The 267074-nt window shown below is 37.6% G+C and overlaps 2 protein-coding genes and 1 pseudogene across 4 annotated transcripts; 1 reads left to right on the top strand and 2 right to left on the bottom strand.

Annotated features, from left to right (window-relative positions):
• Positions 1–75192: 75192 nt before the first annotated feature.
• On the bottom strand, positions 75193–107547 carry LOC114685239 (bile salt sulfotransferase 2-like). Its single transcript, XM_037211822.1, has 4 exons — positions 107509–107547; positions 86675–86845; positions 84917–85043; positions 75193–75474 (listed from the first exon to the last, which is right to left on the bottom strand). Exons 1-4 carry the CDS (start codon positions 107545–107547, stop codon positions 75233–75235), a joined length of 579 nt encoding a protein of 192 aa, XP_037067717.1. The 3' UTR covers positions 75193–75232.
• Positions 107548–113849: 6302 nt separating this feature from the next.
• On the top strand, positions 113850–241080 carry LOC114685238 (annotated as a pseudogene).
• Positions 133129–172421, bottom strand: LOC114685241 (probable alcohol sulfotransferase). 3 transcript variants are annotated; one of them, XM_037202070.1, is made up of 7 exons: positions 172133–172419; positions 170839–171047; positions 169077–169203; positions 155284–155378; positions 137419–137596; positions 136559–136615; positions 133173–133264 (listed from the first exon to the last, which is right to left on the bottom strand). In XM_037202070.1, exons 1-6 carry the CDS (start codon positions 172263–172265, stop codon positions 136563–136565), a joined length of 795 nt encoding a protein of 264 aa, XP_037057965.1. In that variant the 5' UTR covers positions 172266–172419; the 3' UTR covers positions 133173–133264; positions 136559–136562. The 3 variants fall into 3 exon arrangements, with proteins under 3 accessions (XP_028715658.1, XP_037057965.1, XP_037057966.1); XM_028859825.2 differs by lacking the exon at positions 136559–136615 and having other exon boundaries at positions 133129–133264; positions 172133–172421; XM_037202071.1 differs by lacking the exon at positions 133173–133264 and having other exon boundaries at positions 136158–136615; positions 172133–172420.
• Positions 241081–267074: the final 25994 nt, after the last annotated feature.

Below are 267074 nucleotides of genomic sequence, written 5' to 3'. Positions count from 1 at the left end.
TATCTTTTCAGTACCAGACGTGGCTTACCTTTTGTTGAATGTGCTTTAAGTCCAATTAGAAAGCCCTTGAAACCCCAAGATGAAAGTTACACTATTTCACCATTGTGAATGTCTTGCTTGTCCAGTTATTGTTGTGGCTCCCAGATATTACATCTGGATAGGTCTAGTGATTGATCCTTTCCCTTTGAAGCTTTTCACTTCTGAAAGCCACTTTTCAGGAAAGAGGTTCCAGGTCAGGTTCAGTTCAATTTCCCTAATATCTGTGTCTGAAGTGCATTGAGACTTTAGCAAAAGAGTTAAAATTTTAAATTCTGAGACAATCATGGGCAACATTAGCTGATACTGTTTTGGAAGTCTCATGGATTACCCTGACCATCAACTTAAGAGGAGGGTTCTTATGCATGGTACTCAGCTTTTTTATATATTCCGTGGAATTTGCAGTAATACGATCACTATTAATGGCATAATTTTTTAAAAAATACATGGCAATACATGCATATTATATGTGATTTTAGATAAATATGAAATAAGATTATTTCTGTCTTTTTAAACATGCTTAGTAGTATGTATCCCTCCTTCCACTCTGTCAATCTGAATTGCACTCTGTGACTCTTTATCAGTTAAAGCCCCCATCCATTTATTCCATTTGTCCCTTTGTAGTACCTGCATGCTATTCTAGTATCGAGAGATGCCTTACCAATTGATCCCATTTTGCTTTCTTGGTTCTCCAGTTGCTTGAGGTTATAAACTTGCATCTACCAGTTCAAACTCAGAAAACACAAATAAGAGAGAACACTTAATATTTGTGTTTCTGTGTCTGTGTTACCAAAGTCAGTATAATATTTTCTACTTAATCACATTTACATGAAAATTTCATTAATTCATTTTTCTCCATTCCTGAATAGATATTCATTGTATATATGTATCATGTTTTCATTAGTACTTCATTGGTTGAAGGACATTTATGTTGTTTCTCTTTCTTATCTCTTATGAACAGATAGTAATGAACATGGCCAAGGGAGTATTTGTGAAATAGGATATCAAGTTCTTCAAATAATGTTAAGGAGCAGTGAATTTGGGCCCTGTGATAAATTTTCCACACTGATTTCCAGAGTGGCTCAACTGACCTCTAGATTTTCCTATCACACTAAAAGTTCATGAGGGTTCCCCTTTCCTGACACCGTCTCCAGCAATTATTCTCACAAGCATTTGTTGTTTATGGCTTTTGGAATGATGGCCATTCTTGCTGAGTAAGATGAAATCTCAAAGTAGTTTCAATTATCATTTTCTAAAGTTTAAATATGTTGACCAATTTAAAAGATATTTTTTAGCCATAGACATTTTAATTTCTTCTCTTGAGAACTTTCTGGTCAAAGATGTCTTCAAGATTTTAAATAGATCATCTCTTTCATGTGACATTCTGTATTTCTTATTTTTTCTTATATTTTTATTTAAAAATTTTGCATGTAATATATTTTTATCATAATTTACACCATAGTACAAAGCCTTTCAGATTATGCACACTTGACTTTATTCCTCTCTCAGTAAAAACAAAAACAAATAAAAGTACAAAAAAATGAAAGCAAACAAAAATAATATAATATACTCTCCTAGACACACCAGATGCAGTCTGTTTTATGTTGGCCATATACACCTGAGTATGAGGGCTGACATGGAATATGGCTGATACACCCAATGACACTCCATTGAAGACAACTTAATTTCCCTTCCTAGAAGGTATCAATTGCATATTGGTTCTTGGTTAGCAGTGAGAATTTCTGTCCAAATGTCCTTTTCCGTGCTGAAATTTTGTCTCATATAACATGTGTAACTTATGCATGCTGTTAGTCTGTCTGAGATTCTATATGCACTAGCCTTCTTCTGTCTGGAATGTTCTGTAAACTTGAACTTATCCAACAATTCTGGCTCTAATAATATATCCATATGCTGTTCTTCATGGATCCCAGCACCATGAGTAGATGAGTTTTATGTAGAAATCTGGTTTTGGAATAATTGATCCAAGTTTCTCACTTTCTACACTTTGTCCACTTGTGATCTCTGTGTTAATTAAAATCTACTGTAAAAAAGTAGCTTCTCTGATGTCAGTGGTGTGATGCCCTGATCTATGGGTATAGCAATATATCTTCAGGACTAATTTTATTGCTGTTTCATTTAGCACAATAATTATTATAGATTTTCCTATAAGTCCATGAGAAATCTAGGATAAAGTTTTGGCCTCATTATCAGTGTCAGATGTGGGTTCCATTTGATGGAATTGGATTTAAATACAGTAAAATGGTGTTGACTATTCCCATAATATATTTTTTCATTAAAGTACCAATAAATCTGGAAGGTTAGTCACTTGTATAGGTCACAGGATTTGTAGTTGTATGATATTTATGATTGCATTTCTACTCTTGTAGTGTGTAGAGTACCTTCCAGTACTGTTAATGATAATCAGTAGAGATGAAGCTTCTTGTTAGGCACCAAATCAGTTTCTCCTTGGTGAATAATATAAGTTAAGTTCTGTCTTCAGGAATAGGGCCTTATCATCAGGTTGTGGAAGGTAATCAATAACATTGACAATAGCCTATAATATTTGGGGTTGTCTATGGGACCCTTTTTATCAAACATTCAAAAGATGAAAACCAATTCCTGATACTATAGATTTTACTTCATAGCATATAAATTCCAGTTGGAACATGATCATCCCTATATGTCATAATAAAATTCGAATTATTTTATTTACTTTAAAAAGCATCTAAAGTAGTTGGTTTCCATGTAGCTTTTCAAAATATATATAATATCAATTTTAGGAAACACTAGCCCCCACAAGTTGAATAAAATTTGATCTTGCCTATTATTTTGATATAATTTTGGAGAAATGAAACTAACATTTGGAGAAATGAAACTTACATTATAGAATATATGCCATGACAAAAGAGTGTCTTTTTTAATTGCTTTCTAACTAATTATTATTATCTGATACCAAATTGTGGTGGTTTGAAAGAAAATGACCAACAAATGGACTGGTAATATTAAGAGGTATGACTTTGTTGGAGTAGGATTGGCTTTGGTGGAGGAAGTATGACATTGTTGGGGTTGGCTTTGTGATTTGACAAATGCTCAAGTTACTCCCAGTGATTCAGATCACATTCTATTGCCATTGTATAAAGTTGTGAGGACTCACATATTCAGTATTATATCTGTCTGCTTGCTATCTTTCATGCCACCATAAAGATAAAGGGATAACCCTCTGAAGTATAAACTAGCCACCCATTAAATATATTCCTTTATAGGAGTTGCTGATCATAATATATCTTCATGGCAATAGAAACACTATCTAAGAAACAAATCTTAATTATGATGGGTGAAGAAACAAGATACTAGGCCTGTGAGAAGTAAATATTCCATTGATTTGTGGAAAATCTTCTACTTACAAGAACCATAAAATGGAAAAGGCACAATGTAGATCAGTTGTTAGGAGGACTTGATGTTCTTCCAGAGATCACAGATTCTGTTCTTGTCATCCATATGTCAGTCTCAACCATCTGTAACTGCAGTTCCAGGGAATCCAATAATCTCTCCTGGCTTCAACAGGCTTCCAAAGTGCATGAGGTACACAGATAATCATGCAAGCAAAACACTCAAAACTAAAAGTAAAATAAATTTGAAACATCTTTTTAAAATAAGAAATGAAATTAGAATTTTGACAAAATTTTACTATGGATTTTCTGTGCTAATTTAATCAAAGTCATAATATTAAATTTGTCAATCAGTGAAGAGTTTATTGCTGGAGAGTGTCATCCCAGTTCATGTTGTTCATTTTAGGTGCTTCCTTTAAGTCTTAAATATTTACTGTAATTAATTTCAATTCCTTTTTCAGGACTAGCCCCAGTATAGTTTAATCTATTGTTAAGAGTATTATTTTCTTTTTTAAAACATATTCATTGTTATTTTAAAAGGTCATGGATCTTGTGCCATGCTGTCTTAGGGAAAGTAGTGATACAGTCTAAGTGTTTTCTGGAGAAGTCCTTAGAATCTCTGATATGTGGGACCATTTTCTTTCAAACAATGGCAACTTGGTGTTAGATAAATTCAAAATGATACTCTTTTTTTATGAAATGTATTGTGTAGTGTTACTTTCCATTATTTCCTGAAACTAAAATCTTGAAGAGGAATCATCTATTTTTCTACTCATATTCTTTTATATATTTCTGATCTTTTTTCTCTTTGTCAAGGTCTTGAGTATTGTATAAAATAAAGTCAATGATATATAAAAGTATTTACAGAAATGCACACATAAGCAGGCATTCATGTATGTATTGTTATACATGCATGCATTAAAATATAAATCAAATATTATTAAAACTTTGCCCAGTCAAGCTGTAATCATGGAGCAGAACAAAAAAATGCAGCAATTCCTTACATGAAAGATCTATGAAAATCCATCTGTGAGATGTGGGGTTGATGGAGATCTTTTCTTATTCTGTAGGCTGTCGCTTTGCCTTGTTGACCGTGTCCTTTGCTCTACAAATACTTCTCAGTTTCAAGAGGTCCCATTGATTGATTGTTTCTCTCAGTGTCTGTGCTACTGATGTTATATTTAGGAAGTGATCTCCAGTTGCAGTGCATTCAAGAATACTTCCTACTTTCTCTTCTATCAAGTTCAGTGTAACTGGATTTATGTTGAGGTCTTTGATCCACTTGAACTTAAGTTTTGTGTATGGTGACAGATATGGATGGATATATTTGCAACCTTCTATGTATTGACATCCAGTTATGCCAGCACCATTTCTTGAAGATGCTTTCTTTTTCCATTGTACAGTTTTGGCTTCTTTATCAAAAATTATATATTCCTAGGTGTGCGGATTAATGTCAGGGTCTACAATTCGATTGGTCCACTTGTCACTTTTTATGCAAGTAAACAAGCTGTTTTTAGTACTGTAGTTCTATAGTAGAACTTGAAGTCAGGGATTGTGATGCCTCCAGAGGTTTTTTTTTTTTTTTTTTTTTTTTTTTTTTTTACAGGATTCTTTTGGCTATCCTAGGTTTTTTTTCCCTATCGAGTTGAGTATTGTTCTTTCCACATCTGTGAAGAATTGTGTTGGTATTATGATGGGGGTTTGCATTGAATCTATAGATTGCTTTTGATAAGATTGCCATTTTTACTATGTTAATCCCGCCTATCCATGAGCATGGGAGATATTTCCATTTTCTGACATCTTCTTCAATTTCTTTTTTCAGGGACTTAAAGTTCTTGTCATACAGGTCCTTCACTTGCTTACTTAGAGTTACCCCAAGGTATTTTATATCATTTGTGGCTATTGTAAAGGGTGATGTATCTCTGATTTCCTTCTCAGCCTGTTTGTCAATTGTATATAGGAGGGCTACTGATTTTTTTGAGTTAAACTTGTATCCTGCTACATTGCTGAAGGTGTTTGTAAGCTGTATGAGTTCCTTGGTAGAATTTTTGGGGTCACTTATATTTACTATCATGTCATCTGCAAATAGCAAAAGAGAACAGAGAGGGAGAACAAGGAAAGAGATACAATGATAAATGAAGACCCCTTAGGAATAGAAAGAATCAAAGTGATAGAGAAGTCCCCAGAAATCCACAAAGAAACCTCCTCAAAAGACCATTGGCAATGGTAGAGAGAAAGCCCGAACTGACCTACTCTGGTGATCAAATGGCGGATCACCCTAACTGTTGTGATAGAACTCTCATCCAATGACTGATGGAAGCAGATTCAGAGATCCACAGCCAGGGCGCAGGTGGCACTCCGGGAGTCCAATCGATGAGAGAGAGGAGGGATTGCATGAGCAAGAGATGTCGAGACCATGATTGGAAAAAGCACAGGGACAAATAGCCAAACTAGGGGAAACACATGAACTATGAACCAATAGCTGAGGAGCCCTCATGGAAGTGGATCAGGCCCTCTGGATAAGTGAGACAGTCTATTAACTTGAACTGTTTGGAGGACCCCAGGCAGTGGGACCAGGACCTGTCCTGAGTGCATGAGCTGGCTTTTTTGGACCCTGGGGCCTAAGCTGGGACACTTTGCCCAGCCAGGGTGAAGGGAGAAGGGGACTGGACCTTCCTTGATTGATTCTACCAGGCTGAGCTGAATTCCCAGGAGAGATCTTGCCCTGGAGGAGGTAGGAATGGGTGGTAGATTGGGGCGAGGGCCGAGGGGGTGTGGAGTGGAGGAGGGGGACAGGGGAATCCATGGTTGATATGTAAAATTAAAGTAATTATAAAATTAAAAACACACAAAAAAACCCTGTACTTTCAATACTAATTAAAACAAAACAATTTGTGTGTGTATATGTGTGTGTATATGTATGTATGTATATATATATGTGTGTGTGTGTGTGTGTGTGTGTGTGTAATAATGTACATATATATCAGGAAAAACCACTAGGCTCAGGACCTTCCCATCCCAGAGCCCAAAGCTCCCACCCAAAAATCACCAGGCACAGTGACAGTCGAGTTCTCTGTTAATATCCTAGGATAGAGTCTTAAAGCCATCCCATCTGTGTGGTCAATACATGTAACATATGTGGCCTCTGAACATGCATGTCTATGAGCAGGCACTGAAACAGAATCTTCCCATTTGCACAACCGAGGGAGCCACCAATCTGAAAAGACAACAGGTTAACAGCTTAATGCCTGCAGCTCATCTTATCTTTAGCCAGCTAACCTTCCGGATGAGGGGAGGATCATGGCCATTCCACAGATCAAGTTGTCTGTGGTCTGTCATCATATTTCTGATGCCTGTATCACTTTATCATTACAGGGATGATTCTCTCTATATATGTCTGAGTTGATGGCATTTTTAAAGTGCTCATTCTAGCCACTTTAGTGGCAACAACATCTAGTCCAGCAACATCAATCTGATATTACTCTAGGGTCCAGTGGGCTGAGGGTGGGAGTTAACTAAGATCAAGGACCTGCCTTACTTTCATTTCCTGTGCTGTAAGTATATACCCTGAGAAAAGGGATCTAAAGGAGGAAGGTTTTCACTCATGTTTTCATGCTGCAGCACATCATTGTGAGGAAGGCAATGCTTAGGACCTTAAAGTAGTTAGCCATTTTACAACAGACACATAGGATAGTAAGAAAAATTTAGTAGGGCCATTGTACCTAGCATAAACTCTGGAGTCATGATGAACATAGCTTTGAAATAATGTATTGCAAATAAGCAGCGCTTATTATCTGAGTTCTATGAGTAGTTTTTCCTGTAGGTGCTTCAGAGACTTTACAAGTTTCAGTCACAAGACATTCTTAGCAAATCAGGAATTCATGTGATGGCTGAGAATTGTTTGGGAAATGTATTCTTCAGACAACTCCTAGATCATATCAAAGGATCTGGTATGTGGGAGTTGACTTGCTAAAAGTATGCCTTGTGTAACAATAAATAAATCACTTCTATGAGGATACTCAGGTTTCAATCTGCTGGTATTGTTTACCCTGATCTTTCAATATGTCTTTTCATCCTTGTGTGTTTCCCTTTTTTGGTTATCCTGTGTGCTATGAAATAATGCTTTTGTATACTGGTTTAATAAAATGTTGATTGGCCATTAGTCAGCAGGAAGTATGGGTGGAATAAGCAGACAAGGAGAATCTGGGAAGAGGAAGGGTCAGTCAGGAGATGCCAACCCACTGTCCAGCGAGCAGCATGTGATGGTACACAGGCAAAACCACAGAAAATGTGGCAACATATAGATTAACAGAAATGGGCTGAGTTTAAGTGTAAGAGCTAGTCAATAGTAAGCTTGAGCTATTGGGAGCAGTTTTAATTAATATAAGCCTCTGTGGAACATGAGGAAAGATGAAAGACATGAAGTATGCTCACAAAGTTGGCATTGAGCTCCACACAGAAACAAAAGATGGATTATGGCTAGGTGCTGGCACTCTGGAGCTAGACAAGGTGTACTCACTGGGAATTCTCTCACTAATCTGTGTGTGGCAGCATGAACATGGGAAAGATGCCTTTTTCCTACCACTCATCAATGCCCCAAAAGGGTGGCGGAACTGGCCAAGAGGTCACTAGAGTGGGATAGCAGTCTGTGATCCCTACCAAATATAACATTCAGGAGAACAGGCCATGAATTTCATTAGAGTAGCACAATCAAGCCAATTCTGTTATCAGAGGTATGGGTAAGTCAGCGCTGAAGTTGTAAGAATGGGAGAAGTGTCCTCATTATTCATCTGTCTTATGGCAGCATGGGCAGAGAGAAATGGCCTCTTCCCTGCCCATCAATGCCAGGGGTATGTGGGAGGAATGACCTTGAGGTCACAAGACTGGGAGATCTATTACTACCCTCACAAACTGCAGCACCAACATGTCAGGTCCTTCATTTCACCTGGGAAACACAATAGAGCCAAATTTTTGCTGGATGTATGGGTGATCCAGCCCTAAAGTAGTACATGTGGGGGATCAGTCCCTACAACTTGTCTGTCATACAGTGGTATAGGACAATGAAAGATGCTCCCCCTTACCACCTGCAATAGACAAGAATGCTGACCCTCCCCTTACCAGCTGAAGCACTCAAGAAAGCAGGCCCATTGGTTTGATGTCAGGGTAACTTAGCCCCATGTGCTGAGTGGGGAAGAACTGTCCTCATTACTCACCCAACGTGTGGCAGCCCAGATGAAGGAGAGATGTCCTCCCATTTACCCCCACCCACTAATTACTAAAACCTGTGGAGGAGTAGGCCCTGAGGTCATAATAGCAGGAGAGCTGTCCCTGACCCTCAAAAGCTGCAACACTCTGGAGAGTGTTACCTGTGTCTTACATAATATAGCTGGCCAGAATGGTGTACATGTGGGAGACTAGATCCTGTAGGCATGAAAGTAGGAGAACTAGTCATAGACATTGCTCATTGTTGCAAGAGGTAAATTAGTCTGGACAATGATACACAGCACCTGGTGGTGAGAACAGAGGAGAAAGGGTGGGTGAAGAATCCATGCAGCTTCCCAGACTCAGAAACTTTTGAAGCAGAAAGTGGAATATGGTGGTTTGAAAGAAAATGGTGCCCAAAGGGAATTGCACTATTAGGAGGTGTGGCCTTTTTGGACATACAGTGTCACTGTTGGGGCAGATTTTGAGGTCTCTTTTCCTCAAGCTTCCCTCCTGTTGCCTGCAAGATGTAGCAAAAACAGTTCCAGGACCACATCTGCCTGAAAGCCAATATACTCTCAGTCATGATGATAATAGACTAAACCTCTGAAACTGTAAGCAAGCCACCCCAATTAAATGTTTTCTTTATATGTGTTGCCATGGTCTTAGTGTCTCTTTACAGCAAAAAAAGTCTAACTATGACACACACACACACACACACATCATATATCATGTATATCACACCAATATCTCACTCCTGGAAACAACTTCTATATTAGTTAGGGTTTCTATTGCAGTGAAGATGTGCTGAGATTATGGAAATGCTTATAAACTAAAGCATTTAATTGAGGGGTTGACTTACATTTCAGAGATTCAATCTATTATCCAGGCAGAGCATATGGTGACATGCAGACAGACATAGTGCTGGCTACATCTTGATCAGAAGGCAGGAGGAAGTGAACTGACACACTCACTGTTTCTTGGGCATATACAAGATGTCAAAGCCAGCCCTCCCAGTGATACACTTCCTTAATAAGAACACACCTTCTCTAACAAAGCAACAACTAATAGCACCACTTCATTTAGAAGCCATTTTCTTCTAAACCACCACAATTAGGGTTACAATTACTGTAATGAAACATCATGACCAAAGAAACTTTGGGAGGAAATTGTTTATTTGACTTATATTTCCACAGTACTGTTCATTATTAAAAAAGGTAAGGACACAAACTCAAATGGGAATCAGGGGCTGACGCAAGAGCCATAGATTGGTGCTACTAACTGGCTCATTTTCATGACATTGCTCAACCTGCTTTCTTATGGAATCTAGTAAAAACAACCAAGGGAGAGCACCACCCACCATGGGTTGGACCTTCCCATAACTAACTGAAAAAAAAATACATTGCTGCTGAATCTTACGGAGGTGTTTCTCAATTGAATTTCCCTCCATTCAGATGACTTGATGCTGTGTCAAGTGGACATAAAACTAGCCAGCACACAAAAAACCTAAGTTCAGCAAGAATGTCTATCCCTGATCATGAACATTCCATAGAATATCTAGAGCAGTAAGCATCACCATAATCTTGTCTATGCAGTCATCTCAGGGTGCCCTTTTCATGCATGTTCCATAAAAGATTTTTTTTTCTGGAACTGACCAAATTTTACAGAAGCTGAAATTACAGGTTTCTAGTGAGAATTGTTTCACCTATAGCAAACAGAAGTTTCTGTCCAAGCAAAAAAAGCAGTGATGGTCACTACTAAAAGGAAAAGGGCAGATGTCTACTTAGAACTGAAGAGGTCACATGGAAGATCACTCTTCTCTAACTTATTCCTCATAGTTTCCTTAGTCTGCTTTTCCAAACAAACCAGGACCAACTGCCTAGGGCAGGTGCCTTCAGAACCACTGGGTTGGGTCCTTCCACATTGATAATTAACCAAGAATGGCCAAGACATAACTACATGCCGTGGCATTTTCAAAATTGTGATTCCTTCTTCCAGGATGAACCTGGTATATATAAAATTGCCTAAATATTAACCAGAAGACTTGGGTTTATTAATGAATAAACAATGACTTATGTACAGCTACCTATCACTGGACCAAACAGCCAGTCTCTCCTATAAGCTCTATCAGGCATCATCCTTATCTTCTTTCACATTTGTGTTCCTTCTAGAAAAATATTAACTCTTTTCTATTTAAAATATATCAATTGCCTACAGTTCTTCTATGTTATATACAACCAACTGGTCACTGCAAAACACATATACATGTGATCAAAACTTGATAAACACATTAGGTGTGATATATTATATATGTATAACAATATAAATACATCACAATAAATATCTCTATTATATTTGTACATATATAAGATATGTAAAGATTCTTAAGAACTTGGGAAATGTGGACCACAAGAGAAGGAAAGTAGCAAAACAGAGAGAAGGTAAAATGAAATGATTATAATATTTCTGTGGGAATTTCTCAATAGACTAAATGGGAATAAATGAAAAAAAAACCTATTAAACAACTTAAATCTAGGGAGTTCATATTAGACCATACAAAGGAAACAGAAATTTTGACTTGGAAAATATTGTATGCCATTGCTCAAGTCTAACTTACTAAAGTAGAAGTAATTTATTCTTGATGTAACTCTAACCAAGCAATTGAAAGACCTGCATGACAAAAATTCAAGTCCTTGAAGAATGACTATCATAGAAGACTAATTGTTTTATTACAATCTAAATGAGTTGAATGAACATAATACCTTAAATAAGAGTAAAAATACATATATAGTATAACAAAATTAACTTTAAATTTGTATCAACAAACTAAAATCCATAGCAATGTAAAACATTTTTAAACAAGTTGTTGCTTTTTAAAAGTAGGTTCAACATCTATCCTTTTTTCCTATATATCTATATCAAACAGCTCATGTTGGAGAGGAGGTAGAGTAAGGGGAACACTATTCCATTGCTGGTGGGCATGAAAAATTGTACATTCTCTTTGAAAGTCAGTGTGGAGGTTTCTCAGAAAACCGGGAATCAACCTACAAAAAGACCCAGCTATACCACACTTGGGCATATAACCAAAGGATGAGCAATCATATAATAATGATATTGTTCAATTATGTTCACAGCAACTGTATGTGTAATACCTAGGGAATTGTTTAACTTACTGCACATTCATAGGCCATGATTGGTTGATACTCATGGGAGACCTGCCCCTTCCTAAACAGAAACATAGAAGGAATGGTTTGAGGGGAGGGTACAGAGGAAGGTTAGGGAGAGTTCCTGGGTTGAGAGGAGGGATGGGAACTTATGGCTTCAGTGTAAAAATATACATAAATAAATTTATTTTTAAATGAAAAGGAAAACAAACAAACCCAAAACCAAATCTTGTCGAACACTCTGGGCATGGATATGCTCCCCTATCAATAACAGTCTTCTCTCATACCAGTCAAACATGTCATGCCTCAGATCCAACCTACTCGTCCCACTTTACTACTCCATTTTTCCCACATCTCCATTAATTATTTGTTCATCATAATGGCATAGGGAACTGGGGAGTGTCATGCAGTATATCCTTTTGCCCAAACAGATTTACTTACTGATAATGTACATTGCAATGAGCTGTTGGTCTGGTTCAGAGCCTCTGCATTCTGTTACACCATCAATACTGGACCCTCACCTAGACACATCTTGGATATGCTACTATCACTCACACTCATGGATATCTTGTGATTAGGTTCTGAAGGACCAGCCCATTTCACCTTCACCACCAGTTCACAGATAGGGACAATGTTGGGGTGACCCAACTCAAAGCGCTAGTTTGGGCCTCAGTGGTAGCTGAATTATTCAGTGATGATCTTTGCCTTGCCTTTTTCCAACCCAGAGGTGATGGGCAAGGGCAGAACCAGTCCTGACAATTTTTAGGGTTCCTTTTATTTTATGTGTAGAAGCGTTTTTCTTGCATGTATGTATGTGTTTGTTGCAAATGTCTGGTGCCCCAAGAGTCTAGTCAATAGCATTGTGAATTGTTATACAGGTACTAGAAATTTAATCCAGCTTCTCTACAAGAAAAATGAATGCTTTTAACTGCTGAGCCTTATCCCCATCTACACTTGACTAAATGTTTAAAACACCATCTCAGTTTAATTTTGGTAGTTTTTAATCTATATAGAAATTCATTCATATGCCTTAGATTTTCCAGTTTAGTGCAAAGTTCTTAAGGTAAACTCTAATAACTTTCTGAATTTTACTGTAGCTTGTCATAATGACTCCATTTTCATGTCTTACTGTTTCAGCATTGGCATTCATTCTTCCTTTTGGATAGTTTATCAAAAGTTTGTCAATATTGTTTATATTTTGAAGGATCACACTCGATTTCATTGACTCTGTGGTTTGCTTCTTTGTTCAGCTTTTTTCATTTCACTAATTTCATTAATATCTATGCTTTCTTTCCAGCTTCTGATTTTGGTGTGTAACTTGTTCTTTTTCCAGAGCCCTAAGGTGAACCATTAACTGAATTATTAGAAATCTCTTTAATTTCTTATATAAGCATGTTGACCTTTAAACATCTCTCCTGGTACTATTTACACTGCATCTCACAGATTAAAGTGCATTGGTTTTAATTTTCATTTTATTTTTTTTAGCTTTTATTTTATAATTTAATTTAATTTTAAATGTCAGCCACGGATTCCCTTGTTCTCCACTCCCACTTTCCCCCTAGCCCACCCACTATTCCCATCTCCTCAAGGGCAAAGACTCCCCTGAGGATTGAGTTCAACTTGGTAGATTCAGTCCAGGAAGGTCCAGTCCCCTCCTCCCAGGCTGAGCCAAGAGACCCTGTATAAGCCCCAGGATCCAAACCGCCAGCACATGCACTGAGAACAGGTACCGGTCCCACTGCTTGGATGCCTCCCAAACAGATCAAGCTAACCAACTGTCTCACTTATCCAGAGGACCTGATCCAGTTGGGGGCTCCTCAGCTATTGGTTCATAGTTCATGTGTTTCCATTCATTTGACTATTTGTCTCTGTGCTTTATCCAACGTTGGTCTCAACAATTCTCGCTCATACAAAACCTCCTCTTTCTTGCCAATTGGACTCCTGCAGATCTACCTGGGGCCTGGCCGTGGATCTCTGCATCTTGTTCCCTCAGTCATTGGATGTCTTGTAGACAAATTTCTAAATGGTCTTCTTAAATAAAAACACGGAGCCAAATATAGGGGTAAAGCCTTAGAGAGATCAGGAAAACAGGAAAAGCCACCAGCCAACCTTACCTCACCAACTCTGTGGCTTCCAAATGTGAGCTACTTTCTGTCTATGCACGCCACTTTATGCCTTGCTTTTCTAACCTCTTAATGGCTCTTAGAGCAACTACCTCACTGCCTTGTCACTGTCTGTTTGTACAGACCTCCAGATCTCTATAGTTTGTAATGAGGTTAAAGGCATATGTCAACACACTTGACTCTGTTCCCTAGTATGTCCTTGAAAAAACAGAAACTCTGCCTGCTAAGTGATCAGATTAAGGGCATGTACTAACTGACATTGTTTACTTAAAATGGCTGGTCTCTCACCGTTATTTTCAGGCAAACTTTATTTCTAAAAGCAAAAATAAAATATTACCACATTTCAGCAGGAATAAAATGTCCTCATATTTTGCCTTTTTTGTCTAATAAAAAATTTTTAAAAAGTAAAAATGTGCAATTAATATAAGAAAAACTATACACAATAAGTACAATAACTATGTTCAATATATAAAAGCAATAAATACATGAACAATGTCTAGTCCATTTGCATTTGACAGATTTAGAGAAAATGTTCATTTATCTATTCTATTTTGGTAAGTCCAAAATGTATCTAATTTACTTTTTATCCTAACTTATATTACCAACAGAATACTATCTTATGATGTCTTTCAGACTTATACACTTAACATATCTTAGTGAGTTTCTTTTCTAAATTTCTTAAGTAGGAAATTTGTAACTACACATATCTATTGTTTTAATCCCTTGGAGACCAAAGAAGGAAATATTACCTAGTAAAACAAGAAATGTAAACAAGCAACTTCCAAAAAATTGAGAGTTCACAGAAACTGTCAGCTGCCTGGAAGGTCATCTGAGGACATGACAGCTGACAATTTCATTTGTGAAGTAGGGTGTATGCGAGGCCTACAGCTTGACATCATATTTGGTGCAAGTGTTCCATGTGCCATATAAACTTGAATTCCACCAGTGTCCTGTCATGATTCAGGATTTTATATTTTTGGTTTTGAGCATAGCCTTCAACAATTGAGACATCTCTCAAGCCCAATTCAGGATTTCAAATTTTGGAAATTGTTGTTGATTTTGGAATTCGCCTGTTCATTCTTCTCAGCTTGTGGGAGGCTTCATGTCAGAAACCCATCATTCTCATCTTATGAGTGGTTTCACCTCCCTTATTAAATTCCAGTCTACCATTGAGGGGATGGATTCCATGACCCTAGTTCTATCACTCCTTCAAGAATAACTGTATCCGTTACTGTTCCACTGCACACCAGAAGGCATCAGGGTACTCTTTGTTCAACTGCCTTCCAATAAAGGGGCACTGATCTTTTCTGGATTGCAAAGCCACTTTGGCAATTGTGCCATATTGTCCTTGTCTCAGAGGACATCTGTTGACAAAGCTGCAACCACACTTGTCTTGGCAAGAATTGATCATCCTTTGTTTTGTGTACTATTTGTCCATTTCAGACAGCACACTGTCAGCAGTCAATATGAGGTCACTTTGTTGACCAGTGGCTAACTTTTGCCACAAAAAAGTTAACTCCATATGCATTTCCTTCTTGCCCATATCTTCTCTTAAGTAGATTGGTGCTGCCAGGAACACACATGTTCCTGGCGGCTAAGTGAAGCCTTTTTCTAGAATAAGTTAGTACTCTATATGACCATTAACATCGTGACAAAAGTTTAATATATATGTTATTATATATTAATTTTATAAATTTTGATATAAAATTCATATCTTAAGGAAAGTGTAAATTATCTAAACAGAACCAAAAATTGAGATCAGTGGCAATAGAACAGTTCCTTAAATTTTGGTTTGATTCTGCCCATTTTCAGAAGATGGCTCTTTCTTCTGACACGATACAGAGAATTTGCAATTTTCTTTTAACAACATGGTTGGATTTAGATGGAGAGAACCAATTTCCAACTCCAAAGTCAAGTTAATTTTTAATTGAACTGGGACTACTTAAAGACTATTTGTGTTAAGTGTCTGTAGAGAAGAGTAGAAAAAAAGGTTTAAAGAAGATTTATGAAATTTTATATCTCCTATCTGTCCTATTTCTTCAGATGTCTCTTTTATCCAGTATTCTTCCTTAGCCTTCATTCTTCTGATAGACAAAAACAAAACCTTTCCCCCAGCCTAATTTGGGGATGTTCCCATTTTGGCTAGTTGTATCTGATTAAATGAAAAACACTTGTTACTTTTGTAAGCTAGTTTTAAATTGGATGGTCATACTGGTTGATGAACTATCACCTCTTCTAATTAAGAGGTCTTTCCTGGTTCTGGACCAGAGGTGAGTATCCGGGCCCAGCCTAGACCCCATCCCTGGGCACCAGCCACTTCGGGGAAGATCTGCCCAACTTGGCCCCAGGTTCTGGCCACCAGGCAGGTCCCCTTCTAGCCCCACTGGGAAAGATCCCTTTCTCCAAGCCCCCGCCCCCCGCAGCCCCAGAAATCTCCATGCCCTGCCCCCACACCCATCTGCCCGAGACCCTAGCCAATTCCTGAGATTTAGAGACTGGCCCCCAGCCCCCATCCTGCCGCTGACTTCCCTTCTGGACCAGAGGTGAGTATCTGGGCCAAGCCCAGACCCCATCTCTGGGCACCAGCCACTCCTTGGAAGACCTGCCCAACTTGGCCCCTGGTTCTAGCCACCGGGCAGGTCGCCTTCTAGCTCCAGCAGGAAGGATCCCCTTCTCCAAGTCTCCCCTCCCCCTGGCAGACCCTGCAATCTCCATGTCCTGCCCCCAGGGCCATCAGCCTGAGACCCCAGCCACTTCCTGGGACTTAGAGACTGGTGCCAAGATCCCATCCTGCCCTGGACTTCCCTTCTGGACAAGAGCTCCCATCCTGCCCTGTACTTCCCTTCTGGACAAGAGCTCACATCCTGCCCTGGACTTCCCTTCTGGACAAGGGCACCCATCCTACCCCAGACTTCCTGTCTGGACAAAAGCTCCCATCATGTCCCAGATTTCCCATCCAGATAAGAGCTTCCATCCTGCCCCAGAGATCCCTTTTGGAAAGGAGAGCTCCTATCTGGACAAGAGAGAGAGACTTCCTGAATATGTCAGCTCTGTTTGAACCAAGTGCACTGATAAGACCAAGAAGGAACCACAAGGAGATGGGCAGACATTAAGTCAGAAGTACATACAACAAAATGAAGAGCAATACAGCATCACCAGAACTTAGCCCCCCTCCAACATCTAGACCTGAACATCAAAAATAGGAAGAAGCAGAAGAAAAAACAGCCTTATGAATGACATTATGAAGAAGGTAGAGGCTTGTGTAGAGGAAAAGACAAAAAAATGGGAAGAATAGTGTAAACAACTAGAGGAAAGGGCAAACAAATTAGAAGAAAACAATAAAGTCCTAGAAGAAAACAATAAAGTCCTGGAGGAAAACAATAAAGTACTAGAAGAAAATCATGAAAAAGCAATGAAATAAATAAAGGAAACAGTCCAAGACCTGGAAAGGGAAATAGAAAAAATGAAGAAGACACAAGCTGGAAATAGAAAATCTGAGTAAAAGATCAGGAACATCAAATGCAAGTATAACCAACAGAATGCAAGAGATGGAAGAGAGGATCTCTGGCATTGAAGATACAGTAGAAGAAATAGTTTCATCAGTCAAAGAAAACACTAAAGCCAACAAAGTCATGAACCAAAATGTCCAAGAAATTTGGGACACCATGAAAAGACCGAACCTATGAATTATAGGGATAGAAGAAGGTGGAGAACACCAACTCAAAGGCAGAGAAAATATATTCAACAAAATCATGGAAGAAAACTTTCCCAACTTAAAGAAGGAAAAGCCTATGAAGATACAAGAAGCCGATAGAACACGAAACAGAATAGACCCCTAAAAAAAGTTGCCTTGACACATAATAATTAAACAACTAAATGTACAGAATTAAGAAAGAATATTAAGAGCAGCAAAGGAAAAAGGCCAAGTGACCTATAAAGGCAAACCCATCAGAATAACACTCGATTTCTCAATGGAGACTTTGAAAGCCAGAAGGACCTGGACAGATGTAATGCAGACACTAAGAGACGATGGATGCCAGCCTAGACTAATATACCCAGCAAAACCTTCATTCATCATAGACGGAGTGAACAAGACATTCCAAGACAAAGCCAGATTTAAACAATACTTATCCACAAACCCAGCCCTACAGAATGCACTAGAAGGAAAATTCCAACCAAAGGAAGTCAGATACACACTCGAAAACACAGGCAATAGATAAAGCCACAGCAGTAAACCCCAGAGAAGAGAAGTACACACACACTACCACCAAAAATAACAGGGATGAACCATCACTGGTAATTAATATCAACGGACTTAATTCAACTCTAAAAATACATAGGCTTACAGAATGGATACAAAAGCAGGACCCATCTTACTGCTGCATACAAGAAACACATCTCAAATTCAAAATCAGACACTCCCTAAGATTAAAAGGCTGGGAAAAGACTTTCCAATCAAATGGTCTTAAGAAACAAGCGGGTTTAGCCATCCTGATATTCAACAAAATAGACTTCAAAGTAAAATCAATCAAAAGAGATCAAGAAGGGCATTACATACTCATCACAGGAAATATCCACCAAAATGAAGTTTCAATTCTGAACATTTATGCCCCAAGCACAAGGATACCCACATATGTAAAAGAAACATTACTAAAGCTTAAACCACATATAAAACCCCACACATTAATAGTGGGAGATCTCAACACCCCACTTTCACCACTGGACAGATCTCCCAATTCGCAACTTGAAAGAGAAATAAAGGACTTAACTGATGTCAAGATGCAATTGGACCTAATAGAAATCTATAGAACATTCTATCCTAAATAAAAGAATGTACCTTTTTCTCAGCACCCCATGGAACTTTCTCTAAAATCGACCACATACTTGGCCACAAAGCAAATCTCAACAGATACAAAACAACTGGAATAACCTCCTGTGTTCTATCAGACCACCATGGTTTAAAGTTAGATTTCAACAACAACAAAAACTACAGAAAACCTACAATCTCATGGAAACTGAATAATGCTCAACTGAATCACCAATGGGTTAAGGAAGAAATAAAGAAAGAAATTAAAGACTTCCTAGAGATCAATGAAAATGAAGTCACCACATACACAAACTTATGGGACACTATGAAAGCAATGCTAAGAGGTAAATTCATTGCACTAAATGAACACATAAAGAAGTTGGAGAAATCTCACACTAGTGACTTAACAGCACACCTGAAATCTCTAGAAAAAGAAAAAGCCAAGTCTCCCAGGAGGAATAGAGGCCAGGAAATTATCAAATTGAGAGCTGAAATCAATAAAATAGAAACTAAGAGAACAATACAAAAAGTTAATGAAACAAAGAGTTGGTTCTTTGAGAAAATCAACAAGATAGACAAGCCCTTATCCAAACTAACCAAAAGACAGAATCCAAATCAGCAAAATCAGAAATGAAAGGGGGACATAACAGCAGACATTGAGGAAATCCAGAGAATTATCAGGTCATATTTCAAAAACCTTTCCTCCACAAAACTGGAAAACCTAAAAGAAATGGACAATTTTCTGGATAGGTACCACATACCTAAGTTAAATCAAGACCAGATAAACTATTTAAATAGTCCAATAACCCCTAAGGACATAGAAACAGTCATTAAAAGTCTCCAAACCAAAAAAGCCCAGGACCAGATGGTTTCAGCACAGAATTCTACCAGATCTTCAAAGAAGAGTTAATACCAATACTCTCTAAATTGTTCCACATACTAGAAACAGAAGGGACATTACCAAACTCCTTCTATGAGGCTACAATTACCCTGATTCCTAAACCAAACAAGGATGCAACAAATAAAGAGAACTACAGACCGATCTCCCTCATGAACATTGATGCAAAACTACTCAATAAAATACTGGCAAACAGACTCCACGAACACATCAGAACAATCATCCACCATGATCAAGTAGGCTTCATCCCAGGGATGCAAGGGTGGTTCAACATACAAAAGTCTGTAAATGTAATACACCATATAAACAAACTCAAAGAAAAATAACCACATGATCATCTCACTAGGTGCAGAAAAGGCATTTGACAAAATCCAACACCCCTTCATGATAAAAGTCTTGGAGCGATCAGGAATACAGGGAACATACCTAAATATAATAAAGACAATTTACAGCAATCCAACAGACACCATCAAATTAAATGGAGAGAAACTCAAGGCAATTTCACTAAAATCAGGAATGAGGCAATGCTGTCCTCTCTCCCCAAAATTATTCAATATAGTACTTGAAGTTCTAGCCAGAGCAATAAGACAACATAAGGAGATTAAGGGGATACAAATTGGAAAGGAAGAAGTAAATCTTTACGTATTTGCAGATGACGTGATAGTATACTTGAGTGACCCCAAAGATTCCACCCAGGAACTGATAAAGCTTATAAACAACTTCAGCAACATAGCAGGATACAAAATCAATTCAAAAAAATCAGTAGCCCTCCTACATACAATGGACAAAAAAGCTGAGAAGGAAATCAGAGATACATCACCCTTTACATTAGTCACAAATGACATAAAATACCTTGGGGTAACACTAGCCAAGCAAATGAAGGACCTATATGACAAGAACTTTAAGTCCCTGAATAAAGAAATTGAAGATGTCAGAAAATGGAAAGATCTCCCCTGCTCATGAATAGGCAGGACCAACATATTAAAAATGGCAATTTTACCAAAAGCAATCTACAGATTCAATGCAATCCCCGTCAAAATACCAACACAATTCTTCACAGACCTGGAAAGAATAATACTCAACTTCATATGGAAAAACAAAAAACCCAGGATAGCCAAAAGAATCCTGTACAATAAAGCAACCTCTGGAGGCATCACAATCCCTGACTTCAAGCTCTTCTATAGAGCTACAGTAATAAAAACAGCTTGGTATTGGCACAAAAACCGACATGTGAACCAATGGAATCGAATTGAAGACCCTTACATTAACCCACACCTATGAACATACAATTTTTGACAAAGAAGCCAAAAGTGTACAATGGGAAAAAAAAAGCATCTTCAACAAATGGTGCTGGCATAACTGCATATCAACGTGTAGAAGGCTGCAAATAGATCCCTATCTGTCACTGTACACAAAACTAAATCCAAGTGGATCAAAGATATCAACATAAATCCAGCTACTCTGAACCTGCTAGAAGAGAATGTAGGAAGTAATCTTGAATGCATTGGCATAGGAGATCGCTTCCTAAATATAACACCAGTAGCACAGACACTGAGAGAAACAATCAATCAATGGGACTTCTTGAAACTGAGAAGCTTTTGTAGAGCAAAGGATATGCTCAACAAGGCAAAGTGACAGCCTACAGAATGGGAAAAGATCTTCACCAACCCCATATCTGACAGAGGACTGATATCCAGAATATATAAGGAACTCAAGAAATTAGACATCAAAACGACCAACAGTCCAATTAAGAAATGGGCTATAGAACTAAACAGAGAATTCTCAACAGAGGACACTCAAATGGCTGAAAGACATTTAAGGAATTGCTCAACATCCCTAATCATCAGGAAAATGCAAATCAAAACAACTATGAGATACCACCTTATGCCTGTCAGAATGGCTAAGATCAAAGACACTGAAGACACTTTATGCTGGAGAGGATGTGGAACTAGGGGAACTCTCCTCCTCTGTTGGTGGGAAAGCAAGCTTGTACAACCACTTTGGAAATCAAAGTGACACTTTCTTAGAAAATTGGGATTCAATCTCTGCAAGATCAAGCTATACCACTCTAGGGCATATACCCAAGAAATGCTCAATCATACCACAAGAGCACTTGTTCAGCTATGGTCATATCAGCATTGTTTGTAATAGCCAAAACCTGGAAACAACTTAGATACCCTTCAACTGAAGAATGGATAAATAAATTGTGGCACATATACACAATGGAATACTACTCAGCAGGGAAAAACAATGGCATCATGAGGTTTGCAGGCAAATGGATTGTTCTAGAAAATATTATCCTCTGTGTGGTAACCCAGACTCAGAAAGACAAATATGGTATGTACTCACTCATAGGAGGATACTAGATGTGGAACAAGGATGACTGGACTGCTACTCACATCACCATTGAGGCCTCCTGGAAAACAGGAACTCAAGAAAGACACGAGGTTCGCCCAATGATGGAGAAATGGCTGAGATCTACATAAACAACTTGGACATGAGTAGGAGCAATGAAGAGTGTGGGTCAAGGGAAAGAGAGTGGGAGATCCCAGCTGGATCAAGAACAGAGAGGGAAAACAAGAATAGGAGATCATGATAAATGAAGACCACATGAAAAAAGGAAGAAACAAAGTGCTAAAGAGGCCCACAGAAAACAACAAAGATACTCCCACAAAAGACTGCTGGCAATGGCCGAGAGACAGCCGTGACTGACCTACTCTGATGACGGGATGGCCAAACACCCTAATAGTTGTGCCAGAAACCCCATCCAAGGACTGAGGAATCTGGATGCAGATATCCAGGGCTAGTCCCCGGGTGGAGCACTGGGAGTCTAATTAGGTAGAAAGAGGAGGGTTTATATAAGCGAGAATTGTTGAAACCAAGGTTGGATAAAGCACCGGGACCAATAGCCAAACGAATGGAAACACATGAACGGTGAACCAACGGCTGAGGGGCCCCCAACTGGATCAGGCCCTCTGAATAGGTGAGACAGTTGATTGGCTTGATCTGTTTGGGAGGCATCTAGGCAGTGGTACCAGGTCCTGGGTTCATTGAATGAGTTAGCTTTTAGAAACCTGGGACTTATGCAGGGACGCTTGGCTCAGTCTGGGAGGAGGGGACTGGACCTGCCTGGACTGAGTCTATCAGGTGATCTCAGTCCTCGGGGGAGGCTTTGCCCTGGAGGAGGTGAGAATGGGGGGTGGGCTGGGGGGAAAGGAAGAGGGGAAGGAAGGAGGAAAACAAGGGAATCTGTGGCTGTTATGGAGAACTTAATAGTATTGTAAAATAAAATAAAATAAAATAATTTAAAAAAGATAAAAAAAGAGGTCTTTCCTGTTTAATTCAATCCTTTATCACTTTTAATGATATCTATAGCTTTTCTTCTCTTGTAGAAACAAAAGCAAAATATCATCCCCAATGTAAAACATGTCCTGATTTCCATTCTGATTTGCACATATTTAAAGTATATAGGCTAATTTAATACTGTATTTTTTCTATTATCTAATGTCTCTCCACTGCTGTTCCTCCATTCCTTATTAGCACTGAGAAAATTCAGTGCTAATAGAGCATTATGTAATCTATTTCTGGTAGGTTTTTATACCTTTTTATATTTATTTAGCATATTCTTTAGAGTTGTATTTGATCTTTCTGTGACTACTTGGCCTGTAGGATTACGTGGTATACCTGTAATACGCTTTATCTTATAATAAGCAAAAAACAGTTTCATTTTAACAGAGACATATGCTGGAGCATTGTCAAGTTAATTTCGTATAAGTGAACCCACAATAGCCATCACTTCTATCAAATGTGTGATTACAGAATTAGCCGTTTCAGAACCAAAAGCAGTTGCCCATTGAAATCCTGATTAAGTATCAATGATGTGGTATACATATTTCAATTTTCCAAATTCTGCATAGTGTAACATCCGTTTGCCAGATTTCATTCCTCTGAGTACACTTTGGTTTAAATCTTGCTGGTAGTGGAGTTTGATTACAAATAGAAAAAGTTGAAAATTTCCTTATAATTTTCTTGGCTTGTTGGCAGGTTATGGAAAAATCCCTTTTTAAAAACCTTTACTATTGATATGATTTTTTATGAAATGCTGAGGCCACCATCACATTTCCTATCAAAAATTTGACAATCTCATCATTACCTTGTGTTTGAGGGCCTGACAGACCTGTTTGGGATCAGATGTGAGTTACATATGAAAGATAGTTCCTATTCATGATTATATCATGTAACTGAATAAATAACAAAGTTGATTCTGATTCATCAGGTATAAATTTTGCAGTCTCAATATGTAAGACTACCATTTCAGCATACTGAGAGTCAGGAACTATGTTGAGAGGTTCAGAAAAATCCATTAATATTAACAGAAGAACATACAATAATGGCTTTTGAACTGAATTATAGGGACTTTGAACCACTTTACTTAATTTTTTTTATTTTTACCCTGCCTTTCCTTGTATGTTTTCATCTGTATAAAATGTATGGTCTTCAGATATGGGTGTTTTCTGAACCATTTGAGGCAGAATCCCCAACAAGGCAAAATTTTATTTACTTCTTCAAACATTTCTTGTAAATTATCTGCATTTGAATCAGCTAGTAAAATGTTGCCCATGTAATGATAAATTATAGATTTGAGAAATTGTGTATTACATCCAATGGTTGTTGTACAACAAACATACTTGCACAGTGTTGTGCTATTCAGCATTCCTTGTGGGATAACCCTCCATTGATATCTCTTTACCAGCTGAGAATTATTATAAGTAGACACCATGAAGACAAATTTTTCTCTGTTCTTTTCTTGTAAGGGTATTGCAAAGAAACAGTCTTTTAAATCAATACCTATAAGAGGCTATCTTTTAGGTGACAAAGTAAGAAAAGGAATTCCAGATTGGAGAGAGCCCATTTTCTAAATTACTTTGTTAATTGCCCTTAGGCCTGTTAACATTCTCCATTTACCAGATTTCTTTTTAATAACAAATACAGGAGAATTTCAAAGGCTGGTTGATTCTTTGATATGCTGATCATTTAACTGTTCTTATACCAGCTCTTCTAAAGTCTGCAGTTTCTCTGTTGTTAAAGGGCATTACTAAAACCATACATCCTATCTGTTAACCATTTTAAAGGTAGAGCTGTTGGAGTCTTTGAAAGATCAAAAGTTGTTGTATCCAGTACTTGTACAATCTGGATGGCCAGTGATCTCTCTTTGTAATAATACCTCCTAATATTTCTCTCAGAAACATGTGTTAGTTTGTGGTTTGCTTCTGAGGTTGTAGTAATGTTAATCTGAGTATTCCATTGTTGTAATAGATCATGGCACCATAAATTCATAACTATATTAGGTACATATGGCTTTAAATTTTCTCCTCTGTTCTTCTGGACCTATACATTTGAGACATCTAGAACTCTGTTTCACTTGAAATAATGTTCCAATCCCTAACAGCTGAACATTACCTCCTGAAGAGGCAAATTTGGTTGCCAAAATTCTGGTGCAATTATTGTAACATCCACACCTGTGTCTACCAAATCATACAAGAGGATATCATTTTTCATATTTTTAATTTTTGTATTTGTTTGTTTTGTAGAATTTTGCCAAAAAATTACTTTATGGTTTCTCCTGAAATTTCTATTCTCTCTGCTACAGCTCTTCTATCACCCTGAAAAACCTGGTTTATTCAAATAGGCATTTGGTTATTTAATTGCTCTGAGAAGGGGTTTCTTCTATGTTTACAGGAAAGGTTTGAATTTAATTTGCTGTGGGTACCTCTCTGGGTGTTTTCCAAGGGTAGAGGAAAAGGATTACCTTGTCTGTCCCTTGTTAATATGCACTTGTTGGTCCAATGTTTATCTTTACCATACCTTCTGCATAATCCAGAATGTTGTTCTGTGAATTAGCATTCTTTCTAGGAACACCCTCTTTACACCCCCTTTTTAAATGACTTTGTTTCTTAAAACTGAAAAATCTGATATTATTTTTCTGCAAAACTTTAGAAAGCACCTCTCCTCTCTACATCTCATCATGGTCATGAGAATCAATATTAATTGTGTCCCTGATTCAATATTCCAAGGGTGCTGATCTGGCCTTTAGTGGCCTGATTATTCTTTTCCATGCTGCATTCACATTCTCAAAAGCCAAATATTCAGTTTTTATCTGTCTAGCTTCTGAATTTTATATCAGTCTATTTACTGCTGAAGACAGCCTTTGTAACAAATCCGTTAAGGATTCTCTGGGGCCCTGTATAACTTTTGTAAATGATTCGTTTTCTTTCTTGCTTCCTCAATTCTGTCTCATGCATTCATGGCTTACATGCACCATAAAATTAAGGTTTGATTATCATATAAATATTGTCTTTGTATATCAGTGTATTTGCATTCTCTGAAAAGCTGATCCTGGGAAATTTCCACAAATCTAGGCCTATATACTTATTATGTTGTGTTAGCTTTCTCTTTGAAAAACTTTATTCATAGTAATGGAGCCCCAGATTTTAGGACAGCTCTAATTCTAATTCTTTCCAGTCCTGAGGGACAATTCTATTACAAGTTGACCACAAATTTAACATATGTTTTACAAATGGAGAATGCATATCATAGATGACTTTACATCTCCTTAATATAGCTTCTTTTCATCTCCTTAAATCTATTTTTCCACCAGAGTCCAGTGAGCTTATACATGCCCTTGAACAGGTAATTTATATAAGTTTACCAGTAGATTAAGTTTGGTTGTTTGAAAATAAGCTGTATCTCTGTAACCATATAATTCAAACCTGAAATAATTTCACCTTTAAATTCTTCTGGCTGGATCTAAATTTCTCTATAAATCATTTAAAAAGGTTTTTCTAAAGTCAATTGTAGATGAATTTCTAATCAGTTTTTAAATAAGAAGCACAGAGCCAAATGCAAGAGTGAAAGTTTAAGAGATCAGAGAAATATGAATAGCCACCAGCTAACCTGAGATCACCATGCTGCTGTAGCCTCCAAAGTGAACCAGCTTCTTCCTGTCTAACCTGCACCTTTATTGCCTTGCTGTTCTTCCTTCTCATTGGCTTTTAGCACAGTCACCTCACATCCTCATCACTGCCTGTCTGTACAGACCTCCAAGCCTCTATGGTTGGCACTGGGATTAAAGACATGTATCACCACTATTGGCTATGTACTTGAACACACAGAGACTCTGCCTGCCATGTGATCTGATTAAGGGTGTGTGCTACAACTGCCTGATTTTTGTTTATGGCTGGCTATGTCCTCTGATCTCCAGGCAAACTTTATTTATTAACATACAAATAAAATATCACCACAGTCAATCCTGAGTTAGGTTCACATTTAAATTCTCCTCTCTGGGTCTGAATTTATATGATTCATTTTAACAAGTTTTTCAAAAACTCTTATATTGGCACTTAATTTGGCACAAATATTTTAATACTATAAGAAAGATGATTAAACAAATAATATTCATAATTGATGTTATGTACATCCCATCAACATTAATTATACTCTCATCTAATTGTTCCATGTTCAGACTGCCTAATGTATTATCAAACTGAGACCAAATTCCTTCCCTTCTTCCACATTTTTAACATGGGAAAATTTCTCTTTTAACTAATTTCATCCTTTAAGATATCTTTATTGACTTACTAAATCTGTCTTCTGCATAGAACAGTAGAAGTCTGAGGAACTTTCAAAGCGGTTACCATGTGTTGTGGCAGTACAAGATGGAAATCCAGAGAGAGACAGAGGTGTTGTGAGTCTGCTACCCACAAGTAGAGAGAACATCAAAGAGATTCTGGCCACATCCTTGGACCTGAGTCATGCAACTAGTGCTGGAGCCAGGGACTCTGTAAGCCCAGAAATCGTCTGGATGCATGTAGCTCAGGCCACTTGTAGCTCCACCTGAGGCCACTACCCAGCTCTGGCGGAGCTGGGGCCCTGCAAGGCCACAGGCAATTGGATTTTCTGTGAATTACTGCCCCACTATTGGATGCCAAATGTAGATGAGTGTCTAAATGTTCTTATTAAATAAAAACATGGAGCCAAATATAAAGGTGACAGCCTTAGAAAGATCAGGGAAATAGGAAAAGCCACTAGCCAACCTTACCTCATCAAATCTACAGTTTCCAAATGCGAGCTACTTCCTTTCTATCCACACCTTATATGCCTTGTTTTTCTGCCCTCTCATTGGCTAATAGCTAAGATACCCCACTTCCTTGTCACTTTCTGTCTGTACAGACATCAAGGTCTCTATAGTTGGTACTTGGATTAAAGGCCTGTGTCACCGCACTTGGCTCTGTTCTCTAGTATGGGCTTGAAAACACAGATATCCTGCCTGCTAAGTGATCAGATTAAGGGCATGTGCTGTCTGACTTTGTTTACTTAAAATGGTTGGCCTTTTAACCCTCATATCCAGACAAGCTTTATCAAAGCACAAATAACTATCACCACATTTCAGCACAAATAATATATCACTACATGGTCTAACAAAATTAATCTCTAATTTGTATAATATACAAAATTTGTCTACAACATAGAACAATCCAATCTGATGAAAATATTTAAACTACTAGTTGAAGTTTAAGATTAGATTCAATAACCTACCCATTTTTCCTATCATTTCTATGACATTTTTTAGAGAAGATTGAGTAATCTACCTTTTTTATATACCTCTTTTTTTCCTTTTGTGGTAGATTCAACAATCTACTTTTTTATCTTATTATTTCTATATTTTTATAGTAGATTCAATAATCAAATGTCTTATTTATCATTTTTATATAACACATTTCTCTATTATACCCCCTTTCTTCTTTTAGAAAGATATTGACTGTGACCAATAACAATTTTTAGCCAACCCATAAACGTAGACAAACATTTATAATCTATTTTTGGGAATGTCCACACAGGATTCCAGGCCACTTACTTCTTATTGGTAGTCCTAGTAGTCTTAGGAGGACTCAAATAATATTTAGGATTATGGTGAAGTCCTGATTAGAGTAGCCTGTGGCACAGTATCATCTCAGATAACCATCATGATATTGTCCTGAGCAGTTGTCTCATATAAAGTGGATCTTCTGAAATGTTACAGCAACTTTGCATTTCCATCTTAACAAACATGCTTGGGTATAGAGAAGGAGAGAGCCATTTTCTAACTCAAAAGTCAGCATTAATTTTTAATTTAACTAGGAGTACACAAAGACCATTTGTGTTAAGTGTCTGTAGATAACAGCAGAAACAAACATTTAGGAAGATTTATGAAATTTTACCCTGTTAGATATGTGATACACTAATAGGCCAACTTACTCTTTTTCTTAAAATATTTTCTCTACATGATTTGTCCTTTTACCTCAGATGTCTCATTTGTCCAGTGTTCTTCAGATTTCTTAGCCTTGCTTCTCCTGAGAGAAAAATACAAACCCTTCCTCTATCCTAACTTTGGGGATTTTCCCTTTTTAATCTTCATCAAATTTGATTTATGTTTCTCTTTAAATTTTTGTTTTGTTTTCTAAAGTTGTACTTTTCTTGTTCTCTTTTCTATAGCTGTTCTACCACTCAGAGCAGTATGTTAGGTTTTTATAATAGGCATCAGGTACTTTATTTGCTCTAAAAAGGAGTGTCTTCCATGATTACAGGAAAGGATTCAACAGAATTTGACAAGGGGGCCTGTGAAAGGCCCTTAAGGGAGTTTCCCAATGGCAAAGGTAAGGGATTACTTCATGTGTCTGTTGTTGATCCATATTTGTTATTCCTGTATGTGCCTTTGCCACAACATAATCTGCATAATCCAGCAGTTCTGTTGGGATTATTTCTCAATGAAAGATTATTTATAGCAACGCTGTCTTTTCAGTCCCTTTCTTTGGTGACCTTGTTTAATTTAATTAAGGCATTATATATAAACATTTTTTCTTCAAACTTCCAAAAGTCAACTTTCCTTTCTAAGCTTGTCATGGCCATGAGAGTCAATATTTATTGTATCTTATATCCATTCATCAGAGGGTATTTGTCTTGCCTGTAGCAGCATAAATTACCCTTTTGTATTGTGCATTAGAATTTTTAAAAGCCAGAGATTCAATTATTATCTGTCTAGCTTCTGAAATTGGTGCCATTGTATTTACTGCTGAAGGCAGTCTCTTCAAGAAATCAGTGAGGGTTTCTTTTGGGCCCCATATAACTTTAGTAAATTATTCATTCTTTTTCCTGTGTCTTCAGTTCTGTCCCAAGCATTCAAGTCTGTTATTCGGCATAAAGCCAGGGTGTGCTCTTTATATAAAGTTTGGCTTTATATAACAGCATAATCACCTTCTCTAAGAAGTTTGTCTTCAGAAATTTCTATACCTCTAGTTCTATTTTGTTGTTCGATGGTCTTAGTCTCATCTTTCCACCAGATTCTCCATAGTAATTGAATACAAGTCTCTAAACTGCTATAACCAAATATCTCCAGTCTTGAGAGATAATTCTATTACAAGATGATTATGAGTTGAACATTGGCTTCATGAAAGATGAGTGGATGTCATATGAGATGGTTGCTTCTAAGAATCTCCTGAAATTTAACATTTGCTCATGAGTCAAGTCAGTTCTTACAAAGTCTTGAGTATACCAAATCACTTGGTAGTTCCTGTAAGGTTTCTGGATAGTTTAACGTTGGCTGTTTGAAAGACTTGGGCTGTTTCTCTCTTACTGTATAATGCAATATTGATATTGGCTCTTTTTTAAATTCTTCTGTATGGGTCTGAATATCTCTATGATCTCTTTAAACGAGTTTTCTAAAACTTTTATCTTTGGACTCATATTAACCAATGTTTTAATGATAAAATAGAAATGATCAAACAAATAATATTTATCATTGATGTTATGTAAATCCCATCAGCATTAATCATCCTTTCATTTAATTGTTCCATTTTTAGAGCATCAATTACATAATCAAACAGAGACCAAAATCCCTCCATTATAAAATGTATCCCATTTTAATGTGGGAATAAACCCTTCTATTAACTAATTTCTCCTTAAGAAATTCCAACTGTATCATCAAATCTGCTAACAATGAGATTCAGATGATTGTGTGGCAGCAACAAAAGGAGTTTGCAAAAGAAAGCCAAAACACATAAGGAGATGAAAGAAGCAAAATATCCAGGCATCTGCATGGGGAAAGTGTTCAAAAGTGGCTAACTCCTGCCATTTGGGGAGTCAAAAAATACCTATGGTATTTGCTGCAGAGTCTGCAACAAAAAGTTAGACAGCAGGTTATAGAATCCAGCCCACATGAGGTGAATACTCTGGCTGTATGCAGATCAGGCCTGAGCCAGGGACTTCAAGGCCACAGGCAAGTGGCTTTTATGGGAATTCATGCTTCACAAACTGTATGCCAGATGTTACTCAAATTCTACAAGGTCTTTTAATAAAAAACCTGGAGCCAGTAATTAGGGTAAATATGGAAAGTTCAAAGAGACAAAAGAACAAGCCACCTCTTACAGCTAGGACTCCTCAGCCTGAGAAGCTTTCCTCACCTGAAAGATTTTATATCCTATCTTCTCAACCCTCATAGACTTGTTTTGCTACACCATATTACTTTTTGGGGTTAAAGGCATGCTTGCTTCCCAAGCAAAGGCATGAGATCTCAAGTCCTGGGATTAAAAGTATGTGCCACCACTGTCTGGCTCAATTTTTCTCTGAGATTGAGTCAATCTCACATGGTACAGCGTTGCCTTGAGCTTACAGAGGTGTAGATGCATCTCTGCCTTCTGAGAGCTAGATTTAAAGGTGTGTGCCACCAATGCTTGAACTCTAGTTTAATCTAGTGTTGTCTCTTTCATCTGATCTTCAGACAAGCTTTTTTAGGGTACATAATATATCACCACAAGAAGGAGTAACAAAAGCAAATTTATTTTTAATGTGAAATATTAAGGAGCAATAAAAACAGAAAAACTGGATCACTCAAATTAATTAATATTAATCTTATCATCCAGGAAAGAAAGTTCCCATGAAAGTAGCAATACCAACAATTGTTTATTCTATTGTAAAACAGTTTACTTTCTCATTATAAAATTCAATATTCCCCAGGAAGCTTCCTTACACAACTGTCTTTGTTGTTTAGTAGTGCAGTTTCTCAAAAGTCTCCTGTGCAACGATTCAATACATTCTTTTCAGTTATTGCCATGGTTCTTTCCTTCCCAGGAAACATTAACTTAACTTGTGATAAAATATGTAATACAACTATAGAGGTAATAGTGCCTTGAGGGCTCTGGACAATGGCTAGAATTGAAATCAATTCAACAAGAGATAAACTACAGGTCTTAGAACAGGTGGTACAAGAGCAGTTAAATTCCCATCATATTGAAGAATCAATCAAACCATGGAATTCTCCTGTATCTGTTATTTTAAAGAAATCTGGTAAGTGGAGAATGGTAACAGATACAAGAGCTTTTTAAAAGGTAATTTAGCCAGTGGGCCCTCTACAATCTAGTATAACTTTGCCTTCTCTGTTACATAAAGGATGACCCCTTATAGTTATTGATTTAAAAAAATTGTTTCTTTTCATTGGGCAAATGAAACATCTAAAGGAAACAGACAAAACATCCAAAAAATGTCCTAAGAAAAAGTGTAAATTGGCCTGTTGGTAAATGGTATATTACATATTTAGCAAGATAATATTTCATAAGTCTTCCTAAAGGTTTGTTTTAGCTGATCTCTACAAGCATATAATGCAAATAGTCTGTATGCAGTCCCAGTTCAGGTAAAAATTACAGCTATATTTGGAGTTTGAGCATGGCTCTCTCTTTTTCAAAACCCAAGCATGTTTGTTAAAAGGAAATGCAAAAACTCTGTATCAAGTCAGAAGAGCCTCCGGAAATGGGATAGAGAAAATAATAAGGGACTATTCTATTGCCACTAATCTCATATTTCCTTGGTTTTAAAACAGACACACACACACACACATATATATATGTATATATATACATATATATATGTATGTATATTTTAAACTTTTGTCATGATATTAATGGTAATAGAGTATTAACTAATTCTAGATAAAAGGCTTCATCTAGCTGACTGTACATGATTTCAGGTTTGAGTCTCTATCAGTTTTCTGCAGCGTACCATGATCAAACATAACAGTGATTTAAAGTCCCCAAAAATGATGATGGGGCCCCACAGCAAGGATTCCATTAGAAGGATGATAATACCACTAAGATGATAAATACCACCCAAAGATCAGTTTTGGATTACAAACTGCTCAGGAAAATTCACGTTGGCTAGCTGAGATGATCCAGCCTGAGAGTCTACTTAAAAAAGGACTTGAGAAATAATATTTTATTATTTTAGAAAAAAGGGGAAAGGTGATTATACATATTGTACACCACAATAAAACTTACCTGGGGATCAGAGGACAGAGCAGCCACTAGATTAGACATAGAGACCAGACAGTGATGGCACACAGCCTTAATCCTCTCATGCAGGAGACATAGATTTGTCAGGATTTCTGTGAGTTTAAAGCCACAATTGGAACAGAGCCAGATGTGGTGGAACACATTTTTCATCCCAAAACTTGAGATCTCATGCATTTGTTTGGGAAGCATACAAGACTTTAATCCCAGGAAGAAAGATGCCAGGGCAGAAAAAAGTTATATAAGGCCTGAGTAAAAAGAAGTCTCTCTCTCTCTTGAAGCTGAAGATTTTGTACAGGTAAGAACGTGGCTGTCTTGTCCTCTTTCTCTGATCTTTCAGCCTTTACCCTGGCTCTGGGTTTATTTTTATTTCTAAGAACATTTAGCAATTTGTGTTAAACACCTGTTAACTGATCTTTCAATAATGAAATTTTAAGTACAGATTATAAACAGTAGCAATGATAATATATCCAAAATTTTCATCACATTGTATATATTTAAGAAATTCATGTATGTTTCAAGGATTAATCTCTTTGATCCATGCTGTGGGATGTTGTATATGGCAAATGTGTTGCTCTGATTCATCAATAAATAAAACACTGATTGGCCAGAGGCTAGGCAGAAAGTATAGGCGGGACTAACAGAGAGGAGAAAAGAAAGAACAGGAAGGCAGAATGAGTCACTGCCAGCCACCATCAGGACAAGCAGCATGTGAAGATGTCAGTAAGCCACAAGCCATGTGGCAAGGTATAGATTTATGGAAATGGATTAATTTAAGTTATAAGAACAGTAAGCAAGAAGCCTGCCACAGCCATACAGTTTGTAAGCAAAATAAGTCTCTGTGTTTATTTGGTTGGGTCTGAGTGGCTGTGGGGCTGGTAGGTGACAAAGATTTGTTCTGACTGTGGGCAAGGCAGGAAAACTCTAGCTACAGATCCATCTGTCACAACTCATACTCTAGATAAGTACTCCTGCCAATCAACAGCGGGAGCTTTCCTACTTACCTACTGTCAATTCCTAACATTGGGATATATCTAACTATCTACCTATCTGTCCATCTAGCTATCTACCTCTGATATCCTTAGTCTTCAGACTACTTGCACACCCATTACCTATAGATCTGGAATTTTCAAGCATATTCCCAAGAAAAAGTTTTTCCACTATGCTCATTAACTCTATCTTTTTTCTCCAATCTATATCTATCCCATCAGATTTCTAATTATTTTAAAACTATAAACTGCTCCAAATTAAAATCAGCTACCCCTACACTTGCTGTAACCATATAAACTTGACGTTTCTGATAGATTTCCAAACTGGCCTGAGCCTCTGGCTTTAACCAGAATTTTCATACTGCTCTAAAGCTCTCTGTACTTTGCCTTCCCCAGGTTGTCCCTATAAACCTGGATAGTAATAAAAACAGATGTCTCCAAGCTTTAACTCAACTCCTTCCTTCTAACCATTGATAAGCACTCCAAACATCCAAGGTCCTGACAACACCATTGTAATTTCAGCTAAGAAGCAATTACAGAACACATTACATAAGCCTTCATCACCAAAAAAAGTCTGGAATGTCAGGGCCAAAAAAATCCTTATGACAAATGGCTAAATTGGTGCCTATTAGCATACCAAAGTGCATTGTGCCTCCAAGCTCTCATGGCAAATACTGTTACAGAGTTCACACAAGTATCCAGTATCCTGATTTCCTCTCTGTTCTTCTCACCCCAGTCCCTATTCTAAACTTATTCAGGGCATATACTTCTATTTCCCAGCCTCTGATTTGTATATGACCCTGCCAGTTTGATAATGCCCACTCTTGGTTCTCTTGATCTACTTGGCCACTCTATCTCAGCTTATTTTGTTTTGGTCCTGCTTTCTTGATCTCCATTTAGTGTCCTGACCTATTCTGCTGACTGTGCCCTGTCTACTACTTTGTTTCTCTGTTCTGGACCCTTCTAGATGCGCCTATGTATATTCCCCATCATATATAAAAGAACTACCTTTCCTATAATCATAAAAGGGAAAGAAAATGTTGCATTATTTCTCCATACTGAACATCCATATTTAAATATAAGTGTGTCTATAGGACACCCAAACACAGAGGTGCTATGTGGGAGGAGAAAGTACTAACATGAGTGAATGTATGGCACTTGGCAATAGAGGAGTGTGGTGGTATTCTAATTGTACTGAAATGTGATTTTGATTGTATGTTAATAAATAAAGTCGCCCGGGGGTCAGAGCTATTAGAGCCATAGATAGAGTGTGGCATTGGTGGCACACGCCTTTAATCCCATAGATCTCTGTGTGTTCAGGGATACAGCCAGCATTGGAGACATATGCCTTTAAGACCTAGGGGGCTGTACATTCAGACAGTGACGAGGCAGTCACGTGTTTGGGTTTACAACCAATGAGAAGGCAGAACAATAATACTATAAAAAAAGACGTACAGACAGGAAGTAGCCCTCTTTCGGGAAGCTGGGACACCGCAGGCGGAAGGATGAGATTTTAGCTCTGAGCTCTGACCTCTCGGCTTTCTCTTTTACATTGTTTCTGTGTTTCTTATTTAATAAGACGGTTAGTTACATCTACATCTGGCGCCCAACGTGACAAGAATCCATTAAAAACCGCTTGGCTTGGCCCACAAGGGCAGCAGGCGGCAGGTGGCAGTCGGCAGTCGGATTCTTAGCCTGGGTCTAGGTCTGTTTGACCTCAGGCTGGACTATTGGTGAGCTGCTTGCTTAAATCCTGCTTGCTTAAAGCCGGTGCTACAAACAACTCAGACTTGCCCTGCCAAACAGGGCCCTTCCTGTAAAGCCAACACACGTGGTCAGAGTTTAAGGAAGCCAGACCCAAGCCTTGACTCGACACAAGAGGGAACACGTGGCTGCATTTAAACTTTAGCCAGCTACGCTTTCTCTCTCTCTCTCTCTCTCTCTCTCTCTCTCTCTCTCTCTCTCTCTCTTTCTCTCTTTCTCTTTGGATTTACACCTGGGACACTAGGTGGCTGTTTTGAAAATCCCCTTGGATTTCTACTGTTCTACGCAGATTTGGTAAGTCATAACATATCAGATATTTTAAAGGAAACTATCTAAAAGAGAATTTTTTTCCACATTAAAAAAAAATGGGTTTTATGTGTACATTGGAAGAAAATTGGTTTTTGTTTGAAATTTTAGGAAGTCTGACAATGGAACAACTATATAATATTAGTATTGGTGGAATTATGCACCTTATCACTATGCTAATCCTCATTTTAATATTTAAAAAGATAGTCAATTTAAGTGCCAGGATAACAGCTTTAGAAGAACTTGTTAAACCTGCAAAAATTCAGACAGAAGAAACTAACAGTGAAGTTGTTTCAAGTCTGGATCATAAGGTTACAGAAAGAAAGCCTGTTTTCACACAGTCACCCTTAATTTATCCTGTAACCGCACAGCAGATGCCTGATCAAATGGCTACACGAAATATTTGGGCTCCAATTGAAATGTTGGATTTAAAAAGGTTTAAGGAGGCAATAGTATCTTATGGCATGCATTCCCCATATGTAAAGCAAATGTTAAACTCTTGGTCAACATATAATAGGATAGTACCACAGGACTGGCGGGACCTTGCACAAGGTGTTCTGGAACCCAGCCAGAGACTTCAATTTCTGACTTGGTTTAAGGAGGAGGCTAAAAACATAGAAAAACAATGGAGGGATAAAGGAATACAAGTTTGCCAGGATCAGCTTATTGGAGAAGGCCAATATGCTTCAGTACAAACACAATGTTTATATGATGTCCAAACCCTAATTTTATGTCGAACGGCAGCCTTGAATGCATGGGACAGAGTTGAGGAACCAGGAAAAAAATCTGAGTCATTTACAAAGGTGATGCAAGGCCAAAAAGAGTCGTTTACAGATTTTTTACAAAGACTGGCTTCAGCAGTAAAGAGAATGGTCTCGGATTCAGAAGGTGGTAAGGCAATAATTGAATCTTTGGCCTTTGAAAATGCGAATGCAGCATGCAAAAGAATAATCAAGCCATTAAGGGCAAGATCTGCACCTATGGAAGATTGGATTAGAGAAACAATTAATGTTGAGGCTGTTGAGCGTGATGATACGTGGGTAGGAGAAGTAATTTCAAAAGGTTTGAGGAGTGTTAGATGTTTTGGATGTGGAAAGCAAGGACATTTGAAAAGGGACTGTAGACAGGTCATTCCTAGAAAAAATGTTTCTTCAAGGAACAATGGCAACAGAATGCCCCTTCCTTCTGGAGTATGCAGAAGGTGTGGTAAGGGAAAACACTGGACCAACAAATGTAGATCAACAAAGGACAGACAGGGTAATCCTTTGCCTCAGTCTTTGGGAAAGTCCCAGAGGGGCCTCACGCAGGCCACGGTTGCAAATCCAGTTCAAACCTTTCCTGCAGCCATAGAGGAAATCCCTGCTCTGAGCGATTAAATAACCAAATGCCTATTGGAATAAATCATGCTGGTCAGGATGATGAAACAGAGAGAATAGCAAATTCAGGAGAAAACATAAAGAAAATTTTTTGGCAAACATCTATTAATGAACAAAGACCAAAATTAACAATAAAAATAAATGGTGTTTTGTTGTCTGTTCTGGTAGACACAGGTGCGGACGTTACCATAATTGCACCAGAATTTTGGCATCCAACTTGGCATCTTCAGGAGGTAAACGTTCAACTGTTAGGAATTGGGACATTATCTCAGGTGAAACAGAGTGCAAGATGGCTCGAATGTATAGGTCCAGAAGGACAGAGAGGAAAATTAAAACCATATGTGGCTAACATAACTATGAACCTGTGGGGGCGAGACTTGTTGCAACAATGGTATACTCAGATTAACATCTCTCCAATCTAAGAAACAAATCATAAACTAGCACATGTTACTGAGAGAAATATTAGAAGATATTGTTCTAATGAGTGGTCACCAGCCATCCATATTATACAAGAACAGGGCACAATAACTGATGATCTTCCAAAGACACCAACAGCTCTACCTTTAAAATGGTTAACAAACAAGCCTGTATGGGTCCAGCAATGGCCTTTAACAACAGAGAAACTCAAGGCTTTAGAAGAGTTGGTAGAAGAACAGTTAAATGCTCAGCATATTGAAGAATCAACCAGCCCTTGGAATTCTTCTGTATTTGTTATTAAAAAGAAATCTGGTAAATGGAGAATGGTAACAGACCTTAGAGCAATTAACAAAGTAATTCAGCCAATGGGCTCTCTACAATCTGGGATGCCTTTGCCTACTCTGTTACCAAAAGGATGGCCTCTCATAGTTATTGACTTAAAAGACTGTTTCTTTTCAATACCCTTACAAGAAGATGACAGAGAAAGATTTGCTTTTACAGTGCCTACTTATAATAATTCTCAACCAGTTAAAAGATTTCAATGTAGGGTCCTCCCACAGGGAATGTTGAATAGCCCAACTCTGTGCCAATACTTTGTACAATAGCCATTGGATGTGATACATAAAAAATTTCCTAAATTTATAATTCATCATTATATGGACGATATTTTACTAGCTGACTCAAATGCAGATACTTTAGAAATAATGTTTGAAGAAGTAAAGAAAATTTTGCCTTGCTGGGGATTACAAATTGCTCCTGAAAAGATACAAAGAGGAGATTCTATTAATTATTTAGGATATAAAATAGAGCTACAAAAAATTAGACCCCAAAAGGTGCAAATTCGGTGACATAGACTACAGACTCTTAATGACTTTCAAAGATTATTTGGAGATATTTCTCATCTACGAACTATTGTTGGGGTAAAAAATGATGAACTGACTAATTTGTTCAAAACCTTAGAAGGTGACAAGGACTTAAATAGTCCAAGAGAATTATCACCTTAAGCTGAGAAAGAATTAGCCTTGGTAGAAAAAAAAAGTGCAAGAAGGACACGTGGATCGTATTGATCCAAAGATGGATTGCATTTTGGTTATTTTACCTACTAGGCGTTCTCCTACTGGAATATTAATGCAGAGGGAAGATATTATATTGGAATGGATATTTTTACCAAATAAACCAAATAAAAAATTAAAAACTTATGTGGAAAAAATCTCTGACTTGATTTACAAAGGAAAATTGAGACTTCGTCAATTAGCAGGCATAGACCCAGCAGAAATTGTTGTACCATTAACTAAGGAGGACATTGAAAAATTATGGACAGAAAGTGAACCTTGGCAAAGAGCTTGCAGTAATTTTTTGGGAGAAATTAACAGCAAATATCCCAAAAGCAATAGAATTGATCTTATAAAGAGAGCTGATTGGATCTTGCCTTGAATTGTACGGCAAAAACCCATATCTGGAGTTCGTACATTTTATACAGATGCCAACAAAGAAGGAAAGGCAGGTTACAAATCAGAAAATTTAAGTAAAGTGGTTCAAAGTCCGTATAATTCAGTTCAAAAATCAGAATTGTATGCTATTCTGTTGGTATTAATGGATTTTTCAGAACCTCTCAACATAGTAACTGACTCTCAGTATGCTGAAAGAGTGGTGTTACATATTGAGACAGCAGAATTTATCCCTGATGCTTCAAAATTAACTTCACTATTTATTCAATTACAAGATACAATCAGGAAAAGGAATCATCCTTTATATATAACTCACATTCGATCCCATACTGGTCTGCCAGGCCCTCTAGCACAAGGCAATGATGAGATTGATAAATTATGGACAGGAAATGTGCTGGAAGCCTCAGAATTTCATAAAAAAACATCAGGTCAATAGTAAAGGTTTAAAAAAGGATTTTTCCATAACCTGGCAACAAGCCAAAGAAATAGTAAAGACATGTCTAACTTGTTCCTTCTATAAGCAAACGCCATTACCAGCAGGATGTAACCCAAAGGGTACTCAGAGAAATGAAATCTGGCAGATGGACGTGTTTCACTTTGCAGAATTTGGAAAATTGAAATATGTACACCACACTATCGATACTTATTCAGGATTTCAATGGGCAACTGCTTTGAGTTCTGAAAAAGCTGATTCTGTAATCACTCATTTGCTAGAAGTTATGGCCATCATGAGTATACCTGCACAAATCAAAACTGACAATGCTCCATCATATGTCTCTGTTAAAATGAAACAGTTTTTTGCTTATTACAATATAAAGCATATTACAGGCATACCACATAATCCTACAGGTCAAGCAGTTATAGAAAGATCAAACAGAACTCTAAAGGATATGCTAAATAAACAGAAATGGGTAACAAAAACCCCCAGAAATAGACTGCATAATGCTCTTCTAACTTTGAATTTTCTGAATGCCAATGAGAAAGGAACAACAGCTGCAGAGAGACATTGGATAATAGAAAAAACTACAGAATTAAATCAGCCTATATACTTTAAGGATGTGCTGGCCTCAGAATGGAAACCAGGGTATGTAATACATTGGGGACGAGGTTTTGCTTTTGTTTCTACAGGAGAAGATAAGCTGTGGGTACCATCAAAATTGATAAAGGTTCGATTTGAACAAGAGAGACCTCTTAATTGAGGAGGTGATAGTTCATCAACCAGCATGAACATCCAATTTAAACTAACTTGTACCAGTAACACATGCCTTTTCATTTAATCAGATAATAACTTGCCAAAAAGGAACATCCCCAAAATTAGTCTTGGGGAAAGGTTTTTGTTTTTGTCTTTTAGGAGAATGAAGGTTAAGGAATCTGAAGAACACTGGACAAATGAGACAACTGAAGAAAAGGGACAAATCATCTATCCCAAGAAACAGAATGAAACGATGTATGGGTATATATTATCTAAAAAATTTTATGTCTTCCTAAATGTTTGTTTCTGCTTTTCTCTAAAGATTTAACACTATTGGTCTTCTAATAGTCCCAGTTCAATTAAAATTTAAAGCTGACTTTGGAGTTGGAGAATGGCTCTCTCCTTCTTTAAACTCAAGCATGTTGTTAAAATGAAAATGCAAACTCCCTGTATCATGCCAGAATAAAAGAGCCATCTTCTGCTATGGTACAGGACAAAAGCAAAATTAATTAAGGGACTATTCTATTACTAATCTCAACTCTTTGATTCTATTCTGATTCTTTAAACTTTTCTCAAAGTATAAATTTTATATCAAAATTTACAAGATTTATATATATATATATATATACATTTTAAACTTTGTTAAGATATGAATGGTCATATAGAGTACTAACTAATTCTAGAAAAAAGGCTAGCTGCATATATATGTTTTTGTGTTCGAGTCTCTTATCAGTTTTCTGCAGGAAATCACGGCCAGGCCTAACATCAACTGAAGTCTCCAGAAAGAAGATGGGGCCCCACAAACAACAACAATTCCACGTGGACAATAATAATATCATTAAGCTGACAAACATCATCCACAAATCAGCTTTGAACTACAAGGTGCTCAGAGCAATTTTGAGATGACTAGCTGAGATGATCCAGTCTCAAAGACTACTTGAATAAGGACTTGAGATAAACCCTGAACTTTGGCATTATACACAGGCTGGATAATGAAGGATATAGTTACCTTTCCTAGAATTTGACAATTAACCTAAAATTTTTCTTTCAGGATAAAGAAAACTTCACCCATACCCAGCAGGAAGCAATTTTAAGAATACGACGCCCACATTCACAAAGAGGTGGTGTGGGGTGGGTGGTTTTTTGGTCTTTTTAATGGGTTTGGGGTCTGGGATAATTTTCAGTATTTAGGGGGGTTGGTTACAAGTTATTGTCAAGGGTTAGGAAAAAGGCTAAGCAAAGGAGATTATATTTAATGTTCTTATTTTTAAAAAAAAGGAAGGAAAAGAAAGAAAGAAAAGAAAAAGACAATTACTAGTTTTAAATACTTTACATTGGATTGGATTGTTTTATATTGTATATAAATTTGAAACTGATATTGTTAGAAAATGCTATATGTATATTTCTAATTGTATTCATACCATTTATTTAACAATGTAATGCAAATTTCTGATCCTTGAATGTTATTATTACCAACTACTAGGATATAAAGAAATGAAAGTTAGTAGTTAGACATTACAATAGAACTTGTAGTCATATTAGATATGTTTTAAAAATTGAGCAGAGATGTTTTAGACAGGTCATCTTCAAACCCTTCAGAGATCTACAGAATATGGCATTTAAAATGTTTTAATAACTTAGAAAATTTTTCTTTTTTGAGACATGTCAGCTCCTGGCAGTACCAATCTACTTCAGAGAAAATATGGGCATTGAAGAAACTGCATATGGAGTCAACTTTCACTGTAGCAAAAGTTAGCCACTGGACAACAAAGTATCCTCGAATCAACAGGACAAAATGGACAGACAAAACACGAAACAAAGGACTACTGATTCTTGCCAAAACAAGTGTGGTTATGACTTTATCAAAAGGCATCTTCTGAGGCCAGGACAATATGGCCCCATCCCTGAAGTGGTCTTCGCATCTGGAAAAGGTACGGTGCCCTTTTCTTCGAAGGCAGCTTAACAGGCAGAGGGCCGATGGCTTCTGTTGTACAATGGAACAGCAGCTGAAAGCTCATGCCTCTCGAAAGTAGACTGGCATTTAATAGAGTGATGTGGAGAAGAAGGGGATGCTGAGATGAAGCCATATATACACAGCCAAGAAGAATGAACAGCTGAATTTAAAAACTGTCAGCAATTTCCAGAATTTAAAATCCTGAATCATGACAGGACACTAGTGGAATTCAGGTGTTTCTGGTACATGGACTGCTCTCACCCAATGTGAGGTTGAACTGTTGACCTTGTGTACATCCTACATCACAAATGAGTCTGTCAGATACACTAAGCCTATAGGCTGAAGATGATGCCCCAACACTGTGGAGAAACCTCAGGTGACTGCCCAGGCAGCTGGCTGTTTCTGTCAACTCACAATTTTTTTGGATGTTGCTTGCATGCACTTCCTGTTTTTATTTTTGTTAGCTAATATTATTCCCTTCTTGGGTCTCTGAGGGAGTTGAAGATTAGTTAGCTATGGTTGAAGATTAGTTAGTTATAGTTGAAAATTAATTAGGATAGAAAGTGCATTAGATACATCTTAGATTTACCAAAATAGGATAGATAATGGAATTATTTCTCTGATTTGTCAAATACCTGGTTAGGTATTTATTACTTGTATATATTGTATATAGTTATTGTACTTTTGTATATAGTTCTTCTTTTGTTAGTTATAACCTTTTGCTTTTTTTATTAAAATAGAAAAGGGGAAATGTGGTGGTATTCTAATTGTACTGAAATGTGATTTTGATTGTATGTTAATAAATAAAGTCGCCCGGGGTTCAGAGCTATTAGAGCCATAGACAGAGTATGGCGTTGGTGGCACACGCCTTTAATTCCATAGATCTCTGTGTGTTCAGGGATACAGCCAGCATTGGAGACATATGCCTTTAAGACCTAGGGGGCTGTACATTCAGACAGTGACGAGGCAGTCACGTGTTTGGGTTTACAACCAATGAGAAGGCAGAACAATAATACTATAAAAAAGATGTACAGACAAGAAGTAGCCCTCTTTCGGGAAGCTGGGACACTGCAGGCGGAAGGGTGAGATTTTAGCTCTGAGCTCGGACCTCTCAGCTTTCTCTTTTACATTGTTTCTGTGTTTCTTATTTAATAAGACGGTTAGTTACATCTACAGAGGAGCAATACTAAGAAAATGAAAATGATGTGCATGTATGAACCAGTTTTATAATGAAACCCATTATTGTATTCACCCAGTAAAAATTACCTAAAAGAAGGAAAAAACTGAAATACAAATACACAATTGTGAACAGAAATGTAAGTTTTAAAGATTTTCTATCATAGACTAGTTAAATTATCTTTGAATGTCTATAAATACCATTTATTTATTTTTCACCCAAATATCACAGAACAAAAATTATCTACAAATTTCCGTAGTATGTTTTACATTTCAGATATTAGAAGGGTTGTTTCAAGCTGCAATTCTGTGGAGCACACTGGACTTAATTGGCTATGTATAGCAAACAAACATTTGATGACTAAGACTACAAGATTCAAGGCTGGAGAGATGATTCAGAGGTTAAGAGCACTCTACTACCCTCATAGAAAACCTGACTTTAGTTCCTAGAATTCAAAGAAAGGAGCTTACAGCACAAATAATGTCAACTTCATGGGAACCAATGCATTCTTCTCATCCCTAAAGGTACTACACACAGAAATGTACATGCACTCACAAATGCACAGCTGCACACACACACACACACACACACACACACACACACACATACACACAATGATACACATAAAACAACCACCACTACTATACTACTATGGCCACTAATACTGCTGCTACTATTACTACTAATATATTTTTTGAAAAAAACTACACAATTCCGTAATAGGATGTCTTCTATTACCATACTCACTCGTTCACCTGTACAAGGACAGGAAAATAAACACCAATGTGCATGCAAGATTATGAAGTTATAAGGATTTATTTCCATGGAAACAGCCATGGACAGAAACCAGCCATTTTCTCCTGGAATATTTTATCAAAGGCTTCAGCTTGGGCTACTGTACAGTGATTCTTCCATTCCCCAGTTGTGCCTAGAAAATGTGAAACAGACACATAGATCGGTAAATGGTGATTGTAAATCTGCTCTCACTCCTTTATTCACATGACTTGACCATCTGCTTAAGTAAGACCACACACTTAATAAAGTACAACTAACAGTTACTCTATGGAGAACAATTCTTATGCTTTAAAAATATGCAAATAGACTTGTATCTCTGTGTAAATAAAGTCAACCATCTCCTATACTGTCATATCCACTAAAAAATCTAACAGAATAGATACTGGATCTACATTTTTTAATGTCCAGATTATTTCTCCTTCTCCCTAGACATCCTTCAATCATACTATCCAGCCTAACAGATTTTCATATCTCAATTATGCAAACACACTTCAATTGTTCTTTCTGTCTTTTAGGGTTTACTTGTAAAAGTTCTATAAACTATGTAAGCAACTTTTAAAATGCCTTTTAAAATTAATTCTAATTATTTTCTGTAGTTGCATATGAATGCACATGCCTGCAGGGGTTGAAGACATCAGATACCATGGAGCTGGCTATACACACAATAGTGAGTTATATACCAGTTATCTTGATACTTCCATGAGATACAACAGACCCAGATACTGCCTGATGAGAACATCCCAGGATTTCTGTTTTCAGTCATTATGGAGATTTATGATGCATGAAGATGATTTCATCCCCAGTCTTTACTACTGTACCTTGGCTCTCATAACCACATTCTAGGAGGTCTTCAGGTTTGGGCTTAGAAATCTCAAGTAGTCCAACTTCTTTCATTTTATTATGTGTTCCTTCACCATGAAGTATTGATGTATTCCACATAGTCACTTCTTTTTCCTTTGTATCATCATTTGTGTGACTTTAAACATCTCTTCCTATGTTCTTTCCATGTAGAATTCTACAGCTCCCATCCTTCATGTATTTTATTTCACAGCTGTGTCACTTTATGCATTTCCTTTTTCTAAACATGGTTGAAATATGCATCTAATACATTTGAAAAGTAAAATATTTCTTAAATTCTCTAAGGCTTCATTAATCAAAGTGTTTCAAACACAAAAAAACATATTCAGTATGAAATTATTAAAAAGATTAATGAATGAGTAAGGAAGATAGTGGCCTTGTTGCCATTTTGCTAATGAAGAAAAATTAGTCCTTGAGATTTTACCAGCATTATAGTGATATATGTGGTTTTGAAGCCAAAGAGACTGACAATAGAAGTCTTGTTTTTTCCTTACCAAAATACTATTTTTGTGTATCACATATGTTAACTTTAAGTGCCCAGTGGTATACATTATAAGGAATGTAATTATTGATACACCATATTCAAATAATATACCATTACTTGTGATGATTGTAGGAGTGTCATCTATTAATAATGAAATCTATCAAGGCCCATTGCTACTTTCATCTTCATTATTATACTCATTATTGGAACAAGTTGTGTTATTGTATCCCATTGAAATCTTGATTCTCATAGGCCAGACTGGATGCTGAACTTCCAGAATCTGAGCAAACTCAGTATGTCTGCCTAATGGAATGAATCAGTCCAGATGAGAGAATCATTTTTGTGGAGTGGCACACATGAAGTATAACTCTAATGCATAGTGGCACAACACTTGTTGGAAAGGAACTTCCTCCTAGTTTCAGAGGATGCAGGTCTCATAAAATGTTGTGCATACCCTCCTGGCCTTTTTGGCCTGTAGATAATGGGCTTCTCCATAGAAACTCTTCCCTCTGTGTCTCAGATTAATATCTTTTTTGTACACCAGAGAAAATGATTAAAGGCTCAAGTACTCTGTCTAGTAAATATCTACTGTGAATTAATGAGGTTGAAAACCTTTGAAGTTTGTCAGAAGACATTTACTCCCATGTGTTTTGATTGTGACAATGTCTTTATCAAAGTTATTTCAAGTAAACTGAACATCTCTCTGGTCTGTATTTCCTGCAGTATCTAAATATTGAATCATAATGACCAAAAATGTTTGTGGAAAATTGTTCATTGGAGCTTTAAACTAAATTAATCCTATCTAGCCAGATAATTGATTCTCCCAGGTAAATAGTAGCTCTTCATATTATCTCTCTAGAGGCAAGGAAATGTATCTTTCTGGTGTCCTGAGAAAAGCAACTAAAGGACAACAAAAACAAGTTGAGAGAATTCGTCTTGGTCAAAGCAAGTATAACATTTAAAACAAATTTTCATGCTTTACAATCTAAGGATTAGGTATGTAAAGGTAAGTAATGAAAAAACTTTTAGAATTAGACTTTGATCTGCTCATACCTCCCATATTAAAAAATGAATCAAACTAATGTAGGAAATAAGAAGATCAACATTTTCCTCACTCATCTTATTCTTTCCAAAATGTTTCCTAACATATGCATCTCAGCAAATTCTATAATGAAGTCATGAATCAGGGTGAGACATGTAATGAAATTTCTCTCCCTCTTCATTGATCTGGTTTCCTATGTGATTCATGGCTTATAGTAAGTGTTAATACAAGGAAAACAATTTTTCAGAATAAAAGTTATCTTCAAATGCAAAAGAAATGGGTGTCTTATATAATTACTATAATAATTAAATCACATATGACTTATAGGGCCATATCCACTTTTTGACATGACTAATATATTTCCTCCTTAGGAATATAATGCATGAAAATATACTATGTTTTAGAAGAGACTATGCTAAAATCCCAATGAGGATTCATTCTGGAAGAACATGTCTAGAAACAGGAAATTACAATTTTCCTTATGAAATTGTGTCCCTAATTCTATTGCATTTGCTCCATTGTGTCTCAGATAAGAAGTTTTGTTGCTTTCAATAGCTTTTCTCTATTAAGCAATCCATTTTATTTGTTTTGGCACTTCATTGGATCCATTTATGTACACATACTCTTTCATCTCTGCCCAATTTTGATTTATTACAGGAAATTTAAGAATGGGCCGTTTCTTTTCTTACTTGAGGTCTTCAGTGGTAGTACAGAGAACTCTATGTCCACAGAACCTGGAGCACAGGAGTCTGAGGTTATGGATCAATGGCAGTGGATCTTCCCATAGGCCTCAGTCTTAGTGTATAGATGACCATTTTCTTGAGTTGACAATTTTGTGTGCCCAAATCTGAGTACAATTTCCACTTGTGAGGATACCAGGAGTACTAAATTAAATGCAATCCACTAATGACATTAACTTACTTATCTCTATGTATACTCCTGTTTTCTTACAGTCTTATGACCTGATCCTCACACTGTAGGGTGGAAGGGGACTGAAGTTTAAGGCTGAAGCATGTAAAAAATGGAAGAGGAAAATTAAACCCATAACTCTACACTTCCTGCATTTGTACCCGAGTTTTTAGTCATCCCCAAATACCGCACATCTAACTCATTCCTTCTTCAACCCTGAGTCTCACCTCACTAATTATTCACTAATTCGGTGTGTGTAGTCTGGCAGTCACTCCTCAACTGCACAAATATGAAACCACACCTACAATTTGCTCCTAGTGTAAAGTGGTGGCACAGACATAGAGAAGATGGATATTCCTATTCCAAGAGAGACAATTCAGAACAAAGCCAGTAACTATGATCATGAAGCAATCAAAATTTTGCTTGGCAAATGCCGTCATATGTTAACCCTGGAGGACAATTTTCTAAATCCTTGTAAGGTCTGCCCTTTGCCTGAGGTGGATCATCAATCTTGACCTGTTGGACATCTTTTCCATCAGTGAATAGAAGTGTATTTTGTGCTATGCATATATATGTGTTTGTGTTTGTGTGTGTGTGTGTGTGTGTGTGTGTGTGTATCTTTAGTTCTTTTCATTAAATATTTTCTTTAGAGTTTAGGGCTATGCTACTGGGAGCCTAACAAAGCCTCACAAAAAGATGTCTACTTTCTCATTTTCCAATGGGGATATTCGACACAACACTCTAAAATCCCAAGATCATCTCCCCCCCCAAAATAAATATTTTCAGTTTCTGAAGTCCATGCCATTTCCATGGAGAGATCCCCCTGGAAGGTCTGTGAAAATCTATGAGTAATGGGCAGTGACTGCTAACATATTCCCAATATTTTTTAGAGTCTCTTTTGAAAAACAAAGCCACCACAGATTCTGACATATTTTGGAACTAAAGAGTTTCTTCACCTTTTCTCATGAGGACCAAACCATTAGTAACCACATCTTCTGGGAGAAAACTAAAATTAGACATTTTGTTTTGTTTCATGGCTTGTTAGGAGCTGTACTTGAGGACCAGATCTAGCTCATATGGCTCCAATTTCTTTCCTAGAAAGTCATAGATCTTCCCTATGGTTCCCCTTGTATTCTTAAAGAAGAAACAAAGGAAAAATGAAGTTAATAATTAGAGAGCTTAGAAAGAACAGATGCAGAGACGGTAACTACAGATGGACGATGGAAAAAGAAACATGAAGAAAAAAAATGGCACTATGAAATGAGAAAGTATTGAATTGGTTTTATCAAATAAACAGCCCTAGTATAGAGGGCAAAAGTCACACACAGCATTTGTATATTTAGTGGGTTGGAATGTGACTGATCTCTGGCCCCTAAAATACAGAGGCTGGGATTTCTTTTATGGGGGAGTTGATATTAGATGGGTCTCATATAACTTAGACTGTCCTCAAATTTATATTGTACTGAATGAGGACCTTAAACTTATGATCATCTTGTCTTCATCTGTGTATTGCTGTATTCACAGGTGTATGCCTACCCATCTACAATGGGATATTTTGTCTGGAGACAGAGTATTCTATGGAGGGAATCCTATGTGGTGTGATATAAATTGCTGTGGAGACCAGAGGACCTCAAACACAAAGAGGGATTTCCTCTTAAATGCTAGCATTAAAGGTTTGCACCACCATACCAAACCTGCCCTGTGATGTTTAAAGATACTTAGAGAAATACTTCTAGAAGGCAGCCAATATGAATGAAGGCAATATGCACAAATAATTGGATGGAGGTTCATGTTTATGCCAAATGATACTTTTTCCTATTGGTAACTGAGAATAACACAGTTTTAAAATACTTTCATAAAAATGTTCTCAATAATTTTTACTAAGGGTTATGGCCAAAATTTTATTTTGTTTTGAATTATGATTTCATGCTGGTACTTACATGGGCATCCATTTTACAATCCTTTTTCCTCAGACACCCATGGACTGGGATTATAGCTGTGCACTGCCACAACTGACTCATTTCTAGGAATTAGACATAATAATGTAAAATTTTGAAATAAGGGAGACTTTGCTTAGAATCCAAGCCCTACATATGGGCTCATAAAGGTACTTTTGGCTCTAAACTTGTATTACAAATTCAGTTAATATTCAATTGAAAGTAAACAACCATGCCAAGAAACGAAAAGAATGTGTTGAATGGTTGGAAAGGAGACTTATGGGAAACTGAACAAGCATGCATCAGAAGTGAGTAATGAATCTTCCTGGGGAAAATTGAATTTTATAATGAAAAATTAAAATATTTTTCAAAAGGCAAGGAATCTGATGGATGTCTTTGCTTTTTACATGGAAAATATCTATCCCTGGAAGATAAAATTAAGAGAGCAAATTATTTTTGGAATGATTCAATTTTTCTGTTTTTGTTTATCCTTAATATATTTCATTAAAAATTGTTTTTCTGACTCCTGTCAGGGAAGTAGGTAGGCTGATCACATATTTTCACCTTTCCCTCTGCTCTTCCAGATCCAATTCCCAAGTCTGATACAAAATTCTGCTACAGAAAATATGTGGCATCTCCTCACCTCTAGAGTGGATCCCAAAGAGCTTCTACTCCTATCCTGCTCTTCCAACTCATAGGATTATCCCAACCCCCTACTTCAATTGGCCCTCCTTGGGAACCCACAGATTATTCTGGCCAGGGGAAAATAAGCTAACTATATATTTCTGGCTTACTCTCCATTCCTTTGACTCCAATCCACAAGTATTATCCCCAGCTCTGCATCAAATCACTTACATCAGCCATCTTCATCTCTAGCGAACCTTGGAGACCCCCTTAAATACCTGTGCCATAAATCATTGTTTTGTCCAATACCTCAAATCCATCAAGAATTTCCCAATAACCTACAGGCAAAGGTGGGCACGAAAGCAATAGGCTCAATGCAGAGCTTTACCTCTTCATTTTTTCCTTGAAGTCCAGTCTCCTAGTTTCATCCTCTTCTCTGTGCAGAACACCTGCTATAGCCTATCTCACCAAAATTCTCCTATATAATGTTTATAACATAGGTCTTATCCTCCAAAGTTTCTTCTACCTACTCATTGCTTTCCTCTCACCTTCAAATCAAGAAGACACTTCATAAGATCCCACAGGTCACTTTTACCAGGAAAGCAAGTAGCCTAACTGCAGATCTTCACTGGTACCTCTGATATCCCAAGTCCAATCATGCAGTTTCATTCACAGCTTTATATCAAAATTTTGCTGTGGCCTGTCCTCACCAGTGCCTCCATTTCCAGATGCTTATTTATGCAATTTCTGTGGAAATCTCTCTTTCTTGCATCCTGGGGTCCTTCTTATCCCTACTCATTTGATACCCCCATTTCTACATGCTATGAAATATTCCTGTACACTGTGTAAATTGTGCTCTGATTGGTTTAATTAAAAAGTTGACTGATCAATAGCCAATCAGGATGAGGTTAGGCAGTAAAAACAAATTATGGAGGAGAAAAAGAAGGGCAGAGGGGGAGGGAGCCACTGAAGAAGCAAGATATTATAGACAGGTGATGCCACAGGACATGTGGCAATCCAGAGATTGATAAACATGGGTTAATTTAAACCTAAGAGCTTGTTAGTAAGAAGCCTGAGCTATTAGCTGATAATTATGGAATTTTTTAAGCCTCTAAGTAGTAATTTGAGAACTGGTGTGTGGAAGAGAAATGCTCATTTATATATGGCGCCCACCAAGGGACACATATATCCACATAAAGTATGAGAGAGCTTAGAAGGGCTTCTGGACACACAAAAATGTAGCAATTGTAGCCTCATAGTTAATGTGTATTATGTGGGCTACTGTACAGAGACACATTCCCTGACTGTGATATGTGGACTTGAGTTGCAGCAAGGCAGGTTCTCACAGTGTCACATAGGCTGAGGTGCAGAGAGTCATCTCACAGCCATATGGTAGGCAGCAGATTTAGGTTTTTTTGCTCATAAAGACAGAAAGTGTTAGAAATACACAGTAAGAACAAATTCAGACTAAAAGGCCTCTAAGTGCATCATAATGTGTTTGACAAATGTGTGTAGGCTTGGGTGAGGAAGAGAAAGGATAGAAACAGTCATACATTAAAAATGATTGTATAATAATTAAGCAAAATTCATAAAAGTGAATTAGAGTAATATAATTATTATAAGCCATATATAGATTGAAAAAATAGAGAGTTTAGATTCTATATTATTCAGTGTGTTGTGTTTAGATTTTTGACTGTTATTGAGTGAATAATAAATTTGAGACATTTGACTTTGAAAGTTATTAAATTAAACCAACCTATATATTTTGTCTTGACTTCAAAATTTAAGTCAAATATATGTTAATTGGGGGAGAGGATATGCTTTTGTTTCCACAGAAAATAGCAGCTTATAGATTTATCCCAGGTCAAGGAAAATGAGGTTTGATTGAAGAAGACTCCTTAAAATCCTGACTATAGATTTGAGGAAATAAACCTAAAGTAAATGTAAGAAATATGATGTATTTTTTACCTGCAACAACATGAAACAAAAAAAATATGTTTGGCTAGTTTGTGTACAATGCAGTTTTGTATTTTAATACATACATATATATATATATATATATATATGTATATATATATATATATATATATTACATATTTTCAGACCAAGAGTCCAAACACCAATAAAAATGTTCCAGATGATCCAACATACAAAGTACCTTTAAGCGATCCCTGGGCACCAGCCACTCCAAGGAAGACCTTCCCAACATGGCCCCAGGTTCTGGCCACCGGGCAGGATCCCTTCTAGCCCCACTGGGAAGGATCCCCTTCTCCAGGACCCTGCAATCTCCATGCCCTGTCCCCATCCCATCTGCCCAAGATCCCAGCCACTTCCTGAGACTTAGAGACTGGCCCACAGCTCCCATCGTGCCCCGGACTTCCCTTCTGGACCAGAGAGAGGTCTCCCATCCTGCTCCGGACTTCCCTTCTGGACAAGAGCTCCCATCCTGCCCCAGACTTCCAGTCTAGATAAGAGCTTCCATCATGCCCTGGGGTTCCCATTTGGACAAGAGAGCTCCCATCTAGACAAGAGAGAGAGACTCCCTGAATCTGTCAGCTCTTTCTGAACCAAGTGTGCTGATAAGACCAAGAATGAACCACAAGAAGATGGGCAGACATCAAGGAAGAAGTACATACAACAAAATGAAGAGCAATACAGCATCATCAGTACCTAGCCCCCCTCCAACATCTAGACATGAACATCAAAAATTGGAAGAAGCAGAAGAAAACAGCCTTATGAATAACATCATGAAGAAGGTAGAGGCTTGTGTAGAGGAAAAGACAAAAAATGGGAAGAACGCTATAAACAACTAGTGGAAAGGGCAAACAATAGAAGAAAACAATAAAGTACTGAAAGAAAATCATGAAAAAGCAATGAAACAAATAAAGGAAACAGTCCAAGACCTGAAACGGGAAATAGAAAAAAATGAAGAAGACACAAACAGGGAATGCTGGAAATAGAAAATCTGAGTAAAAGATCAGGAACTTCAGATGCAAGTATAACCAACAGAATGCAAGAGATGGAAGAGAGGATCTCTGGCATTGAAGATACAGTAGAAGAAATAGTTTCATCAGTCAAAGTAAACACTAAAGCCAACAAAGTCATGAACCAAAATGTCCACAAAATTTGGGAGACCATGAAAAGACCAAACCCATGAATAATAGGGATAGAAGAAGAAGAATACCAACTCAAAGGCACAGAAAATATATTCAGCCTACAGCTTTAAGCATGCTAGCTGAGATGGTGCAGCCTCACAAAATACTTCAGCCAAAACTTAACAATTATCCTGATTTTCTCAGAGTCCCTGAAAGATTACCAGCACCCACCAATTATCAGGAAGCAGTCTAGACCACTTCACATACATTCCCAAAATATTAGTTATAAATGTTTTTTTTTTTTTGCATTTAAGGAGGATTGCTTACAAGTTGATATTTCTCATAATCAATCACTTTCTAAAAGAAGAAAAGGGACATGATACAGAAATGATGGGGAAAAGGTTAGATTATTATGACAGGAAAAAAGAGCAGATTATGGAATATTTAAATCCCCCCAAACAATTGGTAATCTCTAAATATTTTACATTGGAACACTTCTTGTGTTCTCCTCTTCCAGTTTTGACAGTGATTGTCAGCAATTGAAGCAATGTCATTTTCTTTGTCCACATTGCTAGCTTTAGCCATAACAAACCCAAACTGCATACAGTTTCTTTGATGTTCATCATCTTTTCTGAAGTAGATTGGTGCTGCCAGGACAGACATATCTTACTTTCATGAAAAGCTTAAAGTATTGAAACATTTAAAATGTCACCTTTTGTAGTTTTTTGAACATTTTGAATATTGCCTATCTATTTGAAATATATGGTTGCATACCTAGAACATCTGATTGGTTTAATAAAAAAGCAGACTGACAAATACCCTGGCTGGATGAGGTTAGGTGGAAAAACTAAACTAACTGGGAGAAGAAGGGCACAGTGGAGAGACACAACTCAGAGCAAGATGGTAGAAGACAGGCAAAGCCACAGGACCTGTGACAATACAAAGGTAAATAAAAATGGGTTAATTTAATGTAAAAGCTAGAATTCAAACCACCATTATTAAAAAGAGGAGGAGATTTCATACTCATTAAGGAGAAAAATTCACCATGATGACATTTCAATTCTTAACATCTATTCTGTAAAAGCAAGGGCACCCACATTTGTAAAAGAAACATAACTAACACTTAAATCAAACACCAAATCCCAAACATTAATAGTGGGAGACTTCAACAGCTCATTCGTACAAATGGACATGCCATCCAGAAAGAAATTAAACAGATAAATAAGGGAATTAACAAACCTTATGGCTCAAAATCAATCAAATTGATATGAACATATATCTACAGGATATTTCATTGAAACACAAAAGGTTATATTGTTTCTCAGTCACTCATGGAACCTTCTCCAAAACTGATCATATACAAATCAAGTCTCCACAGATTATAAAAATGGAACTAACCCACTATATACTATGAGACCACTTTCAGTAAAATTTGCATTTCAAAAACAACAGAAAATATAGAAAGCCTATAAAATCATAAAAACTGAAAAACTCCTGACTGAATTAACAATGGGTCAAGAAAGAAATGAAGATATTAAAGATTTCCCAGAATTCAATGAAAATAATTCCATGATCTACACAAACTACTGGGACACAATTAAAGCTGTGATAAGAGGAAGATTCATTGCACTAAGAACCTGATTGAGGAAATTAGAGAATTCTCATACCAGAGACTTAACAGCACAACTGAAAACTCTACAACAATAAGAAGTAGACCCAAATAGTAGAACAGACTTCAGGAAATAATCAAATAGAGGACTGAAATCAATAAAATAGAAACAAAAGGAACAATAAAAAGAATCAATGAAACACAGACTTGATTCTTTGAGGAAAAACAAGATAGGCAAACTCTTATTCAAACTTACTAAAAGGCAGAGATAGAATATCCAAATTAACAAAACCAGAAATGAAAAGAGCAACATAACAAAAGACATCTAGAATTTTAAAGAAATCATTGGGTCATACTTCAAAAATATGTAAACCACAAACTTGGAAAATCTTAAAGAAGTGAGCAACTTTGTGATAGATATCTCTTCCTGAAGTTATATGAAGTTCAAAAAAAACTTATACTGATGCATCATCCCCAAGAAAATAGAAGCAGTCATTAAAAGTCTTCCAAACAATACTAGGCAAGACTAGTTGGTTTCAATACAACATTCTACCATACCTTCAAAGAAGAGCTAATACCAATACTTCTCAAATTATTCCACAAAATAGAAACAGATGGGATATTGCCAAATTATTTTATTAGGCCAAGTTACCCTGATGTGTGAACCACACAAAGAAGAAACAAAAAGAGAATTACAGACCAATTTCCTTCATGAACATAGATGTAAAATACTCAATCAAATACTCACAAACTCAATCCAAGAAAACAAAAAGATAATCCACCCTGATCTGGTATGTTTCATCCCAGAGATGCAAGGATGATTCAACATTTAATCTACCATATAGATAGACTGAAAGAAAAACACCACATGATCATCCTGTTAGATGCAAAAAAAATCCTTTGACAAAAAGGAGCACCCCTTAATGATAAATATCTTGGAGAGATCAGGGATATGGGGACATACCTATACATACTAAAGGCAATATATTGAAAACACTAGCCAACATCAAATTTAATGGGGAGATAATCAAAGCAATTCCACAAAACAGGAATGTGACAAGGCTTTCCACTTTTTCCACATCTATTTAACATAGTACTTGAAGTGTTGTCTAGCAGAATATGACATCTTAAGAAGATTAATGGTAAACAAACTGGAAAGAATGTCAAAAAGTACTATTTGAAGGTGATACAATAGTATATATTATCTACCCCAAAAATTCTACCAAGGAAATCCAAAACTGATAAACATCTTGAGTGAAGTAGCTGGATACAAAATTAACTAAAAAATTAATTGGAGTAAACCTCTTATATACAAATGATAAATGGGATGAGAAAGAAATCAGGAAAACAGCATCTTCCACAATTGCCACAAGTAAGATGAACTATCTTAGTGTAACTGTAAGAAAGCAAGTGAAAAACCTGTATGACAGGAAGCTAAAGACTCTGAAGAAAGAAATTGGAGAAGTTATCAAAATATGGAAATGTTTCCTATATTCATTGATCATTAGGATTAACATAGTTAAACTGGCAGCTTATCAAAAGCAATCTACAGATTCAATGCAATACCCATCAAAATTCTAACACAATTCTTTATAGAATGTAAAATAACAATACTCAACTTTGTATGGAAAAATTTTGAAAAACAGCAATATAAAAAAGCTAAAACATTCCTGGACAAGAAAATAACTTCCAGAGAAATCATTAGCCATGATTTAAAGCTATACCACAAAGCACTAGTAATAAAATTCATATGCTATTGGCATTAAAAACAGAGAGATTGTTCATTTGAATAAGATCAAGTTCCCAGAAGTAAATACACACACCTGTGGACATTTGATTTTCGACAAAGAAACCAAAATTATACAATGGATAAAACAGCATTTTCAATTATCAACAAATGGTACTGTAAGTTTGCATGTGTAAAAATATATATAAATCCATTTCTATCATTGTACATAAATTAAGTCTAAGAGGATCAAAGACTTCAACATGAATCCAGATACACTTAACCAGATAAAAGAGAAAGTGGGATATAGCTTTGAACACATTGGGACAAGAGACAACTTCCTGAACAGAACACTAATTGAGCAGGAACTAGCACTGACAATTAACAAATGGGATCTCATAAACCGAAATGTTTGTGTAAGACAAAGGAAATTGTCAATAGGAAAAAATGTACTCACAGAATGGGAAAAGATTTTAACCAATTCCATATCTGACATAGGTGTGACACCTAAAACATATAAAGAATTCAAGAAACTGGATATCAATAAAATAAATAATCCAATTTAAAAATGAAGTACATATCTGCACAGAGAATTCTCAACAGGGGATTATCAAATGACTGAGAAACTGTGAATGAAATATGCATATCCTTAGCCATCAGGGAAATGCAATTAAAAACAACACTGAGATTTTTATCTTGCACCTGTCAGAATGGCTTAGATAAAAATCAACATTGACAGATTATGATGGAGAGCACATGGAGCAAGGGGAATACTCCTCCATTGCTGGTGGGAGTGCAAACTCATACAACCACTTTGGAAATAAATGTGACAGTTTCTCAGAAAATTGGGAATCCATCTACCTCAAGACTCAGTTATACCATACCACTACTGGGCATATGACTAAAGAACACTCCATACCACAAGGACACTTGTTCTACTATGTTTATAGAAGCTTTACTTATAATAGTCATAAACTGGAAATAACCCCAACAGAAAAGTAGATACAGAAAATGTGGTATATTTACATAATGGAGTATTACTCTTCTGTTGAAAATGATGACATCATTAAATTTGAATTAGTGGAAGTAGAAAAGATAATCCTCTGTAAGGTAATCCAGACCCAGAAATACAAGAATGGTATGTACTCAAACATAAGTGACTATTATGTAGAAAGTAAAGGAGAAACAAACTACAACTGACAGACCCAGAGAAGCTAAATAACTAGGTGTGCTCAAGTGGTATGCATGAATCTCACTGTGAAGAAATAAAATAGACATTGCTAGTGGATGGGGGGAAAACAAAGAATGGAGAATGGGGAATGGAACAGGAGGGATTATGTGTGTGGAGGATCAGTTGGGAGATAATTAGGAAAGACACTGGAATCTGGGGGCATTTCTGGGATAAGATGAAAACCCAGAGCAATGGAAAACCTCGGGAATCTATGAGGGTGACCTAGTAACACGGAATATGGCAGTTGTATTGGCCATCTCCTATAACCAGGCAAGATTTCCAGTGGAAGGAATGGTACAACAACACATCCACAAAATGTTCAACACACAATCTGTCTTGCTGAAAAATGTGCTTGGGTTAAAGATGTGGCATAAATTGGGGGAGTGAACAAGTAATGACTGGCAGAGCTAAAGACCCATCTCCTGAGAGAAGCTTCTAGCTGAGGGCCAGGATCCAGAGGTAGTATACCACAGTATTTAGGTATACCTAAATTTAGGTAAATAGTATACCACATATTTAGGTTAGAACAAAATATGACTGGCAAAGGAAGTCAATGAAATGATCCCTAGTAATATTCTGCTATTCTCATAGATTGATGTGTTGAACAACTGTCATCACAGAGGCTTCACCACAAAGCAACTGGAAGAAAAATATGCAGAGACCTGCAGTGATACATTAGGTGGAGCTGAAAGTATCCTATAGAAGAGGCCAATGGTGAAATGCAGGGCCCAGTGAATTCAAAGACACCAAAAGGGAACTTACAGACTAAACTAAACTGGGATCTTAAGGGCTCACAGAGACTGAACCAACAACAAAGGACCTGCATGAGACTAGTGTAGGTTTTCTGCACATACATTACAGTTGTGTAATTTAATGTTCATGTGAGACTCCTAATAATTAGAGCAGGGGATGTCTCTGACTCTTTTGCTTCACTTTAGTACCCATTGCTCTTACCAGATTATGTCATCCAGCATTTATAGAAGAGGAAGTGACTAGTCACCCTGTTATTTGATCTACCATGGCTGGCTGATATGATTAGGAGGCACACCTGTACCAGAAGAGTAACAGTGGAAGGGGATGGAGTGGGTGGGGGTAGTGGTGGAGGAATTAGGAAGAGAGGAGTGAGGGAAATTTTGGATTGGATGAAAACACAAAAAAATAAATAGAGCAAAAATAAATCATGAAAATAATTCACTAACCTAAAGAAAGAGATATCCATCAAAGTAAGAGAAACATGCAGTACACCAAATAGACTATATCAGGAAAGAAAGCCCCTTCAGCCTATAATAATAATGAAAAAAAACTAAACATAGAGAACAAATTACAGGTAGATAGGAAAGGCCTGGATGGGATGATCACATTGGGAGGGGGAAAGGAGAGGGATTTCAGGGAGGAATGGAATATGAGGAGTGACAGTGAAAATTAAAGGAAGTGTGAGTGAATGTATGGAAACCTTGTACAATTAAAACTTCTTAAAATACATAGACATATGATGACAATCTAAATAATATTACCAAATAATGGGGGAGATAGTGTTCCAAATGACCATCTCTTGTCACCAAAGGAAGGTGATATTGGATTTCATCTAATTGAGTTCTTGGCCAAAGAGATTCCACAGGAACCCCTAACACAAGCCTTTGCCAAGACTATAGGTTGCTCTCCACAAACAGACCGCAAGGACTCATTGCTGAAGACAACACCTTTATCACTCATCAAACATGGAGATGTTGGTGATTACATACAGCTTTCAGCTCTGCATTCTATCATCTTTATTAAAAAGATGGTACTATTCACATTATCAAAAGAGAAATACAAACAAGAAGCCATCCACAAATTTTAGGATGTACAGTGATGCCATACCTGTGAGATATGCTACAGTAATGGTGGCACAAAGCTCATGGGAGGAGAAAACCAATAATTTATTTTAATTAAGGCCCTCTTCATGAGATAGAACCCATACCTGACACTGCTTTGCTGGCCAGAGAGTAGATCGCCTGGGGACCTAGGGTAAATGTGACTAATGCTGGTATAATAATTTAGTGACAAATGACTCCAAATGATATTCTACTATGCTCAGATTAGTGCTTTGTTCTGCCATCATCAGAGAAGCTTTCTCCTGAAGCTGGCAAGAACAAATGAGACCCACAGACAGACAATACAGAGAGTATTCTTTTGAACAAATCAGTTCTTAAGGGTATGTTTCCAGTAAATCCCTCATTCTATAGCTCAGAGAACTCCTCCTCCTCCACCCAAGAAGAAAGTGTGAAAGCCAGAGTGGAGGTAGGACATGAAGAAAACAAGGCCCTCCACATAATTCTGAGAAAAGTACAAATGAACGTACCTTCTGGAGCACCATTCATTGGGCTTCATGTGTGCACTACTTCTTTGCTTATATATTAGGGTTTCTAGTTTCATGATTTTATGGGCTTCCGAACTGTTCAAACGTATGTGTCTCTGATTTTTGTGCCATTTCTTATAATGTCTTTCTTCTGTAGATTCTTTTTGTCCAAATCTAAGGTAATGATTTCGCTTCACCATATTGTATTTTATTTCATTATACTTTTTAAAATTGAATGAATGAATGAATGAAAATTGAACCACTAGGGTAAGGGTTAACAAGTGAACTGTAATTTATTCCTGCTGGGAGAGGGAAAATCAGGTTTCTCCAGTGCAGTGACCCTGTATGTATCAACCACTCCAGGGCATAATTCTTGTTCAGGAGTAATTGACCAACATATAATAGACACACCAGTTTTTTTGTGTGTAGGGTCCTTGTATTTCATTACACTTTGGTGGTTTTTTTTTTCCTTTTTCATTATTATTGCAAATTTTCTATTCATTTTACATACCAACCTTGGATCTCCTTCCCCTCCTTCCTCTGACCCCTCACCCTTCCCCCTCAACCCATCCCCTCAGTGTCATCTCCAAGGCAAGGCCTCCCATGGGGAGTCAGCAGAGACTTTTACACTCAATTGAGGTAGGTCCAAGCACCTACTTCTGCACCAAGGTTGTGTAAATTCTCCCACTATAGGCAGTGGACTTTAAAAGCCTGCTCATGCATCAGGTATGGATCCTTATCCCACTGTCAGGGAGCTCATTAAGCATAGAAAACTACACAACTGTCTTGCCTATGCAGAGGGCCTATTTCAGTCCCATGGTGTTTTTCTCTTTTGGTATTGTTTTCATTTGGGGAATTATTTCATAGCATGAAGTTGTGTTATGGTGCCTGTACAAAAACCTGATGGTCTAATAAAGATCTGAAGCCAATAGTGAGGTAGGAGAAAGAATAGAAGGGTCTGACAGGCAGAGACTACATAGAAGAATTCTGGGAGTAAAAAAGATCAAGGAATGAGAGAGAAGAAGGAGAACATCAGAGTTTAGCCACCCAGATACACAGTTAGTCCCAGTAGGAGTAAGAGTAAGAGTAAGCTTTACAGGTAGGTGTAAGAGAATGGGAAAATACCAAAGGCAAAAGGTAGATGAGATAATTGAAGTTAATAAAAGCTGGCAAGAAACAACTCAAACTAAGGCCAGGTACTAACAAGTAAGAATAAGGCTTATTGTGTGATTTACTTGGTAGCAGGGTGGTAGACCACACAAAAGAGTAAAAAAGAAACAACAACACAATTGTGTCCCAGAAGTTAAGCTAGCTCAAGTTCTTTTAATCTTAATGCTGAGAGACATGTTCATTGACTTAAGTGAGCATCATAGCTAAAACAAAGCTTTCAATATGACTTACAAATAGGATAAGATATTTTTGTTAATAACTTTGAGATGAAAAACCTGTGGAAACTATCTAAAATTTAGAAAGGCACATAGTTCAATGAGGGACTCATAGAGGTCAAGAAACAAGAACAAAGCAGCCTGATTAGTATTAGCAGATGGATCTTTCTTGTTAGGATATGTTGGCAATCAAAGATTTTGATTAATTTCTTAATTCATTAAATCCTGATAGTTAATTCAAATATTGTGATTAATTAATGCTCATTTATGCCCTCTGCTTCCTGATACAAAAAAGCTATTGATAAATGAATACACAATCTGAGTATTTAAAAGACAGAAATATATATATATATATATATATGTTTGTGATTCTTTTAGGATTCTTTATAAGATTACCATTCAAGATAAGTAATAATATAGTTTATCCTTCCTTTATATCCACAAATTCCAGCCTCCTAGGGAAAGACTGGCTGAGAAATATCTTACTTGCTTATATTGTTAGTCTACACCAAGTTGCTTGGATGTGAATATATGTGGGTTCTTGGGATAATTTGTTTTACATCTATAATATGTAGGATGTTTAATCATTTAAGGGAATTTGGAAATCGTATTTCCTAACTGTATTCATTGTAGTCATTCACTTGAAAATTAGAATGTAACCACATTGTAAGTTTTATAATGCCTGAGACATTTTGTTCAGATATATAAGCTATAAGAGAAAAATAAAGAAGAACAGAGAGAAAATGATGGAAAAATACAAATGATTGTGTATGTTTCCATCTTTTTTGCTGTCCCAAGAGAGTTAAATTTAATCCTTTCTCTGGCCTCAGATAATTAAGTTTTATACCATCGGATAGTAAAGTCAAGTTAAGTGATTAGTTTGCTAACTCCATGGCTTCTCCCTCATTACTTGAGCTCCTGAAGGCTGGGCTTCATGGTAATGATGATATTTTTTCTCTCTCTCACACACACACAGTTAGCAAGCAAATAAAATCCACTTCATCACTAAACCCATCACCTCACAGATTTACTTCTGATGCCATGAGGAGACATCCTATTGGCAAGTAGCAGTGACAAAGGCATGAGTTGGTAAAATGTGATCACCACAGTACAGGAAGCCAGAGCATTCTGAGCATGTCCAGCTTGAGACTTTTTATTACCATCATGTCTAGAGAACTCTATTAACCCTTTCTGAGGGATATCTCTTCCCACTTAAACCACCTCTAAGGTTCCACAACTTCTGGATAGTGACTCCTTAAGACCAAAGACTCTAAAACACAGACAACTACAGATGTTCAAGGCATAGCCTTCCATATTCAACCCAATGCTTCATTTACATCCTAGTACTACTGTGATGTGTTTTCAATAGTCAGATAGTCCTAACTGTTCATGGTCTAGTTGTACTGTCTCTTCATCCCTCACCCTCCATTGCAGGCTTGCATTGTTCCCCATTATCTGAAGAACCAACTGAATCAAGCCAGGAGAGAAGGTAAGACTTAAGCCAGTGTCAGAGCAGTAGGATACATAAATTCAGAGAATAAGATTTTATTGAAACCTGGTGGGGGTAAATTATCTACAAAGAATGTGTAGAGATAAAGTGAATTGCATAATATATGAGAGAATTAAGTCACGTAAAGAGAGTGAAAGTGTGTTCATGTGATAGCTCAATAGAAATCATTTGCTTTGTATGCAAGACTTGAGTTTGAAACCTCAAAAAACATTCAAACATGGTTTAGAACCCCTTCTGTGACATGGGAGGTGGGGACAGGAGAATGCCCACAAGCTTGAGACTTGCTAATTGCCACACAGGGATGAACAAGAAAAAGAAGAGTGTCTCAAACAAAGTAGAAATCAAGTTTCAACACCTGCTATTATCATCTGTCTCTAGCACAAGAATTCATACATTGTCACATTTGCATCCACATCATCAAAAACATACATATCTACATGCATAAAAGGAAAATCTAGAAGCCAAGTGAAATGTTGTCACACATAGGTAATTCCAAAATTCAGAAGGCAGAGCCAAAAGACCAGAGATTCAATGTTATTTTCAATTACATAATGAATTTTGGGTCAACTTGAAATACAACAGACCCTCAAAATGAAAAACCAGTTGCATGTTAGTAAGGGCACCAAAAACAAGCCAATGATAAAATTATTAATGATTAACAGTAGTTCTGCTTTGGAAGGTGTTTTAAATTGTATTTGTGGGCCAACAGGGACATTCAGGCCCGGTGGCAGCCAGCAGAGACATTCAGGCCCAGCGGCAGCCCACAGAGGTAGACAGGCCTGGCGGTAGAGACAAGCAGATGCAGGTAGACCGGCGGAGGCGGCTCACAGAGGTAGATGGGCCCAGCGGTGGCCCGCAGAGGTAGATGGGCCCAGTGGCAGCCCGCAGAGGTAGACAGGCCCAGCAGCGGCCCACAGGGACATTCAGGCCTTGCGGCAGCTGGCACACACATTCAGACCTGGCAGCAGCCATCAGAGACATTAAGGCCCAGCGGCAGCCCACAGAGGTAGACAGGCCCAGCGGTGGAGACAAGCAGATGCAGGTAAGCCTGTGGCAGCAGCCCGCGGAGGTAGACGGGCCCAGTGGTGGCGGCAGCAGGGCCAACAGGGACATTCAGGCCCAGCGGCAACCAGTAGAGACATACAGGCCTGCTGGCAGCCCGCAGAGTTGACGGGCCTGGCAGCAGTGACAAGCAGAGGTAGGTAGGCCCGCGGCTGCAGCCGGCAGAGACATACAGGCCCAGCGGCAGCTGGCAGAGACATACAGGCCCAGCGGTGGCCCGCAGAGGCAGACAGACCCCGCGGCAACTGACAGGGACATACAGGCCTGGAGGCAGACCACAGAGGTAGACAGGCACAGGGACGGAGACAAGCAGATGCAGCTTGTAACAGGGACACCTCTAACCCCAACACCTGGGGAAGAAGCTATCTCTGTGGGACAGAACCAGAACGAATCTGAACATTCTGTCTGAGGACAACCCAGGGCCCAACTGCTGATCCTGCAAAACCCAACAACTTGGAGGTGTTGGTGAGACTACCCAACTCAGCTGAAACCCATCTGGGAGAGGATTCAGATGCCTACAGTTTGAAGTCTGAATAAACAAGATCAGCTGAGGAGTTGACAAATGAACAAAACGTTTTCTGGGAACACAGAAGAAGGTTCTGCCCAGCCACCAAACCAGATCAACAGAATCATAAGTATATACTTCACCGACTGAAATCAGCTGCCCCTGAAGAAATAGCCCAATAGCACCAATTTAACCAAGAACCCCTACTAAACGAAGACTAAAAATTAGAACAAGAGAGGTACTCTCAGACACAGACACCACTTGCACCGCACAGAGGAAGAGATGAGTAGACGCCAGTGCAAAAATACAAGCAACAACATAAAGACCTCTATAGCAACATCAGAACTTAGTGATTCTACACCTGGAAGATCTGAACATACCAAGACAGAATAAACAGAAGAAATCAACCATAAAAATGACGTTAAGAAGATGATAGAGGCCCTTAAAGAAGAAATAAAACATTCCCTCAAAGAGAAAATAAAAACTTTACTTAAAGAGGAAATGAAAACTCCATTAAAGGGGGAATAAAAAACTCCCTTAAAGAAATAGAAGAAAAAACAAACAAAAAATGGGAAAAAATCAAATCAAGCCAAGAAAAAGCAATTAAACAGATGAAAGAAACATTACAAGATCTGAAAAATGAATTGGAGTCAATAAAGAAAACACATGCTGAGGGAATGCTGGAAATAGAAATCCTGACTAAACGAACAGGAACTACAGAAACAAGCATAACCAACCGATTGCAAGAGATGGAACAGAGAATCTCTGACACTGAAGACACGATAGAGAAAATAGATGCGTCAGTCAAAAAAAAAACATTAAAGAAAAAAAGTCGTAACACAAAACATCCAGGAAATTTGGGACACCATGAAAAGACCAAACCTAAGAATAATAGGGATAGAAGAAGGAGAAGAATACCAACTCAAAGGCACAGAAAATATATTCAACAAAATCATAGAAGAAAACTTTCCTAACCTAAAGAAAGAAATACCTATAAAGATACAAGAAACTTACAGAACACCGAATAGGCTGGATCCAAAAAAAAAGGCCCCTCGCCACATAAAAATCAAAACACTAAAAACACAGAACAAAGAAAAAATATTAAGAGCTGCAAAGGAAAAAGACCAAGTAACATATAAAGGCAAACCCATCAGAATAACACCAGAATATACAATAGAGACTATGAAAGCTAGAAGATCATGAACAAATCTCATGCAGACACTAACAGACCATGGATGCCAAACCAGACTATTATACCCAGCAAAACTCTCAATCACCATAGGTGGAGTAAACAAAATATTCCAGGATAAAACCAGATTTAATCAATACCTGTCCACAAACCCAGCCCTACAGAAAGCACTAGAAGGGAAAATCCAATCCAAAGAAGCTAAACACATCCATGAAAAATCAAGCAATAGATAATCCTACAACAACATACACCACAGAAGGACAACACAACACAACCACAAAACATAACAGGAATTAACAATCACTGTCATTAATATCCATCAATATCAATGGTCTCAACTCACCTATAAAAAGACACAGGCTAACAGAATGGATAAGAAAACAAGACCCATCCATCTGCTGCATACAAGAAACACACTTTAACTTCAAAGACAGACACTACCTCTCAGTAAAGGGCTGGGAAAAGGCTTTCCAAGCAAATGGACCTAAGAAACAAGCTGGTGTAGCTATCCTAATATCTAATAAAATAGACTTCAAACTAAAATCAATCAAAAGAGATCAGGATAGACATTACATATTTATCATGGGAAAAATCCACCAAGATGAAGTCTCGATTCTAAACATTTATGCTCCAAATAGAAAAGCACCCACATTCATAAAAGAAACACTACTAAAGGTGAAAACGCACATCAAACCCCACACATTAGTAGTGGGAGATTTTAACACACCACTCTCACCAAAAGATAGATCTACCAGAATGAAACTTAACAAAGAAATAAAAGACCTAGCAGATGTTATGACTCAAATGGACCTAATAGATATCTACAGAATATTCCATCCTAACACAAAAGAATATACCTTCTTCTCAGCACCCCATGGAACCTTCTCAAAAATTGACCACATGCTTGGACACAAAACAAATCTCAACAGATACAAAAAAATTGGAATAACCTCCTGCATCTTATCAGACCACCATGCCTTAAGTTAGACCTCAACAGCAACAAAAATTATAGAAAACCCACAAACTCATGGAAACTGAATAATACCCACCTGATACATCAATGGGTCAAGGAAGAAATAAAGAAAGAAATTAAAGAGTTCCTAGAATTCAATGAAAATGAAAGTACAACATACCCAAATTTATGGGACACTATGAAAGCAGTGCTAAGAGGAAAATTCATAGTTCTAAATGCACACATGAAGAAGATGGAGCAATTCCAAACCAATGAATTAACAGCACAACTTAAAGCTCTTGAACAAAAAGAAACAAACTCACCCAGGAGAAATAGACACCAGGAAATAATCAAATTGAGGGCTGAAATCAATAAAATAGAAAACAAGAGAACAATACAAAAAATCAAGGAAACGAAGAGTTGGTTCTTTGAAAAAATCAACAAGATAGACAAACCCCTAGCCAACTTAACCAAAAGGAAAAGAGAGAGCACCCAAATTCACAAAATCAGAAATGAAAAGTGAGACATAACAACAGACAACGAGGAAATCCAGAGAATCATCAGATCATACTTCAAAAACCTGTACTCAAAAAAAAATGGAAAACCAGGAAGAAATGGACAAGTTCCTGGATAAATACCACATACCAAAATTAAATCAAGACCAGATAAACCATTTAAATAGACCAATAGCCCCCAAAGAAATAGAATCAGTCATCAAAAGTATTCCAACCAAAAAAAGCCCAGGACCAGATGGTTTCAGTGCAGAATTCTACCAGACTTTCAAAGAAGAACTAATACCAATCCTCTTCAAAGTGTTCCACACAATAGAAACAGAAGGAACACTACCAAACTCTTTTTATGAGGCTACAATTACCCTGATACCCAAACCACACAAAGATGCAACAAAGAAAGAGAACTAGAGACCGATCTCCCTCATGAACATTGATGCAAAAATACTCAATAAAATACTGGCAAACAGACTCCAAGAACACATCAGAACAATTATCCACCATGATCAAGTAGGATTCATCCCAGAGATGCAAGAGTGGTTCAACATAAGAAAATCAGTCAATGTAATGCACCATATTAACAAACTGAAAGAAAAAAAAACACATGATCATCTCCTTAGATGCTGAAAAAGCCTTTGACAAAATCCAACACCCCTTCATGATAAAGTTCTTAGAAAGATCAGGAATACAATGCACATTTCTAAACATAACAAAAGCAATTTATAGCAAGCCAACAGCAAACATCAAATTAAATAGAGAGAAACTCAAAGCGATACCACTAAATTCAGGAACAAGACAAGGCTGTCCACTCTCCCCATATTTATTCAATATAGTACTAGAAGTTCTAGCTAGAGCAATAAGACAACAAAAGGAGATCAAAGGGATACAAATTGGCAAGGAAGAAGTCAAACTTTCACTATTTGCAGATGATATGATAGTATACATAAGTGACCCCAAAAACTCTACCAGGGAACTCCTACATCTGATAAACTCCTTCAGTAAAGTGGCAGGATACAAGATCAACTCAAAAAAATCAGTAGCCCTCCTATACACAAATGATAAAATGGCTGAGAACGAAGTCAGAGAAACATCACCCCTTAAAATAGCCACAAATAATATAAAATACCTTGGGATAACACTAACTAAACAAGTGAAGGACCTTTTTGATAAGAACTTTAAATCTCTAAAGAAAGAAATTAAAGAAGATATCAGAAAATGGAAGGATCTACCATGCTCATGGATAGGTAGGATTAACATAGTAAAAATGGCAATCTTACCAAAAGCAATCTACAGATTCAATGCAATCCCCATCAAAATACCAACACAATTCTTCACAGACTTGGAAAGAAAAATACTCAACTTTATATGGAAAAACAAAAGACCCAGGATAGCTAAAAGAATCCTATACGACAAAGCAACACTTGGAGGCATCACCATCCCTGACCTCAAACTCTACTATAAAGCTATAGTAATGAAAACAGCTTGGTACTGGTATAAAAACCGACATATGGACCAATGGAATTGAATTGAAGACCCTGACATTAATCCATGCACATATGAAAACCTGGTTTTTGACAAAGGAGCCAAAACTATACAATGGAAAAAAGAAAGTATCTTCAACAAATGGTGCTGGCATAACTGGATGTCAATATGTAAAAGATTTCAAATAGCTCCATATCTGTCACCATGCACAAAACTCAAGTCCAAGTGGATCAAAGACCTAAACATAAATCCTGTTACACTAAACTTAATAGAAAAGAAAATAGGAAGCACTCTTGAACGCATTGGCAGCGGAGACCATTTCCTAAATAAAACACCAACAGCACAGACCCTGAGCACAACAATAAATAAATGGGACCTCTCGAAACTGAGAAGCTTTTGCAGGGCAAAAGACACAGTCAATAAGACAAAAAGACAGCCAACAGAATGGGAAAAGATCTTCACCAACCCCACATCTGACAGAGGATTGATCTCCACAATATAAAAAGAACTCAAGAAACTAGACATCAAAGTACTGAACAGTCCAATTAAAAAATGGGCTAAAGAGCTAAACAGAGAATTCACAAAACAAGAACTACAAATGGCTGAAAGACATTTAAAGAAATGCTCAACATCCTTAATCATCAGAGAAATGCAAATCAAAATGACTCTGAGATACTGACCCGTCCAGCAGGCCAGGTTATTCGAGGGTCTCAAGGAGGGACCACCTGTGAATCAATGGGGGGCGAGAGGGAAAGGAGACCAAGCGGGTGAAGAAAGACAGAGTCAGTCTGAGTTGCGTCAAGGCCTCACTTTATTGACTGGTGTTAGAGCTTATAAACAGGGCTTCAGGTAGGGAGGGGGAGCAGGAGTGAGGAGAGGACAAAGAAAATTCCTAAGGAGGGTCAGCAGGAGGTCGCTTTGGTCCCAGGCCCCTGCAGCTAGCTGATTTAAAGAGGTTTATTTAATCCTACATTCCTAGGTTAGACTAAAAGCCTCTTATTTACATGAGGCTTGATAAATCGTGGCAGGTAACACAAGGTTCAAGGCACAGCTGTCCAGAGTCGGTCTCCAACAGTTCCCCCTCTTTTCTCAAAAATGGACCAAGTCCATAAGATCGGGATTGCGGAGGTCCTAGAGAGCCTCTGTCTTAGGTTATACAGGGGGACTCCCACGCACGGCAGGTGCCATGTTGAGCCGGTCTCAACGACCTCTGTACGCTGTTTTCTCCTGCGTGGGCCCTGTACTATTCCTGTCATTGAGTACTCTCTTGCAAGACGTTAGGGCTTTAGGACACTGAATCTGAGTCCTTGATGGGGCTCCTGGCTGGCCTCCTAGGAATCTACTCTGTGATAATGAATCAAGACGTGTCGTGGTAAGGCCAAATCAATCTGATTTTTGATAAACTGAGTCAACCGCTGAAAGGCCCAGGGACCAAAGGTAATGAGAAGGAGAAGGAAAATAATCAGGGGTGCCAGGAGTGTGGGGATCAGGGTAGAAAGCCAAGGGGATTCTTTAAAGCTTCTATATAGAAGGGCAAACCCTGCTCCTAAGAGCAAGAGCCACATCTTACTGCAGCCCCATAAAGGCTAATAAAGGAAAAACCCATAAGGTTACAATTCCCATACAATTTCGTTTCACAAGATCATGGTCTGGGTACAGAGTGATCACAGATGGGTAATTTGCATCAACAGGTACATTTTTCCTGAAACCTCAAGGGGGGAGGGGTATCAAGGCGGGGGTGGAGTTTACACACAGGTCACGGTGGTCCTTCCTGGAACACCTGCAACTATCCCAGTCACAGTTGAGCACATCTCTTAACAGAAATCTCTTTACATAGTTATATGGTTGCAGGGGAGATTCAACAATGGCTAAGTCAGGTTGCCCTTGGAACTAGATTTTTAGTTTCTCATTTCCTGGTGCTTGAAGTTTTTTCTTTTTCTGAGGCTTGGGGGTGTAAGCCTGAAGGGCTAGGGTCTTTCATTCCCCCATTTTATTTTTGGCAAATTTTAATCTTAAAATTATGGCATTACATTTGGTAACTCATGGCCTATTTTAGTAACTCATGGCCTGTAATGGCATAGTTCATGTACAATTAGCCATCTTGTCTCTATGCCAGGGAGTTTTCTTTTGACCCAGCATTTCAGCCTCTTTTGAACAAGGAAAATGGGACGATGTGTTCTCTTCTGGAGCGGCTTCAAGCTGGCATTGGGGCGCCGTTATCAGGGCCCCTCCCCTAAAAGGCTGAAAAGCTGGTCAAAGACTGGGCAGGGGGCATTTGTCAGTAGCATGTAGCTGCCTGACCCCATAGGGACAGAGAAGAATCATGTTAGCTGGACTGGTCCACGTTAGCCTATAGCATGCCCGGAGTCCACAGTCATCTGGAGTGGTGGAGTCAGCAACTGAAACTTGGAGGTGTCTGCCAGGCAAGTAGAAATCTGTTGAGACAGATTTAAACTAGGAACAGAGGTTAATATTTATGAATTTATTTGGAACCCTTAGGTTTATACCCTTAGTAATGGGGAAAGCACTAATCCCAAGACCAGGAGAGAGGAAAAATACCATCTTTAGGTATACTTATCTGGGGTTCTTTCGACCTCTGTGGAGTGGGTCTATGTTTTTATGACTCTTTTGATCCTTTGAGGCCTTTTTGCAGAATGACATAAAAGTTTTAGATACATTAGTATTACCAATCTGTACTGAAATCCATATTGTAGACAAAGCAGATAATGGGTATCTGTAAAACAGCAGAAGTAGACTTATACCTTTGAGTCCCAACAAGAACTACAGGTTTGGGCATTTTACTTCTGTCCAGAAAGCCAGATGTAAGTTGGACAGAGATTTTGGCCTGGTGAAAAGCACTTTTAGGTTTACATTTAGACATATCTAGATGACATCTAAAACAAATCCAAAAGGTTGAGCTTGTGACTGAACAGTAAGTGGTCATTGCTCTATCTGCTCATCAGGACTCCTAAATGTTAAGCTCTGAACCATAGAACAGGAGAGTAATCTGAAACATATCTTATTTTAGACTCATACCCGAACCTTTATGATTTATTTAAATTTTTACATCTTAGAACATTTTCTTTTAAAGTGAGCTAAAAGGCTAGCTATGGCCTTGCAGAAGGATCTGGCTGATGGTGCCATGCTGACAAAGTTAGAGCTAGCCATCAGTACTATCAGAAATCTGAGAAGGATAAACTATATCTGAGTGCAGACCAAGAAGCTTCCAATCCTATAAATTACAGTGATCAATCCCTACCCAGGTCTCTATAGCGTTGGAAGTACCAGTCAGAACAACATCAAACTTCTACCACCATCAAGCCCATAAGGCAGAGTACCTTTTCTGTGAAATAGGGACATGGAGGACTGACAGTGTCCTACTACTTGTCCATAGTCTGGGCTGGGTCCTGGAGGCAGGTGTTGCATTGGGGCATCTTGCCCTGTGGTCAGTGTCATTCGCAATTCAGGTGGCATCTTCTTGTCATTCTATATCTTCTTTGGAGACCTTGGGAGTCATTGCTAGGAGCTGGGGAGCTAGGAGTCTCTGTTTCCGATAGTAAGTTTTTAATCAAATAATTTAAATGTCATATTTATCAGATCATTGACAGGTTTGAGGACCATTATCTATTAAATGTATCTGAGCCAAACAAATCTAGGCCTAATCTTGAAAATATCTCTAAGTTTGGTAATAATGACCAGGCTAATTTGTTCTCCTATAGATATATTAGTCAAATATACCTCTCAGTTTGTTTTTATTTAAATAGAACCGTTTATGCTTTAAACTAGTATCTGGATAGCCAGATGACTAGTATTAACTTGTATTCCTTAACACAGAAGGACATGCATGCAAACTCAGACATTCAAAACCAAACATACATGTGGCCACATTTTCATTCATACCTGTAGAATAGACAGACATTTTTAAGACTATGACCCTTTGGAGTCTCCATGTAACAGCAGAATAGCAAGAGAAAGAAATCTGAAACATGTTTACTTAAACTTTAAAGTTAGACCTTAAAGTTTCATTATATTTTTTTTCAAACCCTCATGACATGTTTAAGCCTTTAAATTTTTACATTTTAAACTGTTTCCTCATGTCAAAAAATCATTTATTTAAACTTTTATCTTAACCAACAATAATTTGAAACCAGTTTTCTTAAATGATGGCAAGTATTTATAACACATTGAACTCAAATGACCAAAACCCATGTAAATTTTTACTTTTCCTGTGGAAACAAAAGCATAATTTCCCCAGTATCTTGAACTGGTAATTTAACATTTCTTTTTTAAGCAATATCAGTGTTATGCCCAGGTCTCGGTCTCATCCCCAAAGAAGCCATCAGAGACCTCAGGTACAGAATGCAAAAGCAAGGTTTATTCAAATGAAGTTTACAAGCCTCGGCAGGGGGGCTCTTTCTAAACCTCTCTCACACACACAGCAGGGAGGTTGGAAGGAGCACTGAGGCTAGCACAGACCACATAATTCATCTCCCACCACCCACATCCCTCTTTTAGGTTTATATCAGTAGTTTTTCATGTTATCTTTGTTTCTCATTTGTTTAGCAACCGTGTTTAGGAGTTTTATGAGCTGTCTCCCGGGTTTGGGGAGTTTGGGGAGTTTGGGATGTTTTATGACCACTTAGTCTCTGTCGATGGTCATATATCCTAACTCTGTGTTTTCTTAAGTTTCTGTAGTTGATAAAGCCACCTGGAAAAAGGCGTCTAAGTTCTTATCTGCATTTAAGAATCCTGGTTTTAGCTTCTCTTTGTCTGTAGGGGATGAAGTTGGGGGGTGGTTACTGAGGTTTCACAATCAGGACAGAAAAGGGTTAACAAGAGAAATTCCTGGCTGGCAGAAGAGACTTTGAAGTTATCACAGTAAAGGAAGGGAGGGGGAGCAGTGGTCATAAAGTATGTCCTTGGCTGCCAGTGTTCCTGAAAAAAAGTTTTTGTTAACTCCTCTGACTAAAGTCAGATTCTCTGTTCAGTGTTCACACAGTTTTGTCAGTTGCAGGCAGCCATTGTCCTGTCCAGAGCAAGACATGAGAATCTTAGCCCGCCTGTACCCAGAGCACGCACCCCCACCCTCGTGAGAGCAGCCAGCTGCCTGCAGTCCTGATAGCAAGAGAGCAAGGGAGGGAGGGAGGTGAGTAGCAGAAACAGATGACCTTTACACAGACAATTCAAGTACCAGCACATCAGCACTGAGATGATGATGGCCTCACTCACAGCAAGCAAGCCCCTCGATTGTGGCTCGCACATCCTTCTGGTGGGCTAGGCAAAGGTCTAGTGGAGAAGAAGGGGACTGTCCCATAGCGTCCGTCACAGTCAAGTCAACAATGAGAACAGTTAACACACTACACACAAGACCAAGGGCACACGAAAGAAAAACTTTGCCCCTACGAGACAACCAACAAAACTCCAAGAACAATGACAGCCTGATGTGCTCTGTGGAGAGTGACCCTCCAGTCTCAATCACACCAAAACCAATCCAGACTGAGGATCTCTGTCCTTGATCAAACAGACATCAGGGTGCTTTCATATCCCTGTCAGTCAGACATGCACCTTATTTCTTGGAAGAGAAACAGAGTGTAAAGTAACAATGACCACAATAAAACATACAAAAAAAAAAACCCACAAAATGGCTCTAACAATTTCCCGGGACAAAATACAAAGTGGCACTTCCTCCCACCATGGGGAAAGGTACCCAAAGATGCTCCTTTCCTGAGCACTCCCTGGAGGAGACTCCTAAAATCAAATGGTCACCTCTGAGTTGGCCCCAAATGGCTCGGGACTAGGGGTTCCCTTGCCCAAATCAGGGAATGAGATATCTCTCTTTCCCTCCCAGGATCACTGTCCGGACACGTCTGTCCCAATGAGCCTGCAAAGTACAAATCAGTCGACTGGCACAAAACTTAACGAGACAAGACAGAGACAGAGACAAGACAGAGAGCGCTCTTACCGGTAGATGTCAATAAACCTCTGGACCCTTGAGGGTCCCGGTGGGGTCTTTTGGTCTTTTGTTCAATGTGATTTGTGGCAACCTCATTCTTACCGTCTTTTGGGATGGACACATCGTTTAATAGGTCCTCAGCAAGTGCCAGAAGATGTGACACCCTACTATTCTTTTCTGAATCCTATAAAACATCTCTGATTACTCCATAGAACTAAAGAATGCATCGGGGACATTCTCTCCATCCTTAAGCAAGTTATTGATATCCTTTCTGACTTTATTCCACGTCAAAGGGTGGATGCCCGGGCCATTAATAACCAGCCAGGGACATTTTTCTTCCACGAAACAGAAAAACTTAATTAAATCTTTTTTTCTTTCTTTCTTTTTGACTCTTATTCCCCTCTCCCTGAAATCTTCATTTCCTAAATGAAGAGAGCCTCTTTAGAGAGTGCTTTACCCATTGATTGATGAACGGCACTTACCTCAAGGCTGCCCGCGGCGCACGAGTGATGCTGTTGGGGCACCTCTACCCTAGTGAGTCTGGCCAGACCACGTTTTCTCTTTGCCGTCCAGTAGTGAGCCGCCGTGCCTCGAGCCCCACGTTCGGGCACCACTTGACCCGTCCAGCAGGCCAGGTTATTCGAGGGTCTCGAGGAGGGACCACCTGTGAATCAATGGGGGGCGAGAGGGAAAGGAGACCAAGCGGGTGAAGAAAGACAGAGTCAGTCTGAGTTGCGTCAAGGCCTCACTTTATTGACTGGTGTTAGAGCTTATAAACAGGGCTTCAGGTAGGGAGGGGGAGCAGGAGTGAGGAGAGGACAAAGAAAATTCCTAAGGAGGGTCAGCAGGAGGTCGCTTTGGTCCCAGGCCCCTGCAGCTAGCTGATTTAAAGAGGTTTATTTAATCCTACATTCCTAGGTTAGACTAAAAGCCTCTTATTTACATGAGGCTTGATAAATCGTGGCAGGTAACACAAGGTTCAAGGCACAGCTGTCCAGAGTCGGTCTCCAACAAGATACCACGTTACACCTGTTAGAATGGCTATGATCAAAAACACCAATGACAACCAATGTTGGAGAGGATGTGGAGCAAAGGGAACACTCCTCCACTGTTGGTGGGAATGTAAACTTGTACAACCACTGTGAAATTAGTATGGCGGTTTCTCAAAAAATTAGGAGTCGAACTACCTCAAGACCCAGCCATCCCACTCTTGGGCATATACCCTAGGAATGCTGATTCATACCATAAAGATACATGCTCACCTATGTTCATAGCAGCACTATTTGTAATAGCCAGAACCTGGAAACAACCTAGATGACCATCAATGGAAGAATGGATGGGAAAAATGTGGTACATATACACAGTGGAGTACTACTCAGCAGAGAAAAACAATGAAAACATGAAATTTGCAGGCAAATGGATGGAACTAGGAAAAATCATCCTGAGTGAGGTAACCCAAACCCAGAAAGACAGTCATGGTATGTACTCACTCATAGGTTGATTCTAGATATAAAATAAAGAACAATCAGACCACAACCCATAGAACCATAGAGGCTATATATATAGCATGGAGGTCCCTAGGACGACTGTGGCTTATAATAAATTTCAGTTTTACTCAATTATTGAAAAAAATAGCCAAATGAATAGAAACACATGAACTATGAACCAAAGGTTGAGGGGCCCCAGCTGGATCAGGCCCTCTGAATAGGTGAGCCAGTTGATTGGCTTGATCAATTTGGGAGGCAACTAGGCAGTGGGACCAAGTCCTGGGCTCATTGCATGAGTTGACTGTTTGAAACCTGGAGCTTATGCAGGGACACTTGGCTCAGTCTGGGAGGAAGGGACTAGACCTGCCTGGACTGAGTCTACCAGGTTGATCGCAGTCCTTGGGGGAGGACTTTTCCTGGAGGAGGTGAGAATTGGGGGTAGGCTGAGGGTAAGGGGACTGGGTGGGAGGGGGAGAATAGGGGAACCCATGGCTGATATGTAGAACTGAATGGTATTGTAAAATAAAATATATATTAAAAAATAAATAAATAAATAAATATATTTGTTTGGGATATGAATTGTTAAGGGTATGCCAACAAGGCTATAGTTGGAAGATTTCCTGTGTCCTGGCCTTGAGGCAGTTGGGACACATCTCTCCCACTATCATCCCCCAGTAAACACACAGTGGCTTATATTAACTATAACAGGATCAAGATGGCTCAAGCTTTTTGCTAGCTAGCTTTTTTATCTTTAATTTTCCAATAACTACTCATCTATGTATCACCCGATATTCTGTGGTTTTAACTACATCCCATTATATGTTGCTCTTTGGTTGTCTCACTGACATCTCTTCTCTCCTTCTTCCTGGATCTCTCTTTGAATTACTTGCCTGCCTCTTAAGCTGCCTTGCTATAGGCCAAATGTCTTTATTTATCAACCAATCAGAGCAAAACATATTTACAGTGTACAGAAAGACATTCCCCCACTACTTCACTTTTTCTGTCTAAAGAAAAGGAAGTTTTTTACTTTAACCTATTAAAATTACAAATAACAAAAGAGTTCTCAAGCATTAATTGCAGTTACAATATCTAGTCTTTTTGTATTTTGTAAAATTAAAGACAATATTCTCTCCTTTACTTTTGAGTTTAAGGTTTCATATCTAATAGCTCTTTTATCATAATGAAAGAAAATTATAATTATAGATATAGTTTTCAACCATATCACACACCCCAGAAGGAAATGCATTGTAAGCAACTTCCAAAAATCTAGAATGACAGACATAGCTGAATACCTGGACAGTTACCCAAATTCCTCTACAAATTTGGGTCATCCTTATTAGGTCTATAGGCCTAGTGTCTCTCAGTTGCTCCTCTGGGTATCCTGTAGAATATCTGGAACTCTAATCTGAGAAGCATTATCCTGAAGGACCATCTCATTTTGCAAAGTTAAGTGGTCACCTTCCTATGGGCCCTGCATGTCCACTTTATACAACACTGTCAAGCAGTCAAGGCAAGGGCAATTTTTTGCTCAGTGGCTAACTTTTGCCATAAAGAAAGAAAACTCCATAATGAGTTTCTTCAATGCCCATTAAATTCTCTGAAGTAGATTGGTGCTGCCAGGAGCAGATATGTCTCAATGTCTAGAAAGTCAAATTTCTTAAAACAATTTAAATGTCATTTTCTGTTGGTCTTTGAAGTGTTTTAAGGTTACCTAACTAATTGAAATAATATATATATGTGTGTGTGTGTGTGTGTGTGTGTGTGTGTGTGTGTAAGTCTAGGCAACTTAACAAACATGACCGTAAGTTTGATTATATCATAGATGATTAATAATTAATCTGTATTTTTAATGATACATTACAATTTTAATAAGTTGCACAAACAAAATACTTTAAACAAGATTATAAAAATACAGCATAACAAAATTAATTTTAAATTTGTAACAATAAACTAAAATCCACAGCAATATAAAACATTTATAAACAATAATTTAGCCTTTCATCCTATCATATCTATAATATTGCCTTTTCTTCTTTAGAAAGAAATTGCATTTATAATCAACCTGCCTTAAATAAAAATAAACATTTTTCAAACAATATTTTGGGAATTTGGGAGTTGCTTCTCATACTAACCCTGCTGGTTGAGGGTACTAGTACTCTTAGGGGGATCCTGAGAAAATATGAGATAATGTTAAAGTCCTGTGAAGACTTAATAACCTTTCTTGATAGGTATCATCTGTTAAGGTTCAGGAGATCTGAAGTGATCAAATATGATCCATCTTAACCTAGAATTAATCCATAGCCTCTTGATTCCTGTGGAAACAAAAGCAGAACCTCCTTTCCAAAGTGACATATGCTGAGATCAAAATTTTAAAGTCAAGATAACTTTAAAATATAGATATTTGTTTAACTTAGCAGCCTTTACAATCAAATGTATTTCTGCAGTTAAAAATCCCAAAGAGAAAATAATCCTGACTCTGTATATGATTTCCATCTTTATGTGGCTTATTTTTTTATATTACTTCTACTGTCTCTTTAAAGACATTATTTTTTTTAAACTTTTTATTTCATTATATATCTGTCTATATTCTTCTCCTCTCTCTTCCAAGCCTATGTACCTTTTACACACACTGTAAACTGATTAGGGTTTATCCCATCTGAATCTGTCTCATTGTGAATCTAATGCTTTAAATTGCAGAGGCTAGTACTGAAGTGACATCTTTGGCTGCTGACTCTGCCCACCTTGGCTTTTCAGCATGGTAGAGATAATTCTGGAAGCCATGCTGTCCACTGACTCCAGGAGGCAGTGGGTCTATGCTTCCATCCAGCAGTGTGTAGCCCAAAGCGTCTTTTTTTTCTTACTAGCAAAAGCTAAATTCACCAGGCAGTGTACTGCATGGCTTGGAGATGCCTCCCTGTACTGTGGAAGGAATCTGTCATGGTACAGGTAAAGCCCACATGCTATAAACCAATCATACTGTATCTCAAGTAAACAGGCTGCAGCTGGCCTGAGGGACACACTAAGAAGCTGTTTAAGTCCGCTTTTAGAATTCTTTTTTTTTTTAAAAAAAAAAAAAGATTTTTCAAGTTTTAGGTGGAATCTCTTGCCCCACATTTGGCACAAAATGTATCTTGAAGTTATGCTGTGTGCTGCCTTGTCTACAGCTGCTCAGACCCAAATAAACAAACAGAGGCTTATATAAATTATAACTGCAAGTACATGGCTCAAGCTTTTTTCTAGCTAGCTTTTATATCTTAAATTAGCCCATAACAATTAATCTATGTATCATCACATGTTCTGTGACTTTACCTGTGTCCCATTACATGTTGCTCTTTGGATAGCTCACTGGCATCTCTTCTCTCCTTCCTGTCTCCCTCTTTGAATTTCCCACCAGCCTGTAAGCTGCCTTTCCATAGGACAAACAGCTTTATTTATCAACCAAATGAGACCAATACATATTCACAGTATACAGAAAAACATTCCCACATCAAAAGGCTATCCTCAATCTTGGTATGTAAGTAAGGATGGCCTTGAATTTTTGATCTACTCATCTTTACAGAATTAGTACTTTGATTGAGACTTATATCATCCTGCTCAGCCTGTACATTTATCATCAGTTATACTTTGTTAGGTATCAAATTGTGAGACCTCGTGACTGTATCCATCAACAAACAATCACAAAATTTGATTGTTAGTGGGGAGTAATGTTCAATGGCCAGACAAGTAACTACTTGCCACCTGAAGAAGTTCCTAAGGAAGTCTGGAACTTTCAGTAACAAATATGTAAAGCATGGTATCTCATAATTTGATAGAAAGGAAGATTGCCATCAATAAAGCAACCTGTTGAGTGAAATCAAATGAAGGTATGAATCAAGATTATATGACCTCATTAATAAATACATTGGGGGAAGAGGAGAGGGAGCAGAAAAGGGAGAAAGAAAGAGAGAGTGGATTTTAAACATGGATATTTGGAGAATATACAAATCTCTATAAACTAGTAGACAGTGGAATAAATTGTAAATGGTTTATTGTATATTTATTTTTGTATGTTTATGTGTTTTTATGTGAGTACAAGTCTGTGTGTGTGTCTACAGAGGTGAGAGTGTTGGTTTCCACTGAAGCTGGAGTTACAGAAAGTAGAGAGTCACTCTGTGAGGGTGCTGGGAAACAAACCAGCTTCTTCTAAAAAGCATCATGTGCTTTTGGCCAGAGCCATCTGTCAATCTCCTATGATGACATAATTTTAAAGAATAAGTTACACTGCAAAATTAAAAGTATAAAGTAGCACAATATGATCTACACAAAAGATACCTTGTAAATGAATTAAATAGTGATACAAAAAGGCATTATGGGGTAATGAGATAATAATGGGTAAAATGCTTATCATATAAACCTAATGACTAGACCTCAGTCTCTGTAAACCATATAAATTAGAAATGGACAACTGACTCCTCAAAGTTTTTCTCAGGTTCCCCCAACTGTTCTGTGAGGTCTGTGTACCCACACACTTATGCACACATATACACCACATCACAATAAATAAGAAAATTCTAAAAAAAATATATCACAATGTGAAGACAACTTGAAAGATATGGGACAATCCAATGAGAACATAGATAACATAAGAAGAAGATATGAGTGTGATTTCCAAGATATCTGTCACTCTAAAAAAAAAAACAAATCTGAGGTTCATAGGCATAGAAAATATGTTTGAAATTATTTCCCATATTTAGGAAAAGAGATGATACATTAAAATTTTCTACTGTTAACTTGACACAACCTGTAACTGCCTTGTGACGGTTTTTTAATGAGGAATTATCTACATCACATAAGCTTGTGAGTATGTCAATGAAAGACTGTCCTGATTGTTAATTGATAATGTAAACGGTGAAGGATATTGTGGCAGCCCCATTCTCTACTCAGGTTTGTTCCGGAAAGCATAAGATAAGAGAATATTAGCTGAGGGCAAGAAAGCAAGAGCAAATACATTTATTGTCACTCTACTCTTGCCTGTGAACACACTGCCTCAACTACCTGCCTAGGATTCTCATAAAAAAAAAGAATGTAAATTGGAGTTGTGAGCAAAATGAACCCTTTTTTCTCTAGGTTGATGTTTTTAAAAGAAATTAAATAAAATTTATTAAAGCCAAGGGGAATCTCACAGCCTGGCTTCCCATCTCCCACAGCCATCCCCAGAAACCAAAAAATAATCATCATAGATTTACAAGATTGCTTCTTTACCATATCTCCTCAACCTAAAGATTGTCAGCATTTTGCTCTTAACTTGCCTTCTCACCCTGCCACCACGATGGAGGCCAAAGCCAACATGCAGAGCAGGATATGTGAGTTCTGTTTATCCAGGACTCATTTTTTGAGAGAGTTCCTATATATATATAAAATTAGGAACTCTTATATATTATATATATATATATATATATATATATATATATATATATATATAATCAGAACTGTCAATTATAGCTTCCTCACAGTCCCCCAACCTAATATGTGTGTATGTGTATACATATATTTTGCGATAAATTTATTACACAGATGATATTATAGTTATATCAAACTATGAAACTTATGAGTCTATAGATTGGCAGATAGCTCTACAGGATATATTGGCACCTTTTCTTATGTCTCTCCAACAATTACAAATTCTCCCCCTATGGAAGATCACCAAGAGGCTTACATCCTTAAGATTTATGGTTATTAAATAAGAAGTAATACACCATTTATTTTACTCTTTTTCGATTTTAAGAATGCCTAGAGCTCATATGTATAAACAATGGCCTTACATATACTTCAAGAGCTATTAAGAATCAGTGGTTGATTTTCCATATCTCCTACTACAGGCATTCCTTATTCCCCCCAGACCAAAACACAAAGTTACAACTAAGCCTCTATGATCTTCTCACTGGTATTTAAAATGTCCTGATGTTTTCATAATGTCAGGAAGTGGATATGCTTACGTATCTTCACAGGATATTGACCAGCCTTTATTAATCCTGAATTGCCTGGTCACACCATATACTAGGCCACTACAGGACAAAGGTGCTCAAAAGCTGGCAGTCTGAATACAGGCTGATATTTACCTCTAGATTCTTTTTTTTAATGCTGAATGCTGTTTATTGAAGGAGGGAGGAAGTCTTAAATACAGGTTTACGGCACAATGGGAGAACCCCGGAGGGCAGAGGTTCTCTACCGATGTTTTACAATTTTGCATCTAAGCTGTTAATGCCCAATATGCAGGATATGCAGACAAGGAAATTCCCTTAAGCATTCAGGAGGGTAGAGCTCGGCAGGGAATTAGCATAGGGAGGATATCAAGGTCAAGGTCAGCAAACAAGGCAACGGTTACCCAAAATGGGGGCCAGGGCCTTACAGGTCCCCCCTTTTACTAAAAAATGAGCTTCTAAGTTAGGTTGCATGGGACATCAGCAGGTAACCTTACCCATCATAGCGACACCTGCCCAGGCCACACAGGCACTCTGTCTTAGGTTGGTGAGCACCCCCAGACATTACCTGTCTCTGAATACTCATTATCATACAGGCTCAAGCATGTGTGAGCTGTAGATTTAATTGCTGCCAAAGATCTCAAAGTGGTGCTGGGCTTGCAATCTGTGTATTCAACACAGAAAAGACCAACAGAAGTCCTAACCCACCCATAGCCAATAATATTTAGTGTTTATTTTTTTTTAATTTTCAGAAAAAATTGTGAAAAGACAAAAAAAGGGGTGATGGGAGTGGAAACTACACAGCCGTTATTTAAATCAATGTGGGATGCATTCAAAAAGCTGAAAACAGAAATTCCATATGACTCAGCTATCAAATCTTAGGTATATACTCAAACTAGGCAGATATACACTACTATAGGACTTAGGTATATACAAATACATAGGTAACTGAACATTTGTGCATATTGCAGATCTATTCACAATATATACAGAACAGGTTTAACCTAGATGCCCATCAATTGAAAACAGATGAGATTGTAATATGTACACAATATAAAATTTAATTCAGCTATAAAAATGACATTAGGAAATTCTCAGTAAAATAGTTGGAAATGTAAAATATACTTATTGAGGTAATGAAAGCACAAAGAGACAAGCACTGCCTCTTTTCTCTCATATTTGGAACCTAGACAAATTTTTAGCATGTTTACCGTGATGTGTATATAAAGGACAAGAAGGTAGAAAGGAGCCATTAGAAGAGTAGCAAGAAAAAGGAGACCTTAAGGAGAGAGAAGCATCAGGACACATATGGTATCAATATGAAGGAAGGGAATATGAGCCTGATTGTGTGGATGCAAAGATGAGGTTGGGCAAATTAGGTTTAGAATTAATCAAAATCAAGAACATATGAAAATTCCATATGGAAACTCATTAGTTTGTAAGCTCATTTAAAAATATATTAAAGAGTTTAAATCAAGGCAGCTTTCATAAACAGATACTACTGATCCCAGAAGTTATTGGTTATAAAATGAAAACTGTATTGCTATTACTGGGATACCTTCTTAGGAGTTGTTGCCTAAAATGTGCCAGAGGATCCAAATAATGTAGGCAATTACCACTCTTGTCAGTTGCACACAAAAAACTAGTTGGTAGGACCCTATTTCCTTCTCTTTTCTTTTTTTTCTTTTTTTTGGCTTTTTGAGACTCCATTTCCCTGTATAATTTTGGTGCTTGTCCTGGATATCACTGTATAGACCAGGCTGACCTTGAACTCAAAGAGATCCACCTGGCTCTACCTCCTGAGTGCTGGGATTAAAGGTGTGTAGCACCACTGCCCAGATAAGACCCTATTTCTAAAGATAATCTCATAGTCTTGTCACACAACACAAGGAAAGCAAACTTGGAATGAGCTGGAATACGCTTTCTGCTGAATATCCCTCATTGTAACTGAAAGTTTTATGTAGGCTTCTAGTGGGAGATTCTTATCAATAATATTACTCAGCCATGGACACTGATATCTATACTTCAACCATCCATATAACATAGTGCATTAATGGCAATTGTGGTATCAGAGTAACCAATCATTTTCTGATTGAGAAGAGTACACATCTGATGCAGTCAACATGGTAAAATGTCCATGCCAGGGAGGGAATAGGTCCTAGTGTTGTGCTATCACTGTTTTTCTGCTAAGCACAAGCTGTAAGTTTCATTAGTACTGGAAAGACTAGATACTCCAAATAAAGATAAGATGGTGTGTCATGGGTCAAGCTGTAGCTGTGACATTAGACAATGTTATATTAGAAGAGGAAGACTTCACAGTTAGGTTTGTAATGGTAATGATCCTTGGATCAACAGATTTGTAGAGTGTAGAGGATTAAGATGGAGCCAAGAGAAAATTACGGAATATACTACAGGCTAGAGATATAACCAAGTTAGATAACATAAATGGCATTGGGGTATAGCCCCAGCATTAAATAAACAGAACACAGAAGTAAGTGCTTAGAGTCTTTCAACACATGAGGTAGAGGAATGATTAGCAGACCTTCAAAACAATCCCTATCTGCATAGTGAATTCAAGGCCAACTTAAGCTATATCAGACCTTGTCTTCACAAATGTATCTCAGCCTCTCTCAACCACTATATTTAACAGGACACTCACCATTTCCATTGAGGAACCATTCAATGTAAGTTCCTAGTGATTCTGGATTATCAATAAGGTTTGTGTTTCGATGGAAAAAATAACCAGAAACAAGAACATCTCTGGGATTTCTGATGACATAGATCACCTTAAATGGAAAAAAACATGTAAATGAAGGTCAATATAGTCACAAACCAATTTTATCTGGCATATTTTACATGAAATGTCAATCAAATATCAGGAGGTTTCTAAAAATATTTATTTTTATTTGAACAAAATATGAATAGAAGTGGAAAATATCTATATTTATCAGAATCTTTTATAATTTTATTTGGTTTATAAAAATGTAACAGCAAAATGACAGTGGTCTCTAAATCTGTAAAAAAAAATCAGCAACAAGAAAAAGACAAAATTGATTCAATACTTGTAAAGATCAATATCTTACAGTGTGAAAGATTATATATTAAGTGTGAAGGAATATCTTATATACACAGAATAATGAATATTATGCTAAGTCTCTCTGAAAATGACAAACTGATTGGTTTCTGTAATTGTAACTATGAAAGAAAACTCTCAAAAGAATCATGATACAGAGTTTAATGCTAATGTTTCATTGCAAAATGGTGAACACAAAGACCCACAAGCAACTAAACAATGATGAGATAGAAAGAAATAGATTTCCCTAGGAAAAAAACATAGCAATTGGTTATGCAATACAAATTTCTTAGTCCTGAAAACAAACATACAAGTAACATTGTTCATACTGAGCAGAATGTACCAAAGTACTTAGGAATATGAAGATATATATGCAGATGTAACAACAAATAATGAAAAAAAAAGAAGTTTGAAAGAGAGAAAAGAGGGATATAATCATAAGTATGAACAGAGGAAGAGAAAGGGGGAATAATGTATGTAATTAGCACATAATCCCCAAAATAGAAAAAAAATTAAAAAATTAATATAATGAAATTAATATTTTATCCCAATATTCATTGTGACATTATTATATAATTTATCTTTTAGGCCTTAATTTCTCCAGACACAAGTTTTCCAAATCCAGATAAGACACACAAATAGATTTATCATCACATCTTCATCGTGATAGTTTAAAGAGAGATTATTTTCTACATTTGTCTTTTTAGTTTAAGCATAAATAATTATAGGTTCTAAGGTGTGGGAACTTCCATAAAACTTTCTTATTAACAATGATAGGTCAGAACTTGGATATCTCAGATTCCTTTAGGATATCCCCTATCACTGATGTCAGTGATTTTTATAGCTACTGATCTCAATGAACGGATAGATACAGCAAGACATGATGGATACAGATAAGTCATGACTGTTGAACAATCTCCCAGCATTAGTGCCTGTTCAGGCTGCTTCCCTATGAGCAACTCTGCTTGGGTGATTCACCCATTAGGTATGGGCTATATGTAGAATCAATTTTAGCTAAATGACTTTGATGACAACAAAACAATAATATCCACGATACACTACAGTTTGAACTCTACTTGACCTGTATGCGTAGTTCCTGATGCCCTAGTGTGATATTCCCTTTTTCTCGTATATCTGCCCAGGATCACTGAGTGGTGGTTGATATCTTTGTACTCTGATATAGTTTGAAGAAGGGACAGATTAGCATCATCTAATGCATGAGAATCCCAACTTCCCTCCACAAATCTATACAGAGTGCATTTCAGGGACAGCTCTAGGATTCAACACAATAAAATAAGTTCAATGAGCATTTGGCCAAAGATTTCTCAACCACTGGACACTAGCCTTGCACTTGGATCTGAAGAAAGTCTTGGGGAAAAGATGGAAAGGAAGGTGGGAGGTGATAAGGCGTGGTCCTTCCTTATTGTTTAATAGTTGATATCCTTCTTGAGTCTCTATCCAGGGTGAGTGGTCCCAGATGGGCACAGATTGGATCCATTTGGGATTCCCCTTGGTCTGAATCAAGCAGAAAGTTTCAATCAGCCAGTTAGTTCCCCAAAAAGAAGAAAAAACTATGGTGGTATTTTATTTGTACTGAAATGTGATTTTAATTGTATGTTAATAAATAAGTTGCCCAGGTGACAGAGCTATTAGAGCCATAGAAAGAGTGTGGCAGTGGTGGCACACGCCTTTAATCCCATAGATCTCTGTGTGTTCAGGGATACAGCCAGCATTGGAGACATACACATTTAAGACCTGGAGGGCTGTACTTACAGGCAGTGATGAGGCAGTTATGTGTTTGAGTTTACAACCAATGAGAAGGCAGAACAGAAAGACTATGTAAAGACATACACACAGGAATTAGCTCTTTTTCGGAGAACTAGGAGCACCACAGGAGGAAAAGTAAGATTTTAGCTCTGATCTCTGACCTCCTGGCTTTTTTTACATTGGTTCTGTGTTTCTTATTTAATAAAATGGTTGGTTACATCTACATCAGGCACCCAACGTGACAAGATTCCATTAAAAACCACTTGGCTAGGCAGCAGGTCTGGTTTCCCGCAAGGGCGGCTGGCTCCCTAGTCTGAGGGGCCGGTTCCCTGGCCCAGGCCCAGGTCTACTTGGCCTCAGGCCAGACTAACTGTGAGCTGCTTGCTTAAAGCTAGTGCTACAAACAACTCAGGCCTGCCCTGCAGAACAGAGCCCTGTGATAAAGCCAATGCATGTGGTCAGAGCTTAAGGAAGCCTGAGCCAAGCCTTGACTCAGCTCAAGAGGGAACATGTGGCTGGATTTAAGCTTTAGCCGGCTACACTTTCACTCTCGTTCTCTTTCTCTTTCTCTCTCTCTCTCTCTCTCTCTCTCTCTCTCTCTCTCTCTGGATTCACACCTCGGACACTAGGTGACTGTTTCAAAATTTCCTCAGATTTCAACTGTTCCACACAGATTTGGTAAGTCATAACATATCAGATATTTTAAAGAAAACAATTTAAAAGAGAAAATTTTCCACAATAAAATGGGTTTTATGTGTACATTGGAAGAAAATTGGGTTTTGTTTGAAATTTTAGGCAGTCTGACAATGGAATAAATATATGAGAAGATTAGTATTGTTGGAATTATGCAGTTTATTACTATGCTTATACTCATTTACTATTTAAAAAGATAGTCAATTTAAGTGCCAGGATGACAGCTTTAGAAAAACTTGTTAAACCTGTAAAAATTCAGACAGAAAACATTAACAGTGAAGTTGTATCAAGTTTGGATCATAAGGTTACAGAAAGAAAGTCTGTTTTTACACAGTCACCCTTAATTTATCCTGTAACTGTACTGCAGTTGCCTGATCAAATGACTACACAAAATATTTGGGCTCCAATTGAAATGTTGGATTTAAAAAGGTTAAAGGAGGCAATAGTATCTTATGTCATGCATTCCCCATATATAAAGCAAATGTTAAACTCTTGGTCAACATATGATAGGATTGTACCACAGGACTGGCGGGAGCTGGCACAAGCTGTTCTTGCACCTAGCAAGAGGCTTCAATTTCTAACTTGGTTCAAGGATGAAGCTAAAAACATAGAAAAACAATGGAGGGATAAAGGAATACAAGTTTGCCAGGATCATACAAAGAGGAGATTCTATTAATTATTTAGGATATAAAATAGAGCTACAAAAAATTAGATCCCAAAAGGTGCAAATTAGGAGAGAAAGACTATAGACCCTTAATGACTTTCAAAGATTATTTGGAGATATTTCTCATCTAAAATCTATTGTTGGGGTAAAAAACGATGAACTGAATAATGTGTTCAAAACCTTAGAAGGTGGCAAGGACATAAATAGTCCAAGAGAATTATCACCTAAAGCTGAGAAAGAATTGGCCTTGGTAGAAAAGAAAGTGCATGAAGTACACGTGGATCGTATTGATCCAAAGATGGATTGCATTTTGGTTATTTTACCTACTAGGCGTTCTCCTACTGGAATATTAATGCAGAGGGAAGATATTATATTGGAATGGATATTTTTACCAAATAAACCAAATAAAAAATTAAAAACTTATGTGGAAAATATCTCTGACTTGATTTACAAAGGAAAATTGAGACTTTGTCAATTAGCAGGAATAGACCCAACAGAAATTGTTGTACCTTTAACTAAGGAGGACACTGAAAAATTATGGACAGAAAGTGAACCTTGGCAAAGAGCTTGCAGTATTTTTTTGGGAGAAATTAACAGCAAATATCCCAAAAGTGATAGAATTGATCTTATAAGAGAGCCAATTGGATCTTGCCTAGCATTGTATGGGAAAAACCCATATCTGGAGGTCACACATTTTATAAAGATGCCAAAAAACAAGGAAAGGCAGGTTACAAATCAGAGAATTTAAGTAAAGTGGTTTAAAGTCCTTATAATTCAGTTCAAAAATCAGAATTGTATGCTATCCTGTTGGTATCAATGGATTTTTCAGAAACTCTCAACATAGTAACTGACTCTCAGTATGCTGAAAGAGTAGTATTGCATATTGGGACTGCGGAATTTATCCCTGATGCTTCAGAATTAACTTCAGTATTTATTCAATTATAAGATACAATCAGGAAAAGGAGTCATCCTTTATATATAACTCACATCCAATCCCATACTGGTCTGCCAGGCCCTCTAGCCCAAGGGAATGATGAGATTGATAAATTATTGATAGGAAATGTCCTGGAGGCCTCAGAATTTCATAAAAAACATCAGGTCAATAGTAAAGGTTTAAAAAAGGATTTTTCCATAACCTGGCAACAAGCCAAAGATAGTAAAGAAATGTCCTACATGTTCCTTCTACAATCAAATACCATTACCAGCAGGATTTAACCCAAAGATTATTCAGAGGAAAGAAATCTTGCAGATGGACGTGTTTCACTTTGCAGAATTTGGAAAATTAAAATACGTACACCACACCAATGATACTTATTCAGGATTTCAATGGGCAACTGCTTTGGGTTCTGAAAAAGCTGATTCTGTAATCACTCATTTATTAGAAGTTATGGCCATCATGGTTATACCTGAAAAATAAAACTGACAATGCTCCATCATATATCTCTGTTAAAATGAAACAGTTTTTTGCTTATTATAATATAAAGCATATTACAGGCATACCACATAATCCTACAGGTCAAACAGTTATAGAAAGATAAAACAGAACTCTAAAGGTTATGTTAAATAAACAGAAAGGGATAACAAAAACCCCCAGAAATAGACTGCATAATGCTCTATTAACTTTGAATTTTCTCAATGCCAATGAGAAAGGAACAATAGCTGCAGAGAGACATTGGATAATATAAAAAAAAAACTACAGAATTAAATCAGCCTATATACTTTAAGGATGTGCTGACCTCAGAATGGAAACCAGGGTATGTATTACGTTGGGGACAAGGTTTTGCTTTTGTTTCTACAGGAGAAGATAAGCTGTAGGTATCATTAAAATCGATAAAGGTTCGATTTGAACAAGAGAGACCTCTTAATTAGAGGAGGTGATAGTTCATCAACCAGCATGAACATCCAATTTAAACTAACTTGTACCAGTAACACATGCCTTTTCTTTTAATCAGATAATAATGTGCCCAAAAGGAATATCCCCAAAATTAGTCTTGGGGAAAGGTTTTTGTTTTTGTCTTTTAGGAGAATAAAGGTTAAGGAATCTGAAGAACACTGGATAAATGAGACAACTGAAGAAAAGAGACAAATCATCTATCCCAGGAAACAGAGTGAAATGGCGTGTGGGTATATATTATCTAAAAAATTTTATGTCTTCCTAATTGTTTGTTTCCGCTTTTCTCTAAACATTTAACACTATTGGTCTTCTAATAGTCTCAGTTCAATTAAAATTTAAAGCTGTCTTTGGAGTCGGAGAATGCCTCTCTCCTTCTTTAAACTCAAGCATGTTGCTAAAAGAAAATACAAACTCCCTGTATCATGCCAGAATAAAAGAGCCATCTTCTGCTATGGGACAGGACAAAAGCCAAATTAATGAAGGGACTATTCTATTACTAATTTCAACTCTTTGATTCTATTCTGATTCTTTAAACTTTTCTTAAAGTATGAATTTTATATCAAAATTTACAAGATTAATATATATATATATATATATATATATTATATATATATATATATATATATATATTAAACTTTGTTAAGATATGAATGGTCATATATAGTACTAACTAATTCTAGAAAAAAAGGCTTCAATTAGCTGCATGTAGATGTCTTTGTGTTAGAGTCTCTTATCAGTTTTCTGTAGGAAATCACTGCCAGGCCTAACATCAACTGAAGTCTCCAGAAAGAAGATGGGACCCCACAACAACAACAATTCCATGTGGTCAATAATAATATCACTAAGCTGACAACCATCATCTACAGATCAGCTTTGAACTACAAAGTGCTCGGAACAATTTTGAGATGACTAGCTGAGATGATCCAGTCTCAAAGACCTTGAATAAGGACATGAGATAAACCCTGAACTTTGGCATTATACCCAAACTGGATAATAATGAAGGATATAGTTACCTTTCCTAGAATTTGACAATTAACCTAAAATTTTTCTTTCAGGATAAATATAACTTCGCCCATACCCAGCAGGAAGCAATTTTAAGAGTATGACACCCACATTCCCAAAGAGGTGGTGGAGGTGGGTGGGTTTTTGGTCCTTTTAATTGGTTTTGGGTCTTGGATAATTTTCATTGTTAAGGGGGGTTGGTTACAAGTTGTTGTCAAGGGTTAGGAAAGAGGCTAAGCAAAGGAGATTAGATTTAATGTTCTCGTTTAAAAAAAAAGAAAGGAAAAGAAAGAAAGGAAGAAAAGAAAAAGACTATTATTAGTTTTAAATACTTTACATTGGATTGGATTGTTTTATATTGTATACAAATTTGAAATTGATATTGTTAGAAAATGCTATATTTATATTTCTAATTGTATTTATACCATTCATTTAACAATGTAATGCAATTTTCTGATTCTTGAATGTTATTATTACCAACTATTAGGATATAAAGAAATGAAAGTAGTTTGACATTACAATAGAACTTGTAGTCATTAGATATGTTTTAAAAATTGAGCACATATATTTTAGATAGACAGGTCATCTCAAACCCTTCAGAGATCTACAGAATATGGCATTTAAAATGATTTAATAACTTAGAAAATTTTTCTTGTTTGAACATGTCGGCTCGTACCAATCTACTTCAGAGAAAATATGGGCATTGAAGAAACTGCATATGGAGTTAACTTTCACTGTGGCAAAAGTTATCCACTGGACAACAAAGTATCCTCAAATCAACAGGACAAAATGGACAGACAGGACATGAAACAAAGGACTACTCATTCTTGCCAAAGCAAGTGTGGTTATGGCTTTATCAAAAGGCATCTTCTGAGGTCAGGACAATATGGCACCATCCCTGAAGTGGCCTACACAATCCGGAAAAGGTACAGTGCCCTTTTCTTCCAAGGCAGCTGAACAGGCAGTAGGCCTATGACTTCTGTTTTGTAATGGAACAGCAGCTGAAAGCTCACACCTCTCAATAGTAGACTGGCATTTAATAGAGGGATGTTGAGAAGAAGGGGATGCTGAGATGAATCCATATATACACAGCCAAGAAGAATGGACAGCTGAATTAAAAAACCATCAAAAATTTCCAGAATTTAAAATTCTGAATCATGACAGGACACTAGTGTAATTCAGGAGTTTCTGGTACATGGACTGCTCTCACCCAATGTGAGGTTGAACCTTTGACCTTGTGTACATCCTACTTCACAAATGAGTCTGTCAGATATGCTAAGTCTATAGGCTGAAGATGATGCCCCAACACTGCCAAGAAACCTCAGGTGACTGTCCAGGCAGCTGGCTGTTTCTGTCAACTCACAAATTTTTTGAAAGTTGCTTGCATGCACTTCCTGTTTTTATTTTTGTTAGCTAATATTATTTCCTTCTTGCGTCTCTGAGGGAGTTGAAGATTAGTTAGTTATAGTTGAAGATTAGTTAGTTATAGTTAAAGATTAGTTAGTTATAGTTGAAGGTTAGTTAGTTATAGTTGAAGATTAATTAGGATAGAAAGTGAATTAGATACATTTTGGACTTACCAAAATAGGATAGATAATGGAATTATTTTCTCTGATTTGTCAAATACAAATGGATTAGACATTGTTTCGGTATTTGTTACATATATATTGTATATAGTTATTGTACTTTTGTATATTGTTTTTCTTATGTTAGTTATAACCTTTTTCTTTTTTCTTTTTATTAAAATAGAAAAGGGGAAATATGGTGGTATTTTATTTGTACTGAAATGTGATTTTCATTGTATGTTAATAAATAAAGTTGCCTGGGTGTCAGAGCTATTAGAGCCATAGAAAGAGCGTGGCAGTGGTGGCCCATGCCTTTAATTCCATAGATCTCAGTGTGTTCAGGGATACAGCCAGCATTGGAGACATACGCCTTTAAGACCTGGAGGGCTGTACTTACAGGCAGTGAGGAGACAGACATGTGTTTGGATTTACAACCAATGAGATTTACAACCAATGAGAAGGCAGAACAGAAAAACTATGTAAAGACATACACACAGGAAGTAGCACCGCAGGAGGAAGGGTGAGATTTTAGCTATGAGCTCTGACCTCTTGGCTTTCTCTTTTACATTGGTTCTGTGTTTCTTATTTAATAAGATGGTTGGTTACATCTACAAAAAAGTTATTGTCACTCATTTCAAGAGCACTTGTGAAAAGCCTTAAATAGAATATACAACCATACAATTTACATTGCAGCTCTTTTCATGCACAAAGCATGTAGTATTTGCAATATCTACATTGTGTAAATAGAAAAATATTTTTTCCAGCACATTCAAAATTCTTCACCTAACAAAACTGAGAATCTTTTTTTAGTAAACTCCACCTGCCTATTGAACATCTCCTCCAGTACTAAACCATCAGCATTCTACATTCTGTTTCAGTGAATTCAACTATCCCAGATATTTGTCAGGGTAGCAGTCACTGTATTCTGTCCTTGAGATTGGCTCCTTTCATTTAATACAATGTCACTAAGATGCATTCATGCTGCAGTGTATGTATGAGTACTGCTTCTCTTTAGCATAACTAAAATCCCTTGTGCCCATTTACCATACACACTTGTATTTGTGATTATGTGATAATTTTTCAGTGGGTGTTTCTCTAGCTTTATTCTCTGAGCTATTACAAGAATCCTTTTCCTGCAGTCCACTGCTCTTGGATTTTCCCATATTATTGCCCTTTGATGTTAGCAACCCAATGCTTAACCAGTGTTTAGTGCTGTGCCACTCACCAACACCCCTTCCCCAAATGACCATGTTGCTTTTTTGCTTCCTTGGGTTTACAACTCTTTCCTCTACCTGGAGAAGGTTCATGGTAATTCATCTACCTGACATTGTCCTCTCCTCCACATATTCTTACATTCATGTCTTTTTGCTTGATGCTATTTTCTCTGCTTATTCTCATCATTATCTCTCTTCCACTCTCTTCCACAGGGAGACAAACCAATGCCAGAATGTGCCTTAGGAAACATTGTCACTGCTCAGACTGTATCAGTTAAGTTACAGATCTTCCTCTGAGTTGAAATGCTCTCAGATACAGCTCTCCCTGCCCACAAACCATTGAACACATGAGATATATAAAGCATTCTGTTCATCACCTAAGTGAATGATGATTAAAGCCCTAACTTTCCACAGACAGTTCAGGATCAATCTAAATGATGTTCTGCCGGGCGGTGGTGGCGCACGCCTTTAATCCCAGCACTCGGGAGGCAGAGCCAGGCGGATCTCTGTGAGTTCAAGGCCAGCCTGGGCTACCAAGTGAGTTCCAGGAAAGGCACAAAGCTACACAGAGAAACCCTGTCTCAAAAAACCAAAAAAAAAAAAAAATGATGTTCCTTACCTGATTTAGGAAAACTCAGTATGACTGTCTTCATCTCTGATCACAAACTTATCATGACTTTCTTCAATAAGTTCTTTTTTAAACACTACTGCACGGAAAGGTATTCCTTCAAACCAAAAGTAGGCTGACATTCCCCAAAAAAACTCTTGGTGCTGTGAGAATTCCAGCACTGGCCACCTGTTCAGCATAAAGCAAATGCTGAGAGGTAAAATTTATAGTGCAGACAAAAAATCAGTAACATCGCAAAGTTTGTCCTGAAATGAGTTCCTAGTAGGAAGAAATATAGATTGCAAAAACCAGTCAAAGGTTGCAATATTAAGCAACTGTGAACTTATTCAGAGATCATTCTGGAGAACTGTAAATAAGTTTTGAAACTCTGTGGGTTTGATCCTGGTTTTTGGCACCGAAATGTAAGTAAAATTTTCAACTCTGTGGGTTTGATCCAGATTTTGGCACCAAAATTTGAATTGTGCCACTCTGGGGGAAAGGTATCCTAACTCTTTGGAGAGTCAGATGACACCTTGAGCTGCTTAGGACAGCTCAGTCCTGGAGAGGAAGGTATCCCAGATACTTTGAGCTGGTAGGACAGCTCTAATGGGTGGATCTGCAATAAGACAGCTCAGCTATGGAAGGGAAGGTATTTTGACTGCTCAGGAGAGTCAGGACTTAGTTGCTAGGACAGCTCAGCATGGAAGGGTGAATGAAGTTCTTCACACCCAAAATTATTTTGAGAAAGAAATTTCTTTGGGAGGGAGGAGTCCAGGAGAGTGGCTGCCTCTAACAGGATGGAGAGAATAGTCCACAGCTGATCTGGCAGGGTGGTTTATATAAGGGTCTCTTGAGGGTAGAGTCAATCAAATATTGATTAGTTTTTTTCTCCCACAGAGACTGGTTAGTTTTGTGGGTTAGGGGCAGTGATGGCTCTGATCTCAGAGCAAAACTGTGTTTCTTTTACTGGCCTTTCTTAGCTTTTTTGACTCTAATTCTAAGGCTAGGGCATATTTCTTTGACTGACTCTGATTCTAGGGACCAAGCGTTTTTTCTTTAACACCATTTTCACAGTCTGGGCATGTTTCCTTGGTATAGGGTATGTGAATGCATTTTTCTTTTCTCTGGCTGAGGTCCCAGATCCAGATCATGTTTCTTTCCCTGGTTCTGGGCTCCAGGGTCAGGGTCCTTAATTTCCTGCTCTGTGATTGATATATTTCACTGGTCAGTTGTCCAGTAGCAGAGCTGGCTCTGATCTCAGAGTCAAACTATGCTTTTTTCATTGGCTTTTCTTAGCTTTTTTTACTCTAATTCTAAATCCAGAGCACATTTCTTTCATTGGCTTTCATTATAGGGAACAAGAGTATTTCTTTGGCATTGGTTTCAGAGTCAGGGCATGTGTCTCAGGTTCTGGGTTTGGGCATAGTGTTTCTTTTTCTACATTTGGTACTAGACCCAAGCTGTGTTTCTTTCTCTCTTTCTGGACTCCAGGAACAGGATGGGTTACTTTAGCCAGACTCTTTTCCATAAATTCATTGCAGATGTGTCAATGGGGTTTGGGTACTTTACAGTGAATTATTTGAGAAATTCTGTGAAAGTCTCCATATATTGCAGAAAGAAACTTCTTTGATGAGGGGTGACAACTATATTTACCTGTGTGTAAGAAGATAGGTATTTAGAAAACAGCTAAAAATGATGCTAGTTAATTAAACTGGCAGTGGCAGGTTCACCTCTTGGTTCTATGCCCTCTCCATGCTTAACGAGTGTGTATGTTTACAGTACCAGACATGGCTTACCTCTTGTTGAGTGTGCTTTAAGTAAATTAGACAGTCCTTGATAACTCCAAGATGAAAGTTCCACTATTTCACCATTGTGAATGTCTTGCTAGTCCAGTTATTGTTGTGGGTCCCAGACAATACATCTGGATAGGTCTAATGAATTGTCCTTTCCCTTGGCAGCTTTTCACTTTTGAAACCACTTTTCAGAAAAGAGGTTCCAGGTCAAGTTCAGTTCAATTCACCCAATTTCTGTGTCTGAAACGCATTGAGACTTTAGCAAAAGAGTTGAATCTTCAAATTCTGTGAGACAATCAAGGGCAACATTAGCTGATATTGTTTTGGAAGTCCCATGGATTACCCTGATCATCAACTTGAGAGGAGGTTTCTTATGCATGGTACTTGGATTTTTTTTTTTATTCCATTGCATTTGGGGAAATATAATCATTATTAGTGTCATAACATTTTTATAATACATGCACATTATATGAGACTTAGGCAAATATGAATTAATAAAATTCTGTCTTTTCAAACATCCTTAGTAGTATTTATCATCCCCTCCACTCTGTTACTCATTATTGCACTCTGTGGCCTTTTATCAGTTAAAACCCCCATCCATTTATTCCCTTTCTCCCTTTGTAGTACCTGCATGCTATTCTAGTATTGAGTGATACTTTACCAATTGACCCATTTTTCTTTCTTGATTCTGCAGTTGCTTGAGCTTATAAACTTGCATCTACAGGTTCAAGGTCAGAAAGCACAAATAAGAGAGAACATTTAATATTTGTATTTCTGTGTCTGTGTTATCACATTCAGTATAATACTTACTAGTTCAACACATTTACCTGAGAATTTCATGAATTCATTTTTCTCCATACCTGAATAGATATTGATTGTATACATGTATCATGCTTTCATTAATAATTAATTGGTTGAAGGACTTTTAGGTTGTTTTTCTTTCTTATATATTATAAACAGAGAGTGATGAACATGGCCAAGGAAGTATTTGTGAAATAGGATATCAAGTTATTTAAAGAAATACCAAGGAGTAGTGGATTTGGGCTATGTGATAAATTTTCCACACTGATTTTCAGAATGGCTGCACTTATTTCCAGATTTGTCTATCCCACTAAAAGTGCATGAGGGTTCCACATTTCCCACACTTTTTCCAGGATTTATTATCACAAGCATTTGTTGTTGATGATTTGGAGGATGATATCTATTCTGACTGAGTAAGATGATATCTCCAAGTAGTTTCAATTATCATGTCCTAAAGTTTAAAGATGATGACCAATTTAAAAGATATTTCTTAACCATAGACATTTTAATTTCTTCATTTGAGAACTTTCTGTTTAGAGACACCTCCCAGTTTTAATATAGTCAAGTTTTTAAATAGATCATTTCTTTAATGTGATAGTTCTGTATTTTTATTTTTCTTACATATTTATTTAAGTTTTTTCATGTAATATATTTTGATCACAATTTAAACCATTCTGCAATGCCTTCCAGATCATACACGGTCACCTTTATCCCTCTCTCATTAAAAACAAGAACACAAATAAAAGTACCAAAAAACAAAAAATGAAACCAAACAAAAATAAAATGATAGGCTCCGACAAACACACCAAATGGAGTTTTTTGTTGGCCATATACACCTGGTTATGAGGGCTGCCATCGAATATGGCTAATAAACCTAATGATACTCCATTGGAGACAATTTAATTTCCCTTCTTAGAAGGTATCAATTGAATATAGCTTCTTGGTTAGGAGTGAGACTTTGTGTCCACCTGTCTTTTTCTGTGCTGAAATATTGTCTCATTTAACATGTGAAACTTGTACATGCTATTAGTCTGTATGAGATTCTATATGCACTAGCATTCTTGTGTCTGGAATGTTCTGTAAACATGAATTTATCCAACACTTCTGGGTCTTACAATCTATCCATCTCTGGTCTTCAGAAATCCCAGAGCCATGAGCAGATGGGTTTTAGGAAGATATCTGGTTTTGCAATGATTGATCCAAGTTTCTCACTTTCTGTACTTTGTCCACTTGTGATCTCTGTGTTAATTAAAATCTACTGCAAAAAAGTAGCTTCTCTGATGACAGTTGAATGATGCCATGATCTATGGGTATAGCAATATATCATCAGGACTAATTTTATTCCTGTTTCAGAATAATAGTTATAGATTTCCCTCTAATTCCATGACCAATCTAGGCTCAGGTTTTGGCCTCATTATCAGTGTCAGATGTGGGTTTCATCTGATGGAATTGGACTGAAATCCAGTTAAAAATGTTGTTGACTATTCCCATAATATTTTTCCATTAAAGTAACAATAAATCTTGAAGTTAGGTCACTTGTATAGGTCAAAGGATTGTAAATGTAAGAGATTTATGTTTGCTTTTCTCCTCCTGTAGTGTGCATAGTACTGTTAATGATAATCAGTAGAGATGAAGCTTCTTGTTAGACACCAACTCAGTTTCTCCATGGTGAATAATATAAGTTAAATTCTGTCTTCAGAAATAGGGCCGTATCATCAGGTTGTCAGGTAACCAATGACATTGACAAGAGCCTATAACATTTGGGGGTGTCTATGAGACTGTTTTTGCCAACTATTCAAAAGATGAAAACCAATTCCTGATATTAGAGATTTTACTTGATAGTATGTAAATTATAGTTGGAGCTTGATCTTCCCTATACATCATAACAAAATTTGAATTATTTTATTTACTTAACAAAGCATCTAAAGTAGTAGGTTTCCATATGACTTTTCTAATTATAATTATTATCAATTTTAGAAAACACTCATCCCCACCAGTTGATTAAAATTTGACCTTGCCTATTATTTTGATATTGTACAAGATGCCAGTTTGGAGAAATAATGAAACTAATACTATAGAATATATACTATTAAAAAAGAGTGGGTAATTTTAAATTCCTTTCTAACTAATTGTTATTATCTCACACCATATTGTGGTGGTTTGAAAGAAAATGACCTATAAATGGAGTGCTAATATCAAGAGGTATGACTTTGTTGGAGAATAATTGGCTTTGTTGGAGGAAGTGTGACATTGTGGGGGTGGGCTTTGTGACTTGACAAATGCTCAAGTTACTCTCAGTGATTCAGAGCACATTCTGTTGCCATTGTATAAAGATGTGAGGATACATAGCTTCAGTATCATATCTGTCTGCTTGCTGCCTTTCTTCCCACCATAAGGATAATGGGATAACCATCTGAAGTATAAACTAGCCAACCATTAAATATATTCCTTTATAAGAGCTGCCATACTGATTTCCTGCTGGGGATGGCATATAAGATGGCTGATGTGCTGCCAGCAGATTGGAGAAAAGCAGACCCGAGATTGTGGACCATCGACCCTCCATGTGTTCACCTCCAGATCCTTGCTTAGCATGTCTCTAGAGGGCCAATGCAGAAATGCCTAAGTGTCCCAAGGTAATGAATGGTTTATGGGGTGCACTTGTTATGTCCTCTTCCATATAAATACTTCTTGTAATACTAGTCTTTTTCTTCTATTTGATCTTAATGTGCTGTGTTCCTAGATCAATGGGGATTTCTGTGATAGAGGAAAGAAATGAAGTAAATTTCAAAGGAAATTATACAAAGATGATCATCCAGGCTGGGTTTAAGGCAGTTATGCAGTTCATGGAAAAGAACTTGTAGCCTGGGGAAGCTTTCCAGGCTTGGATAAACTGTACCAAATGTGTGGTCAAGTATAGTACATGGAATGATGTGTATCAACACACTGGACTCATATTGACCATGATGAATAATTCAGGACCTGAGGATATTCCAAGGACATTGTGTAAAACTTGAGACACTAAGGGGTATTGGTTGAAGACTGTGAATGGCTTAACATATAGACGGGATAACAAACTAAAAGTGTGGGAACCTAGAATAGGAGGAAAATAGTGGCCTCCACCAAGAAAGGGAGATGGCAACTTTAATTCACATTTTTTTAATTCCTTCTGAAGGTATGTGGAGATAATGTGACAATTGATGGAGTGATTGCTACAAGCTTTATTGGATTCCTAGATTAAAAAGGAGCTGCCAGAAAGGTGAGCTTCCTTTCATGGAAACTCTAAAAATGAGATTAAGTCTTCCTTGGAATTCTTAGAATATAGAAGGACAGAGGTTGCTGACTTGCAGGGTCAGATATCTTGTCTGAGGTCATTGTGCCCCACCAGTCATGGGGCTTGGCTTTTGCAGACGGCTGAGGGGGAACTTGGGCAGCTGCAGGGATCTTGAGGTTGGAGCAGGCTGTGTGAGAAGGAAACGACTGTCTGGTACATTGACCACTGTTCTTATTTTTACCTTTTTTTGCAAAACTGAATGTTACTAGTCTCTGGGTCAAGTGCTCAGAAGATTGTCTAATCATTACTAATAAAAATAGATTATGCTTACTTGGTTGTTAAATCTGGGATAGTTTCTGTGTATAGTAAAATATGATGAAGAATTATGAGAATATTTTGTATTGGGAGATTTCCCCTTTTCCTTCTGTTCCCCCTTTATTTATGATAATAAAAGACTGCAGTTACCAGGGCAAAAGCTGAAGCAAAGAGAAGCTAGGGAAACCAAAGAAACTATATCACAGAAGCTACTTAGCAACTGCAGAAGCCCAAAGTCACTTGTCAGCTTGCATGAGCACAGTCTCTGAGTCGTTACTGCGTCTTCCAGGTATCCAATCCTTCAGAGCCCCTATACTGCAGAGGCATGTCTCTGGCAATTTTCAAAGTGGCTGTAGCAGTTTACATTCCCACTAACAGTGTAGTAGTGTTCCGCTTGCTCCACATCATCTCCAACATAAGCTGTTTTCAGTGGTTTTGCTCTTAGCCATTCTGACAGGTGTATGATGTTATCTCAGAGTCATTTTCATTTTCATTTCCCTGATGACTAAGGATGTTGTGCAATTTCATAAATGTCTTTCAGCCATTTGAGTTTCCTCTGTTGAGAATTCTCTGTTTAGCTCTATAGCCCACTTTTTAATTGGACTGTTAGGTATTTTGATGTCTAGGTTCTTGAGTTCTTTATATGTTATGGATATCAGCCCTCTGTTAGATGGGGTTGGTGAAGATCTTTTCTCATTCTATAAGCTGTTGTTTCATGTTATTGACTGTGTCCTTTGTTTTGAAAAGCTTCTCAGTTTCAAGAGGTCCAATTTATTAATTGTTTCTCTCAGTGTCTCTGCTACTGCTGTTATATTTAAGAGGTGATTTCCAGTGCCAATGTGTTCAAGACTGCTTCCTACTTTCTCTTCTATCAGGTTCAGAGTAACTGGATTTATGTTGAGATCTTTGATCCACTTGGAGTTAAATTTTGTGCACAGTGACAGAGATGGGTGGGATCATATGAACAAGAGATATTGAGACCATGATTGGAAAAAAAGTACAGAGACAACTAGCCAAACCAGTGGAAACACATGAACTGTGAACCAATAGCTGAGGAACCCCTGTGAAATTGGACTAAGCCCTCTGAATAACTGAGACAGTTGTTTAGCTTGAACTGTTTAGGGGCCCCCCAGGCAGTGGGATCAGGACCTGTCCCTAGTGCATGAGCAAGCTTTTTGGAGACTAGTGCATATGCTGAGACACTCTGTTCAGCCTTGGTGCATGGAGGAGCTGATTGGACATGCCTCAACTGAATTCACCAGACTCTGCTGACTCCCCAGGGTAGACCTTGCCTTGGAGGAGGTGGGAATGAGGGGTGGGTTGGGGGAGATTTCTGGGAGTTGGGAGGAGGGAGGACAGAGTCATCTGTGGTTGATATGTAAAACAAATAGAAGTTCTCTTAATAAAAAGAAAAGAAATAAAAGAGTCAAACCTGAAAAAAAGAGTTGCTTATAAAATCATGTTGTATCTTAATAGCAATAGAAACCCTATCTAAGAAACAAATCTTAACTGTGATGGGAGAAGAAACAAGATATTAGACTTGTAAGAAGTAAATATTCCATTAATTTTGTGGAAAATCTTCTCACTTATAAGAAGACCATAAAATGGGAGAGGCACAATGTAGATTAGTTGTTAAGAGTACTTGTTGTTCTTCCAGAGAACAGGTTCCAATCTTGTCAACCATATTTCACTCTCAACCATCTGTAACTGCAGTTCTAGGGAATTCAATGATCTCTCCTGACTTCAACAGGCACCTGAAATGCATAAGGTACACAGATAATCAAGTAAGCAAAACACTTAGGAATAAAGTTAAAATAAATTTCAAACATTTCTTTTTTGGTTTTTAGAGACAGGGCTTCTCTGTGTAGGTTTGCACCATTTTCTGGAACTCACTTTGGAGACCAGGCTGGCCTCGAACTCACAGAGATCTGCCTGCCTCTGCCTCCCGAGTGCTGGGATTAAAGGCGTGCACCACCACCACCTGGCCAAACATTTTTTTTTAAATAAGGAATAAAATTAGAATTTTGACAAAATTTTACTATGGATATTCTGTGCTACTTTAGTCATATTCATAAAAGTAAATTTGACAATGAATGAAGAGTGTATTGCTGGACAGTGTCATCCCAGTTCATTTTGTCCATTTTCGGTGATTTGTTTTGTTTCTTAAATCTTTGCTGTAAATGACTTTCACTTCTTTTTTCAGGACTAGTCCCAGTATATTTTAAGCTATTGGGTTTTTGTTGTTGTTGTTGTTGTTGCTATTTCTTTCTTTCTTTCTTTCTTTCTTTCTTTCTTTCTTTCTTTCTTCCTTTCTTTCTTTCTTCCTTCCTTCCTTCCTTCCTTCCTTCCTTCCTTCCTTCCTTTCTTTCTTTTTTTTTGGTTTTTTGAGACAATGTTTTGAGAAAAGGTTTCTCTGTATAGCTTTGTACCTTTCCTGGAACTCACTCTGTAGCCCAGGCTGGTCACATACTCACAGAGCTCTGCCTGGCTCTGCCCCCTGATTTCTGGGATTAAAGATATTTGCCACCACTGCCTGGCCTAAGCTATAGTTAAGAGTATTATTTTCTTATTTATTTTAACATATTCATTGATATTTTAAAAGGCCATGGATCTTGTGCCATGCTGTCTTGTAGAAAGTAGTGATGAGTTCTAAGTGTTTTCTGAAGAGTCCTTAGAATCTGACATGTGGGACCACTAGTTTTCAAACCATCATAATGTGGTATCACATGATAATAACTTGTTAGAAAGGAATTCAAAATGATAATCTTTCAAATATATATATTCTGTTGTGTTATGTTTCATTGTTTCCTCAAACTGAAATCATGAAAGGGGATAACCTGACTTTTCTACTCATAATATTTTTATATATTTTTTGTTCTTTTTTCTTTTTGTCAAGATCTTGAGTAGTGTATAAAGTATAATCAATGATATATAAAATATTTACAAATGTGCACACATAAACAGACACTCATGCATAAACTGTTATACATGCATGCATGTATCCATACTCACACATTAAAATATAAATCAAATATTGTTAAACCTTGGCCAATAAAGCTATAATCATGGAGCAGAACAATAAAATGCAGCAATTTGTTGCATGAAAGATCTATGAAAAATCTCAGTATAAGGAAAGTCTTTCAGTGAAATCACTAGGTGTATGCTCAGGATCTTCCTATCTCAGAGCACAAAGCTCCCAGCAGAGAATCACCAGCCATGGTGACAGTCAGAGCTCTTTGTTAGTATTCTAGAATAGAGTCTTAAATCCATCCCATCTGTGTGGATGATACGTGTAACCTATGTGGCCTCTGAACATAAATGCCTATGAGCAGGCACTGGAACAGGATCTTTCCATTTGCACCATTGAGGGAACCACCAATCTGAAAAGACATGGGAATAATGCCCTGAAGCCTGCCTTCCATCTCATCTTCAGTGAGCTATACTTCTGGATGAGTGGAGGATCATGGCCTTCCACAGATCAAGTTATCAGTGGTCTCTCAACATATTTCCGATGTCTGTATCTCTCTTTATCATCACAGGAATTCTTCTCTCTCTAGGTGTCTGAGTTGATGGCATTTTTAAAGTGCTCATGCTAGCCACTGTCTAGCAACATGAGTCTGATATTCCCTCAGGGTCCAGTGGGCTGAGGATGGGAGTTAACTAAGATCAAGAGGCCTGCTTTACTTTCATTTCCTGTTCTGTAAGTATATACCCTGTGAAAAGGGAGCTAAAGGAGGAAGGGTTTTGCCCAAAGTTTCATGATACGGTCCATCATTGTGAGGAAGTCAATGCTTAGGACCTTAAAGTAGCATTAAAGCATGACTTTAAGAGCATTTTGCACTTTACCCATCTTCATTTCTTCTGTCCCAGTTCAGTGAGAGAGTAAGGTGTAAGGATAAAATACATGCTTTAGAATCTGTGTGAAGTTGGCCGACAACATGTCTCGGCAGATAAAGGGACTTGCTGTACAAGCCAAAGAATGTGGATTCCATTAATGGAACATGAGGAAAGAAAAAAAAAACATGAGGTATGATCACAAAGTTGGCATTGAGCTCCACACATAAACAAAAGATGGATTATGGCTAGGTGCTAGCACTCTGGAGCCAAAACAGGTGTAGCCCACTGGGAATTCTCCCACAAATCTGATTTGTGGCAGCATGAACATGGGGAAGATGCCTTTCCCCTCCCACTCATCAATGCCTGAAACTGGTGGAGGAACTGGCCCTAAGGTTACTAGAGTGGGATAGCTGTCCAGGACCCCTACCAACTATAAGACTCAGGAGAGCAGGCCCTGAAACACATCAGGGTAGCACAATAGAACCAACCCTGTGAGTAGAGGTATGGGTAAGACAGCCCTGAAGTTGTGAGCATGGTAGAGGTATCCTCATTACTCATCTGTCTTGTGGAAACATGGGCAGAAGGAGATAGCCTCCTCCCTGCCTATCAATGCCAGAGGCAGGGAGGAGGAATGAACCTAAGGTCACAAGACTGGGAGAGCTGTTTCTACCCCCACAAGCTGCAACACTAGGCAAATCAGGCCCTGCACCTCACCTGGGTAACACAATAGAGCCAAACTTGAAGGTGGATGTATGGGAGAGCCAGCTCTGAAGTTGTAAGTGTGTGGGATCTATCCCTACTACTTGTCTGTTATGGAGTTGTGTGGGACATTGAAATATGCTTCTCCTTACTCCTTACCACTTGCAACAGACAAGAGTGCTGACCCTCCCCTTAGCAGCTGAAGCACTCAAGAAAGCAGGCCCAGTAGTTTGATGTGAGGGTGACCCAGGCCCGATGTTCTGAGCAAGGGAGAACTGTCCCCATTACTCACCCAAAATGTGGCAGCACAGGTGAAGGAGACGTGTCTTCCTGTTCAGCCCCCACCCAGCAATGACTAAAAAAGAAGAGTAGGCCCTAAGTTCATAAGAGCAGGAGGGCTGTCCCTGCCCCACAACAGCTGAGACTCTTTGGAGAGTGTTACCAGTACCTTACTTGGGCAACACAACAGAGATGGCCATTATGGTGTACATGTGGGAGAGTAGATCCTGTAGAACTGGCCACAGACATTGCTCATTGCTGCAAGGAGTAAGTTTGCCTGGAAAATGATAGACAGCACAACATGGTAGTGAGAACAGATGAGAATTGGTGGGTGGATCAACAGTGCAGTTTCCCAGGCTCAGAACCTTTTGATCCAGAGAGTGGAATGTGGTGGTTTGAAATAAAAGGGCCCCCAAAAGGAATGGCTCTATTAGGATTTGTGGCCTTGTTGGACATACAGTGTCACTTTGAGGTCTCTTTTGCTCAAGATCCCTCCTGTTGCCTGTAAGATGTAGCAGTAACAGTTCCAGGACCAAATCTGCCTGAATGTCAATCATGATGATAAAAGACAAACAAAATATTGGCACAGGGTTGGGCTATTTAACATTCCCTATGGGAGAACCCTCCATGGATATCACTTAACTCTGTGAGAATTATTATAATTAGGTACCATGAAGACAAATCTTTCTCTGTCTTTTTCTTATAAAGTTATTGAGAAGAAATAGTAGTTTAAATCCATAACTATAAGAGGCCATCCTTTAGGTAACAGAGTTGGCAAAGGAAGTCAAGATTGTAGAGAGCCCAATTGCAGAATTACTTTGTTAATTGCTCTTGGGTCTATTACCATTCTCCATTTACCAGATTTCTTTCCAATAACAAATACAGGAGAATTCCAAATGATGGTTGATTCCTCAACATATTTCTCAATTCCTGAGCATTTAACTGCTATTGTACCAGCTCTTCTAAAGCCTTCAGACACTCTGTTGTTAAAGGCCATTGCTAAAACGATAAGGGCTTGTCTGTTAACCATTTTAAAGGTAGAGCTGTTGGTGTCTTTGAATTATCAGCAGTTGTTGTACCCTTTTCTTGTACAGTCTGAATGTCCAGTGACTGTTCTTTATGGTAATACCTCTTAATATTCATCTTAGGATCATGTGTTAGTTTATGGTTTGTTTCTGAGGATGGAAGAATATTAATCTGAGCATTCCATTGTTGTAATAGATCATGGCCCCACAAATTCATAGCTATATTTGCCACATATGGCTTTCATTTTCCTCTCTGTCCTTCTGGTCCTATACATTTGAGCCATGGTGCACTCGGTTTCACTTGAGATAATTTTCCAATCCCTAACAGCCAAACATTTACTTCCTGAAGGGGCCAATTTGGATTCCAAAATTCTGGTGGAATTACTGTAACATCCATGCCTGTGTCTATCAAACCTTCCAAGAGAACACCATTTACTAATATTTTTTATTTTGGTCTTTGTTCATTTATAGAGGTTTGCCAAAGAATTCACTTTATGGTTTCTCCTGAATTTCCTGTTCTCTCTACTACATCTGTTCTATCACCTTGAGCAGCCTGGTTTATTCCAATAGGTATTTGGTTATTTAATTGCTCTAAGAAGAGATTTCTTATATGATGGCAGGAATATTCTGAACTGAATTTGCCATGGGGGCCTGTGTGAGACCACTCAGGGAATTTCCTAGTGGCAGAGGCAAAGGATTACCTTGTTTGTTCTTTGTGGATCTACATTTGTTAGTCCAAAGTTTACCCTTACCACACCTGCTGCATAATCCAAAAGGGAGGGGCATTCCATTGTGATTGTTCCTTGAATAAATATTGTTTCTAGGAATTCCCTGTCTATGCTTTTCAAATGATCTTGTTTACCACAATTAAAATCTGACACTATTATTTTTCCTCAAAGCCTTTGATATCACCTCTTCTATCCACATATCATCATGCTCATGAGACTCAATATTAATTGTGTCCCTCTGGGGGTGCTGATCTTGCTTATAACAGCTTGATTATTCTTTTGACATGCTGCATCCACATTCTCTAAAGCCAAAGATTCAGTTATTATCTGTCTAGCTTCTGAATTTGGCATCATTCTATTTACTGCTGAAGACAGCCTTTGTAAGAAATCTGTGAAGGATTCTCTAGGGCCTTGTGTAACTTTCATAAATGACTCAACATTTTCTCCTGCTTCCTCTATTCTATCCTATGCATTCATGGCTTCCATGTGTCATAGAATTAAGGTTTGGTTATTATTTAAACTTTGTCTTTGTATACCAGCATAATTACCTTCTCCAAGAAGCTGATCCTGGGAAATTTCTACACCTCTACTCCTACATTGTTATTCTATTTTTTGCCTCCTCTTTAAACTGTATTCTTTATTATAAAAGTGGACCAGCCTTTAGGACAGCTGTAATTTACTCTTTTTAGTCCTGAGGTACAATTCTATTACAAGTTGGCCATAAGTTTAACATCGGCTTTACAAATGGAGAATGCATGCCATATTATACTATAGCTTCTTTAAATCTACTTAAATCTAACATTTCCACTGGAGTCCAGTTAACTAGTACCTTGAGCAAGTATTCTCTGTAAGGTTACTAGATAGATTAAGTTTGGATGTTTGAGAACAGTCTGTCTCTGTGTAGTTGTAAAATTCAATCCTGATATAATTACACCTTTAAATTCTTCTGTCTTGGTCTGAATTTCTCTTTAATTCATTTAAACAGGTTTTTCTAAAGCTTTTATCTTGCACTTAAATTAACCAACATTTTAAATGCTAAAATAAAAAATGATAAAGTAAATAATATTCATAATAAATGTTACATACATCCTATCACTATTAATTATCCTCTCATTTAATTGCTCCACTTTCAGAAAGCCTCATGTGTTATCAAACAGAGACCAAATTCCTTCCACATTATTTTTCATGTGGAAAAAATTATCTTTTAACTAATTTCCCCTTTTAAGATATCTTAATTGGTTTACCAAGTCTGATGATTGGCTAGAAGAGTAGAAGTCCAAGAGAATTTGAAATCAGCCACCTAGTGTTGGAGGAGTCTGTGATGGGAATCCAGATAGAGAAAGCACACCACTCACCAGGATAAAGCAAACCAAGGAGAGTCGTGAGCCATGCCACTAGACCTGAGCCAGGGGTCCTGTAAGCCTACAAATGACTTTTTAATGAATTCTTGCCACATTCATTGGAGGCCAATTGTAGATAAATTTGTACATGGTCTTATTCAATAAAAAAATGGAGCCAAATATAGGGGTGAAAGCCTTAAAAAAATCAGAGAAATAATGAAAGCCATCAGCCAACCTTACCTCATCAACTCTGCTGCTCCAAATCCATGACATCCTCTTTACCCACAGATATCTTGCTGTTCTGCCATCTGATTTACTCTCCATTCAGTTACATTACTTCCTCTTCTTACCCAGGTTTGTCACTTTCTGTCCATCTGTACAGACCTCTAGACCTCCATGGTTAACTAGTTTTGGAGTTTAAAGCATGTGCCACCATACCTCTCTCTGTTTCCATTGTAGCCTTGAACACACAGAGTTCCTGCCTTCAAAGTGATAGGATTAAGTCTGTGTGCTACCACTGCCTGACTTCTATGTTTACTTAAAATGGCTTGCTATTTCCTCTGATTTCCAGGCAACCTTTATTTATTAAAGCACATTTCAGCACAAATAAAATATCACCACAGGGATCAGATGCTAAGGCAACTTATAGCCAAACATTAAATGGAGAGATAGATCAGGTTGGAGGTGACTTACTTTGAAGATATCTTGGTAAAACAATGGTACCAATTTAATGGGAATAAGCAACATTTTTGTTGGATTTAAATACAACTCCATCAGATGGAATCCACACCCAATACTGATAATGAGCCCCAAAATTTGATCTTATATAGGTCATGGACTTATGGGGAAATCTATAAGTATTTTTTTGCTAAGTGAACACAGCAATAAACTTGGTCTTGATGACATGTTATACCTGGAGATCAGTGCATTACTCCGCTGTCATCAGAGAAGCTACTTTTTTTTTGCAGTAGATTGTAATTAACACAGAAATCACAATAGGACACAGTGGAAACACTGAGAAACATGGAACACCAAAGCAGATATCTTCATAATACCCATCCACTCATGGTTCTGAGATCTCTGAAGTGCAGGAGATGGATAGATTGTAAGATCCAGAGTGTTGGTTGACTTTAAGGCAACAGAAAATTCCAGACACAAAAAGGTTGATGCACATAGGAAGACAGAGAGAGAGGGGGGGGTGAGTGGGAGAGGGAGAGGTAGGGAGAGGGTGAGGGACAAGGAGAGAGAGAGAGAGAGAGAGAGAGAGAGAGAGAGAGAGAGAGAGAACACAAGACTTGCCCAAATTAGTCCAGAAAAAATTTCATCACAGAGCAAGAGAGGTGGACACAAAGTCTTGCTCTTAATGAAGAAGTTATATGCAATGGATACCTCTAGGAAAGGGAAAGTAAGTTTTCTTCAATAGAGTGTCACTGGGTCTATAAACCATATTCCATGGAAGCCCTCAAACCCAGGTGTAGTTGGCCAACACAATATGAACTCTATATTTATTTTTTGTATCTGGGGCACTTTCATTTCATCTTTGTTTGGTTTTCTTTTTGGCTTGTTTGTATTTTTATTTGTGCTTTTGTTTATATTGAGACAGAAGATAAATTTGAGTGGGTAGGATCTGGAAGGTATTGGGGGTTTTGTTGTGATTATGAACAAAATATTCTACATGAAAAAATAAAAGTAAAAATATTTGAAAAGAATTTTAAAAAATACAAGAGTGTAAGTAAAAAGAAATGATCTATTTAAAAATTTGGCTCTATTAAGAACTGGGTGGCCCATGCCTTAAATCCCAGCACTCGGGAGGAAGAACCAGGCAGATCCCTGTGAGTTCAAGTCCAGCCTGGTCTACAGAATGAGATCCAGGAGAGGTACCAAAACTACACAGAGAAACCCTGTCTCCAAAAACTAACAATAATAAATAAATTAAATAAATAAATAAATAAATAAATAAATAAATAATAAATTATATATATTAGGTTGTATCTTTTACCCAGAGTTCTCAAGAGAATAAATTAAAATGACTAAGAAATATCTTTTAAATTGGTCAACATCTTTAAACTTAAGAAAAATAAATTATAATGACTTTGAGATTCCATCTTATTCTAGCGGTTATCAAGAGTAAAACCAACAACTAATGCTGATGAGAATAAGTGCTGGTGAAGTTGTGGGGAAAAGGGAACCTTCATTCACTCAGTGTGACTGAAACCTCTGGAAATCAGTGTAGAAAATATATCACATGGCCCATATATACTACTCCATGATATTTGAGCAAACAATTGATATCCTCATCCACAAATATGCCCTTGGCCATGTTCAACACTTTTCTATTGACAATACCTAAGAAATCAAAACAATTTAAATGTTTTTCAACCAATGAATGGCAAATGTAAATATGGTCCATGTATATAATGACTTTTACTCAACTGTGGAGAAAAATGAAATTTTCAGGTAAATGGGTGGAACTAGAAAGTAATACACTTCATGAGACACACCAATACAATGTTAAATGTTCTCTCTTATGTATGCTTTCTGGCTTTAAATCTGTAGGTGTGAATTTATAACCTGGAGTAAATACTGAACCAAGAAATTAAAATGGGGCCAGGTGCTACAAAGGGAGAAATAGACTAAAAATGGGGGGTTTTAACTTAAAAGGGGTCACAGAGGGTAATACAGAAAAACAGATACAGAAAAGAGATGAATATGAATAAGGATATTTGAAAAGACATATGAAAACTTACTATCTCATATTTATCTAAAATCACATATAATGTACATGTGTTAACATGTGTTTTAAGATGTTATGCCATTTATGATGATAATACTCTCCTTAAGTGCCATGGGCTATATAAGACAACCTCAGTCCCATCAGTGAGAAACTTCCTCTTAAGTTGTTGGTCTGAGGACTCCAAGTGACCTCCAAAACAATACCAAGTGTTGTTGACCTTGATTGTCTCTCAGAATGTACAGATAAGACTGTTGCAGAAGCCACAATATATTTCAGACACAGAAATTGGAGGCATTGAAGTCCATCAAATGGAACCAAGACTCAATACTGATAATGAACACCAAAACATGATCTTATATAAGTCATAGACTTAAGGGAAAATTTATAATTACTATTCTACTAAATGAACATAGCAATAAACTTATTCTTCATAGATAAGTGGCTTTCATACAGTGAAAAGCTGCCAAGGGAGAAGAGTGATCACTCAGCTTATCTAGGTGTGATATCTGTGATCCACAACAATAAGTTGTCTGGCAAGACATCCATGATGATGCAATAGTGGAACTTTCATCTTGGACATTTCCAGTGCTGTCTAATTGAACTTAAGGCACACTCAACAAGACAGAAGCCATGTCTTGTACTCTAAACATAGACATCCACTTGTGCCTGGAGAGGGCATAGACCCAAGAGTTGGACCTGCTACTGCCAGTTTCCTAAACCAGTATGCTTTACAGCTGTTTTCTAAATACCTATCTTTTGTATCTATCTATCTATCTATCTATCTATCTATCTATCTATCTATCTATCTATCTATCTATCATCTATCTATCTATCATATATATATATATATATATATATATATATATATATATATATATATGAATACTTCTCACCATCATCAAAGAAACTTCTCTTTGCAGTATATAGAGACTATCACAAAGTCCCACAACTAGTCAGAATGCAGAGAATAATTGACTATAAGGTGTCCAACCACAACTGATACATTTTCAATGAATCAATTCAACATAAGGCTTGAGAAAAACATCAGAAGAAGAAAAACTACTAAAACCCCAGGATACCAATTCATAGGATATATCCCTTATTCCTGACAGGGAAATGCACCCATAAACTCTCAATAGTATATTTAGCTAAAAGAACCAGCATAATGGCACAAGTTGGTACACACATGAGGACAGGGGAAATTCTACAAGGTCTTTACCCCTAGATGAAGGAATACAGCAGGCTATTGGCTACTGAAAGAGGGAGCATCATCTGCCTCAGGAGGTTAAATCCCATAAAGTCTTAAACTCAGATGTTGCATGTATCTTAAAAGGTCTTATTAAAAAATCAAACCCGGAGCCAGGTATTGGGGTGAACACTGAAAGATCAGAGAAACAGAACAAGCCACATCTAACCTCACCTTGCCAACTTTTCAGCAGATCCTGTTTCCTCAGACTGAATGCCTCTGAGTCCTCATCTGAATGGATCTCAGCTGTACTGCTGCCAACAGCCTAAAAGTGTAAAAAGGCCTCTATTTCATGGTCCTCGTGCCTTATATAACTTTCTGCTTCTTGCCATCATTTCCTGGTATTAAAGTCATGTATTTTTCCCAAGCAAGACATGAGATCTCAAGTTGTGGGATTAAAGGTGTTGGCCACCATGTCTGGCCTCTGTGTCTATCTAGTGGCCTTCCTGTTCTTTGACCCCAGGTAAGTTTATTGGGGTGCACAATACATCAACCACACACAGATTACATTCTCATATACACAGAACTAAAAGGACTGAGCAGGTTACAAATACATGTGATCATAAGCATGTAGCAATGAAAATTAAGGAAGAGATTATAAATATGGGAAATAGGAAAGTAATTGTACAGGGAGCAGGCATGTTTCTTATAGTGTTTCTAAGATACTTAGTTTCACAAAAGCAGCCACCACTTTAAAATATAATTGCACATGGCAGCATTATATATGATTTCTGTAAATTTTCTACATATTTGAAATCTTTATAAAAGTTAAATTGTATTAGAAAACATTTTAAATTAAGCCCCGTTTCTATGTCCTAGTACTTGTTATTGAGTGTGTGGTATATGGACATGAACTCAGGTTCACAAATGTTGCAAAATGATCTCAGATTAAGTTCACAATTGCTTAACACAAAAGCCTTTGACTGGTTGTTTTATTATCTATTTCTTCATTTAAGTTGCTGGTTTTACAATTAACTGTGTTGTGAATGATTTCTTTTTATTGCACTATGAATTTTACTTCTCAATATTTTTACAAGTTAAACAGATGGTTAAAATTGGAATCCTAACAACTTCAAAGAACTGTTTGTCATATCAGACTATTTGGTTTGAAGGAATACCTTTCCCTGCAGTAAGATTTGAAAAAGAAATAATTTAAGAAACTCATGTTAAGTTTGTGATCAGAGATGAAGACAGTCATACTGACTTACCCCAAGTAAGATAAGGACTGATACTGAAAATGATCCTGAAATGTATGAGGGAGGTTAGGGTTTTGATCCTCGTTGATATGGGCATGTGTGTGGAATGCACTACATAAATGATATTTAAAGTGCTTTGTGGGCATGGAGAGCTGTGTGTGAGTGCATTTTCCCTCAGAGAAAGACTTCCAGCACGGTCTGTATGTACAGAGGATCAGTTAAGCCGTGAGAGCAATGTCAGTGGATCCTGAGGCAGACTCTGGCATTCTTCTGTCTCTAGGCGGAAGAGAGTGGAAGGGGGAGAATGATGAAAATAAGCAGAAGAAATAGCGCCAACAGTAAAAGGGATTGATGTAAAAATATGTGGAGCAGAGGAAAACGTTAGACAGAAGAATTACCAAGGACCTTATCCAGGGAGGGGAAAGAGTCTCAAAACTCATGGAAACAAAAAGAGACATCATGGGTTTTGGGGGAGGGGTATTTGCTTGTTGGCAAAAGCACTGAACATTGGGTAACTATTACATTTCTGACATTGAAAGTGCAATACCAAGGAAAATCCAATAGCAGTGGAATGCAGGAAAAAGATTCAGGCAATAGTCCAGATAAAAAAGTTAGAGAAATATTCATTGACAAATGAACATGTAAACATAAATTCAAGTGTGCTTGGTACATAGACACAAGGGGATTTATGCACTTAAATAGAAGCAATATTCACACGCACACCGAAGCATTGATGCAACTAAACAGCATTGCATTAAATGAAAGGAGTCAGGCTTGGGGACAGATTCCATGACTGCATACATTTGAAGTATCTGGGATATTCCAATGAAATGCATTAGACTATTGAATGATGACAGACCAGAACTGGAGTGGGTGGTCAGTAGGCAGGTGGAGTTAATTGAGGATAGGCTTGGTTTTTCCATGTGAAGCATTAGGAAAGTGGTAGATGAATATGCTTTGTACTTACAGCATGTGGACATTGTGAATCCAACAGGTCTATGTACTTGAAAATAGCTGGACTCTAAATGGGACTGGTGTGTTTTCTACTTGATGCTTTTTCACAAGTACTGTTGAAATGAGTGACCATCACTTCTTTTTCTTGTTCAGAAACTAACTGTCTGATTGAGACTGCTTGATTCAGACCAAGGGAAATCCCAAGGGGATCTAATCTGTGCCCACCTGAGAATTTTCACCCTTGAAAGACACTCAAGAAGGATATCAAATATTAATCATTAAGGAAGGATCATGCCTCATCAGCTCCCACCTTCGCTTCCATATTTTCCCTAAGACTTTCTTCAGTTCTAAGGCCAAGGTCAGTGTGCAGTGGTTGAGAAATCTTTGACCAAATGCTCTTTGAACTTACTCTTTTTGTTGTTTTTTGTTTGTTTGTTTTTCCTTTTATTTTATTTTACAATACCATTCAGTTCTACATAACAGCTACGGATTCCCTTGTTCTCCCCATTCCTGCCCCCTCCCCTTCCCCCCAGCCCACCCCCCATTCCCACATCCTTCACTGCAAAGCCTCCCCAGAAGACTGAGATTGACCTGGTAGACTCAGTTCAGGCAGGTCCAGTCCCCTCCTCCCAGACTGAGCCAAGCGTCCCTGCATAAGTCCCAGGTTTCAAACAGCTAACTCATGCAATGAGCACAGGACCTGGTACCACTACCTAGCTGCCTCCCAAACAGATCAAGCCAATCAACTGTCTCACCTATTCAGAGGGCCTGATCCAGTTGGGGGCCCCTCAGCCTTTGGTTCATAGTTCATGTGTTTCCATTCGTTTGGCTATTTGTCCCTGTGCTTTATCCAATTTTGGTTTCAACAATTCTCGCTCATATAAACCCTCCTCTTTCTCGCTAATTAGACTTCCGGAGTTCCACCCAGGGCCTAGCCTTGGATCTCTGCATCCAGATTCCTCAGTCCTTGGATGGGGTTCCTGGAACTTATTCTATCATGATGGGCCCTGGAGCTCTTACTATAATGCACTCTGACTGTGTACTTTGGGGGAGGGAAGCTGGGATTTACTTACATAGGTGATGCTGATGTGTCTGCTCCTGATACTGTATCAGGGTACCAGGATATCAACCACCACACAGCGATCCTGGATAAATAAATATATGAAAGGAAGTAAAACATCAACTAGAGCATTCAGAAACTACATATACAGGTCAAGCAAAGTTCCAATTCAAATTCAAATGCACAATGGATAATAATGTTGTTGGCTGTCATTAAAGTCAATTAGCTAATTTTGATTCTACACATATCCCATGACTTATGGGTGAATACACAAGTCAGAGCTGCTCATAGGTGAAGAAGCCAGAGCAGGCACCAATGCTCTAGTAATGGGTATTGTCAACAGTGATAGCTCATATGTACCTACTGTGTCTTGCTTTGTCTTGCTGTTCATTGAGATTGGTAGCCACAGGATTCACCCACATCACTGATAGAGGATTTCCAGAAGGGATCAGAGATACACAGGTTCTGACCTACCATATTTTCTGTTTAGTAAGAAAGTTTTCTAGAAGTTCCTGCACCATGGAACTTAGAAATGTTTTGTACTTTAACTACAAAGACAAACATAGAATAATTATGTCTTGAAAATGTTATAATGAAGTTGTGACCATTCATTTATATGCATGTTTGTTATCTGGATTTGGCAAGATTTTGACTGGAAAAATTGAGGCTTAAAGAGCTGAATTCTAGAATAATGTTACAAAGAACATTGATGCACAATATAAATTTCCTTTTATTAAAATTATTATTTTTTTTTTACTTTTGAGATTATAATGTAATTATATAGCAATCCCCTTAGTTCCTCCCTCCAAGCTTTCTTCTTTTCTTGCTTTCAAATTTATGGTCCCTTTTTTAATTGTTGTTACATCTGTATATGTATCTATATATTTCTCAAAATTTAAATATAACCTGTTCAGTCTATAAAATGTGACTTGTATGTTTGTTTTCAGGGCTGAGATTTGGTATTGGGTAACCAATTGTTTTGCTTTTCCCAGAGGAAGTCTATGTCTCCCACTATCAGCATTTCTTTGTCACCTGCAAGTCTTTATTTTCACCATTGTGCAATGACTAATTGGCTTTGAGTTCTGCACCATGATTCTTTTGAAAACTATATTTTGTAGTTACAGTTACAGAAAAAAATTAGTTTCTCATATTGTAAATAGATTAAACACAACTCTACTCTGTGTATATAAGATATATTTTAACTGTGAATGGGTGGTTTAAAACACTGTAAGATATAGATCTTTACAATTATAAAATTGTTCATGGATTTTTGTTATTGTTTTTTACAGAATTAGAAACATGAGTCATTTTGCTGTTACATGTGTGAAAATGAAATAAAATCATAAACAAGGGTACTGACTATAGTTATTTTGTACTTATATAAATATTTTTGTCCAAATAAAAATAATAAATGCTTTTAGAAACTTTATGGATATTTGATTGTCATTTTATATAAAGTGTGCCAATTAAAATGTTTGGAATGATTATATTGATCTATGTGTACATGTTTTTCCATTTGAGGTCATTTACATCATCAGAAATCATAGAGATGTTCTTGTGTCTGATTATTTTTTCTGGTGTAAGACAAACTTTGTTAAGAAAGCAGAGTCACTGAGAACTTATTCTGAGTGGTTTCTTAAAGGAAATGGTGAGTGTCTCACTAAATATAGGACTTGGAGGAGGCTCAGAGATTTATAAAGACAAGATGAGATATAGCTCAGGCTGATCTTGAACTCTCTATATAGCCAGGGACAGCATTGAATCTCTGTTCCTTCTGAAAACTCCTCCTGAGTTCTAGGACTACAGGCAACTACTACCATGTTCTGTTTTTTTTTTTTTTTTTTTTTTTTTTTTTTTTTTTTTTTTTTTAAATCAGGTGCTCACACCCACAATATCATCTACGTTATCTAACTTGGTTACATCCCCAGCCTTTAGTATACTCTGTAGTCTTCACTTGGCTCCATTATTTCCCTCTAAATTCATCTAATCTTTGGCTCCAAGTTTCATCACCATTTTGAACCTAATTTTGAAGTCTTCATGTTCTCACATGCTACTGCATAACAGGGCACAACCACAGCTTGTGCCATGACACAAAATCCTGGTAACATTTGGAGTATCTAGTCTTTCCAGTACTTGGGTAGATATTATAATTTGTGGTGGTTGAATGAGAGATGTCCTACATAGACCCTGACATTTTAAGACCTTTTTTCCACTTGATGGCACTATTTGAGAAGAAATAGGAGGTACAAACTTTCAGGAAGAAGTATATCATTGAGTGTGGGCTTTGAGAGGTTTAAATGCATTTTAAATAATTTTATTCATTTATTTTATACCCCAACAAGGTCCCTTCCTTCCATTCCCTCCCCTACCTCCCTCCATATCTCATGCCCCAAATCCACTCCTCTGTTGTTTCTGTTCAGAAAGGGACAGACCTTATCATGGGTAACAACACAGCATGACATATCTAGTTGAGTTCGGACAATGCTCTTCCTCTTGTATTAAGGCTCAGCAAGGCAACACATTATCAAGAATAGGTTTCTAAACATCAGCCAAAGCATTAGGGATGGGCCCTGCTTTCACCACTAGGAGTCTCACAAGCAGATTAAGCTGCACAATTGTCAGACAGATGTAGAGGGCCTAGGCCACATGTAAGTTGTTTCTGTGGGTACCCTTGTGATGACCTTGACCCACCTGTCTTGACCAACCCTTCCTCCCTCACTTCAACAGGATTTCATGAGCTAGGGCCAGTGCTTGGCTGTGGGTCTCTGTATCTGTTTCTTTCAGTCACTGGATGAAGGTTGTCTGATGACAAAATGGGTAGTTACCAACATGATTACAGGAGATAACCAGCTCAGACAACTATCCACTATTGCTAATAGTCTTACCTTGAGTTATCTTTGTGGATTCATGTGAGTTTCCCTTGTACCAGGCTTCGAACTGACCCCAAAATGCCCCACATCAAGATCTATCTTTCATTACTCTCACATTCCATCCATGACCACAAACTAATCTGTCATGTTTCCATCTTAATTCACCCCCAGACAACCCAAGAAATCATTTTTATTTTCCCTTTGTAGAGACATTCATGCCTCTCCATCTTCTTTTGTCCTTCCTTGCTGCCTAGCCTCTATGAGGCTGTGAATTGTAGCATGTTTTTTTTTTTTTGAGACAGGGTTTCTCTGTGTAGCTTTGTGCTTTTCCTGGAACTCACTCTGTAGCCCAGGCTGGTCTCGAGCTCACAGAGATCAGTCTACCTCTGCCTCCTAAGTGCTGGGTTTAAAGGTGTGTGCCACCACTGCCCTGTACATATTTATCTTTTATTTACAGATAAAATCCACTTATGTGTGAGTAGATAGCATATTTGTACTTCTGGGTGTGGGTTACCTCATTCAGGATGATTTTTTTTCTGGTTTCAATTTGTCTTCAAATTTCATTATGTCATTGACTTTAACACCTGAGAAATGTGCCATTGTGAAAATGTACCACAGTTCTTTATCCATTGTATAGTTGAGGAGCCCATAGTTTGTTTTCATGTTCTGGCTTTTATGACATACAGTGCTATGAACATAGTTGAACAATACTTCTTTTGAAAAGATTGAGCATCCTTTGGGTATATGCTCAACAGTTGTATTGCTGAGTCTTGAGGTAGATTGATTCTCAGTTTTCTGAGAAACCTCCATATTGATTTCCAAAGTGGCTGTATAAGATTGCACTACCACTAGCAGTGGAGGAGTGTTCGCCTAGATCCATGTGAAAAGGTTAAATTCTTAAGTCACTTTCCCTTTCTTGCCTTTGCTTTCTCCTTGTAGTTAAGGAGATGACCTCTCAGCTTCCTGCTTCTATAGCCCTGCCTGCTACTTGTTGTTATTGCCTCCATTCCCTCATCATTTATTTTTATTCCTCTAGAATAATAAACAAAATTAAGCTCCATCTTGCTTGCTTAAGTTGCCTTTGTTCATGATTTTTTATCACAGCCATAGAAATATAACAAATATGCTTGTCTTCCTACCACATTTTTCATTTGTCCATTCTTGGTAATTTTTTTGGCTTCTGATATATTAACCTGATTGTCCACCATTTTGTTAAAATGTATCTTTCCAAATATTGTAAAATCTATTTCCTTCTTTGTCTCAAATGTATTTTCATAGCCATGGATCCTTTACACTTTGTATTTACTTTAACTTTTATTGATATATGAGATAACTACATATAATAATGATTTCATTAAGACATTTTCATACAGGTGTGCAGATATTTTGATTAAATTAAATACCCACTAACCTCTCCTGTCCTATTCCTACTCTTGCTGATCTTTTCTTCTTCCTAACTCTGCTTTCTATTTCCATGTCCCTTTTCTTTTTTTCATTTTTTTTCTGAGACAGGGTTTCTCTGTGTAGTTTTGGTATCTGTCCTGAATCTCGCTCTGTAGACCAGACTGGCCTTCAACTCACAGAGATCTGCCTGGATATTCCTCCTGGGATTAAAGGCATGCACCACTGCCATCCGGGCATATATCCCTTTTCTTAATGATTGTTTTTGTGACCCAGTAAGGTCCATTGGGGTTGCTTACTGGAACACAGAGAAGGAATTATTTAGAGGAACATGAGTATCTTACCAGCAGGTCTTAGACTGAAAAAATAAGTCATGCTCCACTAGCAACCACAAACCACCTATAGACCATGGAAGGAAGGGACCTCATGGACACTACCCCCTAAATAATCTTAACTGCTTATAAAGCCCCAGGAAAGGGATGGTTATGGTTACTTGTAAGCAGCTTCTCTCTTCATGATAGAGTATTTTAGGGCCCAGTCTTAAGCAGGTCTTGTGCAGTAATCCCAGCTATGAAGAGTTAAAATGAGCTGTGGCCATGTCATGTCTAAAAGACAATACTCCACATCATTCTCCCCAATGTTTAATCTTTTACATCACTTTCATACTTTCTTCCTCCATGTTTCTTGAGGCTACATGGAGTGTCTAGATTATCTCATTTGTGGTGAGCACTGAAAAGACTCTTATTCTCAACATTTTGGCCATTTTTGAGATTCAAAAACTACTATTGCTCACTACAAGAAGAATCTTATTTTACCAAGCTGATATATAAGGATAAACATAGCCACTTAGAAGATACTTTGATATGCATATCAAGTCCATTTAGCAGAACAACCATGATAGCTTCAATCTTAGTAATTATTTTCTCTCCAGCATGGATATTCAACATCGTTGACTGCGCCACATTTGAACTCTTCTGAATCAGAAAAAAAATGGGTTACTCTGATACCACAGTTCCTCTTATTGCACCAGTGGACATACCTTGTAAGGCTGATTGAAGTATAGATCACAGTGTCCACAGATGAGTAAGACTGTTTATGACAATCTCCTTCTATCAGACTGCACAACACTTTTTGGTACTATGAGCTGTTCAGCAGGAAGTCATATTTCAGCTCATTCCAGTTTGCTTTCTTCGTGCACTGTGACAAGGTTTTGAGGATGTATTCAGAAATGGGGTCTTAGCAATTAATTTAAGGGGGCACTGACAACAGTAACAATTGCATTTATTATTTGAATCCTCAAACACTTTCAAGGCAACAACTCCTAGAATGGTATCCCAACACTAGCAATGGAGTTTTCATTTAATAACCTTTGTATTCTGGGAGCAGTATTGTTCCTTGACTTAAACTTTTTAATATTTTTTAATGAACTTACAAATGAATGAATTTCCATAAGGCATTTGCATAGTCTCTTGGTTTTGGTTATTTTTATCAATCATCTTCTCACTCAACATTAACCCATTCAATCTCATATTTCCTCCCTTCAGATTCATTCCAGAGGTTTTCTGTAATTTCTCATTCTTTAAGGTCTCTTTTTATGCTCCTGTTCTAATGGCCCCTTTCAAGTTTTCTGTCCTTTATATGCACTTCAAGTTAAACACACTGAGAATTTGTCTAGGGTCCTCATATGAGAGAGAACAGGCAATATTTGTCTATCTGTGCTGGGGTTACCTCCTTAGGTATATTTTCCAGTTCCATATATTTACTGAGAATTCCATAATTTCATCTTCATGGCTAAAAGAAATTTCATTATGTACACATATCATAATTTCACTATCTCTTTTTCATTTGATGGTATGTATGGTGAACCTGTTTCCTAGCTATTGTGAGTAGAGCTGCAATAAGCACAGATGTTTGAGTATACTTACCTAAGTGTATAATAGACTGTACCTAAAAATTTTGAGTATATACCTAAGAATCTATATCTGGGTCATACAGAAGTTCTCTTTTCAGCTTTGAGTAAATGCCAGAGTGATTTTAATTACAGTTGTCAGTTTCCTCTCTCACCAGTGTTTCTCTTTCCCCATATTGTTTTCCTAAAATTGTAAAAACTAAGCTTTATTATAAAGAAACTTCTAAATAAACAAAAAAAAGATATACCCAAATTAATGAGACTCTAATTCTATACCACTTACTGAGTTTATATATAGTTATAATTGTTATTCAGCTTCACATTAAATGTTACAATTTCAATATCCCTTATTTTGCACTCAATTTTTCAACACCAAAACAAAAATTTCATGACAAATTTCTAACTAGATATTTGAAAATCTTTTGAAAATGATTTCATTAACTACAAGTTACTAGGGCCTTGCATACTCTCTGAATGCCATGTAAATCTCTCTCTCTCTCTCTCTCTCTCTCTCTCTCTCTCTCTCTCTTTCTCTCTCTCTCTTTCTCCCACCCTCCCTCCCTCCCCTCTCTGTGTCATTCTCTCTGTCTCTCTCTTTCTCTCTCCATCCCTCCCTCTCTCTCTTTATCCCTCTCTGTGTATCTTCTCCAATGTGTCTCTTTTTCTCCACCTCAATCTCTACCAGATGACTTATTCTCCTCACTCTGTTCATTTATGTGATTATTAATGATATCATACAACCTTGATTCATACCATCAATTCTTTTCACTCAATGGGTTTTTGTATTGATGGGAATCATTCATCCCAACACCATACAAAATATCAACCTTTCCATGTCTGTCATGGAATCTTTCATTCCTTATAGCACACTTCACAAGGAGTCAGGTATTTACTTGTTTGCTTTTTGAACATTACTTCCTGTTAGCGCACAGATTTTATGGTTGTTTTTTGCTGGATCAAGCAACTAGGTGCTATCACTTGATACACATCAATTAAAATGTAACAATATAATAAATATCCAGGCTGATTATGTTGCAAGCCTTCAATCACAACATTCATGGGATGGATTCAAGTGGATCAGTAGTTCAAGACCATCCTCATCTACATGCCAAGACTGAGACAACCTTATTGACATACACTTTGGAATGCCTGCCTCCAAATAAACACATATCTTTAATATCACTGCCAAGTCAGAAACCACTGTTAGTTATCAGCTACGTTATGAAATTGGTTATTTTTTTACTTCTACTAACAGAGTTTTGGCTTTTTTTATTTACAGGATCTATTGTATCCCAGGATGGCCACACATGCTATGTGAACAGGAAAATGACACTGATTCTTTGGTCTTCTCAAGTCTCTTTCTTCCTCCTATGTTTTAGTATCACAGATGAATGCCATCACATTTGACTTGGCTTTTACCTTTTTTTTATGTGCATGGGTATGTTTGTTTATGATGGTGTGGATATGGTTGTTCTTCTGCCTAAGCTTGAGTGCAGAAGAGAAGCAACCACATCAGGTCTATTACATGTTGGTCAACTAGTCCTGAACATGAAGACTGCATTGGAATGATTAATATATCCAGTGTCACTACATTGAAGAAAATTGATTTTCCCTCTCCCAGCAGGTATAAATGAAAGCTGAGTTGTTAACCTTTGACTTAGTGGATAGATTTTCATTCATTCTTTCACTCATTAATTCATTCATTTTAAAAACTATAGCAAAATAAAGTACAATATTTTGAAATAATATTATCGCCTCAAAGCTGGACAAGACAAACCAAATTAAGGAAAAGAGCACAAGAGAAGGCACAAGCAGAGACCCACATGTTCACACATTCAGGAAGCCATGACATCACTAAACTGGAAGCCATAATTTATAAGCAGAAAACTGGTGCAGAGTGGAGAGGCACTATGCATGCTGCTCCAGTCTGTGGTTCATGTGAGCTTTGCTTGTGTTGGTGTGGAAGGCCTTGTTGTTTGGTATCCTCCCTCTTCTCTGGTTCTCACATTCTTTCTTCTTCTTCTGAAGAGTTCTCTGAGCTATAAAGTGAGAGATTTGGTAAAGACAGATGATTTAGGGCTGATTGTCCAAGAACATCTCAAACTCTGTGTATTGTCTATCAGTTTGTTCCCAACTGCTTTGGGATGAAATTTCTCTAATGTTGGCTGAATGATGCTCTAATCTGAATATAGCAGAACATCATTAGCTGTCAATTTTCACAATATTTTAGGACAGTATTGTTTGGTTTTAACCTAGTCTCTTGTTATCAAAGCAGTGTCAGGTATGTATTCCATCTCATGGAGTGGGCCTTAAGTAAAATATTTTACTTAAGAGATTTGTGGCATCATTGGCCTAACATACATATCTTACAAGTAGGACTATGTAAATGAATGTTTCCTGTTCTAATTGCCTGGGCCCAAATAAACAACACAGAGGCTGAATGTGAATTTTGAATGATTGGCTGATAACTTAGACTTGTTACTATCTAACACCTTTAAATTTACCCATCTCTATTAATCTATATATTTCCAGGTGGTGCATGGCTTTACCTGTCCTCTAGTAAGTCTTACTTCCTGGGTGGTTGGCTGGCATATCTCCTGTCTCCACCCTTCTTCATCCTATCAATCTCAGTTTTGTTTTTCTCTATTACTCCCTTCCAAGGTACTTTCCTATCAGCTTTTTATTAACTAATGAGATTAAACATATTCATAGTGTAGAAAAGGATTGCTGAACAGCAGACATCATTATAGATCAAAGATTTGTGGATGGTTTCATGTCTACATTTCTCTTTTGATTGTGTGCAAAGAACATTCCTCTATCAAAGATGCTAGAAACTAAGGGTGAAATTTCTATGGAGTCACCAATCAATCATCTCCATATTCACTGAGTTCTGAAGGTGTTTTCTTCAAAAATGGGGCCTTTATATCAGTTTGTAAAGAGCAACCTAGAAACTGCATTGTGTAGAGGTTTCAATAAGGTGTCTTTGCCAACAACTAAATTAGATTTAATCCAATCAAAGTAAAAGAATATTACTTTTGTGTCTAGAGGTAGACATTTGGGACACCATCTACCCCATTATTAGTTTATATTATTTATATGATATTCATATGTATGTACATTTACATTTATTGTTTACTTATATATTTATATATTATATAAGTTATAATATATATATATAATTGAAATAGATTTTCTTCTTTTTCTTTGATTCTTATTATTAAACTTATTATTTTTATGCTGTACCAGATATCCTGAATGTATTGTGTCAGGAATATTTTAGATTTAATATTTTCTCTGACAAATGTCTACATATTATCTACATTGTCTTCAATGCTTCAGTTTCTCTTATCCATTTCTTGTACTGTATTCATGAAAATCATCTCTGAGATTACTATTTGATTTCCTAAATTTTTCTTTTGCATTTCCTTCAATTTGAGTTTTTTATCTCTAATACTTTTCCCTTTTCAGGTCTTGCATGGTTTTATTCATTTCCTTCTACTGCTTGTGTTTTCACCGATTTCTGTATGAGAGTTATTATTTCCTCTTTAACTACTTGTATCATCTTCTTACAAGCTTTTTAGTGTTCTTTTCTTATTCTGAAATTATGTTGGAATATTCAGAGCCTGTTGCAGTATAGTTGCTGGGCTCTAGTGAAGCCATACTGTCTTGGATGTTATTGACTTTGCTTTTAGGCTCGATTCTAGGGATTGAGAAATCTGGGATTGGGAAAATTAAAATTCTACATGCTGATATCTGGTACTGTCTTTGCTGGATTGGTATATCCTTTTTTTTTCTGTTGCTCTGTCTGGTACTGAGGATAGTGTGTTGGCTGTGAGTTGCCTAGTAGAAAATTCTTCTGGTATCCTGATAAGTATGGCCACTGGGGGTTTCAGGTAAAATGTCTCCAGGTTTACAAAGCTGACATTTAAGATTGGAGATAATCTAGGAAGAAGGCATAAGCAGATCCACAGAAGGAAAGAGAACAGATTATTCCATAGGAGCTACTTAGTTAATTACCTGGGAATGGGACCACTGAGTGAGGTCAGCTCACAAGAGAAGGTTTGAAATAAAGCTGTGAATGAGACTGAAGATTGGATTTGGAAGAATGGATGAAGAGATCAAGATCTGCAGTTAGTCTACTGGTTTCCTGGTTAGTGTGGCCAGTAAATTCTTAGATAGTATCTTCTGGATTTCATGATTTGCTAGGACAATGAAATGAGAAGGGAGAAGGAACTTTGGTTGTTAAGATCTGTGTTATCTACATGAGACAGGGGCATATGTGGGAGGGAGGCTGCAGCAGGTGTTGTACATAGAGCTTGAAATGAGACTAGTAGACTTGGCATGGAGAAGCAAATGGAGAAGTGAAGATCTGCATTTAACCTATTTCTTTTCCTAGGTTGGTCTGTATGTTCCTAGGGAATGCTTTATTCAGATGAGGTGTGAGACAAATGAATGCATTGTGGTAGGAATTTTAACAGGGGTTTCAGACATCCACTAAAGATGTGGGTGGCTAAGGCAGGTGTTCTGTTGCAGTGCTGGGGGTAAGGCTGTGGGATTGCACTCAGAGGAATAAGGAATGGTGAAGATCTGTAGTTAGGCTATCTCTTCCCTGGCCACAGTGGTTGGTGGGTTCCCCAGGAGAGCATGTTGGAGTTAGAAGTTTAGACAGTACTCTGGTTGGAGTAGTGAAGTTAGAAAATCTGTGGGAATCACTCTAGGTGAAGGGGGATACCACAGATGTTTCAGTGGCTTAACTGGTCATGACACTGGGGAATTGGAGCTGAGAAAGAACAGGGAAAGGTAAAAATCTTCAGTCAGCCTACTTGCTTCCCTAGCAGTTATTGTTCAAATCATAAAATGTCTTATTAATTCCGGGTGGTGGTGGCGCATGGGTTTAATCCTAGCACTCAGGAGGCAAAGACAGGTGGATCTCTGTGAGTTCAAGACCCGACTGGGCTACAGAGTAAGTCCCAAGAAAGGTGCAAAGCTACACTGAAACCCTGCCTCAAAATACAAAAAAAATTCTTATTAATAAAAATCCATGAGCCAGATATCAGATTAAAAGCTAAAATATCAGATAAGAAGAACAAGCCACAGCCAACTTCACTTTAAGAAGTCCTCAGCCGATCCTGAAAGCCTCTGAGTCCTAACAGGAAAGGCATCAGCCCAAAAGAGTCTTTAGTTCCTGTCTCCTTGTAACTTATATATCTTTCTTTACCTTGACCTATTATTTCCTGGGGTTAAAGGCATGTGTACTTCTTAAGCAAAGACATGAGATCTCAAGTACTATGATTAAAGGTGTGTGCCACCATTGTCTGGCTCCATTGATATCTCTTAACCTGCTGAGAATTATTATAAGTAGGTACCATGAAGGCAAATCTTTCTCTGTCCTTTTCTTGCAAGTGCATTGTAAGGAAACAGTCTTTTAAATCAATAACAATAAGAGGCTATCATTTAGCTAACTGAGAAGTCAAAGGAGTTTGAGATTGTAGAGAGCCCATTGTCTGAACTACTTTGGTAATTGCCCTCTCAACCATAGCCAGTAGTCTACAGTGGAGTCATCTTTGTGGTTTCCTGGGGACTTCTCTAGCACTCCAATTATTTCTATTCCCATGGTGTCTTCATTTATCATCTTATCTCTTTCCTTGTTCTCCCATTCTGTTCCAGATCCAGCTAGGACCTTCCACTATCCTAAGCTCTCTTTCCCCTGACACTTGTCCTCCATTACCCTCCCCAAAACCCAGTTTGCTCATGTAGATTTTATTGATTTCTCTATCACTGGGTGATCCCTTTGTCTTTCCTAGGGTCCTCTTCACTAGCTATCTTCCGTGGAGCTGTGAGTTGCAGTCTGGTTATCCTTTGCTTTACATCTATTATCCACTTATGAGTGAGTACATACCATGTTTGTCTTTCCGAATCTGAGTTATCTCACTCAGGATGATATTTTCTGGTACCATCCATTTTCCTGCAAACCTCATGATGTCATTGTGTTGCTCTGCTGAGTAGTACTCCATTGTGCATATGTACCACTTGTTCTTTATCCATTCTTCAGTTATAGGGCATCTAGGTTGTTTCCAGGTTCTGGATATTACAAATAATGCTGCTATGAACATAGTTGAGCATTTGTCCGTCCTTGTGGTATGTATGAGCATTCCTTGGTAATATGCCCAAGAGTGGTGTAGCTGGGTCTTGAGAGAGATTGATTCCCATTTTCAGAGAAAGGGCCATACTGATTTTCAAAGTGGTTGTACCAATTTGCATTCCCACCAAGAGAGTAGGAGTGTTCCCCTTGTTCCACATCATCTCCAACAGAAGCTGTCTTCAGTGTTTTTGATCTTAGCCATTTTGACAGGTGTAAGATGGTATCATTTTGATTTGTCTTTCCCTGATGGCTAAAGATATGGAGCAATTCCTTAAATGTCTTTCAGCCATTTCAGCTTCTTCTGTTGAGAATTCTCTGTTTAGCTCTATAGCCCATTTTTTAATTGGACTGTTGGGTATTTTGATGTCTAATTTCTTGATTTCTTTATATGTTCTGGTATCAGCCCTCTGTCATATGTGGGGTTGGTGAAGTATTTTTCCATTCTGTAGGCTGTCTTTTTGTCTTATTGACTGTGTCCTTTGCCCTGCAAAAGCTCTTTACTTTCAAGAGTTCCCACTGATTAATTGCTTCTCTCAGTGTCTGTGCTACTGCTGTTATATTTAAGAAGTAATCTCTGGTGCCAATGCATTCAAGACTAATTCCTACTTTCTCTTCTATCAGGTTCAGAGTAACTGGATTTATGTTGAGGTCTTTAATCCACTTGGAGTTAAGTTTTGTGCAGGAGACAGATATGAATATATTTGCAGCCTTCTACATGTAGAAATCCAGTCATGCAAGCACCATGTGTTGAAGATGCTTTCTTTTTTTCCATTGTACAGTTTTAGCTTCTTTGTAAAAAATTATATGTTCATAGGTGTGCTGATTAATATCAGGGTCTTCAGTTCGATTCCATTGGTCCACATGTAGGTTTTTTTTTTTCCACTTATAGAGTTTATTAGAAACAAAGGATAGAAAGTGCAGGCCTGTGGGAGAGACACGTGCGTGGAGAAGGGAAGGGAAATATGGCGCCGGACTTTTAAAACCAGCTGGGGGCGTGGCCAGGTCACGTCACTACTCTACGTGTGTGCGTAGAGCACATGGTGGTGTTGCGCGCTTACATCACCATGCAACGCCACGGGACTCTGATCACGCGAGACCCCTTGGCCCGGAACTTGCTGGGTGGAGACATCCTGGCCCACCGGGTATCCTAGCTACGAAAAGACGCTCTTGATGCGGAAGTGGCTGGGCGGAAGTATCCGCCCAGTAAATGGAACCGTGTTGTGGTATCCTAGCTACAGGACGCTTTTGATGCGGAAATGGCTGGACGGAAGTGTCTGCCCAGTAAATGGAACCGCGTTGTGAACCCTTCATTCCCGACTCTTTTACTTTTTAAAAAGGAAAAAATTGTGGTTGACTGGGTGCGGGGGCGACGTTTCTCTTAAAGACTGCTTCCAGCTGAATAGTGGGCGTCGGTTGGCTCTTAGGGGGAGGGTGAAGGGTATCTTGTGAAGTCCGGGAATGAAGTTCTGCCTTCTCCTGGTTCCGCGGCTGTCATGAATTACCTCTAATGAGGCTTGTCTCAGATAGAAATTAAGCAGAGTACTAAGACCAGATCTACCTCAGGTAAATGTCACATGCCTCTATCTGGGCAGGCCAAATCTACCTCAGACAAATGCCAACTCCAAAACAAAATAATAATGATTCTTTATTTCTAAGCTCTCTCTATGTCAACAGTATCTTGTTAAATGGGAGGCCCCAGCACCAGTACGGATGGACAGCCCACATGTAGGTTTTTATGCCAGTACCAAGCTGTGTTTATTACTGTAGCTCTATAATAGAGCTTGAAGTCAGGGATCGTGATGCCTCCAGAGGTTGTTTTATTGTACAGGATTCTTTTGGCTATCCTGGGTTTTTTGTTTTTCCATATCAAGTTGAATATTTTTCTCTCCATGTCTGTGAAGAATTGTGTTGGTATTTTGATGGGGATTACCTTGAATCTGTAGATTGCTTTTAGTAAGATTGCCAATTTTACTACGTTAATCCTGCCTATTCATGAGCATGGGAGATCTTTCCATTTTCTCACATCTTCTTCAATTTTTTTTCAGGGACTTAAAGTTCTTGTCATACAGGTCCTTCACTTGCTTACTTAGAGTTACCCCAAGGTATTTTATATCATTTGTGGCTATTTTAAAGGGTAATGTATCTCTGATTTCCTTCTCAGCCTGTTTGTCAATTGTATATAAGAGGGATACTGATTTTTTTTAGTTAATCTTGTATCCTGCTATGTTGCTCAAGGTGTTTATAAGGTCTATGAGTTTCTTGGTCACATTTTTGTGGTCACTCATGTATACTATCATGTCATCTGCAAATATTGAGAATTTGCCTTTTTCTTTTCCAATTTATATTGCCTTGATCTCCTTATGTTGTTTTATTGCTGTGGCTAGAACTTCAAGTACTATATTGAATAAGTATGGGGAGAGTGGACAGCCTTGCCTTGTTCCTGATTTTAGTAGAATTGCTTTGAGTTTCTCTCCATTTAAATTGATGTTGGCTGCTGGTTTGCTGTAAATTGCCTTTATTATGGTTAGGTATGTTCCCTGTATTTCTGATGTCCTCAGGACCTTTATCATGAAGGGGTGTTGGATTTTGTCAAATGCCTTTTCAGCATCTAGTGAGATGATCAAGTGGTTTTTTCTTACAGTTTGTTTATATGGTGTATTACATTGATGGACTTTCATATGTTGAACCACCCTTGCATCCCTGGGATGAAGCCTAGTTGGTCATGGTAAATAATTGTCTTATAGTGTTCTTGAAGCCTGTTTGCCAGTATTTTATTGAGTATTTTTCCATCAATATTCATGAGGGAGATTGGGCTGTAGTTCTCTTTCTTTGTTACATCTTTGTTTGCCCTAGAAATCAGAGTAACTGTAGTCTCATAGAAGGAGTTTGGTAATAATCCTTCTGTTTCTATTTTGTAGAACAATTTAAAGAGTGTTGGTATTAACTCTTCTTGGAAAATCTGGTAGAATACTGTGCTGAAACCATCTTGTCCAGAGCTTTTTTTGGTTGGGAGACTCTTGATGACTGATTATATTTCCTTAGGCATTATTGGACTATTTTATAGTTTATCTGGTCTTGATTTAACTTAGGTATGTGGTAACGATCCAGAAAATTATCCATTTCTTTTAGATTTTCCAGTTTTGTTGAGTAGAGGTTTTGAGGTATGAACTGATGATTTTCTGTTGTTATGTCCTCCTTTTCATTTCTGATTTTGCTAATTTGGATGCTCTCTCTCTCTCTGCCTTTTGTTTAGTTTGGATATGGGCTTGTCTATCTTGTTGATTTTTTTTAAGAACCAACTCTTTGTGTCATTAATTCTTTGTAATGTTCTCTTTGTTTCTATTTCATTGATTACAGCTCTCAGTTTGATTATTTTTTGGCGTCTGTTCTTCCTGGGTGAATTTGCTTCTTCTTGTTCTAGAGCTTTCATGTGTACTGTTAAGTCACTAATGTGAGATTTCTCCAACTTCTTTATGTGGGCATTTAGTGCTATGAATTTCCTTCTTAGCACTGTTTTCATAGTGTCCCATAAGTTTTGGTATGTAGTATATTCATTTTCATTGATCTCTAGGAAGTCATTAATTTATTTCTTATTTCTTCCTTGACCCATTGTTGATTGAGTGGAGCATTGTTCAGTTTCCATGGATTGTGGACTTTTATGTAATTTTTCTTGTTGTTGAAATCTAACTTTAAACCATGGTGGTCTGATAGAACACAGGTTATTTGATTTTTTTTATCTGTCGAGGTTTGCTTTGTGACTGAGTATGTGGTTGATTTTAGAGAAAGTTTCATGGGGTACTGAAAAGAAGGTATATTCTTTTGTGTTAGGGTGGAATTTTCTGTAGATATCGATTACATCCATTTGAGTCATAACATCAGTCAAGCCCCTTATTTGTTTGTTAAGTTTTGATTTGGCAGATCTGTCCAATGATTAGAGTGGGCTGTTGAAGCCTACAACTATTAATGTGTGGGGTTTTATGTGTGATTTCAGCATTAGTACTTTTTCTTTTACATATGTGGGTGCCCTTGTGTTCGGTGCATAAATGTTGAGAATTGAAACTTCATCTTGGTGGATCTTTCCTGTGATGAGTATGTAATGTCCTTGGTTTCTTTTGATGGATTTTACTTTGAAGTCTATTTTGTTGGATATTATGATAGCTATGCCAGCTTGCTTCTTAAGACCGTTTGATGGGTAAGACTTTTCCCAGCCTTTTATTCTAGGGTAGTATCTAACTTTGAAACTATGGTGTGTTTCTTCTATGCAGCAGGCAGATGGGTCCTGTTTTTGTATGCATTCTATTAGCCTGTGTCTTTGTATAGGTGAATTAATTCCATTAATATTAAGGGATAATAATGACTATTGATTGTTAGTTCCTGTTATCTTTTGAGGAACAAATATTTGATGACTCAAGACTACAAGGTTCAGGGCTGGAGAGATGACTCAGAGGTTAAGAGCACTCTACTTACCTTATAGAAGATATGAGTTTAGTACCTAGGATACAAAGAAGGGAACTTACAGCACACATAATGACAACTCCATGGGAACCAAAGCATTCTTCTCATACCTAAACATACAACACACAGAAATGTATGTGCACACCCCCCCACACACAAAGACACACATAAAATAGCCACTACTACCCCACTACTACTGCCACTAATACTAATGATGCTATTATTATTATTAAATATTTCAGAAAAAACTACAGAATTCTATAATAGGATGTATTCTATGACCATACCCACTCATTCACCTGTACAAGGACAGGATAAATAAACAGCAGTGTCCATGTAAGATTATTACATTTTAAGGATTTATTTCCATGGAAATAGCTCAGGAGGGAAACCAGTCATTTTCTCCTGGAATATCTTATCAAAGGCTTCAGCTTGGGTCACTGTAATGTGATTCTTCCAGTCCCCAGTCGTGCCTAGAAAATGTGAAGCAGAAACATAGATAGGTTAATGATGATTGTAAATCTGCTCTTATCCCTTTCTTCACATGATCTTACCATCTGCTTAAGTAGGACCACACAGTTAATAAAGTAGAACTAACAGTTACTTTATGGACAACCATTCTTATGCTTTGAAAAATATGCAAACAGACTTGTACCTCTGTGTAAATAATGTCAACCATCTGCTGTACCAACATATCAACTCCACAATCAAAAGCATAGACAATGGATCTACATTTTTAATGTCCAGATTATTTCTTCTTCTCACTAGACATGCTTCCATTATACTGGATACATTATATCCAGCCCAACAGAATTTCTTATCTCTATTATCCAAACACATTTCAGTTGTTGTTTCTGCCTTTTAGGGCTTACTTACAAAAGTTCTGCAAACTATGCAAGCAACTTTTAAAACACCTTTTAAAATTAATTTTAATTATGTGTCTGTAGCTGTATATGAATGCACATGCCTGCAGAGGTTGAAGGCATCAGATACCATGGAGCTGGAGATACACACAATGGTGAGCTACATATCAGTCATCTTGATATTTCCATCAGATACAACAGATCCAGATACTGCATGCTGAGAACATCCCAGGGTTTCTATTTTCAGTCAGTATGGAGTTTGGTGATGCATGAAGAAGATTTCATCCCCAGTATTTATTTTTACCATATGTTGGTTCTCATAACCGCATTATAGGTGGTCTTTAGATATGGATCTCAAATAATCCAAATTCTCACATTGTATTATGTGTTCTTTCACCATAAATTGTTTATATATTCTACATACTCACTTCTTATTCTTTTGTTTCCTTATTTGTGCGACTGTAACCATCTCTTTCTATCTTCTCTCCATGTAGAACCCTACAGTCCCCATTCTTGCTGTATTTTATTTCATTGCTCTGACACATTAATGAATATCCCTTTTCTAAACATGCTTGAAACATGTATCTAATATACTTGAAAAGTAAATTATTTCTTAAATTACCAAAGTCTTCATTTATCAAAGCATAACAGACATATAAAACGTACTCAATATAGAATTATTGAAAAGATTAATGAATGAGTAAGCAAGATAGTAGCCTTGTTCCCATTTTGCTGATGAAGAAAAATTAGTTCTTGAGATCTTACCAGCATTATAATGATGCATGTGGATTTGAAGCCAAAATGACTGACAATAGATGTTATGTTTTTTCCTTACCAAAATACAGTCTTTGTGTATCATGTAAGTTAAATTTAAATGCCCAATAATTATACATTAAAGGAAATATAATTATTGATACACACTATTCAAATAATATACCATTTCTTGTCATGACTGTAAGTGTGTCATCTATTGAGATTGGAAACTATCAGTGCACATTGCTACTTTAATCTTCATTATTATATTCATTATTGGAACAAGTAGTGTTATTATACCCCACAGCAATCTTGATTCTGAGCTACCAGAATCTCAGCAAGTTCAATATGTCTGCCCAATGGAATGAATCAGTCCAGATGAGAGAATCATGTTTGAGTAGGTGCACATATGAAGTTCTAAGTCCAACTATCTCAAAATATTGTGTACTTTCCATGCATGTATTTCTCTTCATTGCTTCTTTCTAAAAACCTTTTCAAACTCCTATGTATCCATTGTCAGTATAACCCAATGCATAGTGGCTTAACTCTTGTTGGAATGGAAATTCCTCTTAGTTTTGGAGGCTGCAGGTCTCATAAAAAGTTGTTGTCCATATCATCTTGGCTTTTTTGGCCTGTAGATAATGGGCTTCTCCTAGGTCTTCTTCCTTCTGTGTCTCAGATTAATATCTTCTTTGTGCACCAGAGAAAATTATTAACGGCTCAAGTACTCTGTCTAGTAAATATCAAATGTGAACAATTGATGGTCAAAACCTTTGAAGTTTGTGAGAAGACATTTCCTCCCATGTATTTTGATTGTGGCAATGTCTTTATAAAAGTTATATCAACTAAACAGAACATCTCTCTGGTCTGTATTTCCTGCACTATCTAAATACTGAATCATAATGAAAAAATATTTGTGGAAAATTATTCAGTGGAGCTTTAAACTAAATTAATCCCATATAACCAGATAATTGAGTCTCCCAGGTAAAGAGTAGCTCTCCAGAGTATCTCTAGATGCAAGAAAATATATCTTTCTGGTGTCCTGAGAAAAACAACTAAGGAACAACAAAAATAAGTTGAGAGAATTCCTCTTGGTCAGAGCTAGTATAACACTTAACACAACTTTTCATGCACTATGATTTAAGGATTAGGTATCTAATGATAAGTAATGAAATAAATTTTAGAATTAATCCTTGATCTGCTCATAGCTTCCATATTAAAAAGGAATCAATATAATGTAGGAATTAAGAAGATCATCATTATCCTCGTTCATTTTATTTTTTCCAAAATATTTCCAAACATATGTATCTCAGCAACTTATATACTGAAGTCATGAATCAGGGTGAAGGTTGTAATGAAGCTTGTCTCCCCCTTCATTGACCTGGTTTCCTGTGGGATTCATGGCTTATAGTGAGTGTTAATACAAGGAAAGCAATTTCTCAGAATAAAAGTTATCTTCAAATGCAAAAGAAATGATTCTCATAAATAATCACAAAGATAACTAAATCACATATGACTTTAGGGTCATATCCAGTTATTTGGCATAACTAATATTTTTTTCCTAAGAAATATAATGCATGAAAAAATACTGTCTTAAAAGAGTCTAAACTAAAATCCCAATGTGGTCTCATTCTGGAAGAACATACCTGGAAAAGAGGAAATTACAGTTTTCCTCATGAAATTGTGTCCCAAATTCTATTGCATCTGTTCCAGTTTGTCTCAGATAAAACTTTTGTTAGTTTCAATAGCATTTCTCTCTTAAGAAAGCCACTTTATTTGTTTTGACATTTCATTGAAACCATTCTCATTGAAAACACATACTCTTTTATCTCTGCCCAAATTTGATTCATTACAGGAAATCCAAGAATGGGCAATTTCTTTTCTTACTTGAGGTCTTCACTTCTTATACAGAGAACTCTATCTCCACAGAGTCTGGAGCACAGGAATCTGAGTTTATCAGTCAATGGCAGAGGATCCTCTGATAGGCCTCAGTCCTTAGTGTATAGATAACCATTTTCTTGAGTTGACAATTTTGTGTGCCCAAATCTAAGTCTAATTTCCTCTTGTGAGAACACCAGGAGCACTGAATTAATTGCAATCCACTAATGACTTTAACTTATTTATCTCTATGTATACTCCTGAAGTCCTTACTGTCTTATGACATGATCCTCTGTAGGTTGGAGTTGGACTGAAGATTAAGGCTGAAGCCTGAAAATAATTTGAAGAGGAAAATTAAACCCATTACTCTCCACTTCTTGACTTTATACCCAAGTTCTTTAGTCACCCCCAAATACCTCACACCTAACTCATTCCTTCTTCAACCCTGAGTCCCACCTCACCAATTATTCACTAATTTGGTGTGGTGTATTCTGGCAGTCAATCCTCAACTGCACAGATATGAAACGATACCCACAATCTGCTCCTAGCATAGAGAGGATAGAGAAGATGGATATCCCATTCCAAGAGAGACAATTCATAACAAAGACAATAAGTATGATCATGAAGCAATCCAAATTTAACTTGGCAAATGCCATCATATTTTAACACTGGGGGATAATTCTCTTTGTCCTCTTAACGTCTACTCTTAGCCTATGGTAGAGTAGCAATCTTGACGTGTTGGATATCTTTTCCAGCAGAGAATAGTAGTGTATTTTGTGATAATCATCCAATATATATCTTTGGTTCTTTGAATTAAACATTTTCTGTAGAATAAGGGCTATGGTACAGTGAGCCTAAAACAACTCACAAAAACATGTCTACTTTCTCATTTTCCATTGAAGATATTGGACACAAGCCTCTAAAATCCGAAGATCATCTCCCCCCCCATAACATTTTCAGAGTTTCTGAAATCCATGTCATCACCATAGATAGATTTCCCCTGAAATTCTGTGAGAAACTATGAGTGATGAACAATGACTCCTGACATATTTCCAACAATTTTTTAGAGTCTCATTGGGACAAAAAACCTTCCACATATTCTGACATATTTTGGAGCTAAAGAATTTCCTCACCTTTTCTCATGAGGGCCAAACCATTAGTAATTACATCTTCTGGGACAAGACTAAAATTAGACATTTTGTTTTCTTTCATGGCTTGGAAGGAGCTATACTTGAGGACCAGATCTAGCTCATCTGGCTCCAGTTTCTTTCCTAGGTAGTCACAGATCTTCTCTACGGTTCCCCTTGTATTCTAAAAGAAGAAACAAAACAAAAATGAGGTTAATAATTAGAGAGCTTAGAAAGAACAGCTGCAGAGAAGGTAACTAAAGATGGAAGATGGAAAAAGAAACATGAAGAATGAAATGGCACCATGAAATGAGAAAGTATTCAATGGGGTATAGTAAAGAAACAGGCTTTGTAAAGAGAGCAAGAGTCACACACAACATTTGTATATTTAATCGGCTTGCAATGTGACTGATCTCTGGCCCCTAAACTATAGACGCTTGGATTTCTTTTATGGGTGAGATACTATTAGATGAGTCTTATATAACTTCAACTGTTCTCAATTTACTTTGTGTTGAATGGAGGCCTTAAACTTCTGATCATCCTGTTTCCACCTGTCTATTGCTATATTCACAGGTGTGTGCCAACTCACCTAATAAATGCAATGGGATGTTCTGTGTTGAGACAGTATGCTATGGAGGGAAACCTATCTGTTGTGATGTAAAATGCTGTGGAGACTAGACTGACCCCAAACACAATGAGGCATTTCCTCTTAAGTGCAAGCATTAAAGGTGTCCAACACCATACCAAACCTGCCCTGTGATGTTTAAAGATACTTAGAGAAATACTACTAGAAGCAGTCAATGTGAATAAAGGCCATATGCACAAATAATTGGATGGAGGTTCATGTTTATGCCAAATGATACTTTTTCCTATGGGTAACTGAGAATAACACAGTTTTAAAACACTTTCATAAAAAATGTCCTTAATAATTTTTACTTGGGACTACTGCCAATATTTGATTTTGTTTTGAATTATGATTTCATGCTCTTACTTAGATGGGCATCAAATTCACAATCTGTTTACCTCCGACCTCCAGACTGGCATTATAACTGTGCTCTGCCACACCTGGCTCACTGCTAGGGTTGGTCATAAGAACGCAAAGGTTTTTTTTTTGTTTTTTTTTTTTGTTTTTGTTTTTGTTTTTTTTTTTTGGTTATGAGCCTAGCCTTTAACTGAATAGTATGGTAAAATAAAATAAAATAAAATAATAATAAAAAAGAAAATTAAAACAATTAATAATGTCAGATTTCTCCTAATAAACTTTTATTTAGCTCAAAAAAAACAAAAAGAACGCAAAATTTTGGAATAAGGACAACTTTGCTTAGAATCCAAGCCCTACACATGGGCTCATAAAGGAATTTTTAGCTCTAAATTTATATTACATATTTTATCACAGATTCAGTTAATATTTAATGTGACAGTAAACAACCATGGCGATAACTGAAATGAATGCATTGAATGGTTGGAATGGAGATTTATGGGAAATTGCACAAGCACGCAGCAGAGGTGGATAATGAAGTTTCCTGGTTAAAATTGAATTTTTGAAAAATTAACATATTTTTCAAAAGACACAGGAATCTGATGGATGTCTTTACTTCTTACAAGAAATTTTCTATCCCTAGAAGATAAAATTAAGAGATCAAATTATTTTGGAATGATTCAGTTTTTCTGTTTTTGTTGATCCTTAATATATTCCACTAAAAATTATTTTTCTGACTCCTGATATGGAAATAGGTAGGCTGACCATATATTTTCATGTTTTCCTCTGCTCTTCCAGATCCAATCTACAAGTTTCATCCTAAATCAAAAAAGAAAATCTTTGACATCTGAACCCATCAAGAGTGGAACCCAAAGATCTCCTCTTATCCTGACTCTTTCAACTCATAGGATTATCCCAAACCCCAACTTCAAGTGGCCCTCCTTTGTAAACCACAGGTTACTCAGGCCTGGTGAAAGTAAGCTAACTATAGATTTTTGGCTCACTCTCCATTCCTTGGAGTCACATCCTCAAGTATTAACACCTTCTCTGCATCAAAACACCTACACCAGCTACTGAGATCTAGTGGATCTCAGAGACCCTCCCTAATACCACTAACATAAATCAATGCTTTATTCCACACCTCATCCTCATCAAGCATTTCCCAAGAACCCAAAGGCAAAGCTGGGCATGGAAGAAGCAGGCTCAATGCAGAGCTTTATTTCTCCATTTGTTCCTAGAAGTCCAGTCTCTTAGTTTCATCCTCATCTCTGTGCAGAAAACTTGCTAGAGCCTCTCTCCCAAAATTCCTCTATATAATGTGTATAAAAAGGTCTTATGCTCAAAAGTTCCTTCTCCCTACTCATTGCTTTCCCCTCACTTCTGAATCAAGAAGACACTCCATAGGAACCCACATGTCACTCTGATCAGGAAAGAAAACTGCAGATCTTCACCTTTACCTGCATCATCCCAACTCTGATCATTCAGTTTTATCCAAAGCCTTATATCAAAATTTTGCTGTGGCCTATCCTCACTCAGTGCCCCCATTTCCAGGTGATTATCTATGCAGTTGCTGTGGAAAACTGCTTTCTTCCATTCTGGGGTACTTCTTATTCTCCACTCATAGGCCATCACCTTTTCTAAGTGCTATGGAATATTCCTGTATACTGTGTAAATTGTGCTCTGATTGGTTTAATAAAAAAGTTGACTGAACAATAGCCAAGCAGTATAAGTTTAGGAAGTAAAACCAAATTATGGAGGGGAAAAAGAAGGGCCAAGAGGGAGTAAGCCACTGACAAAGCAAGATATTATAGGCAGATAAAGCCACAGGACATGAGGCAATACATAGATTAATAAAATGTGTTAATTTAAATGTCAGTGCTAGTTAGTAACAAGTCTGAGCTATTGGATTAGAATTTTGTAATTATCATAAGTTTCTGAGTGGTAATTTGAGAACTGGCAGGTGGGAGACAAATGTCCATTTACATAGGGCACCCACGATTGGGTACATATAACTACGTAAAATGTGAGAAAGCTTAAAAATGTTTCTAGACACACAAAAATGGAGCCAAGAGCAGCTTCATAGTTCATGCCTCTCATGTGAGCCACTGTACAGAGACACATCCTCTGGCTGTGACATGTGGGCTTGATCTGCAGCATGGCAAGTTCTCACATTCTCACACAGGATGATGTACAGAGTGGCATTTTCCAGCCACATATTAGGTGGAAGATTTAGGGTTTTTGCTCATAAAGACAGAAAGGGTTAGAGAAACACAGTAAGAACAAATTCAGCCAAAAGCCTCTAAGTGGATTGCAGTGTGTTTGAGAAATGTGTATAGGCGTGGAAGAAGAAGAGAAAGGATAGAAATAGTCATAGATTAAAAATGATTTTAAAAGAATTTAGTAAAATTCTTAAAATTAATTAGAGTAATAAAATTATGATAAGCCATATATAGATAAAAACAGAGTATAAATTCTATATTATGTTCTGTTCTGTACTATGTTTAGATTTTTTGACTGTTAATGAGTGAATGACAACTTCTGAAAGGCATTTGATTTTGGAAGCTATTAAAATAAACAAACCTATATATTTTAAAATTATCTTGACTTCAAAATTTAAGTCAAAAGATATGTTAGTTGTGGGAAAGTTTATGCTTTTGTTTCCACAGAAAAATGGAATTCATCCATTTTGATTCATGGATTCTTCCCAGGAAAATCAGGTTTGTTTGAGGAAGAACCCCTAAAATCCTGAATACAGATATGAGAAAATAAACCTAAAATAAATACAATAAATATGATGTACGTTTTACCTGTTCAAACATGAAGCCAAAAAATATTTTTTGCTAGCCTGTGTACAATGCAAAGTTTATATTTTTTAATACAGGTGTATGTGTTACCTTTAAAAGATTACACATTTTCAGAAAAAGGTGACAAATCACCAATAAAAATGTTCTAGATGATCCGACCACCAAAATAGCTTTACGGTTGCTGGCTTAGATGATCCAGCCTCACAAACACTCCAGCCAAAACTTAACTATTTTCCTGATTTTCTCAGAGTCCCTGAAAGATTATCAGTATCCACCGATCAGCAGGAAATAGTTTAGAAAACTACACCTACTTTACCAAAATATTGGTTATAAATGTTTGTTTTCATTTAAGGAGAGTTGTTTACAAATTGATATTGATCATAATCAATCTCTTTCTAAAGAAGAAAGGGTATATGAAACAGAAATTATGGGAAAAAGGTTTAATTATTATGGGAAAAAAGTAGATTTTGGAATCTTCTTTAATCCCTCCAAAACAGTTGTTAATCTCTAAATATTGAACATTGGAATGAATTTTACTTTATTTATACCAAATTATAGTTAATCTTGTTATAATGTATTATATACTTGCTTAAGGTATTTCTTATGTAACTCAATTATAAATGTAATATACAATTAAGAAATACAGATCAATAGTCATCTATAATAGTCAAATTTAAAGTCTTGTTAGTTAGGTGTTCTAGGTATACAAACATATATTACAAATAGATAGATAATCTTCCAAGAGTTCAAACAACTATTAAAATATGGCAATTTAAATGTTTTAACAATTTAAGCTTTTCAGGAAAGTGAGATGTGTCTGCCCTGGCAGCACCAATCAACTTCAGAAAGATGATGAACATCAAAGAAACTATATGGAGGGTTTTTTTATGAATAAAGCTAGCAATGTGGGCAAAGAAACTGCCATTGACTCAACTGTTGATAGTCACTGCAAAAACTGAAAGAGGAGACAAGTTGGGAACTCCTTCAGATTTCTCTGCTTGACAGTAAAGTCTGGCAGATAATCTAGGCCTGTATGTCAAAGATGAATGTCCCATCATTGCAGAAGAAGTTTGGGTGACTGTTATGATAGCCTGATGTCCCTGTCATTAAGTAATATTTCATGCTTCTGATGTTTGGTGGAGTTGAAGAAAAAATAGATATAAATATTATAAATATAGTTTTCCTTAGTTATAATGGAAAGCAAATTAGATACAAAAATTCAGACTAAGATTAGTTAGATAACTATTTTATCTACTTTTGCCAAATGCAAATGGATTTGGGAATGGCTACTGTAATTCTTATTTAATAACAGTTTCCATTGTATATAGCTTTACTATGTTAATGCTAAAACCATATTAATTTAGACAAAAAAGAGGGAAATGTTGTGGAATATTTCTATACCTTGTGTAAATTATGTTCTGATTGGTTAATAAAGAAGTGTATTGACCAATATCCAGGCTGGATAAGGTTAGGTAGAGAAACTAAACTGAGGAGGGGAAGAAGAAGAAGGGCACAGTGGAGAGACAGATCTGAGATGCCCAAGGAGCAAGATGCTGGAGGACAGGTAAAGCCACAGGACGTGTGACAATACAAAGATGAATAAAAATGGGTTAATTTAAATGTAAAGGTGAGAAATCAAACCAAAATTATTCAAAAGAAAAGGAGGAGGATATTTCATATTCATTAAGGGAAAAATCCACCATGATGACATTCCAATTCTTAACATCAATTCTCCAAATGCAACAGCACCCACATTTGTAAAAGACATGTGACTTACACCTAAATCAAACACCAAATCCCAAATATTAATAGTGAGAGACTTCAACAGATTATTCCTACAAATGGACATGCTATCCAGAAATAAATAAATAAACAGATAAATAATGGAGTTATTTAAACAGATAAATAATGGAATTAATAGACATTATGCCTCAAATTGACTGGAACATATATCTAAAGGACATTTCACCCAAATACCAAAGATTATACCTATATCTCAGTACCTTGTGGAGCCTTTTCCAAAACTGATCATATACTCAGTCATAAATCAAGTCTCTATAGATTAAAAAAAATTGAAATACCCCACTATATACTATGAGACCACTGTCAGTAAAATTTGCTTTTCAAAAACAATGTAAACTGTTGAAAGCCTATAAAATCATGAAAACTGAAAAACTCCCAACTGAATTAAAAATGGGTCAAGAAAGAAATAAAGATAACAAAGATTTCCCAGAATTCAATGAAAATAAACCCATGACCTATCCTTACTAATGGGACACAGGTAAAGTTGTGTTAAGAGGAAGACTCATAGCACTAAGACGCTGATTGAGGAAATTAGAGAATTCTCATAGCAGAGAATTAAAAGCTCTAGAACAATAAGAAACAGACACAAATAGTAGAACAGACTTCAGGAAATAATCAAATAGAGGACTGAAAACAATACATTAAAAGCAAAGAGATCAACACAAAGAAAAATGAAACACAGAATTGGTTCTTTGAGGAAAAACAACAAGATAGACAAACTCTTATCCAAACTTACTAAAAGGCGGAGAGAGAATATCCAAATTAACAAAGTCATAATTGAAAAGAGAGACATAACAAAACACACCTAGGATATAAAAGAAATCATGGGCCATAAGTCAAAATTGTGTACACCACAAACTTGGAAAATCTAAAAGAAGTGAACAATGTTTGTGTTAGATATCACTTACTGAAGTTATATGAAGTTCAAAACAATTTATATAGATGAGTTGCTGCAGGCCGCAGGAATATATCATAAGAACTCAGCTGGTTATGGCAAAGTCAACCTGGAGGGATCAGGGAATTCCTCCAGAGGAAGCCAAATCCCAAGGAGTTTTTGGTGTTACTTGGCTTGTTATATATCAGCTGTATTCTGTTATGAAAATCATGTGTGCCTTCATAGTTTTTCCAATTGACTTTCCCCTAAGAAGGACTAACAGTGTAGACTGATCACTCTCTGGACATACACATTCCAGGTATTTGGAGAACAGCCTCAGGAAAGGCTTTCTCTGGAATCAGATTATCTCCCTTGGCCACTTTCAAGGACTATAGGAAACACCACCCAGGTGGGCGCCCATTGTTAGTCCCAGGTGGACTAACAATGGTAATAGCCCACATGCAAGTCTCCTGACTTATGGTAAATTCCACAAGGAGATGCTGCCTAGGAGAGGTGGATGTTAATAGCTTTACACAATTTAGCTCGGACCCTCCCTTTATATACCGAGACTTCCAGGAGGCAGAGGAGAAGAGAAAAGAGAATGGAAGAACTAGATAGGTAAGAACTTGAGAGGAACAAAATGAGATGGGGAAGAACTAGAATGGAGGTCTAAAAGAGAGGACTAGAGGAATGAGGTGGAAGATGAGGAAGAGCAAGATGGGGAAGAACAAGATGAGGAAGAGCCAGATGAGAGAGGAGATGTGAGAGGAGCTGATAGGGGAAAGAACTAGATAGATGAGAACCTAGAAGGGATAGAACAAGATGAAGGAATTAAGATAGAACCTAGAGGGGACAGTAGATAAATATAGAGAAATCAGGCAAGAAAGGAGCTAGACATGTGAACAGAACTGAAGCTGTGTATAAAGGATGTTATGCCAGAGGAATTAAAGCAAGTGGACTATCGAACTCAGTGTGCTGAGATTATATTTCCTGAAAATAGTCCTCGCCATTAGTAGTTCTCTCTCCTGAGCCCCTGGGATGTATAATATTAAGGCTGGTCCCTCTAATATTATACAAGAATGAGTAATCCCCAAGGATGTAGAAGCAGTCATTAAAAGTCTTCCAACCAATAGTAGCCCAGGACTAGATGGTACATAATTTAGTACATAATTCTACCAGACGTTCAAAGAAGAGCTAATACCAATTCTCCTCAAAATATTCCACCAAATAGAAATAGATGGATTGAGAGCCCAATATGGCCAGCTTTGGCAAGCATTAAAGTAAGCCTAGGAACTGTAGCCATGCGGTTGGGTTCTCCAGAAGGTAATGTATGGTAACTGGTTTTGAAAAACCAGTATGTTTGAGAATGTGTCACCCAGACACCTTGGAGATTAAAGATAACCCTAAAGGTCATTGTCCTCCATTTGTTAACAGTAGAATGCCAGCTAAGCCTTTTCATTTTCACAATCCTCTTCAAGCTGGTGTAGTACCTACTTTTCAGGAGTGGCTCTGTGCAACATTTATTGGCCTCCTAAAATTCATTTAGGCCCCCTTTGAAACTATCTTAAAATTTATGAGCCTGAATGTAGCCATTATAAGACTATTAGTTATGTTCCTTATAAGCTGCCTGTTTGTTCTTTATGGTTCTTAGTTGTTCTTTTGCAGAGTTGCCAGCTTAAGTCCTGCTGGGATCAAGAAAAATGGGCATTGGCGGTTCGTGTTCCTGGAGTTATATTCATGCCAGTGGATGCCCACACAATCCAGAAGAGAATTTGACATTGCTGCTGCCGTTATTGCTGTTGTTGCTGTTATAGCAGTGGTGGCCACTGCTGCTACTGTTTCTGGGATTACCATTTCATAATTGCTTACTACAGCTAGGCAGTGGAGACCCTGGCAGCAAAAGTAGCTACCACAGTTAGTGAATCTTTCATTCTACTGGACATGATAAATTTAATTCAATAGTTATATACATTCCGATTGGCTTTAAAAATTATAAATATATAAACTCAAGTTCCATTTGCTTTTGGGATACCATCTTACAAAGACTCCAATTTGCACTAAGGCTCGCTAAGAAAGGGAATGGCTCAGTTGCCTTTAGGCTACTGGCTATGGGTTGGTTAGGATTTCTGTTGGTCTTTTCTGTGTAAAAAACACAGATTGCAAGCCCAGCACCACTTTGAGATCTGTGGCAGCAGTTAACTCTGCAGCTCACACACAATTGAGCCTGTATGTTAATGAGTATTCAGAGATGGGTACCGCCTGGGTGTCGCTCACCAACCTAAGACAGAGTGCCTGTGTGGCCTGGGCAGGCATCTCTATGATGGGTAAGGTGACTTGCTCATGTCACACACAACCTAAATCAGAAGCTCATTTTTTAGTAAAAGGGGACCTGTAGGGCTGTTTTGGGTAACTGTTGCCTTGCTTGCTGACCTTGACCTTGATATCTTCCCTATGCTAATTCCCTGCTGGGTTCCACCCTCCTGGATGCTTAAGGGAAGATCCTTGTCTGTGTATCCTGAATAATGAGCGTTAACAGGTTAGATGCAAGATTGTAAAACATCAGTAGCGAACTTCTGCCCACTGGGGTTCTCCCATTGTGCTGTAAGCCTGAATTTAAGACCTCCTTCCTTCAATAAATGACATTCAGCATTAAATAAATAAATGAAATAAAAAGAAATAGATGGAATATTGCCAAATTATTTATAACGCTACAGTTACCCTAATATCTGAACCACACAAAAAATAAACAAAAATAGAATTACAGACCAATTTCCCTCATGAACATAGATGAAAATTACTCAATAAAATACTCACAAACTAAATCCAAGAAAACAAAAAGATCATCCACCCTGATTAGGTGGACTTCATTCCAGAGATGCAAGGATGATTCAATATATGCTAATTTAATTTAATCCAGCATGTAGACAAACTGAAAGAAAAACACCACACAATCACCCTGTTAGATGGAAAAACAAAATCCTTTGACAAACAGGAACACCCTTTCGTGATAAATACCTTGGGGAGATCCGGGATATTGGGACATACCTAAACAAACTAAAGGCAATATATTGCAACCAATAGCCAAATTAAATTAAATCAAATTAAATGGAGAGAAAGTCAAAGCAATTCCACAAAAATTAGGAACATGACAAGGCTTTCCACATCTATTTAGCATAGTACTTGAAGTGTTATCTTGCAGAATATGAAAACTTATGGAGAATAATGGGAAACAAATTGCAGGTGATACAATAACATACTTAATATTCCCCAATAATTCTACCAAGGAACTCCAAAACTGATAAATATCTTTAGTGAAGTGTTTGGATACAAAATTAACTAAAAACAAATTCAGTATTACTCTCTATATAAATGATAATTGGGGTGAGAAAGAAATCAGAGGAACAATACCCTACACTATAGCCACAAATAAGATAAAGATCTTGGTGTAACTCTAAGAAAGTAAGTTAAAAACCTGCATGATAACAACATAAAGACTCTGAAGAAAGAAATTGGAGAAGATATTAAAAGATGGAAATGTCTCCTACATTCATTGATCATCAGGATTAGCAAATTAAACTATACAACTTATCAAAAACAATCTATGGGCTGGAGAGATGGCTCAGAAGTTAAGAGCACTGGCTATTCTTCCAGAGGTGGCTCACAACCATCTATAATGAGATCTGGTGCCCTCTTCTGGCATGTAGACAGAACACTGTATGTGTAATAAATGAAAAGCAAATGTTTTTTTAAAGCAATCTAAAGATTCAATGCAATACCTATCAAAATTCCAACACAATTCTTTACAGAAGTTAAAATAATAACAATACTCAACATTGTATGGAAAAATAAAAAAGCAGGATAGCTAAAACAATCCTGGACAAGAAAGTAACTTCTGGAGATAACACTGTCCCCAATTTAAAGCTGTACCACAAAGCAATAGTAATAAACTTCACATGTTATTGGCATTAAAAGCAGAAAAATTGTTCATTGGAATAAGATCAAGGACTGAGAAGTAAATACATACACCTGTGAACATTTGATTTTTGCCAAATAAACCCCAAAAACCAAAAAAACAAATTATACCATGGAAAAACCAACATTTTCAACAAATGGCATTGGTAAAACTGAACGTTCTCATGTATAGGAATGTAAATAAATCCATATCTATCATTGTACAAAAACGAAGTCCAAGAGGAACAAAGACCTCAAAACAAATCCAGATACACTTAACATGATAAAAGAGAAAATGGGATATAGCCTTGTAGACATTGGAACAAGAGACAAATTCCTGAGCAAGACATTAATTGAGCAGGTATAAAAACTGCCAATTAACAAATGGGATCTCATAAAACTAAAAAGCTTGTGTAGAGCAAAGGAAACTATCAATGGACAAAAGGCAACTCACAGAATTGGGAAAGATTTTTATCTATTCTTCATCTGACATAAGTGTGATACCTAAAACATAAAGAACACAAGAAACTAGATACCAATAAAATTAATAATCCAATTTAAAAATAAAGTACAGATCTGAACAGAGAATTCTCAACAGGGGAGTATCAAATGACTGAGAAACAGTCAAAGAAATATTCAAATCCTTAGCCATCAGAGAAAAGCAATTTAAAAAATCACTAAGATTTTATCTTAAATTGGTCAGAATGGCTAAGATCAAAATCACCATTGACAACTTATGATGAATAGCACATAGAGCAAGGGGAATGCTCCTCCACTGCTGGTGGGAGTACAAACTTATACATCCACTTTGGAAATAAATATGGCAGTTTCTAAGAAATTTGGGAATTGATCTACCTCAAGACTCAGTTATACCATACCACTCCTGGACTTATGCCCAAAGAACAATCCATACCACAGGACCATTGTTCTACTATGTTTATAGAAGCTTTATTTTTAATAGAAACTGTAAATAACCTCAATCAAAATATGGTTATAGAAAATGTGATATATTTACATAATGGAATATTACTCAGCTGTTTAAAACAATGGTATTATTAAATATGAATTGGTGGAAGTAGAAAAGATAATCCTGAGTAAGGTAATCCAGACCCAGAAATACAAGAATGGTATGTACTCAATCATATGTGACTATTACATAGAAAGTGAAGGAGAACCAAACTACAACCCACAGAACAGAGAAGTTAAATACCTAGGTATACTCAAGGGGGTATGCATGAATCTCACTGTGAAGAAGTAAAATGGAGATTGATAGTGTATGGAGGAAAACATAGAAGGGAGAATGGAGATGGGAACAGAAGGGATCATGTGTGTGAAGGATGAGTTGAGAGAGAATTAAGAGAGACACTGGGATCTAGGGGGATCTTGGGGATGAGATGGAAACCTAGAGCAATGGAAACATTCATGAATCTATGAGGTTAACCAATTGACACATAAAATGGCAGTTGTACTGGCCATCTCCTGTAACCAGGCAAGATGTCCAGTGGAAGGCCTGGTTCACCAACCTAGCCACAAAGCCTTCTACTTTCAATCTGTCTTGCCAACATTGACTTAGGTAAAGGTGTGGCAGAAATTTTGGGAGTGAACAACTAATGACTGGCACAGGTGCCAACCTGTATCTTGAGAGGGGCTCCACTCCGAGGGTCAGGATCCAGAGGCAGTTTAACCCAGAGTTTTAGAAGAGAACCAAATATGAATGGAAAAAATGTCAATGAAATGATTCCTAATGATATCCTTCTATTCTAAAAGATTGAAGTCTAGTGTAACTGTCATCTCAGAGGCTTCATAACAAAGCAACTCATGGAAAAATATGCAGAGAACTACCCTACAGCCAAACATTAAGTAGTGCTCACAGTATCCTACAGAAGAGGACAAGGCTGTATTTTAGGTCCCAGTGATATCAAACACACCAAAAGAAAACCCACAGACTAAACTAACCTGGGCTAATAGGGTTCCACAGAGACTGAACCAAAGGGCCTGCATGAGACTGATATAGGTGCTGTGCATATATATTACAGTTGTGTAACTTCGTGTTCATGTGATACTCCTAATAATGAGAGCAGGGGAAGTCTCTGACTCTTTTGCTTCCTTTTAACACCCATTTCTGATACCAGATTACATCATCGAGTCTTTTTTTTTATTTTACAATACTATTCAGTTCTATATAATAGCACAGATTCCCTTGTTATCTCCCTTCCTGCCCCCCTCCCCTTCCACCCAGCCCACAACACCATTCCCACCTCCTCCAGATCAAGGTCTCCCCCAAGGACTGGGATCGACCTGATAGAATCAGTCCAGGCAGGTCCAGTCCCCTCCTCCCAGAATGAGCCAAGCGTCCCTGTCCCTGCATAAGTCGCAGGTTTCAAACAGCTAACTCATGCAACGAGCCCAGGACCTGGTACCACTGCCTAGATGCCTCCCAAACAGATCAAGCCAATCGACTGTCTCACCTATTCAGAGGGCCTGATCCAGTTGGTGGCCCCTCAGCCTTTGGTTCATAGTTCACGTGTTTCCATTCGTTTGGTTATTTGTCCCTGTGCTTTATCCAACCTTGGTTTCAACAATCCTCGCTCATATAAACCCTCCTCTTTCTCACTAATTAGACTCCTAGCGCTCCACCCGGGGCCTAGCCGTGGATGTCTGCATCCAGATTCCTCAGTCCTTGGATGGGGTTTCTGGCCCAACTATTAGAGTGTTTGGCCATCCCATCACCAGTGTAGGTCAGTCCTGGCTGTCTCTCGAACATTGCCAGCAGTCTTTTGTGGGGGTATCTTTGTGGATTTCTGTGGGCCTCTTTAGCTCTTTGTTTCTTTCTTTTCTCATGTGGTATTCATTTACCATGGTCTCCTATTCCTTGTTCTCCCTCTCTTTTCTTGATCCAGCTAGGATCTCCCGCTCTCTTTCCCTCGAACCTCACCCTTCATTTCTCCCACTCATGTCCAGGCTGTTCATGTAGATCCCATCCATTTCTCTGTGTCTTTCTTAGTGTCCTGTTTTCCAGGTAGCCTCAATGGTAATGTGAGTAACAGTCCAGTCATCCTTGTTCCACATCTAGCATCCTCCTATGAGTGAGTACATACCATATTTGTCTTTCTGAGTCTGGGTTACCTCACTCAGGATGATTTTTTCTAGATCGATCCATTTGTCTGCAAACCGTATGATGTCATTGTTTTTCTCTGCTGAGTAGTATTCCATTGTGTATATGTGCCACAATTTATCTATCCATTCTTCAGTTGAAGGGCATCTAGGTTGTTTCCACGCTTTGGTTATTACAAACAATGCTAATATGAACATAGCTAAGCAAGTGCTCTTGTGGTATGACTGAGCATTTCTTGGGTATATGCCCAAGAGTGTTATAGCTGTATCTTGGGGGAGCTTTTGTAGAGCAAAGGATACGATCAACAAGGCAAAGTGACAGTCCACAGAATGGGAAAAGATCTTCACCAACCCCACATCTGACAGAGGACTGATATCCAGAATATATAAGGAACTCAAGAAATTAGACATCAAAACGACCAACAGTCCAATTGAGAAATGGGCTTTAGAACTAAGCAGAGAATCCTCAACAGAGGAAACTCAAATGGCTGAAAGACATTTAAGGAATTGCTCAACATCCCTAATCATCAGGGAAATGCACATCATTGAGACTTAAAGATAGAGGAAGAGACTAGTCACCCTGCTATTTGATGTACCATGGCTGACTGATATCATTGGGAGGCCCAGCTGTATTGAAGAGTAACAGTGGAGGGGAATGAAGTGGTTGGGGGATAGTGGTGGAAGCAGAAAGAGGGAAGTGAGGCAAAATTTGGTTTGGATAAAATAAATAAATAAATAAATAAATAAATAAATAAATAAATAAATGACTCAAAAATAAATCAGGAACATAATTCACTAACCTAAAGAAGGAGATGGACATCAAATTAAAAAAAAATTGCAAAACACAAAATAGAATATAACAGGAAAGAAAGGCCCTTCAGCCTATAATTATAATGAAAAATACTAAGCATAGAGAACACATTATGGGTGGATAAGCAAGGCTTGAAATTGATGATTAAATGGGGAGCAGGAAAGGAACTTAAGGGAGGGAGGGAATATGAGGAGTGAAAACAAAAATTAAGGAATATTTGAGCAAATATATGGAAATCTAGTACAATAAAAACTTTTTAAAATATATACACATGTGATGACAATATAAATAATATTATCAATTAATGGGAGAAATAGTGTTCCAAATGACAGTCTCTTGTCACTGAAGGAAGCTTCCATTTCTCATATCAGGTTACATCTAATTGAGTTCTTGGCCAAAGAGACTCCATGAGAACCCCTAACACAGGCCATTGCTAAGACTATAGGTTGCTCTCCACAAACTGACAGCAAGGCACCATTGCTGAAGACAGCACCTTTATCACTCATCAAACATGGATATGCTGGCAATTACATACAGCTTTCAGCTCTGCATTCCATCATCTTTGTTAAAAGAAAGTACTATGCATACTATTAAAAGAGAAGTGCAAACATGAAGCCTGCCACAAATCCTCTGATCTACATTTGTGTCCTACATGACAGATATGCTAGAGTAATGGTAGCACAAATCTCATGGGAGGAAATAACCAATAATTTATTATACTTAAATCCCACTCCATGAGATGGAACTCATACCTGACACTGCTTTGGTGACCAGAGACTAGATACCCTGGGAACCTAGGGTAAAAGTAATTAATACTGGTCTAACAATTTAGTGACAAAATGACTCCTAATGATATTCTACTATTCTCTGATTTGTGCCTTGTTCATCCATCATTAGAGAGGCTGGCTCCTGAATTTGGCAAGAACAAATAAAGAGACCCACAGATAGACATTACACAGAGTGGATACTTTAGAACAAATCAGTTCTTAATGGTATGTTTCCACTAAATCCCTCCCTCTGTAGCTCCAAGAACTCCTCCTCTGAAGAAGAAAGTGTAAGAGCCAGAGAGGAGGGAGGACATGAGGAAAACAAGGCCCTCCACATTAGCATGGTAAAAACACATATGAAGCCACATTCTGAAGCATGCTGCATTTTGCTCCATGTCTGCACCTGTTCTCTGCTCTATTTTAGAGTTTCTAGTTTCATGATTTTGGGGGGGCTTCCCAAGTGATCAAACATATGGGTCTCTGATTTGTGTGCCATTTCTTGTGATGCTTTTGTTCTGTTGATTTGTCTTGTCTAACTCTAAGGTGATAGTATTATTTCATCATATTGTATTTTATTTTGGTATCCTTTTATAAAGGAATGAATGAATGAATGGATGCTATTCAATCCACTAGGATAAAGGTTAACATCTTAACTGTCATTTGTACCTGCTGGGAGAGGGAATATCAGATTTCTCCACTGCAGTGACCCTGTATATATCTGCTACTCCAGGGCAGTCTTCATGTTCAGGAGTAATTGACCAACATATAGACTCCACAGTTTTGTATGTGTTTGGGGGATGCTTTCATTTGGTTATAGTTGGTGTTTTTATTTTTCATTATTACTAGAAATTTTGTATTCATTTTACATACCAACCACAGATCCCCTTTCCTTCCTTCCTCTGACCCTCTAGCCTCCCCTCTCTAAACCCCATTCCCAACTCCTTCAAGGCAAGGTCTCCCATGCGGTGTCACCAGAGTCTGATACACTCAGTTAAGGCAGGTCCAAGCCCCAACTCCTGCACCAAGACTGTGTAAGTTGTCCCACCATAGGCAATGGGCTCTAAAAAACTTACTCATGCACAAAGGATGCATCCTGATCACACTACCAGGGGCCCATCAAGCAGCAAACTACACAAATGTCTTGCCTATACAAAGGGCCTAATCCAGTCTCATGGTGCTTTTCTCTTTTGGTATTGTTTTAATTTGGGGACTTCTTTAACAAAGAATTTAAATTTGGGTGGGTGAGGAAAGGGAAATAATTCTGAAGGAATTGTGGGAGGGAAAGAATATGATCAAAATATATTTAAATTGCCCGGTGTGGTGGCACACACCTTTATTCCCAGCACTGGAGAGGCAGAGGCAGATAGATATCTGTGAGTTTAAGGTCAGCCTGGTGTACAAGGTGAGTTCCAGAACAGTCTATATACATATATATATATAGTTTTTCTATATGTATATATAATTTATATTTATATATGTGTGTATATATAATTTTATATATGTATATATAAATTATATAATATATAATTTTCTCTCTATATATGTATATATAATTTACAAATTGTTAAAAACAATAAAAAATATAATAGGGAAATCAAAACAAAAAGTTACAACTAACAGCTGCCTTTGTTGTGACCAGAGTATACTTCTATAAGGTAAACAGTGGCTGTAAGACTCCTTCTCCTCCTTAACTAAATTTTTGAAGAATTCTAAGGTGGGAAAGTGGTTTTTTTTCTGACAGACTGTTTACTCAGTGCATTTTTTTGCTCAGTAAAAATTAAAATTGATATCTTTATCTATGATAAGTAAATGTGTAAATGATGGTTACCCTTCATCTATAACTTCCAAACTACTTAAATTTTTGGGTTGTTGATCAAATGAGAATACTGTTTTGATTATATGTTTGGTTTCATTATTATGTGCCCATCATTATAGGGAAAATTTTTTATTAAATGAACATAAAATACACAAATGAACTTCAAAATTAGTTTCCTTAATGGTCTTTTGAAATAATGTCTCTTGCAGCCAAGATTGGCCTCACACACACCAGACAACCAAGGATTACCTAGAGGTCTATCATGCAATGCATGGTTTAGAGTTATGTGACACTCTTCCAATATATGTTTTTTTTTTATTTTTTTAAATAAGAGATATTTGAGACAGATACATAGTATTAAGTATATTTATAACCTTCAGCATTTCATTTCAATGAAATTAAACCTGCAAAATCCTATAAGGTTAGGGGCTATCTGAGTATTTACATATATTGCATTACTTAATATTAAAACATTTTTAGATGTTATCTTCTAAAACTTTTGAAATTTCTAGCATGTTCTAGCTAACCATGCAGAAACCTCTGTACTGCAGAGCACAGAACACCAACCTCCCTGACGGATTGCATGTCTTTGCCCTCTTGTTTTCATTAAAGGGAGATAGCATTCATTTGGACCCACCAGTGGAATGACACTGTTTACCCCTTCCCCATTGACTACTGGGTTATTAGCTGTATCGAATGTGGTGTACAGACATAATTGGAAAAGTCTGAGCTACCATACCCTACTTCAGGGTCAAGTACGGTGGACAAAGAGGCTGAAGAGGAAACACCAGATGTAGGCTAATAAAAGACATGGGGTGTAATCTCATAATTAGTAACTTTTCATGTGCCTACCACTGATACAGTAGGTGGAATGGGAATACTGAGGAATGTGTGATGCTGTATGGGCTGAAAGGCTAATGGATTGTATGATAGCTGTAAGAATAACAGTTACCTTTTTCATGTCTTCATAGCTCAGTACCAGGAAGTTGTCCCTTTCTCTCAGAGACAGCCAGTCACGGGTGTGCTCAAACCATGATCCATATATCACTGTGTGAATGGAGAAGGGAAGTGTTGATTACAAATAATCAAACTGAAGTCTGCCTGATATTCTTCTCTTCTCTGCAAATGAGAGGCAGCTTTACAAAAAAAATCCAGTATTTACATAATTCAATGTGATATTTTACCTGTGGCCATGTCATAGAATCAGCAGCTGGCAATTGAAGTGTAGGTGGATTGTTTACCAGGAAGCAAAGCTCAGATGAGTGAGTCTTAGATAAGCAAGACATTGATGGCTTTGGCCCCAGAATGTCTCTTGCCACTGCTGCTGTGCTGTTACATGTTTACCATTGATAATTTCCTCTGTTTTTTCATGGTATGAATGGGTGTGGGGAAATCCCCACTGCCCTTAATTTATTATGACTATCCAATGGAAATATCCCATTCTCCTGGGCATTTCTATCAGCGGATTATTATAAAGATGATTTCCTCCTAAGCTATTCTATTTAAAGCGAAAATTTTATACACAATAATAGTATAAGAATAAATGGAATTTTGATTATTGAGGGTTTTTAATATAGTAACTGATTGTGATAGAGGTTAGCTTAGTAGAAACACTAATAAAGTCAAAAGCAAGATATGGTGTTTCTCTGCCCCTGACATATCAGGGCCTGCAGAGGATAGAAAATAAGAACAAGGAAATGTCATACAGTTAGTTTTTCTTGAGTATCCATATTGACTGTGGCTTAGGGTAATTATTAAATAAAATAATTCTTTTGTAGAATATTATTTTAAGGTGTGTTACCTTTGCTTATGTTGCTATTGTTTAACTCTGTGAAGTTGTGTTATGGTACCTGTCTAATCACCTGATGGTCTAATAAAGATCTGAAGGCCAATAGTGAGGCAGAAGAACAAACAGAAGGGGCTGGCAGGCAGAGAATATATAGAAGAATACTGGGAGTAAAAAAGAATAAGAAATGAGAAAGAAGAAGGGCAATATCAGGGGTCAGCCACCCAGATACACAGCCAGTCCCAGTATGAGTAAGAGTAAGATTTATAGGTATAAGAGAATGGGAAAATCCCAAAGGCAAAAGGTAAATGGAATAATTTAAGTTAAGAAATGCTTTATAAGATTACAATTTGAGATATGTAATGAAATGATTGACCATTCCTTTGTAACCACAAAATCCAGCTTGCCAATAAAAGACTGGCTGAGAAATATATCTTACTTGCTTTTATTCTGTTAATCTATACCAAGTTGCTTGGATATGAATGTATGAGAGTTCTTGAGATAATTTGTTTTTCATCTACAATATGTAGGATGTTTAATCATTTAAGGGAAATTGGAAATCATGATTTCTAACTGTATTCATTGTATTCATTCACTTAAGAAATAGAATGAAATCACATTGCAATTTTTATATTGTCTGAGAAATTTTGTTCAGATATATAAGCAGTAAGGGAAAAATAAAGAACAAAGAGAAAATGATGGAGAAATACAAATGTTTGTGTATGTTTCCTCCTTTTTTTCTGTCCCAAGAGAGTTAAATTTTGTCCCATCTCTGTCCCCAGTGAATTAAGTTTTACTCCTTCAGATAGAAAATTCAAGTTAAGTGATTAGTTTGCTGACTCCATGGCTTTCCACTCATTCCTTGAGTTCCTGAAAGCTGGTCTTCATGACAATGATAACAGTTGTCACACACACACACACACACACACACACACACACACACAGAGTAAATAAGAAGATAAAATTTAGTTCGTTAGTAAACTCATCACCTTACAGATTTATTTCGGATGCCAGGAGGAGACATCCAAAAGGCAAGTAGCAGTGACAAAGGCATGAGTTGGTAAAATGTGATCAAAACAAAACAGGAAGCCAGAGGGTTCTGAGCATGTCCAGGTGGGGACTTTGTATTACCATCATGTCTGGCAAGCTCTATTAACCCCTTCTGAGGGATCTCTTCCCACTAACACCCACCTCTAAGGTTCTACAACTTGTGGATAGTGACTCTTTAAGACCAGAGACTCTAGAACACAGACAACTAGAGTCATTCAAGTCATAGCCTTCCACATTCAAACCAGTGCTTCATTCCTAGTACTACTGTGATGTGTTTTCATTAGTCAGAGTGTCCTAAGTGTTCCTGGTCTAGTTATGCTGTCTCTTCATGTCTCACCCTCCATTGAGGACTTGTATTGTTCCCCATTATCTGAAGGACCAACTGAATCAAATTAAGCCAGTGTCAGAGCAGTAGGATACATGAATTCAATGAATATAAGATTTTGTTGAAACCTGATGGTGGTAAATGATCTACAGAGAAAGTGTAGAGATAAAGTGAATTGCATAATATATGAAGCAATTAAGTCCCTCAAAGAGACTGAAAGCTAGGCTCAGCTGATGGCTCAATGGAAAGCATTTGTCTTGTATATAAGAATACCTGGGTTTGAATCCTCAAAAACCATTCAAATATGGTGATGCAGCCTGGTTTTGTTAACCTAGTATCTTTCCTGTGACATGGGAGTTGGGAAAAGGATAATGCCCACTAGCTAGAGACCTGCTAATTGCCACACACAGGGATGAACAAAAAGAAGGAGATTGTCTCAAACAAGGTAGAAATCAAGGTTTAGAAGATAGAAACAAAATACCAGGGATTCAATGTCATTTTCAATTACAGAATGAATTTCTGGTCAACGTGGGATAAAACAGATCCTGTGTCAAAACAAAAAGCCAAAAGAATGTTGGTGAGGGCACCAAAAGCAAGCCAATGATAGATATTAATAATAATTAACAGAAGCTCTGCTTTGGAAGTTGTTTTAAAAATATTTGTTTGGGGACATGAATTGCAAAGGGTATGACAACAAAGTTGTCCACAATCATGGTATGCAAACAAGGGTGGCCTTGAATTTTTTATCTACTCCTCTCCACCCAATTAGTACTTTGATTGAGGGTTATATCATCATACTCAGCCTGTAAATGTATTAACTATCACACTTTAATTGATAGGTATCAAAGTATGAGACTTAGTGACTGTATCCAACAATAACAATCACAACCACAAAATTTGAGGGTTATTGGGGAGTAATATTCAATAACCAGACAAGTAAATACTTGCCACCTGGACAAGATTCCAAGGAAGACAGAAAGCTCCAATAACAAATATGTGAAGCATGTATCTCATATGGTGATAGAAAGGGAGATTACCATCAACAAAAGAAACCTGATGAGTGAAATCAAATGAAAGTAGGAAGCAAGGTTATGTGATATTACTAGTAATCACATTAATATCCAGATTGAGGGAAATAAGTCATATGGTAGAAAGAGAGGGGGCAGTGAAAGGAGAGGGAGTAGGAAAAGGAAAAGAGAGGAGGGATTTTAAACATATTATTTGGAGAATATACAAATCTCTAGAAACTTGTGGTTAAAGAAATAAATTTTAAATGATTTATCATATTTTCATTCTTGTATGTGTGTTTTTATGTAAATACAAGTGTGTGTGTGTGTGTGTGTGTGTGTGTGTGTGTGTGTATGTGTGCCTACAGAGGTTAGAGTGTCAGTTTTCCCTGAATCTTGAGTTATATAAAGTAGTGAACCCCTCTGTAAGGGTACTGGGAAACAAACCACTTTCTTCTAAAAAGTATCAAGTGCTTTTGGCCAGAGCCATCTCTCAAACTCCTATGATGACATCATTTTAAAGAATAAATCATAGTACACAATGGAAAATATGAAGTAGCACAAAAAGATCTACACAAAAAATAAATTGTAAATGAATTAAATAGTTATACAAAATAGAATGGTAGGGTAATGAGATGACAATGGGTAAAATGATTATCATGTAAACCTGATGACCAGACCTCAGTCTCTATAAGCCGTATAGATTAGAAATAGACAACTGGCTCCACAAAGTTTTTCTCATGTTCCTCAAATGTTCTGTGAGATGTGAGTACCCACATAGACACTTATGTATATATATATATATATATATATATATATATATATATATATATATATATATATATATACCAGATCACAATAAATAAGACAATTTTAAAAGAAAACTATATAACAGTGTCAATGCAAGTTGAAAGATGCGGGACAATCCAATAAGAACAAATATAACATAGCAAGAAGATATGAGTGGGAATTCTATGATATTGGTCACTCTATGAAAACAACAAATCTGAGGTTCATAGGCATAGAAAACATTTTAAAATTATTTCCCATAGTTACAAAGAGAGACGTTACATTACAATCTTCTACTGTTAATTTGACACAACCTATAACTGCCTTGGAACAGATTTTTAATGAGGAAGTATCTAGATCACATAAGCCTGTGGGTATGCCAATGAAAGAATGTCCTGATCATTAACGGATGATGTAAAAGGTGAAGGATGTTGTGGGCAGCACCATTCTCTACTCATGTGGGTTCAGGAAAACATAAGGTAAGAAAACATTAACTGAAGGCAAGAAAGCAAGAACAAACATATCTCTCTACTGTTGTCTTTGAACACACTGCATTAACTTCCTGCCTAGGTTTCTCATCAAAATTAAACTGTAACTTGGAGTTGTGAACAAAATTAACCCTTTTTTCTCTTGCTTGATTTTTGTTAGAATAGATACCAGATAAGATACAGAAGGAATTTAGAACATCATATAGACAAGACCAGAAAATAAATGTACCTCATAAAATTATAATTAAACAAAGAAAGTCTGCTATGGATATCACTCTGTATAAATAAAATGCTGATTGGCCAGTAGCCAGGCAGGAAGTATAGGTGGGACAAGCAGAGAAGAGAATTCTGGGAAGTGGAATGCTGAGGCAAAGAGATGCTGCCAGCCACCACAATGAAAAGCAACATGTTAAGATACCAGTAAGCCATGAGCCACATGGCAACATATAGATTAATGGAGATGTGATAATTTAAGATATAAGAACAAGATAACAAGAAGCCTGGCATTGCCATACAGTTTATAAATAATATAAGTCTCTGTGTTTTTACTTGGTTAGGTCTGAGTGCCTGTGGGACTGGCAGGTGAGAGAGATTTGTCCTGACTGTGGGCCAGGCAGGACCAGAAAAACTCTAGCTACAAAAGTCCATTGAAATTGGCAAGAGAGAAACACTAAGTCTAATGTAAAAGAAAGTCTGTCAGAATAACAGATTTTTCAACTGTGATTTTAAAATGCAGGATGGCCTGGAAAACTATATTTTAAGTTCTAAAGACAACCAATGACAACTCAGACTACTGTATTCATCCCATCATAACTGCTTCTCATAAATGAAGGAAAAAAAAAATTATATGCTAAAAGTATTCAAAATGAATTTATGACCATCAACACAGCTCTACAAAATATGCTTTTCCACTAAAGAGAAAAAAATGTATCCATAAGGCTGCAACAAGCAGAAGCTTACTTCTGTAGTCAAGTTGACTCAAACTAGAATTATCTGAGAGAGTCACATTTAAGAGTATGTACAGATCAGATTGACTGGTGACAAAGTATTTGTGCTGTTGTCTTGATTGATGATTGGTGTGTTAGGGCCCACAGCATAGGTAGCTGGAGCTGGATTGTATGAGGAACAAAACTGATCACAAGACATTGAAAAAAGTTAACATGCAGATTAGTAAAATGGTTTCTGCTTCAGTTCCTTCTGGAGATACTGCTCTGACTTCTCCCATAGACATATTGTGACCTGAAAGTTAAAGCCAGATAAACAATTTCTTCTCGAACATTGTTTCCTGCTAGAGTATTTTTTTATCACAGAGACCACAAAGCAAGCTAGATCAACAGGTAAACAAGAAATCAATTCAATCTCCTTGGTAAAATTATCAAAATGAGAGGAATCAACAGACACCTTTCAGTAGTACATAATACTAATTTGCCAATTCCTTAATCAAAAGATACAGTGTAGGACATTGGAGTAAATAACTAGGAAGTTTATATTTGTTATATCTCATCATATAAGACAGATATAACCTTACAATGATATGGTGAAAAAAGGTGTTCTGGGAAAAATGGAGCTAGAAAACAAGCATATGATGCTGAACTAATCTGGCATAATAGACTTGAAACCAAATCTATTGAGCAATGATAAACATTACTTCCTACTGCTTAAAGGATCAATTCATAATGAGAAATTTACAGTTACAAACATAGGTTCACCCAGTTATGCACAGAAAAAAACTACTAGATGTAAAGCCATAGGCAAGGATTACAGTACTTTCATTTTCAACAGTTAACACTTCATCCCAGTAGAAAATAAATAGAATTAACTGACATCACAGGTAAAATGGTCTTAAAAGACATTTATAGAATATTGTATCCAAACACTGAAGAATGCACAATGAAAGTCCATGGAACTTTCTCTACAATAGATCATATACTAGGTCACAAAGAACATCTTAACAAACATAGGGTAATTAAAGTAATTCCTTATGTTCTATCCCAAAACTATAAAATGTCTAAAAGTAAATAAGAGAAACTTCAGAACATAAACAGACTCATGGATGGTAAACAACTCACAACTTAATGATGAATGAGTCCTTGATGAAATTAAGAATAGAAAGATTTTTACAGTGAAATGAAAAATAAATTACAACATTCTATAACCTATGGGATGCAGTGAAGACCGCCTTAAGAGGGATGTGTAAAGCTCAAATTAACCACAGTATAATGTCAAGGAGATTTCTAATAAATTAGCTAATGAATTACCTCACGGCTTTGGAAAAGAATAAATGAAACAGCAAAATTATTAGCTGGAAAGAAAACACTAATATTAAAAATATTAGTGAAATTAAAACAGTAGCAACAATAAAACAAACCTAGAGAGTCAAGGAAATAGAGTTTGTACCATCAAAATATAAATACTATTAAAAAAACTTTTGATAAACTAACCAAAGGGAAAAGAAAAAGCAAAAAATAACACAGTAGGACATGAAAAGGGAATCAGTCATTATAACAAGCACCAGTGAATTCACAGAATTATTAAAGTTTACATTAAAATCATTCCACTGAACTGGAAAATCTAAAATATATGGATGAATGTCTACATAGATAAAAATTATGAAAATAAAACTAAGATAACATTGTAAAACAATAAACAGTTAGGTATAGGGACAAGGCTCAGCAGTTAAAAATATTCACTTTTCTTCAAGAGGATAAGGATTCAATTTCCAATACCCACATGATTGCTCATAATGCCATCTTCCTGTCTTTGCAGGCACAAGACACGTATCCAAAAAACACATATGCATGCAACAAAACTCTTCTACACAAAACATGAAATAAATGTGAAATATAGTGAGACCTGACCCTTCTTATTGCCTGCCACCTCTGCTGACAGGGGAAGGCACAGTAAAGACCAGGGCTGAACAACTCAGCTACCGCTGAAGCTCAGATTCTGGACCTTGAGTTGGCTTACTCCAACATCTATGAGCTGCTGAAGAAGGCAGAAAGGGCTGGCCCTATGGAACCACAGGCACAGGATCTCCTTGACTCTGAGTAGGATATCTGAGATGAGTCTGGATGAGAGTCCAGTATTGATGGGGAAGCCAGAGGCCCTGAACCAGACCAACCATTCATTGCAATGAACATTTGAAATTAAAACTGTTTGGGTAAAAGAATATATGGTGTGACACACAGCAGTTCCCAGTGCCATTACAATGAACAAATATGTGATGGACAGATAGGAATACAGAGCAGTGAACTGGTCCAAGTATGTTAGAATTGGAGACTTGACAGCTGTGAATGGTATGAGAGAAAATAGCTCATTGATAGCAGAGCTTGTCATTCCCAAGAGGGGTCAGTGAGATATTTGTTTTTTGTTTTTGTTTTTATTTTTATTTTCTTTTGAGTGGCAGGATACAAACATGGAGGGTAGATATGAAAGGACAGGGAAATGTGTGGAAGTGATATGCAAGATAGGAAATTCCCAAAGAATCAATAAAAAATGTTATAAAAATATGCTAAGGCCTAAAATAACAATGAGTTTGCAAAAGTAACAAAAATAATCTCTAAACTAAAAGAAATGTTCAGGTTAGATGAATTTTTCCAGAACTTCAGAGAACAGCAAACTACTTGAACTGTTACATGAAAGAAGGAAATTAAGGCTCATTATCAAAGTATTTTATCATCTTGATACAAAGAGCAGACAAATATTCAAAAAAGAAAACAAACAAAAAAAAACACTACAGACCTGTAGCTGGGAAGTTTCTCTCCAGGTTCAGCCAAATCCCCGCAGTCCCACAGCCCACTAATAAAATAGTCACTCAGAAGCTTATATTACTTATAAACTGTATGACCATGGCAGGCTTCTTGTTATCTAGTATTTTAAATGAACCCATTTCTATTAATCTATAAATTGCCACATGGCTTATCAGTATCTTACAGCATCTCCCTCTCCTCAGCCTTCCACTTCCCAGAATTCTCCTCTCTCTTTGTCCTGCCTATACTTCCTGCCTGGCTACTGGCTAATCAGCACTTTATTTTTTAACCAATCAGAGCAACACATTCAGAGCATACAGAACATCCCACACCACAGAACAAGATCCATGATTAACATAGATGCAAAGCTTCTTGATAAAATACTTTGTTAACATATTCATGAACATATCAAAGGATAGTAAAATGGCTGAACAGGTAAAGTTGTTTATTGCCAAACCTGAAGACCTAAATCCACATGATGGAAAGAAATAATACATTCTTGTAAGTTTTCCTCTGGTTTGCACCTGCACATTTGACTACAAATATACCCACACTATATATATTTGCGCACATACACAAGTACACACACACACACACACACACACACACACACACACAATATCAAAACAACTGTTCACCATGATCAAGTTGACTTTTTTCCAGAGACTCAGTGGAGGTCTGATTTAATACACAAACATCAATAAATATAAATTAAATAGTACAAATGGACTCAAGAACAGAAAACCCATTGTAAACTGTGTAGATAAAGAAAAGAATTTTTGATAAAATTCATCATCCTCTAATGCCTAAATTCGCAAAGAACTTAGAGTAGAGTGAACATTTTTCAACATAGTATTGGCCATATGTAAGAAAACTGTAGCTTATATTCCACTAGGTTGGGGGAAATCCAATATATTTCCAGTACAAGCAAGAAGAAAATGATGTGGACTTTTTTCTACTTTATAAAATATAGTACCAAAGTCTATAATAGAAAAAAGACAAAACAAAAAAATAAAAGCTATACAAATAAGAAAGAAACAAGTCAAAGTACCTATTCTTCAGTGATACAAATCTATCAATACGAGAGCTGAAAGTGTTTACCAGAAAACACTTAGATCTAATAAAGACTTTTATCTAAGTGACAGGGTACAAAATGATCAAACAAACATAAATAGTTTTTCACTATACCAATGATGAGCAAATTAAGAAACAAAGCAGGGACATGGGTCTGTTAACAAATGTCTAAAGAAAGTACCTCTGAATAAATCTAAACAAATGTGCTGACTTATAAAAATGTCCTATATAATGTTCAGGAATTTGAATACTTGGTTTGCAGTTGGTGTATATTTTGAGAGGATCAGCAAGTGTGAACTTGCTGGAGGAAATATGCCACTGGGATGGGATTTAAGGATACACAGGACTGACATCATTCTGAGTGCTCTCCTTCTGCTGTTTGTGGATTGAGGTGTGAGATCTCGTGTACTACCACAATGCCATGCCTGCCTCCCTGGTGCCATGCTTCCTATAATGGAGATGATAGACTCATCACTCTGAAACCATAAGCTCCAAACAAAGCATTACTTCAATAATTTGCTTTGTTTTATCACAGCAATAGAAAAGTAATGAATACACCAAGGATGCAAAGTTCTCATTACTGAAAACCTCAATACACTGAAGACAGAAACAAATGCAGATATTAGGAGATGGAAAATGTTCCCATGGTCACAGACTAGAAAAATTCATGTTATAAAGATGCACATTCTAGCAAAAACAATGAACAGACTCAATGCAATAACAATCCTGATTTTAGTGTTATACACAGAAATAAAAATTAATAATCTTCAAATTGATACAGAATGGTTGGATGCTCGCTCCTAAATGCAACATTACAGAACTGCCTCTAATGCTCAGGGACCATTACAGAAGGGGGAGCAGAAAGGATGTAGAAGCTGGAAAAGAGAAAGAGAATGGCTGGAAAATGCTGACATGTAGGCATGACAGAGCAAGTGTAGTTATGATCTAAAAGGAATTGAAGCTGCTGCAAAGATCCTGCATAAGACTAGCCCAAAAATGAGTCATTGTGGACTGAGGAAGATACTCAAGGGACACTAAACTCCATAATGAAATTATGAATACTGAATGATTCTGGGTGGTAGGAATTCACTGTCCTCCGTTGTGTCCCCAGTGAGGTGCCAACTAGGTTTCCATTGGCAGTTCAAAACCTCACATTCCCACAGAAGATAAAAATCATGGTTAAATTAAATGGGCCATCAATAGAGAGACATGAAAGTTATAAAAGAGAACTGTAGGGAATGGGGGTCACTAAAGGTGAGAGGGAGATCAAAGAAGGCAAAGGGTTTCAATAAGCAGAACATAATGTATACATCTTTGAAATTTCTAAAGAACAAATTCAATAATAAATTCATACAAAAAGCACAAACAATCCCAGATAATCAAAGCAGCCTTGGAAAAAGATAGTACCTTATTTCAAGTTATACTACAGAGATAGAGTAATGAAAACAGCATAGAACTGACACAAGACAAACATATGGATTAACTGAATAGAAAACCAAGACATAAGTTCACACAACTGCAGGCACTGTATTTTTGACAAAATATCAAAAACATGCATTGGGCCAGGCAGCAGTGGTGCAGCACTTGGGAGGCAAAGCCAGGTGGATGTCTGTGAGTTCGAGGCCAGTCTGGTCTACAGAGCAAGATCCAGGACAGGCACTAAAACTACACAGAGAAACCCTACCTTGAAAAATAAAAAAAAATGCATTGGAAGAAAAATGGGATCTTCAGTACATGGTATTTTGGAAACTGGATAGTTATGTATAGAAGAATGAATTTAGATCTTAATCCTTTATCACACATACACAATACACAAATTCAAACACACACACACACACACACACACACACACACATTCACAGCAATCATGTATCAAGACCCTCAACAGAATACACAAAACTATAAAACTGCTTGAGGAAAATACAGAAAGTGCACTTTAAGAGGTAATCACAGGTAAGGACATTCTAAATGCTACTCATCTCACTCAGAAAATAAGGCCAATACTCAACAAGTGGGATCCCATGAAATTAAAAGATTTCAATCAACCAAAAGAAATCATTAATCATGTGAAGATTCAGCTAATTAATAAAATGTAAGAAAGTTTTCTGAGTTATATGCTCCCAGAAAATATGTATCTAGTATCTACAAAGAAATAACAATGATAAAATATTCAATGTGAAGAAAACAACTGGAACAAAACCTGTCCTACGGAACTAAAAAGTATACCATAAAAGAAAGACAGGGCTTCATATGTATTTTTAAAGTGTTCATCATCATTAGCCATCAAGGAAATACAAACAGAAACTAAAAACTATTTAGGACTCCATCTTATTTGTCAGAATGGCCACTCTTATTAAAAAGTATATATGCCACAGTTGTAACACAGAGAAAACCTGTCTCAAAAACAAAAACAAAGACAAAAAGATAAAAAATGTTTGAAGTGTATGTTGGTAATGTTTAAGAAGACAAGAAAATTTAAATATAAAGGGATTTGAAAGGAGTAGATGTAGATAATGGACAGGACTGTTGAAAGACTGTTTTTCTAGTTCTATATTTATCATGGATTTGGGAGTTTTGTGGTCAAATATTGAGTGAAATATAAACAATATTGAAAGTATAACATTTAATATGAAGTTTCCCAGGTTCTCTTTTGGATACCAATTCTAAATGTATGCAAGAGTCTCAATAATTTGGGTAAATCCTGTTTTTATTTATGTGCAAGTTTCTTTATAATAAAATTTAGTTTTTAATTTTTTTTTAATTTTCAGAAAAATTTTCAGGAATTAAAAGCACTGGTGTAAGTGGACACTACACAGCCATCATTTAAATGACTATGGTATGCATTCAAATGCTTTAAACAGAAATTCCATATGACCCAGCGATCAAATCTTAGGTATATATGCAAACTAGGTAGGTATATAGTACTATAGACTTTGGTATATACAACCACATAGGTACTTGAACATTTGTGCTTATTGCAGCTCTATTCACAATAGCTACAAAACAGGTTTAGCCTAGATGGCAATCAATTGAAAATAGATGAGATTATGATATGTACACACAAAAAATTTTCACTGAGCTCTAAAGATGAAATTAAGAAATTCTCAGTAAAATAATTGGAACTGGAAAATATACTTAATGAGGTAACATAAGCAAAGATAAGACAAACACTTAATCTTTTCTCTCATACTTGGATCCTAGACAAATTCTTAGCATGTTTACCTTGATGTGTATATTAAGGAGAGGAAGGCAGAAAGGATCCATTAGAAGAGTAACAAGAAAAAAGAGACCTTAAGGAGAAAGAGGTACCAGGACACATATGATATCAATATGAAGGAAGGGAATATAAGACTGATTGTGTTGATGCAAAGATAGGGTGGGTAAATTAGGGATAGAATTAACCAAAACCAAGAATATATGAAAATGCCATTAGTTTGTAAGCTCATTTAAAAATTAATTAAAGAGTTTAAATCAGGCAACTTTCATGAGCAGATACTACTGCTCCCAGAAGCTATTGGTTTAAAAATGAAAACTCCATTGCCATTATTGGGATACCTCTCTAAGAGTTGTTGCCTAAAATGGACCTGAGGCAATTGTCTAGGCAATTGTCACTGTTGTCAGTTGCCCACAAAAACTGCTTGGTAAGACCCTAATTCTAAAGGCAACCTTGTAGTCATATCACAGAACATAAGGAAAACAAACAGAATGAACTGAAATATGTCTTTCTCCTGAGTAGCTCTCATTGTTACTGAAGGTTTTATGTAGGCTACTTTTGGGAGCTTCTTGTCAATAATATTACTCAGCTATGGACACTGATATCTATACTTCAACTATCCATACAATATTTGTCCACTGATGTAATAATGGCAATTGTGGTATCAGAGTAAAGCATCATTTTCTGATTGAGAAAAATTCACATCTCATACAATCAATATGGTTAACTATCCATATCGGGGAGGGAATAGGTCCTAGTGATGTTGCTATCACTGCTGTTCTGTTCACCACAAGCTATATTATCTTCATTAGTACTGGAAAAACTAAATACTCCAAATATTGCGAGGATGGCATGTCCTGGGTCAAGCCATAGCTGTATCATTAGGCAGTGACTTGTGAGAACAGGAAGACTTCACAATTAGGTTTATAATGGTAACGATCCTTGGATCAAGAGATTGGTAGAGTTTAGAGAGATAAGCTGGAGTCAAGAGAAAATTACAAAATATATGAAAGGCTAAGATGTAACCAAGATAGATAACAAAAATGGCATTGGAAGTTGAACCTCAGCATTAAATAAATAGAACATGGTAGTAGGTGCTTATAGTCTTATAACTCATGAGGTAGATGGAGGAAGAACAGACCTTCAAGGCAATCCCTATCTGTATAGAGAGTTCAAGACAGGCCAGCCTAACTTATATCACACCTTGTCTTCACAAATGTATCTCAGCCTCCCTCAACCCCTATATTTAAACAGGACACTCACCATTTCCTTTGAGGAACCATTCAAAGTAAGTTGTTAGTGACTCTGGCTTCTTAATAAAGTTTGACTTATACCAGAAAAAATAACCAGACACGAGAACATCTCTGGGATTTCTGATGACATAGATTGCCTTAAATAGAAAAACATGCAAATGAAAGTCAATATAGTATAAACCACCTTATATCTGGCATAGTTTATATGAAATGTTAATCAAATATCAATGAGGTTTCTAAAAGCATTTGTTATTTTTATTTGAATGAAATATAAATAGAAGTGCAAAATATCTATATTTATAAAAATCTTTTATAATTTTATTTGATTTACAAAAATGTAACAGAAAAATGACTACAGTCGCTAATACTGAAAAAAAAAACAGCCACAACAAAAAGCCAAGATTGATTCAATACTTGTAAAGACAAATATCTTAGTGTGAGGAAGACTATCTATCCACTGTGAAAGAATATCTTATATACAAAGAGTAATTGATACTGTGCTAAAGCTATGTGAAAAATGACAAACTAATTGGTTTCTATAACTGTAAATATGAAGAAAACTCTAAAAAGAATCATGATGCAGAGTTTAATGCTAGTGTTTCACTGCACAATGGTGAATACAAAGACCCATGAGCTCCTAAAAAAGTGCTGAGATGGAGAGAAATAGACTTCCCCTGGGAAAAGCACAGCAACTGGTTATGCAATATCAATTTCTTAGCCCTGAAAACATACATACAGGTAACATTGTGCCTACTGAGCAGATCGTACCAAGATACTTAGAAATATGTAGATAAATACACAGATGTAATAAAAAACATAAATTTGAAAGAGAGAAAATAGTGGTATAGTAGTAAGCCTGGAGAGAGGAAGGGGGAATAATGTATGTAATTATAGTATAACCTCAAAAATAGAAGAAATAAATTAAATAAATAAATTTAAGGAAACTAAGTTAATATTTTCTATCAATGCTCATTATATAATTCATCTTTTAGACCTTAATTTCTCCAGACACAAGTTTCCTAAATCCAGATAAGACACACATATATAGTTTAATGGTCGCAACTTTATTGTGATAGTTTCAAAAGAGATTATTTTCTATGTTTGTCTTTATGGTTTAAGCATAAATACTTATAGGTTCTAAGGTGGAGGGATTTCCAAAAATCTTTCTAATTAACAACAAGCTGTGGTAAGTCAGAACCTGTAGGTCTCTGATTCCATCTGGAGATCCTTTTTCAGTAATGTCAGTGATTCCTGTGGCTATTGATCTCAATGGACAGCTAAACACAGCAAGACACAGTGGATATAGATAAGCCATGATTGTTGAACAATCTCCCAGATTACAACATTAGTGCCTGGTCAGGCTGCTTCCCCTATAAACAACTGTGCTTGGGTGATTCATCCATTTGACATGGGCTATATGTAGAATCAAGATTAGCTAATTGACTTTTATCACAACAAAACAGTAATATCCACTGTACACTAGAATTTGAACTCACCTTGACCTGTATGTGTAGTCCCTAAATACCCTGCTGTGATAATACACTTTTTTCATATATGTTTGCCCAGGATCACTGAGAGATGGTTGATATTCCAGTACTTTGATTTAGTCTGAGAAGGGGACACATTACCATCACCTAGTGTGTGAGAATCCCAGCTTTCCTCACCAAATCTATGCAGAGTGCATTTCAGGCAGATCTCCAGGGCCCATCATGGTAGAATAAATTAAATGTGCATTTATTTGGCCAAAGTATTCTCAACCACTGGACACTGACCTTGGCTTTAGAACTAAAGAAAGACTTGGGGAAAAGATGAATAGGGAGGTGGGAGCTCATGAGTCGTGGTCCTTCCTTATTGATTAATATTGGATATCCATTTTGAGTCTCTATCCAGGGTGAGCGTTCCCAGATGGGCACAGATTGGATCCATTTGGGATTCCCCTTGGTTTGAATCAAGCAGACAGTCTCAATCAGCCAGTTAGTTCCTGAACAAGAAGGAAAAGTTATTGTCATTCATTTCAAGAGCACCTGTCAAAGCTTTAAATAAAATTTACAACCATATAATTTACACTGCAGCTGTTTTCAATCACAAAGGCAAGTGGTTTTCACAATATTCACATGGTATACATACAAAATATATTCTTCCAGCACACTCAAAATGCTTCACCTAACAAAACTAAGAATCTTTACTCAGTAAACTCCACCTGCCTATTCAACATCCCCCTCTTTTCCTAAAACATAAGCATTCTACATTCTGGTTCAGTGAATTCAACTATCACAGATATTTGTCAGGGATGCAGTCATGGAATCTGTCCTTGAGATGGGATCCTCATTTAATACAATGCCATTAAGATACATCCAGTCCGCAGTGTATATATGAGTACTGCTTCTCTTTTGTAAATAAATTCCTTTGTGTCTAATCGCCATACACACTTGTATTTGTGAGTGTATGCTCATTTGTCTGTGGGTCTTTCTCTAGCTTTATTCTCTGGACTATAATTTGAATCCTTTTCCTGCAGTTTATTGGCCTTGAATTTTCCATGTTATTGCCCTTTGATGTTAGTAACCTAATACTTAACCAATGTTTACTGCTTCAGCCACCCACCAATACCCCTCCCCCAAATGACCATGATGCCTTTCTTGGTTACTTGAGTTTTGAGAATCTTTCCTCTACCTGGAGAAGGTCCATGGTTATTGTTCTAACTGACATTGTGCTCTCCTCCACATATTCTTACATTCATGCCTTTTTCTCTTGATGCTATTTCATCTGTTTATCCTCATCATTATCTCTATTCCACTCTCTTCCTTACAGAGACAAACCAATGCCAGAATCTGCTTTAGGAAATATTGTCATTGTTCAGTAGTAGTGCTTGAGCCGCCCCTCTGACTATACAGTTTAGGTTAGAGCTCTTCCTCTGAGTAGAAACGCTCTCAGATACAGCTCTTTATGACCACAAATCACTGAACACATGAGATATGTAAAGCATTCCATTCACCACCCTAATGAATGATTATTAAAGCCCTCGTCTTCCACAGATAGTAGAGAATCATTCTCAATGATGTTTCTTACCTGACTTTGGGTAAGACAGTATGACTGTGTCTTCATCTCTGATCACAAACTTATCACGACTTTCTTCAAGTATTTTTTTTTCATATCCTAGAGCAGGGAAAGGTATTCCTTCAAACCAAATGTAGTCTGACATCCCAAAGAACTCTTTCTTGGTGCTGTGAAAATTCCAGTCTTGGCCACCTGTTCAGCTTAAAGCGAATGCTGAGAGGTAAAACTTATAGTGCAGGCAAAAAAATCATTTGCATTCCAAAGTTTGTTCTGAAATGAGCTGCTGATAGGAAGAAATATAGATTGCAGCAACCAGTCAAAGGTTGCTGTATTAAGCAACTGTGAACTTATTCAGATTGTTCTGGAGAACTGTGAGCCTGAGGTCATGACCCCAAACCAGAAACTCAAAAACAAGTACTTAGACATAGAAAGAGGGCTTAATTTAAAATAATTTCTAATAGACTCAGCTTTCAGAATGGTTTAAAATGGGCAAAAAATTACAAAGACCATAAAAATGCTGTCCTGAAAAAAAATGTTGTCCTGTACAATAATTTTTAAAAGTAGGGATTGTTTTTGATAAACTCATAGTGCCTTCACTGTACCATATGATCCTCACCCTCGCTTCTCTCCTCCATTGCCTTCAACCCTTTCCTGTATTCATCATCCTTTCTTTAATTTTCCCTGCTATGTTTACATGATCACATGTTTATATAACCTACAAAGTCCATTTAGTTCTTTTTGTATGTGAATATATCCTTAGATGAGCACTTAGGATTGAACACCAATATGGGATTTACCCTCCTGAGGCAGCTGACTCTACTTCCCTCTTTCATCAGCCATTGACCTGCTGTATTTCTTCTTCTAAGGATAAGATGATGTAAAAACTTCCCCTGTTCTTATTAGGGTAACAACTGGTGCCATTATGATGGTTCATTTGGGTAAATACACTGTTGAGAGGTCATAGGTGTATTTTTTTCTGTCATGTCTATAGGATATGTGCTATTAACAGATATCCTCAGGGTCGGTGGGCATTCTGTCCCCTATTCTGTATTTTCCCCAATCCTTCGATAAAAGGGATTCATTGTAAGTAAGTTTTGCAACTCTGTGAGTTTGTTTCTGGCCTTTGGCACCAAATTATGATTTCGCAACTCTGGGGGGGGGCAGTAAGGCATCCTGACTATTTTGGGAGTCAGGTGACACCTTGAGCTTCTAGGACAGCTCGGACAGTTGGAGCTACAATGAGAAAGCTCAGCCCTGGAGGGTGAGGTATCCTGGATACCTCAAGTGCTAGGACAGCTCGGCCCTGCAGATATCCCAGATACCTCGAGCTGCTTAGGACAGCTCTGCAGTGGAGGGAAAGGTATCTCAGAAAAACCTGAGCTGCTAGGACTGCTCTGATGGCTGGAGCTGCAATGAAACAGGTCAGCCCGGAAGGGAAGGTATTCTGACTGTTTGGATGAGTCTGGCCTGGAGCTGCTAGGACAGCTCAGCAGGGAAGGGTATCAAGAGTCAGGCAAGACCTAGTGTGGTGGGGGAAGTTCTCCCTACAGGATTTAGCAATCCTGCTCCTCTTCTGCAGAGCCACTACAGCTGAGCTTTGCTCAGCCCCCAGTTAATGGGGGTTCCTAGCAGAGCTCCAATCCCCTTCCTAAAATGTTTTTTTTTTTTTTTTTTTTTTTTTTTTGCTTTACTCTGCAAAAGGTGAAAAAGCTCTGCTAAAATGTAGCATTTCCTTCAGCTCCAGTGAAAAGTTCTTACTTTTTCAGCTCCCATTTGCTCAGTCCCCTGAGAGTAGTTTCAGCAAGGTTCCTCTGTTCATCTCCCCTTGCTCAGCTCCCTGAAGGATGTCTTAGCAAGGTTCTTCTCTTCAGCCCTGCCTTGCTCATTCCCCTGAGAGTAGACTCAGCAGGGTTCTTCTCTTCAGCTCCTGCTTGCTCAGCCCCCTGAGAGATGTCACAGCAAGGTTTATTCTATGCAGCTCCCCATTGTTCAACCCCCTGAGGTACATCTCAGCAACATTCTTCTGTTCAGCTCCACCTTGCTCAGCCCCCTGAGAGATGTCTCACCCAGGCTATTTTTTTTCTCAGTCTACTATGGAATATCTTAGCAATTATCTTCCCTGTGCTTGCAAATGAATATCTTCACACCCAAAACTATTTATGGGAAAGAAATTTATTTAGGAAAGAGGAGTTCAGGAGTGTGGCTGACTCTAAGAGGGTGGAGAGAATGCTCACAACTGAAAAGGCAGGGTAGTGTAGTTTATGTAGGATATCTTGGGTATGGATTCAACCAAGGATTGGTTAGTTTTTTTTTTTTCTGCTCATGGATTGTTTAGTTTTGTGGATTAGGGGCAGAAATGAACCTCATCTCAGAGTTTCAGAGTCAGGGCATGTTTCCTTGGTTCTAGGTGTGTGAATAAAGTATTCCTTTCTCTGGCTCAGGTCTCAGATACAGAATGTGTTTCCTTGCCTGGTTATGTTCTCCAGGGTCAGTGTGCTTACTTTATTGTTCTGTGTTTGGTTGATTTCACTTGTAGTTGCCCAGGGACAAAGATGGCTCTGATCTTAGAGTCAAACTGTGCTTTATTCACTGGCTTTTCTTAGCTTTTTGATTCTAATTCTAAAGCCAGGGTATATTTCTTCCACTGGCTCTGATTCTAGGTAACAAGAGTGTTTCTTTGATACTGATTTCAGAGTCAGGACATGTTTCTTAGGTTCTGGGTTTGGGGACAATGTTTCTTTCTCTGGCTCCTGTCCCAGATCCAGGCTGTTTTTCTTCCTGGTTCTGGGCTTTAGGGTCAGGATGGGTTCCCTACATTCATTGCAGATGTATCAACTGGAGTTGGGTACTTTACAGTGAACTATTTGTGGAACTTTGTGATAGTCTCCTTATATTGCAAAAAGAAGCTTCTTTGATGAGGGGTGAGAACTATATCTGTTTGTATAACAATAGGTATTGAAAAAACAGCTAGAAAGTATACTCGTTTAGGAAACTGGCAGTAGCAGGTTCACCTCTTGTCTCTATGACCTCTCCATGACTAACTGGTTGTCTATGTTTACAGGACCAGACATGGCTTACCTCTTGTTGAATGTTCTTAAAGTCCAACTAGACAGCCCTTGAAACCTCTAAGATGAAAGTTCCACTATTTCACCTTTGTGAATGTCTTGCTACTCCAGTAATTGTTGTGGCTCCCAGATATCACATCCAGATAGGTCTAGTGATTTTCCCTTTCCCTTGGCAGCTTTTCACTTTATGAAAGCCAGATTTCAGGAAAGAGGTCCCCTGTCAGTTTCAGTTCAATTCCCTCAATTTCTGTGTCTGAACTGCGCTGAGGCTTTACCACCATAATTGAATCTTCAAGTTTTGTGAAGCAATCAAGGGCAGCATTAGCTGATACTCTTTTGGAGGAAGTCTCTTGGTTTATCCTGACCAACAGCTTGAGAGGAAATTTCTCATGCAAGATACTTGGCTTTTCTTATATATTCCATGGCATTTGGGGGGAATATAATCACTACTAATGGCATATCATCTTTAAAATGCATGCTAATATATGCATATTATTTGTGATTTTAGATAAATATTAAATGATAAGATTCTTTCTTTTCAAACATCCTTACTCTGTACTTAATATTTATCTCTCCTTCCACTTAGATACACTGTATTGTACTCTGTGACCTTTTATCAGTTAAACTCCCCATCCATTTATTCCATTTCTCCCTTTGTAGTACCTGCATGCTATCCTAGTATCTAGAGATGCTTTACCAAATGGTCCCATTTTTCTTTTCTTTGTTCTGCAGTTGATTGAGGTTATAAACTCATATCTACAGGTTCAAAGCCCAAAAGGACAAATAAGAGAGAACATTTAATATTTCTATTTCTGTGTCTGTATTAACCATTCAGTATAATGCTTTCTAGTTCAACACATTTGCCTGAAAAGATCATAACTTCATTTTCCTCCATACCTGACTAGATGTCCAATGTATGCATGTATCACATTTTCATTAGTAATTCATTGGTTGCAGGACATTTAGGTTGTTTTTCTTTCTTAGCTACCATGAACAGAGAAGTAATGAACGTGGCCAAGGGAGTATTTGTGAATTAGGATATCAAGTTCTTTAAACCAATGAGTAATATCTTTGAGCCAAGTAATCAATTTTCCTCACTGATTTCCAGAGGAGTTTCCTATCACACTAAAAGCGAATGAAGGTTCTCCTTTCCCCACACCTTCACCAGAATTGATTCTCATCAACATTTGCTCTTGATTGTTTGTGTAATGATAGTGATTCTGGCTGAGTAAGATGAAATCTCAAAGAAGTTTCAATTATCATTTTATGAAGTTTAAAGATGTTGAAAATTTAAAAATATTTCTTAGCCATAGACATTTTAATTTCCTCTCTTGAGAACTTTCTGGTCAGAGATGTCTTCCATTTTTTAATATAGCCAAGTTAGTAAAGAGATCATTCTTTTATCTGACAGTTCTGTATATTTAAATTCTTTTCATATATTTTTATTAATAATTTCCATGTAATATATTGTGTTCATAATTTACACCAAACTGCAACGCCTTCCATATTCTACAATATCAATTTTATCCCTCTCTTAATAAAAACACAAACACGAAGAAAAATACAAAGAAAAAAATGAAACCAAACAAACATAAAATGATAGACTCTCCCAGACACACCAAATAAACATGTTGTTTGTTTTGTGTTGGCCATCTATACCTTGGTATGAGAGCTGCCATGGAATATGGCTGATACACCCAGTGACACTGCATTGGAGAAAACCTAATTACCCTTTCCTAAAAGGTATTAATTACATACATCTTCTTGGTTAGGAGTGAGACATTATGTACAACTGTTTTTCTCTGTGCTGAAATGTTGTCTCATCTAACCTGTGAAATTGTGCATGCTACTAGTCTTTATGAGATACTATATGCACTAACCCTCTAGTGCCTGGAATATTCTGTTCCATTGAATTCATTCAACACCTCTAGCTCTTACAATCCATCCATATCTTGTTCTTCATAGATCTTAGAGTCATGGGTAGATGGATTTTATGAAGATATCCTATTTTGGAATGATTTCTCCAAGTTCTTTACTTTCTGCACTTTGTCCAGTTTTAATCTCTGTTAATTAAAATCTATTGCAAAAAATTAGCTTCTCTGATGACAGTAGAGTGATGCCTCATTGTATGTGTATACAAATATTTCATCAGGACTAATATTATTGCTGTTTTATTTAACAGAATAATAGTTACAAACTTTCCCATAAGTTCAGGACCAATCTAGGATCAGGTTTTGGCCACATTATCAGTGTCAGATGAGGGTTCCATTTGATGGAGTTGGATTTAAATCCAATAAAAAGTCCCATAGTATTTTGCCATTAAAGTACCAAGTAATGTATCTTGAAGGTAGGTCACTTGGATACATCATACAATTTGTAGATGTATGAGATTTATGATTGCTTTTCTCCTCCTGTAGTGTGCACAGTACCTTCCAGTACTTTTAATGATGATCAGTAGAGATGAAGACACCAACTTGGTAGACACCAACTCAGTTTATCCATGGTCAATAATATAAGTTAAGTTCTGTCTTCAGGAATAGGGTCTTGTCATCATGTTGTGGAAGGTAACCAATGGCATTGAATATAGTCTATAATATTTGGGGGTATATATGGGGCCCTTTTTGCCAAATACTCAAAAGATGAAAACCAATTACTGATACTGGATATTGTACTTGATAGCATGTAAATGTTAGTCAGAGCATGATCTCTCCTATATGTCAAAACACAATTTGAATTATTTTATTTACTTTAAAAATCTTCTAAAGTTCCAAACATCCAGTTCATGCACTGATGATAAGAATCCATAGCTGATATGTAAAATTAAATTAAATTATAAAATAAAAAAATCTTCTAAAGTAGTGGGTTTTTATATATATTTATGAACTTTCAAACTATATTTAGTATCAATTTTAGGAAACACTAGCCCCCACCAGTTGATTAAAATTTGATCTTGCCTATTATTTTGATATTGTACAAGGTTTAAGTTTAGAGAAATAATGAGACTAACACTATAGAATATATCCTATGACAAGAAAGTGTCATTTTGAATTACATTCTAACTAATTGTTATCATCTGATACCAAATTGTGGTGGTTTTTAAGAAAATGGCCAACAAACAGAGTCGTAATATTAAGAGATATAACTTCGTGGAGTAGGATTGGCTTTGTTGGAGTAAGTGTGACACCTGTGGGGTAGGCTTTGTGGTTTGACAAATGCTCAAGCTACTCCCAGTGATTCAGAGCACATCATGTTGCCACTTGATAAAGATATGAGGACTCACAGCTTCAGTATCATGTCTGTCTGCATTCTACCTTGCTTCCCAACATAAGGATAATAGGATAACCATCTGAGGTGTAAACTAGCCACCCATTAAATAGATTCATTTATAAGAGTTGCTGAAGTCATGTTGTACCACTATGTTGTGTCTTCATAGTAATAGAAACCCTATCTAAGAAATAAATTTTAATTGGGATGGGAGAAGAAATGACAGATTAGACATACATGTGAGAAGTAAATATTCCATTGATTTTGTGGAAAATATTCTCATTTGTAAGAAGACCATAAAAATGGGAGAAGCATGATATGTATCAGTTGTTAAGAGTACTTTTTGTTCTTTCAGAGGACACAGATTCCTTTCTTGTTACACATATGTCACTCTCAAACATCTGTAGCTAGAGTTTGAGGTAATCCAATGATCTCTCCTGGTTTTACTAGGTACCAGAAATGCGTGAGGTATACATATAATCATGCAAGTAAAACATTCAAAAATAAAAGTAAACTTGAAACATATTTTAAAAATAAGGAGTCAAATTAGAATTTTGACAAAATTTTACTATGAATTTTTCTGTTCTACTTTAATAATTCTCGTAATATTAAATTTGCCAATCAGTGAAGAGAATATTTCTGGATGGTGTCATTCCAGTTCATGTTGTTCATTTTAGATGTTTCTTTTGTTTCTTAAATCTTTGCTGTGACTTTTACTACCTTTTTCAAGACTAGTCCCAGTATACTTTAAGCTATTGTTAAACGTACTATTTTCTTATCTTTTCAGCATTTTCATTGTTATTATTTAAATAGGTTATAGATCATGTGCCATGCTGTCTTGTAGAAAGTAGTCATAAGGTCTAAGTGTTTTCTGGAGGAGTCTTTAGGATCTATGACATGTGGGGTCATTTTCTTTCAAACCACCACAATTTGGTATCAGATGATAACAATTTGTTAGAAAGGAATTCCAAATTATACTCTTTTGTTGTGAAATATATTCTGCAGTGTTAGTTTCCATTATTTACCCAAACTAAAATCTTGAAGGGGTATCATCTCACTACTTTTCTAGTCATATTCTTTTTATATATTTATCTTCTTTTTTCTTTTTCTCAAGATCTTGAGTAGTATATAAAGTACAATCAATGGTATGTAAAAGTGCATACATATATGTGCACATAAACAGGCACTCATGATTGTGCTATTATACATGAATTCATGTATCTATACTCACATATTAAAATATAAATCAAATATTGTTGAAACATTGGCCAAACAAGCTGTAGCCATGGAGCAGAACAATCAAATGCAGGGATTTAATTTTTTACATTAAAGGTCTATGAAAAATTTCAGTATAAGGAAAGTCTCTGAGTGAAATCATTAGGCAGCTGCTCAGGATCTTCCCATCTCTGAGCACAAAGCCCCCACCCAAGAATCACTAGCCATGGTGACCCTCACAGTTCTTTTTTAATATCATAGAAGACAGTCTTAAATCCATCCCATCTGTGTGGATAGTACATGTAACCTATGTGGCCTCTGAACATGAATGCCTATGAGCTTGCACTAGAATAGAACCTTTCCATGTACACTATTGAGGGAGCCACCAATCTGAAAAGACATGGGATTAATGCCCCAAAGCCTGCGTTCCATCTCATGTTCAACCAGCTAACCTTGTGGATGAGTGGAGGATCTTGGCTATTCCACAGATCAAGTTATCAGTGGTCTGTCAGTGTATTTCTGATATCTATATCCCTCTTTATCATCACAGGACTTCTTCTCTCATTCTCTAAATGTCTGAGTTGACGGCATTTTTAAAGTGCTCATTCTAGCCACTGTCTAGCAACATCAGTCTGATATTCCTCCAGGGTCTGGTGGACTGAAGTTGGAATTTAACTAAGATCAAGGAACCTGTCTCACTTTCAATTCCTGTGCTGTAAATATATACCCTGAGAAAGGGAAGCTAAAAGGGTAAGGGTTTCACTCACAGTTTCATGCTACAGCCCATCATTGTGAGGACATCAATGCTTAGGACCTTAAAGTAGCTAGCCCTTTCACAAGAGACACATTGGATAGTATGAAAAGTTTAGTAGGGCCATTGTACCTGGAGCCATGATGAATATAGGCTTTGAAATAATCTATTGCAAATAAGCAGTGCTTGTTATCTGAGTTCTATAGAACAGTTTTTTCCTGTAGGAGCTTCAGAGTCTTTGCTTGAATTCAGTCACAAAACATACTTGGCAAACTAGGAATTCACATAATGGCTGAGAATTGTTTGGCTAATGTGTTATTCAGACAATTCCTAGATCAGATCAAAGTATCTGGTATGTGGGAATCGACTTGCCACAGATATGTTTTGTGTAACAATAAGTAAATCACTTCTGTGAGGATACTGAGCATTAAATCTGCTGTGACTGTTCTCCCTTATCTTTCAATATTTCCTTTCATTCTTGGATGTCTGCCTTTCTTTGGTTCTCCTGTGTGAAACAGTTTTTCAACAAGCTAGTGCTCTTTCCCTGGTGCAGTCATTTCTGAGGACAACAGCTGTTTGACAAAGATTCAGCATAGATAAGTCATAAATTGTGATCACTGTTGTGCCAGCTTTCATTTTTGGTTTTGATCTCTGCATATTTCACTCTTGGGTGATTTTAATATTTATACAACTTGGAGATATTAGATGGATAGGAAATTTCTCATCAAACATTTATGCCTTCTTCAAATAGTACTGATTTTAAACTTCCCCAGGAAAGTACTGAGCATGCTACCCCTCCTGGTTATAGGGTGATATCCTTATGTCACACTACTTGAAAGTCTTCTTTGCATACTGGAAGCTGTGATGTACATATCAGTTTTTAGACTTACTCAGGAACAAGATCATCAGAATAAAATGAATTTTAAAAATTCAACAAGATTGGGGGTGTGGATTCAGTTGGCTAGAGGAGTTGTCAATAAATCAGATTACAAACCTATTACCCCTATATGCTTTAGCAATTATATGGCATATAAGATTGAGGGCCACACATGGTATGCCTCTTAAGGGAAAGATACAGCAACAATTTAGATTGTCTGGAATTACCTCTGCCATACACAGGAGCTTATATTGATAGACAAAAAATGGTGTAGAAATATAGTAATTAATGAAGTATCAGGATCTCAATTTCTTAGAAATGCTAACCAGATCAAAGCCACTGTGGTGGCATATGCACAAGGAACATAAGAATGACAGGATTAGATATATAATTAAATTCTAAAAAGATGGAAATATAAATATTACATTATGCCAGAAATTGTATAGTAAATGCAGCAGCTTTAGTCTGAGGATTTTTCTTGGGACTATTGACAATTAGTATTATGATCATAAAAGTCAATAATACACTGCTCGGGACATGGCAATCTGTCAGGGCTAGCTTGGAGATTTTACTTATTATCTGGTGACTCTGAAACCTCAAGAACTGCCAGCCTGAAAATGGGCTATCATTTCCCATTTATTCTTGCTTTGGTAAAATATGCCTCTAGGATCTTAGAAGACAGGTCACAGATTTGATAAGGGAAAGTGATTGTAAATTTTAACTCTGTTCTATCATGGATTATCAATGATGACTAAACTTATGACCCCAGACATGCAAAAGAAACTTAGACACATGTCCAAGGACAGAAACAATATAGTCTATATTTCTTCAAACAATATGTGTAAATAAAGAAGCATACTGCCTGCCTGTCAGTCAGTGATGTAATATTCTCCTGACCATTATGACTGACTCAATTCATCCTTTCCCAGTCTTTGTCTCCTCTCTGTAAGCTGCCAACTGCTTGGGAAGTCCAAACACATATTCCTTTTCTCTCCTTCTTGAGTCTTGGGTCCAGCACTAGTGAAACAGTGTCACTCACATTTAAGGTGTGTCTTCTCACATACATTAGCCCAATTAAGAGGGCCCCATACAGACATACCTACAGGCCCATTTGATCTAGGTAATTGCAATTGAGACTCACCCAGCAAGTGATTTTACAACATGTCATGGTCACAATCAATGTTAACTAAAACAAAGTATTCCTCAGATTTCACATGTATGTAATTCTGCTACACTGTATGTGCCACATTCCTTTACACTATAAAATACAAATATATCCTCTTAGTTGAAACACCAGATCATCCCCATCTGTCCTTCCAAGAGTCCTTTATCAACAGTAGAGTGCCACTTGTCCTGCCATTTATCTCTCAAAATAGGCTGCTGATCTCCAATATTGCAGAAGAAAAAAAGAAGACTATGTTTTCTTTTATATACAACAGACCTAAATGAAATGATTATATATATATATATATATATTATACACATATAAATCATATATGTGAAATTATATATATATACATTTTAAGTTACTTTAATTAATTTATTTTTTGGGTGGTATATGTGTATGGAAGCCAGAATTTTGGGAATTTTTCTTTCTCTAAACCATGCTGGCTCAAAAACTGAACTCAGGTCATTGGGCTTGGTGGAAAGTGCCATTAATCACTGAGCTTTCTTTGTAGCTCACAACTTGGTAGGTAAAGGTTCTAAGTTGAAACCATATGTTTATGTCATGACTTTCAGTCACACACAAATACAAGGATAGCAGAACATATACAGTATCCTTGTAACATTCAAATATTTTTCAAAATTGTTCTCATGTGATCATCTCTTTATGAAAATTTGCTGTCTTCTACTGGAATACTTTATTAAAGATTTAGTCTGTACCTGTTGCTGGAGGGCTTCTCTCCAGGTTCCACCAAGCCCTGCAGTCCCACAATCCACGTATAAAATAATCACTCAGATGCTTATATTACTTATAAACTGTGTGGCCGTAGCAGGCTTCTTGCTAACTGTTCTTTTATCTTAAATTAGCCCATTTTTATAAATCTATACCTTGCCACGTGGCTGATGGCTTACCGGCGTCTTTACATGTTGCTTGTCCTGGCGGTGGCTGCTGTGTCTCTCCCCCCTTCTTCCTGTTTCCCCAATTCTCCTCTCTCCTTGTCCCGCCTATACTTTCTGTCTGGTCACTGGCCATCAATGTTTTATTTATATAGAGCGATATCCACAGCATGTATCACTACTAAGAAGTGACTATTACAGTGCCTAGTGATACTGAAAAATATGGAGGAGAAGTTTGGGGTAGATTTTATGATAGGATGAAGAGCTAGCCTGTCTCCTACTTCATCTACACCAACATTCATACATTTCACAATTCAAGCAACTCTAAACTGTACATACCCTACAGATACAGATGTTCATATTTCCTTGTTTATAAAATTGCCTTCAATTCCCATATATCCAAGGCTAAGGTTTCTGGAAAAAGGTGGCCCAGTAAAAATATATTAATTTTCTGATAGTTAATAGAGACTGGAATTCTGAGATTGTTGTGATATTTTATTTGTATATTAATAAATGAAGTTTGCCTGGAGATCAGAGGTTATAGCCAGCATAAACAGAAGTCAGGAGGTGGTAGCACAAAAGCTTAATCTGATCACATGGTAGGCAGAGTCTTGGTGCATTCAAGGACACAGCCAAAGAGGGTGACACACATCTTTAATCCTAGTACCAAGCATAGAGAACTGGAGGTCTGTAGTGAGAGGCAGTGATGAGGAAATGAGGTGGTTGGGCAAAGAGGTAATGAGAAGGCAGAACAGAAAGGCAATAAAGGCACAGGTTAGACAGGAAGAAGCTGGTTCATTTCTTTTGGGAGGATATGGTGCCATGGTGAGCTAAATGTCAGTTGGTGGCTACCACTCTGATCTCTATAGCTTCCATGCCTGTGTTTGGCTTTGTGTTTCTTATTTATAGGGCCATTTAGAATTTTGGATACAATTGGCACCCATGTGGCAAAACTTCATAAAAAAACATTGGTAGCCTTAGAAGCAAGTAGTTACAGGCCCCATCTTAGCCAGCTCATGCCTGGCCAGAGCTACAAACAACCCATACTACACACAGCCAGAATGGCGCTTGACCATAACTACAAGTGGCCCAGCTACAGGAGTCAGACTGCAAGGTGCTAGATTGATTGTGGTTTTACAGACCCCTGGCTCAGGCCCAAAATGACTCAGTCCAGAGCACATGACTGGACTTTAGCCTTTAGCTTTTTTTTCTTCTCCTGGAAGGTAGCTGCTTTGTCTCTCTCTCTCTCTCTCTCTCTCTCTCTCTCTCTCTCTCTCTCTCTCTCTCTCTCTCTCTCTCTCTCGATTTGCATCTCGGACTGCAACCATGCTAAGTAGCTGCTTTAAAATTCCCTCAGACGTCTACTGTTCTATGAAGACTTGGTAAGTCAACTAAGATATCAGATATCCTAAAGGGAGAAACTAGTTAAAAAAGAAATTTTTTTCACATTAAAAAACGGGAAATGTCTTTACATTGGAAGAAAATTCGTCTTTGTTTGATAACACATTAGGCAGTCTGAAAATGGAACAATTACATGAGAGGACAATTAATGTCTATGGGATACACGTAACATCAATTATACATACATATTTGTTCAATTATCCTTATTTTACTATTAAAAAGTGGTCAATTTAAGTGCCAAGATAAAACATTAGGAAAAACTGTTAAAATGAATTATAGAGAAATTCAGAATGAGACAGAAGAATTTAAAGGTAAATTTTTTTTCAGGATTGACTTACATGGTTACAGAGAGACAGCCTGTTTTCAAACAATCAAACTTGATTTATCCAGCAGCCATAGAGGAACTACCTGCTCAAGGGCATATACAAGCTAATTGGACTCCAGTGGAAATGTTAAATTTGAGGAGATTTAAGGAAGTTATGCTCTCCTATGGCATGCATTCTCCATTTGTAAAACAAATGTTAAACTCAGGGTCAACTTGTAATAGGATTTTTCTTCAGGACTGGAAAGAATTAGTAACAGCCATCCTGGAACTGGGAGCACAAGTACAGTGCTTCACTTGGTTTAAAGATGAGACTAAGAGTATAGAAAATCCTTTGCCTCTGTACTTGGGAAACTCCAGAAGAGTCTCATGCAGGCCCCCATAGTAAATTCAGTTCAGACCTTTCCTGCAGTCACAAAAGAATACCCTACTCAGAACAATTAAATAACCAGATACCTATTGGAATAAACCAAGCTGCTGGTGTGATAGAACAGTTGTAACAGAGAGAACAGAAAATCCAGTAGAAATCATAAATCAATTCTTGGCAGAATTTTATAAATGAACAACAACCACAATTAAAAATATGAATAAATGACATTATCTTCGATGGTTTAGTAGACATGGGTGCAGATATAAGATATATCAATGGAGGATTCTCCCACAGGGAATGTTGAATAGTTCAACCCTGAGCCAATATTTTGTACAACAGCCACTGGAAGTAATACATAAAAAATTTCCTAAATCTATAATTTATCATCACATGGACAATATTTTAGTAGTGGATTCAAATGCAGATACATTAGAAAGAATGTTTGAAGAAGTAAAGAAAATTCTGTCTTGTTGGGGATTACAAATTGCTCCTAAAAAATACAAAGAGGAGATTCTATTAATTATTTATGATATAAAATAGGTCTACCAAAAATTAGATCCCAAAAGGTACAAATTAGGAGATATTGATTACAAACTCTTATTGACTTACAAAGATTATTTGGAGACATTTCCCATCTATGAAATATTGCTGGGGTGAAAAAAATGATAAACTGAGTAATTTGTTCAAAACCTTATGTCACCTGAAGCTGAGAAAGAATTAGCCTTGGTAGAAAAGAAAGTACAGGAAGGGCACATGGATCATGTGGATCCAAAGCTCAATTGCATTTTGGTTATTCCTCTAGGCATTCTCCTACAGAAATTTTAATGCAGAGGGAGGATATTACATTGGAATGGATATTTCTACCAAACAAACAGAGTAAAAACATTTTAAAAACTTATGTGTAAAAGATCTCTGACTTGATTTAAAAACAATTTAAACCTTGTCAATTAGCAGGGATAGACTCAGCAGAAGTTGTCATAGCTTTAACTAAGGAGGACATTGAAAAATTATGGGCAGAAACTGAACCTTGGCAAAGAGCTTGCAGCAATTTTTTGGAAAGGATTAATAAAAAATATCCTAAAAATGATAGAATTGAACTTATGAAGAGAGTTGATTGGATTTTGCCCCGCATTATATGGGAAACACCCATATCTGGAGCTCATAAATTTTATATAGATGCAAACAGACAAGTGTAGATATAACTGTCTTATTAAATAAGAAACACAGAGCCAAATGCAGAGTTAAAAGCCCAAGAGGTCAGAGCAGTAGCTAAGAGCTGAGACTTAAAACCACCTTCTTACCCTTCCTGCCATTACCATTCTTCCCCTCAGAAAGAGACCTACTTCCTATGTATCTGTCTTTTCATTTACTTTCTGTTCTACATTCCCATTGGTTATTAACTCAACCACATGACTTCCTCATCACTGCCCGTCTATACAGACCTCTAAGTCTCCATGATTGGTGTTGAGATTAAAGGCATGTGTCTCCATGCTGGCTGTATCCTTGAACACACAGAGATCTGCCTGTTATGTGATTAGGATTAAAGGTGTGCACCACCACCGCCCAGCTTCTGCTATGGCTTGCTATCAGCTCTGACCCTCAGGCAACTTTATTTATTAACATACAAATAAAATCACATTTCAGTACAAATGAAATATCACCATAATCAAGGAAAGGCAGGTAACAAATCAGAAAATTTAAGTAAAGTGGTTCATATTCTTTATCATTTGGTTCAAAAATCAGAATTGTATGCTATTCTGTTGGTATTAATGTATTTTTCAGAACCTCTCAACATAGTTACTGACTCTCAGGAGGCTGAAAGTGTGGAATTATATATTGAGACTGCAGAATTTATCCCTGATGAGTCAGAATTAACTATTTATTCAGTTACAAGATACAATCAGGAATAGGAAGCATCCCTTATATATAACTCAAATCCAATCCCAAATTGGTCTGCCAGGGCCTCTGGCAAAAGGTAATGATGAGATTGATAAATTTTTGATAGAAAGTGTGCGTGTTTCCTGAGGACTGAGGCAAAGAATTATTTTGTCTGTCCCTTGTTGATCTATACTAGTTGGTTCAATGTTTACCCTTACCTCACCTTCTGCATAATCCAGAAGGGAGTGACATTTTGTTGCCATTGTTCCTTGAATAAACATTCTTTCTAGGAATACCCTGTTTAGACTGCCTTTTCAAATGTCCTTGTTTTCCACAACCAAAACATCTGACATTGCTCAAAATTTTTGAAATTGCTTCTCCTATCCACATATCATCATGGTCATGAGACTCAACATTAATTGTGTTCCTGATCCAATCCTCGAAGGGTGTAGTTCTTGCCTTTAATGGCCTGATTATTATTTTGCATGCTGCATTTTAGTTCACAAAAACCAAAGATTCAATTATTATCTGTCTAGCTTATGAAGCTGAAATTTTTACTGCTGAAGACAGCTTTTGTAAGAAATCCGTGAAGGATTCTGTTGGGTCCTGTATTACTTTTGTGAATGATTCATTTTTCTTTCCTGCTCCATTAGTTCTGTCTCATGCATCCATAGCTTCCATGCAGCATAGAATTAAGGTTTGGTTATCATATAAACATTGTCTTTGTATTTCAACATATTGGCCTTCTCCAAGAAGCTGATTCTGGGAAATTTCCACAACTCTAGCTCCACATTGATTTTCTATTGTCTTAGTCTCATTTCTAAACAAAGTGAAGCACTGCAATTGTGCTCCAGCTTCCATCACAGCTTTTACTAATTCTTTCCAGTCCTGAGGAATAATTCTATTACAAGTTGACCACAAGTTTAATATTTGCTTTACAAATGGAGAATATATGCCATAGGATCATTTCCATTGGAGTACAGTTAGCTTGTACATGCCCTTGAGCAGGTAGTTCCTGTATGGCTACTGGATACATTAAGTTTGATTGTTTGAAAACAGGCTGTCATGTGGGGATGCAGGGTGGCTTGGGAAAGAGGTGTGGGGGGTGGGAGGAGGAAGGAGGGGAGGTCTGTGGATAGCATGAGGAGTGAGTTGAAAATTTTTTAATAAAAAATAAAAATAAAATCAGTAAAAAAATAAAGAAATAACAGATTTAATGATCCAAAGCAGATACAGCCAAAAGGAAATGACTGATTCTGGATGTCTTCAGCCACCAGACACAAGGTCAGGCAGCAGGTAGGGAAGTGTCCTCCAGAGCTAAGAAGTTGAAGTACTGGATAGTGAAATTTGGAGAGGGAACAAGGAAGGAGGCTCTGAGATAGGTGGGTTGCTTGTGGCCACAGCAGCCCTGGTCCCTGGACTAGTTGGAAGGCAAACTTGACAATGTGTCATTTCCCCGATCTCCACGGGATCTGGGTTAAAATTCAACAAGCTTTCTTGAATGGACAATAATAGTCTTTTGTTTTTTTAGCTAGTAGCTTACTACTTTCTTAACCCCACCCTCATTCCTGCCCTTCCATCCTATGTCCCTTCATGATTAAACTAAGCATTCCTCAAAGAAAAGACAAGAAGTTGTCTCTCTGTATCCATATAATTCAATCCTGAAATAATTTCACTTTTAATTCTTCTGTTGAGGTATGAATGTCTCTATAATTCACTTTAACAGGTTTTGCTAAAGCTTCTATCTAGACACTTAAATTGATAACCTTTTTAAATAGTAAACTAATGATAATTAAACAAATACGTATAATTAATGTTACATGTATCTCATCAACATTAATTATCCTCTCATGTAATTGTTCCATTTTCAGACTGCCTAATGTGTTATCAAACAAAGACCAATTCCTTACACTGTAAATATATTTTCTATTTTTAATGTGGGAAAAATTTTTCTCTTTTGACTAGTTTATCCCTTTAAGTTATCTGGTATCTTAATTGACTTACCAAGTCTTCATAGAACAGTAAAAGTCTGAGGGAATTTCAAAGCAGCTACCTAGCTTGTTTGCAGTCCAATATGGGAATCCAGAGAGAGAGAAAGAGAGGGAGAGAGAGAGAGAGAGAGAGAGAGAGAGAGAGAGAGAGAGAGAAAGTGCCTACCACCTACCCAGAAAAGAAAAATAAAGTTAAAAGCTAAAGTCCAGCTACAAGCTGCAGCATGAACTGTTTCAGGCCTGAGTTAGGCATCTGTAAACCCCCAAGCAGTCTAGCCACTTGTAGTTCTGCCTTATTTTAAGCTCTGGGCATGTGAGTTGGAGATCTGGCTGCAAGTAGCTCCAGCTGCTTGTAGCTGGACCCCTTGTAGCTATAGTTGAGTGCAGCTCTGGCTACATGTAGTCTGGATCACTTGTAGTTCCAGCCAGGCCTGGGGTCTGTAAACTCCAGCTGAGCCAGGATCTGTAACCCTGGCCTGTAAGGCCACCAATAGTTTTTTGAAGAATTCTTGAGATGTGGGCACCAATCGTAGATGAATTTCTAAACAGTCTTATTAAATAAGAAACAGAAGCCGGGCAGTGGTGATGCATGCCTTTAATCTCAGCACTTGGGAGGGAGAGCCAGGTGGATCTCTGTGAGTTCTAGGCCAGCCTGGGCTACCAAGTGAGTTCCAGGAAAGGCACAAAGCTACACAGAGAAACCCTGTCTTGAAAAAAAACAAAAATAAATAAATAAATAAATAAATAAATAAATAAATAAATAAATAGAAAATAAGAAACAGAGAGCCAAATACAGGGTTGAAAGCCTTAGCAATCAGAGCAATAGCCTCTAACTAACCTTAGCTCACCACAGTGTCATAGCTTCCTAATATTAAGCCTCTTCCTGTCTAACCTGCACCTTTATCACCTTGCTGTTATACCTTCTCTTTGGCTCTTAGCCTAGCCACCTCACTCCTGCCTGTCCATACAGACAGGTCTCTATGTTTGATACAGGGATTAAAGGTGTGTATCACCACAATTGGCTGTGTCCTTGAACACACCGAGACCCTGCCTGCCATGTGATTTGATTAAAGGCTTGTGCTATCACTGCCTAACTTCTGTTTATGGCTGACTATGACCTCTGATCTCCAGGTTAACTTTATTTACTGATATACAAATAAAATATCACATTTCAGCACAAATAAATATCACCACACAATACCACTAGCTTGAGTCATTTAACACCAATTATTAACCAAGAAATGGCCAAGATATGACTACATGCCAGTGAGATGGAGGCATTTTCAAAATTGCCATTCCTTTTTTGAGGATGACCCTGGCATATATCAAATTGTCTAAATACTAACCAGAAGATATGAGTTTATTTAGTGAATAAGCAATGACTTATGTCCAGCTACCTATTACTGGACCAATCATCAAATCTCTCCTATAAGCTCTACCAGACACCACCTTTATCTTCTCTCACATCTGTGATGCTTTAGAAAAATATTCTATTAAAAAAAGGTTAATTGCCTACAGTTCTTCTATGTTATATACAACCATGTGGTAACTTAAAAACACATGCCTAGATAAAAAAACTAAATCAACTCATTAGGTGTGATGATATATATATATATATATATATATATATATATATATATATATATATCACAATTTTACATTTACACATATATAGCACATATAGGTGTACATTATATTTTTACACATATAAGATATGTAAAAATAATTATAGACTTTCATAACTGAAGAACACAAGAGGAGGAGAGTGACAAAACAGAGAGATGGTAAAATAAAATAATTACAGTATTTGTGTAGGAGATTGTCAACAGACTAAAGGGGAATACATTAATAAACTCTTTTAAACAATTTAAAGCTAGAGAGTTCATAGTAGGCCATAAAAAGGAACAAGAGTTTGGAATTTGGAAAATTGTACATGGTATTGTCAAGGCAAAATTACTGAACTAGAACTAATTCATTCTTGACCTAACTCTAACCAAGCAACTGAAAGACCTGCATGACAAGAAATTTCATCCTGTCATCTCTAAACCATCCCCTTTTCTTCTTTAGAAAAAGATTGCCATTTATAATCAACCTGCTTTAAATAAAAATATTGGTTTTACTCTGTCCCATACAAGAGTTCTCTTCTGATATGGGACATAAGAATCACTGAACATTTTTTTAAACAATATGTTTGGCTTTAGAGAAGGAGTGAGCCAATTCCATCTCCAAAGCCAGTTTGGTATATTTGGGAATTTGGGCATAGCTTCTCTTACTACTTCCTGCTGGAGGGTGGTGCTGTATCTTATGGGGATGCAAAGAAAATTTTAGGCTTATGGAGTAGTCCATGAGGCTGTATTGTCTGTGCCAGTTGCCTTGATACCATTCTGGATGTTGGATCATCTGGGCCATGGTGTCATCAAAGACCTTTCAGGAGGTCTTGACTGGTCAAACCTGATTTTTCTTGATTTGGAGCAAAGTCATAGCCTCTGGCTTTGTGTGGAAACAAAAGCACAGCCTCCTTTCCAAAGCAACATATCCTTACATCAAAATGTTGAAGTCAAGGTATGTTTAAAATATACATATTGGCTTAACTCAACAGCTTTTACATTTAAATGTTTTTGTGCAGTTAAAAATCCCAACAACCCCCACTCACATCCAGGTTGTCCATGTAGCTATCATCAATTTCTCTCTCATTGGGCGATCCCTGTGTCTTTCCCAAGGTCCTGCTCTCTAGGTAACCTCCCCAGAGTTCTAAGTAGCAGTCCAGTCATCCCTGCTTTACATCTAGTATCCTCCTTTGAGTGAGTACATACCATGTTTGCCTTTCTGAGTCTGGGTTACCTCACTCAGGATGATTTTTTCTTGATCCATCCATTTGCCTGCAAACTTCATGATGTCATTGTTTTTCTCTGCTGAGTAGTACTCCATTGTGTATATGTACCACATTTTATTTATCTATTCTTCAGTTGAAGGACATGAGTGGGGGTAATGAAGGGCAAGGGTCAAGGGAAAGAGAGCTTGGGGGAGCAGGAGATCCTAGCTGGAGAACAAGGAATAAGAGACCATGGGAAATGGAGACCACATGAGAATAAGAAGAAACAGGGTGCTAGAGAGGTCCCCAGAAATCCACAAGGATACCTCCATAATAGACTACCGGCAATGGTTGAGAGACAGCTGGGAATGACCTAATCTGATGATAGGATGGCCAAACACCCTAATTGTCATGCTAGAAACCTCATGCAATGACTGAGGGAACTAGATACAGAGATCCAAGCTCAGGCCCCAGGTGGAGCTCCAGGAGCCCAATTGGTGAGAAAGAGGAGGGTTTGTATGAGCAAGAATTGTTGAGACCAAGGTTGGAAAAAGCACAAAGACAAATAGCCAAATGAATGGAAACACATGAACTATAAACAAATGGCTGAGGAGCCCCCAACTGGATCAGGCCCTCTGGATAAGTGAGACAGTTGATTAGCTTGAACTGTTTGGGAGGGATCCAGGCAGTGGGATGGGGACCTGTCCTCAGTGCATGAGCTGGCTGTTTGGAATCTGGGGCTTATACAGGAACACTTGGCTCAGCCTGGGAGGAGGGGACTGGACCTGCCTGGACTGAATCTACCAAGTTGAACTCAATCCTCAGGGGAGTCTTTGCCCTTGAGGAGATGGGAATAGGGGGTCGGCTGGAGGGAAGGCAAGAGGGGGGAGAGGAGAACAAGGAAATCCATGGCTGATATGCAAAATTAAATTAAATTATAAAATAAAATTTAAAAAAAGAAATCAAAAAAAAAATCCCAACAACAACACAGTCCAGATTCTGTGTGATGACCATCTTTACATGGTATATTTTTTATATTACCTTTACTGTCTCTTTAAAGACTTTATTTTTTTTAAAACTATCTATTTGTTTATATAGCTTTATGTATTCCCTTTCTCTCTCTTTCAGTCCTATGTACACTTTTACACACATTGTAAACTATTCCAACTGAATCTGTCTAATTGTGAAACTATTGCTTTAAACTGCAGCATTTGTAAGACCAAAATGGCCACTGTGGCTGGTAGCTTGTGGCTCTGCCCACCTCAGCTTCCCAACATAGTGGTGGTACATTTACCACCAGCTCTGGGAGACATCAAATCTTAGAAACAATGGGTCTATGCATTTATCAAAGCAGTGTGTAGCCAGAAACCTCTTTTTTAACTAACATAAACTATATCCAACACACAGTATAGTGCACAGCTTGGAGACACCTCTGTGTAACATAGCATAGGTCAAGCCCACATTCATGCCACAAACCTGCCACTGAGTAGCTAAAACCTGCAGGCTGCCACTAACTTGAGAGAAACAACTAGGAAGCTGTTTTTAGCTCTGTTTTAGAATCTTTTTTTCTCAGGTTTCAGGTGGAAACTCTTGGCAAACTGTTGGGCGCCATTTGTAGCTATAGTTTTTCTGGTCCTGCCTGGCCCACTGTCAGAACAAATCTCTCTCACCCACCAGTCTCACAGCCACTCAGACCCAACCAAGTAAACACAAAGACTTATATTATTTGTAAACTGTATGGCTGTGGCAGGCTTCTAGCTAGCTGTTCTTATATCTTAAATTACCCCATTTCTTTTCATCTATAAGTTGCCACATGGCTTGTGGCTTAACAGTATCTTTACATGTTGGTACTCATGGTGGTGGCTGGCAGTGTCTCCTGACTCAGCCTTCCACTTCCCAGAATTCTCCTCTCTTCTTGCCCTGCCTATACTTCCTCCCTGGCTACTGGCCAATCAGTGTTTTATTTATTAACCAATCAGAGCAACACATTTAGCATACAGAACATCCCACAGCAAAAATCCCCAAATAATTATGTACAGGTATTGAAAGAAAAATACTCACATTCATATGGGAAAAAAAAAAACAGGATAGCTAAAACAATCCTGTACTATTAAAGATCTTTTGGAGGTAACACCATACAAGATTTTAAGCTCTACTACAGAGTTATAGTAATAAAAACAGCTTGGTATTGGCATAAAAACAGAGATGTGAATCTATAGAATCAAACCCAAGTCCCAGACATAAATCAACTACACCTGAGTTTTGACAAAAAAGCCAAAATTATAGAATAGAAAAAAGATAACATCAGCAACAAATGGTACTGGCGTAACTGGATATCATATGCAAAAGAATACAAATAGATCTGTATCTATCACCCTGCACAAAACTCAGGTTGAACTGCATCAAAGACATCAACATAAATAGAGATACACTGAGCCTTAAGAAGAAAAAGTGGGAAATAGCCTTGAATACACCAAACCAGGAGATCACTTCCTTAATAGAACAGTGTCAGTAACAGAGATATTGAGAGTGGCAACTAACAAATGGGACCTCATGAAACTGGAAAGGTTTGTTAGTCAAAGGACACTGTAAGTATGACAAAAGGTTAGATTACAGAATGGACAAAGATCTCTATAAACTTCAAATCTAATAGATAGATAATCTATAAAATATATAAAGAACTCAAGAAACTACACACAAGAAAACAAATAATCCAATGTATGAATGGCATGCAGATCTAACCAGAGAATCATCAATAGAAGAATCTCAAATAGCTGAGAAATCCTAAAAGAAATGCTCAACATCCTTAGATATCAGGGAAATGCAAAAAAAATGAATCAGATTTCATCTTACAGAATGCCTAAGATGAAAAACACAAATGACAGCTTATGCTGAAGAGTATGTGGAGCAAGAATATGGCTCCACTGCTGTTTGGAGTGCAAACTTGTACAATCACTTTGGAAATAAATATGGCATTTTCTCAGAAAATTAGGAATCAATCTACCTCAAGACTGGGTTATACTACTTTGGGGCGTATATGCAAAGGTTGCTCAATAATACCACAAGGACACTTGCTCATGTATGTTCATTGTAGCTTTATTTGTAACAGCCAGAATCAAGAAACCACCTAGATGCAGATCAACTGAAGAATTGATAAAGAAACTGTACAACATTTACGATGGAATATTATTCAGAAGTGTAAAAAAATTACATCATAAAGTGTGCAGTTAAATGGAAGGAACTAGAAACAAAATAATCCTGTGTGAGTTAATCCAGACCCAGAAAGAAAAGCATGACCAAGAAAGAAAAGCATGACCCAGAAAGAAAAGCATGACGTGTGCTTACTTATTAGTGGATATTAGATGTTAAGTAAAGGATAATCATGCTACAATCCATCTATGGAGAGAAGTTAAATGGCAAAGAGAGCTCTAGGGGGATACATGGATTTCCCTGGGAAGGGTAAATAGAATAGATTTCCAGATGGACTGGGGGTGGATGGGGATAGGAATAGGAGGGATGAGGTGGGATCGTCTGCATATGCTATGGTTTTTAGCTTGAGGTGGTATTTAGCTTGAGATGGAAGGGGTGTATGGAGAGAACACTAAGACAGATGACTTAGAATGGATTTGGGGAGAGATGTGGAAATCCAGTAATGTGAAAAATCCTGGAGTCTATGCAGGTGAACCTAGTGAAGACTCTCAGTAAAGGAGAATATGGAGCCTGAATTGTTCATCTTCTGTAGCCAGGCAAAGATTCCAGCAGTACAACTGGGACACCAAACCAGCCACAGAACCTTTGACCAACAATATATGCAGCCTGCAGGATGTGCTGGAGCAATGGTGGCAAAGGAATTATGCCAGTTGCCAATCAATGACTGGTCTAATCTGAAGCTTATGAAATGAGAAGGAGTCCATGACATGCAATGCCTGGGTGATCAGGAACCTAAGGATGGACATATGCCTAGGACATATGGTGGACCCAACTATAACTGGGAAAAATATAAATGATTCCTAGTGGTGTTCTGGTAAATTCATAAATAGGTAGGTAGTCCAGTCATCATCAGGAGGCTGCCTCCAGAAGCTGTTGGGATCAAATCCTGAGAAGAATTATAGCCAAAGATTAGGTGGAGAGAGATGCCAGGTTGGGGGTCTCCATTGGTTTGCTCCTGTCATAGATAGGTGAACTCCATTGAAATGGGGGAAGAAATTATGGGTACCGGAGGAGTTGAAGACACCTGAAGATAATGGTACACAGAATCAACTAAGCAGGGCTCCTGGATGGTCAGTGAGACTGAAGTGACAATCATGGAGCCTGCATTTGTCTGTGCTAGGTCCTTTGCATATGTTATTATTTTTAGTTTGGAATTTATGAGGGATTACTGACAGTAGAACTTGGAATTTCTTTGACAGTTTTTCCTGCTCTTTAGACATTTTTCCAACTTCTAGGTTGCCTCACCCAGCACTGATGTGAGGGTTTGTGCCTGGTCTTAGTGTAACTTGTGCAGTGTTCAATTGATATACCTGGGAGGCCTATTCTTCTCTAGGGAAAAAAATAGGGAGAGAAGAGGATATGTGGAAGAGAGCAGGTGTGGGGAGTTTTGAGAGGAATGAAGGGAGAGGAAGCTGTATCAAGATATATGAGAGAAGAATAAATTAAAAAAATCAAAAAGTGTTTTTTGTGTGTCCTTTTCTTTGTGTGTGTTTCTCTGTGTGTGCATGCCATGGTAGTCATGTAGAAGTCAGAGTAGAGTTTGCACAAGTTGATTCTTTCCTTCTATTATATAAGTCCAGAAGATTGAACATATGTCCTTGAGTGTGGTGACTCACACCATATCCACTGAGCTAACTTTATAAACTCCTCTGTGCCTAGTCATGCCCTGGGGACCATGTTGACATGTCATCTTTCTATGTGTCCTTTGATTTTCACGCCCAAGCTGGTACTGGCAATTGCATCTCAGACCAAACTTTTGAATAATGAAGTGGAACATCCACATTTATTACCAACATAGTTAAGTGGCAATGTGAGAAGATAATGGCCAAATGTGGAAAAACACATTTAAAGTCCAGTGTAATTAATTGTGTGGGTGTTCATATGTGTATGTATATTTTCCTGAATGGTGTATATTTATATATGGTACATATGTGGATATGTGTGTAAGTCTCTGTGTGTTAATGTGGGTATGCATTTATCTGTTGTGTATGGACTTGTGTGTGTGTGTGTGTGTTTGTGTATGGATGTGTTTAGTGGAATACACATATGTGTATATATGTGTATTTTGTGTGTTTCCATATGCATCCATGTGTGTGCAACTATATAATGGTGTGCACATTAATGTTGTATGTACATGTGTCTACATATGTGTGTAGTATGTGAATACATGTTTGAGTACATAAGGTGAACATGCATGATGTATATGTGTATGTAATTGTGTTCGTATGTCTTAAATAAGTATGATGTGTACACTTGTGTGGTGTGTAAATATGGACATATGTATGATATTTGTATACATACACACCCATGCCCATGCTCCCTCATATGTGAAGAATGTGTATATGGATATTTCTCAATCACTAGCTTTTTTATATTGTGGTGATATATTATATACACTAATAAAATGTGTGAAGATCAGAGTACAGAACAAGCCACTAGATTAAACATAGAAGCTAGGCAGTTGTGGCACACACCTTTAACCCTAGAACTCAGGAGGCAGAGATTGATCTGCATCTCTGTGAGTTCAAAGCCAACCTGATACATGAGATTAACTCAGTCAAGAAGAGAAACAGAGGCAAGCAGTGGTGACACATACCTTTAATCCCAGCACTTGAGATCTCATATCTTTGCTTGGGGAGTCATGTGCCTTTAATCCCAGCACTAAGAAGGAAGTGATATAGTGGGTGGAAAAGGGTATTTAAGGCATCATGAGACAGGAAGTAGAAGCCTTTTATGCTGAGGAAGCTCATTCAGCTAGAGGCCTGCCGGCTGAAGCTTTTTCGGGCTGAGGAGTCCTGATGTATCTGGCTTGTTCCTTTGTGTCTCTGATCTTTCTGCATTTATCCCCAAAACCACTCCTGGTATTTTTTATTAAAAGACAATTTAGAATTCATGCAACATGTAGCATCCAACTTGTGGGGCACAGATTCACACACACACAAAAAGCCTCTTGGCTGTGGCTTTGTAATCCCAGGCTCAGGCCTGAGCTACACATGGGTAAAATCTCCACACTGCCTGGGTCGTACTCCCTAACATGGTGGCTAAGTTTTTGTTGCAGCCTCTCTGCAGCAAACTCCCCAGACTCTGGCTCCAAAAATGCCAGAATCAGCTGCTTTTGCATGTCCCCCATGCAGATGGCCGGATTGTTCACTTCTTACCTCTCCCAATGGGTTCTGGATTTCCTTGAAGACTCTCCTCTGGCTGCTGCCACACCATCATCTGAATTGTCATTTACAACAGATTTGGTAAGTCAATTAAGATTACATGAAGGGAGGAATTAGTTAAAATAAAGTTTTTCCCACATTTAAAATGGGAAACATTTTTATAATGGTGGGAGTTTGGTCTCTGTTTGATACTACAATAAAGATTGAGGGTTGAAAAATGGACCAATGAAATGAGAGAATAATTAATGTTAATGGAAGAAAGCAGGCTGAGAAATGTCATGAAAACAAGCCAGTAAGCAATATCTATCCACATCTCCTGCATCTGCTTTTGCAACCCTGTTTGAGTACTTGTCCTTACCTTCTTCAGTGATGAACAGTTCTGTGGAAGTATAAGCCAAATAAATAATTTCCTCCCCAAAGGTTCTTTAGTCATGGTATTCTGTAATTGCAATAGGAACCCAAACTGTTGTAGTTTGAAAGGAAATTGTCCCCAAAATAAGTGGCACTATCAGGAGGTATGGCTTTATTGTAGTAGGTATGGTCTTGTTAGAGGAAGTATGTCACTGTGGAGGTGAGCTTTGAGGCTTCAGAGATGTCAAAGCCATAGCCACTGTGTCAGCCTCCTTCCTTTTGCTTTCTGATAAAGATGTAGCCAACAATCTGTCTTCCTGCATGCCAACTTGCTCCCCAACATGATGATAATGGACTCTTTATAAGAGTTTACATGGTCACAATGAGTGTTTCTACATGGCAATAGAATCCCTTATAAAGAGAAAAGTTGGCAAAAGGTGTAGGACCTTGCTGTGGTAGGCCTGACCATGTGTTCTCTTGGAGGAATTTGGACTCTGTCACTTTTGGTTAGAAAAGCAGTAGAATTCTTTAAGCACAGCCTAATAGAGCATATTAGTAGAAACATGCAAGAAAATGGTGCTAAGGATTATTTGAATTATAGAAATCAAGATGGTTCAGAGAAGAAAAATATTAGCATGTGGGCTAGTGATATATTGGTGAAGACTATGGCTGCTTTGGACTCTTGTCCAAAAAGTTTGTCTGAGGCTATAGTGAAGGGTTTAGGATTAATTTGTTTGGCAGAAGAAAACTCAAACAGCCTAGTGTAGACTGTGGTGTGGTTATTAGTGGTAATTCTAATGAAGATTTATAATGAAAAGCAATAAGACAAGCAAATAAAAATATAAAATGTATAGATTGAGAAAAAGGGCACCAGGAAGTGGAATCCTGTGTTCAAGGAGAAAAATTGATTTTAAATTTGGGTTAAAAGAAGTACTGACCCTAAGGCAAGATTGCATTAAGCTAAATTTCCAACTTTTGAAAAGAAAAGCTTTGAGCTGGGTGTGGTGGAACACATCTTAAATCCCAGCAATTGGAAGGTAGTGCCTTACAGATCTCTGGAAAAGATGTAATTGAACAAGGGGGTCATTTTCCAGCTCTAGGGATTTGGCCATATGATTCTGGAGTAAAGGATAGAAGAAAGGGACTATGAAATTTGTTCCCAAGTCTAATGAATGCCACTGAGGCCAGGCATATTTTAGGGGTGTCCTTGAGTTGAGGCTTAGTGAAGAGGCCATTGTATGAATCTATGAAGCTGAATCCAGGATTATACCAGACTTTCTTTTGGGTCAATAGTGCTGTGGATATCACTCTGTATAATAAAACACTGATTGATCAGTAGCCAGGCAGGAAGTATAGGCAGGACTAACAGAGAGGAGAATTGAGGAAACAGGAAGGCAGAGGGAGAGACTGCCTGGAGCCGCCTCCAGGACAAGGAAGATGTAAGGTACCAGTAAGCCACAAGCCATTTGGCAAAGTATAGATTAATAGAAATGGGCTAAATATAAAAATAAGAGCTAGACAATGATAGGCCTGAGCTAATGGCCAAACAGTTTAAATAATGTAAGAGTCAGTGTGTTTATTTTATAAGTGGGCTGCAGGACTTGTGAAACTTGGTGAGAGCTGGAGAGAAATTCTCCAGCTACAGTCAACAACCAGCTCCCAAATAATGACAATTAGACTTACTATTTATGAGTGCTTGACCTTACCTTAGCTCATATTTTAATCTGTTTTTCTTTACCTAATGTGGGAACCAACAGTTACTCCAGTTTGTGGCTTGATTCCATCTTGACTCAAGGTCAGCAAATTGTGTTTGCTCCTTAAGGCTCCTTGGCCAAAGACATGGTTACCAGATTTTCTACTCCTCAATACTGGAAAACAGGATGCTTGGCCAAAGGTGTGATTACCAGATGTCTTGAGAATTAAGGCAGTCTTAATGACTTTTCCCCCTAGAACCATGGTGTTGTTGAGAGGGGGAAGTTTTTGTTTGTTTGTTTGTTTTTTGCCTCCTTGCTTCTGGAAAAAAAAGACAATGAGAAATAAACTCAGGGCTGATGCAGTATTGACTGAGAGCTCTCCTGACCCTATGCTGTGTATCTGTCTTTTCTTTTATGCCTTTGTTTTTCTTATCTGTTTTTCTCAATCCTGATTCCCCTATCCAGGACTGTTCAACAGAGTAGGGAGAACACAACACCTGGTAACAGAAGAGTGGATCTGAATACAGGGGACTCAGTGTAGGACAGGGAAAGTGAAGGGAACATTTAGATTACATTAAAAGTGGAAGTTCAGTGAGTAACTCAGGAGTAAATTGTAAATATGGGGCATGTTAAACATAAATGGCTCTTTAGACATTTACCTAAAGATATTTTAAAAGCCAGAGGAGCAAAGGTAGAACAGCAGCAACTATAGACATTTTTAGAGTTTGTGGAGAGGCCATGCCCTTGGTTTCCCAAACTTGGGACCTTGGACACAGACATATGGGGGAGAATTGGAGTCATGATGTACATGGGCCAGAAAAGGTCCCAGGGTTTGCTTTTAGCCTGTGGGCACTTATCTGGGATAGTTTGGATTTGTGCCCTGAATGGTACAGAGTGTTTCACCCTGACAAACGTGAAACTAAACCTTTCCTGCTGCTGAAGGAGCTGCTAGATGCAGATGCCTTTACAAAATTATTTGATGGTGATCAGCTTGATCCTGGCAATGAACCTGAGATTGAGGAGCAGAAATCTTTTGATGAGACTAAGGAGGAGCTGAAGGGCCAGAGAAATTTAGTAGTTTGTCTTTCACAAAAATTGTAGACTTTGCAAATCTCCTCTTCTCAGAAAGCATTCCTCTTCCTATTGTAGTGTTTGGATTAGATCCACCTGGGGGGCCATCTATCACAGTGGAAAAATTGCCTATGACTGCTATGGTGAAAACGCCTCCTGAAGCTTGACAAACACTCAGCATTAGTTATTTATGTCCCCTGAAACTAGTGTTAGAGAAGCAGCTAGCAGAGGGGACGATTGCAAGGATTTCAAATGTTCCCAGTGAAGGATGGGCAAGGTTCCCTGGGCAATATTTTTAAAGGAGCATGTGTGGATTCCTTTAAACAACTTGAGGAATTAAAGCAGCCAGTTCTCAGTTTGGGCCTACTGTAATCTTTACACAACCTCTGCTTAAATCCGTGGTTATAGAAGCCTTGCCTCCTAGGGATTAGAAATAGATGTCCAGAGCTTGCCTGTCAAGATCTCATGATGCAGCTTTTAAAAATTAAAAAGTGGGGAGTTATATCCTCAGCCACCACATAATGCATTGAATTTTTCCCTCCTTATTTTAAATATTCTGAATGTGTATGTCCATGAGCAAACTGCTGTGGATAGATTTTGGCATGATGGCTCTCAAGCCAATTGTGTGGCTGGTGAAATGGAAGGATCCTTGCACTGGATTATGGAATTACCCCAACCCTGTTTTGATATGGGAAGGAGGGCATGCTTATGTTTTTCATAGGGAGACAATGAAGCTAGATGGCTGCCTGAGTACTTGCTGCAGTGTATGTATCAGAGGAATACCATGATGACTTTATAGTTGGTGACACTCCTCCAGAGGAACTGGAGTGAGATTTCTGAACCTATGCTCCTGATCATCCAACATTACACCCTGCAGTCTGGGAAGGGAAGGAGATTATGGTAGCAGTTAATGAGTCCAGGCTTCTTGATAGACATGCTGGCACAAATTTCCCAGACTTCTTATATCCTGGGACACAGAGGTCATGTTTACCAGTATGATGTTCATCTGCTGTATTGTGCAGGAAGTGGGAGGCCTCGAGAACAGATGCCTCAGAGATTTCCCTCCTATGGGAAAGAGACTAAATGGAGCAATTGAACACTATTAATGAGGTAATGAGTGACTAAAGCCCCTCTTCAGTATGGCATCACTGGAATTCAGAGATATGTACTAGATTGGTCTAGAAATCAAATTGGAGATATTAAAGAGATCCACCAGACTGACGAGGAGTTGGGATAAAGGTTATGCTACTGGTGTTTGGTACTCAGGGACTAGAGTAGCTCAAATTTATCTTTGGAATTGGGTGGCAGCAATGCACTGGATTTTTAGAGAGGAAAAAGAAAAGGTTTGGAATTATAGTTATGTGGGGGACCTGCTCTCACCTTTTCTCCAAAGGTACTCTTGATGAGAGATGCATAATAGATTTAGATAGATGTAGAGAGGGGACAGAAAAAGACAGAAACACAGAATAGCCTCGGGAGTGCCTGAATCCTTATCCAGCAGCCCATAACTTTATTCAAAAGGGTTTTTTATAACAATGCCAAAGGGGTGAGGCAAAAGACCTCCCCCTGCTAGATACAACCAAGTATAGATCCTTCCAAACACCTGGTACCCAGGCCCATAGTCCAATCAACCTCTTATGCAGCCCTTCCGGGAAATCCATCTCAGATCTCACTAGAAAATATATTTGGACTCCCATAGGTCCCTCTTATTTATATTTTAAAAAAAGTTCTCTATTAAGAACTTGCACATATGCTCCCTCCTCTCTCTCACCAATTGGATTCCTGGAGCTCTGCCTGGTGCTTGGCCATTGACCTCTGCATCTGCTTCCATCAGTCACTGCATAAGGGTTCTATCATGACAGTTAGGGTTTTTGGCCATCTGATCACCAGAGTAGGTCAGCTCAGGCACCCTTTCAACCGTTGCCAGTAGTCTATAGTAGAGTTATCTTTGTGGATTCCTGGTGACCTCTCTAGCACTCTGCTTCTTCCTATTCCCATAGTGTCTTCATTTATCATGGTATCTCTTGCCTTGTTCTCCCACTGTTCCTGATCCAGCTAGGACCTCCTGTTCCCCTAAGGTTTTTTTCCTCTGACTCTTGAACTCCATTAACCCCCTTCACCACAAGCTTGCTGATGTAGATCTTATCCATTTCTCTATCATTGGGTGATCCCTGTGTCTTTCCTAGTGTCCTCCTTACTAGGTAGCCTCCCTGGAGCTGTGAATTGCAATCTGGTTATCCTTTGCTTTACATCTAGTATCCACTTATGAATGAGTAAATACCATGTTTTTCTTTCTGAATCTGGGTTATCTCACTCAGGATATTTTCTAGTTCTATCCATTTGCCTGCAAATTTCATGCTTTAATTGTTTTTCTCTGCTGAGTAGTACTCCATTGTGTATATGTACCATATTTTTTAATTCATTCTTCAGTTGAAGGGCATTTAGGTTGTTTCCAGGTTCTGGCTATTACAAATAATGCTGCTATGAACATAGTTGAGCATGTGTCCTTGTGGTATGATTGAGCATTCCTAGGGTATATGCCCAAGAGTGGTATAGCTGGATCTTGGGGGAGATTGATTCCCAATTTTCTTTTCTTTTTCTTTTTTTTTTTTTTTTTTTGATTTTTCGAGACAGGGTTTCTCTGTGTAGCTTTGCGCCTTTCCTGGGACTCACTTGGTAGCCCAGGCTGGCCTCGAACTCACAGAGATCCGCCTGCCTCTGCCTCCCGAGTGCTGGGACTAAAGGCGTGTGCCACCACCGCCCGGCTGATTCCCAATTTTCTGAGAAAGTGCCATACTGATTTCCAAAGTGGCTGAACAAGCCCTAGGAATCCAATCGACATGAGAGAAGGGATTATATGAGCAAAATATATCAAAACCATGATTGGAAAAAGTACAGAGACAACTAGTCAAACTAGTGAAAACACATGAACTGTGATCCAATAGCTGAGGAGTCCCCATGGTACTAGAGTAGGCCCTCTGGATAAGTGAGACAGTTGTCTAGCTTGAAACGTTTAGCGGGCACCTAGGCAGTGAGACTGGGACCTGCCTTTAGTGCATGAGCTGGCTTTTTGGAACCTTGTGCCTATGCTGAGACACTTTCCTCAGCCTTGGTGCAGGGAGGAAGGGCTTAGACCTGCCTCAACTGAATATAGCAGGCTCGGCTGACTCCTCAAGGGATACCTTACCCATCATGAGGTAGAAATGGAGGGTGGGTTGAGGACAAAGGCTGAGATTGGGAGGAAGGAAGACAGGGGAATCAATGATTGATATGTAAAAATAGAAATCATCCTAATTTAAAAAAAAGAACTTGCAATTAGCTGTAACAACCACAGGAATCCTCATAGTTGCCACAACTCAAAGTGAAGGAGGAGAGGATGATAAATATGGAATGTTCTTTCTGAATGGGTCTAAGATGTCTATAGCAGTTTTACCCACACCAAGCCCTTTTTTAATCAATAAAGTCCTGATGCAACTGCATAAAATTTAAAGACTCCTAGCTTTACCAAACATTGTCAGGTTAACATAATTCTAATGTAAATATTACTGTGCATAATTACAATTCTCTTAAACTTACGTCCAAAAGCAAACTCTTAATAGTACCATTAACACTGTAAAAACTTAAGCAAAAATACACTTTAAAGCAATGTCTTAATAGAAACATTTGTATTTCTTGCTAACAAAATATAGGATAAAATTCTGATATACCCATATCAAAGTTAAATATGGCTTTATGAACCATGGTGCAGACATATCAACATGTTAACATAATAACTCTAACATAAATATTACTACACACAATTGCAATTCCTACAAATCTACATTCAAAATCACTGTTCTCAATATAAACATTAACACTTTCCTACAAACCTACATTCAAAAACAGTTCTCTATATAATCATTAACATTTTAAAAACTTTATCAAACATCCAAAAGAAATTTCTTAATAGAACTATACTAACATAGAGTACATTAATAAAACTTAACATCAATTCACGCAAGGGGTAAGAAAATATCTTTTATAATTAAATTAAATAGACTGAGGAATATTAACTCCCCCACCTCTTTGTAGTTTTTAACTGAATCTTGAGCCTAGTTAGAAAAAAAAAAACAAACTTCTCCATTTGAACAATTTGATTTTTTACACAAAACCAGTTCCACAAAACAGTTCCATTTTTAAAACAAAACAGTTTGTGAATCAGCACAGTTAATACAGTCTATGTGCATTTGGTAAAGTCAAAATTGTCCCATTTCACAATTGAAACACTCTTGTCCATGTCATTTCATATGTTCAAAGTACAAAAAACACAGTTCTATCACCAGTTTTTAAGTTCCAGAAAGCTTTCTGATATCAGTCTTAAAGTTCTTCTGAGTGCTCAACATCAGGGCCTGGCTCTCCTGCTGCACTTCAGTCCTTGTAGAGCTGTCAGAGTCATAATGACTCTGAAGCAAACAGCTCCAAATGTGAAGTGTTCCATTCCTAAAATTTGTTGCAGCATTCTTTCATGCAACTGCTTAGTTCAAGCCAGTGTCTGAGGTTTTCACTCTCAGCTACACTTATAGAAGCACTCTATGTCAGTCTTTCATAGCAACCTTGCCTCGAGATGAAAGCTTTTAGCTCCACAAGAGCTGGTTGGAGCAAAGTGCTTTCAAAAGAAACTTTCTTACAGACAGCAAATGGAAACTGCAAGGCTTTTGGCTCCTGGCTTTCATAGCTTTCATGGTCCTAGTTGTCTGTGCCTCCCATAACTGGCAGTGTCCTGAGGCCCTGAAGGCATTAAATTGCTTCATGCCACTTGGGCTCAAGAGGCCATCTCTCGTATGAGCTGCTGTTCTCAAGGTTCAGGTGAAACCCAGCAATGGCCAGTCATGGCTGCTTCACCCTGGTGACATTACCTGCTTGCTGGTGGTCCATGCTTCCCATGCTCTGTCCAACACTGCTGCCTCAGACACCTTGGTGTTCCCTGAATGCACTCATATTGTGAGGGTGCCTAATCCATATCCCTCTTGGTGTTTGTCCTGAGGGCATTTTTTTATGGAGGGTTTGTCTCAAACACAGCTGCTATGACACCCTGCACTCTTGCTCTCCAGCTGCATGCTTGGCTCTCCACCTCTCCTGCAGCATCTCTGCCAAGCTCCAGTTGCCAGAAACTGTGGCTCCAGGACACAGGCCTACTCTGGCAGCTGAGGTCCAAAGTCTTTTTGCTGCATTCCAAACCACTGCCTGCAGTTCACTTCTCTCACAGCATAGCATCTCCATGTCTTACCAGAGCTTTTTCATGGCATAAAGCTTGAAGACTCTTGCTACTTGCACTGTCTCTTGGGTGTCTGCCACCTGAACTGCAGTGATACCCTGCAGGTCTCAGCTTGGCTGCTGCAGATTTCACTGTCTCTGGCATCCACCATTGTTGATGGTTTCTGGGGAGCTGCTCAGACTGCCAAGTTTACAGTTGGCCATGGAAACTGCTTTTTGTGCCCCAGGTTCTGTTCTTAATCAAGGATGGGGGAAAACTACTCTACTCTAAATTTTTATTATACCCAAGGCTTATTCTACCCTAATATACCTAAGCCTGCACAATATCCTTATGCCTAAAACTTATTCTACCCTAGAATACCTAACCCTACATTTCTATGACTTACTTATACTATCATTTTAAACTTAATTTTAGTAGATATTTGAGAGAGAAGAGAAACTTAGACAGAGAGAGATATGTGCTGCAGGCTCACTTGGGCATCTTTAACCACTTTACATTAACTCGTGAGAATAAAATACCATCACATTTATTTTTCAATTCCTTACAGGCATGCCTCCTTATATCAGTGATATCCCCTCAATCCTTTTGTCAAGTCCCTGGTCCCTGTTCATGGCACCATTTGTGGAGTACCCACCCCCACTATTTTTCCCTAGGGTACCCTTGAGGAGAGATGGATAAGAGATTTAGATAGAGGTATATGGGGAAGAAAAAATGACAGAAACACAGGATAGCCTCAGGACAGCTCAGATCCTTATTCATTGGCCCAGAACTTTACTCAAAAGGGCTTTTTTTAAATAACAATTCCAAAGGGTGAGGCCAAACACCCTGTCCTTGCTGGATTCAGCCAAGTGTAGTCAATTCAAAAGCACCTGGTTTCCAGGCCAGTGGTCCAATCATTCTTTTATGCAGCCCTGCTAGTAAAGCCTTCTCAGATCTCACTAGGAAAACTCTGTCAGCTCCCACAGAGTTACTCAAATCACATCCCACCAGAAAAAAAAAAAAAAACATTTTCTTGTCCCTTGACTGGATCAGTTATGAGAATTATAGTATAACCAGTTGTGTGTCCATTGTTAATAATCATACTAATATTATCAGTTCATCTGTTAATATTTATAACCTCTTCTATTTACAATGAAAGTGTTATTGGATGGAAAAAGGCTAGAACTCATCTGAGAGGAATTTGCTACAATGCTAATGAATCCTTAGATTTGATTCAGTGACATCAGGAAATTACTAATCTAAGTAAGTTAAAGTTGGATTTTGATGCAGCTATGCTGATGTAGACATCCAGGACCTATTTCAAAAGACCATTCTGTAGACAAATTTTTAATGATCTTATTAAATAAAAAACACAGGGACAAATATAGGGGTGAAAGCCTCAGAAATGAGGGAAATAGGAATAGCTACCAGTCAACCTTACCTTACAAGCTTTGCAGCTTCCAAATGTGAGCTACTTCCTGTCTACAAATGTCTTTATATGTCTTGATGTTCTGCCCTCTCATTGTCTCATAGCACGGCTACCTGAATTACTTCTCACTGTCTGTCTGTACAGACCTCCAGGTCTCTATGTTTGGTACTGGATTTAAAGGTGTATGTCACCACACTTGGCTCTGTTCCCTAGTATGGCCTTGAACACACAGACACCTTGCCTGTTAAGATATTGGATTAAGGGCATATGCTACCTGAATTTGTTTACTTAAAATGGCTGGCCTTATTCCCTTGATCTCTAGGTAAGCTTTAGTTATCAAAGCACAAATAAAATACCACCACATTTCAGCACAAATAAAATATCACCACATTTCTCCTTTTCTTGCATTCTTTATTATTATAATAATTTTAAAAAGTTATAACTAATATAAGAAAAAATATATACAATAAATATAATAATTATGCACAATACATACAAGCAATAAATAGATCAACAATTTCTAGTCCATTTGCATTTGACAAATTCAGAGAAAATATTCCATTATCTATTCTATTTTGGTGAGTCCAAAATGTACCTAATTCGCTTTCTATCCTAACTTTTATTACTAACAGAAAACTATATTATAGTGTCTTTCAAACTTTTACACAGAACACCTCTTTGTGTGTTTCTTTTCTGCATTTCTTAAGAAGGAAAAATTGTAACTACAAGTATCTAATCTTCAATTCCCTCAGAGACCCAAGAAGCAAATAATATTATCTAGTAAAACAGAAAGTGTAAGCAAATGACTTCCCAAAACTGTGAGTTGAGAGAAACAGCTGCCTAGACAGTCACCCAAGGTTTCTCTACACATTGGGGCATCATCTTCCACCTACAGGCTTAGCATATCTGACAGACTCATTTGTGAAGTAGGATGTACACAAGGCCTACATATTAACCTCACATTCAGTGCAAGTGTTCCATGTACCAGGTAAACTTGAATTCTACCAGTGTCTTGTCATGATTCAGGATTTTAAATTCTGGAAATTGCTGGTGTTTCTGGAGTTCAGCTGCACATTGTTCTCAACTTGTGGGTGGCTTCATCTCATTTATTAAATGCCATTCAAGAGAGGTTAGACTCTGTCAGTCTCATTACTTCTTCAAGAATAACTGTTTTAGCTACTGTTCCACTGCACACCAGAAGCCATCAGACCACTGCCTGTTCAGTTGCCTTCAAAGAAAGGGGCACTGTAACTTTTCCTGATTGCAAGGCTATTTCAGTGATGGTGTAATATTGTCCTGGGCTCAGAGGACACCTACTGTCAAAGCTGCAATCATACTTGTCTTGGCAAGGATTACTAGTACTTTGTTTTGTACTCTGTTTGTCCATTTTATATAGCATAATGTCAGCATTCAATGCGAGGGCATTTTGTTGATCAATGGCTAACTTTTGCCTCAATGAAAGTTAACTCCACATGCATTTTCTTCAATGCCCTTATCTTTGCTGAAGTCTGTCAGGAGCTGACATGTCTCATAGTCATAAAAAAGAAAAAAACTATGTTTTTAATATATTTTAAATACCATATTCTGTATATCTGTGAAAGGTTTTAAGATGACCTATATAAAATATATTTCTGCCTGACCTTGAAAACATACCTAATATGACTATAAGTTTGTTTGTAATGTCTAACTACTAACTTTCATTTATTTATATCCTAATATTTGGTAATAATAAGATTCAAGGATTAGCAAATTATATTACATTGTTAAATGAACTGTATAGGTACAATATCGTGAATAAAATTAGAAATATAAATACAGCATTTTCTAACAAAATCAATATCAAATTTGTATAACTATATGTAATTTATATACAAATAAATGAAAATCCAATCCAATGTAAAATATTTAAAACTAGTAGTTGTCTTTTAAAGGTAAATTCAATAATTTACCTTTTTATCTGTATCATGTCTATATCCTATTTTTTCTTTTCACAATAGATTCAATAATCTACCCTTTATTCTATCATTTCTATATGTTTTTCAGAGTAGACTCAGTAATCTACCTCTTATCTATATCCTATTTTTTCTTTTCTTTTTTTTTCAAACAAGAATCTTAAATCTAATCTTCTTTGTTAAGCTTCTTTCCTAACCATTAACAATAACACCTTGTAATCAACCATCCTAAACAATGAAAATTGTCCCAAACCCCAAACTCATTGAATGCAAAACCACCAGCCCCACTTCTTGGGAATGTGGGAATCATCTTTTTAAAATTCCTTCCTGATGTTTGTGAGTGAAGGCATCTTTGGGGCATTCTGAAAAAAAATTGTGGGTTAATAGTGAAGTCCTGGTTAAGGTAGCTATATCACTTGTTGTCTAGTCTTTGCATAATGTGAAAGTGGAGGGCTTATCTCAAGTCCTTGTTGAAGTAGTCTGTGAAGTTGGATCATTTCAGCTAGCCATCTCAAAATTGTCCTGAGCAGTTTGTAATTCAAAGCTCATATTTGGGTGATATATGGCAGCTTAGTGGTATTGTTATTTTCCCCATAGAATCATCATTGTGGGGCCACATCATCTTTCTGGAGACTTCAAATTTGCTGTTAGGCCTGGTTGTAGCCAGAGGTATCTCTAGTCCCATCCAGGCCCTCAGCCACTCATACCCAAATAAACACACAGATGCATATATTATTGAAACTGTTTGGCCTAATGGCTCAGGATTACCACTGACTAGCTTTTACATTTAGGCCAACCCATAATTTTTACTTATGTTTAGCCACATGGCTTGGTAGCCTTTCCCAGTTCAGCCTTCACATCTTGCAGCCCATTTAACAGGTCAGATCTACTTCAAGATAAGTGTAAAACCCAAACCTTCCTGATCTTGGGACACCCTCTCCCACACTGGGAAACCCCCAAAATAATAATAAAAATAATAATAATGATTTTTTTCCTAAGTTTTTCTCTGTCTCACCAGTATCCTGTCATACACAAGCAGCCAAAGAATTCCAAGCCAGGAATGATGGACAACTCCAAGATGACAGAGGACAGCCCACTATCCCAGGAAACATGTCCACCTCAGAAGCCCCCTTTCCTAACTCCCAAGAGCCAACTGACACCCACCAAGTCAGTTGGCTGTAGTTTTTGGGAGAGATGACACCCCATTCCTGCTCATCTGCCATCCTTTATAAAAACAAATAGTCTGTGATGAAAAAAATTCCAGCCACACCCCCATGATCTCTCATGCCCTGGTGGGACACATAGTGATTTATGCCTAGTCATTTCCAGGTCAGGCATCCTACACAATCCATACATGTATGGTGTGACCATGTGATCTATGTGCATGTGTGAAATAGCCATGTGGGCCCATGTGCACACATAGGGGGTGGTCCTTAAAAGGTAGATCCCATATCCTCTCCTCTTCCCTTCTCATGTTTCCTTTTATCAGGCCTGAACACATCTATCCCTTTCTCTTTGTCTTAATAAAACTCTTTTTAGTGGGTTTTGTTGCATTCTGTGAATTTTCCTTGCAGAGTAAGAGTGCCACAAAAACCAACACCAAGAACCTTGATAAGACCAAGAGTTCCTCCCTGAGTCACTGAATCAGATAGATTGGATTGGACCAAGATCAGCTCCCTGAGATACAGATCTGCCAGCTCCAATTAGACCAAGAACTAAGTAAGAGGGACCCCCTGAGAAATAGACACAGTAAGCACAGAGTGGACCAAGAGCAGCTCACTCAGACACAGATACCTTTTGTACCTATTAGAGGAAGAGAAGTGTAGACATCAGTGCAAAAATGCAACACCATAAAAAAAAAACATTGTGACATCACCAGAAGAACCTAGGCCTCCTACAACAGCAAACCGTGAACATCACAATGTAGAAGAAGCAGAAGAAAGTGACCTGAAAAATAACTTCATGAAGATACTAGAGGCCTTTAAAGCAGAAATACAAAATTTCCATAGAGAAACTGAGGAAAAGACAAAAAATGGGATGAAATCAACAAAGAAATTGAGGAAAAGACAAAAAAGGAAGAAATCAATAAATCTCTTAAAGAAAGGCAAGAAAACCAGGAAAAAAACAATTAAAAATGTGAAGGAAACAGTTCAAGACGTGGAAATTGAAACAGAAACAATGAAGAAGACACAAACAGAGAGAATGCTGGAAATAGAAAATCTGAGTAAATCAACATGAAACACAGATACAAGCATAACCAACAGAATACAAGAGATGGAAGAAAGACTCTCTGGTACAGAGGATACAATAGAGAAAATAGATTCATCAGTCAAAGAAAACACCAAAAGAGACATAACACAAAATGTCCAGGAAATATGGGACACCATGAAAAGGCCAATCCTAAGAATAGTAGGGATGGAAGAAGGAGAAGAATACCTACTCAAAGACAAAGAAAATATACTCAACAAAATCATGTAATAAAACTTCCCCAAATTAAAGCAGGAAATACCTATAAAGATACAAGAAGCTTATAGAACACCACATAGACTAGACACCATGCCCCAAAAAAGTCCCCTCGCCACATAATAGTTAAACAAATAAGCATACAGAATAAAGACAGAATATTAAGAGCAGCAAAGGAAAAAGGCCAAGTGACTTATAAAGGCAAACCCATCAGAATAACACCCAATTTCTCAATGGAGACTTTGAAAGCCAGAAGGACCGGGACAGATGTAATGCAAATTCTAAGAGACCGTGGATGCCAGCCTAGATTAATATACCTAGCAAAATTTTTTATCATCATAGACAGAGTTAACAAGACATTCCAAGACAAAGCCAGATTTAAACAATACTTATCCACAAACCCAGCCCTACAGAAAACACTAGAAGAAAAATTCCAACCTAAGAAAGTCAGATACACCCTCGAAAACACAGGCAATAGATAACACCACAGCAGTAAATCCCAAAGAAGAGAAATACACACACTCTACCACCAAAAGATAACATGAATTAACAACCAATGGTCATTAATATCGCTTAATATCAATGGACTTAATTCGCCTATAAAAAGACACAGGTAAACAGAACGTAAATGAAGTCAGGACCCTTCCTTCTGCTGCAAACAAGAAACACACGTCATCTTGAAAGACAGACACTACCTCAGAGTAAAAGGCTGGGAAAAGACTTTCTAATCAAATGGATTTAAGAAGCAAGCTGGTGTAAGTATCTTAATATCTAAGAAAATAGACTTTAAACTAAAACCATTCAAAAGAGATTGAGAAGGAAATTACATACTCATCACAGGAATGATCCACCAAGACGAAGTTTCAATTCTGAAAATTTATGCCCCAAATAAAAGGGAACCCACATATGTAAAAGAAACATTACTAAAGCTTAAGTCACATATCAAACTCCACATATTAATAGTTGGAGACTTCAACACCTTACTCTTACCACTGGACAGATCTGCCAGATTGAAACTTAACAGAGAAATAAGGGACCCACATGATGTTATGATGCAAATGGACTTAGTTGATATCTACAGAAGATTCCACCCTAACAAAAAAGAATATACCTTTTTATCTACACACCATGGATCATTTTCTAAATTGATCACATGCTTGGTCACAAAGTAAATTTCAACAGATACAAAAAAATTTGGAATAATCTCCTGTATTCTGTTGGACCACTATGGCTAAAAGTAAGATTTAAACAACAGCAAAAATTACAGAAAGCCTACACTCTCATGGAAACTGAATAATGCTCAATTGAATCTCCAATGGGTCAAGGAAGAAATAAAGAAATAAATAAAAGACTTCCTAGAATTCAATGAATGTGAATGTACTACATACCCAAACTTATAAGACACTAAGAAAACAGTGCTAAGAGGAAAATTCATAACACTAATTCTCATCTAAAGAAGTTGGAGAAATCTCACACTAGTGACTTAACAGCTTACTGAAAATCTCTAGAACAAAAAGGAGCAAAGTCATCCAGGAGGAATAGATGCCAGGAAATAATCAAATTAAAAGCTGAAATCAATAAAATAGAAACAAAGAGAACAATACAAAGAATAAATGAAACAAACAGTTGGTTCTTAGTGAAAATCAACAAGATAGACAAGTTCATATTCAAACTAACTGAAAGGCAGAGAGAGAGCATCCAAATTAACAAAATCAGAAATGAAAAGGGAGACATAACAACAGACATCAAGGATATCCAGAGAATCATCAGGTCATAATTCAATCCCTGTACTCCACAAAATTAGAAAGTCTAAAAGAAATGGACAACTTTCTGGATAGGTACCACATAACAAAGTTAAATCAAGACCAGATAAACTATTTAAATAGACCAGTAATCCCTAAGGATATAGAAGCAGTCATTAAAAGTCTCCCAACCAAAAAAAAAAAAAGCCATGTTTCAGCACAGATTTATACCAGATTTTCAAAGAAAAGTTAATACTAAACATCTTCAAATTTTTGCACACAATAGAAACAGAAAGATTGTTACCAAACTCCTTTTATTAGGCTACAGTTACTCTGATTCCCAAGCCAAACAAAGATGCAGCAAAAAAAAAGAGAATTGTAGAACAACTTCCCTCATGAACATTGATGCAAAAATACTCAATAAAATATTTGCAAATGGACTCCAACAACATATCAAAAAATGTATCCACCATAATCAAGTAGGCTTCATCCCAGAGATGGAAGGATGGTGTGGTGGTATTGTGTTCCCCAAAATATTGTGTACCCTAATAAAATTTTCTGGGTCCAGAGCAGCAGAACAAGCCACAGTCATCTCACCTTGCCACTGTCTCAGCTGATCTTGTTTCCTCAGACTGGAAACTTCTGTGTCCTCATCCGGAATGAATCTCAGCTGAACTGTGCTGCTCAAAGCCTGAATGCTTAACCAGCCAAAAGCTTCTAGTTTCTGTATACCATTCTGTTTTCTGCCATTACTCCCTGGGATTAAAGGCTCACTTTCTGGGATTAAAGGCATGAGTCACCATACCTGGCTGTTTCCAATGTGGCCTTGAAAACACAGATATCCAGAGGGATTTCTACCTCTGGAATGCTAGGATTAAAGGCGTGAGTGCCACCATTTTCTAGCCTTTGTATCTAGTGGCTGTTCTGTTCTCTGATCTTCCAGCATTCACCCCAATACCAGGCCCTGGGTTTGTTTTTTATTAATTAAGACCCTGTAAGATTCCTGCTACAGGATAGTTCAACATACGAAAGTCTGTTAATGTAATACACCATATAAACAAACTTAAAGAAAAAAAAACACATGATAATTTCATTAGATGCTGAAAAGGCCTTTCACAAAATCCAATACCACTTCATGATAAAGGTCTTAGACAAATCAGTAATTCAAGGAATATACCTAAACATAATAAAAGTAATTTACAGAAAGCCACCACCAACATTAAATTAAATGGAGAGAAACTCAAAGTGATTCCACTAAAATCAGGAAGAAGACAAGGTTGTTCACTGCCCCCATATTTATTCAATATAGTACTTGGAGTTCTAGCTAGAGCAATAAGACAACAAAAGGAGATCAAGTGGATACTGATTTGAAAGGAAGGAGTCAAACATTTACTATTTGAAGATATGAATATATATATATATATATATATATATATATATATATATATATATATATATATATATATATATATAAGCTGTAGGGAACTCCTACAGCTTATAAACAGCTTTAGATTGTGGTTGGATAGAAAATTAACCTAAAAAAATGAGTATCCCTTCTATATACAAATGATAAATCAACTGAGAAAGAAATCAGAGAAACATCACACTTTACAATAGCAACAAATAATACAAAATACTTCAGGTTAACTTTGACTAAGCAAGTGAAAGATCTGTATGACAAGAACTTTAAGTCTCTTAAGAAAGAAATTGAAGAAGATATCAGAAAATGGAAATATCTCCCATGCTCGTAGATAGGAAGGATTAACATAGTAAAAATGGCAATCTTGCCAAAAGCAGTCTATACATTCAATGCAATCCCCATAAAAATCCCAACACAATTCTTCACAGACCTGTAAAGGTCAATACTCAACTTCATTTGGAGAAACAGAAAACCCAGGATAGCAAAAAGAATCCTGCACAACCAAGTCACCTCAGGAAGCATCACCACCCTTGACATCAAGCTCTACTATAGAGCTTGAGAAATACAAACAGCTTAGTATTGGCATTAAAAACTGACGTGTGGACCAATGGAATCAAAGTGAAGACCCTGACATTAAACCACACACCTATTAACACATGAATTTTTACAAAAAAAAGCCAAAACTGTACAATTGAAAAAAGAAAACATCTTCAACAAATGGTGCTGGCATATGTGGATGTCAACATGTAGAATATTGTAAATAGATTCATATCTGTCACCATGCACAAAACTCGAGTCCAAGTGAATCAAATACCTCGATATGAAAGCAGTTACACTGAACCTGATAGAAGAGAAAGTAGGAAATATTCTTGAATGCATTGGCACAGGATACAATTTCCTAAATATAACACCACTAGCACAGACACTGAGAGAAACAACTAGTAAATGGGACCTCCTGAAACTGAGAAGCTTCTGTAAGGCAAAGACACAGTAAATAAGACTAAATGTCAGCCTACAGAATGGGAAAAATTTTCACCAACCCCACATCTGATAGAGGACTGATCTCCAAAATGTATAAAGAACTCAGGAAACTAGGCATCAAAATAACTTACAATCAATTTTTTTAAAAAAGGAGGGGAGTATAAAGCTAAACAGAATTCTCAAAGGAAAAATTTCAAATGGCTGAAAGACAATTAAGGAATTGCTCAACATCCTAAGTCATCAGGGAAATGTAAATCAAAATGACTCTGAGATACCATCTTACACCTGTCAGAATGGCTAAGATCAAAAGCACTGCAGAGAGTTTACATTGGAGAGGTTGTGGAGCAAGGGGAACACTACTTCACTGTTAGTGGGAGTGCAAACTTGTACAGCCATTTTGGAAATCAGTATGGCATTTTCTCAGAAAATTTGGGAATCGATCCTCCTCAAGACCCAGCTATAGCACTCTTGGGCATATACCCTGGGAATGCTCAATCATATCACAGGGACACATGCTCAACTATGTTCGTAGCAGCATTATTCATAATAGCCAGAAATTGGAAACAACCTAGATAACCCTCAACTGAAGAATGGATAAAGAAAATGTGGTACATATATACAATGGACTACTACTCAGCAGAGAAAAACAGTGTCATCATGAGGCTTTACAGGCAAATGGATGGAACTAGAAAATATCCTGAGTGAGCTAACCCAGACTCAGAAAGACATACATGGTATGTACTCACTCATAAGTGGATACTAGATGTAAAACAAAGGATAACCAGACAACACAGAGCTCCAGAGAAGCCAGCTAACAAGGAATACCCAAAGAGGGACACATGGATAGCCCTTGGAAGGGGAAATAGATGAAATTTCCATGAGTAAACTGGGGATGAGGGGTGGGGAATAGAGGATAGGGAATAGAGGGTGAAGACATAAGGGAATGAGATGGTTGAGCTGGAACAGGAATGGAGTTGCAAGAAAATCAATACCATGACAGAGGGAGATATCATGGGGATAGAGAAGCCTGGTGCTAGGGAAGTTTCCAGGAATACCCAAGGATGACCCCAATTTGGACTATTAGAAATAGTGGAGAGGGTGCTTGAACTGAACTGGCTTACCCCAGTGATCAGACTGGTGAATACCCTAACTGTTATCACAGAGTTTTTTCTCCAATGACTGATGGAAGCAGATGCAGAGATCCACAGCCAAACACCAGATGGAGCTCCAGGAGTCCAGTCAAAGAGAGAAGAGGGATTATATGAGCAAGTGTATCAAAATCATGATGGGGAAACCTGAAGAGATGACCAAACCAAACTAGTGGGAACTCATGAAAGTTGGATCAATGGCTGTGGAACCTTCATGAAACAGGATCTGCTTGGAGGGCCTGTAGCAGGAATCTTGAAAGTTCTTGTTAATAAAATCAGTCCCGAGGCGAGTCATTGGGGTCAATGCTGGTAGATCAGAGAGACAGAACAAGCCACAGCTATCCTCACCTGGTCAACTTCTCAGCTGGTCTTGTTTCCTCAGACTGGAGGCCTCTGAGTCCTCATCCAGAATGAATCTCAGCTGAACTGAACCAGCCAAATGCTTAACCAGCCCAAACCTAACCAGCCAAATTCCTTCTAGTTTCTCGCCCTCACGCCTTATATATCTTCCTGCTTTCTACCACCACTCCCTGGGATTAAAGGCTGGCTTTCTGGGATTAAAGGCGTGTCACCATGCTTGGCTATTTCCAATGTGGCCTTGAACTCACAGAGATCCAGAGGGATTTCTATCTCTGGGATGCTAGGATTAAAGGTGTGAGTGCCACCATTTTCTAGCCTTTGTATCTAGTGGCTGTCTGTTCTCTGACCCCAGATAAATTTATTAGAGTACACAATATTTTGGTGAACACAATACCACCACATCTCCTCTCTTTTTGTCTAAAATTAAAAAAAGCTTATAACTAATACAAGAAAAAACTATCCAATAAGTATATACAATATATACAGCCAGAAATTACATTAATGATGTCTAGTCCATTAACATTTGACAGATTCAGATAAAAAACTCCATTATATATATTAACAATGTCCAGTCCAGTAACATCTGATAAACTCAGACCAAAAATTTTCATTACTTATCTTATTTAAAACAAGTAGTTCCTTTTTAAAAGTAGATTCCATAATCTCCCTTTTTATCTTATCATATCCACATTCTCTTTTTTCTTTTCATAATACATTCTACCTTTTGTCATTTTTATATCTTCCCCTTTTTCTTCAGTGTAGATTCAATGATCTACCTATTTATCCTATTATTTCTTTACCTTTTTTCTCAGAGTAGATTCAATGATCTATCTCATATCTATATTCTCTTTTTCTTTTTGCTTTCTAGGGGTGAAGATATCTTTAGGGAATCTTGAAAAGAAAATTTTTGGGTTAATCATCAAGTCCTGTATCATTTGTCCAGTCTCTGCATAATAGGAAAGTTCAGGGCTTGTTTCAAGTCCTTGTTTGAGTAGTCTGTCAAGTTGGATCATCTCAACTAGTCCTCTCGAAATTGTTCTGACCAGTTTGTAGTCCAAAGTCGATTTTTCCATGGTGTTAATCAGCTTAATTGCTTTATCATAGTCCACGTGGAATCATCGTTGTAGGATCCTGTCATCTTTTTGAAGATTTCAAAGTCACTGTTAGGCATGGTCATGGTTTCATGCAGATTTTTTTTTTTTTTTTTTTTTGCCTCCTCTGTGGTTTGGAGCAATCATAGTCTGATAAATGTCTGTCTCTCGGAACCATGAACATTCTTCCCTAGAACAGAAAATCTTCACAACAATTTCTCCCCACCATTTGTCTTGCCAAACTTTTCCAAACTGACCTTTGCCGATGCTTTCTTGTAACACGATGGTCCTGGCAATTCTTCTCTGAACCAGCAGCAGTGAACCCTTCGTCCCAGGTAGCAGCATCACAGCAGTCACCAACACAATGAGAAGGAGCTGGCAATGTGGAGCAGTAGCCACTGCTTCCATGGTCCCACCACTGTTGGTGGTTCAGTCTGGGCCAAAGCTTCTCCCAAGCCTCTTAGGCCGGCCTCAAACTCGGGATCCTCCTGCCTCTGTCTCCTTCAGCAAATCCTACCGGCGTGTGCCACCACAACCGGCTGAGTGTAGCTTGGGCCTGAGCTAGGGCTCACAAGGCCACAGGCAAACAGCTTTTTCATGAATTCGTAACACGAACGTTGGGCGCCAGATGTAGCAGGAATCTTGAAAGTTCTTGTTAATAAAATCAGTCCCGAGGCGAGTCATTGGGGTCAATGCTGGTAGATCAGAGAGACAGAACAAGCCACAGCTATCCTCACCTGGTCAACTTCTCAGCTGGTCTTGTTTCCTCAGACTGGAGGCCTCTGAGTCCTCATCCAGAATGAATCTCAGCTGAACTGAACCAGCCAAATGCTTAACCAGCCCAAACCTAACCAGCCAAATTCCTTCTAGTTTCTCGCCCTCACGCCTTATATATCTTCCTGCTTTCTACCACCACTCCCTGGGATTAAAGGCTGGCTTTCTGGGATTAAAGGCGTGTCACCATGCTTGGCTATTTCCAATGTGGCCTTGAACTCACAGAGATCCAGAGGGATTTCTATCTCTGGGATGCTAGGATTAAAGGTGTGAGTGCCACCATTTTCTAGCCTTTGTATCTAGTGGCTGTCTGTTCTCTGACCCCAGATATTTTTATTAGAGTACACAATATTTTGGTGAACACAATACCACCACAAGGGCCCCTGGCTTTAAGATGAGAATCCATCCCTGGTGCATGAACAGGCTTTTTGGAGCCTACTACCAATGATGTGACACTTCGTGTAGCCTTGAGACAGGGGGAAGGGCTTGGACTTGCCACTACTGGGTGTGCCTCCCCATAGGAGGCCCTTGCCACTTGTGCGGGGTTGGTTGGGAGTGGCAGGCTTGGAGGGTGGGAGGAGGGAAGAGTGGGATCTTTGATTGGTGTGTAAAATGAATGAAAAAATTCTTAATAGAACTTATGATACTCCTGCCTCTGCCTCCTTTAGCAAATCGTACCAGTGTGCACCACCACAACTGGAAAAAAAAAGTATAGCATGGTAAAAATCACCTTGGCCATGGTGTCTATTCAAAGCAGTAACACAATAAAAATGATACTTTTATAATAAAAAGTCTTCCAAAGAAGAAAACCATGGCAAGTAAGTATGAACACAGAATTCTAACTTCAAAGAAATCAACTTTCTAAGAAGAGCTAATACCAACAAATCCACAAATTATTCAATAAAATAAAAAGAGAAGGAACATTGCTGAATTTGTTTTATGAGACCACAGTCCTTCTGATACCCAAACCACACAAAAATATAACAAATAAAGACAGTTACAGATTAAATTCCCTCATGAACATTGAGGCAAAAATACTCAATAAAATAGTCACAAAAGCTATCCAAGAACATATCAAAGAGACCATCTACCATGATCAGATGGGTTTTATGCAAGAGATGCATGAAGAAGTCAACATACAAAAATCTGTCCATGTAAACCAACATATAAACAAACTGAAAGAAAAAAAGCACATGGTCATCTCATATGTTGCTGAAAATGCCTTTGAAAAAATACAAGACTTCTTCATGTTTAAAGTCTTAGAAACATCCGTGATACAAAGAGGATCCTTCAAAATAATAAAGGCAATTTACAGCAAGACTAAAGCCAACATCAATTCAAATAGAATCTCAAAGCAGTTGCCCTAAAACCAGGAAAAAGAGAAGCCTGTTCACTCTTTCCATAGCTAGTCAATGTTGTCCTAAAAGTTTTAGCTAGAGCAAGAAAGACAGCTAGAGGAGGTCAAGGGGATACAAATTGGATATGAAGTCATAATATCATTAATTGCAAGTAATATGATAGGGACCCCAAAAATTCTACCAGAAAATTCCTACAGCTAATAAAAACTTGCAGTTAAGTGGCAGGATACAAGATTAAATTGAAAAAAATAAGTAGCCCTCTTATATACTAGTGACAAACAAGTTGAGAAAGATTTAGGAAAACTACTCCGTTCACAATATCTACAAACAATAAAAAAAATATCTTGGGGTAAATCTAACCAAGCAAGTGAAAGAACTGTCTGACAATAACTTCAAGTCTTTGAAGAAAGAAATTAGAGAACATATCAAAAGACAGAAATAGCTTCAATGCTCATGGATCTGTAGGGTTAACATAGGAAAAATGGCTCTTACCAAAAACAATCAATAGATTCAATGCAATCTTTATCAACACTTCAACACAATTCTTTACATTTCTTAAAAGTATAATGCTCAATTTCATATGGAAAAACAAAAACTCCAGGACAGCTAAAAAATTCTGTACAATAAAAGAACTGGAGGTATCAACATCCCAGATTTCAAGCTATACTGCAGAGCTATAATAATGAAAAACCTTGTGGAACTGGCATAAAAACAGACAGGTGAATCAACATAATTGAATCATAGACTCAGATATAAATCCACTCATCAGATTTTTTTTATTTTATAAAAGTCAGAAATACACAATAAAGCATCTTCAACAAATGCTGTTGGTGTTACTGGATGCTGGCCTGTAGACAAATGCAAATGGTGTAGATCCATATCCATCACCCTGCACAAAACTCAAATCCAAGCAATCCAAAGATCGCAACATACAACCAGAAACAATGAACATTATAGAAGAGAATGTGGGTAATAGCCTTGAACTCATTGGCAAGGAGACAACTTCCTGAACAGAACACCAAGAGCAGAAGCACTAAGATTGTCAATTAAAACTGGTACTGCATGAAATTGACAAGTTTCTGTAAGGCAAAGGATACCATCAATAGTAAAAAAACAACAGCATAGTGAATGGTAACTGATTTACGCCAACTCCACATCTGACAGAGGGCTACTATCCAAAATATAAAAAGAATTTAAGAAACTGGACATCAACAAACTAAATAACCTGAATTTAAAAATTGGGTACGCATCTGAACAGAGAGTTCCCAGGAGAGGAATCTCAAATGGCTGAGAAGGACATTAAGAAATGTTTGATACCCTTCGCCAGCATGGAAATAAAAATCAAAATGACTCAAAGATTGCATTATACACCTCTCATAAAGGCTAAGGTCAAAAACACAAGTGATAGCTGTGTGGTGGTAGCACGTCTTTAGTCCCAGCACTGGGGAGGCACAAGCAGGTACATCTCTATGAGTTCAATGCCAGCCTGCTCTCTAGAGCAATCTTTGGGACAGCCAAGTTTATAGAGAAACTCTCTAGAAAAATAAATACATTTTAAATTAAGAATAAACCTTAAGTGACAGCTCTCTCAGGCAAGTATGTGAAGAAAAGGGAACACTCTTTCATTGTTGGAGGACACTTGCTCATCTATGTTCATGGCAGCTTTATTTATAATAATAAGAAAGTAGAAACAGCCTAGATGTCCCTCAAACAAAGCAGAGATAGAGGGATCAAAGACACGGACCTCATAACTAACCAGGTCTCATAACTGCTCACAGAGACTGAATCAGCTTTTCTATATAAGGTTTTAACTTTTTATGTTTGGTGGCTAAAAAAGTCCATTCTAAAATACTATCCTCTGTTTGTATAATAAGTCCAGTAGGGAAATGGGTAGAAGTAAAATAACTAAAATATATTCAAGTTTGGGAATTAATTGATTCAAATATGCCCCTTGTAATCTTTTTCCTCTTGAGATAGTTCTCTATCTGCTTCAGCAGTTAGATCTCTCAGACTATTTAAATCTGAATTCATGCAAACTTTGAAATAAATTACTTAATTATTGACCAGTCAATTCAATATTGAGTCATACCCAACTAATATTTCCCAATAATATTTGAAAATCATTAAGAGTTTGCAATTGATGTCTTCTAATCTGAACCTTTGGGGTTGAATATTTTGGTTGCATGTTTCCTGACTTGATTCTGTTAGTTCTTCAGATAATGGGCAAACAATCCAAGAGTTCAATGGAGGGTGAGACATGTACAGAAAGCCTTAGACTAAAAACAGTGAAGACACTGTGACTGTTGAAAACACATCACAATAGTCATAGAAATGTAAATGAAGCTTTGGAGTGAAGCTTTTGGGCTATGCCTGGAAGTTCTCTCTCCAGTTGTCTGTGTTTTTGGAGGCTAGGGTGTTGATGAATCACTATTGAGAAGTGGTGGAAGCTTAGAGGTAGATCCCTCAGAAAGGGTTAAGATAGTTCTTTATACATGATAGTAATACAAAGTCCAGGTCTGGCCATGCCAAGAACCCTCTAGCTCACTGTATTGGTATGATTGCTTTTTCCAGCCCACTAAGAGTATGTCTCCATGTAGTATCAGGGGTAAAGGTGTGAGGTGATTAGTTTACTAAGGAATTTGATATAATCAGCTCACTATCTGGGTGTAAGTGTCTAATGTCACATTTTATATTTTAAATACATGTTTGATTCTAATTAATAAAGTTGTCTGCATTTCCAGAAAAGTGAAGAATATTAAGCAGACCTCACTTTCATTCTTTATAATCAACACCTTCCTCTTCCCTGCATACAGTGGTATATCATGGTTTGAGCACACACATGCCTGACTATGCATTTGAAAAAGGGACAATTTACTGCTCCTGAGCTACAGAGACATGAAACAGGTATGTTTAACTCTTTCAGCAATCACAAAGCCTCTCACAAACTCACCCCAGGCAGCACCTTACATCCCTAGGTATTCCCATGACAGTGTTAGGCTAATGAAAAGTCAAAAAAATGAGATTATGTCCAATGTCCTTTATTGCCCTGCATCTGGCATTTTCTCTCTAGCCTCCTTGTCCATCACCCATATCTTCTTTACCCTACTCCACTCTGGGGTAGGGTGGAGTAGCTCACACTTGTGTAGGTTTTTTTTAATTGTCTATGCAACACATTCAATACACCTAATAACCCAGTGGTCAGTGGGGAATGGGCAAAGCAGTGTCACTCCACTGTTGTTCCCAAATGTAAGTCGTTCCCCTATGGATGGCAAGAAGAGGGAAAAAAAGGCAGGAAATCCATCTGAGAATCCTGAGAGAGCACAAGTGCTAAAGTAACATGAAAAACATGAGTGAAACTTACATCTGACTAGGCATGTACAGGATGCACTCAATCAGGGAGGACTGTGTTCTGTGTTCTGCAATACATAGGATTCTGCATGGTGGGCTAGAATACACTGGAGATTTCAAAACTCTTAGTAGAGAAAATCTAAAATTTGGAACATACAGTAATGTCATATTTGTAAATGGAATGATAGGCCACACCCTTATCAGATCATTGCAGCTTTCATTTTATTGAAATGTCCCAAAGAAGATTATCAATATGATTAAGTACTGTGCATATGTCTCAAATATCTCTTATTTTAAAAATTAAAAAAATATCTTGGCAAAGTGTCACATGACTCTAAAAACAGCACTGGGAGAGAGATTCAGAATTTCTGGGTTATCCTTGCTTGTATGGTGGGTTTGAGGTCAACCTTGGCTAAAAGAGACATTGATTAAAAATATCATTAATTAAAATATTTTAAGTTCATTTGTGTATTTTTTTCATATAGTTAAAAATATTCTCCCTCTACTGATGGACGCTTAATAATGACACTAAACATGTAAGCACAAAAATATTCACATTTGATCAGGAACTCAAAAGTTTAGGTAGTTTGGAAGTTATCAGTGAAAAGTAACCATCATTTGTGTATCACAGATAAAAATATCAATTTACTTTTTACTGAACAAGAAAAAAAGTGTGTACTCTGTCAGAGAAAACACTTAGCCATCCTTAGAAGAGTTGAAAAAATTTTGTTAAAGAGGAGAAGAAGCAGTCTTACAGTCACTGTGTACCTTTTAGATTAGACTCTGTTGGTGATGAAGGTTACTGATAGCTGTCACTTCTTTGTTTTCATTTTCATTTCCCCTATTTTTTTATTATTTAAAACAATTTTAAATTTAAATACATTTTGATCACATTCTCTCTCTCCCACTGTTTCTTCCAAATTTTCCCCTCCTCCTTACCCACACAACCTTAAATTCTTTCTGAAAAAACAAACAAAATCCAAATAAAACAAAAATCCCCCTGAAAGAAAACAAAATAAAACAATACTAATAAGAGAAAAATAAAAACACTTAACTGCAACAAAATGAAAGCCCCTGTGTGCGCGCGTGCACGCACACATACACACATACACACACACAACAACAACAACAACAAAACCAGCTATAGAGCCTATTGTGTTTGTCAACTACACTTTCACATGAAGAGTTTGCTGGAGTGTTTGATATATCTAGTTTCACCTCATTGGAGAAAATGGAATTTTCCCTTTCCCAGCAGGTATAAATGGCATTCCAGTTGTTAACATTTACTCTAGTTACTAAACTTCCATTCATTAATTTTTTAAAAAATGTTGCTAGGGGCAAGCCTCGGCAATTTTGGGGGTCTCAAAGGGCAGGGATGTCTGGCAGGCACAAGGAAAGACTGAGACACAAGAGTTGGTGCAAGCTGACAAGTCTTGTCAGATCTGAAGATGTGGGTTTCCTCTGCCTTCTTCTCCCAATCTGACTCAACCCCAGTCTTTTATTGTAATAATACGAGGGAATAGGGGATGAGAAAATTCAACAGGAGATTGGATTCTTCACAATACTTTCAAAAATGCTTTTTTTAAATCAGCAAAGTGTACCCCATGCCCCTTGATTGTACATAGAAGTTTCCAGGAAGAAATCCAAAGCATACCAGCTTATTCTTTTGCAGGTTAATAATTATCAGAACGTCTGAGGTTATCACCCCAGAGGCCATCTACTTGTGGTTTTTTATAAAGCACAGAAGTACAAGCAATGGTTTAAAGTACCAAACTCTCAGCTCCCTCTCAGCCTAATTACTTCATCTCTCTGTAAATCATCAAGTTGTCTTTTAACTAGTTCTGGACAATTCTTGTCTTCTATCCTATCTATATGTCACTCCATCTACAGTTTTCTGCCTCCAGCCTTCTGGGTTTTCCCATGACCTGCATAGCAGCTTTAACTTCTGCCATTGTCACAATCTCAATATCATTTCAAATTTCATTGAAGCCACTGCAGGAGAGAGAAAGAAACATCATAAAGAGCAAATAGAGTAGGAGGGTTATAAGAACCAGTAACAGTTGGATGGATGAGAGCATGACATGCATATGCCATAAAGTCTGCCCTCAGAGCATAAGGCTTCTTTTCTCCCTGACCCACAGGAGGCAGGCTTAACAGAATATCCTGTGGGGCAGGCCGGGATGGATTCATGTCCTCATTCTCGGGTAACTCCAGCACAGATTCCACTGGCAACATATCGGGCTTTTCATATGCTGTCTTCAGCAAAATATAACAAAATAAAGTAAAATATGATGAAATAATATTATCACCTCAAAGTTGGACAAGACAAATGAACAGAATGGAAACAGCACAAGAGAAGGCACAAGCAGAGACCCACATGCTTAAACATCTAGGAAAACCACAAAATCACTAAACTGTAGACCCTAACATATAAGCAGAGGATTGGTGCAGACTGGTGTGGCACTTCCCATGCTGCTCCAGTCTGTGGGTTCATATGAACTTTTCTTATGTTGATGTGGATGGTCATGTTTTCTTACTGTCCTCTCTCTTCTCTGGGCTCTAACATTCTTCTTCTTCTGAAGAATTATCTAAGATCTAAAGTGAGAGATTTGGTATAGACATACCATTTAAGGCTGATTGTTCAAAAATATCTCAAATTCTGTGTGTTCTCTATCTGTAAATCTCTATTTTTTCCCAACTGTTTTGGGAAAAAAATTCTCTGATGATGCCTGAACGAGACTCTAACCTGAGCATAGCAGAACACCATTGGGTGTCATTTTGTGACTGATTTTTCAGACCAGTATTACTTGGTTTTACCCTAGGTCCTCCGACTATCTCGTCTCTTGCCCACAACGCAGTGCCAGCTATGGGTTCCAACTCATAGAGTGAGCCTTAAGTAAAATCAGTTATTGGTTGGTTACTCCCATGAGCTCTGTGGCAATATTGCCCTAACATATTGTGCAGGTAGGACTATGTAAATAGAAGTTTCTGGTCCCAACAACCTGGTCCCAAATAACCAACTCAGAGTCTAAATGTGACTTATAAATGCTTGACTGTTAGCTTAGGCTTGTTATTACCTAACTCCATACCAATGTAAAATACCTAAGATTAATACTTGCTTTTTGGATTGAAGTGTATTTAATAATCTATCATTTTATCTGATCATTTCTATACCCCCTATTTCTTTTCAGAAAACGATTCCTGGGTCTAATTTCCTTTGTTTAGCTTTTTTTTTTTCTGACCATTATGTGTAACAACTTGTAAGCAACCTAAACAAATCATGACACATTTTCATAATTTATTTTTGGGAATGCAGGTGTAGTTCTCTAGATTACTTCCTATTGATTATGGGAACTAGTAATCTTGTAGTGATCCTGAAAATTTTAAGATTATAGTCAAGTCCTGACTGAAGTATTCTGTGAGGCTGGATCATCTCAGAAGTTGAAGTTGTTCTGATGCAGAACTCAGAGGGAACTGTAACAGAGGCACTCTCAAACTTCTTCATCTTTGTCATCTGTTCCCATCTAAAAATTTTTTACAGGGTCTTTTTTATTCAAACCTAATCTTTCTTGACTTAGAATGAATCCAGAGTCTTTCCCTTCCTGTGGAAATAAAAACAGAGCCTCTTTCCCAAAGCAACATATTTTTGAACTAAATTTTGATATCAAAATATTTTTAAAATATAAAGGTTGGTTTAATCTAACAGCTTTCATAATCAAATGTTTCTTTGCAGTTCTCATTTGTTGATGAGTAGTCAAAAGATTTAAAGACAACACAATAACATACAGTATCCATACTGCCTATGTGTTCTCCATAGTTACGTGGAGTTACATAGTTACATCTCCAGGAAGTTTCTAGGTCCATGCTGCCACACAGTAGTATGTTGCCAGCTGTTCAAAAAACACCATATGCATGTTTGGTAGTAAGGCATCTTAAAAGAGCCATTGTCCAATTTTGCCAAGCCATCAAGTGGTCTCAGAGGAGCCAGGCCTCTGCTTTCTACCAGCAAACAGATCCCACTGGCAAAAAATTCACTACCAAGAAGCCATGATTGACTACTTTCTTGTGTGTCTAGTATCCTTTTCTAAGCTTTGTCAGGTTTTATGTGGAAATTTTGGCCACACATTGGAATGTCATATGAAAAGGAGCATTTCCTATTCCAACTGCCTTTTCCCAACCAATGGACTCAGAGGCAGAATATGAATTATAAATCTTTGGCTGATAGCTTAGGCTTGTTACTAGCTCAATATTATATTTAAATTACGCCATATCTATTAATCTATGTAATGCCAGGTGGCTCATGGCTTTACGTCCTCCAGCATGTCTTACTGATCAACTGGCTGGCATCCCTCTTGACTCCACTCTCCTTCATCCTGTCATTCTCAATTTTGCTTTCCCATCTAACTTCCTGCCCAACTACTTGCCTATCAGATTTTTATTAACCAATATTAGTAATAGATATTCATAATGTAAACAAGGATTTCTCCATAGCAGACACCATTGTAGATCAAAGGATTTGTGGCTGGTTCTATGTCTACATTTCTCTTTGGATAGTGTGCCAATCACATTCCAGTAACAAAAGTGCTGGAAAGTAGATATGAAAGCTCTCTGCAGTCATCAGCCAAGCATCTGTATGTTCAGTGAGTTATAAAGGTGTTGTCTTCAGCAATAGCAACTTGCTCTAAGTTTGTGAAGAGCAACCTATATAGCCTTTGTTGTTAGGGGTTCCCATGAGGTCTCTTTGGCCAACAACTCAATTAGATATAAACTAATCACAGTAATAAAAATTCCTTTGGTGGCAAGAGACGGCCATTTGGAACACATCTCCCCCATTATTAGTCATATTATTTAGATGGTCCTCATATGTATGTATACTATATCATAAAGAAGATTTGTGACTTCCTAGGAAAAAAATTAGAGCCACATGCACCTCAAGTACAGCTCCTTTCAAGCCATGAAAGAAAACAAAATGTCTAATTTCAGTCTTGTCCCTAAAGACAGTGTTACTCTCAATTTGGTTCTCTTGAGAAAAAGGTGAAGACATTTTTCAGCTTTAAATTATTTCAACATGTGGAGGGCTTGTTGCCGGGAGCCATTCCCCAGTGGTGGATGGGTCCTGCAGAAAGTGTAAGGAGTCGGTAGGAAAAGGAAGTGAGCCAGGCCATGGTAGTCTGGAGAATCTTGCAGCCTGACTAGCAGTCAGAGTGTTTCTTTATTTATACAGAATTTAGTTAGCAGGGATACATTCATGATGTTCCAAAACATAGATCATACCATTTTTGTTTTCAACACGTGTTTTACTTCCTTTTGCTCATCTTTTAGTCATCATTAATAAACTATGACAGTACAGAGTTTTCATTTCCAATCATTTTCCCTCAAGTTTTGACATCAATAATAAACAGAGTTATCATTCTTACTCATTAACACCATAACCCAATTTTTGAGAATGTAGAGGCATATGACAGCCTGTGCTCAGGCTGGTTGTTTTGGTTGCTTCAAGGACATGAGACCAAAACAAAATTTTCAACCATCCTGGGCAATTTGCCATGTCTCAAGCAATGTATTACTAACTCTTAGTGGTCAGAGTGTCCAGGAAAAATGCTCAGGCTTAAACTGCTGCAGTTACTATTCAAATCCTGGCACAATACAATCAATGTTCACATTATATCTTTATAGAATTTGGCATTCTGCTGTTCCTTGACATTATAGTGGCTTTAAATTTTAAGAGAGGGAGGTCACGACTGTTTATACTTTTATCATCTTCCCACTATATACTTTCTTTATCAATATGTCTCTATGTGGGGCAGAGTTGTATGCCACGTAATTGTCTGAGTGTACAGTAGGAAAAGGCTTGTAATCTGAGCTGTGGCCAACTCCTCTAGCCTACCAGATCTTGTTGACCGTTTTAAATTTACTTTGTTTTGAATATCTTGTTCCAGTGTAAGTACAGGAACATATGTTTCAAGAATATCTGATAGCCTCATAAAGAGACCTCTGGCTTCTTCTTCTTTTTTTCCCATCACAGGCAATTTATTTTGTTCTATTCATTCACAGTTAATACAGAAAATAATTGGAAACATTTCCATATAATGTTTGACACAGAAATCATCAAATAGAAGTATACAATGTTGACAGGAGGCAGTACATTTATAATTTATAACCCCAAATGTATTTATAAATTAGAAATGGAAAGATCTACAAATAAAATTATGAAAGTTCACCAAAGTCATTTAATCTGTCAGTTTCTCATTCATTTTTATGTCTTAATAATATTCTATTGTATGAATAAGCCACATTTTATTTCTCTCCAGTATTTGACAGCTATTTGAGTTGTTTTAACTTTTTTACTATTAGCAACACACTGCTGTAAACTTTCATGTACATGTTTCATAGGTGCACATTTTCAGTAGTTTGAGGATTTATTCCTAAGGGTAGAATTGTTGAGTAACAGAGTAACAATGTTTTGCATTTTGACCAACCACCAAACTGTTTTGCCAAAGTGGCACACCATTTTACAATCTCACCAAATCCTTGTTTTTAAGGCTCTGATTTTTGTACAAAAGCATTCAAACATTCTGTCAGACCAAACCAGGAAAAGTAAGCTATAGTTCAGAGCTGTTCTATTCCATTTACTATGCAAAGCCATTCTTGGCGTTTGCAACTCTCAGCCCTTTTGAGTATTCTTGCAGTGTTCACCTTTTCCTCCACCACTTTTTTTTCTTCTTTTTTTCTGGTTTATTTCTATCTATTACAAATGTATAAAAAAATCCTCCATCAATGCTGCTATTAGCAGCAGAACCTTGAGAAATATACCTTTAGTTTGCCTCAGAAAAGGAACACATATTGCACTGTAAAGTTTATAGAATTGGCGCAAAACATTGTGATAATGTTACAATACCAGTTTTAAGAGTTCAGTGACTAATGGGGAGCCGATGGGATACATGCAGAACTGTGAAAGCGATCTCACTTAGCCAGCTGTACACGTAGACTGTAAATCTACATTCAGATCATTTCTGAACTAAGACTATCATCTCAGTTTATCTGTTGAGGTCAACCAGGAAACCCTAGACTATACCTTGATTTTTGCAAAAAACAAAATAGGGGGAGGGGTTTCTTCAGCATTTCAGTCCACGAGTAACAGTATCCTAACAGGCAAAGTGTTCTCTCACTGTCAACATAGAATTAACTGCTGCTGGAGGTCAACTTGGGTTTTAATTTGCATTAGCACTTACATGCATAGTAGTCCAAGTTGTTGACCTCATGACTTTAAAAAGTAACTCTAAAAAAGTAAAATGGCCCTTCTTGGAAGACTAAAGAAAGATATCCAGCCACAGTTGTAAAAAGTCTCATCAAAACAATATACCCTTTTATGAATTATGCCTCAATTAAAAAAAAAAGTAGCCCCAAATAAGAAGCAGCTCTGAAAAAGAAAATATAACTTAAGATATTTGAAAAAAACAAGGTGAATACAGGTTCAAAAAATAATTAAGATACATTTTCTTAAGGCTACCTAGAATTAGGCTTTAAAGAATTCTACCATTTCAAGTTTACCACTAGTTACTAGATACCTATTTACAAACAAGGTGTTCCCTTTTTTTGTTCCTTTATCAAGAGAAAAATCTACCTTCAGACTATGAGTGTGGTGATGAGGAGGGACTAGAAAACAAGATTCAAACAATCCCATGCAAATATCACATTTTTCAAATGGAAGAACTCCAAACTGCACTAGAAGTTCCAATCACTAAGACACTTTCCATTGAAATGATTTAAGTACAGCTACATGGCACCAAGGTTTAGGCCTAATATAGGCCTGACAACCAAGTCCTTGTTTTCTGGAAGAAAGGCCTCAAAAGTCCCACTCAATTCCACATAACAATACTTCAAAGATCAATTAGGTTTTCCTTTCCTTAATATTTTTGTTTTTGACTTCTAATCTTAAAGACTAGATTCAAACTTAGCTCATTTCCCAGAAGGCATTGCTTCCCTTTGCTCTATGAAAGAGTCCACCAAGACCTCTTCCTCAAAACCATCTAGCCCCCAGCCTCCAGTCTGTGCTTTTGATGCATCTTTCTCAACATCCTGAAAAGGTAGTGTAAGTAAAATATGCTCATAAACATTAAAACTAGTTGTTAGAAAGACGTAACTAGCTTTATAATTTAAGTTTTAAAACATAAATACTTGCAGCTTGATCTGCACTGACAATGATTGTCGAAGCCTAGAATTCAACATTTACAAATTCTCATTCACACACACAAAACACACTATTATCACACAACTTGTGTCTTGAGAGAATCTTCTGCTTTTTAAATCTTTGGCCTCCCAGTAAATCCCAAGTTCAACCAACTTTAACTAAAACTTCACTCAGAATTTCACCAAGCTTTTCACCCACACATTAATGCTTGTCGTATCTTTCATCAACTGTCAAAATCTGAAGCCTGCTCAGAGATAGCCAGGTAATAGAAAATAAATGAAATACACAGAGGTTATTTCAAAACAGAACATGACCATCATCCAAAAAAAAAAAAAAAAAAAAAGATGTCACGATTCCCGATTGGGATCATCTTTTGTTTCCCACGTTGGACTATTTCACACTCCGGCATTGGCCAAAGGACATGAGAGCTGGTTCTGGAGCATACAGTTTCTCACACAGGTGTCCCCAGAGTAACACCAGAGACAAAGTCACGTGAGGCCTCTCCCGTACAGAGACTGTCTCACAGGGGCAGTGAGGGAGGACACCCACTAGTTTGTGGAGATCACTGAGAGAGTATGATTCTTAAAATCTGGACTGTACATAATTCACATCAACCCTGTTCAGGTACTTACTGGAAGAAAGATGCAGCTGTTTGCCAGAACTCAGCACTCCACTCTAGATCTCTGTTGCCTTAGTCTCCGTTGCGGATTTCCGAGTTCTGTTAGTTACCTGGACCACTGAGGCATTGCCACAAGACTTCTTCTCTTTTGAAACATCCTTTTTCTCTAGATATTAGGATAGCTACACCAGCTTGTTTCTTAGGTCCATTTGCTTGGAAAGCCTTTTCCCAGCCCTTTACTCGGAGGTAGTGTCTATCTTTGAAGTTAAGGTGTATTTCTTGTATGCAGCAGATGGATGGGTTCTGTTTTCTTATCCATTCTGTTAGCCTATGTCTTTTTATAGGTGAGTTGAGACTATTGATATTGATGGATATTAATGACCAGTGATTGTTAATTCCTGTTATTTTTTGTGGTTGTGTTGTGTTGTCCTTCTGTGGTGTATGTTGGTGTGGGATTATCTATTGCTTGATTTTTCATGGATGTGTTTAGTTTCTATGGGTTGAATTTTCCCTTCTAGTGCTTTCTGTAGGGCTGAGTTTGTAGACAGGTATTGATTAAATCTGGTTTTATCCTGGAATATTTTGTTTACTCCGCCTATGGTGATTAAGAGTTTTGCTGGGTATAATAGTCTGGGTTGGCATCCGTGGTCTCTTAGTGTCTGCATAAGATTTGTCCATGATCTTCTAGCTTTCATAGTCTCTATTGAGTAGTCTGGTGTTATTCTGATGGGTTTACCTTTATATGTTACTTGGTTTTTTTCCTTTGCGGCTCTTAATATTTTTTCTTTGTTCTGTGTGTTTAGTGTTTTGATTATTATGTGGCGAGGGGACTTTTTTTTTTTTTTTGGATCCAGCCTATTCGGTGTTCTGTAAGCTTCTTGTATCTTCATAGGTATTTCTTTCTTTAGGTTAGGAAAGTTTTCTTCTATGATTTTGTTGAATATATTTTCTGTGCCTTTGAGTTGGTATTCTTCTCCTTCTTCTATTCCTATTATTCTTAGGTTTGGTCTTTTCATGGTATCCCAAATTTCCTGGACGTTTTGTGTTACAACTTTTTTGTCTTTAGTGTTTTCTTTGACTGACGAATCTATTTTCTCTATCGTGTCTTCAGTGTCAGAGATTCTCTGTTCCATCTCTTGCAATCGGTTGGTTATGCTTGTTTCTGTAGTTCCTGTTCGTTTAGTCAGGATTTCTATTTCCAGCATTCCCTCAGCATGTGTTTTCTTTATTGTATCAAATTCATTTTTCAGATCTTGGAATGTTTCTTTCATCTGTTTAATTGCTTTTTCTTGGCTTGATTTGATTTCTTCCCATTTTTTTGTTCTTTTTTTCTTCCATTTCTTTAAGGGAGTTTTTTATTTCCTCTTTAATGGAGTTTTTAATTTCCTCTTTAAGGGAAGTTTTTATTTCCTCTTTGAGAGAGTTTTTCATTTCCTCTTTAAGGAAAGTTTTTATTTCCTCTTTAAGGTAGTTTTTCATTTCCTCTTTAAGGAAAGTTTTTATTTCCTCATTGAGGGAATGTTTTATTTCTTCTTTAAGGGCCTCTATCATCTTCTTAAAGTCATTTTTAGGGTTGATTTCTTCTGTTTCTTCTGTCATGGTATGTTTAGGTCTTGCAGGTGTAGAATCACTAGGTTCTGATGTTGCTATATAGGTCTTTATGTTGTTGCCTGCATTTTTGCACTGGCATCTACTCATCTTTTCCTCTGTGTGGTGCAGGTGGTGTCTGTGTCTGAGAGTGCCTCTCTTGTTCTAATTTTTAGTCTTGGTTTAGTAGGGGTTCTTGGTTAAATTGGTGCTATTGGGCTGTTTCTTCAGGGACAGCTGATTTCAGTTGGTGAATTATATACTTATGATTCTGGTGATCTGGTTTAGTGACTGGGTAGCGCCTTCTTCTGTGTTCCCAGGTCACGTTTTGTTCATTTGTCAACTCCTCAGCTGATCTTGTTTCTTCAGACTTCAAACTGTAGGCATCTGAATCCTCTCCCAGATGGGTTTCAGCTGAGCAGCGTAGTCTCACCAACACCTCCAAGTTGTTGGGTTTCACAGGATCAGCAGCTTGGCCCTGGGTTGTCCCCAGACAGAGTGCCCAGACTCACCCTGTTTCCGACCCACGGAGATAGCCCCTTCCCCAGGTGTTGGGGCTAGGGGTGTCCCCGTTCCAAGCTGCGTCCACCCCTCTCTGTCCCCGGGCCTGTCCATCCCTGTGGCCCACTGCCACAGGCCCACCTGCATCCACTTTTCTCCGCCGCCGCCGGGCCTATATGTCCCTGTCAGCTGCCGCTGGGTCTGTCTGCCTCTGCGGGGGGCCAACGGGCCTGTATGTCTCTGCCGGCTGCCAAGGCGGGCCCACCTACCTCTGCTTGTCACTGCTGCTGGGCCCATCCACCTCTGTGGGCTGCCACCGGGCGTGTATGTCTCTTGCAGTTGCCGATGGGCCTGTATGTCCCTGTCGGCTGCTGCCACTGGGCCCGTCCACCTCCGCAGGTCGCCGACATGCGTCCGCCTGTCTGTCTCTGCTGCATGGCCTGTCCACTTCTGTGGGCCACCGCCGCCGGGTCTGAATGTCTCTGTCGGCCGCCGCCGCCGCCGGGGCCGTCCACCTCCATCTGCTTATCTCTGCTGCAGGGCCTGTCCACCTCTGTGGGCCGCTGCTGGGCCTGAATGTCTCCGCCAGGCCTGAATGTCCCTGTCGGCTGCCACTGGGCCTGTCTACCTACCTCTTGGCTTCTTCTTTATGTGTCACAACCTTCAAGGTGCAAAGAAGACCTTGAAGTAGGTAAAGATTTCTCCCTCAAAGTGTGTGTTGGGGGATAGTATGTTCAGGACTTTCCTGGATTACCTTAGAAGCACCATTCCTGGGAGAAGGTATAAATGAGTCATAAGGAATTTTCCATCAACCCAACATCCCCAAATCATACAAATATTAAAAGTGCCCCAAGTATGCAAAAGGTGGAGATGAGAACTAAATGTGGCATGGCAGCCATCATGTGGCTCAGCTTTGCTGGATCTTTGTCAAGCAGCTGTGCTGGCTTTATTATTTCTGCCATTCCATTCAGATATGGCTGTGGCATCTCCCCCTTTTTTATTTTAAAAAGATGACTGGAAGGACAAGAATCAAAATAAGCACAACTCCTAGGATTACTCCCAAATGAATGATAATAGACCAAAAGCTCTGTCCTGAACAAAAGAGGTGAGAGATTGTAAAAATCTGTTTGTAACCTCAGAAACCAAGGTAGCCTCTAATTGAGCTGAAATAATGGCTATACTTTGTTGATGTAAAGACTGTATGTTTGTCATTAGTTTAGGATTATTTCATAGGCCATGGAGGTAGGACCTAACCTGTGTCTAGATTATCTTAGAACCTATTGTATGGAAGTGGAGTGACATAAATCCATTTAAATTGTGAATGATAAGAGACAGTTAATCTAATCTTAATATTTTTAATTTGACTACCCATATTAATGAGTATAATGATGTCTAAAAGTAAAGCAGCAGTAAATCTTTTAGCCTACTGAGAACATTAGTAATTTTTTGATAATATATGTTAAATAGGCACATTAGCTGTATATCCCAGGTTAGGAAATCAATGTTCCAGTCTTTTGTAAATAAATGAATGAGGGGTGATGTAATCATCTCACTTCTTCTTGCAGAAATTTGGGCCATAGCTGGGGACCCAAAAGGCTGGAATGTTGACCAAGTCCAGGAAGAAAAGACTGATTCATTTGTTCTCCAGGTGATGTAGAACCATCTGAGGCTAGGGACGTGCAGGCAGCAGCTTGTTGTTCCAGTGAGACTGAGGTGGGAATATTTCTGAAGTCATTGCACATCACATCATAGTTTCTCACAAACCTTATGGAAGAGTCATTCCATATGGGCTTCAGTACCTCTGAAAAAAGTGATTTGTTCTGGGAAAGCATCTTGAGATTGCAGATGGTTGTGTTCAATACCCTAAATGGAAATCAGAAGGGTAGACATGTTGCAATGAGGCTTCTTTAAGTTTCCCTGTCATAGAAACTCCAAAGAAAACATTTAGTGCTGGGACTAGAGATATACCTGGGATGATAAACACAGAAAAACTTCAATTTCTGGCTGAAAAAATGTTGACCCTGTCATGATTACTTTCTCGGACCAAGCTGAGAATAGACCCCACAGAGACTAAGTTAGTTATTCACCAGTGTTACAATATGATGATGTTTACCAACCTCAATTTGGATTGCTTCAGGGTTATGGCTACTCAGTTTGTTCTGAATTGCCTCTACAGGAATGGGAATATCCATCTTCTCTATGTCTGTGCTACCTCTCTATGCTGGGAGCAGATTGTGGCTGTAGTTTCAAAGCCGTAAAGTTCAGGAGCAACTTTGCCAGAACGAATCACACCTGGAGTGTCACCTTTACCCAATTAGCAAATAATTAGTGAGATGGGACTTGACATTGAAGAAGGAATAAATCAGATGTCAGATCTTTGTGGACAAGTAAAGAACAAGGGTTAAAACACAGCAAATGGAGTGCCATGGGTAATGGATTTAATTTTCTTCTTCCAATAATTTACATGCTTTAGCCTTAACCTCCAAATCTCCTCCACCCTAGATTGTAAGGTTCATATCCTAGAATATAAAGACATCAGGACTATACATATAGCTAAGTAAGTTAAAGTGGTTAGCAGACTGCATTTAATCCAATACTCCTGGTGTCCTCACAAGAGGAAGTTTGGGCTCAGATTTGACCACGCATACATTTCAGTTCAAGAATATGGTCATTTATACACTATGGACTGAGCCCTCTGGAGAATCCACTGCTATTGACAGATAACCTTAGACTACTGTGCCACAGACTCTGTAAAGACAGAGTTGTCTGCACTAGAACTGAAGGTCCCACATAAGAAGAGAAGTTGCCAATTCTTGGATTTCCTCTAATGAATCAGAATTTGGCAGAGGTAAAACAGTATGGATACATAAAAGGCTTTAATTAAATGCCAAAAGGAATGAAGTGGTTTGTTTAATAGGAAATGGCTATGGAAACTAACAAATAAAAGTTCTGTCAGAAACACACTGGCACAGATATAATAGAATCATGCACACAATTTCATGAAGACAGCTCCCATTTCCTCTTTTCCATGTAGATTCTTCTAGTATGACCACAATGAATTTTAGTTAAGTCTCTCTAAAACATAGTGTTTTTCATGTACCATGTATGTTAGTTCTGTCAAAAATCTTGATCTGACTCCATAAGTCATTTGTAATTTAATCATTGTAGAGATTATATGACATTCATTTTGTTATGCTTGAACATAACTTTTACTCTGGGGAATTATTTTTCTTGTACTCACAGTCATTATAAGCCATAAGTCCCACTGAAAACCAGTTCACTAAAGGGGAGACCAACTTCATTACTTGCCCCACCCTGATTCATGACTTCATTATAGAGGATGCTGAGATGGAATCTGGGAAACACTTTTTGAAAGAATAAGATGCATGAGGATAATGTTGGTCTTTTCAATTCATACATCAGATTGGTTCCTTTTTTTAATCTTGAAAGTATGAGCAGATCAAAGATTAATTCTAAAATTAATTTAATTACTTACCATTAGACACCTAATTCCCTCAATCACAACCCATGAAAAGCTTTGATAACTGTTAGATTGATGTTAAATGGGAGGAATTCACTCTCCTTTAGTTGCTCTTCTCAGGATCCAAAAAAAAAAAAAAAATCCTTTTCTTGCCTCTGGAGAGCTACTCTTTACCTGGGAGACTCAATCATTTGGCTAGGTGGAATGAATCTGGTTTGAAGCTTCAAGCAATAATTTTCTACAAGCAATGTTGATCATTATGATTCCATATTTAGAAACTGCAGAAAATACAGATTGGGAGATGGTATATCAATAATTACAATTTAATTCTGAATACTTTATATTATACTTTATATTTTCTTTAATAATACCACTCGGGATTTAAAGTTAACTTATATGATACATAAGAAATACAATGTGATGAGGAAAACCATGACTTCTACTATCCGTCTTTTCAGCTTCAAGTTCACATCCACCACTCTCATGCTGAGTAACATCTCAAAGACTAAATTTTCCTCATCAGAAAAGTGGAAATAAGGCCAGTACCTTTCTCACTCACTTATGAATGCTTTCAACAATTCCATACTGAGTATGATCTATGTGTCTGATATGATTTGACAAATGAAGCCTTTGGTGATAAAAGAAACATTTAACTTTCTAAATATATTAGATACATATTTCAAGCATCTTTACAAAAAGGAAATTTATCAAAGTGTCACAGTTATGAAATAATAGACAGCAAGATGGGTCTGCAGATTTCTACATGGAGGGAAGACAGGAAGAAGTGGTCAGATTTGCATAAGTTGGCAAACCAAAGTACAGCAAGTGAACATATGGAAGACATCAGCACTCTAGAAAAAAGGAACACGGTTCAATGAGAGCAGATGGACAATTTGTCATGTCTAATGTCAAAACCAAAGACATAGTAGAATGGAGTGATGAGAACCAAAGTCTGGTGAAAAGATACAGTAAAAAGTTCACGTAGTTCTTCATGTATCACCAGACACTATACTGACTGAAAATAGAAATCTTGGGATATTCTCAGCTGGTAGTATCTGGGTCTCCTACATCTGATGAAAGCATCAAGATGATTGACATGTAGCTCACAACAGTGTGTATCTCCAGCTCAAGGGGATCAGATGCCTCCAAGCTTGGCAGGAACCTGCATTCATGTGTACCTACACACACATAATTAAACATAATTTTAAAGATCTTTTAAAAGTTGCTTGCATGTTTTTTTAGAAGTTTTAAAAGTAAACACTAAAATTTTGAAAGAACAATTGAAATCTGCTTAGATAATTGAGATGAGAAACTCTTTTGGATTGGACAGTGTGATGGATGTAGGTGTAGTGGGAAGCAGGAATAATCTCAACATCTAAAAGCTAGAGCTAGTGTGGAAGCCTTTAGAGTGTGTAGTTGATATGAGATCGGAGGAGGGAGGACATTATTGCCACCGAAGTAGAATTCTGATGTATAATTTAACAAGGGGTAAGAAGTGTTCTGGAAGACATTGGTACTTCCCCTTTCTTAACTATGTGGTCCTTGTCAAGTACATGGTAAGAGCATGTGAAGGAATGACTGAGAGCAGTGTTGAGATCATCGTTGAGATCATCATTAATGAATGTATGTGTCTGCTTCATATTTTCTAGGCATGCCTGGGGACTGGAAAAATCACTTTAAAGTAGCCCAAGCTGAAGCTTTAGATAAAGTGTTCCAGGAGAAAATGGCTAGTTTCCCTACAGGGCTGTTTCCATGGGAATAAATTCTTAAAACTATAAAAAAAAATATCGTGAGTGGGGTTTATTTTCCTGTTCTTGTATATGTGAATGACTGGATGTTGTCTCAGATTAAATCTTGTTATTGAATTGTAGAGTTTGTTTTTGTTTTTGTTTTAGATATTAAGTGTAAAAGTGTTAGTAGTGGTAATAGTAGAGGAGGTAGTTATAGTGTGTGTGTTTGTGTGTGTGTGTGTGTGTGTGTGTGTGTGTGTGTCCATCCATATTTCCATGTACAGTGCTTTCAGAGGTCAAAAGAGTGCATTGGTTCCAATGGTGTTGCAGTTACATATGCTGTAAGCCCCCTGCTTTGTGTCTTGGAAATGAACTCAGGTCCTATACAAGGGTAGTGCAGTGCTCTTGACCACAGAATTATCCTCCACTCTGAATCTTGGAGACTTGAGTCATCAAATATTTTCTTCTTTTATTAGTGGTTTGTTTTACATTATCAACTAACTCTAATATGCTTCATGGTATCCCAGCTTAAAACAATCTTTGTAACATTTTAAACATTAAAATAAACTACAAGAAACATTAAGTGTTTTTATTCTGTGACTTTTTGCCAAAGAAATAAAAAAATGTTATCTATAGAGACTTTGAAACTTCATTCAAAATGCTTAAGATATAATAAGACCTTTATAAACTTACATTTCTGCTCAGTATTTTTATCTGTATTTCACTCTTTGACTTTTTTATAATATTTACTGTGTGTATAAAATGTGTTACATTATGAAACTTTGACACAGACATGCACATCATTGTAATTTCTTCAGTATTTCTCTTCTACTGCCCTGTCCTTAGCTACTGTTAATATGTTCTGCTCCCACATGGTCCACTCTGTTTGTGTGTCCTAGAGCCACACTTATATTTAAATCTGGATGTGCAAATGGGAAAAGAGTGCATTATTTTCTTTTCTTTTATGGTTAAGAGGAAGTTTCTTATGATAGACATGATGGAGAATACAGCCAGGTGCATCTGGAAGAGTCCAGAGCAGGGAGAGAAAGTAGTAGAATGAACACGACCAGCAGTGATCCAAGTCATGACTCATTGAAGCTTACATGAATATTTTAAGTTTACAAAAAGACATAGAAGTTTTTGATATATGAGCATTGACACTGCTTATAATCTATACTGAAATTCTCCCTGTAGAGAAAGCAAATAACAGATGTCTGTGTATGAAAAATCTAGAGTAGACTCATGCCTTAAAGTCATACCAAAAGCTGTGCTTTTGGGGTAATAGCATGAACACTTTTTTCTCTATCCAGAGGGATGGATATATAAAGATTAGAGTGAGATGTTTTCAGCACAATGAGAGGCACTTTTAAGTCTATACCTAGAAAAAAAAAACAAAGGAATTTTAAATTTTGAGCTTGTGACTATGATGATAGTAGTCAGTACTTTACCAGGGAGAGATTAACGGTTTATCAGAACTCCATTGATTTATGTTAAAACGCTTAATATTTAAAATCTTAGTAAAACAATAGCACAGAAAGAAAGAAAAATATGGAACATTTCTCATTTTCCACAATCCTTCACATACCTTAAATCACTTTCTTAGACCCTCATAACTAAAGCATTCACATCCTCAGACCTTTACAACTTGCATTTAAACACTTGAAATTACTTCCTTATACCCTCTATTGCTGTGAAAAGACACCATGGCCATATCAACACTTCTAAAGGAAAGCATTTGCACTTTCAGATGTTTAGTCCATTATCATCAGGGTGGGAAGCATGGAGGTGTGTAGGAAGACATGGTGCTGGAGAACGAGCTGAGAATTCATCATCTTGATCTGCAGAGAACATGTCTCCCATGCTGGGTGTTACTTGAGCATACACAAATAATATTTTTACCCAGCTCCAAATCAGCCAACAGTGGAAGTCATATCATGTTCCAAATAGCTGTGTCCAAAATCCTTGAGGGAGAAATGTTATGATAGAAAGAAATGTGCAAGTTTAATATGAAAATGTTAAACTTAATCCCATAAGGAAAACAAAAAATCAAAATGTAAACAAAAATGGCAGTTGAGTATAATATCGCTATGAAAACCAAAAAAAAAAAAAAGGACAAGGCTCTACAAACAAGCCTTCGTAGTTAAATCATTCTTGGTGTCATTTGGCCCAAATATGTTAAATCAATACACTTCATATTTTGTAAATTAATTTAGTAAAGATAAAAACACATGAACATCTTTATGGTCAGATATAATGTACATTCCATTAGTAAAATTCATGTGTTAAATTTTCATGCACAAACTTGCATTCATACACAGATTTATACATAATTAAAAACTAAATTTTTTGTTTGTTTTTCAAGTCAGGATTTCTCTGAGTAGCCCTGGCTGTTTTGGACCTTGCTCTGTAGACCAGGTTGTCCTCAATCTCAGAGATCCACTTGCTTCTGCCTCTCAAGTTCTGTAATTAAAGGCATGTGCCACCATCACCCACCTAGAATAAAATATTAAGAATATATATTTTAGAGGGACAAACTGAATGTCTTGTACCCCTGTCCTTGTGTTCTTCTTGTTTCATGTGAGAACACACTTATGGAACTTACACTCCAATGTAGCACCCCAAATCACTCAAGAGTAAAGTCTAAAATCAAGAGGAGATATGTAACCAACCTAAAACAAAAAGTTATATTATAACTCTAGAGTCTATGGAAGAAATAGGCGGGGTTTTTTTTACAGGATATGTTAAGAATTTTATATGGGAGCTGAAGAAATGGTTCATTAGTTAAAAATGAGTCCTGCTCTTGCAGAGGACCTAAGTTCCATTCCTATCACTCATTTCTGGTGGCTCACAAATACCTAACTGCAACTCTAACAGATCAGCAAACTCTTCTTTGCTCCTTGGGAACTACACACACACACACACACACACACACACACACACACACACACACACTCACTCACTCACGCATGCGCGCGTGCACACACACACACACACACTTAAATATGAAATATTTTTGACAAATACATAATTATCTCTCATGGAAAGTAGTGAGAGGGATCCTTCAGACTTTAAATGTTTTATTTACACTGAATTACTTTTATTTGTATATCTGAGTGTGAGTATAAAGCATGGTGCATGAGTAGAAGTCTGAAGACAGTTTGCAGGATAAGTTCTCCCCTTCCACTTAGGTTCAGGGAATCAAACTCTGATCCTCACAATTGGCCATAACTGCCTTTATCAGCTAAGTGATGTTGCCTGTGAAATAGCATGGGGAGGGCATGCACTATAGCATGGAATTCCTAATAGTCTTCAAAACCCCAAAAGGTAATAATTCTCTCTCCCAAGCTGTTAGAGCTCTTCAGTATAGGACTTGTCTTAGAAATCATATGCCCCATCGATGACAGACTTCTGCTGCTTGACCTACTGCAGGTATCCATAGCTGCTGTGTTTTCATATTTGTTGCATCATGATGAACACATTAAGATATATTATGAGCACTTTTAGAAATTAATTGTTCAACAAATGGTTTCTCCTTGGTTTCCCTATAACCTCTGACCCTTAACCCATTTCTTACTAAACGACCCTAACATAAATATTTTCTTTATCCAGAACCCTAAGCTTAGGTCTGATCTTTCCATCATCCTTAGTCTAGTAGTTCCTTTTAACTTTACATTTTTTAATTTGATATATTCTGTTCATTACGTCATCTAGGGATTTTTTTGTTAAATTTTTTTTTGAGACAGAGACAAACTATATAACCCAGACTGATTGTCAAATATCAATGAAGAGCAGGCTGCCCTTGAATTAATAGAGATCCTCCTGCCTCAACATTCTAGGTACTGGGTGACCGCACCTGGCTATTGTTAAATTATAGCTGTATGGTTGAGGAGGTTTTGGAAGAAGGTTTGTGCACATGAGTACATTTGCACATGTAGACCATAAGAAGACCTCATATACCCTCAAGCTGTTCTTATAGAAGGTTGTGAGCTCCCTAACCTGGGTTCTGGATATTGAACTCCATCCCACTGTAAGAGCAGTAAGCAATCTTAAAGTCTTATTCATATATCCAATCTCAGTATATTTTATTCCTTAGACAATTTTATCTATTGAAACAATAGAGCATTAAGTCTGTTAGAAATATGTTTAAAATGATCCAAAATTTGATATGTCTGAGAATCCTTGGAAATAGTGACATACTATCCAAGAAGAAGAATTTGAAAATACTGGAAAACTTTTTCCCACATTGGTATTTTTCTTAAATGTATCAATATGTGATCAATAAACATACTTCTTTTAAATTTATATTGAATTTATATTAAAAATTAATTTAAATACAGTGTTACAAGTAATCTGAAGGGAAATGGTGAAAACAAGGGTGTGTACTAACTACAGTGGGGATGTATATCCGTATAGAAGGAATAAGAATGATAAATTAAGAACATGTATAAAAATATCATAAGGAATCATGCTATAAAGAAACTATCATATAACACATAAACATATGTAGTTTATTTGAAAATTTCTTTCTTAAATGTGTAAAAAAATCTAAATTTTATTTTTGCAAAATTTAATCAAAGATCATACAGAATTTAAAATAGCTCATTAAATAAATATCTATAGATCACTTAGCTTAATGCAGACTTACTTCAGGATAATACAAAGTCATGGGAATTTATCATCTTCATAGGAAGATCACCTGATATGAAATGTAGAATTTCCAGATTCAGATTTAATAAATCTTATATATTTACAAAATAGAATTATTTCACACATTCTGGGGGTAGGTTTGAAAATCAAATATCAAAAAAATAACAACAGCCAATACACATTTTTGGATTAAAAAAGGCTTCATCTAAAGTTGAGTTGTGGAATATAAAGGTAATTCTAAAGAATTAGTAATTTTAAAGCCATCAAAATCTATGACAATCACCTTGTCTTCCACTCACCATCAAAGACATAAAAATATGTTAAGATGTGTATGAGAATAATGCAGTTGGCTTCCTAGTTTCTTTTTTATTTCTTTCTTTTTATTATTAAGAAATTTTCTATTCATTTTATATACCAACCACAGATCCCTGCTTCTCACCTACCCCATCCAGCATTCCCACAACTCCCACTTCCTCCAAGACAAGGATTCCCATGGGGAGTCAGCAGAGACTGGTACATTCAGTTGAGGCAGATCCAAGACCCTTCCCCTGCACCAAGGCTGTGTAATGTGTCCAACCATAGGCACTGGGCTCCATATAGCTCACTCATGCACCAGGAATGGATCCTGATCATAGTGCCAGGGAGCCCTTTAAACAGTTCAAGCAAATCAACTCTCTCAGCTATACAGAAGGCCTAGTCCAGTCCCATGGGGGCTCTGAAGCGATTGGTCCACAGTTCATGAGCTCCCACTAGTCCGTATGTTACCCCATCATGATCTTGATGTCCCTTGCTCGTAGAATCCCTCTTCTCTCTTATAGAATGGCGTCCTGGCATTAGGCCTGATGCTTGGCTGTGAATCTTTGCATCAGTTGCTTGATGAATGATATATGATGACAGTTAGGGTATCCACCAACCTGATTACTGGAGTAGGCAAGTAAAGGCATCCTCTCCACTATGGCTAGTAGTTCAAGGTCAGGTCTTACTTGTGGATTCCTTGGAACTTCTCTAGCACCCCATTTCTCCCTATTCCCATGATGTTTCTATCTATCATTATATCTCTTTCCTTGCTATCCCTTTCTGTCCCTGTTCCAGCTCGAAACTCCAATTCCCTTGTGTTCTAATCCCCCATCCCCTACGCACCATTACCCCCTTCATTCCCAGTTTACTTATGGGGATCTCATCTATTTCTCTTTTGCAGGGCAATCCATGCATCCCTCTTAGGGTCCTCCTTGTTAGGTAGCTTCTCTGGAGCTGTGGGTTGTACTCTGGTTATCATATGCTTTACACCTAGTATCCACTTATGAATGAGTACATACCATGTTTGTCTTTCTGAGTATGGGTTACCTCACTCAGGATATTTTCTAGTTCCATCTATTTGCCTGCAAATTTCAGGATGTCATTCTTTTTCTGTTGAGTAGTACTCCATTGTGTATATGTGCCACATGTTCCTTATCCATTCTTTGGTTGAGGAGCATTTAGGTTGTTTCCAGGTTCTGGCAATTATGAACAATGCTGCTATGAACATAATTGAGCATATGTCCTTGTGGTGTGATTGTGCATCTTTTGGGTATATGTCCAAGGGTGGTATAGCTTGGTCTTGAGGAAGGTTGATTCCAAATTTTCTGAGAAACTGGCATACTGATTTCCAGAGTAGATGTACAAATTTGCACTACCCCCAACAGTGGAGGAGTGTTCTTGTTCTACATCCTCTCCAACATATGCTATAATCAGTGTTTTTGATCTTAGCCATTCTGACAAGTATAAGATGTCATCTCAGAACTATTTTGATTTGCATTTCATGATGACTAAGGATGTTGAGCTATTCTATAAATGTCTTTAGGCCATTTGAGATTCTTCTGTTGAGAATTCTCTGTTTCACTCTGTGGCCCATTTTTTTTTTTGGATTGCTTGGTATTTTGAAGTCTAGTTTCTTGAATTCTTTATATGGTTTGTAGATCAGTCCTCTCTCAGACTCAGGGTTGTTGAAGATCATTTCCCATACTGTAGGCTGTCTTCTATGTATTATTGACTTTGTCTTTTGCACTACAAAAGCTTCTCAGTGTTAGGAGGTCCCATTTATTAATAGTTGCTCTCAGTGTCTGTGCTACTAATGTTATATTTAGGAAGGGTCTTCTGTGCCAATGCATTTAAGACTACTTCCTACATTCTCTTCTATCAAGTTCAGTATAACTGGATGTATTTCGAAGACTTTGATCCAGCTTGACTTGAGTTTTATGCATGGTGACAGACATGGATCTATTTGCAATGCTCTACATGTTAACATCCAGTTATGCCAGCACCAATTGTTGAAGATGCTTTTTAATTTCCATTGTACAATTTTGGCTTTTTTGTCATAATTGTGAGGATTAATGTCAGAGTCTTCAATTTGATCCCATTAGTCTATGTGTTGGTTTTTATGACAATACCCTGCTGTTTTTATTAAGCTATAGTAGAGCTTGAGGTCAGCAATGGTGATGCCTCCAGTGGTTGCTTTATTGTACAGGATTATTTTAGCTAGAATGTGTTTTTCTCTTTTTCCATATGAAGTGGAGTATTGTTCTTTCAAGGTCTGTGAAGAATTGTGCTGGGATTTTGATGGGAATAGCATTGAATCTGTAGATTGCTTTTGATAGGATTGTCATTCACTATGTTAATCTTACCGATCAATGAGCATGAAAGTTATTTCCATTTTCTGAAATTTTCTTCAATTTCTTTCTTTAGAGACTTAAAGTTCTTGTCATACAGATCTTTCAGTTGCTTCGTTAAAATTACCACAAGGTATTTTATATTATTTGTGGCTACTGTAAAGGGTGATGTTTCTCTGATTTCTTTCTAAGCCCATTTATCATTTGTGTATAGGAGAGCTACTGTTTTTTCCAGTAAATCTTGTATACTGCCACATTACTGAATGTGTTTATCAGCTGTAGGAGTTCCCTGGCAGAATTTTTGGTGTCATTTATGTACACTATCATAGCATCTGCAAATAGTGAAATTTGAATATTTCCTTACCAATATGTATCCCTTGATCTCCTTTTGTTGTCTTATTGCTCTAGCTAGAACTTCAAGTACTATGTTGAATAAATATGGGGAGAATGGACAGCTTTGTCTTGTTCCTTATTTTAGTGGAATCACTTTGAGTTTCTCTCCATTTAATTTGTTGTTAGTTATTGCTTGCTGTAAATTGCCTTTATTATATTTATGTATGTTCCTTGTATTCCTGTTCTCCCCGGGATGTTTATCATGAAGGGGTGCTAGATATTGTCAAAGGATTTTTCAGCATCTAATGAGATGGTCATGTGGATTTTTCTTTCAGTTTGTTTATATGGTGTATTATATTGACAGATTTATGTATGTTGAACCATCCTTGTATCCCTGGGATGAAGTTCCCTTGGTCATGGTAGATAATTTTTTGACAGGTTCTTGGATTCAGTTTGCCAATATTTTTTTTTGAGTATTTTTGCATCAATGTTCATGAGGGAGACTGGTTTGTAATTCTCTTTCTTTGTTGCATTTTTGTGTGGTTTGGATATCAGTATAAATGTAGCCTCATAATAGCGTGTTAATATTCCTTCTGTTTTTGTTGTGTGGAACAACTGGAGAATGTTGGTATTAATTCTTCTTTGAAAATCTTGTAGAATTCTGTGCTCAAACCTTCTGGCACTGGACATTTTTTGGTTTGGAGTCTTTTAATAACTTTCTATTTCCTTAGGGGTTATTGGATTATTTAAATAGTTTTCTGATCTTCATTTAACTTTGGTATGAGGTAGCTATCCAGAAACTTGTCCATTTCTTTCAGATTTTCCAGTTTTGTGGAGTATATGTTGTTGAAGTATGACCTGATGATTCTTTGAATTTCTTCATTATCTGTTGTTATGTCTCCCTTTTCATTTCTGATTTTGCTAATTTGGGTGCTCTCTCTGTCTTTTGGTTAGTTTGCATAAGGGCTTGTCTATCTTGTTGATTTTCTCAAAAAAAAAAAAAACAACTCTTTGTTTCATTGATTATAGATGTAACTAACCGTCTTATTAATTAAGAAACACAGAAACAATGTAAAGGAGAAAGCCGAGAGGTCAGAGCTCAGAGCTAAAATCTCACCCTTCCGCCTGCGGTGTCCCAGCTTCCCGAAAGAGACCTATTTCCTGTCTGTTCGTCTATTTATAGTATTTTGTTCTGCCTTCTCATTGGTTGTAAACCCAAACACGTGACTGCCTCGTCACTGTCTGAATGTACAGCCCCCTAGGTCTTAAAGGCATATGTCTCCAATGCTGGCTGTATCCCTGAACACACAGAGATCTATGGGATTAAAGGCGTGTGCCACCACTGCCACACTCTTACTATGGCTCTAATAGCTCTGACCCCCGGACAACTTTATTTATTAACATACAATCAAAATCACATTTCAGTACAATTAAATTACCACCACAATTGATTCTTTGTATTGTTATATTAGATTCTCTTTTATTGATTTCAGCCTTCAATTTTATTATTTCCTGGAATTTATTCCTCTTGGGTGTATTTGCTTCTTTTTGTTCAGGTGTGCTAATCAGTCAGTATGTGGGATTTCTGCATCTAGTTTATGTTGGCACTCAGTAGTAAGAATCTTCCTCTTAGCACTGCTTTCATAGTGCCCCATAATTTTGGGTATGTTATGCTTTCATTTTCATTCTATTCTAGGAAATCTTTAATTTCTTTATTTCTTCCTTGACACATTGGTGATTCCATTGGGCATTATTCAGTTTTCATGAGATGTAGATATCTATTAAATCCATTTGATTCATAGTATCTGTTAATTCCCTTATTTCTTTGTTAAGTTTCTCTCTGGCAGATCTGTCATTTGGTGAGAGTGGGGTGCTGAAATCTCCCACTACTCGTGTGTGTGGTTTGATGTGTGATTTATGCTTTAGTAATGTTTCTTTTACAAATGTGGATGCCCTTTTATTTGGTGAATAAATGTTCAGAATTGAGACTTCATAGTGGTGGATTTTTTTTCTGTGATAAATGTGAAATACCGACCTGATCTCTTTCTAATATTTTAGTTTGAAGTCGATTTTATTAGTTATAAGGATAGCTGCATGAGCTTGCTTTGTAAGACCATTTGATTGGAAATTCTTTTCCCAGCCTTTTCCTCAGAAGTAGTGTCTTTGAAGTTTAGGTATGCAGCAGAAGGATGCACCCTGTTTTCATATCCATTCTGCTACCTGTGTCTTTTTATACATCAGTTGAATCCATTGATATTAAGGGGTGTTAATGACCAGTGACTGTTGATTCCTATAATTTTTTTGGTGTTAGTGTTGTGGGTTTCCTTCTTTGGTATTTTTTTTTGATGTGTGATTATCTATTGCCTGTGTTTTCATGGGTGTATCTAACTTCCTTAGACTGGATTTTCCTTTTAGGTCTTTCTGTAGGGCTGGGTGTGTGGATAGGTATTGTTTAAGTGTGGTTTTATCATGGAATGTTTTGTTTACTTTGTCTATGGCAATGGAGTGTTTTGCTGGGTATAATAATCTGGGTTGGCATCCATGGTCTCTTAGTGTATGCATAATACCTGTCCAGAACATTTTGGCTTTCAGAGTTTCCAATTGAGAAGTAACCCTTTTTTCTGATGGGTCTGCTTTTATATGTTACTTTGCCCTTTTCCTTGCAGCTCTAATATTTTTTTCTGTATTCTCTAGGTTTAGTGGTTTGATTATTCTGTGGTAAGGGGACTTTGTTTTGGATCCAGTCTATTTGGTATTCTGTAACCTTCTTGTATCTTCATAGGCATTTCCTTTTAGGTTGGGAAAGTTTTCTTTTATGATTTTGTTGAATGCATTTTCTGTGCCTTTGAGCTGGTATTCTTCTCCTTCTATACCTAGTATTCTTAGGTTTGGCCTTTTTGTGGTGTACTAGATTTCCAGCAAGATTTGTGTTATGACTTAGTTAGCTTTAATGTTTCTTTGACTGATGAATCTATTTTCTCTATCATATCTTCAACTCCAGAGATTCTCTCTTCCATCCCTTTCATTCTATTGTTTATCCTTGCATCTTTAGTTCCTTTTTGCTTACTCAGATTTTCCATTTCCAGCATTCTCTCAGTGTCTTTTGTCTGTATTTCAGTTTTCAAATCTTGAACTTTTTCCTTGACCTCTTTAATTGCTTTGTGTGTGTGTGTGTGTGTGTGTGTGTGTGTGTGTGTGTGTGTGTTGTTTTGTTTCCTCAGCTTTCTTTAAGGGATTTATAATTTCTTCCAATTTTTTGTTTGCCTATTTCTCAGTTCCTTGAAGGAATTTTAAATTTCTTGTTTAAAGAACTCCATTATATCCTTAAAATCATTTTTAAGGTTGATTTCTTCTGCTTCTGCATTGGGATGTTTAGGTCTTAATGATGTAGAACAACTGAGTTCTCATGGTGACATATTTGTCTTTATGTTGTTGACTATATTTTTGTACACTATCTACCCATCTCTTCATTCACTCAGTGCAAGCAGTGTCTGTGTCTGAGGGAGCCTCTTTGGTCCAACCAGTGCTCTTGATTGCCACACCAACTCCAGTGTCGTCTGTGTGACATGAACAATTATGTCAATAATAGCGGACGGGAGATACATGTCCCACGGGACTAAGCTCCCTGGAGGTCCCTGGCAGAGTGCCAGTGCTATGCCTCCTTCTCGAAGGAGATGTGCTTCACAGATCATGAGCTCCCTGGGCTATGGGTTCTGTATAATTGCTTTTCTGATAATGTTCTAATTAATCTATAAAACACAGCCAAAATTAATGAATGCTTGGGTTGTGAATGATGGAGGAAAGGGGAAGCTGGACATGGACCTTATTTAGATATAGAAGAATGAACTATTCCTTAAAGCCTCAAGCTGCTAGATAATTGAAAGTATAATATAGTTCAGGCACTTCTAGGGAATGAACACTCACCCACTAGGAATCCTTTAGGAATCCCAACTAAAGTGATTTATGGCAGAAAATATTATCTCATAGGAGGCAGATGGTGGGCCCCTCTGTTGAGGAAGTTCAGCATGGAAAACTTATGGACTACCGCAGAACCCCCTCCCCTTACAGGAGTAAAAGTACAAGTGTCCATATTCCAGCAGGTAAAAAGATTTTATATTAGAAGAGATATATGTTAAATAACTGAAGAAAGACTTAGGGAGGATCTGCAGCATCCAAATTGGCTAAATGGGTCATGAGAACCAGAAAAGTAAAAATGAATAATATACTAGCGAGTGGCTGAGATAAAGATGAAGGACACAGCTGCAAGAAGCCTACCCAAGTACTAAGTTTAAAAAACACAGACTGCTCTTTGGGTCATAAAGTTCTTGTGAGTGAAGGGATATGTCTAGTGCCAATTAATAATTATATGCTTACTGTTTTTAAAGATGATGTAATTGAATTATTGCCAAGCTCTTGTTGTTCCCTGTATATAAAATTTTCTTTTCTGTATATAAACTACTGTTTTTCAGAAGTAAAATTGCAGCAGATTCAAACCACTTTTGAGTGTGTTGTCTGTCTGTCAGTTGCCAAATCCTTGCCTTCCTGACTACCCAAGTCCTGATTCTCCTACGGTCGTGGTACTCCCGGTGGTCCAGTCCGTGGCACTTGATCCAAGGGAGCTCTTGGTCCAATGGGAGATCTTGGTCTAATCAGAGCTCTTGGTCCTATCAGTGCTGATGGACTCCATCTCATGGAGCAGCTACAGTACCAGCGGGTGACTGGGTTTCAAGGGGTGGGGTGGTTCTTGTAGGTTTCAGGGTCTGTTGGGGAAAAGTAGTAGTCTGGCCTGATTAGAGGAGACCTGCTTGCTGGCTTGAAACTGAGACTGCAATGGGTGGCGGTGTATAGCACAGGGTCGTGCCTCTGGGCCCAAAGCCTAGAGGCTGGGGTTATCTGCTATGAGAAAAAAGACTCACCTCTTAATCAAATAGGTACTGGTAGACTCTCCCTATTAAAATTTCTTATCTAAGTTGAAAATCCTCCTCAAAACTATTGTCTGATGAAAACACAATCACCTGTCATGAAAGCCCTTTTTTGATTTGTGGACAGTGTTCTCTTAGAAATTTTCAAAACTTATAAGGTATTCCTATTGACCTCATGTGTAAACCTCCCCACCCAGGTAGAAAGTAAGTCCTGATTGCTGAAGACATCATACAATCCAGACACATGGCACAGAGGATACAAGGTGATATGAAAGCATCCTCTTTAGTACTAGCTTTCATTGTACCAGAAGGAGCCATGCAAGCTTCAAATGAAGGGAAGTAACCAATAGTCCCACCCATCTTAAAACCTATATACCACAGCACTGGCATTACCTGACTTTAAGAGAGCAGATGCATGCATTCACTGATGTTAATCAATAGCTCTCTAATTTGACTTATGACCAACACAAGTGGTAAATCATGCTAGGTAATAGAATCCTAGACAATTGCCCAGGCCTATGATGCCATAGATCATGGAGGAGAACCTACAACCACCAGTTTCATAAACCAGCATAAACCCCAACTACACTATAACTGTTTATCCTTATGCATACAGATAAATTTAACACTCACCCTCATCAATGAAACTTCTCTTTACAACAGACTTAGACTGTTACACAAAATGTAACAGTCATTGTACACCACAACCAAACAAAATGCAGAGTTGTATATCACAGTAAATGTAAATACAAGTAATATTATACAGACTAAGTAGGTAATATTTACATATTTAGGAATAATATATTCATATGAACAATGAAAGAAAAGGAGGTCATGAATCTGAAAGAGAGTGAGATAGAGCACATGAGAGGGTTTGGATGGAGGAAAGAAAAAAGAAAGTGATGTAATTTTCTTTCAAATGCTAAAAGAATTACAATAAAAATTATCCAAAACTAATAAATAAATATCTGTGTTATTATTTAGTGTATGTAAAGGTCTAGAGACTAAAACACTTGCCTTGAATCTACAAATGCAGGCCTGAGGGGTTGTGCCTCAGCAGTAGAACACAGATCTAGAATTGCTCAAGTGAGGTACTGGGAGTGTGGCTTAGTGGCACCACACCTGCCTGGAATCCACAGGTTAGGCTTGGGTGGCATGTCTCAGCAATTTTACACTAGCATAGCATTAATGAGACCTTGATTTAATGTCTAGCAGCTAGAAAGGAAAAAAAAACAAAAACAAAAACATCTGCTATAAGTTTAGTTTAGGGAGCCAAACTCAACCCCAAAGTATTAGTTCCTATGTAAATCTTTATAAACCATCACCAAATTCATGTTTTCTAATTTAGCTCAAATTGCAAACTCTCTGCAGCTTTTCCCCATTTTTCTCTCTTAAAAGTGGGGTTTCCCTTACTTTCCCACATGAGGCCATGTGGAAAGCCTAGGTGGTAATTGAAATCACAACACTAAGCACCCATGTTTGGGGTGCACACTGGGACTGGATGTGTGTGTGTTGCTGCCTCCTAGTGGCTATTAGCATCACAACAGATATGAATGCCTAGGCTTTCCCTTTGCTCTGGCAAAGGAATAGGTTTGCTCCTCCAATCTAACACTCCTGGACCACAAAGTGACAAAGAAAACCAGTCATCGGGGACTGCAAAGAATCCAAGTTCTTTTTCTAGTTCCCTTGTCAGGTGGTGAACAACTGCCTGTAACTCTCCATCCATAAAATCCAACACCCTCATCACCTTGGAGGACCCCTGCACTTCTGTGGACTTACCCAATGCCACACATACATAACAAATAAACAAATAAATCCAGCTAAGGTTAAATGAAGGGTTTAATGATAAATAATTATTTAAAATTAATAATAATGTGGATATATATGTGTTTGGCTACTGTCCTCAGAAACTAGAAGAGAGCATCATACCCCTGATTCATATGTAACTGGAGACACACATGGTTTTCAGCCACCATATTGGTTCACAGGAATCCAACCTGTGTCTTCTGCAAGAGTAGTAGTTTTTAAGATTTATTTAATTCATGTGTATAAATGTTTTGCCTGCATGTCTGTTTGAGTGCCATTTCTGTGTCAAGAGGCCATAAATGACAGAAGGGAACATTCAATCCCTGGAAGTGAATGATTTTTAGACACTATGCACATGCTAAGAGGTGAACCTGGAAGAGCAGGCAGTAAACTCAACCACTGAACATTCTCTCCAGCCTCTCCTTTTTTAAAATATCTGATGTTAGTGTACTTTCGGGGATTTTGAAGTCTCACTAACACAGCTGCCTAATTATGAGTTGAACACAGAGCAAATATGTACAAGAGAAAGCTCAGGAGACCAAAGAAACAGCAAGAAATACAGGCAAATAAGGAATATTCCCAGCAGGAGGAATAGACTTCCCCAAGGAAGAGCTCACCAAATGGTTAAACAATATCCTTGAAAATATGCAAGTGATGGCTGCCCCAGTTGCAGGCCAGCAGGAAAGACCCCAGTAGGCAGGCATCCCCAGCAAAAACCCTCCATTCAACCCTTCAATACATAAGATCTATTCCATCCCCAAACCTACCGATCTCCATGTGACCTCAGTGGCTTCCTGAGACACAGAATCTGTCAGCTCTGATTGAACAAAGAGTTGAGTGACTCTTCTCCCACCCAGAGAGTCCTGTCTCTAGAACATAGGCCCTGGGGTACATCTCATGCCCCTCCCCATCACTGCTCCAGTTACAGGCCAGCAGGAAAAACTCCTGCAGGCAGGCCTCACCATCAGACTCTACAATCTACAAGACTTACTCCCTCCCCCAAACTCACACATGCACCCACTACCTCAGCATCTTCCTGAAACACGGAATCTGCAATCTCCAATTGAAACAAGAGCTCCAATTGGACTAAGTGTGGCACCCTGAGACACAGAAACAGCAATCAGAGATTAGACCAAGAATAGCTCCCTCAGACACAGACACCCCTTATACCTATTGGAGGACAATAAAAGGAAGACACAAGTGCAAAAATACAAAAACATAAAGAGCAATGTGGCACTAGAAGAACCTCATGTTTCTACAAAAAGACCTGAATGTCACAATAAAATCTTCAGGAACTCTGAAACACCATGAATAGGCCAAACCTAAGAATTATAGGGATAGAAGAAGGAGAAGAATACTAACTCAAAGGTGCAGAAAAGACATTCAACAAAATCATAGAAGAAAACTTTCTCATCTCAAAGATGAAGATGTTATGAAGATACAAGAAGCTTACACAACACCAAATAGACACAAGTCCACAAAAGTCCTCCCTTTATATAATAAACAAACCACTAAACACACAGAAAAAAAGAAAGCATATTAAGAGCAGAAAAGTTAAAATGTCAAGTGACTTAAAAAGATAGACTCATCAGAAAAACAGGTGACTTCTTACTGGAGACTCTGAAAGCCAGAAGGACATGGACAGAAATTATCAGAAATTAAGAGACCGTGGAGACTACTCTGCCCAGCAAAACTTTCAATCACCAGAGACAGAGTACACAAGATATTCCAAGGCAAAAGCAGATTTAAACAATACCTGTCAAATATCCAGCCCTACAAAAAAGACCTAGAAGGAAAACTCCAACCTAAGGCAATAAGATAGACCCATGAAAACATAGTCAATATATAACCCCAAAAATGCAAATCACAAGGAAAAGAAATACACATATATTACCACCAAAAATAACAGGAATTAACAATCACTGGCCATTAATATTCTTTAATATTAGTGGACTCATTTACCTATAAAAAGACACAGGCTAATAAAATGGATATGAAAACAAGATACATCCTTCTGCTATACATAGGAAATACAGCACAACTTCAAAGACAGACTGCCTCAGAGTGAAAGGTTGGAAGAAGACCTTCCAATCAAATGGACTTAAGAAGCAAGCTGATGTAGCTATCCTGGTATCTAACAAAATAGACATCAAACTAAAATCAACTCAAAAGAGATGGAGAAGGACATTTAATATTTAGCACAGGAACAATCCACAAGATGAAGTCTCAATTTTGAACATTTATGCCCCAAATACAAGGGCACACACATTTGTAAAAGAAACATGACTAAAGCTTAATTCACACATCAAACACCACTCAGTAATAGTGAGAGACTTCAGCACCCCAATCTCACCAGGGGACAGGTCAGCCAGACTAACACTTTACACAGACATAAGGGAACTCACATATGCTATGACTCAAATAGGCTTAACAGACATCTATAGGACATTCCATCCAAACACGAAAGATTATCATTTCAACTGGGTGGTGGTGGCACCCACCTTTAGTCCTAGCCCTCCGGGGCATAGAGTGCACAGAATCCCAAGAATCTGTATAGGTAAGGCTGTAAACTTGCCTCTATAATTTTGATTGATCCTTCTCAAATCTCTGACATTGATGGCTAAGCTATCTGTAGCTTTTCCAGATAGACAATGACACATATATCATAAATTTTTCTGTTTATATTTCTCTATGTGTTCCGTAATACAAAAAAAAAAATGAAATCCTGACAGGACAATTGGTCTTGGACATTAAATTATACACTCAGTATGATTTGCAAACTGGACTAAAAATATATTGTTACAGTGAGATTTCAGAGGTTTAGAGTTTTAACATATAAAAGGAATTCAGATAAACTGATAGAGCACTGAGTACTCACTATTCAGTCATAAGCTCAAGATTTTAAATTTTATTATAAACTTAAAGATAAATACAAATACAAATATACAGTTTTCTTTAAAGGTCCAAAATTTTAACATTTTTTAGTCTATATATGTCTCAGGAGATTTAACAGACTCCATCCAGGGAACACCTATGGACTATAAATTGCTGAGCTCTGGACTTGCTGAAAACTGATTTAAACCAGTACAGACAATGTGATTTCTCCCTGTCCCTTCACCTGAAACCACTAATCAGATGTTCCTGATAAATGTCCCATTGCCCAGTCCTTGACTAGTGTTTCAGCCTTCCTGGGCCATGACAACTGACACGCCAATTTAGCTGGAAGCTGCTACAGATGAGAATACATCATGCCTGTCCCCTTACCAAACTGAAAATGCTAAGTTAAAGGCAATTTCCTTTAGGGAAACCCCTTGGCTTATATGTTATCTGTGCTAGTTCAACAAAAGAAAATCTTGACCATTGCAGAAGGAAACTCATTACTCTGCTCCATCTGGATGATGGGCCTGCAACACAGGGTTGACCCATACATCCATGGTATGGCCCTTCATGTAGCAAAAGGATAATACATGATGGTGCTCCAGGTTCAATATCATCCCCTAGAACCCCTGGACAAATAGGATCCATGACTGGTCCTCTATAGTTACTTGTAGAATGGGAAAAGAAGAGGTCTAATTTAACATTAATGTAGCTATGACAGGCTACAGACTAACAATACTGGGACTAGGCCTCATCGTTACAAAAACCAGAAAAAGCCACAAAAATATACCCTGTAGGAGACCAATCAGAACTGAGACAAACAAGTACTAAATGTTATAGAACATAAGACTTGCTTACATCACTTGTATATAAATTTCCAATTTTCTTGCAGCAATGCCAGTATCAATCACTGTTTGAAAAAATTTTCTTTTGCTTCAATAAGGAGTTCAACTGCCACCTGAATCTGGAATTCTCCTAAACCCCATTCATTATCCCTTAAAAACCCTGCCTAAATTGAGCTCAATGATCTCTCTGATTCCACTGTTATATACAAATGGATGGGAAGCCCAAGCTCAAGCTTGCAATAAAGGCTCTTTGCTTTTGCATCTAATCTAGGACTACTGGTGGTCTCTGGGGACTCATAACTCAGGATGAACATTCCACAACAGAAGTATATCACAGCTTTCTTTAAAATATGTTTGTGTGTGTACCATTTTTGAAAAAAATCATGCAATCGGTAATTCTGGCAAGGACAAATATTTAAAAAATGTTTGCAAAGATATATTCCGATTTTATTTATCATGTAAGAAAACAATACATAATCAATATTATAAAATGTTCTTTTTAATCTCAATGTATTGGCCACACCGGCCTGAAACTACTACAGATGAGCCTACATCAGTCTCCCAAATCATGAGATTGAAGACATGAACCACCATACCTCTTCCTTTCTATAAATATTTATTTCCATGGACTGCTTCATGTAAGAGGTATTGTATGGAGTCAGGATGTAAGTCCAAGTCTACAGATCCTCCCATTTGTTCAGGGCCTCAAGTATGCATTGCCAGAGGGGCTCAGTAGTTGGATATAACACATGAGCACCATTTGGTCCTCTGGCTGCAGCTGTGCTGGGAACTGGAGCTTCCACTGTGGTGTACCTTCAGTCATTTCTGGGTCAATCTGGGTATCAGCTATTGTAGGTTGACCAGGGTTGGAAGCTGGACCCAGGCCTTGACCATCAAGCAAGTCCTCTTGGAGACTACATCCAGCCTCTTGCATGTCCTGATTATCATGGACAGAAGCTTCCAGGCTGGGGTTGAGTTTGGGGATCGAGTCCACAGTAGATATTCCCGAAGACATGGACTCTACATTGGTAGAGACAAGCACAAATAAGTCAGCACAAGAATGGGTTAACCCAGAAACTGCTTTAGAGATTCCACTTGACTCTGACAGTCCTTTTTGAGCATTCTGGGGATTCTTTTCTTTGTACTTAGCACACTGGTTCTTGATCTAGATCTGATAAGACAAAAAAAAATATCAGGGGATGACCTGTACGTCCAGTTGAACATGCTGTATGGAAATATTGTTTCTAAGAACTACTGTCATAAACACAGAGATATGGGGCTCTAAAAGAATGTAGGAAGGTAAGATGGTTTATGATATGACAAAAAAGAACTAGGGAATGTGCAGCTAGAATGTCTGGGGTTTTAATAGTGTCCCTTATGTTTGCATCTCTGAGACCCTGCCAAGGTGACAATAAGTCTCCAAAGTGGTACCTCTGATTAAAACAGTATAGAACAGGTGCAGCCATGGATGCACATAGGTCCTCCTACCTCAACTATCCCAAGGTGCCAGAAGAGAATGGAATCATGGATTGTGAGTGTAGGATTCTCATAAGCGTGCAGTTGCCATGGCTATTCTGGCTTAAAGAAAGGGGCACAAGAGAGAGACAGACCTTGACCTCATAGTGGAACACACCAATTAATACTGCCAGCTTCAGGCATTGCTCAAAGCTTGGGTAAATGCACTGATCAAAATGTTATCGGAGGAGAAGCTTTTGTTCCTTGGAGTATACAGTGAGTTCTTTCTGTTGCTTCCTTGAAGCTTCAGGGCAAACTTAGTGGTCATCTTATTTAACTGTAGGTACCATAATGCCTAGGGAACATTCCCAGGCAGAATTTACTGTGGAACATGAGGGCATCTGGTGACTAAGGTGACTGGGTTCCCAGTGTTAGGCTACATGGATAGATTGGTATATGTGGTTTCATTGAAGGTTTTGGGGATACATGGGACCTAGGATCCTTTCAGGATCTGAGTGCCCTTGGAGACTTAATTGCATTAGCATTCCTAGAGGAATTAGGGGACTTTCAGACATTTAGAGACTTAGTTTGCATATAGAAGATGGATCTCTTTCGAGCTCAGACCTCTGGCACAAGGAATCTGCATGGACAGAGGTGAAAATAGGGACAAAATCTTCCTGGAAGGTAGGCCTGTCAATGAGAACAATAGGCAGGCTTCCCAGGAACTTCTTTTTCTCCTAAGCTTGTCTGTTCTTGAACCTGCACTAAGGGGCTAAGGGACATTCCCATTCAACCTGGGATACAGGATCATTACCCTGCTTCAAAATGTTACTGTAAAAAGTAGCACAAGCCCTTCTGGTCCAGAGGTGAGTACCCGGGTCCAACTCGGACCCCATCCCTGGACACCAGCCACTCCGGGAAGACCTGCCCAACTTGGCACCAGGTTCTGGCCACCGGGCAGCTCCCCTTCTAGCCCCACCGGGAGGGATCCCCCTTTCCAAGCCCCACCCCCCCCAAGCCCCTGCAATCTCCGCGCCCTGCCCCCACGCCCATCTGCCCGAGATCCCAGCCACTTCCTGAGACTTAGAGACCGGCCCCCAGCTTCCAGCCTGCCCCCGACTTCCCTTCTGGACCAGAGGTGAGTACCTGGGTCCAACCCGGACCCCATCCCTGGGCACCAACCACTCCGGGAAGACCTGCCCTACTTGGCACCAGGTTCTGGCCACTGGGCAGCTCCCCTTCTAGCCCCACCGGAGGGATCCCCCTTTCCAAGCCCCCGGCAGCCCCTGCATCTCCACGCCCTGCCCCCACACCCATCTGCCCGAGACCCCAGCCACTTCCGGAGACTTAGAGACCAGCACCCAGGTCCCAGCCTGTCCCCAACTGCCATTCTGGACCCGAGCCTGCCCCCGACTTCCCTTCTGGACCAGAGAGTTGGACAAGAGAACTCCCTTTTGGACAAGAGAGAGAGTCTTCCTGAATCTGTCAGCTCTTTCTGAACCAAGTACACTGATAAGACCAAGAAGGAACCACAAGGAGATGGGCAGACGTCAAGGCAGAAGTACATACAACAAAATGAAGAGCAATACAGAATCACCAGAACCTGGCCCGCCTCCAACATCTAGACCTGAACACCAAAAATTGGAAGAAGCAGAAGAAAGTAGCCTTATGAGTAACTTCATGAAGAAGGTAGAGGCTTGTGTAGAGGAAAAGACAAGAAAATTGGAAGAACACTGTAAACAACTAGAGGAAAGGGCAAACAAATTAGAAGAAAACAATAAAGTCCTGGAAGAAAACAATAAAGCACTGAAAGAAAATCATGAAAAAGCAATGAAACAAACAAAGGAAACAGTCCAAGAACTGAAAAGGGAAATTGAAAAAATAAAGAAGACACAAACAGAGGGAATTCTGGAAATAGAAAACCTGAGTAAAAGATCAGGAACTTCGGATGCAAGTATAACCAACAGAATGCAAGAGGTGGAAGAGAGGATCTCTGGCATTGAAGATACAGTAGAAGAAATAGTTTCATCAGTCGAAGGAAACACTAAAGCCAACAAAGTCATGAACCAAAATGTCCAAGAAATCTGGGACACCATGAAAAGACCAAACCTACGAATTATAGGGATAGAAGAAGGTGAAGAATACCAACTCAAAGGCACAGAAAATATATTCAACAAAATTATAGAAGAAAACTTTCCCAACTTAAAGAAGGAAATGCCTATGAATATACAAGAAGCCTATAGAACACCAAACAGACTAGACCCCCCAAAAAAGTCCCCTCGACACATAATAATTAAACAACTAAATGTACAGAATACAGAAAGAATATTAAGAGCAGGCAAGGAAAAAGGCCAAGTGACCTATAAAGGTAAGCCCATCAGAATAACACCCGATTTCTCAATGGAGACTTTGAAAGCCAGAAGGACCTGGTCAGATGTAATGCAGACACTAAGAGACCATGGATGTCAGTCCAGACTAATATACCCAGCAAAACTTTCAATCATCATAGACAGAAGGAACAAAACATTCGAAGACAAAGCCAGATTTAAACAATACCTATCCAAAAACCCAGCCCTACAGAAAGCACTAGAAGGAAAATTCCAACCGAAGGAAGTCAGATACACACTCGAAAACACAGGCAATAGATAAAGCCACAACAGTAAACCCCAAAGAAGGGTAGTACACACACACTACCACCAAAAATAACAGGGATGAACAATCACTGGTCATTAATATCCCTTAATATCAACGGACTTAATTCACCTATAAAAAGACATAGACTTACAGAATGGATACGAAAGCAGAACCCAACTTTCTGCTGCATACAAGAAACACATCTCAAATTCAAAGACAGACACTACCTAAGAATAAAAGGCTGGGAAAAGACTTTCCAATCAAATGGCCTTAAGAAACAAGCAGGTGTAGCCATCCTGATATCCAACAAAATAGACTTCAAACTAAAATAAATCAAAAGAGATCAAGAAGGACATTACATAATCATCAGAGGAAAGATCCACCAAGATGAAGTTTCAATTCTGAACATTTATGCCCCAAGCACAAGGGCACCCACATATGCAAAAGAAACATTACTAAAGCTTAAACCACATATAAAACCCCACACATTAATAGTGGGAGATCTCAACACCCCACTTTCACCACTGGACAGATCTCCCAAATCAAAACTTAACAGAGAAATAAAGGACTTAACTGATGTCATGACCCAATTGGACCTAATAGATATCTACAGAACATTCCATCTTAACAAGAAAGAATATACATTCGTCTCAGCACCCCATGGAACTTTCTCTAAAATCGACCACATGCTTGGCCACAAAGCAAATCTCAATAGATACAAAACAATTAGAATAACCTCCTGTGTTCTATCAGACCACCATGGTTTAAAGTTAGATTTCAACAACAACAAAAACTACAGAAAACCTACAATCTCATGGAAACTGAATAATGCTCAACTGATTCACCAATGGGTTAAGGAAGAAATAAAGAAGGAAATTAAAGACTTCCTAGAGATCAATGAAAATGAAGACACCACATACCCAAACTTATGGGACACTATGAACGCAGTGCTAAGAGGGAAATTCATAGCACTAAATGCCCACATAAAGAAGTTGGAGAAATCTCACACTAGTGACTTAACAGCACACCTGAAAGCTCTAGAACAAGAAGAAGCAAAGTCTCACAGGAAGAATAGACGCCAGGAAATTATCAAAGTGAGAGGTGAAATTAATAAATTAGAAACTAAGAGAATAATACAAGTCCCTGAAAAAAGAAACAAAGAGAATAATACAAAAAATTAATGAAACAAAGAGTAGGTTCTTTGAGAAAATCAACAAGATAGACAAGCCCTTATCCAAACTAACCAAAAGACACAGAGAGAGAATGCAAATCAACAAAATCAGAAATGAAAAGGGGGACATAACAACAGACATTGAGGAAATCCAGAGAATTATAAGGTCATATTTCGAAAACCTCTACTCCACAAAACTGGAAAACCTAAAAGAAATGGACATTTTTCTGGATAAGGACCACATACCTAAGTTAAATCAAGACCAGATAAACTATTTAAATAGCCCAATAACCCCTAAGGAAATAGAAATAGTCATTAAAAGTCTCCCAACCAAAAAAAGCCCAGGACCAGATGGTTTCAGCGCAGAATTCTACCAGATCTTCAAAGAAGAGTTAATTCCAATACTCTCTAAATTGTTCCACATAATAGAAACAGAAGGAACATTACCAAACTCCTTCTATGAGGCTACAATTACCCTGATTCCTAAACCAAACAAGGATACAACAAAGAAAGAGAACTACAGACCGATATCCCTCATGAACATTGATGCAAAAATACTCAATAAAATATTGGCAAACAGACTCCAAGAACACATCAGAACAATTATCCACCATGATCAAGTAGGCTTCATCCCTGGGATGCAAGGGTGGTTCAACATACGAAAGTCCATCAACGTAATACAGCATATAAACAAACTCAAAGAACAAACCACATGATCATCTCACTAGATGCAGAAAAGGCATTTGACAAAATCCAACACCCCTTCATGATAAAAGTCTTGGAGCGATCAGGAATACGGGGAACATACCTAAACATAATAAAGGCAATATATAGCAAACCAACAGCCAACATCAAATTAAATGGAGAGAAACTCAAAGCAATTCCACTAAAATCAGGAACGAGGCAAGGCTGTCCACTCTCCCCATACTTATTCAATATAGTACTTGAAGTTCTAGCCAGAGCAATAAGACAACATAAAGAGATTAAGGGGATACAAATTGGAAAGGAAGAAGTCAAGCTTTCCTTATTTGCAGATGACATGATAGTATACTTGAGTGACCCCAAAGATTCCACCCAGGAATTAATAAAACTTATAAACACCTTCAGCAACATAGCAGGATACAAGATCAACTAAAAAAAATCAGTAGCCCTCCTATATACAATGGACAAAGAAGCTGAGAAGACAATAATAGATACATCACCCTTTACAATAGCAAAAAATGACATAAAATACCTTGGGGTAACACTAACCAAGCAAGTGAAGGACCTATATGACAAGAACTTTAAGTCCCTGGAAAAAGAAATTGAAGATGTCAGAAAATGGAAAGACCTCCCATGCTCATGGATAGGCAGGGTTAACATAGTAAAAATGGCAATCTTACCAAAAGCAATCTACAGATTCAATGCAATCCTCATCAAAATACCAACACAATTCTTCACAGACCTGGAAAGAATAATACTCAACTTCATATGGAAAAACAAAAAACCCAGGATAGCTAAAAGAAACCTGTACAATAAAACAACTTCTGGAGGCATCACAATCCCTGACTTCAAGCTCTACTATAGAGCTACAGTAATAAAAACAGCTTGGTATTGGCATAAAAACCGACATGTGGACCAATGGAATCGAATTGAAGACCCTGACATTAACCCATACACCTATGGACATATAATTTTTGACAAAGAAGCCAAAAGTGTACAATGGAAAAAAGAAAGCATCTTCAACAAATGGTGCTGGCATAACTGGATATGAACGTGTAGAAGGCTGCAAATAGATCCATATCTGTCACCTTGCACAAAACTTAAGTCCAAGTGGATCAAAGACCTCAACATAAATCCAGCTACTCTGAACCTGCTAGAAGAGAACGTAGGAAGTAGTCTTGAACACAGTGGCATAGGAGATCACTTCCTAAATATAACACCAGTAGCGCAGACGCTGAGACAAACAATCAATCAATGGGACCTCTTGAAACTGAGAAGCTTTTGTAGAGCAAAGGATACGGTCAACAAGGCAAAGCGACAGCCTACAGAATGGGAAAAGATCTTCAACAACCCCACTTCTGACAGAGGACTGATATCCAGAATATATAAGGAACTCAAGAAATTAGACATCAAAACGACCAACAGTCCAATTGAGAAATGGGCTTTAGAACTAAACAGAGAATTCTCAACAGAGGAAACCCAAATGGCTGAAAGACATTTAAGGAATTGCTCAACATCCCTAATCATCAGGGAAATGCAAATCAAAACAACTCTGAGATACCACCTTATGCCTGTCAGAGTGGCTAAGATCAAAAACACTGAAGACACTTTATGCTGGAGAGGTTGTGGAACTAGGGGAACTCTCCTCCACTGCTGGTGGGAATGCAAGCTTGTACAACCACTTTGGAAATCAATATGGCGCTTTCTTAAAAAATTGGGAATCAATCTCCCCCAAGATCCAGCTATACCACTTTTGGACATATACCCAAGAAATGCTCAATCATACCACAAGAGCACTTGCTCAGCTATGTTCATATCAGTATTGTTTGTAATAGCCAAAACTTGGAGACAACCTAGATGCCCTTCAACTGAAGAATGGATAAATAAATTGTGGCACATATACACAATGGAATACTACTCAGCAGAGAAAAACAATGACATCATACGGTTTGCAGACAAATGGATCGATCTAGAAAAAATCATCCTGAGTGAGATGACCCAGACTCAGAAAG

Source organism: Peromyscus leucopus, chromosome 1 (assembly GCF_004664715.2).
Source record: "Peromyscus leucopus breed LL Stock chromosome 1, UCI_PerLeu_2.1, whole genome shotgun sequence".
Lineage (NCBI taxonomy): Eukaryota > Metazoa > Chordata > Mammalia > Rodentia > Cricetidae > Peromyscus > Peromyscus leucopus.
Note: the sequence above shows the minus strand (reverse complement) of the source record. Positions and strands in the feature narration are given on the sequence as shown.

Coding starts and splice junctions, on each gene's coding strand:
- LOC114685239 (XM_037211822.1), bottom strand. CDS start 107,547: ATGGAATGCCCCTCCCTTTTGGATTATGCAGCAGGTGTG. Junction 86,846..107,508: donor TGGATTATGCAGCAGGTGTG/GTAAGGGTAAAC, acceptor TGCTTGATTCAG/ACCAAGGGGAATCCCAAATG. Junction 75,475..84,916: donor ATGGTTCCTCAATGGAAATG/GTGAGTGTCCTG, acceptor ATTGATTCACAG/GTGGTCCCTCCTCGAGACCC.
- LOC114685241 (XM_028859825.2), bottom strand. CDS start 172,265: ATGTCAGACTACATTTGGTTTGAAGGAATACCTTTCCCTGCTCTAGGA. Junction 155,379..169,076: donor ATGGTTCCTCAAAGGAAATG/GTGAGTGTCCTG, acceptor CCATTCACACAG/TGATATATGGATCATGGTTT. Junction 133,265..137,418: donor TTTGGCCCTCATGAGAAAAG/GTGAGGAAATTC, acceptor CACATTTTCTAG/GCACGACTGGGGACTGGAAG.